The 276,771-nt window shown below is 41.1% G+C and overlaps 13 protein-coding genes across 27 annotated transcripts; 6 read left to right on the top strand and 7 right to left on the bottom strand.

The window, feature by feature from the left end:
* Positions 1–8,928: 8,928 nt before the first annotated feature.
* On the bottom strand, positions 8,929–10,681 carry ankrd39 (ankyrin repeat domain 39). The gene is made up of 4 exons (XM_006803172.2): positions 10,254–10,681; positions 10,011–10,114; positions 9,704–9,907; positions 8,929–9,610 (listed from the first exon to the last, which is right to left on the bottom strand). Exons 1-4 carry the CDS (start codon positions 10,342–10,344, stop codon positions 9,464–9,466), a joined length of 546 nt encoding a protein of 181 aa, XP_006803235.1. The 5' UTR covers positions 10,345–10,681; the 3' UTR covers positions 8,929–9,463.
* A 452-nt stretch (positions 10,682–11,133) lies between these two features.
* Positions 11,134–17,596, top strand: kctd9a (potassium channel tetramerization domain containing 9a). The gene is made up of 12 exons (XM_006803174.3): positions 11,134–11,320; positions 11,632–11,753; positions 11,834–11,877; positions 11,975–12,071; positions 12,163–12,221; positions 12,316–12,444; positions 12,588–12,655; positions 14,426–14,521; positions 14,607–14,756; positions 15,142–15,247; positions 15,373–15,506; positions 16,001–17,596. The coding sequence occupies exons 1-12, from the start codon at positions 11,273–11,275 to the stop codon at positions 16,115–16,117; spliced, it is 1,170 nt and encodes a 389-aa protein (XP_006803237.1). The 5' UTR covers positions 11,134–11,272; the 3' UTR covers positions 16,118–17,596.
* A 1,962-nt stretch (positions 17,597–19,558) lies between these two features.
* Positions 19,559–20,290, top strand: LOC102795027 (progonadoliberin-1). The gene is made up of 4 exons (XM_006803176.2): positions 19,559–19,622; positions 19,722–19,872; positions 19,963–20,061; positions 20,200–20,290. The coding sequence occupies exons 1-4, from the start codon at positions 19,612–19,614 to the stop codon at positions 20,245–20,247; spliced, it is 309 nt and encodes a 102-aa protein (XP_006803239.1). The 5' UTR covers positions 19,559–19,611; the 3' UTR covers positions 20,248–20,290.
* Positions 20,291–28,741: 8,451 nt separating this feature from the next.
* npy8br (neuropeptide Y receptor Y8b) lies at positions 28,742–33,623 on the bottom strand. Its single transcript, XM_006803177.3, has 3 exons — positions 33,458–33,623; positions 32,926–33,054; positions 28,742–30,826 (listed from the first exon to the last, which is right to left on the bottom strand). The coding sequence occupies exon 3, from the start codon at positions 30,660–30,662 to the stop codon at positions 29,559–29,561; it is 1,104 nt and encodes a 367-aa protein (XP_006803240.1). The 5' UTR covers positions 30,663–30,826; positions 32,926–33,054; positions 33,458–33,623; the 3' UTR covers positions 28,742–29,558.
* Positions 33,624–51,058: 17,435 nt separating this feature from the next.
* Positions 51,059–59,152, top strand: klhl22 (kelch-like family member 22). Of its 2 annotated transcripts, none has more exons than XM_006803179.2 (8): positions 51,059–51,340; positions 51,601–51,861; positions 53,802–53,967; positions 54,048–54,359; positions 54,471–54,880; positions 56,378–56,570; positions 56,702–56,935; positions 57,253–59,152. In XM_006803179.2, the coding sequence occupies exons 2-8, from the start codon at positions 51,614–51,616 to the stop codon at positions 57,592–57,594; spliced, it is 1,905 nt and encodes a 634-aa protein (XP_006803242.1). In that variant the 5' UTR covers positions 51,059–51,340; positions 51,601–51,613; the 3' UTR covers positions 57,595–59,152. The 2 variants fall into 2 exon arrangements, with proteins under 2 accessions (XP_006803242.1, XP_006803241.1); XM_006803178.2 differs by having other exon boundaries at positions 54,048–54,371.
* Positions 59,153–62,526: 3,374 nt separating this feature from the next.
* tbx16 (T-box transcription factor 16) lies at positions 62,527–65,324 on the bottom strand. 2 transcript variants are annotated; one of them, XM_006803180.3, is made up of 9 exons: positions 65,309–65,324; positions 65,043–65,199; positions 64,847–64,949; positions 64,307–64,471; positions 64,072–64,218; positions 63,931–64,001; positions 63,722–63,804; positions 63,423–63,636; positions 62,527–63,322 (listed from the first exon to the last, which is right to left on the bottom strand). In XM_006803180.3, the coding sequence occupies exons 1-9, from the start codon at positions 65,322–65,324 to the stop codon at positions 62,890–62,892; spliced, it is 1,389 nt and encodes a 462-aa protein (XP_006803243.1). In that variant the 3' UTR covers positions 62,527–62,889. The 2 variants fall into 2 exon arrangements, with proteins under 2 accessions (XP_006803243.1, XP_087704805.1); XM_087848679.1 differs by lacking the exon at positions 65,309–65,324 and having other exon boundaries at positions 65,043–65,224.
* Positions 65,325–71,651: 6,327 nt separating this feature from the next.
* Positions 71,652–110,969, bottom strand: cabin1 (calcineurin binding protein 1). Of its 7 annotated transcripts, XM_087849006.1 has the most exons (39): positions 110,814–110,969; positions 110,334–110,364; positions 110,129–110,221; positions 109,896–110,009; positions 108,494–108,628; positions 108,219–108,399; positions 107,993–108,122; positions 107,737–107,886; positions 105,360–105,667; positions 105,079–105,256; positions 104,849–104,982; positions 104,540–104,757; positions 104,321–104,393; positions 103,863–104,050; positions 103,638–103,775; positions 103,192–103,380; positions 102,866–103,108; positions 102,597–102,750; positions 102,377–102,492; positions 102,055–102,216; positions 100,964–101,170; positions 100,668–100,813; positions 100,208–100,469; positions 99,818–99,988; positions 99,031–99,120; positions 98,739–98,899; positions 98,431–98,642; positions 96,049–96,114; positions 95,149–95,328; positions 93,798–94,192; positions 92,071–92,184; positions 83,905–84,068; positions 83,722–83,818; positions 82,926–83,612; positions 80,157–80,231; positions 76,270–76,531; positions 73,683–73,844; positions 73,351–73,553; positions 71,652–73,268 (listed from the first exon to the last, which is right to left on the bottom strand). In XM_087849006.1, exons 1-39 carry the CDS (start codon positions 110,864–110,866, stop codon positions 73,125–73,127), a joined length of 6,786 nt encoding a protein of 2,261 aa, XP_087705132.1. In that variant the 5' UTR covers positions 110,867–110,969; the 3' UTR covers positions 71,652–73,124. The 7 variants fall into 7 exon arrangements, 5 of the variants coding, with proteins under 5 accessions (XP_087705132.1, XP_006803245.2, XP_035768978.2 ...); XM_006803182.3 differs by having other exon boundaries at positions 76,270–76,528; positions 110,334–110,969; XM_035913085.2 differs by having other exon boundaries at positions 98,545–98,642; positions 110,334–110,969.
* Positions 110,970–113,364: 2,395 nt separating this feature from the next.
* On the top strand, positions 113,365–115,956 carry neflb (neurofilament light chain b). Its single transcript, XM_006803185.3, has 4 exons — positions 113,365–114,474; positions 114,625–114,749; positions 114,869–115,272; positions 115,380–115,956. The coding sequence occupies exons 1-4, from the start codon at positions 113,404–113,406 to the stop codon at positions 115,571–115,573; spliced, it is 1,794 nt and encodes a 597-aa protein (XP_006803248.3). The 5' UTR covers positions 113,365–113,403; the 3' UTR covers positions 115,574–115,956.
* Positions 115,957–122,430: 6,474 nt separating this feature from the next.
* Positions 122,431–158,398, top strand: dock5 (dedicator of cytokinesis 5). 4 transcript variants are annotated; one of them, XM_006803187.3, is made up of 51 exons: positions 122,431–122,607; positions 130,373–130,456; positions 130,677–130,717; positions 130,810–130,865; positions 131,140–131,236; positions 131,403–131,551; positions 131,709–131,844; positions 131,936–132,093; positions 133,620–133,701; positions 134,267–134,396; positions 135,084–135,156; positions 137,352–137,494; positions 137,649–137,774; positions 137,906–138,030; positions 139,356–139,454; positions 139,683–139,755; positions 139,879–139,982; positions 140,240–140,420; positions 140,766–140,863; positions 140,945–141,034; positions 142,291–142,391; positions 142,523–142,657; positions 142,751–142,862; positions 143,282–143,352; positions 143,581–143,687; positions 143,824–143,960; positions 146,217–146,312; positions 146,505–146,603; positions 146,908–147,078; positions 147,190–147,290; positions 148,455–148,513; positions 148,765–148,919; positions 149,072–149,157; positions 149,546–149,702; positions 149,836–149,876; positions 149,957–150,047; positions 150,183–150,305; positions 150,635–150,724; positions 151,246–151,350; positions 151,632–151,773; positions 152,812–152,893; positions 153,005–153,089; positions 153,262–153,348; positions 153,472–153,648; positions 155,017–155,100; positions 155,182–155,319; positions 155,563–155,735; positions 155,910–156,033; positions 156,230–156,389; positions 156,600–156,718; positions 156,851–158,398. In XM_006803187.3, the coding sequence occupies exons 1-51, from the start codon at positions 122,565–122,567 to the stop codon at positions 156,950–156,952; spliced, it is 5,598 nt and encodes a 1,865-aa protein (XP_006803250.1). In that variant the 5' UTR covers positions 122,431–122,564; the 3' UTR covers positions 156,953–158,398. The 4 variants fall into 4 exon arrangements, with proteins under 4 accessions (XP_006803250.1, XP_006803249.1, XP_087705129.1 ...); XM_006803186.3 differs by having other exon boundaries at positions 155,889–156,033; XM_087849003.1 differs by having other exon boundaries at positions 152,812–153,089; positions 155,889–156,033.
* Positions 158,399–162,524: 4,126 nt separating this feature from the next.
* Positions 162,525–163,843, bottom strand: tas2r202 (taste receptor, type 2, member 202). The gene has a single exon (XM_006803191.3). It carries the CDS (start codon positions 163,732–163,734, stop codon positions 162,592–162,594), a length of 1,143 nt encoding a protein of 380 aa, XP_006803254.2. The 5' UTR covers positions 163,735–163,843; the 3' UTR covers positions 162,525–162,591.
* vsig8b (V-set and immunoglobulin domain containing 8b) lies at positions 163,593–171,339 on the bottom strand. 3 transcript variants are annotated; one of them, XM_006803190.3, is made up of 9 exons: positions 171,243–171,339; positions 170,882–170,976; positions 168,864–169,024; positions 168,537–168,735; positions 168,140–168,292; positions 167,902–168,024; positions 167,595–167,733; positions 167,361–167,505; positions 163,593–163,652 (listed from the first exon to the last, which is right to left on the bottom strand). In XM_006803190.3, exons 2-9 carry the CDS (start codon positions 170,952–170,954, stop codon positions 163,614–163,616), a joined length of 1,032 nt encoding a protein of 343 aa, XP_006803253.2. In that variant the 5' UTR covers positions 170,955–170,976; positions 171,243–171,339; the 3' UTR covers positions 163,593–163,613. The 3 variants fall into 3 exon arrangements, with proteins under 3 accessions (XP_006803253.2, XP_006803251.2, XP_006803252.2); XM_006803188.3 differs by lacking the exon at positions 163,593–163,652 and having other exon boundaries at positions 166,653–167,505; XM_006803189.3 differs by lacking the exon at positions 163,593–163,652 and having other exon boundaries at positions 166,653–167,505; positions 170,882–170,961.
* Positions 171,340–196,672: 25,333 nt separating this feature from the next.
* Positions 196,673–200,040, bottom strand: lrrtm4l2 (leucine rich repeat transmembrane neuronal 4 like 2). The gene is made up of 2 exons (XM_006803192.2): positions 199,795–200,040; positions 196,673–199,287 (listed from the first exon to the last, which is right to left on the bottom strand). Exons 1-2 carry the CDS (start codon positions 199,796–199,798, stop codon positions 197,684–197,686), a joined length of 1,608 nt encoding a protein of 535 aa, XP_006803255.1. The 5' UTR covers positions 199,799–200,040; the 3' UTR covers positions 196,673–197,683.
* An 8,103-nt stretch (positions 200,041–208,143) lies between these two features.
* On the top strand, positions 208,144–263,460 carry LOC102799547 (leucine-rich repeat transmembrane neuronal protein 4). Of its 2 annotated transcripts, none has more exons than XM_006803193.3 (3): positions 208,144–208,742; positions 209,251–210,791; positions 261,003–263,460. In XM_006803193.3, exons 1-3 carry the CDS (start codon positions 208,691–208,693, stop codon positions 261,219–261,221), a joined length of 1,812 nt encoding a protein of 603 aa, XP_006803256.1. In that variant the 5' UTR covers positions 208,144–208,690; the 3' UTR covers positions 261,222–263,460. The 2 variants fall into 2 exon arrangements, with proteins under 2 accessions (XP_006803256.1, XP_006803257.1); XM_006803194.3 differs by having other exon boundaries at positions 209,251–210,840; positions 261,003–261,090.
* Positions 263,461–276,771: the final 13,311 nt, after the last annotated feature.

Genomic DNA, 276,771 nt, shown 5'->3' with positions numbered 1-276,771 from the left:
ATCTTCGTTTAACGTTTATGCTAGGTCTGCGCATTAAAAAGCCCCCCAAAAACTACATTCAGCTTTTATTTTGAAAGTCAAATAGACGGAATTCCGGTATTTAACCGCGCTGTTACTTTTCATCTTGATGCAGGACAATTAGGTCTGGTCGATTCCCGGCTCTCGCTGCCTTCCACAGCAGCACCAACTCTCATACTGCGCTCTTTGCATTGCACAGCTGGGGACAAGACACAAGCGATACATTGTCTACAGTACTTCTGTGTTGCAGTTTAAGTACCTCAATTGATTAAATAAAATAAAAAGTTAATTCCAACAATGTAATAATACATGACAAACATTAAATATTATTAGAAATACGTATGAAAAACGCCCGTTTGACAGCCACGGGAGACTTTGTATTGATTGTACACTGACTGTACTTTAGCACTACGCTTTCCATGTGACATTAACAGTGTAAAAGGCTGAGCACTTGGTGTAAACCTTAAAATTAAATGCACTTGAAAAGCATAACAAAATCTGTGGTGACACCACACCAGCACAAGTTGTATTGTAGAGGTGGAATGGGAAAGGTTACTCAGTTTTTCGCTGGCTGAATGTGGGCTTTAGCATGAGCTCTTGAACAGAGAACTTGCAGGATTTCACACAACAAGCATGAATACTAATTCAGCAAGAGAAAACAAGCACTTTCATCAACTTCCTGTTCGGGGAAACTATAAAATAGCTTTATTGTGCTGGGATCATATGCTTTGGCAGAATTTCAAAGAGCATCAGAATTTCAAATGTGTCTGCTAACTCAGCACAAACGCAAAGTTTGTTCTCCCCGATCAAACACATAGTTCATATCCAAAGAGCTCATGTGGTCTTTGATTTCACATCACAATTGACAAATGATTGACGACTAAAGCTGCTGAGACACATGAAGCCCAGCTTCGTAGCTAGATTAAAGAATGGGATGACAAAGAAACAGATTTGTGTTTCAACATGTGCTAGCCTCTTACATGCAATGTTATTCTTGTTTCAGTTTAAGGGCATTTTAAAAAGAAATTAATAACTTTATAATTAATCTTTTCTTTGAGACCTAAGATCCGTTTGTCAATTTCAGTGCTAAAAAACAAACAAAAAACCCCCACCTCATACAAAGGCTCTGTACTTCTGCTTCTCTGCTATTTTACTACCTGTGCTCTGGAGTTGAAGCAAACATTATCTTATAGCCGTTGGACTGATTGTAACACTGAAGAGGATCTTGGCATGGTTTTAAAGGATGTAGGCTTTCTTTCGTGATTCTGTTATTACAGTTCAAATCTTAGGTGAAGGACAGAAGGTGCAAGAAGAGATCACGACTACAGACATGTAAAGTGAATCAGATAGACTACAGCAGCAAAAGAGCGCACCAGGTGGAAACTGAGGCTACAATTCATACAGGCTCACCACAATGAGGCAACAAAAGATTGGAAAACATTTCCAGGTCTGATGAATCTCTATTTCTGCTGCAACATGGTATGGTAGGGTCAGAATTAAGTGTAAATAAGATGTGTACCCATCTTCTACTTCCAGCAACACTATGTCACAAAACTTTGATTATCTCAAACCTTTGTCTTAAACATAAAAATGAGTTTAGTGTACTCAAATGGCCTCCACAGTCACCAGATCGCAATCCAATATCCAGACAGTACACCTCATTGTTGGTGTTAACCCAATGTTTGTCACTTGTGTAAAGATTAATTTGAAATGTTCCGTTTTCATGAACTGTCCTTTGACGTCACACATCACAGTCTGTGTGGAGGATCGCAGGAGCTTTAATCCACATGTGCAACATTTGAATGCAGCCTGTCTCCATAACAAACTGGGTTGAGTTTGATAAATGGCATCAAGCAGGAGACTGGAGGCCATTTAGCAGACTTAATGTGTTTGGAATAATCAAAACAAACAACTAAGAAAGTACTATTTTCCCAACTTGGTAATTTATACAAAGGAAAAACGAGATCTTTAGGAGTGTACCTGCTAGGCTGTAGCTATACGGGCATCAGAGTTGTTTCCATCTTCTCATGAAAGCAACTGTTCCTTTAAGTAACAGTGACTGACTTTAACATCAAAAGAGACACAGCAGCTTCATGTTACCAGCAGACACTCTTACTTTTATTATTTCTAAACTTTTTTAAAATTCTTTTGACAAATGCACTTTGAGCTCAAATTAGTTTCCGACTTCAAAGAGATCTGCTAACTATAAAACAGATGGAGCGTAAGTCTGACGACTTCATTACATACCAGAGAAACACCGAGCATGTTTATGAGAGTAACTAATAGTGAGAGTTAGACATGCACGTGCTGCCATCAGACCACATCTTAGGATTTCAGCATCAAAACACGAGCCAGAAGATCTTTGATGCAACAGCAGTCTGGAAGCAGATAGTTTATAGGCATTGGTTTTTGTGTCGCTGATAAAGAATTCCCCTGAGATGTACACAAGGCTGTGAGTAATTTAAAGAAAAATAAGTTTAACACGGGACAGGACGGCCTCGGTAGAATTCATAGCATACGGTGAGCATTTATTCATTTGGTTGCTTTTATTCTTTTCCACTCACTAGAGGAGAGGAGTTGAAAACGCCGAGCCCAGGGTGAGCTGAGGTGGTTTGGAGGAGACAAAAATGGAAATAGAAATAGAAACTAATAAAAGATGGTGTTTGATTGTTTACAGCACTGTAGGAGAGGCTTTCTGTCTATACACCTCCCTGCACCACATAAAAGAATGAAAGCAGAACTCTTACGTGGGGCTGATTTGAAAGAAGCCTCGTTAATCATTAATGAGTCTCAGTGCTGTGTACATGCCACAGTAGCCCAATAAATATAGGCGAGCTCACCATCCAGATTAAACACACACATGCCATAAAATGACGACATATCCTTTATGATGGGTTTTTTATTTTTTTATTTTTTTATTAAGATTTACACATCTCAGGTTTTTTTTTTAAATCTATGAGGAAATTCTCACAAGCTGTTCACAAAGAAGGAGATAATGTAAATTAGTTATTATCTGAGGTAGGGCCAGGACTGTGTGGGTTTTGAAGTCAGTTGATCCTAGATGCAGCTGACAAAAGCTCAGACCAAACACAGTTTGTTCCGAGATGAGGTGGGGCATTTCTGATCACTCCTCAATTCCTTTCAGCGTAAGGAAATGTTCCGGACACTGTTAAAGCCGGGAATACCCTATGCAAAAGCAAACTGAAGGCAGGCTAAGCCGCACATCAGCATGTGGACAAACACAGAGTCATGCAATCCTCCGAGTGAATAATATCAGTGCTTTGCATGATGATTTGCCTAGCAGCTTCTTCATCGCCCCCAAAGTGGAGCTTTATTGTCCTCGCTTTTTGTGTTTGCATTCCATTGTTACCGGGCAAGTACAAATATCCTCCTTTATGCACAAAAACCTCAGCCGGGCCTTCCACTACAGCGCCTTGTGTCCAGCCCTCATCCATCCGTCAGCATTGCCCCTGTTCTACACAGGGCCCCCCAAGCTCATACTCACCACCCCCAGCCAGCTCTTTGACATAATGCTGTTGTGGCTTTCCGGGCCTTTATGTTGGCTGTTGTCTGAGGCAGATTGAAGACCCTTTGTGTGTGTCAGCCCCTGTCCTGAGTGGCCAGGAGGAACCTGCTGGGCTGCGAGCAGAGAGACAGGAATGCACATATGAATGGGTTAGTGTGTGGAGGGCACCTGCTGACAGAGGAACGGCGTGCCTCTGTGAGTCTTAGTTCATCAGCGTAACCATCTTGTTCAATTACACGTGCAGCTCGGTGTTGCGTTCCCTGGTCATTCACACTGAAAGGAAGTGTTGTCACCACTACTGGGACTCCTTTTTTTGCTGTTTGGTATTGTAGAGAGGTTCTTAATAAATGATGTGCCAGTTCCATTGCTTTAGCTGTGACTGATGATCCCCACTAAACACAACCATTTGCCTCTGCTCTTCTGTTCTGAACTGATTTACATAAAAATAGGGCTTACAAGGAACTTAATTAAAATAATAATGTAAACTTGAAAACTGAAAGGTTAATCCACAACATATGTGGGAAACTGTAGCTCTATTGTAGAGTTAACCTTGTCATTCTTTTCAGATCTCATTATAATTTTAATTAAGTCCTTTAAGGGCTTCTATAAGTAGCAATGCTGCTTAATTATGAATAAAGTTCCTCATTTGAAAGGATAGTAAACATAATTTCCATGGAAATTTACTTAAAGAAATTATAATTTTTTTTTAAGTAATTTTGAGTGTGGCATGGCTGCTGGTGCCGGACAGGTTGGTCTGAGTATTTCAGAAACTGCTGATTTACCAGGATTATTACACTCAACTATCTCTAGAGTTTACATAGAATGGTTCAAAACAGAAAATATTCTGTGAGTCGCAGTTCCCAAGATGAAACTGCCTTGCTGATGCCAGAAGTCAAAGGAACAGAGTGCTTTGAGCTGATAGGAAAACAACAGTAAATCAATCAACCACTCATTGCAACCAAGGTATGCAGAAGAGCATCTCTGAGCAACACAATGAACCAAGAAGGAGATAATCAACAGCATCAGAAGGCCATGCCATATGCCATTCCACTGTGACACAAACCAATTATTTTAACTGCAGCAATGTCTTAAAACACATAGATAACCACTAGTTTCCTGCTTCTAAATTCAGATAAAATTGAGGTTGTTGTACTCGCCCCTAAAAACCTTAGAAACATGGTTTCTAACCAGTGGAGGGCATTACCTTGGCCTCCTGTAACACCGTGAGGAATATTGGAGTCATTTTGCATCAGGATTTATTTTACAGTGTACATATTATACAACTATGTCTTATTGCATTGACTCAGTATCTCTAAAATAAGAAACATTCTGTCTCAAAGTGATATTGAAAAACTACATTATGCATTTATTACTTCTAGGCTGGACTACTACAATTCGTTATTACCAGGATGTCTTAAAAACTCCCTGAAAAGCCTTCAGTTGACCCAAAATGCTGCAACGAGAGTACTGACCGGGACTTGACACAGAGAGCATTTTTCTCCTGTATTTGCTTCTCTTCATTGGCTCCCTGGTAAATCCACAATCAATTTTAAAATCTTTCTTTTCACATTCAAGGTCTTGAATAATCAGGCCTTGTGTTATGTTAAAGACCTCATAGTACCATATCACCCCATAAGAGCACTTTGCTCTATGACTGCATGCTTACTCGTTCTTCCTAAGATATTTAAAAGTAGAATGGGAGGCAGCCTTTCGCTTTCAGGCCCCTCTTCTGTGCCCAGTTTGGATTTGGGAGACATATTTTTAAGATTAGGCTTAAAACTTAAATAGTTTAATGATCTTTGAAACTGTCTCTTTTTTGACAGTGTTCATTCTGTCCCATCTCCCTCACCTCACCTCCAACTGGACTTACACCATAAGTCTGGTTCTGCCAGAAGTCTCTTCCTGTTAAAAGGGAGTTTTTCCTTCCCACTGTTGCCAAATGCTTACTCAAAGCTTTACAATATAAAGCGCCTTGAAGTGACTGTCGTTGTGATTTGGCACTATAAAAATAAAACTGAACATAACTGAAAAAAGAAATAATGGAAAATAGACCTCCACTGAGCCAACAGCAAGCCAACATGTGCAAATGAAGAACATGCTGGAAAGGGAAAAAAATCATATACCGCATATTCACAGAGCTCATTTGTAGATTTGGCAGGTGATACACTACAATATGGTTTCCCAAAACAGTCTGCTATGATAGAACCTTGATATATGATCCAACAAGCTTCATTAATTGTCCTCTGACTCATATGGAAACAGCTTAAGGGTTGTTTCACTGGCCATGCTTTTGAGAAGATTACATCTCCATAATCAATAAAAAGAAATTTAACCATCCATCCCAGAGTCAAAAGAAAAAACATCCGGGAATAAAAAAGAAGAAAAAAAATATCAGACAATAACACAAAATCACAGTTCACTGCACACAATTACTCAAGGAAGTTTTGACATTGTCCAGATGTGAGAGCTCCATTTTAGTCCAAAACACTGCTAACATGTCCTATGTTAAAATGACTATCTGATCTATGATGTGGTTGAAAAAACCTGGCCTGCAGATAGAAATAAAAAGCTAGCAAGCATGTGTCACATGGTGATCACCTGATAACCCTGACATTTCCCATAGTCACTGAGCTGACTGCCTGGAAGAGCTAAGCTGCAGCCTCTGGACTCATGGATCTGATCACCCGCTGACCTGGAAAGTGAAAGCGTAGGATCTGCAACATCACATCAACCAGCAGACAACATGCTTCTTTGAAGTGGGAGTGGACCTAAATTGGATTATGCAGCATCTCAGAGGAACAGCTCCCATATATTTGATTACACACGCCCCCTGAACCAACATCCACACGCCTACCTCCGCGACACACAACAGATAACATGGAGCTGTCTTCCATGCCAGACTCTGGTACTGCACCTCCTAATGTGTGCCCATCTGCCAGCCATTTACCTGATTACTTTGGGATAGCTCAGACAGGTCCGGCTCTGCCAGGGCAGCTGCGAGGCAAGAGAATAGCATTATTTTTGTTCAGCTGAACACAGGAAAGATAAGGACTAGATGACCTTTTTTATCTGTGAAAACAGAAATCTAAATAGAAACATTAAAAACAATATTTATATAACCACTGAAACCACTACCTTTTACAGCTTTAACATTATTCTCAATCTGTACAAAAATACACAGAGGAGTATTTGCTCTCAATACTTAGACTAAAAAGTTCCCAACACCAACTTTAAATCCTTCACACAGACCACCTTCTATTTCTGAGGAAAATAACATCCAGTCCTGGTTTAACTTGGGCTCATTATGGTGGAAGTGGGTTCCAGGGCCAGGAAGTTTCATTGCTTTCCAAATAAATCTTGCTAAACAGAGCTTCAGTCCAAATTCCTCATCTTGTGGAGTCCTTCCCAAGTCCTCACACTATGCGAAGCCTCTCAGAAAACAGCCGTTAAAATCACGCTGCATTCTTCCTTTGCTTTAACATAAAAAATCTGAGAAAAATGAAGTAGCACAGATGCTTCAAAGAGATTTTTAAAATCTGTGGCAAAAAATGGGTCTTTCCTGACCAAGCATCTGATTTTCACTCATGCAGGCCAGATTTTTTTTCTCACATAAACAACTCTCAAACTCAAACCAGGTCATGAAAAATTAAAGACCAAGGCCCTTAAGGTTTCCTCCAGTTTTATCAAGTGACACAGAGGCTTTTCATTAGCTCACTCACTGCTACCAAATCTGCATCACCATCAACTCTGATTGTGTTCCATACAGCCTGGCAGGGGAGCAATCACAGGGTGCTGTGGGTGGGTCCGACAGTCTGTGTGCCAGTCAAAATTACTGGTTCAACTCAAAGAGCAGAATGTGCTTTTTTTCCCTCCTTAATGCCATTCAGACAAGAAAGAAAAAAAGAAAAAAAAAGGCAAGCCAACCACCCTGCTATTATAGACATGTGGCAATCAAAGCGGGTTATCCCAGATACAGTTCCTCAGCTGTGTGCAAGGAGGAACTTGTCACTGAGCATAAACAGCTCTCTTGGCTTAGCTCTCGGAGCTAAAATACCCCCAATCCCACCCCATCTACCCCTCAACACCCTATCTCCCTGTGCTGTGTGGCGTCAGCTGCAATCAGCTCCAGATGTGGCCTGGCACCCCTCCAGTCACGGCATGGATGTGGTTTGAAGGTAGTTTGGAAACACCACCCACCAGCGGACCCAATGAAAGTTCCTCAGACTGCAGAGAGAGGTTTCTGTCGTGGGTTTGTATCTGTGCGGACTGCACTAATACCCACACATCTGTAGAAGGCTGAGAGGAAAATGTATCTCTCCTATGTGCATGTGTTACTTATTGTACATGCTTTGAATAAGTAAGCATGTGAGATAATGGTCACACAAGTATTTCCATCTGTTTCAGTATAAGGAAATACTTCCATAGGTTTTTCACCTCCGGGCCTCCTTCAGTCATGTGACCTGTGTCTGATTACTTAAAAATGAACAAGTAATCTCAGTACAAAACAAACAAAAACAGCTAATAATTGCTATTTTTTTGTTAGAAGCTTTACATGCTAAAAATCAGCAGACCGTTAAGAATGTGAGACACTCATATGGTTTAACTTAATTCTGAAATCCTGAGACTCACAACTAACAACATCTTGGTGCAGAAAAGTGTTAATGCTTTGCACCAGAAGCAGAAGGTTCCACAAGCTTCCTCAAATACAGTCGTGAAACTAGTAAAGTAGAAACAACTAACATCCCACTGTGGCTCAGGAGGTCAAGTCGGCCAATTGGCTGTGTGGTTCGAGTCCCAGCACCTCCAGCTCATGTGTTAAATTATCCCTGGAAAGATACCGAAACCCAAATTGCCATCCATTGTGTGCCTTATAGTTAGAAAGCACTTAAATACACAGAATAAAGTGCTGTAGGAATGGGTGAATGTGGCTTGCTGTGAACAACACTCTGAAAGCACAGTTCGGGTAAAAAAGTGTGACATACGTACCAGTCCATTTATCCTTTTTAAGCTGGCCCATGTTTTGTTTTTTGTTTTTTTAATGACCAGAAACCAGAAAAAAACCTGTTGGAATTAATTCACTAATATATCAGCAGTACAGCTGCATAAACATAAACTGCCTGGACACTAGTGTCCTTCTGTGATGTCTTGCTATCAGCTGTAACAGATTTCCCTCTTTCTCACAGTTACGCTGTTTAGTTCTCCAGCAATGTGCTGGGAGGATTGAATGAGGTCACTTTGTGCTTGTTGCCATCTAATTCAGATGGTGTCCCAGGGAAAGTGTCCAGCCCTTTTAGGACAACAGCTCCCCCTACTGTTAAGAGTTTTAAAGTTCAACAAGGATCATTTTTAGATAAAAGCGACCCAAAACAGGCGAGAAGTTGGCGTACAGTTTTAATAAAAACACGTCATATGCTCAACAGAGACAATTATAAAAACTGATATTGTGACTGTAACAGGTGACTCGTACTATTGTGTAACACTCACAAGGGGTTTCCTCTGTGAGCTTTTAAAAGCTGCACTCCGTGTTCAAGTTCTGTGACATCATTGCACCTTTCAAATGATCTCTGCACTGGCATGTTGTCCTTGTCTTTCTGTTGCTAAGTTGTGTGACTGTTTTGGGTCTTGTACCAAACGTAGGAGTCCGGATATAAATTTAATTCCACAAATACACATCAAAGCTTATAATGCACCATCAGTTATCTTAACATTAAGCCACCAAGAGCACTTCAGCTCAAAAGGTGGGCGTATTCGATTGATTCTTCCCACTTCCGAATCCATTTCCTCACCACGTCTCAGTTCTCATCAACAGCTGTAACTTTCTCTTCCAAACATGAATGCTGATGCTTGCTAAGGAAAATGTGGGAGATCATTCGTGTGATCTTAGTAACACAGCATGCCTCAGGTTCAGTGCATCTGCCATCAACAGGGGTTTTTTAAGAGCTCCTGCAGGTCTCCCTGCTGTGCCAGCTGGTAGGGTAGCTGGAGCCTCTTGTTCATCTGGCTGCGGAGTGCTGGGCAGTGCTCAACAAGGAGCTGACAGACCTCTTCGTGGCCCCCTTCTGCAGCCTGCTCAACCATGTAAGAGAGTAAAAGATGCAGGCACAAGTTAAATGATTATATCTCAGCAGAATGGCTGTGTTATTGCTGGAAATTCTGTACCTTGTGTAAAGGGGACATGCCATCATCATCACAGAGTGCCGGATCTGCTCTGTGTTGCAGAAGGAGTCTTACCACATTCAGATGACCGCAGTAAGCTGATCGATGGAGCGGCGTGGCCCCGCCTGGTGTCTGCGGAGACACACAGGCACCATTCTCAAGAAGAAACTTGCACACAGAGAGATGACCACTGCGACTTCCATAGTGCTAAAAGGGAAAACAGCATTAGTAAATTACAAGTTTAGGTACATGGATACATTAGGTACATGAGCTCATGCTGCGCAGCCAAACGTGTCTTCTGTAAACTCACCAGAGCGGTGTATCCAGCCGAGTCTCTCAAATTAGGGTCTGTCCCCTTCTGCACTAAAGACTTTACCCGCTCCAAGTCTCCATTCATTGCAGCAGACCAGATACCTGCACAGGACGCACAGCACCCTACTTCACTGACACATCTTTCAAATCAGAACAAAATAGTATTGCTTGGCCTAGTCTACATATTTGATAGCAGTGCGGTTTAACTCAACCACCACATGCCTGAAAGGTGAATGCAAACCTCGTTCAAAATCCATTTCGTACAGCGTCTGGTAAACACCAGCAGAGGAGACGGGATGAGAGCAGCACAAACAATGCTGTCTGTCAGACATTTCTTAAAAACGCGATAAATGAAAACATTCAAACCTGAACATGAAGTTTATAGTTACAGAAATGCTGTCAAACATTACTCTGTTGACAGCAACACGGTTCTTCTTCTACTGCTATTGTTGGGCTGCTCTGTGGCGCATTACCACCACCAACAGGACTACGTCGCAACAAACAAGCTGCAAAAATGCTGTTAATGAGCCAATGAATGTTTGGCCCGATGACAAGTTGACATGTTACATTTGAAATAAGATAAAGGCTGATGCGATGCGAATGAGTGGCGCTTTTCTTCACACGAAACGAAAACCTTCGGGATGGCTAAATGCTAGCGCTACAAATAACTTACGCACGAAACGTGCTTACGTAGAAGCCTCTCAGCCAATTACAGAGCTGTTTACAGGCCCCTTCAGATGCTCTCAGATTTGGTAGCGTTACATTAATGGATTTGTTTAGGCAAATTAGCGGCCGCGGTTAACTTTGACCTGCGGTGACATAATTATTACCAGTGATGCACTTCTACAGCGACTGCAACTGCTCACGCTTACATTATCATTTTATAAGCATCAAAAATTACGTATGCTGTTTGAAACTTATACATATCACACCATCAGCTCTATTTAATGCTTGACAACAGCACAGATACAATAAATTAATACAGTTGACTCAATAGAAAACACATTGAGCTATTTAAATATAATAATAACACTCCCAAGTTCAGGTGTGTCTATAAGTATTCCTCCAAGTTACACTTGCAAAGAATATCTAGTTTTCCCGACAGCTGTGAAGGCATCTTTTGTCTCGTGTTGTTGTCTGATACAGCAAGCTAGTCAGCTTCATTTGTTTCGGCACACGAAAAGGAGACTAGCTGGGAAAGGATACATCATTGTCCTATTATTTTAGCCTTACTAGACCTTCAGCCATAGCGCGTGAAGAATGAGAAGAGTCACGTTATTTGTTAACGGGACATGTAAAAATGGCAAGGTGGGTAATAGGTGAGGCTGCTGAGTGTGAGAGCTTGGGCCGCAGAATGACTGGCTTTTTCCACTGTACGTACCTAAGGTGTTTCAGGATGCACTGCTAACTGCTGATACTCAAACGCCACATCATGTACTCATATCATGACCGGGTTAATCTCTGACTTTATTACATTTTTTCCCCCAAATAAACTACCGTTGAACTTTAAGGTCAATCACCATTTCCACCGTGAGTCATTTATGTCATGTGTATGTTAGGCTGGAGTGACCCTTTGGTTTTAGTCCTTAATCCATCGTTTTTTCCTCCTCTCTCTTTAGGTTGTAGCAGTATACGGAACCTTGTCTGACTTACTATCTGTAGCAAGCAATAAGTTAGGAATCAAAGCCTCCTGTTTGTACAATGGAAAGGGTGGTCTCATTGATGACATTGCCCTTATAAGGTAAGCTCAGCTGTAACAACAAACTTGAAGGTCGCCTCGCTACATTATGTTTCTGACATGTGCGTCTGTGCCTCTCCCAGAGATGACGACGTGCTCTATTTGTCAGAAGGAGATCCATTTATTGGTGAGTGCTGGCATGTCTGCTGCTGGAGTCTCATCCACTGTCAGAGTGTCCAAAGGTTTCAATGTCTCTGTTGTCTTCCTTCACTTTATTATCACAGACCCTCAAAATGAAGCCAAGATTACATCAGATCCGCTGGCAGCTCACACTGACTGGCTAACCCTTAACATTGGTGGCCGTCTTTTCACCACCACCAGGTATTTGCGTTTTAAATTCAGCTTTCATGCCATATCTCATTCATTGTTTCTCTGTTCTCTGGTTGCTGAATGCATCTTCTTTTATAATCAGGAGCACCTTGGTCAGCAAGGAGCCTGAGAGTATGCTCGCTCACATGTTTCGAGAGAAGGGTACTGAGACCAGCTGATCAATGAGCATTTCAGTTCTTATTCAGCCATGTTATTGAGTAAGTTTCGTCAAGCTCTGTGTTGTGTCTGTTTTCAGATGTGTGGGGAAACAAACAGGACGAGCATGGGGCTTACCTCATTGACCGCAGCCCTGAGTACTTTGAGCCTATTCTCAACTACTTGAGACACGGTCAGCTCATTATCAATGAAGGCATAAATATACGAGGTAACCTTTCTTCTTCTTTTTTTTTTTCTTCTTTTAAAAATGTTATTCCTAAATGATGAGGTCTACCTGCATGCAAGTGATCTAATGTCTAAAATGTAAAAAAAAATGGAGGGATATGTAGCAATCTCCTGAATGTTTTCCAGGTGTCCTTGAGGAGGCCCGCTTCTTTGGAATTGAGCAGCTTGCTGAACAGCTTGAAGTAGCGATCAAGGTAGTTTTTAATGCGGAAGTCAAAAAGCTAGTTTACAATAAAATCATGTTTTATGCTGTTAAAAATGTTAATAAAAACAAACTGAAGTAATTTGTAAACCAGTTAAACCCGATATTTGATAGAACAGTACAAAGAAGAGAAAAACCAAGAAGTATTAAAATTGCATACTCATTTTGAATTTGATGACTGTAATGACTGTCTTTTTTTTTTTTTTTTTTAAAGAAACAACACCCTGGGAAAGCAATTGTTGTACTTTTTGTGCATGTTTTTGTTTTTAGTCTTTCAGTCCATGCCAGCTTCACATTCAGATGCTTTTATTATGCAGCCATGTTGATATGTGAAGCTGGTAAACTGTAACTGAGCATGCAGAGTGCTTATAACTACAAGCCACATTCACCCGTTACACATATATCTATAGAGCCACTTCTTTTTTTTCTTCTTACACCCAAGCGTTTTGTCTAGCATTTATACTCACACCAATGGTTGCATTAGGAGCAACTCAAGGTTGAGTATCTTGCCCAACTACCTGCAGCTGGGGAATCAATCCTCTGACTCAGCGGTCCCCAAGACCCGGGCCACGGACCGGTAGCGGTCCGTGAGTCGTTTGGTACCGGGCCGCGAGAGTTGAGGCTCGGGTGTGAAATGTATGGTTTTCAGGGTTTTTATCGTTAAGTCGGTTTCCCTGGGTCTTTTCCCGTGTTGTAGTTGTCTGTCTTTTTTTGAAAGAAATATTTACGTGTTACCATAGCGACCAGAGAGCATCAAGAAGCAGAGAGGAGGATGTTACTCTCAATGTTGTTGGCGCATTCCAGGAGGACGCTGCTAATAAAGTTACACAATTACACAGCTGAATTTATTATTATATTTACATAATGCCACAGTTTTTGTCTGTATCATTTTATTTTGTTGTATTTATCTGCGACATCTTAAAGGCCGGTCCGTGAAAATATTGTCTAACATTAAACTGGTCTGTGGTGCAAAAAAGGTTTGGGAGCGCTGCTCTGACTGATACACGGCCTGCTCTACCTCCTGAGTCACAGCTGCCATAGAATGTGGTTGGCATTGTCTTACATGAATGGTGTAGGCTTTCCTTGAAAAGGAAACAAATCAACTGGGAGGTAGAATATGTCACGTCAAATTGTGTATGCCATTCATCTTAAATGGTGCGTTCACAGATGTGCTAGTTACCCATGGCATGTGCATTAATGCACCACCACACATGCTGACTTTGAGCTGTGCTCTTAATAAGCCGGCTAATCCCATGATTTCTCTCCGTATTGATGCTCCATTTATGGGTGCACCTGGAAACAGTTTACCGTCATTTGTTTTCAGACGTGTTCCTGAGTCCATGTCTGTGTTACTAAAACACAACAATACATTACAAGTTTTTGGTCTTGTCCATTGTGTGCAGTGGACTGGATAAATACCCAGTTATGCTAATGAGCTGTTGTCAGTTAACTTTATTTGATATTATGATCTGCCACGTGATTGCTTTTTTTCCCTCCCACAGTTTTTTTGGGAAATTCAATATCGGAATATATTTTTGTATATTTTTCAATTATTTATAAAATTTTTTTTAGTTTTAACATTAATATTTTATTATTATAATTATAATCTGTCTTTGTAAATGCAAAAAGTATGGAGTCATTTGGAACTCACTGAAAGCCCAAATTTAACTGAGAATTTAGATTTTTACATATCCCCTCTGCTTCTTTGGAAAATGGTTGTTAAAAATGTGATCTCTCCCTTGCATGCATTCTTTTTAAACAGAACTCACAGCCACCCGAGGACCACTCTCCTATTTCCCGCAAAGAGTTTGTCCGTTTTCTTTTGGCAACACCGACCAAGTCAGAGCTCCGCTGTCAGGTACGGTTAGATGAAACTGTTTTAATTCACTCTCATATCATCTGATCAAATTTATACTTGACTCTATTGCTTTTAATGTTTCTAGGGACTCAATTTCAGTGGCGCCGATCTGTCCCGACTTGACCTGCGCTACATCAATTTTAAGATGGCTAACCTCAGCCGCTGCAATCTGACACATGCCAACCTGTGCTGCTCCAATCTGGAGCGGGCTGATCTCTCTGGAGCCAACCTGGATGTAAGCGTGGCAGCTCTGGTGTTGTTCAGGCTAAATCTTATACATATCCATTCATGTCTGTAAATGATTCCTCCTTCTGTGTATCTTAATGTGCTATTTTTTTGTTTGTTATGTTTTTTAAATGTTGGCGTTGTGGTGGTACAAAAATGTACTTGTCTTAGGATTTTTGGTCTCTCTATCTGCTGCCTCCTCACTTGTGTAGAAAAAAGGACTACTCTGTTCTTTAATATCTTAAAGATACTGCTACAAATCTTCCTCTCACATTCAGCTCAATTTTTAAAAAAAATAAAACAGCACTTTTTTTCTCCATAATCTTTCCATTAATAATTTGTAGAGGTTAGGTCAGACTATCATAAACCTTTGCTATTTGCTCTGCTGGTTGCAGGGTGCTAACTTACAAGGGGTGAAGATGCTGTGTTCCAATGCTGAGGGAGCTTCTCTCAAAGGATGCAATTTTGAAGATCCATCTGGACTGAAGGCCAATCTGGAAGGTAATCTATAAAAGCTTTTCTGATGAAAAAGGAGGCAGCCTTAGTTTAGTTTTTATTTTTTGTTTTGGTTTTAACTGTACGATTTTTATTATTATTATTATTATTTTTTTTTTTTTTTAAATCAGGCGCTAACCTGAAAGGAGTCGACATGGAAGGAAGCCAAATGACCGGTATCAACTTGCGTGTGGCCACTCTCAAAAATGCAAAGCTGAAGAACTGTAATCTGCGGGGAGCTACTTTAGCAGGGACAGATCTCGAGGTGAGTCAAGGATTATCTTTAAAAGCACATAATAAAGTGGGCTCAGGTGGCAGGTTTTGTTTATGACATCAAAACCAGGAGCAGAAATAATGACACTGCGAATTTGAATAAAATTCCCAAAATGTGACGCAGCTTGCGAAAAGCAAAGTCCCACATTTTCTTTTTTCTTTTTCTTTTTTACTTTTTATGTTTCTTGAAATCTTAAAACTAGATGACATGCAAAAACAGGTTTAATTTATCGCTCTTTCTCCATTTTCTGTTCATTTTAATTTGAAGATCTCAAACTTCATGCTTTTTGAATGATTGTGGAGCAAATAGACACTGACCTGAAGCACATTTGTAAATGATTAAACTGCTGATTAAAAGCTTCACTAAACTTACAAGAAATCGGTCGATCTGTCACAATCCACACAGTGTTAACACCACAGGCCAAAGACGGTAAGGCTCGCCTCATTACTTAGGAATTTTTATATTTTTTTTTTTCTCCTGTCCAGAACTGTGATCTGTCTGGTTGCGATCTACAAGAAGCTAACCTGAGAGGGTCCAATGTCAAGGGAGCCATTTTTGAAGAGATGCTGACCCCTCTGCACATGTCACAGAGTGTCAGATAACTCAACACCACACCTGCAAGTCCAATGCGGGCCACAGCTTTCTCCAAGTCACTCCTTTTCAATCTCTCTATACCTATCAGTGCAGTACAGGTATACGTATGCACACCCCTGGCATTCCACCAATATTATGTTAGCTTTAAATATATTGCACTAGAATTTATCCAGGGTTGTCTTATGTATGTTTGTATGGTAGGATGTTTTGAGAATGTTCAGCTGCGTTTATCACCAAAAAAAGTAAAAGGTTCCTAGTTTGTGTAGATGTGTCTGGATGTAATCCAGTGACTATACTCATTTAGTTTCATACTTTTATTTCATATTACTTGACTTGTTAATAGGAATCAAAGTCAGCTTACCTTTGAGCAGTAAAGCTCAGAGCATTGAGCTTCACTGCATGCTGCTGTAGCAGAAATGGAAGGGGGTTAATTACCAATAACTGTGTCAATATATATATTCTTCTTTAAGTATGTAACTTAATATTGCTGGATATACAACATATTATTATAAAAGAAATAATGCAAGCCAAAGCCATACACTAGCACAGTCTAACAGGCTAAAAGTGCTGTTAGAGCAACATAAAACTATGCTACAGGCTCGTTTTAAACACAGCTTGAGTATGCAATACTAGATGTATAGCTGTGAGGTTTGTTTTTCTAGTTTGACGTTTTTTTCTGTCTCCTAAAAAAACAAAACAAAAAAAAGCTTTCCCTGGTTTTGTGCTCTGTGAATCTACCTCTTATTAACCCGAGGTGTGAGTGATCCACAACTGCATGCATTCGGATGTGGCAAAGCTTATCGTAACGTTCATGCACATCATCCGTTATTTATCCGATCCCCAGTACGGCAGGAGAGTCCATTTTCATGTTGTTAAAGTGGGGTTTGCCTGGAAACGTGCTTCGTGTATTTATGTATGTCACTTAATCATGCTTTAAACTTGTTTGCACATGTATATGTTAACGTGTAACGTGGTATATCCTTTCACCAAAAAGGTTTGGTGCTTTTCTTATGTAATCTTGTGTAAAGCAAATCCAGTGCTTCCAAAACTTCCCCAAAAAGTCATTCTTAGAGTAGACAGAGGTGTTGTCAGCTGTTTTCTGAAGGATCTAACTTCAGTTCTTGTTCCACAGTGTCCGTTTGCATGTGAGGGGGAAGGGGGAAAGCTGTGTCTTTGACCAGTGAAGTTTCTCTGGCTGTAGCTCGAAGCTGCACCAATGATGCAATATTATTCACTCAATGAAGTGGAAGGTACCCGGCCTGTGAGAATGAATGATGAAGGCAATCATAATGTGTATTTCACCCTGAGTGTGAAAACCAATGGAAGAGCTATGGTTATTTATTTTAATACATCTCACTGAATGCAATATGGGGCAGGGGTTGATTTGTTTGAGGCAGGGAGTTGTGTAGTTATCCCTGTCTATGAATATTGCACTCGACCATGGAAATATGTTTCCATAAATGACTGTTATAAATAAACTGCTATGAAGAAAAAGTCTTTGTCATCTGTTTTTCTTTCTCGGTTGCTTTGGCTCAGTTCTCGAATGACAGTCATCTAAACGACATGTCACATCCTTCAGAACTGCTGCTTGTGCTCATTTGAATGAGCATTTGTCATTCTTTGTTATAATTTGCAAATGTTTTTAGACATTTTGGCCTATGACTCAGCACAGCTGTCTACAGCTTGAGCTGTCATTAGTTGCACTTGTCTTTATGAGCAAAATGGATAATGTTCCTATCGGCCAAATAGTTCTACTCTTACACACTTGGAATATATTTTGAAATGTATTAAGTCTGCACATGCAGAATACAACATCTGACTACCAACAGCTGGAAAGACTAAAGGTCTATGTTGTGAGTATTAGGAAAACATACACTCGCTGGACACTTTATTAGTTACACCTTATTAGCACCAGGGTGGTAGTGTCGCACTGTTGCAGATTTGTCGGCTACACATTTATGATGTTAATCTCCCATTCTGCTACATCCCAAAGATGCTCTGTTAGATTGAAAGCTGGTAACTGAGAAGACCTTATGCAGCCACCATGCAAATCGAACAACTGCGGGAATTCAAAGACTCTGCGGGAATTCTCTGGTGCAAGAAAAGAAAGTGGCATCAACAGCGGAAATGTACTCAAGAATCGGTCAAGCGGCAGCGGCATTCCCCTCCTTACGATGGTGCATCTGGAAAAAGACAAATGTCACCCTCATCACCAAAATCTGCCTTTACTGCTCACTGGTATTGCCCATTCTTCTCTACTGATCCGAGCCCTGGGTCATCCTCAAGCACAACCTCAACAAGCTCGAGGTCTCCCAAATGGGCCGTTTGCGTCAGATTCTCCGAGTGTTCCTCCGTGACCGCCTCAGCAACAGCGTGACACGTAGTCAATGTCACCAGCAGCCCTAAATGGAAGAGCTGACCCTGAAGTGATGACTGCAATGGTTTGGCCATGTCTGCTGCATGAGCAACCATCACCTGCCATATCGCCTTCTGCTGCAGCCCCACTGGAGAATCGAGTGTGATGCACCCAAGAAGACTTGGCTCAAGCCAATTGAAGACAATCTTAAACAACGATGTCTAACCATCGAGCAAGCAAAGGTCAAGGCCACAGATCGCAATGACTGGAAGTGCATTGTTGACCAAGATGGAAACCCTACGGCACCCACAGCGACGTATTTGCTTCGACCTCCCCTGCCGACCGCCAGCTAGGGACAAAACAAAGAACTGTGGAGACCATTTAACCCCAGTGGCTCACTTTTATTTTAAAGAAACCACTTTTAGGAGATTTTAGCGCATAATCCTGCTGGTACATTATGGTCAAAAGGGATGAACATGGTCAATGGACATGATACAAGGCATGATGCATTCATGCTTTCATTATTTACACCAAATTCTGACCCTACCATCCAAATGCTGCAACAGAAATTGAGACTGGTGAATCAGAATGTTTTCCAAATTTTATGCTGACCAATTTTGGTGAGCCAGTTTAAACTGTAGCCTCAGTTTCCTCCTCTTAGCTGACAGTAGTGGCACCTGGTGTGGTCTTCTGCTGCTGCAGATGTTCTTCTGCATACCCTGGTTGTTATAATTGGTTATTTGGGTTACTGTTACTATCCGTTCAAAGCAGCCTGCCCATTCTCTCACATCAACATAGCATTTTTGCCCAGAGACGTGCAGCTCTGTAAAACAGATGTTTGTGTACATCAGGGTACACATGAGGTGAAAAATATACCAAAGCAGTTCTGGAATAACTGTCATATATCTTGTGAAGTCAGTTCAAAGTACATCATAAAATGATCAGAAACTGCAAAAATCACACATCAGGTGCAATTGTTCAAACAGCTCTGTGGGTTGCCAGAGTTGCCAAGTGTTGCTTAATCCCACTTTGTGACCCCCTGTAGTGAAGTGTTGGAGGAAACAAAGCACAGTTATATAAATCTTGGAAAATCGTGTGCAGCAGACTTCACAAAGGACAGCAGAAGAGATCAGAAGTTCTCGTCTAATGCACAGAAGGTAAGGTCTTATCTGAAATGTGATAAGGACTGAAACAATATCTGGAGTTAAATGGGGGAAAAATTCTATCATTAACATGCTTACGTGCAAAATGTGAAGCTTTATCCTCAGAATGGCTGCAAAAATCTTGGCACTGTGGCTGCTGCTCGCAGGGACGGTGTTTCCACAGGGCTGCTGTCAGCACTGGTCATACGGACTGAGCCCAGGAGGGAAGAGGGATCTGGACAACTTCTCAGACACACTGGGCAATGTAAGCATTAGTCTAACAGCAACTCTTTATTTGTACATTAGCAGCTGTTGCTTTTCACTGCAATGTTTCTTCATTTTTCCTCAACAAAAGATGGTTGAAGAGTTCCCACGCGTCGAAGCACCTTGCAGTGTTTTCGGTTGTGCAGAGGAATCACCTTTTGCCAAAATGTACAGAGTGAAAGGACTTCTTGTAAGTTTTTCTCCTGAATAATTCAGTGTTTAGATTCACTGATGCATCTGTCATTGCTGTCAAAAGGCAGGCAAAGACCTGACCTCATTTTTTTTGTCTTCTTTTTTAAAAAAAAAGAATTTTCTCCTTTCCTTTCAGGCGAGTGTGGCCGAAAGGGAAAACGGACACCGGACATTCAAGAAATGAAAGATTTCTTTGATTCTACATTTCATTTTTTATATAAGCATAAAACATTTTTTTGTGAATGTTGCTCTTGTTTTATTATCTAAAATATAAATAAAAGCTTTCAACTCACTGAATTTGTTTTCTGCTAAGTTTGCTTGTAATGTTTGATGCAACAGCACCTCGATTTATTTATTTATTTTCATCTTATGACCCAAATCCAAGCAAACAGTACCAGGAAAAAAAAAGCCCTTTCTATTTGATGTCAAATGGAAAATTTCTCTTTTAGTCAAGTTTGGCTAAGGAGAAAATTTACAGCCACAGTTCAATGACAGCAATATGCATAAATTTGGGGTATTTAATGGTATTATGTACAGTAAGTATTGTTGCTTAGGGATTTGGAAAATTGTTACAAATTGGCAACTAAAAATGACACAATACAATTCTTCTTCAGAAACACTATAGTTTTAGAAAATAGTAATATTATGTATTTTTTTAATGTATTTTTTGCTAATTCTGCTTAAAAACAATATTTCTGCTTCTAATATCGTAAATACGCGATACTTTTTGGTGCATCAGTGGACCTTGAAGTATTTAAATCTAAATATAATAATAATTTAATAATAATTTCAAATAAAATACACTGAAAATCCATTTAATTACTGTACACCTTACACCTGACTCTTGGAACATAAAATGTTACCAGTTCTTCTGTTTTAAATCAATCTATCCATCCATCTATCTATCTATCTATCTATCTATCTATCTATCTATCTATCTATATATATATATATATGAAAAACTGCTTTACTGGCTTTGTGTTTATGGCACTATAATATGAAAAATATTTTTCATATGTATATATTTCTTTATTTAAATCCTCTTTACCTTTTTTGACTTAGTAGACGTGTATAGCAGTAGATGCTGTGACTGACTCCAACTGGAAAGCAGGAAAGAGTCATGTCTCTTTTCTTTCCAGTATCTCCCGCCTTCGTCCATCCAGCCTTTCTCTCTGGCTGTCGTCTTTGGCTCCTGCTTTCAGCTCCCCTCTCTCAACATTGCTCCTTTTCTGGCACAGGCGATCACATGATGTATCTTTTATCTCCCTATCTGCCTTTCCTCTAACTTTCTCAGCCATATTGTTCTCTTTTTGCATCTCCCTTCATTAAAATTTCTAACTTTCCTTCTTATCTATGCAACTCCTCTTATATTTCCAGCCCCCTCTATCCCCCACCCCTTGGCTTTTCTTTCTCTTCCATCCAGCTGTCAATTTTTGTTTGACATTTTTCTTTTACATCGTCTTATCCTGTATCAAGTTGTCATGGCCTCTGGCACCCCTCTTCCTCTGAACCCTGCCTTGCTCTCTGTTTCCTTTACACTTCCACTGCTCTCCAGTGTGCTCCTTCAGCAATCTTCCTTCCCCTCTTTCATCTTCCCTTGAGTCTTCACCTTCTTTATCTACCTTTTCCTTCATCCTGCACCCCCACCTCCTATCCTAAAACCATCAGCCCATCCTCATCTCTCTTTCAGTCACAGTCTGTACTTTTTCCTCTCTGTGCTTCTGTTCCATCATTTAATCATCCTCTCTGTCTTTTGTTCATCTTCCCCACTGCTCTGCTTATACAATTCATTCCTAACCTCCATCGCTCTGCCATCGTCGTGTCCTCTTCATCTTCTTCCAGCTTCACCTCACACCTTCTGTATTTCTAATACACTTCTCCAGCTTCTTCTGTCTCTGTGTCACACCCTCTTCTGTCTCTCCTGTCTCCTACATCCTTATTTTGGACCCTCTGCACTCTTCTTTCTTTCTGTTTTCACTTCTACACCTTCTGTTCTGTGTTTTTTTTTATCTTTCTATCTTGATTGTCTTACTTTTTCACTCAGCCTTGTTTTTTTTTTTTATCTTTCACCAAGCCATCTAACAGATCTTCATCCATTTTTCTGTAGCCTGTCACTTCGCTCGTTTCTGGGTTGTTGTTTTTTTAACTCGACCTCTCTATTGTCAGTCTTTCTCTTCTACTGGCTTTTTTTTTTTTTTTTAATCTTCCAATATTTCTTGTCCACACTCTCTCTCACTTTGTCTTTAATTTTCTTTCATCTTTATTCAGGAGGAGGAGTGTACCCCTCCAACTAGTTGCTTTCTCTCTGATCAGTTTTACTAATTGTCTACTCTGTGGATTAGACTACTCTGTCCCCGTTCTTTTCTTTCCACATTCATCCTTCTTCCATTTTATCCAGTTTCCTTTTGTTTCTCCTGTTACTACCCATCTTCTTTTTCTTTCTACTGATGTCATCTTTGTGCTTCTCGCTGAGCGGCCTGTCTTTCTCAACCCTTTTATCCATATTTTTCCTTATTATTATTAAAATTTCCACACTTTCTGTTCTCTTTCTATTACACTCTTTGACCTTTACATCTCTCTACCTCAGAAAGACATATGCAAATGTAAGTATAAATTACACCTTATTGGTCATGCTTGGGAAGAAGCTTCCAATCCTTCTTCATCATTCCCTTTTCCTTCATCTTCATAATCCTTTATTTTCCTCACCACTACCTTTGTCATCTTCCTACCCTTTGAACCTACCTGCCATTTGTGTCCTCCACCTGGATCTCTCTCTCTCTTTTTTTAAAGCGGTCTTTTTGCTCCCTCATCCCTTCAGTTCACCATCCTTTCCTTCACGCTACTTCTTCATACTCTTATACATTTGTCTTTCTATTCAGCTTTAAATTCTCCCTCTCACATCTTCTGTTTCCTCTTCATTTTTTTCAACCTTTCAGTTCAGTCAGTCAGTACTGCTGCTCCCATCCGTCTGCTTCATCCCAAACAAGCTTGACTGGGGTTTGAGTCTGAGGACTGTGCTGGTCTGCCATCATTTGTGTGCCTACCTTTATTTCTCTTTGGGAGGAGCCCAGCCCAACCAGTCTGTCTTCCGCTGTTACTTGTCTTTTTTTTGTCCTAGTAATGCATCGCAGGGTGTGGTAACACAGTTTGTTCCCACACAGCTTTTGCATGTAGGTTTTGTAAGCATCAAAACAAAAGTTGGTCCTCCTGTACACATTTCTTTCCACCCCACAACTAAAACCATCCAGCAGGAGTATGTGTGTGCGTGTGTGTTGGTCGAATAAAAATAAGGGCGTGTGTACTAATGTAGTTGTGTGGCTAAAATATATATATATATTTTTTTTTTTTTTTTGTAAATACTTGTTTTTGGCTCCAGCAGCACACACGAGCCTGATGCAGCGTCTCTAGCCACCAGGGGTCACTAGACAACAACATGACAGTCCATCTTTCCATGTTTTGGTGTCGGTGTGATATTTTTGTAGCTGTCATGTTCACAAATTGAGCTGCAACTTTGTAAAGTCTGCATGCTCTCTCCGAGTACCTCTGAGGTTTTATCTACTGCGTGGACTTGTACTTCGCCCCCCAGTAGCGGTTTTTGATACGGGCGACACGGGCGGTTGCCCGGGGCGGCATCGTGGTGGGGGGCGGCATAACGGGCATCGGCAAAAAAAAAAAAAAAATTGCTCGTACTCATGCTACCCCACATCAGCTAGCGCATATTGGGAATGTCACAGGCACCGATCGGTTTTCTATCGCTCATTTGCTGGGAGTAAGGACGCCCTCCGTTTGTGAGGTGCGCCTGCTGCTTGCGGCACAGGGAGGAGAGGGCGGGGCGGCGGGGGATTCTCTGGCTGGCTGGAGCAGCATCTAATAACCAACTCGCAAAATAATAATAATAAAAACAAAACAACAAACACGAAAATACCAGACATTATGATACAGACTTGTAATTTGCGCCAATGATTTTTCGAAATTCTATAGCGAAAAGTGAGCGCGAGAGCCCTCGGTATGCCTGCTCGCTGCTGAAGTCAAAGTAAACTTTATTGTCATCTCCGCCACATACAGTCCAGTATATAGAGAGACGAGACGACGAGGCTCCAGTTACAGCAGTGCAAGTAAACAAACAATAAATATAAGAAGAGTAAGAAAATCAATAACATCAATAACAATTGAAAATTTATAATTTACAGTTTGATGATTCAAAGTCTCACACACAACCTGTCGAAAGGGGAGGGGGGCCGGCTGCTTCCAGATAGAGCACATTTCATTCATAATGTTGTAAATCCAAGCCCATTATCTATTCATGATTTGAATCCTGGGTTGTGTGAAATCCCAGAAATAAACCTTAGACAAAGTGAATCTGTGAACTAAGGTGTAGGTCTATTAGGTTATGTTGTGGCGATCCTCGAGTTGGGGGATTTGTGTTCATACTGGAGTGCAAAATTAAAACCAATGTAAGATGGACAAGAAAAGTTCAAAGCCATCAGGTCCTCAGTTTAGAAAAAATAGAAAAGAAGAGGAGGAGAAACAAGCAAAAGATGCAGGTAAGCAGATGTGTCATTGGATAATGGCAGGTCATCCTGAAACAATCAGAATCAGAATCAGAATACTTTATTAATAATGGGGGGAGGGGAGAAGGAGGGCGCCAGAGGGAGTGTTCACCCGGGGCGCCAAACAGGCTAGGACCGCCACTGCCGCCCCCTCCCTACTGCACCGGATCCCGTCAAGAGCACCATTTAATGACATTTACTGTACATTACTGTGTTTGCTTTCCAACAGGACATGTGCCCGGAGCCAATTTACTGTATCGCAACAGCTCATTGCTCTCGGTCCATTTCATGTGCACTCCGCAATCTCCTCTGGATTATAAAAGTGCTTATTTATGGTTTGATAAGCACAATTATTCAGCCGGGCCAATGTGTGCTTCGAATTTTAAACAAACTGCACAAGAAATCGAAGTTTATTCATCACGACGATTTGACATCCCTACAGCAGCCTGTAATATCCTGCTGAAGAGCAAGTGGGGCTGCCGCACTCTTATCTTCAATGGAAAGTGTTTTTTGTTTTTTCTCACAGTAGTTCAATCTGTCTGTCACTCTGGTGTTACTGGGGCACACACACACACACACACGACAGAAAATCGTCTCCGTAGTTACTGATGAGATTGCAGCTACTTTGGTTGAGCATACAGTCCACACCACACGGGTCAAGTATTGTCCTTTATTTAAAGAGCTTTGATAAGGGCTAAATCATCTATGAAACGCAACAGCGCAGCAGGACATGAAATATCGACCAGAGATCAATGCCCTCGTGTACAGTAACCACCCTCCATTTGAAATGTCAAACATTACAGACTATAAGAAACTTCTGTTATTATTATTATTCTTGTTGCTTCCCTCAAGAGGAACATCAGCAGCAGATTTTAAATCATACTGTACAAGGAAATGAGCTCCTTGCTGCTGAGCATGGACCCCCCACCAGCTGTGAGGTCCACCAGGTTACTTGTAATTAGTCTCACTGAGACCAGTCTGAGAATAGACGAACTAATAAGAGAGAACAGGGGCTTTAAAGTCACGGAGCTGGCAGACTCTGTAGGCTTTGAATCTGGAGACCAATTTTATGTGTGAAACTAAAGAGAAAGTGTATTGCGAAGAAATTACAGTGAAGTAAGCTTTCTTTTTTTTTTTTTAAATGTTGAAAAGAGAAAAGAAACTAACTCTGTTTTATCTGCTATATTTTTATATAAAGGCTGGAAAAGACTTGACTCTGTGCAAAGGTAATTTTTATACTTCAGGCAATCTTGAACAGGACCTAAATGTTCTAGTCTTTAAGCTATAAACAGCTTCTGCAGGTGGTCTTATATATTGTCTGCTAGGAGTGCGCTACTCCAGGGTGCACTGTTCCCCCAGCTGAATGGTCTGTGAACGCACATTAACTCTTCAATATCATCCATTCTTGGAAAAATAATAATAATAATAAAGGGATTTAAAATAGCAGAAACAAAACCAAACCCATGGCTAATATGTGATCTGACTGTGAAGCAGAAACAAAAAGATTTTGTCTCTGGTGATCTGGATCAGATTTTAAAGTGTCTTCGGCTCCTGGCTCCATCTCATATTTGCTTTTCAGGCGTGAGAATTGCAATGAAATTTCCAATCTGACTCTTGTGTCTTTGCCAAAATATGAAACTGTTCCTTTAATAAAGCCTTTCCTCCTGGTGTCCTTGCAATAAACCATGCAATATTAACTGGCCTTGACACAGGCAAATGACATACTGCCAATATGAATATAGCTACACACGCCTGTGCTTTCCCTGCTACAACTTCCGGAAATGCTCTTTTAAGAAAAAAAAATACTGCTTGCTGTGATGTAACTATCACAAGCCAGTGCAAGTCAAAAGGAAAGTTGCTGTGCGTCATCAAGCATCCTCAGCAATCATGTCTTACGTAGGACTGTTTGGCTGACATGGGTCCACTGAACTGCTTCCGCCTTGTGCAGCTCCTCTGTCAGTGTTTAATAAAGTGACTTTAATAGCTTGGTGCTCCGTGTCAGCTTGAAGGAGACCCATTGAATACCCTGAGGAAGCTGTAACCAGGCAACTAAAAGAGGCTGTGGTCTTTTTCTCAATCAAAGAAAATGGAAGGCCGGACGCAGAGGCCAAGACCCTATCTATCTATTCATGCACGCAACAGAAAATCGTGAGTACAACCTGGCCAACACCAATCAGGGAGTTGCTATTCCAAGCTGTCAAGTCTGCTTGCATTATGCAAGAAGCAACGGTGTGTTTTATTTTGAATAGTACAGAAGACACATAAGTAAATGAAGGCAAGAAATATCTTGCAGTCTACAAAGAAAAAACATTTCCAGATGTATTTGAATATTGGAGACACGCAGAATTGTAATCTGGAGGTGGTCATGTATTCTCGCTGTCATGGTGTTTGTGCTAATCAGCAGATGAAACTGAACACCGTCACTAGAGATAAAGCTTCCCTGCAAGATCTGATGAACACAAGGTAGGAGGACCATTAGGGCAATTCAGCAGAATGATAAGGGAACAAGAAAATATTGACCTAGCCGATCTATGTGTTTGACCTGTAAATGAGCAACCTACATGTCTAACGGATGTTGGTATTTGCATAACACCTGGACTGGGATTTGAAAATCAGCAGCTGGTCTTCCTTTGACCTTTTCATCTGCCAAAGTCTAAAGATTAGTTCTTTCTCAGCCGGGATCAGAGGTGCCATTGACTTTGCCTCATGAGATTGCAGCAAAGAGTACAAGCTGAAAAATCATTCTGTAGCACATCTATATTGTAATTCTTCACAAATCCTTTGGCACAGGCAGCACAAACCCCTAAGGTTTCCACTGTAATATTGATCCTCTTGCTATGAATATTGACACAAGGTAAAGCAAGATGAATTATACATCATTCTCACTGTTGAAAGGAAAGCAAGAATATGACTGAGGAGAATTGAAATGCTCAAAACAACAGCTTGAGCAAATCTCTGGCCAACTAGTTCACGTTGTTCCTGTGATCTGGAGAGATTTTTTTTCCCTTAAAAAAATAAAAAATAAAAATAAAAAAAGAGAATCTCTCTAAATTAAAATGCACAGAGCCAAGATCCCAGTCTTCCTGGAACAGCTCGACTGACAAGGAGAGACTGGCCCTGTGGACTCATTAAGTATTTGTCTCCAGCTGAGCTTCATTTCATAGTGCAGTAATGTGCTTGTAGACTGGGTTACAATGGGTAACAATGTAATTTAAAAAAAAAAAAAAAAGGGGGGGGGGGGTAATTTAGGTTCCACTCGTTGTCAAGTGCCACTGGAGTTTGCAACTACCTCTGGCATCTTGGGTCCTTTATTGCAAAGGGGGGGAATGAACGCTTCTGCTTCACTCGGCTGGTGTTCTAAAAGGAAACAGACTAGAGGAATGAAATACGGGAAAGGAGAGGGGATTGGAAGTCAGCAAAGGGCAGCACAGGCCAGCAGAAGCATGCAGTCAATTATGCTGACAAGGACCTGAGAGATCTCTTCAGGGCTAAGCTGCCTTTTGGAAAACCGCATGGCAGGTGAACAGGTTTGGGTCTTTGTAAAGTAGAAAAACATCTTACACTCGACCTTCTGAAATATAAAAGCTACAAGGCACCTGGCAGCAAAAATAAAATAAATATTTAAAAAAAAATCTCGCATAGTTGGTCTTTGATCTCCCTTTCAGACAGGACGAAGCATGAGCGTTAGCAGGCATTCCCCGAATTTGAATATTCAGCACTAATTCCCATTGATCTCTCATACACTTTCCTCCCCTCCCCGTGCTGTTTAACATCTATTGCACCAAACACAACACTGATTTATTCAACACTACGAGCGCATCTAAAATGTGTTGTGATCTCAGACTTCCCCCTTCTAAATAATGCACACAGAGGCAGCACACAGAATTTGACCTCAGAAAGAAACAAAGAGTTTGAAATATTTAATATTTAGAAGTTGAAGGGTTTGGAGGGTTCGCCCCCATGTACACTATATAACACAAAAAATATATATCAAACCAGTGCTAACTGACCAGCCTTCTGGTCAAAGGGTAGCATTTACTTTCCTGGGTAACTTGACCTGCAAGATGACAGCTTCAAACCAGCATGTAAAGCAAGGCAGAAACAAAGAAAAGAGTTTAAATTAAAAAAAAAAAAAAAAAAAAGTCAGTACAAGAGCTAAACATGAACCAAATATTACAACAACACATTTCCTAGAGATACTTTCTATAGTGCTATGCTACACAGTGCGTTTTATTGCACACCACACGCTAAAACTGTGCTTTATCTTATATACAACGGAAGGAGCCCGCTCTTGTCCTTTACTGCCACTTCTATTTCGTTTTATTGCGATTGAGAAATGGTGGCCGTGTCGCACATTTTATGACCCCCTACACATCTGTATACACACACACACACACACACACACACAGGAGTATGGACGTGTCAAACAGCATGAAATGCATCTTTTGCCAAGGTTCTCTGCAAAAGACCATTAAAGCGACGACGGTGGCGGGTTTAGGTAATAAGAAATGCATTAAAATGATGCCGGTAAGTCCTCCGCCTAGAGCTACATCTAATGCACAAATGTTCCCTCCTTTGGTTGTATTCTAAGCTACTCTGTTGATAATCATTTACACGTTGCGGTTCACAACCCCTCGCTGTTTTCGTCATCACTATTAACACCAGATAAAAAATTAAAAACACAAAACAAAACAACATTTGCTGCTCCACAACCCACCTGCTTTTTTGTCCTTCCAGCACTCTCTTGGGTTTGGAAGTGTTAAAGGCAGACAGCTAATATGCATTTAAACATGATTTCCAAGCAGATCATTGCAGAGAGAAAACATGGTGTAACAGAGTAAAAAGGCATCTCCTCTTTTTTTATATGCAACAGCACGTGGGGGAAAAGACTATACGTACTGTAAATATCGTGTAAACCTGTCCAACCTTTGCACCAAGTATGGATTTATGTATTGTTGCTGACAGAGCCGTTGCTCAAAATCGACCCCTTGGTGACCTCTGTGCTGACGGTGGAGAGCGGCACGCTCTCGTACCTCTCCACCACGGCCCAGCAGCGGCAGCGCAGCAGCGTGGACTTGAGCTGTTTCTGGAAATTGCTGTTGAGGAAACCGTAGATGATTGGGTTGACGCAGGTGGAGATCATGGCAGTGAGGTGGCACAGCGAGAAGATGATGTCATGGCTGCAAGATGGGATGAGCTCGTGGTGCCAGTCAAACACCGTGTTGAAGACATTGAGCGGGAGCCAGGAGAGGGCAAAGGCCACGACTATGGCGACTAACATGGCGTTGATCCTCGTGGAGCCCTTGTTCTTTTTCTGAGTGGTGTTCCTGCCGCGGTCCACCATGTCCTTCCTCCTCCTCAGACGAAGGTAGACGTGCAGGTAGCAGACCATGATGAGGATAAGCGGGAGGAAGTACTGAAAGACGAGCAGGGAGGTGAAGTAAGCTCGCCGTTCCTTAACTGACGGCCACTGCTCCATGCAAATAAAGTTGTCATTTATTGGGAGTGGAGTGCTGAAGTTCTGAAAAGGCAAAATGAGTACGTTGTAGGAAAGCAAAGGCACTGAGATTATGCAGGCCACAATCCAGGTAACAGCCACAGCCAGGTAGGAGTGGGCTACCATGGGTTTCCATCCTGTTGGGTGGACGATAAGCTGGTAGCGCTCCATGGCGATCAGAACGAGGGAGAAGATGGAGACAGTGACTGATATACACTGGATGAAAGGTGTGAGCTTGCAGAGGGTCTCTCCTAAGATCCAGTGGTCCATCAGTGTGTAGATAATAGTGACCGGCAGGCATATAATGCACGTGAGAATGTCTGAGCAGGACAGATTGACAATGAAGATGTTGGTCACGTTGTGCATCTCTTTGTGCCGTGCGATGACAAACACCAGGCACGAGTTTCCAATGAGCCCCACTGCCATGACTGTACTGTAAGCAATGATGAGTAACGTGGTTCCACTCACCGACAGCAAGCAGTCCTCGGTCGAATTCCACGGTATCTCTTTCCACGAGGCTTGGTTGTGATTGGTGCTGTGCTGCAGCTCCATGGCGATGGTTTTCCCAGGCTCACTTCGAACACAGAGGACCAATCGAACCAGATTGTTTTGCAGCACCTGCTGTAATTATGTTATGAACGATATTTAAATTTTAAATAAGAGTTTTCCCTAATCCTTAAGCTCAGCCAGTCTTTAAAGCAGTCTTCCTTTGTGGCCTGGAAAAAAGAACAGGAAAAGAAATGTGCAACCTTTAACAAAATTTTCCATCATTGGAGTTTTTTTTTTTTTTTCCTCTTCTTCTTCACAGTAATGGAATTTTAAGAAATGAAGACTTCAGTTTATTGCTCAAATTTAAATGTAGCAACCACAAACACACCAGCACGACAGGAAATTGACCTTCGCTCGCTAAAAAGCTCATTTTACCCATTAGAACTGATTGTCATGCTGCAGGATAGGATTTTAGAATGTGCAGCACATCAGGATGCCATTCCACAAGTGTCTTTTTAAAAAAAAGTGTATTCAGTATTGGAGATTCAACTTCGCACGCAGTAGAGGTAGTTTCCATATAACAAAAACAGAAACTGATGAAGGGGATAATTAATCTCGCTATGCAGATATCACGAGCAGAACACAGACCCCCACTTTTTTTAAAATTATAAATCTCTTTGCAAGCAGGCAATGAGAATAAATGCACTGATGGAATATCATCGAGAGAAAAAGCACAGATCTAGGTTTTTGCGGCGTCGCTGTAATGGCATGCTGCTTCAAATTTCCATCACAATAACAGTGATAATGACTGCTCCTTCAGAAACAATCCCCCCCCCCCCAATCACTTATCAAGTGATGGGAGTTTATTCTGTCCGTAACAGCTTTCATCGTCACTGGACATTCACAGAAGCCTCACAGCCCTTACAGTTCCCGAGAAACGGCTGCACTGGAAAACAGCAGAAATACAATTCCACTCCACCAAGGCCAAGAACTTCTGAGTAGTGTGTGTGTCCGCATGTGTATAATTATCGTAAGTGCGTATGCACAGCAGTAAAAAGAGCCCTGATTAACCGAGATGTTTGCCCACAGCTCAGTTCCCTAGAAAATAGTTTTGCAAACATGCTGACAGAATTAAATCACCAAAGGATGGAAAGTATTTATCATTTTTAAATTGAGCACTCCTTAACAATGATAAATGTTGACAGGTAGGACATTAATTGCTCGTGGCTGTCTCTATAATGAGCCCTGATGTCCTATTAGAATGTGTCGCTTCGTCTGCGGTACTCACAGATAGAACCAGAATAACTCAGGTATATACTTGAACTTGGAGGCTAAAGTCACTTGAATTAATTTGTGGTACATAATCTTTTTCTGGGTGCCAAACTTAGTCTGACTCTGTTTCAATGCATATGGCGGACATGTAGCCAAGACCCATCCTTCAGAGCCTTGATGCAGAATATTTATGACAGAATTTGGACTTGTGAAGCGATGCAGTGCTTCCCATTGTGCGGTGTCTGCAGGCGGAGGAGTAGAAGCAAAAGTAATGAGAAATTTTGCTAAAAGCTGACATTAGATTTCATCCTTAATGTGTAAATTATACCGATTATTTCCAGATTACACACCAGTAGGAAACCTGCAGGGTGGGGAAACAATAAAAATAGTCTGAATGGGAGGAATGTGTGAAGTCACTGCAGGGGGGGGGGGGGGGGGGGGGGGGGGAATTATATATATATATATATATATCTATATCTATCTATATATATATATATCTATCTATATCTATCTATATATCTATATATCTATCTATATATATCTATCTATATATCTATCTATATATCTATCTATATATCTATCTATATATCTATCTATATATCTATCTATATATCTATCTATATATCTATCTATATATATATCTATATATATATATATATATATATATATATATATATATATATATATATATATATATATATATATATATATATATATATATATATATATATATCTATATATATATATCTATATATATCTATATATATCTATATATATCTATATCTATATATATCTATCTATATATATATCTATATCTATATATATCTATCTATATATCTATCTCTATCTATCTATCTATCTCTTGTGGGGATTTGTCTCGAAATAGAGATGAATGCAAAATGTAGATTTCCCCCACCCAGTGTTGTTATCCCCGCTCTGTCACCAAACCAAACAACTTTGCCAAGACACAAAGTCAGCACATGAATTATTACAGAGGCTGAAACGCATAAATCAATGAAAAGTATGATAGTATGATTGTGTGCGCGCGCCCTACCCTCGGTCTTTGTAGCTCTGTCCTGGATGCACTGTCCCTCTGCAGCTGTGCGTCTGCTCGCACTTGGGCGGACTTTCTCAGCTCCGGACAGGTGAAGGAGACCTCTGTTGGTAGGTGCCAACTGCTTTTCTGTCCGGGGGGGGGAAGACTCGTCAATCATTTCCACATCACAAACCGTTAAATGTCCAATATAAAGCTCCACTTAGACTTTAAGCATGTCATTTTGGAGATCAGTCTGACCAGGGGGTTTAATATTTCGAGGGAAGGAAGGAAATCCCACTGGACTGGGGAGACCGACAAGCGACGGGAATCGACAATCCCAGCGCGAGCGATCAGGTTATTAAAAACTCTACGCGCAAGAACGCACAAGCCTACAGAGAGCCATCACCTAGAAAAAGGTCATTAGAGCTTTCTTTTAGCATATGATGAAAAATAAATACCTTCCTGGGAATTTTAATTACTCACTCCCATCGCCACCTGCAAGAGTTAGAGGCAAGAGGAAATGGCACACTAATTAGCCACCGTTTCTTACCGAGTCTTATTTCTTCCAGGACTTCTTCGCGCCGCTGTGCATCAAGTGAGACAAAGCTGAGAGTTTGTGGTCGAGGAGGAGGTAGGTGGTGTCCTGTCAGGACCACTGGTAGGAGCTGAGATGTCTCTTAAAGCGACCTCATGCCTCACACTTGCAGGCAAAGATGCGACTGGGAACATCTTACATAATAAGTTCTCCGTGGTTGGCACGCGCGCACGCAGGCGCGCGCACTCACGCGCTCTCGCACACGCACGGGGGCCAATGGGGAAATTCAGCTTTTTGATATATGGTTTGGTTCAGCCAGACCGACGCTGGCCGTACCCACCTGAAGCCTGGAGACATGTATTAGTGACATCAGATGATCCGTTTTTGTTTCTTGGAAAAGGGGCACGCGGAAGTTTCTCGTAACGACGTCAGCTTTCATGTCTCCCAGATGAGGAATTGCCGTAATATCGCAGTAATTTTATATTCACGTGTCATTTTATTTTTTTTAAAGCGCATTTAAAAAAACAAAACAAAACAAAAAAAACAGACAGTGCTTGCTGTATAATAATAAAGTATAGAATGAAATCCAGTACTGTGCGAAAGTCTTGAGCCGGTCGTCCCTTTTGTGTTTGGCTTCCAGGGAGCCTGAGTTTCTGCTAATTCTTTAAAGTGGTCTTGATCAGTGGTTCTCCAGGCTTTCTGAAACTATTTCAGAGTTTTTCCTTTGGACACTGGCTGTTTTTCAGTCTTGTGAATTCAGGCCTTGTTCCTGACCTTTTTCCAAAGAATGTTTTTCCCCTTTTTTGTTCACTTAACCCTGACTTAAGAAGCATTCAAGCATGAAAAAAGGTGATTAACTTAAGGGATGAACCAGTGTTTTGTCCACACATAACAAGAAATTCAACAAAGGTGTAGTTTAAAAAAAAAAAAAATTGTACCTAATGGAGAGCAGTCTGTCACAAAACACAATTTGTTCCCATTTCTTTAGTTGAATCTATAAAAATATATATCAGTGATAACACAGTTTGACAGGTATAAAAGAGTATTTTTACACCAACAAAGCAATACACAAATAACTAGGCAAAAAAAGTTGGCATATCTCACCATGTGCTTAAAAACTTTGAGGGGTAGCTTGACAAATGGAGGACAGGAGAAGAAGTGCCAGGTGTAAAACACACAGAAAACTGTTGACAGCAGACAAACAGTATATGAAAGTCACCTCCTTATGAAGAAAGTGTCTATAGTCATCTGTAAAACACGGTGGACACTCAGTCACAGAGACTCTAAACCAGGGGTCCCCAACTCCAGGCCTCGAGGGCCAGTGTCCTGCAGGTTTTAGATCTCACCCTGGGTCTACACACCTGAATCACATGATTAGTTCATTACCAGGCCTCTGCAAGACATGTTGAGGAGGTAATTTAGCCATTTGAATCAGCTGTGTTGGATCACGGACACATCTAAAAACTGCAAGACACCGGCCCTCGAGGCCTGGAGTTGGGGACCCTGCTCTAAACGCTTCTAATGCAGTAAAAACATACATGGATAGTGTCATGGATTAGTCTTTCCAAGAGTCTGAACCATATTATTATTGAAGGAGTGTTGGATCATCTCAACAGTGAACGTAACAAAAAGCAGAAACATCCAAAGAAGAGCTTTGAATGTCCTTCAAGAAGCCTGAAGAATTATTTCTGAAGAGTACTTAAAGACATGATAAGAAAGCGTAGCTAAGAGAGTTCAGGCTGTGTTGAAGAATAATAGTGATCATAGCAAGTACTGACTTTCAAGCTTGTTAGAATTGTATAAACTCTGTTTTTGTCCTATATGCTATGTTGCAAACGTTTCAATGAATCACTGCACTGCACCTATTTCCCATTATAAATAAATGAGGGGTGGTTGAAGAGTTTTGTACGGTACTGTATATCATAATTGTGCTTTTCTTTCCGTATATGGAACTGAGAAATTCAGGCACAGATTTCACTCATTATAGTTCTGCAGAATGAATTTTGGATTGATGTGAATGTCAGCGTCTAATGTGCCTACAACTTTCTGTGTGTTATGTCCCCAAAGCCAGTGAGACGCATCTTAAAATCATCTGCTGCCAAAGTTTGATAATGAATACTGATAGACACTGGCTGCATTAAGACATAAGCTGACTTCCCCATTAGTTATAAAGATCACCAGCCTTTGTGATTGTCTGTGAGATGTCTCAGATCTGCATATCTGCTAACCACCCAGGGGCAATGTTCTCTGAATCTGCCATATGCACCTATCACAGGCTTTTCTTCACCCAAACCGACTGAAGCATCATCACGAATAAGCTCGCAGCTCTGATCCCTCTGCAGCTAACACCTAGAACTATTTTAAACCCTTTTTTTTGCACCTCCCTTGCTTGTGCAACAGATTCTTAACTGCATCTTCACACTGTCCCCACACATTCCTGTATGAAGAGGAGCCTGTTTGAAACAACAGTAATAGCTGTTTGTCTGAGAAGCAGAACTGTATAATGACTTGCCACCAGAGCTCCGTGGGTGTTTACTCGACATAGAGACACGGGTTTCAAGTCACTCAAGACGACAAATCTATGCACATATTTTTCAGAGGAGAGCAGGACTGCTGAAATGAAAAAAAAAAATGCTCCTGGACTGCAATATTGCTATATTATTTGGCCGCGGTTGCCCTTTCTCTGTGCAATCAGCACCTCTGTCAGTCACATTTTGAGTTTTCTTTGAACTGGAGCTGTTTTGATGGAAGGAGAAGAAGAAAACACTTCTTGGAGCAAATCTCTAATGTCTAGACAGTTGTACACTGTTATGACATGAAATTGTGTTTCCTGACCGCATGTGTCACCATGTCGGTTTGATTGAAAAGCGACAGCTTGATTCGGTAAGAGGAAGTGTGGCCGGTAAAGTCGGGGCAGTCTAAAAAGACTTCGAGTGGATAAGGGAACTTTGCTTCTCCAGCCAAAAATGCTGTCGCAGTTCACAGTGCACACAACCAGAAAGCAGGGGGAGGTTTGTTTCACATGACATGATAAGGTAGAACAAGAAACAGACAACATGTTCTAAACATTTTGGAAACATCATCTTGCTGTCACTTAAAAGATTTAAGCACTCTTTGATCACTTACTGCAGTTGGTACACAATATCTGCTATTTAGTCCCCCTGTGCTTGTACACAACACTTGATTCAAATAGGGCCCTATTTGGACAGAAAGCTTATATTACATAAGGTATGTGTACAAGTGTGTGTAGTTTTTAACACTAGCAAGCTAAAACAAGGAAGGAAGGGTGGTGCTGTGAAATGTCACACTTTGCTCAGTTGCATTTGTATGTAGGTATGTAAGGAAAGAAAGAAAGTCATACTGCTGTGCAAGGCAGTCTGATAAATGAAACTAGTCACATCGACAGATTATTTAGACATGCACTTTATTACCATTAGCAAAATCCCACATAAATCAGAAACTTAATAACTTAACAAAATAATTTAAGATATTAGACTACAGCCTAGGTTCAAATTAGAGTTTAATTGAGCTTTAAATGGTGCTCAGGCCCATTGTCAAATTGCCAGCTCACTGTGTTGGAGGGGTTTGTGTGTTCCAGTGATCCCAGGGGGTGTGTTGTTGGGGGGCGGTTTGTGCTTGCCCCCTGATAGGGTCTCCAAGGCAAACTGGTGATTGTGCCTTAGCCCATGGGACCCAGGTGGATGCAGCCTGAAGAAAAGACATGGACCACCGTCCTGTAGGCCCACCACCTTCAGGAGGTGCTGTAGGAATTGGGTGCAATGTGTGTTTTGCAGCAGCCAAGGGTGGAGACCTGGCAATTCTATTAATACTGACCAGGGGGACATGAAACGTAACCTCTCTGGCGGGGAAGGAGCCTGAGCTGGTGTCTGAGGCTGAGAGATACCGGCTAGATATAGTCGTCTTCACCTCAACACATGACTTGGGCTCTGGAACCAGTCTCCTCCTTTAGACTTGCCCTTGATGAGGTTGGAGGCAGGGGTGGGTATTCGTGTCCCCTCAGCTTGCCAGTGGATGAAAGACCTATAGGGGCACGATTAGGAGGAACAGCCTGCCTGATCTGAACCGAGTCAAGTTCTGTGCAAATCACAGTTTGTCTATATGGAAAACCATGTTCGAATATAAGGATGTCTATAAGTGCACGAGGCACCAGGACGCCCTAGGTCACAGATTGATGATTGATTCTGTAATTGTATCATCAGATCTGCAACTATATGTTCCCGACAATCAGGTGAAGAGGAGCCGATGACCACCTGGTGGGGAGTTGGTTCAGGTAGTGTTAGGTTTATATTGTTGATTGTCTTGTTGATTGTTTATGCTTAGAAATATATACTCATATATGCTTAGAGTTTTATAATCGATTGCATATTGAAAGAATGTCTCATCCTAGGTCTGTAACAACCCTGTGTAGCGTGAAGAGGGGAGTATATTCACTCCTCTTCAGAGTATTCTGGCATAGATCACCCACCTCCTAGGGTCATGAGAGAGGTTATATCTTCTCTTGCTGATATATGGTATAGCAAACACACCTATATCTTCTATATCTGTTTGAGTGTAACAGCCTTATGTTTAAGTGAACTACTGGACTCCCTGGCGCCAGCAGGTGTAGGGAGTCTTCACAGAGTCACATCTTGACCCCACACACACACACGCATGCCTATATGTACACACAGACAAGGTACTCTTTGTTCACATGTATGCCTATATAAGACGTCATATGTTAATGAACTTATGCATATTCATGTAACCTCAATAAAGAGCAGTGCTACGAGGGAGCAGACGAGAGCGACTGGGGTTCGAGCGGAAGGAACGGCGCTTGTCACAGTTCTCTCCCTCGTGCACGAGTAACACAAAGAGCTCTGGTGACTTGCGTCTTGCTTTTGCTGTCGTAGTAGAATTGTCTTGGCGTTCCAGCAATAGGGGTTTGTGCTAGACAGACCCATCAGGTAGTGTGGGAGAATGCTAGTCTGATGTTCTGCCACACCTAAACGTATAGGGAGGGTTTGGTGAGAATGCCTGGCAGAGGCCCAGCCTGTGAAATCTTTAACTTTCTGACTGGGAGAACTTGGACAGTATTCCAAAAGAGACTAGGGACACAGATCAAGAACGGATTGTAAGGTGGCTGGTACCTCTCGTGGTGGTAATCTCCAAACTAGATGCAAGACATCAGAGCTGAAGGGAGCTATTAAGCTAAAGGAGTCCTATCAGGCTTGGCTAGCCTGTGGGACCTTGGAGGCAGCTGACAGATAAAGGCCAACCGGAACGTCGCACAGGCACCTATAGCTGAAACAAAAACTCAGGTGTGGGAGGAGGTTCACTCACTGAACTCCTCCCACACCTGTGGAGACGTGTGGACTGTGTGCATTTTAAACAAAATATAGAGAAGAGTGAGAACTAAATAAAGTTTCATGTAAATTTTAAGATCTGATGCTAAGGATGACATCCGATATTTCTCGGCGATAGCTTATCACTAACAGTGTGCTTATGAATATGTGATGATTTATGAGGGTGACTGGACCACTCTGGGCCAAGTTGTTGTTCCAGGTCCTTATCGCTTTGATATTTTGTATCTGGCAGATTCTTGGCGGGACACATGGGAGTCAAAGTCTTTGAACAGACTGCTGATGCATTTCTTCTGGCCCGGAGTAAAATCAATCGCAGCTTGAGCACGCTGTGTGCACAAACATACTTCTAGACACCCTTTTATAAGTGTGACACTGTAATCCGCTTAATTGAGAGGTTTCCTTAAATCAGCCTGCACATGTTCAGAACAGAACAGAGGTCTACAAACCTCCATTTACATGATTGTGCAACTCCTGGCACTGCCAAGCTATTTCAAGCATCTCTCAGCTTTATTAACTTTATTCTTATTAACCTTGTTAGCGTAGTAAGCGGTCTCGTAGTGCTGATACTGTCTAATCTGTAAGACTAAAAGGAATTATGATTGTTTGTTCCACAAATGACGCTCAAGGTGCTAGAGACACACCGTGTATTGATAGTGACACCGTTGTAAATTTGAACACTTCTTCATGTTTACCTTTCACACACATTTCAGTCAGGTTAGATCAAGGTCTTTCTTTTAGGGAATTAGTTTATGGCCCTGTTTACGGCTCACCTATGATGTAAGCATGAAATGATCAGGACAGAACGGATCAGTCACTCATGTTACAGCAATATTGTTCCATGCCAGTATTTTATATTGCAGCACATATTAGTTAGTATAAATACATCCATATGTCAGGCAGTGATAAGGAACCTTATGCATACATGTATGTGCTGATTTTGTAAAGTGTGATCTATGCACTAAGTAAAAGCTGTCCTGCTACCCATGCTGTCATTCAGAGATGGGGAAATTGAACTTTTTGAGAAAGTGGGATGCTGACTATTTTTTAATTACAGTCTTTTTATATGCATCTAAATTTAATTTTTGTGTTTTGACATTATGAGAAATGAAATACTTGATCCACTTTCATATATAATAGTGTCATAAGTGAAGATAACCACAAGCAAACTGGGCTTTTAAAGGCTAATTTATGGGGCAAAAATATCCAGAGATGTAATCGGCTTTTATGAAAGGAGTAAGGATATGCTTCAGCCTTCAAACAGATGGCCTCACACTTGATATGATGCAGAATTTCTAGCTGAATCAGTGACTGCAAGCTGCCCAGTCCCCGAGGGCAGTAAGCAAACCTCAAACTATAACATTTCCACCACCATGATTCACAGTTGGTATGAGGCTCCTCTTCGGCTGAATATGGAGAGGTAGGAGGTCCCAAAGAATGATCGAAATCTTTCTGCATCTGCCACATGCAGATTGAGAAAGTACTTTGGCAGAAAATGTTTTTTTTTCTTCAAAAGGGAGAGACTTCTTTCAAAGTATTTAGACATCTTGACAGACTCATGCATAGCTTCTGCCATTTTTAAGGTGTTAAGAGAGCTCTGTATTTTGGCAGGAAAGCAGCAGATGCTTCACTAAGAATGGAAACACCACATCTTAGATGTCAGAGATTTGGATAAGACAGCTCCCACCTGTCACTCTCCAAAGGAGGGTCTTATCACTGGCAAATAATCTGGAACACTGTTATTTTATTTTATGCATTTGATGCTTTAATAAATGTATGGGTGTATTTAGTTTTTACACACGACTTTGCTTTTGTTTTCCCTTTTTTGTTTTTGGCAAATTCTAAATGATAAAAGCTGCCAAACAATACAGCAAATCTCACATATGATCATGTGCTGGCCTAAAACAAGGATGTCAAACTTATTTCATGGTGACCTTAAGTGGGTCGTACCCATTAAACTACATAATGAACCTTTTGTCAAAAATTACAGGAAAAGTGGTTAGTTTGTTGCTCAGACTGTCCTGTAATTATGAAATGTAAAGTTTTTTATAGTTCCCAGAAAATGTTCGTTCCTTTTATTTGAAACTGTGGACTCTAATAGTGGAAAACAGGGACTTTCCTGTCATTTAATTGTTGATCTGTTAGTTAATCACTATGAACAGTAAGGGGGGAGACTTTAACAATAGGAAAAGCTTTAAACGGGGTTGTCAAACACGACGCTCGGGGACAAGAATTTTGACCCCATGTGGCTGTGAGGTAGCGTGACATAAGCAGCATGGAAGGTGATAGGAAGACAGCATCTGCAGACTGTTCAAGTTTCTTTTAAGTATTCTTTATTTTCTGGCGTCGCCTTTCAACAATTATTTCCCAAAACATAAGAACCTCTCAGTCAAAATTTCACCTGCTTTATATAGAATCCTACTCACACCTGGATCTCATTAACCTCCACCATTGGGAAAACAGGGTAGACTAAATAACACAGTCTAGTCCAAAGAAACAGGAATAAAATAATTTTTCCACTTAACAAACTCGTTCACCCAACTAAACAGTTTGAAAAGTCAATCTCTTCACTTACTGACTCATGAGGTTATTTTAAATGAAATAAACAATTTTACACAAAAGAAACACCCCTTCATTTGGTTACACCCAATTGACATGATCAGTGACATCATATCCTATAAAACCAGGAAGTACTGGGGCGGCCATTCCCACATACCTGTTTTACACAGAGGACCTGTCCAGAGGAACACACAATGGTAAGTATAACCAAACTACATAAACAAATGAAAGATTCAAATCAATTAATGATGAAGTGACCTTTAGCTTTAAGTACATTTGCACAGATGAAATGAATATAACCAATGCTACCACAAACAGACCCGGGATCGTATGTAGAGCCAAGGCTACATGTGCTGTGTTTACATTAAAGCATTATGAAAGACTATAGGATAACAGAACACAGAATAACAACATACACAAGTGACAAATGGCAAATGACTTCTCTCCTAGCCACTTTGTCACAGTGGCCCACTGGACGTCTTTGGAAACTTTGGAGGAATTTTGGACATTTCACTGTAATTTCATCAATTTTGCAGCTTGTCTGTCTGATAAAGACCTTCCCCACAGTGATAATACACCAAAGTAGTGAAAACAATTAAATTACAGAAAAGTTCCTATTTTTTGTTAAGTGGGCCATAAAAATGGCCTCCATACAAGAAAGCAATAAGTTCTAATGAAACTGAACTGAAAATGAACTGAAAATAGGGTACACAAGATTTATTTTTCCTCTGAAGCAGACTAGTGGCTGAAGACGCAGTTTTGGCCTGCAATGCAAGGCCCACAGCCGGCATCGTCAGAATTGTTAACCTTGTCTTGCTAGGGAGTGGGTTTCCGCATCAAATCCTGGGACTTCAGCTCTCAAGTTCCTCCTCTACATGTCTTGACCAATTTCCTCTCATTGGTTACCTCCCAATTCCGGAGTAGGCTTTTCCTCCTTGAACCCAGCACACCAACAGTTTCCAATCCAGTCTTTTTATGACAACAAATCCTGAACCCTGATTAAAACGAGTCCTCCCTCCAGTGTCATTCAATTATTTTAAAATCAAAACCTTCCAGGCCAGATTAAAACTATTTTCCTTTAAAATATTCACTTCTCTCACTGGAGTTTCCAAATTTAAACCAGCTTCCCTGCTGCAACTGTGTCCTACAGAAAAAGAAAACTCCTTCCTGTTTTCTCCTTTATAAAGTAATAATTACCAATAGATAATTACCAATCAACTACTCCCTGTACTCAACTCCAAATAGCTGGACTAGAGTGGAAACTCCACTCCTACATTGGTGTGGCTTATATGCCACACAATCCACAAAAACACCAAACCAATAATAATTGAAATGGAAAATGATGCCAACCCAATGTTGAGTGGGAAATTCTCTCAATTATTCCACCATGCCACATCCTGCAACATTTTCACCACTATAGAAATTCCTGGGATTTCTTTTTTTTTTTTGCAAAGTAAAAATAAATAACATAAAATAAATCTTTTGTGAATTAACAAAAACTTTCTGCTTTATAATTACAGGATAGTCTGAGCAACGGGCTACACATTCATTTCTTACAATGTAAGCCCAAAGAGTTGCGCTGACTGATTTCTGTCATTAACTATAAAAAACATTTTCTTTTTCATGTAGAGACTTACTGATATATGAAAGTGAACTTGTTTTTCTTGTACTGAGATGTCTGTGATATTAAATATGAAGTTGAACTACTTTTCACTGACAGAAAGTTTACCAGTCTGGTCCACTTAAAGTGGTCAGTATATAAAATGAGTTTGACATTCCTGATTTAAAGCTTAAAGTCTATCCACTCCTTTGCATTTTGTATCCTTCACATTTACGCCCCAGGACCTGATGTTTGACACCCTTGGCCTAAAAATCAATAGCCAACAATAATATATTTTAAATAAAGCAATCCCACATTATAACTTTTTAAAACAAAAACATATTTATCATGTAAATGAAATGGTAACACTAGATAAACATGAACTTTGCTGTCAAAGCCACAAAGGGAAACTCTGTCATGACCTTTATATTCAATTTTCTCCTCTATTGTCTGCTTTTCATGTCAGTCGTTGCTTGTTTGTGTTGGACACCCGATCGCTGCCTGCTCCCTTTGTCTCGTTCGCACCGTCTTGTAAGTTTACTAACCTCTAGTAAACTACATATAAATCAAATGTGCCTTTTTTTGGGTGCTGTGCTTTTAAATTCCTGTCTGAACTGTGACACAATCTCCCCTGCAGTATCGCAGCCTCTTACATGAATAAAGCTGAAGTGATCCTTGACACCATCACAGCAACACAGTTCTACAAATCCCCCGAGGCTTTAAATAACCCCAGCAATGAGCAAATGCCACAATGCCTCAGGTAGTTGCGATGACAAACAACCCTCATCAGTTGCACAGATCACATCTGACATCGAGCTCACCCCGGTGCTCTTCGCTTAAAATGTGACTTAAAGGAGCAGCACACGGTGGGCGGTACATATAAGATGTGCACATTATTCAGCACTGACAAGTACAATGTTCAGCATTTCAATAAGTCACACATTTATGTTGTAACAGATGGATCACACTGGTGTTGTGATGAGCCCACAGGTAATCATCAGCTGACTCTGCATGTGGTCCTCTCAAGTCTGTCGAGTTTGTTAGTGTCTTCCAGCTAACGGCTTCGTTTTCACTGGTTCGCTTTATTATCATCAACCTTGGTTTTGGTCTGCTCGGGGACAGCGAAAAATAATATTTTAAAAAGGACGAAATGATTTCAACTAGATGTGAAGCAGTCTGATGCTTCCTTTGGAAATCAGTGGAAGCTAATGCAGAGTTAGAAGTTAGAAAAAGGTGAGCTGTTAAATGTTATTGAAACATAAACATGCCTCACAATCAGGTGAGAGACCACACGTTTTTCACAAAAACTTGAATATAGTGTTACTGTCCTTCACAGTTATAGTTTGTTTTGTTTTAAAAAGAGAATCGTTTTTTTAACTCATTGATAACATTTTCTGATCTGTGCAGAATAGGCCTACGGTCATGTGATGAAGAACGTTTTCTCAGGACAGTGCACGTTTCAGCAGCTTATACAACCACGTTTAGCAGCAGTATGACTTCTTTACACTCTTCTTTGCATCATTGCTTCAATTCATTGAGATTTGCAGGCATTCAGGTATACACAGCTCTCTTAAGGTACAACCACAGCATTTGAGTGGTTTGACATTGCAGCATCTTGATTCTTCTCTTTTTCAGTCATTCTGTTGTAGGTAGGTCTGACTGGGATCATTGTCCTATTGCATGAGCTAATTTTAGCAAAGATTTAGTTCGTGGTTGACTCAATGACTGCAAGCTGCCCAGGTCCTAGACCTGCAAAGCAAACCCAAATCATCACCCCTCTACCACTATGCTCACAGTTGATATGAGGTATTTTGTGCTGATATTTGGTTTTCACCAAACATGGTGCTGTATTATGGCCAAGCATCTGCACTCCGGTCTATCCAAAGGACATCGTTCCAGCAGTCTTGTGATTTGTTGCAACTTTGCAAACCTAATCCATGCTGCCACGCTCATTTTAGAGAGAGGAGGCTCTCTGACAACCCTTCCAAACAGTAACCCTTCAGTAATTGTACTGTCATGAACTTTAACATTTAACATGCTGTCTGAGGTCTGTAGAGTGTGAGATGTAACTGTTGTGTATCTCTGAACATTGCATGGTCTGATCTTGGAGCTAATTAGTTGAATGCTCCAGACCAGCAATCTGACAAAATGTGTGTTTTTATAGCAGTGCTCACAGTTGGTGAAAGTAATTTGATGACATGCAGCATGTGGCTGATATTTACTGTTTTATGAAAGCATTAAAGGCATGCTTAGTTTTTCCCAGAAGTGCACAAAGTGGGATTGTATAAAGCTGTGACCTTCTGCCAAGTTGCAGATTAGCTTAAGCTAACCTAAAAAAAAAATTAAAAAAAGCTAAATTAGCTAAATCACTACTCTGGATCTCTAAACATTGCCAAACACCTCTGGTGATTGAGCTGATATAAAAAATTCACTGTATATAAGACACATAGCCCATGTGATGTCACCAATTTGTTAGCCACGTCAGTCGTGAAACCTCAAGCTAAGAGCAGTTTAGCTAAACCCAATGTAGCGTAACATATAATATTTGTATTAGTCTTCTAATCTTTGGTATATCCTGTACTTAATTCACCTAATTTATCAGTCTCCAAGCCACAGCCATAATGGAAAGTCTGCAAATAAGGCAAGCTAAAAATAAAACTCATTTCAATTTTGATTCAAGCTACTTATAGAATTGCTTTTCATATCATGCGATAACCTAATTTTAAAACAAATAGACTGAGAGGGAAAAGAGAAATAAATAGACAAGTGAGGAGCCCGAGATTGGGGTCTATTAAATCACAGCTGCATTAGCAGCAGGCATTAGCCCCTCTGACCCTCTTCGTCTAATTCATATAAATGTTCTGCATGTCCTCTCTGCTTTCTCAAGCCACATATGTATTCCACTCAGCTCGTGTCTGTGTGCAGCATGCACAGTCTTTCTTGCCGCCTGGCTTTCGCCTCCCTGTTCCTTGTTTCTGGCGAAGGATTCCTAATTTACACTAATATTGTCACTGCAAATAGAATGGTAGATGTCACACCTCAAAATAGCCCTCCCCCCAATGGCAAGAGGTGAAAACTGAATTCAGAGGCAGCATAATATGATAGCGGGGGGACAGCAAGTTGTTATTGATCCACTCAAGCATTTGTTCAATAAGAGTCTGCTGACACATGGCAGATATGACCACCCGCCCACTCTTGGTTCTTGGCCACAGCTACATCGCCTCTTTGCAAGATTCGGAGAGGATGCCAGTCATCGTGTGTTGCTGTATGAGGCTGAAATGTTTAAAAGCATCATGCATCACTGATTGGCTTAGGCATAAAGAAAGCTCATTAGGCATAAAGAAAGCTCAGACAGGACCACTCGAGCTACAATCCGAGGAGACTTGTTTATACCCCACAGACGGACAGCATTTGGGCAGAACGTCCTTTCTGTCCAGGGTGGCCATCTGTGGAACAGTCTTCCTCAACCCATTAGAGAATGCGCTACACTCAATTTGTTTAGGGCAAAGGTTAAAAACTGGTTATGGACAAATCAAGTGTGTGATCATGTATGAGTTGTATAGTTTTAATGTTTTATTTGGGAACAGAATGGTGTGTATGTGTAAGTTTGGTGATAGTTTTTATTATGAATGAATGATGAATTTTTATGAATTATTATGTCTATTTTTTATGCTTAAGGACAACAGATGGAAATTAGCCCTTGGCTATAATCTGGTATGTTTACATTCATGTATTTTTTTTTTTTTACATTTATGTTCATTAACATGCACTGTCCTAAATAAATAAATAAATTGTGTGATTGTGCTGTGTCCAGCATGATGCAATCAAATCATATCATACACATGCAAAACCAGAGACATAAAGACTTTTTATTTCTTAGATTTTCCATTAGCAGTATAGGCAAACTGTAATATGGCACACAGGCTGTGCTTCTCCTTTGAGAGCATGTGTCAGAGGACAGTCCAGTTGAGTTATCAAGCCTCTGCTTGCTGTCTTGTATAATGTTCTCCACAGGGAAATGCCCAGCTCCTGCCAAGTGTGGGCCATGTGCGAAAAAGCGATGATCTACCCACTGTCTGTCACTGCAAGACGCTATAAGCTATAAGGCTGCTGCCCTGCATTTTACGATGTCTGAGTGAACAGTGCAGAAAACTGAGTGACTTGTACTCCCTGTTTTCTTCTTTTTTATCGAGAGTGAGTGAAATCCTTCCACCCACAGCAGCAAACAGTTGGGAGGCTTAAATATTTCACCATTATTAGTTTTCTCTAACTACCCCAGTGAGGCAGGGAAATATCTCTGCCTTTTCCAGAGCTGGCTCGGACCTCAGTGACAGACAAACCCGAGGAAGGTCGAGCCACTGCTTTAGCTGTCTTCAGCTGCTAATATGGTCACTATTTTCCCATGCTGTGTTAATTCTAATCATTCCTCAAAAATGTGTTGTTGTTGTTGTTGTTGTTTTCTTTGTATCCAAATAAGCCCACTACAGTGTCCAAAGGTGATTTCTCACCACATGATTTCATAACGACAACAAAATACTGACACAGATCTGTCCAAATCTCATGGCGGTGTAAATGACCCTGTGCTGTTCATCATTCTGGGAGAGCCGTGCATCACAGACTTTGGCTTCACCAAACAACAACCTGAAAAGTTTTGTCTTGCAGGATTGTGGTGTGGAGGAAAATTGATTGCTCGCTTCAAACAGCCAAGTAACCCTGGGAAAATTGCACCTGCCACCTCTGTCAGTTTATAACCACCCTTTCAAACAAAACACACAATTCACCTGGCACTGCTCCTGCTCCTTTGTAAGCCATCTAATTTTACAGTCTTGCCATGCATTCTTCGTGCTCTTACAACAGGTTTTATCTGATACAAACTTTGCAGCTGTGGTTCTCAAAGTATGGGCAACTGGCCACAAGAGGTCCTCACTAAAATCTGATGTGCCCTCAAGGTTGACAAAGAAAGATTACCCTGTTGTGGATTTCATTCACCTGCAGTTAGTGTGGTACAATGAACCAGGGCAAACTAAGCTTTCCTAACAAATGCATCTTGCGTCTAGACATATGATTTAGTCGTAATGGATTACAAACACCATCAAGATGTTTTTTATATGATGCATTTTTCCTGTGGAGCACTCAACCGTATGCTGGATCCCTAAATAAGCCCTCAGTCATCAGAACTTTAAAGCCATTCCTAACGATGCCCGCTCTTATGGATTCAAGTCACGTGTGCAAGAAATACTCACTTTTCTTCTATTTTTATGTTTTTCTACCACATTTTACAACTCACATCTCCTGCGCCAGACTGAAGATGGCAGTTAGTTGGCATGGAAACCGTTTTAGATGGGGCGCAGGTAGAATGAATGGCACCACTGGAGCTCCACTGTCCCAATCTAATCAGCTGTATTGTCTGTTGGTCTGCCAGCTCCTTCTCTTATCAGATAAAGTATAAGGGGGCCACGCCGTGGAGCATACCTGGTACTTTAACTTTTCTTTTTCCCTTTTTTGTCCATCAGCCTGCTGAGATGCAAGCTGATGGACAAAAGACATGCTGTACTGGTCATTACTGCAAAACAGGCCCAATGTTCAGTAACAGCAGCATAAAATGCCTTCTTCGAGGATTATTTTGATGAAGATTAATAATAGTTGCGGGATTTGCATAACAGGGTTGCTAATAAAAGCTCAAGGTCATGGACTGGGCCAGTTTATGTCTTTCTAACTGAGTGTTTGTGGTATACACCCACAGTTAATTCTGTAAATGCTGCCCACTTTGTTTTCATTATGTTGTCATTTCTCTTCCTCTTCCTATGTGCGTCGTCTGCACAGTTTAATTTAGTTTTTTCCTGATGTGAGGAGATGCTGCTGTGCTGGTATACTGGAATGCTGTACTTTCTGTAATACCGCACTTACTATACAAAAAAGCAGGCTTTTGGATATTTCTCACCACAAACTCTTTTTATACTCAGTGCCCACCTGTTATTATGTAAATCTAATCAGCAAGACATGTGAAAATTATTAAGCAAATGCTTGTCTCTTTGAAGTGATAAGTGTGATCTGCTTGACACCTGATGTTAGGAGTTAAAATGAAAAAAAAAAAAGACTTAGTGTTGCCGTACATTATCAGCCTGAAGTCAGTGGACAAATAAAAGGCAATATTGGTTTTGTAAAAACTTCATTGCCTGGTGACATATTTTTATTGTGTGTGTGTGTGTGTGTGTGTGTGTGTGTGTGTGTGTGTGTGTGTGTGTGTGTGTGTGTGTGTGGTGGGGGGGAGGGGGGGTGTAGTGATGTCATACCACAGTATCGGACATCGGAGTACCTCTAATGAAATGATTTGCTTATATAGCCAATTAGCTGTAAAAATAAATAAATAAATAAATATGAAAATGTCTTCTCGGTTTTTTTTTAAATCAATTTGGTCCAATCAGTTCTGCAAAGCCTAAAGGAAGGAAGGAGAGAAATAAATGGAAATCTGCAACAACTAATTGATTGCTCGAGTGCTCGAGTCTTTCAGGTCTAGCGGTTGAAGAATGACGCTGACAGAAATACAGTAGTGTATATGTAGTGCGTATGCTTGCTGTTCAGACAAAGGCAGCAGGATCTATTATAGACAGGACTGTGGGAGGGCACTTCTTCGCCCAGATGGAAAATATATATGCAAACAAAAATTCATTTGGTGTTTATAAAGGGCATTTCTACACCCGGGACAGAAACCCCTCGGAGAAGCCCCACTCTCAATTTTCCCCGTGCACCGTGCTGCTGTGTACAGTGTATTGGACAGAAAAATACATCAAGTGATGGATTATTCCAGCAGTGTTTTGTTCCTTTTTTTTTTTTTTGCAGGTGGGAAAAATAACTGCTCTGAGTGTCGGGGAATGATGTATGCAAAATAAAATGTCAGCAGAAGATGGATGAAACTGTAAAGCCCAAGAAACATGGAAGCCACAATAAATTAAAAACAAAAAAAGCATCATGACTTGCTCCCTTGGAAAATCTATCTGATAGCACATGCTTCTAAAACTGTGGGAAATCAATCTGTGATGAAGGAGAGCAAAAATACTGGAGGCTTAAAAAAAAGAACAGATATGGCTTGAAGAGCTTTATATGATCTTTTTGCATTGTATAGCCAAACTACTGCTTTTTAATCGGCCAGTCTATGTAAGAGTTCCCAAAACACAATAAAGTAAATTGTATACAATTTGCCCTGAGTAATAACCTTACCAAAATAAACACAAAAGTGGGACAAAGTAGTAAATATGCTAATTCCTAGCCCCTGGTGCAGGCGTGACAGGTAGAAGCTTCAAAGTTGTTTGAGAAGGAAGCAGCGCCATCTTGAGTCAGAAAATATCACAAGCATGTATTTGTCTTTAAAAGTAGTGTTAATGAAACATTTTTTATTCATATCATTTTCATTTTTTTTAAACGACTAGATTTAATATAATGCAGATATATTCAGAAAAAAAAGAATATTATTGATCATTTTAAGAATAAAGTCGAAATTTCGAGAAAAAAGTCGAAATGTGCAGATTACAGTTGTGTTGAGACAAACTGCCACGGCTGCTGTATACGCTCTACAAAATGCCTTGTGTAGATTAGATTGTGTAGTTAGTGAAGAAAAAGAAGTCGTCGTGTGATACAACATACATCCTCTTGTTATACTAAGGTGTGACCATTGATCACATCTGTCCATTACCAGCCATTTCATTTTGAACAAATCCACTCTTCTAGGCTTGTGTGTGGTTATGTCTGACCAGATGCAAATTTCTGCACCATCTTTTCAACTGTAATCTCCACATTTCGACTGTTTTTTCCTCCACATAGATTTTCGACTATAATTTCAATATTTCGACTTTATTCTCAAAATGATGTTTGTTTGTTTTTTCTTAAAGTGGCCCATCGTAAAAATGATCATGTCTACACACTGAGCTCCACCTTTTCCTTTAAAACGATACATTTGTATCGTTTTAAAGGAAAAGGTGGAGCTTTCGCTTTTTTTCTCGGCGATGTGAAAGATTTCTCTGATTGGTTCGATTTCAGAAATGGGTGGGACATAGCGCAGCAATGACCAATGGAAGTTGATCTAACGCCAAAATACCAAAAAGTAAACAGACTTTGTTTTTATGTATCAGGTGCAACTCAGTTCGCCGAAGTGAAGGTGTTCCTGAGGCCGTGTAGTATTAGACACCCGTCTGGTTTTGAACAATACGAGGACTCTTCTCTGTGCAGTCGCTTTGGTTGTGTTTTTAAGCGTACATCCTGCTGTTACAGAGTGCGTTGCACTAGCTGGCGCGCTAAGTAGCCTCTAGCTTGTTTTGGTTGCTGTCTGTTATACGAAAGTAACATTAGCTAACAGCTCTGCCGCGGAGTGACAGCTAGCCGAAGGTAGGGAGATTTGTTTGTAATTTATATGCTTTCTAACAGTTCTTTGGGTTCACGTGTAGCATTTATCCGGCATTTAATGTGGTATGACTCTGTAATTTCACACTGACTGTGCAGTGCCATTTGCAAGCGAGCATTGTCACCCACACCGCCTGTTTAGCTTCTAGCTACATTTTTCATCCTGTTTGCACCACATGTCGCTGTGCTGTATGATTCCACTTTAGAAGTAAAGTGAAGGCAGCTTTGCGTGATGTATGTATCAGGCAGACAAACGCGATGAAGCCCGAGCGCCGCTGTGCTGTCATGGCTGAGGATGGAGCTCTGAGTCCAGTAGGAGTACGCGCCGGGTCATCGGGCCGCCTGCGCCGACAGTCCTACAGAAGTTCAGAGCATTTCTGCAGCCTGCTGGACGGCCTACTGTCTCTCAGACACAGTGGCACCTTGTTTGATGTTGTGCTGGTTGTGGAAAGTCGCCCAATACAAGCCCACCGTATAATATTGGCAGCCTCCTGTGATTATTTCAGGTAAAACTCACAGGAGTTATTTTTTGTTTTGCTTTCATCTTCACTTTGCTGTTTTCTCTCTGTGCACATGACAGTACTGTATGCAATCTTTTGCGCCTGTTTCCACAGAGATCCAAACTTTTCATACAAGAGCATTCATATGCACGCCATTGACCATCAAAATAGTTAGCCACCTCCAGGCTAGTGAATGAATAAGTTGTTTTCTATAACACACACCACAACATATGCTAATGTGTTTACTAGCAAATCTGACCAGTTACTCTGGCACCCCGTGTCACAAGACACAGCCTAGGCATTTTGCACAGTCCAGTTGAAACCCAATGTATCCTCAAGCTCAGCAACATTGTCATATGATTACTAGTGGTTTGCATATTTTGGGTTCTGCCACCAGTCACATGATTGCTTGAACCTCAGTGCTTTGCCCTCAGAGGCCTTGAATTGCACCTGTGATTTAGTCTTTCCCTGCATACTGTAGTCACATCAAAACTTCTGTGGAGGTGATTTAACTTTTAAAAAAAATTAAAGAGTTCTTTCTCTGTGATATAACTCTGGTTTATTTTTATTACCGTCTAAAGCCTAAAACTTGAAAACATTTAGTGGTAATAAAACCAGGGTCACTTGTTCCTTTAAGTCCACTGCTTACAAGGTCACCATAGAGCTATTGTAACTGGAATACAAATGTCACCACCAGATAATTTCGAGTGTATTACTGTGAGCATAGTTACTGTGCGGTAATGATTCAAAAATGTGTAAAAACCTAACTTGTTGGTATTTGTTCCTGGCTATCTGTTCGTCAGATCACAGTCAGTGTCTGAGCATAAGTGTTCTTATTCACTTGAGTTACTCCATAACAGCGTGGAAATGTTAACAACAATGGAAACATTGCAGATGTCTGTGTGAAGCAGAGATAAAAAGATGGACTCGTCAACCCATCCTTCTGTTCATTTTATTAACTGCTTATCCAATTCTGGGGCTGGAGCCTGTCCCAAATGTCATAGGGTGACAGGCGGGATACACCCTGGGGACGCTGCCAGTCCGTCACAGGACTCCCACAAAGAGAAATAAACAACTACACATACATTCACACCTGGAGCTGGTTTACATTAAATAGTTAATCTAACATGCATGTCCTTGGATTGTGGGAAGAAGCCACAAATTCACACAGAGAACATGCAGACACAACCAGCTGGCAGGTTCAAAGCAGGAACCTTCTTGTCAGCAGTGATTTGACTCACTCGCACTCGATGTAGGGCAGCTGGTTCAGCTGATTGCAACATTGCGCCTGATTTTGACAACACAATCAGGCCCAATGTTGCATCTGTGTTTTAATCTCCCCAAATGTTTCATCAGCTAGTTAAACCAGTCAGGTGACATAGCTGCAGTTTGTTTTAGGTCTGTGGTGAATTTTACTTTTACTTGCGATTTCTTTCCTACATCATGTCTCAAACTGAAACTGTAAGAGAAACATTTCAGACGTTTCACTGAAAACGTCAGCCTGCAGTGTGCATAAGCCAAGAGTCAATGCAACATTTTTGTTCTGAATGCTTGTTTGTAGTCAGTGCAGGACTGCAGAATATTTTCAGGGTAATGCAACGTGTCAGTAAACTCCCAGGCTCTGCTCTTGACAGGTTGCCCTCTAACCCCCTTACAGATAATGATTTTTCATTAAGCATTGTCAAATTAAATTTCATTTCACTGGTAAATATGACCTTAAAAGTGCGTATATAGAATAATCAGTTATATTAAAAACAGTTTGCTGGCTTATCCTAAAATAAGGCCTTTTCTCCCTCTGCTGGCACCATTTTTGCTTTTTCTCCCATACATTTGAATTCAATGTTCTTTGAGTTGCTACATCTCTCCCTTATGATAGGGTGTGAGTCTTATCATTACTGGGCGACCAGGATGACCCAGCATAATACTTTATTACCCTTCTCCACTAGGGGGATGTTTGCAGGAGGCCTCCGGGAAACACAGCAAAAGGAGATTGCAATTCATGGAGTGTCCTACATGGCCATGAAGAAAATACTTGATTACATCTACACGTCAGAGATTGACTTAGACCCAGAGTGCGTGCAGGAAGTCCTGATAGCTGCCACACTTGTACAAGTAGGTTGTTGTTCCTACTTATTTCTTATTTTGTTTTTTAAATTTTTTCAGTTAACCTGTGCAGCTTTTGTGTTTTCCAGCTCGAGAATGTCATAGGGTTCTGTTGTGATTTCCTTTTCTCTTGGATGGACGAGAGCAACATTTTAGAGCTGTATCACCTGGCCGATCTCTACGCACTGCAACAGCTGAAGGCCAAAGTGCACTCCTTCATGCTCAGCAACATTCAGACGTTGTCCCGAACAGATGTGTACCGACAGCTGCCCCAGGATGAAGTGTTCAGTGCGCTGAGCAGCGACGAGCTCCAGGTGAACAGCGAGAATGAGGTGTACGAGGCAGCACTTCACTATCATTACAGTCCCGAGCAGGTGGAAACTGACCAGGTGTACTTGCAGGTCAGTCCAAAGGTGTGTCTGCATTTATACTCATCTATCTAAATAAAGCACACATCTTAATTACACTCTATTAAAGTGTTGCATTTATGTTTCTGTCTCCCTCACCTGAAGGACAATCTCAAGATGCTCGACGCAGTGCGGTTTTGCCTGATTGAGAAGCACATGTTGCAGAGATTGCACAACAGACTGAAGCAGTGTCCGCTGAAGGATTCTGTTTCAGCTGCACTGCGCTACCACGAGCAGGAGCTCCTGCAGCCTGTCCTCCAGACTCCTCTCACCCAGCCGCGGTCCACTTTCCACTGCATACTGGGCTTCGGGGGAATGTTTAGTTCCAGCTCCCTCGCATACACCGATCACCTGTTTCAGGTGTTTCACCCAAGCTGGGGGGAGTGGAGGAGTCTCACTGCAGCTCACACTCCCCGGATGTCCAACCAGGGCATCGCCGTGCTCAACAACTTTGTTTATCTTATTGGCGGGGACATGAACACCAGTGGATTTCATGCAGAGACCCGCTGCTGGAGGTGAGAGCCTATCATACGCCCTTTATGGTTCATTTTTGTGGTGGAGTTAGAGCTGCAGCTGATTAATCTCATTAATCAGTTTATTACTGTTGAATTTTTAAATTAAAAATACAGGAAGCAATCTTACAGGAGGCTCTGGACTTTCATTTGCATGATTTGATCCTCGAGACGATAAAAGGAAAGGAAGGAAGGAGTTTGAGGATATTTGCCAGCAGATGGAGTTTGCCTAGTTGTCATGGAAATGTAGATTTTTCCGAGTTACAGTTATTCAGTATCTTAAAGAACTTTTTCTCCGTGTTTGCTTTTTAAATGATGTGTTCACAGTTTATATTTTGACAACATCCGTTTAGGTACATCCACACCTCCAGCATTCACAATACTGTGGTGATTTGGGAGCTTTGAAAGGAGACACAGCTGCAGAAATATCAGGGAGGGAGTTTTCTTCTGGACAAGCAGAAAATGACTTGTCGTAAAAGCCAGATTTGCTTGAAAAGCAGGTTCACACACCTTTTGTGATTTCATCCTTTTTTGCTCGGCATCCTCTGGTGATGTTTGATGCTCTTTTGATGCTGTCTCCATTATGTTGCAGCATGACTGCCTCATACTCAGGTGTTATTTTCAGTGACGCTTTCACATGATTGTGAGCCCGAGCAAAGAACTCTCTGGTCTTTCAGAGATGTTCTTTAAGTAAGCGAACCTGCTCTTCCTGTTTACCGGTCTGAATGGTCAATATGATGTGCTTACACTGCTGTTCTGCTGAGGGAGATTATCTTTACTAGTAGTTTGCCACAACAGTGACCAACATTAAACCCCACAAAGGGCTCAAGCATTAATTAGATGCAGATTGGGATACAGGTTTGATTCAAGTAAACTAGACACTGATATTTATAGTTTAATTTAGATGCTTTTAATACAGTGTAAAGATACTAAATACATTGCTCCAGGGGTGTTCTCTGACTCACAGTTACTGTGGTGGAGGATTTCTGAGCAGCTGTCGGTCTCTGGAGGCGTTTCTTTGGCTGACACATTACTGATGTTACTTGCTGGCGTCAGATGTCTTACTGACTTGTGCACCGCATCATAAAGTCATGGAGCTGAATATTCGTAATTTCTGAGCTTTAACACCAGTTGACAGGGCTGGTGGGAGGTGGGGGGAAGAAAGTTGACTTCATGTAGAGACTTTGCATACAAACATCCCCAACTAAAAATCATTTACTAATGTTGCAAGTGCCTTTTTTATATGAACATTGGAAATTGAAGGAGTGAACTGAGTACAGGTTAGAGTAAAGGGGATTGGCTCATTGCTTTAAGATGGAAAAAAACAACAAAAGAGCTGCACAGAAGAGCTGCTAAATCCTTAAAGATTTTTAAAACAATATCAATAGAAACCTAACGGTTCTGTTTTGTTTTAATAGAGTTTCCACTTTGCTTCCAAATGAGCTCATCTTTCATTTAAGGTTCTTCTTCACCGTTCTGGGACTTGTCTGCTCTTTCCAGATACGACCCCCGTCACAACAAGTGGCACACCATCCAGCCTCTGCAGCAGCAGCATGCCGACCACTGTGTTTGTGTTGTGGGCGGCCATATTTATGCCATTGGAGGACGAGACTACAACCACGAGCTGGAGTCGGTGGAGCGTTATGACCCACACAAAGACACATGGGAGTTTGTGTCTCCTCTAAAGAGAGAGGTATGGAAACCTGAAGGTGTGAAAGATTGAAAATGAGTGCATGTGATTCTTCTACTGTCCACATGATGGCGCTGCTTACTCGCATTTGTGCTGAGACCTACATCCACTGTAATACTAGTCTACCCTTTCAGGTGTATGCCCATGCTGGAGCAGTGGTGGATGGAAAAATTTATATAACGTGTGGGCGCCGAGGCATGGCGTACCTCAGAGAAACTTGCTGTTTTGACCCAGCAGCCAATCGCTGGACAGGGTGCGCAGAGGGCCCGGTGGAGCGGGCGTGGCACGGCATGGCAGCCGTTAACGGCCGCATGTACGTTATTGGAGGAAGTAATGACGAGCGCGGATACAGGAGGGATGTCCTGAAGGTATCGTCCTGAGTGATCGCAGCTGTTTATCATTGGCTCTTTGCTTCTTATGCAGTTTAAAGTATTGCCTCTTTTTCAGCCTGCTCACCTCTGTTTTTTTCCTCCTATAGTATGAATTTAAATTTGAAAATATTCCACGGCCTTTTCTAGACCGACATTATTTTACATACTAATACAGGCCAGAAGCTTTGACTTCTCAAGCTAATTAAATTAATTTCTGTACGAGCCAGAGCGGCACATTTTGATGCTCTTCCTGCAGCACTTTTATGAAATAAAAAGTCATTTATTGCTCGCTTTATTTTTTTCTTCAATTTCAGGTAGCGTGCTTTAACCCCACAGCCAACTCCTGGTCTTTAATGTCCCCCCTCCCTGCGGGCCACGGAGAACCCGGCATAGCTGTGCTGGACAGTCACATCTACGTCGTGGGAGGGCGTACGCACGACAAAGGCAACAGGATGAAATACGTTCACGTGTACAACGCCGACAAAGACGAGTGGAAAAACTGCACGGAGTTTAAGGCGCACGTCTCCGGCCTGGCAGCCTGTGTGGCGCTCATGACCCCCGCTGTGATTGCCCAGGCCAGAAGCTGGGAGCAACGCACCAAGGCTTCGTGGGAAGAAGTGGACATGGACAGCTCAGATGACTCAAGTGTGGACTGAAGCTGCCGTGTTAATTGGATTCCATCATCATCAAGGACCTCCTTGCGATCTCTTTCTTTCTTTCTTTCTTTTATTTAACTCTGCATGTTGAGTTTCGGATATATTTAGTTTTTTGGGGGGGTCACATGCATGTTGACAACTCGGAGTGCCTCTGAACCAAAGGTGTCATTTAGGACCTTTTTCTTATTTCTCTGATCTGACCTTAGGTACTCTTGCCCCGTCCGGGAATCTCTTCTCTGAACAAATGTTCACGCTGCTGTTTGTTACTGATCGCTCGTCATAATTTCCTTAAAACCACCGGTGTTTCTGCGACGCTTATCACAGAGAGCAAAGAACGCTTTCGAGATTAGTAGCTATGCAATAACATGGTACTTTGGAGTAAAGACACGTATGTGGGCTTTTCCTTTAAGACTGTGGGGCCCCGAGCTATTACTGTGGGAACAGTATTACTGTGTGGCTAAATAAACATAAAAGCGACATGTTGCTCACTGCTAGCAAGGACAAGTCTGTGGCGAGACTGCCGGAGAAACTCAAAACCCGACGATGAATCTCCACCGAAATCCACAACTACCAAAACAAGAGAGCAAAAACTATGACCAGGCATATCCCAGACCAGAGTGTGCTCTGGTGTGACAACTTGAAGCTGAATGGGTCACAAAGCCACTTGGAGATTGGAGAAGTGACTTCTTCCTTATTTCTATTTTCTGCAATGTCACACACTGAAGTTGTATTCTGTAGTAATAACAGTTCCTGTTTCTAAAAAAAAAAAATACTATAAAAGCAGTTTTACAAAAAACAAAAAAACAACAACCAAGCACGTGTTTTATCTGTGAAAAGAATGGCGGGGGTCACACAGTTAAGCTCTCATTATTCCTCAGCTGGTTCTCTGCATTGTCAGTTCACAACAATAAACATACAAGAAGTGGGTTTTTGTCTCCGTCCCCCAGACAGCTGCTCAGTGGAGCTATCATCTCTCCAAACCTCTGAATGATCGTTACGTTGTGCAAACGTCGTGCCTTGTTTTCTTGCTTTCATTCACTCTGAGTTTATATGTGATCCGCGTATGTCTGAACAGAGATGAGCCTTAGCTATCGTGCCTCTGATATCATCATATAAATAATGAATAATTCCAAATAATAAGTATTTAATTTATTTATGTCTGTAGCTGGATAGAGGAAGGGGTCTACAGATTGAAGTTGCCATTTATTTGTAAATGAAATGTGAAAATTAACCATTACTTTATTTTTGTGCATGTGTGTCCTTTCACTGATCCGCTCATCACTTGAGCTTAATCTGAATCCTCATGATGGTTTTTTTTTCCAGAATATTTGTCTTCACCGAATTGCTTTGCACTGTGTGTATATGAGAGAGTGTGAGTGTGTGTTGCCTTGGTTCATTGCAAACCCTGTTTCACACTGGACTCAACCACTGTTAACGCTTCATTTAAACCCACGTAATTGTAAATGTACATGTCTTTTCCACATGATTTGCTGTAAACACTGTCAAACATATGCAAACAAGATAACTTTTTAAATTTGATTAAAAAATATATATGTCCTGCTTTTGTCACGTCTGAATGTTGTATAGGGAAAAGTATTACATGGATTTAACAATGGACTGGATTTTGTGCCAGCGTTGAGCTGGAAGCACCATTTATATGTCTTGGGGAACAAACATCTACGGAACTGAAACTGACTTCTAAGAAATATTAGTTTTTGTTTTGTTTTTTCCTTAAGAAAAGAAGAAGTAATTGTTGAGAAAGTTACAGGAAATTGTCAGGCGTGTAACTAAGAAGCAGATGTTTTGGCTTCGACAACTCTGACTTGAGTTTGTCTTTTTTTGTTCGTTTAATTTAAAGCCCATTTCATAAATCTAACGTCAGCTCCCAACAGTTGATTGTGCTCCTTGTTTGAACTGCTGCCTCCTGCCTTTTATTCCTCCCAGTCTCTACCAGTTCCTCTCCATTTGGCTCTAAACTCCATCAGCTTTATGAAGGCTGACTGCTACTTTCCTCTCTGAGGCTGTTTCATCTACATCTGTTACCCCCCATCAGCACTAAGTGTGTGTGCTCCCTCCCACACACCCCTCTCTTTCACACTATTGTGCCAGCCCCCAGCAAGTAGTCTGGCAGGATCTGCTGACATCAGCGCTGGACATCCAGGATCTGTGTTTGTGTTTACGCATCAAATCTCTGTGTTCTAAAGCTATACTACCACCTCGGGGCCACTTAAAACGTACAGTCACGCTCTTAACCGCGTCAGCGGCCGTTACAGACATCTGAGTGCGGGTCGATCTGGTGCTCTTTGCTGGACCATTATCAGAGCAATTAAAAGGCCCACATTAGCCAGTGATGTAGAGTTATGCAGATTAAACCCAGTGGAGTTGAGGATGTGTGAGCCGAGGGGATTTTGCTAAGTGCCCACTTGTATCCTCTACTTTCTCCTGCTCTGCAGGAGAGGAGGAAGTCAATTCAATAGAGAACAAAGAAAGTCACCTGTAGACGAAGATCTGGCCTGCAAAACATTGCCTATCATTGTGTCGCAGACGATTTCTCTTCTATATGTCTACACTGGAGTGTAGACATATAGAGTCATAGGGGGGCTTTGTCTTTATATCATGGAGCATAAAATGATGAGTTTATCATTTATATTTGCACCAGTATCTAATAGGGGTGGGTTTTGATTATCGATTTATCGATTAAAATCGATTCTAGCTCGGATAACGTGATATCGATTCATTAAAATCCTGAATCGATTTTTTAATATAAATTTATTTTGCCCGAAATGCCAGAATCTCAGGTGAAACCTCACAAAATTTCAACAACCACCAAACAGCTAAAACAATGAATGAGAGCAGGAACACAATACTTCAAGAACAGTTTCCTGTCTAAAAATCTGTTTTCTGCATCATTCGCTTGCTTGTTACGCACAAGACTGCCGTTGTTTACAGCGCTGTTGGCTGCTGTTTTTTTTCCTTTTACTTACTTCTGAAAAGAAAACCTAATTTCTGCTGTTCAATGGGCTACTGAACAAATTGAAACTTTTTTAAATTATGCAAAATGCAAAACGCTTAGCTGTGTCTCTAATAAAACCGCTGTAACTTCAGAGGAAATGTTGATATGTTGATTAATGGTTTTCTTTCGTTTTTGATCTACTGCAGAATATTTTTATATAATCCCAGGCCAGGAAAATCACCTTTATGTTTTTCTGTGTTTTATCTTCAGCTACTTTGACACAAAGGCATCTGCTGTGATGCTCACACCTTTGATAAAGTCTTGCGAGTGTCAGCTTCCTTTTTATAGGTACAAAAATATGTAAATGTACTGATCTTAATTATAATATTTCTGACTGTCTGAGGCAAAATTTCCCAGATACAAATCGAATCGAATCGAATCGAATCGAATTGTGGATCGAATTGATTCGGGACCTTGTGAATCAGAATCGAATCGATTCTAGAAATCAGTGACGATACCCAGCCCTAGTATCTAAGTAACCCCTGTTTTTGCTTGAAGTCCTACAAAAAGTTGTATTATGTATTTTGTATCACAAAGTTTTTTCATGCAGTTGCTGAACATTTGGCCTGCTTTGCACTTTCCTCGTGAACTGTTCCCAGGTGTAATTTGTTTTTGTTTTTTTCACAAGTATTCATTAATTTATACTTTACTTACTCAGAAAAGATTTTTATAAAGTAATAAAACTGACCATTGTTTCTCTCTTTTTTTACTTATTTGATTTTGCATGTCTAAATTACATGTGTAGTCCAGACTTATTTAACTGTATGCAACTGGAGGGTCTCATTAGTATGACACGCATGAAAGATGGGATTTTACTGTTGTTAACATGTTATTAGACAGATTATGAGACCATATTATGAACGGAGACCAGCTGTGACATCACCAGCTGTAAGACCTGCTAACCGGGCAGAGCAGATTCCTGTAAAGATCAGCCTCTTCTCGTCCTCATTAAAATGGACAAATGAAGTGTGTTCAGCAGGAGAAGCCTCTGGGTGGACAACGCCAATTCAGGGAAGCGCTCGGATAATGAATTGCACTGGATAAAATCCACACTAGACTTGGGTTTCTCCTGAAGGATAATTCCCCCACCCCCACCCCCCCAAACCACTCTTCCTCTTACCCCCCTTGGATTTTACGAAAGTCATTAGCAGCCCATATCCCCCTGAGGGTGGAGACAGTGGGTTCTGCCTGTGTTTTTCAGTTGTGAAAAGGAGCCAACACCCCCCCCACCCCCACCCCCCTCATTTTCATGCTTTTTAAGGCTCATTGACATGGAGAACGAGGGCCGTGGAGATGCTTTATGTGCCGGTGGGTAAACCACAGCAGGTGACCCAGAGTCGCAGTAATACAGCGTCTATAATGCATGCTGTGCTTGTCGAAACTACAGAGTATAGCCTCATTAGATCAACAAAGAGGAAATACAAACAAACACCACCAAAGGCTGCGGCTCTTATCAGGGGTGGCCAGGTACAAAGCATGCAAATGTGCACCCACTGGGAGAAGGCCAAGGAGTTCAGGCACTTTTACAAACTCTTATCCATTCAGTCAGGAGACTGGCTGCATGCGTGAACATCAACGGGGAGGAAATCAAAGTAAACGGGCAGATGCTGGTGTGAGAAATAATTAAAGGGTCACAAGTAAATAAAAAGGATATGATTCTAGAGACACTCCACAACCTTTATTGTCAGTTTTGTTTGAATAGAAGAAAAATGCATAAGAGTGAGATTCAGGATAGAAAAATATTTGTTTCATACCTCATATTGGTCTCTTTTTGTACACTTTCGTATCTCAAGTTAATAAGACATCAGTGTAAAAATGATATGGATTCACACACAAGACTTCAAGTCCAAAGACTTTTATTTATTTTTTATGTTTTTTTATGTCACACCACAATTTGACAAACAATAATTGCACACAAATGATTAACTCTTACATTATTATTCTTAGCTTTTTACAAAAATATTTATTTACACCGGGAAATGAGGTGAAATGCAAAATAAATAGTTTTTTTTTTTTTTCAAACAATTAAACCACAAACTTGAGTTGCACTCAGCATTAAATGGCCGGTTTGAATCCTGCCAGTGGGGGGAACCAGCAGACAGAGCCACTCCTTTTTCTCATTCTCTCCTCTCAGTTTTTTTCACTCTGGCTGCAGGGTTGGGGCCCTCAGCCTTGTTTAGTCATGCGCTCTCACAGCTGTGAGTACCGGGATCAGCTTTTTGTTAAGATGGCATCATAAGCAGCAGTGGTACAGTAACTCTCAGTTGACGGTGGAGATCCCTTCACCAGCACGAATAAGAGAACAGCGGGTACTGGCTCCACTCGGCCACGTTGCCATGGTGATAGCTGTGATGCACAGCTTGCGTGGTGTAGTCAGTGGTCAGATGATGAGGAGGGGGATACTGGGAAGGACCTGGGCTGCCCCACTGGCCTAGGGGCTGCTCGGTGCTGTAGGGGTTGTAGATGTGGTGACCGATGACCCCCGGCTTGCTGGCCTGGGCCACAGACATATTGAGCACCCCCGTGTAGTCCTGGGGGCCCGGGAGGTGCTGGGGGCCACAGCTGGAAGGGCCAACCTCACGGGCCTTTGAGGAGTCGTGATCAGGGACCGTGGCTATGTCGGGAACTCTGGACTCAAAGCTGCTGCGTCCGGATCCGCTGTTGCTGCTGCCGATGCTGGAGGAGGGGGACGGGGACTTTCCATACTCATGGAACCTGGGAAGTAAAAAAAAAGAAGAAAAGAACAAATATTGATTGGCATTCATCAAAACAACATGATATATAATATAATATGATCTGCTGCATCGCTGTTTACCTGTATGACTGGTAGGAAGCTGGAGTAGGAACAAGCTGCTCTGTGCTGTAGAGATCTCTTGTGTCTGCCCCAACAGGAGAGTCAGTCCTCACTCTGTGCTCTCTCTCAGCATCCCAAGGAGAGTAGCGCTCCTCCTTGACACCATCTTCTTCTTTTCTTTTGGGCAGCTCTTCATCCTCTCCGTCGAAACCTTCATACGAAGACTGGCAGAAGTCTGAGGAGCCACAGATCATCAAATGAGAGGAAGAACAAAACAAAAAAGGCATCAACATGAAGAGAGAAGAGTGTGAAAGTGGTACCTGGTGGACTGTCTACTTCAGAGTTCAAAATGTCTGATGCCTTGGTCCTCTTCTCAAGGCATGACGGGTCCTTGCTGGCACGTCTGCAGCAGTAGATCAGTTATATTAAAACCAAATACAAACTACAATACACTGAACAATAAATGAGCTCAGATCCTTTCAAGTCAACTGACCAAACTGGAGCTTTCGCGTCGGCATTTTAACCTCACCTTTTCTTATTAGTGCCTTCATCCCGGAAGCCTTTTGCAAATGGGTTGTAATCGATCTTCAGCTTTGTAATCTGCAGGAGAGGTTAAAACTTTGTGATTTGTTTCTCGGCACACGGCATACTTGCAGTGCTAGAAACAGACCTTAGTGTTCTGGTAGGCAGTGACTGCAGTGAAGGAAGTCTCCGGGAAGGTGAAGGTCTGGAAAACACTCCAGCGCACACTGAACAGGTCGTCTGCCTGGACAATGTGGAAGCGCGGGTGGTAGCGATGCATGGAGTGCAAAATGATCTGCAGACAAGGAGGCCATAATTTACAAGCTCTGCCGAAACGTTCGGTCTAAAGACGTCAAAGTGTTGCAGATGTTGCTTTTACTCACATGGCCGTGCTGGTCGAGCGTGTTGTTGGTCAGCTTGAGCTTGAGGAAGGAGACGGACTGCTTCGTCCAGTGACTCCCTGGTGCTGGAGAGTCTGGGTGGAGGTAGGTTCTGCAGGGAGGCTGAGGTTCTGCTTTTCCTGCCACCTCCCACTTCTTTTTATTCCACTGTTGGAAGGAGACACGAGTCAGTCAATCTGAAAAAGGCGAGTAGCGGAAGAATTTTCAACTCCTTCCTTTTCCACCATAGACTGGAGAGCGATGGCTGGCCTGTACCACCCACAGAGATGGGGAGGGGAGCGGGGGGTAGTACAGTGGGCTCACAGCAGGGGATAGAAAAACAGGAAGAGATAACATCCTTTGATGTACAATGTTGGGGGTGTGGGGTGGGTGATAAACAGGGGATGTCTTGTCTGGGGCTAGTGGCTACCACTTTGGGTTATCTACAGCCAAACCTATGACTCTAGTGAGGCCTTGGGAAGTGAATTTTCTCTCATGCATGACTCATTAATACACAAAGGAGAAAGCTACTGGTGTCTTTACCTTATACCTGAAACCATCTTCTGGGACCATGTCGACCAACAACACGTACTTGGCACATGGAATAAGCCCGGATAGATTCACTTTGCAATGTGGAAACATTCGCCTGGTAAACATGGGAGAAAGAATGAGTTCTGTAAAAGGTGGGGGAGCAAGGTGTGAACATTTAACATTTTATTTTATTTTTCTGTTGCCCTACCTTCCCGGTTTAGTGATGATCATCTCTGTCCCTATTTCATGGAAGGTCGTCCACAGTTCAGTGTCCTCCAGAAACATCCTGATATTGCCCTGGAGATAGGCATCAGGTCCGGGAGCTATGTGGGCCGGAGGAGGCCCGCTGAAGTTGGACTTCAAGTCTAGAAGAAAAACATGAATAAGCATTTTTTTACTGGAAAAACTGGTAGAAGAAGACACATGTGTGCTCACGGAGGCAAAGCTGATATTAAGAAGTAGACATCAACTCACCTCTGATGGACTGCATCCTTTGGATTAAACTTGATATGTTTTTGACTCAAAAGGCTTAAAAAAACAACAACAACAACAACAAAAAAAACAACGAAAGAAAGAACAGACAGAGAACTCAGTCCAGGTGTGTGATATCCAAAGTGTGTCTTCAGCTCCGCTCTGTCTCCTGAGTCTCCTTCCTCACATGCAAAAGAAAAATCCAACAGCCCAGGAAGGAAGTCAGAAGGTCAAATCAGTCCTTGCTGCAGATGTTTCAGAGATGCTGAGTCCTTGCAGGATGGGATGACCATGACTTTTAAGGGTAGCCCAGGAGTGGGTGGGGCCAGGGAGGCCATCCTTTTGAAGTGGCACAATGATGGGTTGGAGTCCAACTGTGATTGGAGAGTGCTGGAAATCAAAGAGACTTAACAGAGGCTTGATACCATCCCCACAGGAAGGTGGGGGGTGGGGGTGTGTGTGTGGAAGAAATGCATCTTTATTAACTGCTAAGAGACTTTAAAAACAAATAGAGATGGACTTCCGTGCTGCAGAACACATAACTCAGTGCAGCAAAACCTGTGTAAATATTTCCCTCACACACACAGAGTCTGCTCATGAAAATGCCATTTAGTGTGTTTGTGCAACATGGTTAGAAAAAAGTCATTATAATTCATTTGGCACAACTGAGAGAAACACAGCTGAAGGTCTGTGTAAACGGGTTAATGCACTGCGGTCTGTGTGTGCATACAGGTAGGGTCTATTTTTTTTTTTTTTTTTTTTTTGCCTGTCCCATTTGGTTCTTTAGCCGTCAGAATTGTTGTCTGAAGACCAACAAGGAGACCCAATGGATTTATTTTGCCAAATGGATCATCATGGCATTGCCGTATTGGTCCATTTGATCGACCTTTGTTTTTATTATTTATTTTATTTTATTTTCAGTTGTTACAGACGGGACAGACATGAGTGAGGGATAGGAAAGGGAGAAAGAAAGAGGAAGGAAAAGAAAAACAGAAGGGGAGAGGGACAGTGAGAAAGGGGGGGGGGGAAATATCTCCGGGATCACCTGTTGAGAGAAAAAGAATAGAAAACAAGCAAAAAAACAAAACAAAACAAAGCAACATACTATACACAACACCATCGCATTAATCTACCTAAGTGTAAACAGCAGTAAATACCAAATATTGAATGTTGTTGTGCAGCACGCAGGACAGACAGCGCACAATGTGCTTTGAAGTAGCAGCCAAGAAAGGTGTGATTCAAGTCTACGAACAGCGAACACCTGTGTGGATCGGCGCGCTTGTATTCAAATGGTTTCCCCATGTAATGGTCTGCTAGAGGATGTAGAGAGCCATAGCCCTGTCCCTCAGGGCATGAAGCAGGCATGGAGGAGATCCAGGCCCCAGACATCCAGAGGCCCCAGAGTGCAAGAGCCCAAGGAGGACCACCGGAGGGGCATCCGTGCCACCTTCATGGGAAGGGCTTTTTTTTTTTTTTACATTTTTCAGAAAATCAGCAGTGTTTTCAATAACTTAGTTAAAGTACACAGGCTTTTCTCATAAATACATTGCATAAATCTGACATATTGGTCTGGAAATGCACACATACACACACATATACGTATTTTCATATTTTATATATAATACATTTTTTTGCATGATCTCCTTTACACTTTCCTCACTTTCCATCAAAGGCACCCACAGCAGTGGGTGGGAAACTATGTAAACCCATAATGACGATGATAACATGCACTCTTTCTGCAGGTAACTTTCACCTGAGGGCTTTGTGTGAAGCCTGCCAGGTAGTGAAGACTGCAAGGAAGGAAGGGGTGGTGGGGATGGGGGGGTGTATGTGTATTCAGGTGTCTAGACAACCCCTGATAGATAATCTCATTAAGCTGGTTTCCCTTGAAATGAGCAAGTTTCTGCAGCATGGAGAAAGCCCAGGCAATTAACAGTCAGTTAGCACCAAAGGCCCAAGTCAGCCTTGAATGGGACAGGAGGGGTCAGAGAATAAAGACCTGGCACAACAATCCAGCCATCCTCCAGCCCTCCACACACAGGACAAAATCCACTGCTGCGTCTTTGCTCGCAGGCCCGTCTCCTCCTGCGTCATGCCACTTGCTGCAGGCAAAAGAAATGATTAGAAAACTGCAAGTATTAGCATAGAAGGGAAAGAGAGAGGAAACCACAGTTTCCCTTCTTGCCTCCACCAACACACACACTCACAAATTTGAATTAAGTGAGTTTCACATCTCATTGAACCTCTTTTTCTTTTTCCTAGCACAGACACATCACTTCCAGTCAGGTTTCTAATTGTAATCCCATGTCTGCGTGCTGCATACAATGCCTTCTGTAGGCCCAAACCCTTTTACTCCCACACACCAAAGAGTCTTTTGTTCACGTGTGACTGTATGGATAACAGCTCCGGGCACAAAACTGCGTGTGATATACGAGCGGCTTTTACAGGTGATGAGCGAAACACAGAGATGGGTTTATGAGACAGCAGAATTGGCAGTTGGGTGTGCATAAAGAGGCGCGAGAAATAAAGTCTCCCCTGTGAAAGTATTGAGCAGCCTGTTTAAGACTTTTGTGGAGGGTCGATGTAGAGTAAAGAAAAAAAAAAAGGAGGAGGGGGTGACATTCAGCTTTTAATGATGCACTTAAGAGATCGTGGTCTGATAATTTACCTATGTTAAATGCCCTGATGCAGGGCTCTCCACTCTCTCTGTGGAATTGGCCCTTTCCCCCCCACCTTATGTGAAACACAAATACACTGTTGCTCTCCACACTTCTTCTTTGGTGGTGTTTCAGAGGACCAGAGAAGGGGTCACGCAACTTTTTTGGCTGTTTGTCAGCAACGCGCAGGGCTCAATTCTCTTTAGATCACTTCAGCTTTAGCAGAGGAGAGCATGTCAGCTTCAGAGCGGAGGTGTACATTTCAGCAGCGGCAGTGTCAATCCCATTACGCAGTGGTTCTGAAGGCGACAGGTGTGACTGCTAAAGGCCTCAGTGCGGGGCCAGGCGACAAAAAGTCAGGGTGTACAGAGGCATGACAGAGAGCTTATGTAAGAGCAAGCCCAGGGGAGATTTAGGCTGGATGACAAACCAGGGAGCCTGTCTGCAGAAGACTGATAGAGGCTGCCAAAGCCCAAATATACTACATGAATAAGGCTTTTTTTACTAAAGAATGTTCGAGGGTGACAGAAAGGGTCTCACGCTGCAAAAAATGACTTATCAGAGATACGCTGTGTCGCAGTGACTCCTACTCCCAGATCACCTTCAGCAGAGCTCTTCTACCTATCAGTCTTTGGCCATTTGCTTTAACTGCACAGATCTCCCTGTGCTCAGCATTTAACAGCTGCCAATATACAGCCAGGGCCGAGGGATCAGACGGCTCTCTGGCAGCCCAATAAAAAGCCCCCTTGAGTGCAATGACGAGAAATCTCACACCTTTTGCTCACATTAGCCATGCAGCGTAGTCCTTTTGATGCTAAATCAGCCACATTGAGTGGTTTGTAGAGACAGCAGCCGGCAACTAACACGACGAATGAGAGGAACGATCAATCGTTGGAGGTGCTGTGTCATAATTGGTCACTTTAAGAAAAAAGTTGAGGAAAAATGGGAGAGAGGATCCTTCCATGCCCCCTCTGACATCCCTGTCCTAAATGCAGAGTGGCCGTGATCTCATCTACACAAACTTGGGGCTGGGGGACCTCACATTTGGTCCAACACATAAGAAAACAAATCTCACATCTAGCTTGCCTGGCAAAGAGGGCAAATGACAACTTCACAGCACTTCATAAGAAACTCCTGGAAGTTGCTAATGAAGACTAATGGCTTCCCTTGTGTCGGAGATTTCACACCACTGTGCACAAGCCCTTTGACCGCAGTCAGTGTGGTCAGATGGCTGCAGGAGTTCAGAGGCTGTGCAGCTCCACCAGCTGGAGGACTGAAAGAGGAGAAATCCATCTTCACCAGAGCTGAGTCTTAGGAGGTGCACAGTGCTCCAGTTGTGAATTTCCTTAAGGCAGATGTGTGACATTGTACCAGATGAAAAGAACTCAATTTCAGCTGTCCTGAAATGAGTTTTGGGACTTTTTGGCTTTAAGTTATTTGATCACAACAGAAAATAAAATACAGACAACGGGAAACAGTGGGAAATCTGAGTCACCATGTGTGCCCCCCAAAGGTTTGGCTTTCTTTAAGTGTGGGACATTTATACTGTGCAATGAGAGTTGTTTGTAAGGTGTCTTAACACTTCTATGCTGCTTTCCTCTGACTAAACAGAGAGTTGACTCAACATTAGAGCAACAGCCTCAAACTGCACTCATAGTTGTCAGATAGCTTAAATGTGACTTTGTTACAATACAATTTGCTAAATGTGTTACTTTGTCTGACATGAATAATAAATGCTTATGTAATCTATTGTAAATGTATTATTAAAAGGACACTCATAGGCCATTTCATTAGGTACAGCAGCTTGCTCGCACCAATATCTAATCAGCTAATCACATAGCAGCAAGTGAATTCATACGTGGTCAAGATGGCCCGCTGAAGCTCAAACTGAGCATCAGAATGAGGATGAAAGGTGATTTAAGTGGCTTTGAATGTGGCATAGTTGTTGTTGTTGCCAGAAAATCTGCTGGGATTTTCACACCCAACCATCTGTAGAGTTTACAGAGAATCGTCAGTTTTTAGGGAGAAAGATGCCTTGATGATGTCAGAGGTCTGAGGAGAATGCTTTGAGCAGTGAGGCAACAGCAACTCAAATAACCACTTGTTACATTGAAGGTAGAAGAGCATATTTAAATGCATGTTAAACCTTGAAGCAGATGTGCTACAGCAGCACAGGAGTGCAATAGGTGCCACTCCTGTCAGCTAAGAACAGAAAACTGAGGCTACAGTTCACTGGGGCTCACTGAAACCGGGCAACAGTCGGTTGGAAAAACACTGCCTGCTCTTACGAGTCTTAATATCTGCTGCAGCTTCAGTGCGCAGGGTCAAAATGTGGTGTAAGCAACATGAAAGCATGGATCCATCCTGCCTTGTGTCAGTGAATCAGGCTGCTGCTGGTGGCGTGATGATGTGGAGGAAATTTTGTTAGCACAGTTTTGAGCCCTTAGTACCAACTGACATGCCGCTGAAACCCCACATCCTATTGCTGCTGACCATATCCATCCCTTTATGACCACAGTGCACCCATCGTCTAACAGCACACCATGTCACAAAGCTCGGATCATCTCGAGCTGGTTTCTTGAACATGACAATGAGTTGTCGTGTACTCCAATGGTCTCCACAGACACTAAATATTAACTCGACAGAAAACATCTGGGATGTTAATATGAACCAAAATCTGAGGAAGGATTCCAGCATCTTGTTGAATTTGTGCCATGAAGGTCCAAACCAGTACTAGCAAGGTGTAGGTAACATAGTGGACGATGAGTGTTTATACTTGGAAATAAAACTAACGTACAGTTTCATAAAATGTTGGGGCGCTGTGTAAAATGCAAAACGGCAAATGATAAAAAAAGAAATAAAACTGTTTATATTATACAGAAAACACATCAAGAGTTAACACTGAGAAATCACCTAAAAAGCATCTCAGAATGAATAAGGTTAATTAGTAACATGATTGGGTATAAAAAGAACATAAGACAGGCCGAGTCTTTCAGAGGTAAACGTGGGGAGGAGTTCACTGTTCAGAGTTCATGTGGGTAAAACTTGAACGTAAGCAGCAGGTTTGAGAAGGCACCATTAATATTTACAAGACTAGGAGTGACACATTCTATTATGCAGACTGCTTTCAGGGAAATCATCGTTTATTTCAGCAAGCCAACGCCAAAGCACAGTCTGCACATGTCACAGCAGCATGCTTGAGTGCTAAATTGGGCTGTCTGCAGAGTAGACCAGTCAGCCAGTGAAAACATTTGGTGCCTTAAGAAATTAAAGATAGAACAAAGGATGCTCTGAAGCCTGAAACATTATGATGCAAAAGTTGGAAAATATGTCAGCAGTGTTAAAATAACAAAAGAACAGGTGATGCAACAGAGCGGCCAACATGCTACCGTCTCCCCCAGGGTGCTGGCAAATTACAAAAAAAATAAATTTTTTAAATTAATTCCATTCAGCTTTTATTTACATTTTACACAGCATCCCAACATTTCTGACGTCACAACTTTTTCAGCAATCAAGTGAAGTCAAGCAACAGCACGTAAGTACTTACACTGTATGATGAGAATCTCCATCCGCACCATATCAATCTGCATCCACGGCTCTTGTAAGTTACAGCTGGTTTCCCCAAACAAACCATCTAATTTGATGCACACATTGCACCTGATAACAAACAGCACACACAGTGCAGATCATGTGTTTCTCAAATATATTTTTGGTTTGACATCTATAATGCATTCAGTCCAGACACAGAGAACAGTTCCACTTCAGCAGCCTGCACCAGAGGGGAGCTGGGCGAAGCTCGAGCTCAAGCCTTCGACCCGCTCGCCCTCTTTAGCCGCGTTACATTCCCAGAAGCTCGGCAGAACAATAGAAAAACTATCTTACACCAAAAAATAATCGTGAAATAAAATACAAAACTTTTCTTCTTTTATCAAGGGTGATAGTTTACAATTATTCACTTGTACGCTTTCTTTGAAAAATTATGTTTTAGACAACTTTCAAGAAACATAATCAGTAAATAACTTTCTTTAACATCTTGTATAGAAAACAAAACAATCTTTAAAAAACATTCTGTTGTCTTCCTCTGAGTTAAGCTAGATTGTGACAAATTTACCAAAATGGTTTCAATGGAAAGGCATCAGGATTAGAGAGTCCTCCTCGGGACGCGTCAAAGATCGGGAAAGATCACGAAAAGTGCTTCTCGAGCTTAAGAGTTGACCGCTGAAAGCCAAAACATGTCGGAAAGATACTTGGATTTTGATACGTACCAAGAAAAAAAAAAAAAAAAAAAAAGCTAATTTCCAATAACCCCTTCCCATATGAGTACAGATCAATGCTGGTGACATAGAGGTCCGTCCTGGTAAGAACTGTTTCTCTTAGCTACAAATGCACATGAAAGGAAACAAAGAAAAAATAGTACAAGGAATACAGTAAGTACAAAAATAGCGCAAAGTTAAGTGCAAACTGAAAAACATCCCGAATGTTAAGTGTAAACATTTTCAACCTGCTACATGTCATGAGGCCGCGTGGCTCGTTGGCTCCACGGGCGAACATCAAACGCAGCCGATTGTTCTTGTGTCCTTTGAAATATTTCGTGTAGCAATGCATTGTGTCCTGGAGATGAACGTCTCATGCCCAAGTAAACTATCAGAGTGGAGGACAGCAGGTGCATGCTGCTGAGCGCCCATCCAGACCGAGGCGCCTCAGTTCGGTGGGCTCATGAGACGACTGGAAAGCTGCAGCTTGGCGATATAGTTAGCACACAACATACGAGAAGATGCATAAACACGGGACTGGCTCGCTTTAAAGGCTGATTTTTTTTCCTTTTCCCCCCAAGTTGTCACAGGAGAGCTCAAAATGCTAAAGAGTGATATGCATAAATGGCACATTACAGACATGCTGTGAGACGAAAGCCATCATTGTCTGTCATATACATCATCATCAGAGCAACACTGCGACATGACAGGCGATGAGAATACTGCAGTGGGAGTGTTGGGTTTTTGGGTTTTTTTTGCAATGCACGTGAGGGGACAAGAGCATCAACACAGACAGCTGCAGAGGTATGAACATCCTGGTTTTTTTGTTGTTGCTTTTAAGAATTGGGGGAAGTGGAGTTTGGCAAAGTCAGGCCTGGATGTGTCATGAGTTCAGAGGCCTTCCGAGGCTCAGATGTCCATGTAGTCGTCCTCCTCGTCCGACTCGCTCTCCAGAGATGACTCCTGGCTGGATGTCTCCTGCACCTCCAGTGCCGGCTGGGTCAGAGTGTCCTTTTTGACTGTGGCTGCGGACTGGGATGACAGGATGACGTTCTGTACAGGAGCAGACAGCAGGGGTCACTGTTGAGTGCTGGGACAACAGAGAGCCGTATGCGTGGTAATTGAGAGTGCTTACCTTAAGTCTCTGTTTGGTTTCCTCCGAGATGCTGCCTTTGGGGGAGAGAAGCGTGGGGGTCGGAGGCGTTACTGTGATTTCTGGCGGGAACTTGGTAACGGTGGAAGGGATGAAAAGCTTTGGCATGTTGGGCGGGACTCGGGAGCGGATTCGGCTGGGGTCTGGAAGCTTCGACTGGTCATTGCTGGCATACTGCTGCTGGTCTGAGAGAAAGAGCGTGGAAGAAAAAGAAAGAAGGCGTGCACAGTCACTAACGGTGCTGTTATGTGCATTATCTGTTGAATCCAATCTACGCATGTTTTTGTAAGAGACTTTGATTCTTAGGTAATGACCTGGGCAAGGTTGTGTTGTGCTACATGTGGCAGTTTCCCCCTGAAACCAGCCTGCTGCTGATTCCTGCCCCTGCTGGGACACAGTGGCGAGTTTCATCTGCTGGCAAAGGTGCGACTCCTGCTGTCGGTACAAAAGTCCCTCTGCAGGCTCCTCCCGCTCCTCTGCGAGCAACAAATAACATGTTAGGGATCGATTCGACCCAACAAAATACTTTGCAAGTGCGCAAAAACTGTGCTTTAAATTTACAAAACAAAACAAATAAATCAGTGTATAAAAAGAATAAATATTGCAGCAAATTGTAAAATGTCAGCTTTTATAGCAAATCAACTGGACACTGACAAGAAACATTTCTTTTCAGAATAATTTCCAATGCTTTTGATTTAAAGTTGCATTGCGTACCATTTCACTTCCTCTCTGCTTTCTTTCTTTAGCACGATTAGAGGCTACACACACACACACACACACACACACACACACACACACACACACGTTTTTGACTAGGGGTCCCATGAAAGTCATCAGGAACACTCACAAGCGACTGATTGTTTACAGGTCGCCGATGAATGAGGGGATTCTTTTGTAATAAATCTCCTTATATTTGGCATTTATTAGCAGACAATTGACAGTAACAAGTTTCCCTTTGATTGGGACCTCACAGCCTCATTCATTAGACAACCGTTTGTAATGAATGCAGGAACACTGCTGCTAACACTAACTGCAAAAATTCCCCCTGCAGCTCAGACACGGACACAAATATGAAAACAAAAATTATCTAATACGTTTTCAGTCTTCACCCATAATGTTGCCTAGGAAACTGTTACATAACACACATCAGTGCAGTGCTGCTTCATACCGACCAGTGTGTGTTTGCACGCACATGCAAACACACTTTTGCATGTGTTTTCAGACTTCAAAGGTCATGCAAGTTTAGGAAATGGACATGAAGCTATACAACTTCATAATATGCAGCTCCTGGTTACGCTCTCACTAAATGAATGATGAATGCAATTCAATAAGTAATAATAATAATCACCAGTGTGTCACGGCAAGAGATATTTGTACTTCAAGGACATTTTCTAATTCTCACACTAATGAGTCCATATGAAGTTCTGTTTAGGTGTGAAAGTCATGAAATGGACCCAAAAACCAAGATAAATATTGACATGTTGGGGAGCTGCCAGTTCCCAGCAATGGTCGCCTGAAGTTGCCTTATATTGTAAGACCAAAAAAACCCCAAAAGAAATAAGAAAAAATAACAAAAAAAACAAACAAACTCCACTCTACAATATTAGTGTGAGGGGGGGGGGGGGGGGGGGGGGGGGTGGTGGTGCTGTGGGGAAGAACAGGAAGAGACCTCCTGTAGAAGCAGGTTCAGGGAGGGGCAGCCGTCTGCTGCAAATGGTTGGACAATGATGGGAAGCAATGTTCATCAAAATGCCAGGCATGACAGAGAGACGAGACACACAAAGAACCCTGATCTGAAATCTGTGATGGTGGTAGAAGTGTAATACCCGGTATTCTGAGACTTAATTCAGCTTTATTAGTCAAACATAAAAAAACATAAAAAAACGACTAAACTGCAAGTTGCCTTTGTCTTTTTATATTTCCGTTATTGTGTTCATGGTTAAGAAAATATAACTCCTACTGTGAGTTGGTTTGGCCACATGTGTTTTCTTCTCTGTACACAGACACACAAAGATTCACTGGTTCTAAGCTGCCTGCAGGTGTGAATGTGAGTGTGAATGATAGTCTTTCCTGTGACTGACTGGCAGCCTCCTTCACTATCGCCTGGTTAACAGCTAATGAATGATCAAATGTTTCATTCATGTCTGTCAATGCAACTTAAACATCCCTATGTGTATTCATTTTCTGAAAACTGTGAATGAGCTCCAACTCGCAGTATCCATGTCTGTTATTCTACCTGTGTAGTAACCCTGAGGGAGCTTGCCCCTTGAAAATAAAAGGTTCGTTTAAACTACCTTTCTGTGTCTCAAGAGTAGAAACAGGTAAGAAAGACAAAGGAAAACAAAAAAAACTTCGTCAACAACATCATGACTGTCGTCAAATGATTATTCTAACTAACTGATGCTAAATCTACTGACCACAAAGAAAAGGTTCACACACTGAATTTGCATACTACAGATTCAAGCGCTCAGCCTTTAGAAATGTCAGTTCTACTCATCCTGAAAACCTAAAGAGGAAAGAATGACATGTTTTGATAGCAAACATGAGATAAGCTGAATATTCATTATTAGATCTGCGGTGATTAAGCCAAAGCCTTCGAGGAGCTCACGTAGGCACACAGAGTCACAATCTGGAGGATGTGAATTTCTCAAACTCTTGTTGGTGGACTGACAAAACCCAAAAGGCAAAACATAACCAGGCCAGAGCTTGCTGTTATGTAACTGAGCTGCTGAAACCCACAGGCGCCCTCTGCTGGTCACATGGACACAGGCACTGTAGGATCATTAGAAACTGGAGCTCCACTTAAAGCAGCAGAATTTAATGGAAAAACTGCATCGATTTTTGTCTGCAGAATCAGAGGATGTTGCAACATTTGATGTGTGTGGGAGGAGGCTGCTGTACCTGTCTGTGGCAGGAAGGCCATGGCTGCAGCAGAGTGGCTGGCTCCTCTCCTGTGCTGTGGCTGATCGTGGAAGCCTGAGGTCTGAGGTCTGGGCAGCTTGCTCAGGGGCTCGTACACCACCTTGGCTTGGCTGTCCTGGGTGGACAGCGGGTGGCAGGTGGAGTGGCTGACCAGGACGGGCGTCGGTAGGGAGGCGGGGAAGAAGAGGTCTCGTTGCTCCTTTGTGTACTTAGGTGTGGTCGGGGCATCGCTCGAAGCCTGCTGAAGACAGAAAAAACAAAAAAAGACAAAGCAGCGTTCATGAGGAGGTGTGACTGACCTTGGCTAACCACCCCCTGCACCGGCAGACTTCTGAGTACTGTACATCCTCTCCCCTTGAGACAGATCTGCTGTGAGAGTCAGAGAAGCAGAGTCGATATTTCTGCACTTTTCAAACACACATCAGCCGTGCTAGTTTTGCCTCTTTCACACAACAAGTAATGAATCCTTTACAGAGTTTCGATGCCGCTCCTCTGGGTTTCATGGGCTCGCAGCACTTGCTCGCTGGACTGTGTGTTGGGTTATGGTGAGCTCAGATCTGAGCCACTTTGGTGGATGTCCTTTTGAGGACCACTTATAAATACAAGAGCTGCACAAACAACCTATGACAACAGCCGCCCTGCTCCCACAGCCGCTGTCATGGCAACACAGAGGAGCACAGTTAAAAGGAATGAATACACCTTCTCCTCCAGTTTTTATATCTAAATGGATAAAAAGTTGGATGAAAAACAGCTTTTCTAAGCACATGACACACAAGATGCTCGGTCTATTGTGCAAACCGAGCCAAAATGTGAGACATTCAGGAATGAATTCATTTCATATTGACTAGAAGGCTACACCGACATGTACAGCATTAATTATGCAGGGATGGAAAAGAGGCAAATATGACTTCATACTTGCAAAAGAATCTGTGAAAGCTAAACTGCATCTGCTACAGCTCTGTTAAGACATCTAGGGTCATAGTGTATATTCTGTCATGACAAGTGGCCTTTGACAGATATAGTACGTTAGCTCAAGAAAATTTGGCAATAACAGAGCTCTCGTTCCAGTTCTCCCTGGGTGTCTGCAGGGAGATGAAGTCAAATTGTGCTCGACTTCACAGCTGCGTGCAGTGAAGCTTCCCATGGGATTCACACAGCAGAGAACAGGCAAAATTAAACAAGCAGAGTAGCCTTTCCAAAGCTTGGAGAGCAAAAGATCCTCCAGCCCAACGCAGAGCAGCACAGTAGCTTCAAGCAAGCAAGCAGTAGCTCCGTAGCCGGCTTTGATGATTCATATCTCATGAATTAAACATCCCCAATAGAGACACCAACAAGTCAGCTGGACTGTGCGCTTAGAAAAACATTAGATTGCAGCACGCAGCGTGAAGCCAGTATTCAGGGTTGAGCGTTCCCGTGTGGTCGAGGTCCAACAATGAACCGAAAGACTGTTCTCTGTCATCACAGATCGGGCTGTCGATCAGATTAGAGCCGCGGCAGATCTTTCCAACACAGCGGAAACAAACTTTTTCCATTAAACTGCCCTCCAAAAATGAAGCAATACTGGCATTTCACTGTGAAGCAAACAAAACATATTTACTGAAGTAAACCCATAATGTTCCAGCTCAAATACAGGAGTGTTTTTAATAAAATACCTCCACCAATTCAGTGTTATCCTTATTTAACTTATCCTGGGCTTTTGTATAGCCCCTCAGTTCACATTCACCAGTTGACAGCAAATTGTATGGACTCCTCCAGTGAAAACAAGACAGAAGACAACACAGCTGATTTTCCAGCTCAGCACTCAAAGGACTCGCTCCCTCTCCCTCCCCCTCTATTTGTGGGGGCTTGAAGGAAATGTGTGAATCTGCAAGCGGCAGGGGAAAAAAAAATATTCCTCAAGCTACGATCTACATTACCCACCACATACAAATGTAAGCAAATGCAAACCACGACAGGCGATGGTGCCACAATAATTACACATTAACAGCAGTTAGATAAGACTACAGAATGAGCTTTGATGTAGAAAAGCACCCTCCGTTTTTCACATCCTGGCCATGCAAGGACACTCACCAGTGCATACAGGCCACCTATCACAGTAATTCACTGATTTTCCTGGCTCACAATGGGCCTTTGGGCAGATGACTATGCACATAGTAAAGGCAATACGTCTGTATTAGCTTATATGGGAAAAAAACTGAGAAGGTGGTTAAAAAAATAAATTACAATGCTGGTGATTTTCCTTTGGCTCTGGCAGTCAGGCGGCATGACTGTGTCTTATTAAGAATCCATGTATGAGCTGTTAAGTATTAGTCATCCAATATAAATGATCATGATGAAATAAAGTGGTCAAATTTAAATTCTTTTTGAGTGTGGATGCATCTGGGTTTAGGCTTCTGCAACCGTAATAATGGCATTATTTAGACATCATTTCAATTTTCTCACATTTAAATTATTCTAAACTGAAATAACATAAGTCAGCATACAGTCCCCGAAGTGAGCTAAAGGCTCTTTACAGTGTTTTTTTCTACTCCTGGCTCTGTGTGATGTCAGTGAAATTGAATTTCTGTGGCATGCTGTTTATGAAGTGCAGCAAATCAGAAATAAAAATGTCTTAAAAGGACATTGGTCTTAAAGGGAGACAGATGGTGAACTGAGGTGGCTGCACAAAGACCCAGTATAAGTTAAATAAGGAATTCACTTCTTTATGCACATTATAATTAGCCTCCTTAAGGTAAAAAGAAGATAAACAAAATAATGTGAAATTAAATACATGTAGATAAAAACAAAAATATAATTTACTGCTACTAATTAACAACTGTAGTTTTTACACATGGCGTCTTCCAGCTCTCTGCAATCATCTATGAGTCAAGCGTCGCGTGGAAAGTAGACAAACGAATGAAAAGACCAAGATGAACAAAAGGAATCATGCAGAAAATAAGATGGTGCAATCGCTGAACTGGGGGAAAAAAAACACAGATTTATTTTGCTTACAACTGTGGTACACATGAGCCTGAAGTTCAGGGAACATCACCGTGACAACAGGATGTGGGCAGAGAGACCCTTGATGACTGTGTGGGCAGGAGGAGGGATGAGAGGAAGGGGGGGGGGGGGGACACTGATCCAGAGTGAGGTAGAGCAAGTAATGATTCGATGAGGAATCCGTGTACTGGAGACAAAACTGAGATAACGTGCTTAGGCACTAGCTGATTGTCTGCGATTACACAGACACTAAGTATTTACTCGTTTCTTTCACTTTACCTTAAAAAATGAAAGACATCATATGCATATTGCCTGTGCAAATAAACAACCTAAATATCAGTGCCACGCTGAAAATGATGACAAGTTTGGCAGCGACTGAGTGAGGCTGAAGGGACAACAGGGAGCATTCACACCACGCTTTGGGCTATATTTAGCACTGGCAGGCAGGAGCAGGTTAGACTTGAAGTCTGGGAATTACCAAGTTAGTCATCACAGCACATTTTACTACAGATGCTGCACACTTAACCCCACACATAACACAGAACATATATTATAACAAGTGCTATTATGAGCTAAATCAGCAGACATGTAACACTAAAATTAAACTTGGTGGATTTACCAGATGGGCGAGCTAGACGATTGTAGTTTATCAGACATTTCTGGTGTCCTGTTAATTTGTTTTGAAAGAAAACCTTAAAATTTGTGTTTTGCTATGCAACGCACATCTCAGGATTTTTCTTTTTTTTGCATCATCTTTAATAATGAAGGAATAGACCCATAGTTAAGCACGTGCTACAGGGAGCTACACCACAAGGATGAGGGAAAATGTGAAGGTGTGGGTGTAGCAGAAAGGTGGCAGATGAACATGCTGAGTTACAAAGGTTTACCTGTCTTTGGGCAGAAGTGGCCAACTGTATCTGACAGAACTTCACAGCCTGGTCCAGAGCCACATCCTCATCAACCTGAGACAGGAGAAAAAGCAGAATAAGGATTTTAGAGCAGAGGAACGCAGTGTATCTACAGATAATCAGATTCCACAATGTCAACTTGTTCACATACGTTTCCGTGCAGTATAAACACAGAAGCAATGATTATAGCACCACAAATTCATCAGATTTCTGAAGTGACCTGTCCTGAGAAACATACCGTGTTAATTAATCCTCATACACCAACGCCAAACCGACACCAACTTAATCTGATTCTGAGCCAGCACGATTTTTTCTCTCCTCAGCTTTCGCATCTGATCATTAGCACAAGTAAAGAAAGGCGTAGTTCAGCTGGTGGATGTGTGGGAGTTGGCAAGCTTAGCTGGAGAACAACACCGCACACTCGAAGCTGAAGTAGGCAGCCAGGTTTTGGCATCTTCAGGGGCACAAATTGGATAATAACCTTTCAGCATATTGTAACTCAAGTACTCTGAGAAAGATCTAGAATCTACCACTGATTGTTTTCAGGATTGTTTTAGAAAATGAAACCCCGATTGGAGAATTTAGGCAATCACAGGTCTTTGTTGTCCAAATGTTTTCCAGTTTATAGGCAAGTGTTAAAGGTCCTCCGTGACTGCGAGACATAGTTGTCTGTATGAGTTAAGCAGACAACTTCTACCCAGAGGAGTGGGCGTAAGGCCTGTGAGAGGACAAATATTTAGGGGGACTTTATTTTTCCTCTATCGAATTTTTGTCTGTGGCAGCTTTAACAGCTGCGTGAGCATGTTTACAGCGACGTTCGCTGTCTGCAGCAATTCAGGGACCCCCAAAGCGAGGGAATTTACAGCATCCTCAATCAAGTTTTCAAACTGCTTATTGTAGAAAGAGACTGAGTCAAGCTTCAACATGTCACAGAGGACAGCCCTCTGCTTTCATCTCTAGCTCTCTGCAAACTCTTTACTTGTTGAACTTCCTCCCCACAAAAACACAATGATGCATGTGTGTGTATGCTTATTTGCCAGTTAAAACTTCTCAAAAATCCCTTATTTTTAAAAAAGGGAAAATTTCAACAAATAATCTGAAATAAAACTATCAATATCTTGCACTTAGATCTAATTTACAACAAGGTTAATTTTATTAATGCAACCCCCCCCCCCCCCCCCCCAAAAAAAAAAAAAAAAAAAAAAAAAACCAACAAAAAACAACAACCACAAAACAAAACAAAAAAGCCCAAAAAATATCTGACAGTTATGGAGGACCAGCACCACTTTCTAGAGAACTGTAATGGCATCATTAACAGACAGTGTTTGCAAACAATTGAGAGCATTTGAACAAATTCTGAACCAACGCAATGTTCACATGATGATGCGCATTTGAGGATCTTTTTTGAGGTAACAATGAGCAACCATTATTCTCTACTCATCAAGCTAAAATACTTTGATGACAGGAAATGCTCAATCTACATACACACTTAGTGGGTTTTTGTTTTAACACCTCAGCAGAGAGGTTAGAGACTGAAAAATGTCTTGAGTGTGATATGCAGCACTGCTGACATAAACAAAAATGAAAAAAATCAAAAGGTACAGATTTAAAATATAACCATGTGCAGGTGTGTTTTGGGGGGGGGGAAAGAAAAGAGAAAACAAAGCATTTGCAGTTTGTGTAAGTAGGTACACAACTACAAGATGGCTTTGGTATATGTCCAGGCTTATTAATTGCGTGATTTGGTGACAGGAAACATGTTGCGTCTGGCTCTGGCTTTTAGGTACGGCTCTGAGAAAATTATTCTCTAAGCTGTTTCTTAAAGAGCACAGGAAAAAGAATCTTCCTGCAAAGCTAAGCGCCCAGAAAAACCAACCAAACGATGCAGACAGTAAACCACTCCATTCAATTTCTTATCTCATTCTTGCTGTATTTTCAAAGTTTATATTTTTCCAATGGGAACCACATGGCTATTCTATTTTAACTATCTTAACATAATTCATTAAAAGAAGCCTTCTGTTTCTAGAAATATCCTACAAAGTTTCTATTTCTGTGTATGCACTTTGTCACGGCACACTTTGCATCAGTTGTGCTGGCAGTGTAAAAACAATCTTTCACTATCAATTATACTTTGATGGCAAAAACTAGCCGGGGCTGACATGAGAAAACAATTTGCTTTTCAGTGCAGAACCTGATATCAATATATATCAATGTGAAAAGTTAAGAGGCCAATCACAGGAATTCATAAAGTGAAATGTAGTGATAAATTTCACTGTATCTTTAAATCAGCAGTGACTGAGCCAAAGTGGTTTTTGCATGCTTTAGAGATGTATATATATAGCATGAGAGAGAGAGACAAGCGAAAGAGAGAAAATATGGCTATTCCTATTTAAAAATACCAAACTACATTTAGAGTTAGCAATCTATTTTAGAAATAACAGCAAAAGGACGGGAGACACCGAGGTTGAATTTGGGTTACTCAGAGTAAAAACAACCACACCTTGAGCTGTATTTGCTGCAGAGCTCGAAAACTCAAAGTGGGAAAGTCCCTGATTGTCAGTAGGAGTACTGTTACTAATTCAGTTAGAAAAGGGGTTTCCCGAGTCCAAATTATTTTAGGAGGATTCTCATTAAGAATGCATGACTTTGCAAAATATCATTTTAAAAAAATGCAGTGCGGTTATTGCAACAATAATGTTACACATTGCACAGTGAAGATGTGGTGTGGCACATCTGCAAGAGGTTTACCTGTTTTATGAGCATATAAGTCTCTGACATTATTTTTTCAATGCGCCCCAGGTCGTAGGTCATGACTTTCTGGCCTTGTTGCCACACTCTGTAGGCATCAAGCAGGAGGGTTTTTCCAGACTCTACATCCTCTAGAAGTTTCCTCTTCCTGTTTGGCTTTCGTAGTAACCCCTGATCAGTCCCGCTCGCTGCCACGGTGATTTTGGGTGCTGAGGCTTGAAGCTGCTGCTGTCTGGAACTGATACTTAGCTCCTCCAGAGAGAGTTCTGGTGTCCGGCTGATGTCAGTGACTTTCTGCTGAGGCTCAGTGCCACTCACTGAGGTCTCAGCCTGTGTTTGGGTGCCCTGAGAATCTGTGGCATTAGAGGGTTTCCTCCAGTGGCAGATGTCCAGGTCCATGGGTTCTGCAGGCCCTGCTTTATGCCCCTCATTCCCAGGAGTCTCTGCCTTCCCAGGGTAACCCTCCTGAACCTTACTCCCTTTATCTATTGACGGTAGTGGTGCTGGGGTGAGTTGCGCCTGGGAGGCTTCTCTTGGACCTGGATCAGTAGCACAGGCACCCTCTGTGAGTCCAGGCTTCTTAGGCACGGCGTGTTTGCTGTCATCTGAACTGGGCTTGTTGGATGTGTCTGTTGTGGTCATCTCCCCCATGGAGGGCGCAGGCGCTTTCTGAAGCTGCTCAGACACCTGAAAAAGAACAGAAACTGTCAAAACATGAAGTGGGTGCATGCCAGATGTGTAAAACACTGAGTGGCTCTCGGCCGTGCATGTGTACAGTGGGCTGTAGTAGTCTTACCCCAGTGAGACTGTTCAGATTGTCCTCCAGGACTTTTACAGTTAGGAAAAATGCTCTCTTGGCCAAAACCTGGCGATCAACATCCCGTAAATACTTCCTTCAGAAAGAAGCAATAGAGATGTCATGGAACGAATAAAAGACACATGACAGAATTAACATCATCACACAGAATGTGGTGCTTACTTTCCCTGGTCAGGGGTTCTCTGCAGCATGAAAGAGACTTTCAGCAGAGTATCGTGATCCTTGAGCTGAGACAGCACCTCCAGCAAGAGGACAATGGATCGGTTCATATGAGATGCAAAACTACCCGGGCGATCAATCTCATCTACTGGAATACGCCAGATGCCCTGGACAGGACAAGGAGAAAACAAAGGAAAATGCACAGTTAGGTTTGACTATTTTACTCATCATTGTTGCTAGCAGTTGGAGTAGGAACAGTCAAAAGAGACAGTGTAGTTACCCAAGAGTATTTCAAACTTCCCAGTGAAGCCAAATGATCTCCAGCAGCTCAAACGAAAGTTACCGCTCAATATCCCAACAGTCCAATTTATAAAATTCTGAAAGTTTGTGTTTTTATAAATGCTCTCGGCTGCTATTCTAAGTTCTCAGAGGCATGTGGAGGGCATGACACAACGGAAACAATTAACGGGGACACGTGGAAAAGCTGAAAGGAAAGAAGGTAGTGGGGAAAGCAAGAAAAATTAATGTGACTGAAACACATGGCAAGAAAGCCCTAATGAGGGGATGGAAAGGCTGCAGGAGAGATCTAGCGGTCTAGCTTGCCATGTAGGAGATATTAAGGGAGAGGGGGGCTTTCTCTCTGGGTGCACATGATGGGCAGTCTCATTAGTGCTCAGTTCTGTCCAAGCAATGAAACAGACCAACAGACTAGCTGCCAACAAACACCGTCCTCTTTTTTCCTCCCCCCCTTCTTTTTTGGTTTTTTTTTTTAAATGGAGAAGTCCACCTTTTCAGTGAGCACATGTCCACCCAGCAGGTAAACTGATGAGAGGATCTGCACTCTGAAGCTACTGATGCGAGTGCAGATGGTGGCCTAGGCAGCACACAGGCTTCAGTTGCAAAGCACATGGCACATAGTACAGTTACAGACTCAGTGTGTGTGTGTGTGTGTGTGTGTGTGTGAGTGTGTGTGTGTGTGTGTGTGTGTGAGTGTGTGTGAGTGAGTGAGTGAGTGAGTGAAATAAAGATGACCATATCAGGATGGAACAAAAACAAATGAGATGGTGGAGGCATGGGGAGCATGGCACTCCTCCTAACAGACCGCTCCAGATTGTCAGATGACATTTTCAAATCCACCGGAGAGGAACAAAGCAGGAGAGATAAACCTATCAAAACAAAATCCATGCTTGAAGATGCACCTGGAGCCTTTTAACCTAGAAAATTAAATGAAATGCAAATGAATCCCAGAAAACCTGAAACATGTTGTTTTTAAGCATTCCTAATTTCTGTTAGTATTTTTGTTGTACATAGGAATCTTTTTGGACTGTTTTTTAAGCAACTTCCGTGATGATAATTCAAAAAACAAACAAAAAAACAGGTCAGGAAAGAAATCCCACGAACATTGCTCAAATGTCTGCACAAAGACAAGAAGATTTATTTATGATGTCATGAGACGCAATCAGGCCAGGCTTGGGAGGGTTTTTAACCTTTCAATGCACAGATTATGAAAAGCCTCCAACATTTCATGGAGAAGAGTTGTTCTTTACAGTAGCATCCAACCTCAGCAAATCTGTTTAGGGAAGCAGAGCCATGGGTTTACACAGATTATGAAGCAGCACAGCATCTAAAGCAGATTTGTAAGACTTTAACCGCAATAATTTTAAGCATCTTTTTTTCCCCCTTTTTGCTGCAGAAAATATGAACACTGCTTGATATCTGGAGCTTAAGCCCAGACATGGCCAGTAGATCACGTAGGAATCAGGCAAGGGGTAAGACGCACAGCAGACAAACTCATACTTTAGATTGTTTTTACATTTAAATAATAAGCTGGTTAAAAGGGAAAAGCAGAAAAAAGGCAAAAAAAATGGCTATTGGGCTATACAGTTAAACTGAACTGGGGAATTCTTTTTTTGCAAGCCAAATAAAAAAAAATGGCTGTCTTAACTGCTTCATCTTTTCATGTGTAAACATGCCATGGACAAGGAAAGGCACGGAAAAAAAAGTAAAAAGGCAGGAAAGTTGCACAAATTAAGCATTGCTATGTCTTAAAGTCACTATCCAACAGTCACTATCCCATGTTACATCAACTACAGTTTCACTATAACCAACTACAACTTTAGATTGTACGATTTCGAGGGGGGGGGGGGGGGGGGGAATCCAAGATGGCTGGTCTCCTGCTAAAGCAATGAGCATTTGGCAGGTTGTTGGTTTTATATCTTCCTAAATTCTTCTCTGCATTAGTTCTGACATGCAGAAATCTGAATAATCTAAAGAATAAAAGACTCCAGGAGTGTCCTTTACAGTTCTGTGCAATCTAACAGAAACATCACAGATTTAAAAACAGCTCTACTCCAAGGTACAGCTACTATAAACACAAATTTGCGCTCGATTTTGAAAAGAAAAAAAAAAGTCAGAAGGAACGAGAGGAGGCAACTCACCATCACCAAAGAAAGCTACTCCACCACGCCTGTGTTAGTATTCTTTTGGACAGTTTCCTGTTGGTGGTGGCAGCACCAGCAGCGCCTCCACCCTGAAAGAGGCTCACGCTCTCAGAGCCAGGGGTGGGCTGCATTTGGGTGCTAGGGCAGCACGAGCTGCAGAAGAGGAGAAGAGGGAAGCACAGCTGCACATGGCAGAACAGGAAAAGAGAAAGAGAATGGCAAGAGGAGAGACGGTACCGGAGTCACGGCCTATAAGCTCAGTACGCCACTGACAGTAGAGCTGACTCGTTCTTCTCCTGATTTCAAACCCTGCCATCTCAAAACAAAAACACCCACGCACTCCATCTCCGCTTTCCCCCTGACCCCAGCCTGCTGGAGTCCTCCACCCCCCCTCCCCTTCTCTCACTCACTCTCTCTCTCACTCTACACAGCATACATCCAATCCTCGTAGGTCTACGCCAGCCAATTGGAGGCTGGTGGAGAAACTCCCGCCCATTAGTGCACACCCACACAATACACACAAACAGGGGAGTGCCAGAGAGAGAGAGAGTAATGAGGAAGCAGAGCAACAGAGTGAGGAGTTGAGTAGAGTGAAAAAGAGCCAGGGGGAGGGGTAGAGCGTGATCAGCCTGAAGACAGAGCAACAGGAAAAGAACAAGAGAACATAAACTGGCTGAAAAATGAATTCAGTGCTACCTCATCTGTGTAGTGTGATGCATCAAGAGGATGACAAACCAATAGTGAGAAAGGAAAGGCAAAACTAGCAGAAAAAAAAAAGTCCCTCAAGGGTTGTGTAAGTAAAGCCCTCCCCCCGCAATCAGCCACACAAAACAGTGTGAAGAACGGTGCTGCCTGAACAGATTGTGTTGCGTACACATATTTCCTCAGTCAGCCAGCAGCACAGCAACAGCAGACCTCACCTTCTTGTTTTTCTCTCCTTTAACTCTGGTCGTCTCTCTCCAGCTGGCCACCAAAAACATACTAAGGAAACACACCTTGTTTTTCCCGCTTCCTGTTGTGAGTGTAAAAAGAAGTGCTGAAAAATATCGAGCTCACTCAATTACAGAGCAGGAGAAGGCAATGAAAAACAGACTTGCAGCCAGAGTTAACCCTCCAACATGCAAATCCAAATATCAACTTGTACAAAATGAATTCATTGGGCCAACACGCCTCCTCTAAGAGAGGCAGAAAAAAAAAACCACACACACACAACAAGGTTCTCCTAAGTGAGGCTCCACCTACAGCACGCTGCACAGCTGAACACACAAATGTTTGAGTCATACATCAACTGACTCAACTGTGTTACCCTATAACAAGACACCGAAGCTCACCTATAAGCAAAGTTAGATTCAAGTGGTTGAATTAAACGTGAATGCTCACCCGACACACACGCACAAAAAAGGGTATCATTTCAAAACATGACAGAAGCGGAGTAACGTCTGTCTGAAATATAGCAACAAGGACGCCCATTTTCTCTGGAGCTACGTGAGTGGGTGGAAGAATATGCAAGTAAGATGAGTGCGTGTGTGGCGGGGGAAGGAAGGAGGTGGTAACTGTGCCTGAGTGAATACTCAGGGACTCCTCACGACTACTCAACAGTAGTCTTGTAGCTAAAGCCGCCTGCTGTTACAACAGCATTACAAGAAATATCATTACAACTCAGTTTTCTCACTCTGTAAACCACTGTGGAAATAATGGCTACAATAATCCCACTACATGCCTGTAATGACAACACTGAATCCAAACAGGGTGATTTGGAAATTCAGAAAAATCAGTGTGTGATGTTGATGTTACATCACATTATCTGTATAGTTTAAAGGGCTGACATAAGATATACTGAATCCTTTTACTAATGCGTCTTTGGTGGCAGCCGAGTCTGAGTTTATAACATGCTCACTGGATTATAAACATGTGACATCACTTGGGTCATAAATAATAAATTGCAGACTAAAGAGGAAACATTTTTGCTTTGTATGAAGTGTCACAATACACACATCAACAATGTAATGCTAAATTATATATTGGTATCTGCTACCAAGTTTAATCATTATTCAACAAAAACATATAGTATGTTATAATCCTTGTTTGAATGAATCTTCCGAGCAATGCGTTTGGGCTAATAATATTTTCAAACCCAATAAAACTGATATGGGACTTAGTCAAAACAAAGTGTACGTGTTGCTCCCTTAAAACCAAACTGCATTTTACATCTATTCCCTGCATCTGAAAAGCCAAACATTTTAAAAATTAGTTTAATATAATTTATACAGTGCCAGCAACACCAGTCGCCCCAAGGCTTTTATTATTGTAAAGTAAAGACTCTACAGTAATACAGAGAAAACCCCAACAATCAAACAACATTCTCTGAGCAAGCACTTGGCGACAGTGGGAAGGAAAAACTTCCTTTTAACAGGAAGAAACCTCCACTCCCTGAGCCTGGTTCTGCTGAGGAGAAGAGTAAAAGAGCCAGAGATGAATAATTAATGATTAAATGCAGAGTGGTGTATAAACACAGAGGTGAGGTGAGTTAGTGCATCATGGGAATCCCCCATCAGTCTAGGTCTATTGCAGAATAACTAAGGGAGGATTCAGGGTCACCTGATCCAGCTCTAACTGTAAGCTTTAACATAACGGAAAGCTTTAAGCCTCATCTTAAAAGTAGGGTGTTCATCTCCCAAATCCAAACTGGGAGCTGAAGAGGGGCCTGAAAGCTCAATGCTCTGCCTCCCATTCTACTTTTCAATACCCTAGGAACCACAAGTAAAGCTGCAGTCTGAGAGAAGTGCTCTGTTAAAAATAAATGAATAAATAAAAGAGAAGCTGTCTAGACAGACATTTATGCTTCTTATGTATGCTTCTTTCTGCAGATGGATGTGCTTTATTAATGTGTTTTGCTTCTTCTTTTCTTTCTATCACAATTACTTTAATGTCATAATCACATCCCACCTTATACTGGTTCACTTGTGCTGACAACCACACTGATAAATTATGCAGCATAACTTCATCTGGATCATTTCTTTACAGCAGTATGTAGGTTACTTTGTGCAGTTAATGTAACCCTGCCAATGTGAGAGGGAAAAGTAGGGCATCATGACCTACATTAGGGAACTTAGTATTCACCAACAGGCTCAATGAGGTGTGTACTCAGCTGAGAGTCAAGCCTCTTTGACATCAACAGGCGCCACGCATCATGCCACATGTTTGATGTAATCACACTAGCACATCAGACCTGCTGCAGATGAAGACATGACTTGAACACACAGAGAATATTTAAGAAAAAGTCACACTAAGTGATTAGTTTGTCTCAAATGCAGCTGTTGACTGTCTGCTGAAAATTACTCACCTAAAGGTAGTTTTCCTGAAAGGTTCAAATCCACTTCAAGCCAGCAAATCTGTGTGCGCCTAAACTTAAAGACTAGGGGAAAACAGGCATTTCTCATTCATATTTAGAAAGGTTTAGATTGTCTTATGGCAGATACAGAGTGCTTGGTTCAAAGTGAACAGTAAAGCTCCAACAGTTGGTATGCTAGGGTGGCAGGTTTGCCTACAGAAGGGGCTCTGAAACAACCCAGTGGGAGCCAAAGAGCAGCAAAGCTTTCCTCTAGCTCAGACCTGGCCCTCATCGTTTCCACAGTCAGTTAACATTCTGTAGCCGACATTTGACTCTACGGCCCACACAATCAATTATGTCCAAAATAAGGTTCACTGCTAAAACGTGCCTGACAACTGAATGATACAAGGTGCTGACATGACGTAACATTCTGTTTGTATTATCTGGCATGTTAGTGAGAGTTTTTACGCTTTGACAAATCACACAAAGAGCAAATAAAAAAGTAACCTTTTTTCTGCACATGCTGAGAAGGCATAGTATGTGCTTCAAGTGAAAAGAGGTAAACAGACTGACATGCAGAACAGATGACAGATTCTGACAGTAATCTCCTCCTCTAGTACCCAACAGAGGTCTCGTAATTCTGAAAGGCAGATAATGCAGCGATGGCCCGCTGTGTGACTCAGATTATAGTAGTGCTTGTCTTTAGTGATCCATATATAGGGCTGATTTTTGTGAATCCAATTGATTCGTGTGTGTAAACCTAACTATGGAATGCCAATCATTCACAGCAAGCTGCACAGATCACCGAGTCCCAAATGATCTGAACACTTAATGTCAATAAATGTTCTTACGTTCCTATGCTGAGGCTAAACTTTATACAGATGAGACAACAACCACCTGGGTACGCATGCATTGGGATCTCTTATGTGACATGATTCTGCGCCTGCACATTGTAGATTTGACTTCAGTGTCAACGCAGTCGTATGGCAACCTAAGCCTATCCCATAAATTAATTTTGCTTTTGGAATAATTACTTAAGCATGTACTGAAAAAACCTTATAAAGTTACAGTGTTTAAAATCTGACTGCTAGACTTCATTAGATTGCAGAATGCAGGCAGGCGAGTTCTGTTTTCTTGCTCACAATCCTAACTATAGTGGCCGTTGTAAGACAAACAACAAATAAACAAAATGCTCACAAAACCTTTCCTTATCAGTTCATGGTCTAATGTAAAGGACTAATAAAATAAAAGAGAAAAATAGTCGCCAAAGAAGTGTGTGACTTCTGCTACAGCTACTGTCCTTGTGAAATGGCCATCAGTTTGTTGGTCACGTGCTTGCTTGGCCTTTAGTTGTACAGAAATGTGCTTAAAGAAGCTAGCTGTTTGCCATCACGTCACCCATCGGTTTCTAAAGATTTTCATGCCTGAACACAATACTATAAAATACATAAAATACTAAAAGTTTGCTCAGCAAACCTGAAGCACAAACCTCTTTGACAATCCATACCATAATAATAGTCATAATTGTCAGATAACGGTCTAAAAGACACCACAAACAATTTAGTGATTGATTAAAAGTGTTGCGATGATATTCCAAACCTAAAGCCTTAGCAAAATCCAAATGGATTAGTCAATTTAAAAATAAAAGTAAACAGTAAAAACATGCAGTGGATATGTAAGGGGAAAGTACCCATAGCGACAGAAACCATTTAATTTTGTACCCGGCTGTAAAATATGCTTTTTAATGCTTTAGTTGGTGAGTGGGATTGACTCGTTTTTGGAGCAAGTCTTATGTGGCCACAACAAGAACTGCAGTTTTTTGCACTTCTGTGTTTTCGGTTCCAGAGGCTGCTGCTTGTTTTAATGGCATAATAATAACCCTCTTATAAAACATGCTCACATTCAGCAAAAGACAACAACTAAATGCCAAGCGTTCAAAATGGAGTATTAGTGGTAGATATGGCCATTGTTGAGAAGTCTGTTTTGTATTTCTCTGATTAAAGTGAACAGATTATAATGTGTTTATAGCACTCACGTTTTTCCTTCTCATTTGTAAATATTGTAAAAGATAATGACTGTAAATTTTGTGGGTTGTTCAAAATTCTAGGTTATATTTATTAGAATACGATGTGGAATATTCACTAAATTAATTTCGGCATGCTTGTACAGTCATAACCCGGCCCCATTATTTATGCAATATTGGCCTTGATAGCCATGACTCACGTAAAATATTTTAACTTTAAAATAAAAACAAAAAAAAAGTCTTTGGTGCAAATGCTTGATGGTTGGCAATAAATCGAGTGATGAAATGGCTGTTCAAAAACACATTACACATGTGGTGGCTTAATGACATATTAAAGGAGGAAGTGTGTGTGTGTTTAGTGAACTCTGACTTACATTGAACAGGTTTGTCTTGTTTCTTTCACAGAAAAGTCCTTGTGCTGGCATGTGCTTCAGCTGTTGCCATGGGACACTGCTTCCTAGCAACACATCTCTAGCCCACTGTAGGTTCTGTGTGGGGAAAAAAGCAACAACATACATTTGAATGTACAACATTTATCTGTCTTTTATATATATATATATATATGAAAAACATGAAAAACATTTGCAATGTAAACATCTTTTCATATCGAGATGACTCACAAACCAAGCAGTGCCTAACCAGTGCCCTGTTGAAAACAAGATTGGAAGCCACCACCACTTCATGCTACCTGTCACAATCCCACTGCCCATAGCATAAAATTAACAGGCTTCCCCTCTTTCCAAGTTTGAAATACGAGAATAAAAATGACCAGCCAATGTAAATGGAACAGAGTGTCTAAGCAACCTGTGGCAACAGCATCAAGTGACTGTCATCCACTCAGTGCCGGGGTACATTTGCTTTCCTCCATGTTAAACCTCAAGGAAACCTTACCAACAGTTTCCTTGAGCCTAATACTAACTAGGTAAGCCTCAATCAAAAGTTATTGTACACTAAACTGAGTCTAATGGAAATTTCCTTTACTGAACTTGATTTCAGTGCTTGTTTAGACTACCGAGGTCAAATGAGGATATATAAAACACCTAACACTTTACCTTTATTCAGTTTGGGGAAAGACTGTATTTATTCAAGAAAACAAAAACTAAAGTGGTAACAGAAGGTTGCCATCTCGAGTAAAGCTCATTGCAGTCTCCTTGTGCCAAACTGGCTGAGAGAGCACTGCGCACCACCCACACACACCTCTGCCCACAAAGCCTCATAGCCAACACAAGCTGTTTCAGCAGCTCATGTATCACTGCAGAGCTCACAGTCCCACAAGAAAACCAAAGAAAAACAAAAAAATGGAAATCACAGCTCTGGTGTAATCACTATAGAAATACAGATAAATACATAAGTAATTGGAGAGGAACCTCATTTTTTCATTTTCATTTCATTTTAGTGTCAACTTTAATTACAGCTGTGTTGTCTGTGACATCTTTTCCTGAGTCCCACGTTTTCTCACAGGCTTACTGGACAAAGCAGCTTCACTTTCAAACCTGGTATGTTTTATTGACATTTCATGGTGTTGGCTTGAAACGCTGAAGTTGCATTCACTGATTTTCACAAGAACATGTTACAACATGGTGTCTATTCAGGTGAAGGCAGCCATCCAAATGAAAAAAACAAAACAAGCCTATCAGTGACATGAGAAGTCTTAGTTAAACCTGGAAGACCACCAAAGATATAAAGACAACTAAGGCGCAGTTCTCTGTTACAAGACCAAATCAGGCACATTCTTGAAGAGGTAGTAGAATAATACTGAACAGTCAAAAGGATGCTTTTATGAATGTAAATAGCACAAGGTTAACCTCAAGTAGAAAGAAGAAATTAACAGCCAGATTAGACTGGAATAATATTATTTTGACAGATGAGACTAGATTATAGGATCAGAATGAGCAGAAGAAAAGAATATCTCCCTAGGAGAAGGAACGGAAGGGCTCATGATTGAAATCACATGACAGTATCTGTCAAAACTGTTGGAGAAAGTGATATAGAGAGGGAATGTGTGGCTGCCGGTGGGACCTGTATTTTGGTGCACTGAACACACCATCAATGTCAAGAACAGGCATGTGGCTTGGCTATCAGTTAACAGGGCTGGACTGACCTGATGGGTCTTGCTGTTTGCATAGAAGAAGGCCAGGCGGTAGAGACTCTTGTAGTGCTGAGGGAAGCGCCCCAGACAGAGAAACAGAGCCCGGACACACATCTCCACCAGCATTCGTTTCTGATCAGGATGATCTGGAGGCAGGGCTTTGGGCACTTCTATCACCTCAGCGGGGGGCTCGGGCTTCTTCTTACCCTCGCTGGCTGGGGTCTGGGGGGTGGCCTGTTGAGAAAATGCTGGCTTTGGAGGTGTGGCTGGCACAGGCATCAGGTTAGGACAGGGGTCCGAAGAGACTTTGGGAGCTGAACCCTCAGACACAACCACCACCACTGCTTCGACTTCTTCCTGGATTACTTTCTCTTCTGTCTGGATGCCAGTGTGCTCACCACGTGAGGCTAAGATACAGCACAAAATCAAAACTTTAGACCCTGAATTCAGCGCAAAAGTCTCAAAGATTTCAGTTCTGGGGCATTTGGTTAAGTCAATGTTGATAAAAACAAATGTGGTTTTAATGCTTGCGTTACACAATTCTTTGGGCAGGAAACTAAACTTTCATTGTTTTAATAAATAAACTGGCCAATAATTAGCATTTTTCTTTATTATGAGTCTCAAAACAACAAGCTTTCAGTGTTCAAAGACATTCACAGTCCTGCAGTTTGTTTGCATTTGTTTACCTCTAAGCTGAGATTACGGAAATTAAAAAAAATGCAGCAGTTAAGTATCCATGTTGTAGTTTCTGACATGTTTATGAACTTGAAGGGGGAAATATCAAAATTCTTACTACCCAGAAATACCTACATAACCTAAAACCTTCACAAGCTAGAAAGAATTTCCCCCTTTTGCAATGTCAAAAGCGGATAACCAATAGGCTTTGACCTAAAAAGTCCCACCCCTTCACTTCCTGCTTTATCTGAGGTGAAATGAGTGAGGTGGAAGAGCAGAGCCTTTTGGGAACTCTACAATGTTCAGGGCATAAGTGTTGCTTCCTTTGGATTCTGGCTAAATTTTATAGCAAATTCAACTCTTTCTCACTGAAAGTCCACAGGCTGTTGGCTCGAAATGAGAGAAGGAAGATGTCATTTTTAAGTGATGTTATGATCAGGCACAGGCAAAAAAAAAAAAAAAAAAAAAAAAGATGTTATGATCTATTTAAACAACGGCAAGAGAAAACAATAACTTTCAAATACAATTTCTTTAATGTCAAACACTAAGTTTGTGTTTTTGTTCCCTCATTTGGGAACCTTAACTACACGAACATTTAATTGAATAAAAATCTTCAAAATGCTACTTTACGGAGGAACGGGCCAACATGTGCCTGAAGCAATAAAAGGCTCATTTAATCTCTCATTACCTGTGTCCTCAGATGCTGGCTGGCCATCCTTTACCGGGGTTGTACTCTCTGATGACGATGAGCTTGCTTTCCCGGAGGCGAGTTTGTGGCTGCTGTCTTGTGAGCTAGCGGGGTCTGTGAAGGCATCCTGAGTGGAGTTGGAGTCAGAAAGCAAGACAACCTCACTGTCCTGACTGCGTTCTGGCAAAACAAACAAAGAGGGGGGAGGAAAGGGGAAAAAAAGAAAACAAGGGTTATGCTGCCAGTTGCATGGCCGCAGACAGATAACTTCAGTATTTGGGATAAAAATGGAGAATTATACATATTTGTGAGTTTTTGTGTACAAAAAGGTAATTCTGGTGAAGTGATCTTTCATAAAGATCAAGTGAAAATACTGTACAGTGTAAACTTTCATAATAATTCATTATATGTAACAGCATGCTGTGGATGCCTTTTTGGAATTGGTGGTAATGTGACAAACATTTCCTGTTGTAATGTGGGGGAGGAGGGGGGGTATATACATATTTAGGAGAAAAAAAACAACTCATGAGCCAGAAATTCTTATTAGTGCATCGCACAAAGAGAGATGGTCTGTTTTTGTAAGTAAAACAGTTTTTTGTTTTGGTTTTTAAATGCTACAGTTCCTCCTAATTACGTTCTGCAGTCTCAGGGAAAAATAATCCTGGGCTGAGAACTGTAAATAAGAATCAAGAGGGCAACAAGCTTTAGCTATTTCAGAGAATAATGCACACAAAGGGTTTTTCAAAAGATTCAGTCATGAGTCAACAGCCAAGTTACTATGGTACTGTAAAATTTGTGTAAACTGACAGCTGTGCATTCAGCGCTTCCTACAAGAAAGCACTTCACTCTAGATTCAAAATATAGCCTCTTAAAAGGTTTGGTGGGTTTGAAGAGCAGTACCATTCAGGGAAGCCAGCCATATTGAAGACCTGGGCAGGCAGTAATCATGGTCAAACTCTGGTGAGGCTGTTGAAGATACGGGGAGCTGGTTTTAAAATATAATCAAGCAAATATTGCACCTCTTAATTTATAGAAAAGATTATTAAAAAAAGAAAGAGAAAAATCAGTCATTTATGCTTCTAGACAACTGAATGCAAATTTAATGCCACTCCCCTTGAAAGTGTAGAACCTGATTTAGACACACATTTCTTTCTATAAGAAAATCTGCAGGTTACAAATTAAGTCCAGAATCTGCAATATGAATAAAACCAAGAATAAATTTTCTCCCATTTTACTATTAGAATTTTAAAAATCAAATCAAATCATGGGAGTAGTCCAGGAAGAATTCTTCGAAAAGTGTCGAAGAGTCAATAATGAACATAACGATTTCATAAATGCATGTCTGAATCTGGTCCTGCGGTTTTACCACGCTGATGCACTTTAAGCAGGACTCAAGACAGAGAAATTGGACACCTGCAAGCAGCAATGTGCATAGTGGGGCATTTTCTGGCTTCAGTCTCAGTTTTGAGTGCCAATAACAGGGCAGCCACATTCTTTCTGACTTGACATTTTCACACTAATTGTCCATAATTAGAAATTAGATCCAATTAGTGGTAAATAGCAAACATGACTCACGCAAGGTTTTGAAATCTCTCCCAGAAGTTTGACTTTTTGCAAAATTACCCCCCACACTGAGCCCACATAAAAATGTGACCATATGATACACCAGACAATTTAGTGGATTGTGATAAAAGGACGGACTTTGTCCAGTTGTGAAGGCATTCACCCCATTAGAACTACATGCATATAAATGGCAAAGCAGGTGGTAAAAGCAAGCAGGCAAAGAGGTAGCAGGCAGGTAGGTAGGTAGGTAGGTAGGTAGGTAGGAAGGAATCTGGAAAGGGTGACAAAACTGGCAACATGGGCAATATGGCTGCGTTATTTGCACATTCAAGCTCAACATGATACATGGGGTGGGTGGACAGATGTCACAGTTCTTGTCACATGGAAACAATGTCCAAGGCTCTTTGGTCCAAACAGCACTCAGCCTTTACAGTTCAGGAAATTGAAATCAGCTCTGCTGCACAGTGATTGTGTAAGTATGCAACAACCACTGGAATAAAAAAACAAAACAAACAAACAAAAAAAAAAAAACAGCCCATCTTGCAATACTTAAAGTGTCGTCCCTTAATTTAAAAGAAAGGCAGTTAGGCTTACAGTACACACCGCAAGAGCCAACATAACAGATGGTTAGTTCGCTTGAGTCAGTACGGTCTCTTATAATGTTAACTGTACACGTGGTAGTATATTTACATTGCTGAAAGCAATATTGTGCTATTAGCACATTACTACATAGAACTATCAAATTTATTTTTTTTAAGAATTCAAATTTTCTACTTTCATTTCCACCTTCATGAGAAAAATCACATTTCACAAAAACAATTCTGTTTATCAGAGCTGACATGTCGAGCACATCGAGCGTTCTGAACATGTTAAACTAGATTTTTATCTGCATAATAAAATCCAAACACCATCAAGTTTTTCTACCTGCAGACCGAACTAATCTGACCTCTGCCGTCTAAAAATGTGTGTGTATAAATACTTCCATTTATTTATTTAATACTAAATGCACTGAATTACAGATAAAAACCCCTCAAATACATCATCCAACTGAATCAATCTAACCCTTCACTTCTGGCTTGTGCAAGGCATGCATAAATATTTATAGGACTTTAAATTCAAGAATCTACCAGGTTATTAAAGTAAACTAACTGGTTATGCTTAGCAGCAGACTTTGAACAAGTACCAGTCACAAGTCTTAATAAAAATCAAGATCACTGAGAATTTTCAGCTTTTCCTGGTGTGATAAACAGCAGCTCATGTATGCAACCCCTATATAAGCAACAGAACAAATGCTAGATGTTACAAGCCTGAGGAAGTTGCAACACAACAACAACTATTACATATTAGGAGGGGCAAAGTGATGGTTAAGAAAGAACATGGGGCCAGCAATAAAGAGCCACAAGAGAAGGATATGCCACCAATACACCTACACACACACAGATATATGCAAACCCACAGGCCTTAATGCTCTGTCATACCCAACCTTGAAATCTGTCTCTTTCCACACTGCTGCTGCAAATTAGTCAAATAATCAGTAGCCATATTGCCCATTTCACCACATCCCAATCACCCAGTGCACGGGAATCATTGTAACTGAAACCAAAGCCATTAAGCATGGTGATTACAATCGGAACACTCCCCAGTGGGCGTCCTGTCCCAGCGCAGAAAGAGCTCCAAAGAGCCTGACCCCTGAGACAGTGTCTAGGACTGGGACTGTACCATCAGCCTGCCGCTCCTCATGCCGTTGCTGCTGCCACTGTTGCCTTCGGAGTGTTTTGCGTTTGGCGTAATCGTGGTCAAACGGCGTGGCCACATAAGGAGGTGATGTCAGACCTGGGGTGACAACTGATGGAATGGATGAGTTAAGGACATTCCCTATACAGACTGAGGGACAGTTAAAGTCTTCATCCATCATAGACGGCGGTTTCTCCCTGAAATAAATCAAAAACAAGAATAAGTTCTTCTGCATGATTTTTTAAATTTGACTTTTATATCACACTTCTTGTGTTGTATTTTTTATAACTTACTTCTCATGGGCCCTTGGCATGCTTGGCATACTTTTCTCTTCTCCCCTCGCAAATGGTCCTGTAGCTGCTTCAACCAGTAAGTTAAACAAGAGCTCGTGTTCCAGATCTGGCTCATCAGCCTCTAGTAGTTTCAGGATGGTGGCACTCAAACGGAAATGCAGCTAGAAGAAGTTTAATATATGCAGAGAATGTCTTTAAAATGTGAATGTTTCCAGGCAGTAATCTTACATAACACAGCACTGATGTAACACAACTAGAAACTATTGGGAGCCACATGTCACAGATAGCATACCTCCAGGGCTTCCATGGCCAGGTCAGGGGGATTATGGTAATGGATTTTACGGGGGTACCTGGCAGCTTCTTCGTGCAGATAGTTTGCTGCCTATAAACACAGAAAAGGTGAGAGTCACCAACCTGACAATCATCTGCCAAATGAAATTAACTCCTAAATGCGTAAAAAAATGCCAGCTGAAATCACGGTTCATACAGTTCATGTGCTTCCAACAATCTAATCAGAACAACACAGTTATGACTAACTGTTCTGCCAAAGGGAAGAAAGAGACAAGAAAAAGAAAAGAAGGAAACATCTTGCGGGAGTGGAAGGGCAGTGATCTTTGCTTCTGTAGGTGGATTATGAAACAACACCAGAGAGAAGAAAAAAAAGAATACATCGGCAATCAAAGGTTGATTACAATGACTGGAACAGTCCTCGTGGTTTTTGTGTTATTACTTAACTAATATCTAATGAAACTGAAAGGAATACATTTAACGTTGTGCTATCCTTAGAAAAGTTCCAGGCAAGTCACACCTCAATACCAATGTTTATTAACATCAATTATTTAAAGAGTTCCTGACACACACACACTATGTAGGATCATTTAAACAATGTGTCTAGCCCTGTGATACTCAAACTGTGGGGTAAGCAACCCTGGTGGGCAAAACCAGGGGAAAATATGATGGTAAGATTTTCTGATGGAACATTGATGAATCATATTGAACATTAGCGATTTGTATTTTACATTTTTTTTTACAAAATGGGAGAACCACTGGTCTAGCTTCTTGTCACCAAACCACTTCACCTTTTTATAAAGCTGCAGATATCCCGCCGGAGGCTGTCTACGTTTCTCTGCTATCTTTCCCAGCATGTAGTGAATCAGCCACTCTTCTTCATCACTGTCACCCTCACAACGGGAGGCGCCCTGAAAACACTGAAAGGCCGTCTCCAACATGGAGTCTCTCCTTTCTTCCATCTGAAACACCACAGACACACAAACATGCACATGTTGGAAACATCATGAACATTGTAGCTCAAGGGGGTAGATTAATTGACTCATGACTTGAATGAGCAAGAAGTGACTTAATGCAATCGGTGAGTTAATGTCTAAAAAAAAAAAAAAAAAAAAAAGGTGAACGTTTAAAACAAAAAGGATAGGAAACACAGGTGAGTTATATATCAGCGCATGCCTCACCTGTTTAACCACCTCAGGGGGAAGCTCACTGCGCCACTGTTTGAGCTGCCGTGAAGCAAACGAATGCAGCGCATATGACATGGTAGCATACTCTATCCACAATGACAGATTGGAGCTGTCGATCTCCAGGGCCCTCTTAAAGCAGTTAAGCACTGCTTGGGAGTGCTTCCATATGGGAACGTCGCTTTTCAGCTCATTGGAGTTGAGCTTGTCTTGGATACGGCTGGCCCTCGCTAAAGCCATACCTGCCCAGGAGTCAAACCTAAAGCAAGACGAGGAAAAACACTTCAGTATTCTCACTGCATTTAAAAGCACACTATGTTACATTTTATAAAAACAAACAAATACAAACAATTCCTCTGCACATCCAATTTTGTGGTTTTTTCAAACAAAAATTACAGTAAACCTTAACTTTAAAACATTAAGAACAAAAAAGGGATGACTGTGTGCAATGAGCTACCTGTTAGGACAAACACATATGTCATGCATATAGAACTTGATGGCTTTGGATTGCTCCTTGTTCTTAAAATGATAGTCCGCCACAAGGTAGTAGATCTCATTGATGATCGGAGGTGCAGGAGCACTGCCCTCGGGAAGACATGGAGCCTTAAAGAGAGAAACAAAAAAATCTTAATTAGACGAGACTGTTATTGACATCAAGACTTTTAAAAAATATATTATAGCAAGGAAGACCCTGTTTATAACGTCCGAGTCACTGGTGCTTCTCACTTTTTCACCATGGCCCCGCAAACTGACCTTTTCTGTCATGTCCTCAATGTAGGCTGCCACTTCATCCATTGTGAGGACCGGAGTGTCACTTGGGGGGGCGATGCTTGCAAACCTCCTCAGCAAATTGGCCAATTCTGCAGACACTGTACTCGTCTTATAGCTGTCAAACTCAGGCAGCGACTTTGGTTTGAAATACTGAAACATGAAGAGGGCATCGCTCCACAGAAGCTCAACCTTAAAGCAGAGTAATACCACGGGAAATTAATACCTGTGTAACATACATGGCTACGGCAATTACTGCTAAAAGGTCCCAATAAGACTATTCTTTCATTAGTTACAGTGTACAGTTAGGACTCCAGCCACTGAAAAGCAATGACGTACAACTGTGGGAATGACCCCCACCTGGTGGCTAAATGCAAGTACTACAAAAATACAAGAGATTCGGTACTTTACACACAAACCTCCTGCTGAGTCACTTTATCTCTTATAATATAACACGAGTTTACCTTTTTCGCTCCGATTGACTCTTTATCTTCAATCAAATGTAACTATTTACAGAGAACTCTGTCAAGCATCTCCTATAGTGACAAAGCAATAAAGGAAGCATGCTGTTATATACTAAATATTTCATTATCTTGTGAGTTACTCAAAGACGATTTCACTAAATTTCGGTAAAAGTCTAAAAGCCCACAAACCACAATTCTGCTGGTAAGTCGTTAATCTAAATGTGGTTGCATTTTTCCTCACACACTGAATCAGTGCCATTAACGCTATTTCACCGGTGCAAATAATTTCAGTGACATCAGAAGTGTATTCCTCACCAGCAAAACAACATTAATGGATATAACAGACTTTTTCTGTGTGTCGTGAGGACCTGTCTGAGTCATCAGCCCTCAGCTAAACAACTCACTATTTATGCAGGTTTGTCAGTACCACTGGGAAATCACACAAAATAGTCCGACCTTAAATTACCTCTCAGCAATTCTACCTGTTCTTTAGGTATTGACTTTTGGACTATGCCATTAAATTAATTAACTTCTGCTTGGCAGAGCCGCTTGTAGATCAAACACCAAACTATAACACGTTAAATCAAGCAGAGTGTTTTAAGCATCTATAACCTGTGGAGATGAATGATCTTCAAGGTAGCGGGCCTTGCTCTTCTTACTGGGGTAGGCATATAAACAGAAAAAGCACTGTTCCAGGGCCATTTCCAACTCCTCCTTGTAGGGGTGAGAGTCACTGCTAGTAGAGGCTGCAAACTCTTTTTCCAAAACTCGCACCTAAACCAACAAAAACAAATATTTAAAAACATTTTCATATCTTTCTGAAAAAAAGAACAAAAAAACAAAGTAATGTACAGCCTACATGTCAGGCTGTACATTACTTTGTTTTGGGTTTTTTGGTGTGGATGTAGCATTTGCAGAGAGCAAACAAACTTACAAAAAATTTGAGAAGGGCTCCGTCTGAGCTGCAGCACAAGGACCGACGGCCAAGATACTCGTGGGCCGTGTTTAGAAGCATCAGGGAGGAGGGCAGCATGGGGGTGTCTGAGTCATCTAAAAATGAAGACTAGACAGTGTCACTCAGTGTAACAACTGACATGGCATATACAGTACACTGAAGGAAAACTAAAAAGCATAAAAGCAAGATGTCAACAAACCTTCATCATCCCCTACAGACATATGCTGTCGAAGCATACAGTCAAAGGCAGCCTCTTCGTGCTTGATAATGCGATACAGGATAATCCAAGGCAGGACTGAGAAGAAAAATGGCTCCTTGGGATCATCAGAAATGGTCATGCTAAGATCAATCAGCTGAAACGCAGACCGACAGCACAATAAATTAGCAATCTAAAAACTAAGTGTATCGGTATCTTAATGTTGCGTGAATTAAAGCATTACTTAAGGCGAACAGAAACTCTCTTTGAACCTGGATTAGGTTGTTTGCCAGTCGAGCCATACTAGAGAAGTGGGGGACATTGCTCAGAAGCTCCGCCTCTTTATTGAAGCAGACCTCGATGCCATCTAGCAACTTCACAATGGTGCTAACCCACTCCTCCTTGCTAGGTGGAGAGCTGCTTGGAGCAGAGTTGAGCTGCTGGAGAGCTTCATTCAAGGCCAGCTCGCTGCACTCCAAACACTGCTGGTAGTCCTGGAGCTTCAATAGTGAGTTCTAGGACACAGGATTAGAAATAACGCAGTTACGCATTTCAAATTGTTTAGCGATTCCACTGATATCACTGTAGTTTGTCTAACCTGCAGTAACGTCAACTGTGCGGGACGCTCAGGTGTTGAGCTCACAAACTCCAGAGGTTTGCTCCTGCTCCCATAATTAAGGGTGGGCTGCAGCAGACGCACCACTGAGTCGAAGTCCGATGACTCAAAGAGGCGCTGGATCTCTTCCAAAGATTGACAGCGCTCCAGACACTTTAGCCTTTTGTCAATCTGTGTGTGGGAATAGAGAAAACGCACCAAAAACACTGTCAAAACATCTATAAAATAAGCACTTCGATATTTTCAAGCTTAAATTGCTATGAAAGAAATGAATGCTTAAAAATTCCCCTCTCTCTTTTACATACGCCATATATACATACATTTATATATTACATAATTAAGTATTTTGATTCTGATAAACCCCATAAGAGAGAAATGGGGAATATATTAATAAAAGAGAAAATATATATACTGGCCAGCACACAAACCTCCTCTACAGAGATTGCTGCATCTACACGAAGGTTAGGCAGGTTGATTGTATACTGTTTCCCATCTGGGCTCTTTGATTTGCTCTGCAAAAGGCCTACACAGACATCATAGCTCTCCAGAGCCAATTCCATGTCCCCCTGTCAAAACAAGAAATGCACTGTTACTGAGTGAAAAAATAACTCAATAATAATCAAGTAAAATATAAATAGACATATAAACTTTACCTGCAGGGCCAGGAATCGTGCCTTTAGCCAGTATACTCGCACCATGACATCCAGCCAGTCATCCTCAAACAGATCTCTTTGAGATGCACCAAGAGCGAGAAGTAATAAATCACCCTGGAAGTGCTGTCCAGGAAATTCTGAGTCAGTGGTATTGTTTCCAGAGCCACTGCTGCTTCTTCTAGGAGTAACTGGATAAGGAATTAAAATATGAATGCAAGCCAAAAATAAACAATGAATTTCCATTGTAAAACAAATACTACATATCATCATGTTCAACTTCAACAGTGACTCCAACACCTTTTAGATCATTTAGCCAAATTTAAAATGCTAGATAAATGGCAACACATTTCTCACACTCAGGCTCTTGAATGCTTTGCTCAGTAGTGTTATTTGTCCAAATTGATCTTTTCAAAATCTACTAGGCTATGAGAAAAATTATGAAGCTCACTCAGACTTACCAGCCTTCCCTTTGCTGTGTAACCATTGCTCCAACTGCAGTTCCATACAGGCCAAGCTCATTGTCAACATCCCCTGCATACGTTAAAAAAACAAAAAACAAAACTAGATCCTTAGAGAAAAGCCTTAAAGGGCTTAAAGTAAATTAATGTTAAGCCATAAACATCCCAGTATGATAAAAGACATTCAAGCAACCATAAAATTAACCAACTTTCATTTACCCGGATATGCTGGTTGCTGCAGTCCCGAAGGAGAGGATTAGGAAGACCGTTACTGTGCTTCCTCCAGGTCTGATAGACCTCCAGGACCACAGCAGTCAAGCCCCGGGGCCACTCCTCCATGAATTTCTGACCCACTGCTTTCAGATAGCGCATCATCAGGTCCAGTATACCACCATTGGCCATATTGTCAAGCAGGAAGTTGTGGACATCTTGTTGTTCTGGAGGAAGGCGTGGACAGTGTGTTAATATGATGGAAACACCAAAATGAGATATGATATTGTGAATACACATTTAGGATGCACTACATACCAGACTTCATGTATTCAACTGAGTCCACAGGTAAGCAACTCCCATGCAGAGGCTGTATGTCATCCTTGCCATCACACTGTGTCTCGAGATTACTAAGGCTCTCATCGTCATTATCAGGATCAAATTTCTTTAGCCTAAGAGAAACCAGAAAAATACTTTTACATCAACAAAACTATAATTGACCTGTAAGATTTGCGCATTCTACATAAGGTTCAGTAAAAAGCGGCTACCTAGAAGGTAGGTATTTAAAAAGCAGTTCCTGAAAATCAATCTTCTCCTCCTTCTTGCATTTAGTGTTTCGAACACGTGCAGAGCGCCGCTTTGCCGTTTCCCCGCTATCTTCTACCACGCGTTTCCGTTTCGGCGCTTTCTTCACCTTATCTGTGAGCGACACTTCCATTGCTGTAGCTGTGAAGATTTGAAAACATTTAAATGGCTACAATAACAACAACAATAATACTTTTAATTGATACAAATAATCACATTGAGAGGCAAGACAAACAGCACTGACCAACAGGTGGAACAAAGGTGTTGACCTCTACAGTGGACTGACTGGTGGCAATTTGAGGTTGAGTGCCAGATTGAGCCATCACTGCTGGCTCAGTGAAGACCACTGGAGGCAGGGATGAACTGGGGCTGCTGCTTAGCACTGTGGTCTGGCCCATACTGACAGGGCTGCTTGGCTGGGGGATGTTCTGGAGGACGTTTGGGTCACGGTACTCTGACAAGTCAATTCTGCGGCCAAGACTTGGGCGTGGTGGCTCACACGTGGTCTGATGTCTGTACATTGCAAGGAGACTTTCACCCAGATGTTTCCATCTGCAATAAATACAGAAGATAAAGCAAAAAATTTGGTCCGGTGATAGGTTTGTAGCATAAACCTATTCGCTGGAACGTTAAGGACAATTTACTACACAGCAAAAGCAAGACACAAGCAGACAAAATTCTTTGTGTTACTCATGCATGAGGGAGAGAACCACGACAAGCGCCGTTCCTTCGCTTGACCCCAGTCGCTCTCGTCCGCTCCCCCATAACATTGTTCTTTTATTGAGCTCACATGAATATATATATAGGTTCATTAACATAACACACGTCTACATACACAAAAAGAGTACCTTGCCTGTGCGTTGTGTAAGTATGTGTAAGTATGTGTGCGTGTGTGCGTGTGTGGTCAAGATGTGACCCTGTGAAGACTCCCCAAAGCTGGTGCCAGGAGTCTAGCGGTCCATCTAAACAAAAGGCTCTTACACTTAAGCAGATATACGCGTGTTTGCTATAGAGATTGACAGACCACGTGACTTTCGCGCATTGCATGCCGGTAACTCGTGGCAAAACAATCCAAGTACCTCATCAAATGCAAGCATTTGCAGCACCGCAAAACGTTCATTCTCCGGTTCCAATACCTTCTTGCTTTTTCTTTGCCCCCCAAAAAAGTTATGTACAAAACGAAGTAGAACAATGCCGGACCGTACAAAGACAGACTTGATGAAAAGTCAAAGAAAAGATACAAGGAAAAAAATCAAAGGAGTGAAATGTTTAGACCCTTACGAGCACACAGAGTGGACAAAATACGTTAGCGTGCTGCCCAACTTTGACCACGCTCATATTTATAATTATACGGTTCTTGGAGTGAGTGCATACACTCATGAAGTTTAGTAACTTCAGGTCACTGCAACAAGCCCAGGTACACTTTACCGACGGATGGGTACAGGACCATGAAATGCACCGTGTAGAACGAAAGACCATCGTACGTATCATAAGTTTACCAGTCTCACAAATCGTCTTCATAAATACACATTCGTTAACCGTTTATTAATAAGACCTTTGAGCTCAACGGTAATTAATTAGTAGTGGAAATAATTTCTGGTACATGTAGCAGTGACAATAATATTGTATGCTGTAATTGTACTTGGCAATTAGTGATACAAAAAAACTGTTTTATCCTGTGAATAAAAGTATACGTTTTTGTCAATGTACCATGGTAATAAATGAAGCGAAACGCAATATTGTGTCAGGACAATTCACTATTTATGCACAATAAACAAAGGAGCATAGCGCGACAATTTCTGTTCAGCGCCAGACTTGCTTGTAACCTATATCACCAATTATGTTAAGAAAAATGACGTTTTAACTACAACAGAAGACTGACCTTTGTGGAAATGCTTGGAGCAGACTAACATGTGAGCTGGAGTGTTCTGGGACGTTATATTTGGTCTTTGAATGGCTGCAATCCAGGCCATCCGTCGCCTCTTTTTACTTCAGAAACATGGCTCGAATAATTTCTCTTCAACGACGTAATCCAATAAAAAAACGATCTCTTTACCCGTCGGCTTCCCGTGGCTATCATGCGACCGGCTATTGCAGTTAATAATACAACCGCTTCTTGACAGTTTTTTGTGTTTCTTTTTATCGCTGTGTAACTGATTTCAATTGAAAGCCTGCGTGCGCTAGTACCTCTTGCCACGAGTTCCCAGAATTCTTTGCGGTTTTACCCTTGAATGACGTCACATTTTCAATCTCTATACCATATATCAGCAAGAGAAGATATGACCTCTCCTAGGAGGTGTGTGATCCATGCCAGAACACTCTGTAGAGGAGTGAACGCACCCGCCTCTTCATGCTACACAGAGTTGTTACAGACCTCCTAGGATGAGACATTCTTTCAATCTACAAATGATTATATACTTCAAAGCATATATGAGTAAATATTTCTAAGCATAAATGACAATAAACAATACAAATCTAACAGATTCTGCATTTTCTGCTGATGTAAACCATAGCATTGTAATAATTAACAATAATCTGTCCTCATTAAAACAAATAATCTATGGTTAAATGCTGACTGTGTGATGAAATGACACAGACAGCAACAACAGCAGAGCACTCACGAGAAGCTGTGGATGGGTTGAATGAGTACAAGGTCAGGTTTTGGTTCAGAAAGAGAGAGAGCCTGCCTGCGCCTCCTTATCTCTAGTGCCTCTTCCATAATGGATTTGCGTTCCTCTTCTTCTACTTCCACATAGTGAATAGAAATATCACTGAGAAAAGTAAAAAAAACATAAGACAGAGACAAGTTTGTCAGTCATGGAAAAGTATGGTGCAACTCGTAAACAGATTAAGAACTTAAAAGAAAGTTGCCTTTACCATTTCATGAACATCTGCATCGTATCCCTCTTCAGACAAGGTTGTTCCTCAAATATTTTTTCCTTCAACACCAGACCTTTGGTGTAACAATGGTCCTTCTCTAGGGCTTTGGAAATGAAGTACAAACAGCCTGGAAATACATAGAGAAATGTTAGCTACTTTCCCCCACCCCCATACATGAGCTCTTAACCTGACCATGAAAAGCTTATGATGACATGTTACATACAGCTGTAGTCACTGAGTGTATAGAGTATAGTTATGAGGTTGTCCAGGCAGGGCCAGTGGTCAGGGTTACAGTGCAATCCTTCCTCAAATGCATGACGAGCCAGAGGAATGCGCACCAGTCGCACAGCCACGTGACCAATTTTGTACCACATGTTCACATCAGTGGAATCCAACATGACAGCCTGAGAACAGAGCAGAGCAGAATATATAGTAAGAACACCTGCCAGCGTTATTCATTCGTTCATTGAACTTAATCAAGTTAAAGTGGCACATTACCTCTAAGTAAAACTCCATAGCGGTCTCCAGGTCATCCCGTAATGCAGCCATACTAGCCAGATTTTTAAAAGTTGAATATTTCAGCATCAATCCGGGGTGCTTGAGGCCCACTCTCTGATCATCAGAGGGCATGGCCTGAAATATTAAGAGGATACATTAGATTCAACACCAAACCCGTGGGGTCTTGATAAGATCAAGCAAGGTAAATAATGTCAACATGGCCAATTTTATATAAGCAGTGAAACTGAATTCTATACAGAAAATGGTTAACATGATATGTTCATAATGACACAAAGTATGAAAATGTATGTCCTGAGAAACACAAATGGAAGAAAATCTGCAACAATGTGTGAAACTTTAAATATCACAGATCACCACTTTAGTCCTCATGATCAAATGAGCCTCCAAGCTGGCTACGTGTGGTGTTTCAGTTTGAATTTTAAATGCACTGCACTGGTCTCATTGCAATTCACAAACATGGGATGCAGGATGAGCTCATCGGGTAGGGTGCTTAGGATGAGTTTCAGAGCTTGAGCCCTTTCGTTCAGCTCCTGGAATTCTGGCACTTTCCTGTCAATTATCAACTCCTCCATATTATCTGCAGCCATGCAAATTATAGCCTCTTAATAGTTCATTTTTAGGTTTTTCTTTTCCAACATTTTGATAACAGCATCCTGGGTAGGTTCAGGGGCTCCTTCTCTGCCTTTATAAAAGCTGTTGTCAAGGTCTGCGCTGCTGATAAATTGATTTTCTCCAGCTCTTTAAAGAGAAACATCACAGCGTAGAGAGCCATCGGAGCAAGTGAGGCAGCGTCTGCTTCATTCTTTATGTCTCCCGTGGTCATCCTTGACCAAGCGATGGACCTCTGTGCGTACACACATCCACTGATGCCGGTTTCACCACATTCAATCAGTCATGGAGACTGACAGAATGGGAGCAGACAAGGATCTTGGGTGAGATGGCTGTCAGTGATGAGAATACCGGCGCACTGTTGACTGGATGGTGGAATTATAGAAAAAAATTAATTACCTCTATAGGTAATGCGCTAATTTTAGAACAGCTTTAATTTAAGGAGCGCCACAGTTGTTAGCACTGTAGCCTCACAGCTACAACGTCCTAATTACGAATCCACCATCTGATTGGGGCAAAGCCATGTTGCGTTTGCATGTTCTCCCCATGTTTTTGTGGGTTCTCTCCGGGTACTCCGGCTTCCTGCCAGAGTCCGTCTCAATATGTTAGCCCTGCGATAGATTGCTGACCTGTTCAGGGTTTACCCTGACTCTCGCCCTGGGATAGCTGGGATAGCCGGGATAGCCCACCCACCCCCACAACCCTGAAAAGTGTAAGAGAATGGATGGATGGATGGGATGTTCTGTGCAACAGTTTGTGTTGGTGTGTTTACCTCTTTGAGCAGTGGAGTTTTGAGAAGCTCATGGTAGGCCTTGGCGGACTCCTCAAATTTATCATGTTTCTGCAGATCCAAAGCTTTGTGATATAAAGCGAATGCCTCTGCTTCCTATTGACAGAAACAAACGGGGGAATACAACTGACTTAATGGGATGTACAGAGATGAATGACTGCATCAGCAGATAGAACTAATATTGCTTATTCATCAGCATATAGTATTTAGCCTACTTGAGCCTCTTTTGTCTGACTCTTGCTGTTTCTCAGGGGGTCTTGAGACTCGTCTGCAGCTGCCGAAGCAGCATTTAGTGCTGCTATGCGAATCTGTGTAAAAGGGCAGAGAAAAAACGCTTTACCATGCAGTAATCTGTCTTGGGCAAGGGAGTGTGCGCAGTTACAATGAGGATGTAGCTGACGCTGTGATTCAAGGTCTTACCATTTTAATATTTGAAAAGCAGCTCTTCTGCCTTCACGGTTCGCAGATTTCGTTGAATGCAAGAAAAACAAAAAATACACTGCAAAGCCATTTAGTATGTCCTCTGTGTCTTTTCCATTTACTGTTATCTATTCATTTGAGTGTATGTGAGAGCTTTGGGCGTACACAACCTACAACACAGAAAAGCAATGCGAGCCGGCGTTTCTATCACGCCACGTAATTGCTCTTTAAAGAGGAGATTACGAATACTTGGGACCGACTAGCTCACAATACCGACACGCCATTCAAAACCAAACCTGGTTAACTTAGCTCTCTGTAAACGATATTTCGCTCTTAGCAAATAATATACAGGACTCTGGAGAGTAGATGCTAAACGTAGCTCAGTTTCTCCAGCTAGCCGAAATTAGCAGAGACGTGTGTGAGCTAACTGTAGCTTGTGGTCCGCCGGGCGACCGTCACCTCCAGAGCTCAGCGACTTACCATTCATTCTCAATTAAACTGCACCTATAAAGTTTCAGGTACTCGAGCAACATAACAAACCCTGAAAACTCCGCGGCTACGAAGCACGAAGCAATTTAGAAACTTAACCTATACATCATCCTTTGTTGTTGTCAACCATGGATGAGACTCTGAGAATGTTTGCGTCATTGGATGACATTTGCCACCCGCCAATCAGTAACGTGGTCACTGATTGGTCAATACCCAGTGGGCGTACTCTTAAGACCAACGATACTGTATGATATTGGGTGACACCGTCTGGGTTCGCTGTATTACTACACCGCCGTACGCTGTAACAAGTGTCGGATATCCTGAGTTCCGACAAGGAAAAGAGAACGCCGACTGAAAGAGCATTTATTACATAGCTACACGCTACCCAAGGAATACACTAAGGTAGCCCAATTGTTGGAATTAAAAAGAATATTGTATATTATCCTAATCTGTGCAACAGAAACCCAACCTGCCAAATGCGTACTCTTGCATAGTGTTATTTTAAACTACATCGGTGACCAATCAGGAACGTCTATATATAAAATTGCAAATTAAAGGTTGGGGCAAAATCAGGTCGGTCAGAGGGATGTGCACTTGTTATTGGTTATATCTTTATTTTCCAAATGTGGATGCTCCGCGAAATAACATTATATTTTTATAATAGTGTCGTGCGTATATTTTAGTGGTTAATTAAAATGGGAATAAATTATCCTGTTGCTGGTAATTATACTATCATTGATCATCAATCATACTAATTGAATAGACCGGTTTTCTCAGCAAGTAGCCCATTAAAAAGCCCCTCTGCGGTCTTAAAGCCTCATTGGGGCAGCAGGCTATTTAAACAGCACGATGTGCATGAGTGGCTCGTTACAATACCTGTGCCAGCTTCCTAAAAACGAATATGAACTTTTAATATGCAGAGAATACTTATCCCCTCTTGACCAAAGTTAAAATAACTTAATCAGAAGCTAGGCTAACAGTAGTATGTCAAGTCTGCGCAGAGGTCCATTCGTTAGTGTGTACTAGTGTCATGGTCCACAGTTAGATAGGTAAGCAAGTGCACAGATTTGGTAAAGATAACACCGAGGGATTTGGGAACAGCCTATTGCAACAAATACTTTGAGCAGAAAAATCAGTAGCCTTATACATGTTTGTTTGTATGTTTACTTGTTCTCATCAAAGTCCAAGCTATTAAATATTCAAACAACTGTGTACAATTAGACAAAAAATGTCCAAACAAAATGTTGTGTTTCTCCTGAACCATTACTAACTTATCAATTATGCATTAATAATGGCAACATTTATTAATTTAATTTTTTTCTTGATTTGCGACACTCCAAAACTGTATGTAAACGGCAAAACAGAAATACACACAAAGTTTGTAGTAAAATACATAGCCATCTACTTTTTTCCAAGTACGTCTTTAGACCGGTTCTGTAGTTCGGCCTGTGCACTATAAAGCTGTCTGCCCATGGATGGACGTGCATATGTTCTTGAGAATCCAATCCCTCATATTTACAAGATAAAAATGCAACCCTGTTTCCTGGAAAGCGGGGGTGTTGCAGCATAAGCAGCACGTGTGCATAACATATAAAATGTTGAAACTGAGACATGTTGTTTTATGAAAAATATCGCTTCATTTTGAATGTAACACCAACCACATACAGCCCATGAGTATTATTGAATTAATTTATCATATGTTTATTTATTCACCAAATATACAGTTCATATTGGCTAAATCAGGAGATAACAAGGTGTAAACGTGAACATTTGTTATAGATTAGTGCTTAAATATTTATAACCCTGTTTCCATCATGGAAACTTTCCTCACATACTAAGAACCATTCGAGTGACTCGTTTTTTTTTTAAAGGCGTGGATCAGGGTCTAAATGAGGTTCTGGAAACTTGAACATTGTGATCAACATTGTGACATGCATGGGAAACAGTCAACCACTAGAGGGCAAACTTTTATCTATAATCATGATCCAGTGTGTGTGTGTGTGTGGGGGGGGGGTTTCACCCTTTTTTCAGCACCCCAAGATGCTGAGCTGATTACCTTAGCAAACGTTTACTGTGATAGTTCGATCATAATAGAAATTTCACTGATACCTTTTCAGACACTGCTGACAAATTGTATAAAATTATGCAAAGCAGTGGCTATAAGATGGTTTTCCCTTTCTTCTGTAGTTTGCACAGATATGTGATAGAAAGATGAGGTCTTTGTCAGGGTTTCTGATGATGAACTGCAAGAAAACTGCAGCTTCTAGGTGTAACAGTATATCATCTTTGTCCTCACTGACCCTGTCTGTTGCAGTCCCTTGTTGCTCTTTCGTTGCTTCTCCCCCGCCTCCTCCATCCCTACACTCATCCTCACCCACCCCATCTCTTCCTTGGCTGAGACCGGCTGGCTGGCACTATTATCAATTCTTTCTGTCAGCATGCCTGCAACAAAAAAAAAAGAAAGAAAAAAAAAGCTTACGTCACAGTCATTACTGGCCCTATAAAAGTCAGAGTGATGCAGATTCACTGTGCAGTCGGCCCGGCAACATTCACAGACACAGAGCAGCCCGTCTCACTAGTCATGGCTTCCGCAGGCTTTGACCCTTACTTTTCTTCTGCTTACAAGAAGAGGGGAGTTGTGCGCAGCGGAGGATATGGGACTGGTGGAGGGGGAGCAGCTAGGTCTGCCTACTCCACCCACTCTGCCCCAGTAACTTCCTATGCATCTTCACGCAGAAGTTATCCTGCATACGCCCGAGCTACTTCCAGCTACTCCACCATTCTTTCTGCTCCTGTGCTTGCACCTGCTCCTGAGCTACGCCTTGACCAAGCAGCCCAAGTCAGCTCTGAATTCAAAGCAGTAAGGACCCAGGAGAAGGCTCAGCTGCAAGACCTGAATGACCGCTTTGCAAGCTTCATTGAGAGGGTCCATGAACTTGAGCAGCAGAACAAGTTGCTGGAGACTGAGCTCCTGCTGCTTAGGCAAAGGCAGAGAGAGCCATCCAACATTCGGGCCCTGTATGAGCATGAGATCCGCCAGCTCCGTGTAGCTGTGGAAGAGGCCCGCCATGAGAAGCAAGCAGCCCAGGACCACAGGGATCAGATGGAGGATGTGCTGACGAACCTACAGAAACGGTATGAGGAGGAAGTGCTTGGCAGAGAGGAGGCCGAGGGCAGGCTCATGGATGCCAGGAAGGGAGCAGATGAAGCCACACTGGGCCAGGCCGAGCTTGAGAAACGAGTCGAGACCCTGCTGGAGGAGCTGGCCTTCCTGAAGCGTCTCTGTGAGAGTGAGATTGCGGAGCTGCAGGCCCAAATCCAGTACAGTGCAGAGGTGTCAGTGGAGATGGAGGTTGCCAAACCGGACCTGTCTGCTGCCCTCCGTGACATCCGAGTGCAGTACGAGAAGCTGGCACAGCGCAACCTGCAGTCAGCCGAAGAATGGTTCTGCAACAAGATGAATGTCATGACAGTGGGCGCCACTCGCACCACGGAGACTGCACGCAGTGCCAAAGATGAAGTTGGAGAGTACCGCCGGTTGCTTAAAGCCAAAATGCTGGAGATTGATGCCTGCCGCGAGATGAACCAAGCTCTGGAAAACCAACTACAGGAAGTGGAGGAGAAACAGAGTGGTGAGATTGCTGCACTGCAGGTGAGGCACAGAAACAGAGGAAGTGCAGTGACCTCTGTCTCTTTCCTGTGATAAAAAAAAAAGAAGTGATCCTTTGTTATTTTCTGTTACTCAGAGGAGTCACAGAGCAGATATTTAACTTATGTACATATAACATTTCTCTTTGTACAGGATACAATATGTGAACTGGAAGAAGAGCTGAGGGCAAACAAAAATGACATGGCTCGCTACTTGAAAGATTACCAGGACCTTCTGAATGTGAAGATGGCACTGGATATCGAAATTGCTGCATACAGGTAAGTGTCTTATACATAGTGTCCCACTGTCTTATATACTGGATGGTAATTGTGGAATACACAATAAAATGGGTAATTAGGCATCTCATCTTCTTGTAATGTGTGCTTTATCCTATCAGGAAGCTTCTTGAGGGAGAAGAGAATCGTTTGAATGTGGCAGGACCGATTTCTGTCACTGGGTACTCCCAAGCCATGTTTTCTGCTCCGTCCTATGGAAGAACGCAGATCTCCATGCATTCTCAGCTGAGCTCTGCAGCTCCATACCTGCTGAGCTCCCGCCTGTATACTACATCGCTGCCCACAGAGGAGACAATATCTGCAAGCCAAGCACAGCAGGCAGAGGCTAGCCTTCCCGAAGAGGAGGAAGAAGAGCAGGTGGAAGAGGAAGAGAAAGCTGAAGAAGAAGAAAAGGAGGAAGAAGAGGCAGAGCAGGAGGAAGGGGGGGAAGAAGAGGAGGAGGAGACAGCAGAGAAGGAAGGAGAAGAAGAAGAGGGAGAGAAGGAGGAAGAGGCAGATGCAGAAGGTTAGTGTGGTAAATTTCCATGTATGCCCCTGTGCGTGTCCCTGTGTGTATGTAGTGGGAAACTAATGTGATCTTTTATCTTTCTTCACCCCATTTTCATCGTGAAGAGGCTGAGGCAGAGGATGGAGAAAAAGAAGACGAGGAGGAAGGAGGAGAGGACGGCCAGCCTGAAGACGAGGAAGATGCCGAACAGAAAGAAACAGAGGGCGATGAAGAGGGTGAGAAGGAGGAAGAAACTGTAAAAGAAGAGGAGGCAGAGGCTGAAGAGAAAAATAGGAAAACAACAGATAAAAAAGTCTAACTGTACTCATTTTAAAAACAAAGTGCTAGCCTGTAGCTAAAAGGATGTTCCAAATCCTCTGGTGCTCCTATTTGCTCTGATGTCTCATTCAAACCAAATAAAAATATCTTTAAAAAGTGCTGGTGACCTTCACCTCTGTGTGGTCGACACGAGTGACAGCTTGTACCTGAAAGCATGTATGCACAGGTACACTCTGCAAAAGATTTACATTTTTTTTACAAAGACAGGATGTGTCAGGAGTAGGAATTCTGCTTGGTGGAGAAATGTTTGCTGGTGCTTTACCTTAACCAAAATATGCTTATGTAACTGCCTTGTATGTGCAATAGCCTTCAAGTGCATCGTGTGCTGTATTGAACTCCAATAAAGCCTTGAAGTCTTCTTAACCAGAAGCTATCTCCTGGATTTTAATTTTTCCATACAAAAACAATTCGCAATGGTGTGTTAAATTGAGTCACATTTAGCATAAATAAAACGCATAAAAAGAAAATCATATTCAGCGTCCAAGTCCTGCGACTCACTTGCACATGTCAGGATGGAAATTTTTCCTTCCTAATTAGCCCCTGAGCTTCTTTTTCTTTCATTCAGAGTCTTAAAGCAAAATGCTACTGTTGCACTAGAATGTTAATGGAGGTTAATGGAAAAGTACAGAAATGGCAGCCAGAGGGCCTTGCTTCTGTTCACCACAATAAATCAGCTCACAACTGACTGAGAGGAGGAGGGCTGCAGCAAACCAGCACGGTCAGCAAGTCTGGATCATCTTAGGTCTTATTCAGCGAAAAAAATAAAAAAACACACACCAGTCCACAATTAAAATGCATGAAAAACAACACACGACACAATAAATTTTCAGTGTATCGGGCAAGCATTAATCTTTTAGCTTTTCAACATGACAAAGCCAATAAAGTCTCCTTAGATTTCCAGTAACTTGTGAAACCAAAGGCTGGTGTTAACGAATTGTGTTAAGCTGGCGTTTTAGGCTTTTTAAGTCAGCAGGTCGTCCGCTGTCCCGTCTCTGTTTGATCAGCGAGCTGACACCGGTGTTTTTTTCCTGCTGCCTCACCCTCATCCACATCACTGTCCATAAATCAGGGCGCCCTGAAACCTTTATGACTCAGCTAGTCTGCTGCACCAAAGAATCTGGCAAAGTGTCAGCTCATGCAGAACAGCGAGGAGTGGAGGAAAAAGAGAGAGCAATTTCATTATTCCATTAGGGAGAAAGACAGACAGATTGAGGGTGGACTCGGGGGGTGGGGGCATTGGAATAGCTTGCTGCACTAAAACCTTGACAGAGGACAGACTGTCTTTATCCAGCAAATAGGTGGAGGATTTCAGGGCTTCCTTTAGGCATTTGCAGAGATGCAGCTCTTATCACTTAAGTAAACCCCAAACACACACACACACACAGATGAGCATACACACAGATGCATACTTTCTTCCTTCTTCTTCGTGTCTAAATGGGACACACAAGTGGTTAGAAGTGCTGCATCATATAATTTTAAGCACATAATGGCCCTTTTAATTCATTCAGCAGATTTCCTACTCAGTGTCGCATGTATAAAGGCAATGCCCTAAACACTGTGCAGTATCTTTTGCCACTCTCTCGCCATCCCCCATGTCCTCACTTTACCTCACTCAGAGCTACACACACCCCCATCCTCCACGTTATGTTGCTCTTGGTTGCCACAGTAGAGTCGGTCCAGAGGAGCACTCCGTTTAATTATTAGAAATTCCACTTTAGAGTGAATTTGGCTTTGTGTTACACACACCTTTCACCACTCAGACAGAGCAATACAGCAAATGTGGTTTTTTTTACTGGATTAAAAGACCACTAATTACATACCACTGGGTGGATTATAACACACAAACCACGCTGCAGATAGAATGCTGAAAAGGGTATAAGGCTCCTCGGAGCAGAAATAGTAAACCACCAGTAGGATGTATAGCTATTCTCCCACTTGCCTTCCATACAGCTAGGGAGCCTCGCAAGGTTTTGTGCATGTGTGTGCCTACAGCTTGTGTGAAGCAGCTCAGGGCACAGTGGGGCACAGATCCCCTGTAAATGCAGCATATCAAAGCAAGGCTGTATTATTTTTATCACATTTCATCTCTCAGATACTGACTTTCAGCTCGTGTTTCATCTGTCACATTTGGGCTGTGAACGGACTGGTGTATAAATCTTATGACTCTCTTCCTCTTCTGGGCATAACACTATGTTAGAGGCAGGGAGGCCTATCACCGGGCCCACCGGAGACCTCCAAGAGTTACATCCCTTTGATGAAAAAAAGAGAGAGAGAGAGAGAAAAAAAACAAAGAGCTGGAGGTGCAGCAGGAGATATTGACGAAAACCAAGCTTCCTGTAAAACTAGGTAAAAAAGGCTAGGTAAAAAAAAGTGTCAGGATTGTACAGTAAGTGTAAACTCTTGTTTTATGACGTAGATGAAATTAACTGATTCAACTTTGTGTCAGATTTAGAAAGAAATTACTAGCCAATAGATATACATCCACTCCCGTGTAAACACCCTGGCTCATTTGACATAGTCAACATTAAAAATTGATGATCATAACCTTCTGTTATGATCACTATCATTATAATTTCCAAAGGGTAAAAATCTCAGGAGTGGTTTGTAGATTGTTACAAATATCATGAAAGTATCGATAGTTTCAATATCAATGCCGATATTGGTATCGCCTCGATACTAGGGTGACTGATACGACCAAAATTTGCAGTCTGGCACAGCACTAATCTACAAAGCAGAATCCCAGCATTACTAATCTTTTGTGGTCTTTTATGGAATATTAATTAAGTTGTTTTTTTAAAACAAAAAGCTGCACTTTGATACACTCTGGTGTACATGCATAAGAAAACATGAGCATGAACTCTTTTTAAAAAAAACACTGCAGGAATGAATGCTTTCCATGTCTTTGGAAAGATGGTGTTTTCACCTTGAAAGCAGCACTTGTCGTCCAGATTATGGGTTTTAAATTGTGGGTGGGCGGGCATGTGCTCCCAGGCTCCGGTCCAGACAGTGATTGTGGTGGCACTGCAGTCTGTCTTTTTCTCTTTTTTTTGGATGGATGTTAAACACGGAAATCTGGATAAGAGTTGCAGCTCCCTCTGCTGATCTGAGAGAATCGTCTAATTAAAAAGCCTGTGTCAAAAGAGCCCTCACGCTGGCCTGGAAGGCAGCAGGCAGAGACCATTTCATTTAAAGAGGTTGTAAACTCCAGTGCTATAAATAGATTCTCATGTGTACATACAGCTTAGCTTCAATTTTCAGATGGCCTCATGCACCCACTTTCTGTGCTACAAAGAATGCTTCAGTGAGTCAGATGGAGACAAATGGGAGAGCCTCAGGGTGCATCCCTTCTCTTGCATCACAACCTGAAAATTAGATGTTAGGCATGTGGATACAAATGTGCTGAAGCTTGCTTAGACTATACCTGAGAAAGTGGAGGGTGTGATCACATATATTGACACTGTATATTTCCTTAAGTCATGTGAGGGCTACATTTATCGTCCTGTGGAAATAACACTGTTTATCTAATTAGGATCTTTGCACAGGAAATGTGGTGACACGTCAGCAGGCTTCAAAAGCATGCAGCAAACATGAGAAACAGAAGCTTTTTTTCCCCAAAACTACAAATGACTCAGAAAAAGAAACAACAGAGAAATTTTGGACATGAGAACAACAAAAAAGTCAACAGGAGCCTGTGCCCCAGGATGTAGAGTTGTCATGCACTGGCAGGGCATTGACCTATCCTCAAAGAGCTGCTGGACTGAGCAATTACCTGTATCTGCAGCCTGACAGCCAGGTGGATGCCCAACCCCAATTTGCCTTTGGCATCTTGTGGTTCTGGCTGTGGACCTATAAATCCATTAGGCCTTTTTTGTCGACTTGTGTTTCAGGAACTGAACCACCCTCCCTCAGAGGGGGCAGTGCGACTCTGTGCTCAGATCCCTTCCACTTAGAAGTCTCTGAGGCCTCCTCACATTATACTAGAAAATCAGAATTCACTGAGTTTAGTAATTCCCGACGCTGAGGAAAAGTCAACTCAGGTCAAGCTTTATAACACTTCATACATATGGATGCCCATTGTGCTTCATCTTTGTGCATGCCGCAAAAAACACAAAACAAAATGCACACACACGGGCATATGCGTTCAAGCTTTTCCCTGCAGAAAAAAACTCATCAAATACAGCAGAAAATAGCAAGGTGGACGCTGGATTGACAGCTTATTTATTATTATTTCAGCTGTCTGTCATACTAGATGCACATTCATCTGTCCGACGATACACTGAGAAAGCCCGAGGCAATGTAAACAGATAGTGTATCCCGCAATAAAGACAAAAACATTACTGCTAGCTCTGATTTTTTTTCATCTACCATATCAGCAGCACATCCTCATCACCAGGACCACTTCTTTACTTTCATGTAGGAAGCTGAGAACAAACAGTGTTTACGTCCCAGCTGTTGTGGCTCTGAGCTGCTTGTGCAACCTGTTTCCATTTACTTTGCACATGTGCACACGGCTGGATTATAAACTGTTTTATTTCCAAAAAAAATGAGGCTTTATTATCAAAATACTGCACCTAGTCAAAGAGTAGTGCAGGTGTCTGCCTGACCTGATCTAAATGAGACAATGAGGGCAAAAGGTGTTTCTAGTAAGGATGCAGCCTGTCTCCTTCTATTGCTTATGGAGCATTAAACTTCAGGTGAACTCTGGGGTTCAGTCAGCTTGTAACTCGGTCTCTCGCGCTCTCTCTCTTTCAAACACACACACTAACACACCAGTGCACACAGACACCCATCTAAATTTCATGATTTCTCCTTATGGAGGAAGAGCAGAAGTAGATATTAAAAAAATACCATGGCAGACCATAAATGTGACTCAAGAATGAGGATTATCTATAGTACTGCAATAGCAGACAGCAGTCAGGTGATGGCAATGTTGCATTCCTTTTTGCAAGCTTGATTGTTCTCTTTATAACTTCCCAAAAGCAACTCTTTAAATTTCATATGAGAGATTTTGCCCAAAGCACAAGAAGAATCAGAGGCAAAAAGGGCACGAGCAGATGCAAACACCCTCCTACAATGAACTCAGCGAGCACCTACGGTTCAGCCAGAAATAGGTCACAATAATCATCTGTAACAGCTCAAGTCATAACCTTGAAAATTCAGTTACAAAATACATCCCTGGTCCTCAGTATTCTGGATGGCCTCAGTCAGTGTACTTAAACCATTTAGCTCTGTAAAACTGGTTAAACTTACAGCAGAAAGAAAACATGCACAGTCACTCAAAATGCTATCAACTAAGAGCAGAAATGCTTTCCGGCTTTAATTAATTACAGTTTTGTCTATAGGCTTATAAAGTGCTATTTTGTAGTTCCCATATGTTTAATAGCCCCCCACACCACCACCACCTTTTTTTTAAATAACAGCTTCTAATCAGACTGCTCTGCATTAGTAATAATTCATTACAAGCTGTGTTCAAAAAAGAGATACATCACAATAGATGGGGGACAGAATAATGGAAATTGTCCTGGTACAACAAAAGCACCGCGGCTGAACATTACTGACAGCACCATTTGGTTGACCAGTGGCAGCAGAAAAATAAACACATATGACGGGCAAACAAAAGGCTGAATGGGCTACCAGATCTCAGAGCCAACAGCTGTAAATTACTTCAGTGGGTAGGGGATGGGAAGGCAAAGGGAGGGGAAAGGGTGAAGTCTCATCTCACTTATGGACAAATCAGCAGTTGTGTTTTCTGGCATTGCCTCGATAGGCTTCTCCTAATTTTGTGGCTTGCATGGAATGGGCCACAGTTAAATGAGATATAGTCTTGACTATGAGAGCATAACTAGAGAGGGGCCGAACAACCCAAATATCAGTAGTATCAATACCAATGCTGATATTGGTATTGATACTAGCATGACAGGATCGATATTTTGTTTCTGTCCCAGAGTCAGTATGCAGCCCACAGGATTGTGATAAATAAATATTTGTTTTTTGAAAATAAAAAAATATGCTAAATATACTATTAAAATGTATATAGCCTATAACACATTTAAACAACAGAACTTGGCCCTAAGTGCTTTAAAGACAGGCTCATTTATATTCCAGGTCTCCAAAAAACCCAGTTTCAAAAATAAATGAACATTTGAAAGGTGTGTTTTGTTGTGCTAATTGTTGTGGGAAAAAAAAATCAAAGTGTAATCAATAAAATTGTTCAAATGTGTGAAGAACTTGCAATTGGATGATAAGTCATGACACAGTGATCTCCCTCATGTAAGCTGCCTTTAAGGTATAAGTATCACTCTCGGTATTGGTATACCGATACTGGTACCAACATTTGCAGTATCACACAGTGCTGAGCACCACCAGCTGCAGCAGGGACTCTGCAGTTCAATCTCATTTTGAATTAAAAAACAATAACCTGGCTATCATTTATTTATTGCTCATCAGTGATTTATAACTCTGTCTTCAATTAATTATTCCTCTGTAAGATTGTCAACTTGTGAGGCAGTGGCCTCCTGAAACCGACACTATCGGGAGTCACTGGAGCAAAGCGAGAGATAGTTCAGTCTTCTCTAATTTCCCCGAATTCAATTTGAAGCTCATTTGAGGATTTATGAGGAACTGTTAAAGTTATCGATTGACTGATGGCGAGAGCAAAATAGCTGCTGGGACTAAGGTTGCCTGGGACAACTACCTCCCCTTGATGAAATAAGTCCCTGCGGTGTATTGTGGGACTGCCCTGCGTTGTATTGAGCTGGGGGTTGGGGGTTAGCTCGTCAAGTGAATGGTTCACGCCTATCTCGCTCTCTCCTCTCTCGGCCGTGTTGTGCCCTCCTCTCCCCTCCCCGTGAACAAGTTATGATGGCGGAACTGTAGATCTCGGGACGAGCAGAAGTGCACCGCCCGCCCTCGGTTAGCAAGTGTATATAGTTATTTATTTATCCACCCAGCTTCACGTCTTCCCCTCAGCTATGACCCGCTGGATTCCCACTAAAAAAGAGAAGTACGGAGTGGGTAAGTGTTTGTATTTAACTACGTGCCCACCACCCCTCTTTATTATTTTCTTTTGCTAGTGAACAACTCTCCGCGTCAACTCCCAGAAACTCCACCAACTTCAAGAGGAACAAGAGTCGGGAAGTTGGGAAACTCAAGTTACTGGCGACTTTGTTGCTGTTGTTGTTTGTGACCTGAAGTGATTGTTACCACACTGTTGCCCAACTGGGTTTCACAAGCTTCCCTGTGGGGGCTTGTTCTCCCGTTTGTCCCTCTGTGCAGTTTGGTTTTAAGTGAGAAATTATTTACAGTTCAGTTACTACAATGTGCGAGGAGAAATGGGGGAAGAGCCGGGAGTTCAGTGAACGTATCAGCCATTCTTGAGTTTATAATCCCGCCGAGCTGAAGCTGTGCTGTAGTTAAGGTGAACTTGAATGAATCGTCATTTTGCTGAAAGGTCCTTTCCTTCAAGGACTCCTGTTGGGCCCCCACATGGGATCCGCTGCTGTGACTGCATGCCTCATGTGAGATAGTGGAGGAATGTTATTTGCATAGGCATGAGAGGAACTCTGTGGACAAGTGGCATTTGGCTACATTTACATAAGACTTTAATGTGTCAATGCAGTGGACCATGACCACGTAGCATATGTTTGTGGTCCTCACGACTGTATTTTACACTTAAGTTTGTTAAACTAAGGTGTGGCCCTTCCACCTGTGTGTGTGAGCTTGCAGTTTACTTTGCATGTATGAATGCATACACGTATGCTCATGCTATCAGGTACCAGTTATCCACGCCCTCAAGGCAAATCAGCACAACTGTTCTTTCTGTTAGGAATCCCTTTGATGTTTACTGTAAAGATTTTATAGCCTACACAGGTTGTCTGGTCATCAGTTTCTTCCCTGAGTCACTGCTGGATCTTTTGCTTTAAGCTACAGACACTTACCAATATCGCTTCCTGGTGTACTACACACATGAGTGTGAATATATCTGGTGTCTTTTTTTTTTCTTCTTCTCTGGATGAATCACAGCTTAGGACTGAAATACCTTGGCTGTGTTCTCTAACCTGGATCCCCCGCCCATGACTTTATTTTGGCTTTAAATAAAATGTTCTGTGCTCGGTTTGCTGTTGTGACTAAAAATATTTCTAAGCCACAATTCTAAGGCCGCATGTGTTTCTCTACGCACAAACTCTCTGCCTTTTGGTTTGCATGTGACCTTGTTTTAGCAGCTGATGTCGAGGAATATATATATTTTTATATATATAACATATATATTTTTAAATGTTAATCCTTTTAGATCCCAGTGTGGTTTTCAAAACCGTATCTCTGATTGATTGTGTAGATGGTGCCATTCTCCTGACATTATTTTTCTTGCCCCAGAAACAAGGCAGGAGTCACTAGCGTTGTACGTAATCCTTAAAATGCCATCGGACCCCCGTACAAGGGCTTACATTTTTAATCCGATTAGTTAACCAAGGCTGTGCTCAAATACGGGCAACTACACTTTTTTGGATGAAAGAAGAGATTGTAAGGGTTCTGATCATATCAGTTATATCACACTAGTTAATGGGGAAATGTGAATAATAAGGAGCTTAAGAGCTGTAATGGTGAATTCGTGACACTGTCATAATAGGATAGCTTCTTATTTTTTATATCCAGAAGTGAAACGCTGCCCTGGAGGCTCAAAGGCATTGAAATCACCAGGTCTTGGGGAGTGATGACACATGTGTGGCTCCAGAGGGAGCTCTGGAAAATCCGGTAAATTACCTCAGGTGATGTCAGTTGAGTCAGCATCAGTCGGGACTTCACGTCTGAGGAAAAAGAAAAAAACCTGGAGGTACGGAATACAGAACGACCAATACATTTAAATTCCCAGCTAATATTGGCCTGCTGCAGATATGCCACTCTTGGTGTGTATGCTGTGTATTATGTGTGCCGACAAGGAAATATAATGCAGGAGAAGATGCTTGGGGTATTTTACGAATGAAATTCACACAGTTTATCCAGTAGAGCAGCGTTGACTTCATTGTTTTTATGCTAATGACACATCGCAGCTGGTGCCTGCCTTTTTATTGTAAACTGTGACCAGTGACCCTGTTGTTACAATGACTCTATTATAATTTTTTTCTTCCTGTTTCAGTATAAATGCTGTGTGTTCAGTACAGCGTAGTACTGTGATAGTTTGCATGGAGATATTTTATCGATGCAGGGACACGAAAGATCTATGTTTTATAAAGTAAATGGAAATACTCATGGAATACTACAAACAAGAGGGCTCATCTAATGCACCACCACGCTCAGAGAATGTTAGTGGAGCTGACGTACACTAAATTGACTCAAGTGAAAAATTATCTATCACTGGACACACTTACAGAGCAACCGCCTAATTCAGAGCACGCTAATGGCTCAGTCACACAAATGAAAATAGGACAGCAGCCTCCTTATGTCTATGAAGTCTAGCTTATGGCAACATTTATGGCAGGTTTTAGTGACAGTGTTGGCACGTTTGACTCATTTTACAACAATAAAAAGACTGGGGTAAGATAACTTGATCTTATTGGATGAAACCAAGTTTAACCGTGAGGGCTTAATTTGCAGTTGTTAATTTGCATATGTCATTGCAATATTCTGTTAGAATGTTAATAAAAAGGTAAAAATTCTCAATAATATTGTATCTTGAGTGAAGTATTGTGAGTGTATCTGTTGTTTCCCCATACCTACTCTATGTATAGTTAAAGAATATAGGCAGATATGTTGATAATGGAATTTTCCATGAAATCCATCAAAGTCTTATCAGCACTGGCTGGTAAATCCACTAATATAGTGTGCAGCATGAAATAAGTTTCTTTGACTTCTGAAGCTGTAGCTCATCTCTGCTTGGAGGTAGATTGGTTGCCAGTCTACACAAGGCTCCTTTAGATTTAGAATAGCATGCCTTTATTGCCTCTGCAAAATGTTGCACAATTAAATTCTGATGTATCTCCTGTTAGCCGTGCATACATACAGAGGAACCACTACGGGGAGAACAAAACCGCTGCATCAGTGCGCCTCCACCCTTGTCAAAGCAGACCTCTCCCACTAGTTGTCTGGAATAAGAACATTAATTTTCTGGCTGTGCTGAATCGAACCTTATCCCTTTTAAGAACTGTCCATTGCGACGCTCACAGTATTATTTGATAACAACACTTACTCGCTGGCGGTACTCATTAAAAGGGCCCCTTCAGAAATGAAGAGCCCTAAAAATATCGCCTTGAATAATAATGTGTGTCTGAGAAGGGCTTACACTCTTCAAGAAAATGTAATAGACCATCTAAAAATTCTTAAAAGCACAATGTGAAAGTTAGTTTCATTAGAACCGTGATGTCTCCTGATAAACTGAGAGGTGCGCTATCGTTTTACGTGCCCTGGGTGAATCAGGTGTCCAAATCAGTCTTGTGTAAGCAGTTTGTTGGCCCACAATGACTGTGAAAATAGCTGTGTCTCAGTTATGCTTGTTCACATACATACAAATTTAAGCTGAACACCCTTTAGTGCAGGGAAGTCGAGACAGTTCCAGTGAAGTAACAATAAACATTTCTGAGTAACAATAAGCGGCTTGTGTGATAATTGAGTCATAATTATAAAAGCTGTCTTACAGTTGCTTACAAGCAACACTTCTACCTCCTGTTATTACCTGAAGTTTTCCTCAGAGAACTGCCATTCTAGCCACCACAACTTCCACTTGATGAAATTAGGCAATAAATAGCATGTAGCATTTTCTTTAAAACAATGAACCGCTTACTTTTGTTCTCTCTGCTTGCCTGGGGCGGGCGGGGTTGGGGGGTGGAGGTTGTTATTAACAAAATCCACTGGCTTTGCAGCGTAAATACATCAGTCATTACATCCCCCAGTTTGCCAATCTTGCCATGTCAAACCTAACTGCAGCCGGTGATTTGGAGATAAGTGCTGCCTTCGTTCTCAGTTCGGACAGACTGAACAAATACCTGTTTGCTTTTAAAACGTAATAGCAGATGAATCTCCTTCTTCTTTTACAACCTGGTGAAAGAAGTCTGTACTTCTATGGTTTTTTTAATTTCCTTTTTCTGTTTAATGTTGCAGCAGGGTTTTTTCCCCAAATAAAAAGATGAACCCAAGCTGCTCTTATTTTATCCTTTTTTGCACTTTTTGCTTTGAACTTGAGAATTAACTTTCTGATTTATGGATAACATAAAAGGACTTATTAGCTGGAGCACAGTTTTAAGATCATTTCTGGCTGTCTAGACAAGTAGATGGGAGGCTCGAGGCTTTTCTTGTGAGGCCTTTACCTTTTGAGAAATGCTGCCGGGGGAGAATTGGCTCAAAAGCAAACCTTAATAGACTTACTTATCTAATGGCTTTTTGGAGAGATACTAACTGAACCTGTCCCTGCTTTTGGTAGTGTATGACATTTGTATGCCACAAGAGATACTGGATGTGATACATCACTGAGTGGTAGTTTATAGGCGGAAATAATAATATTTTAGTAGTTGCATCTGAAAAGTGATTTGATTTTGTATAAATGAATATGCTGCCTGTGCATCAAACCCCATGCAGCGTGGCACTTAGTATTTCTATCCCATTATGGACTTTATGTTATTATTATTATTTTTTTACTGCACTGAAGGCTTTTCTACATTGAATGCAGAGGATTTGTATAGTAACATTTTCAAGGATTTCTTTCAGAAATTGATTCTTTCATCATTTAAAGCTGTTTTTTTTTCTTTTAATGCTGTGTTGTTTTATCTTGGTCATGCAATGGTCCTTTCATGCCCAGTCAGCACTAAGAACAATAGATTCTCATTGTATTGTGTTAACTTTGATGAGCTGCCAGCGGCTGCCCAAACTCTTCGACTGGGGTGTTCTTTAATTGTTGGCTAGTGCACCTCTATGGTAAATCATTTAGGGGGAATCAGGCTGACTCTGATTTAACATTAGCATGCTCATTAACTTGAACTTGTGCCGATAGAGCTTTATTGGACTTTACAACAGTAGCTACAGGCTCAGCATTTGAAGTTTAAGAGGAAGACAGGGTGCCTCAGAGTGGCACAGATTAGCTTTGCTGCCAGAGCCCAGACTGATGCTTTTGCTTTAGACAGTGTGGCTCTTGCCAGGCCCGGACACTGTGTCAAGTTGGTGAATGGCCCATTGTCACTCTTGGCTTGACTAGAGGCAGATGTCATTTTCTTCAGTGCACATATTCTGGCTGCATATATAATTAATTTCCTGGTGATTCATAGTATGCCTGTAACTTCTTTTAAAATACAAAGACGATTCCAAAAAAGTTCAGACTGTGTAAACTGTAAATGAAAAGTGAATGCAATGATTTGCAAATCTCATAAACACACATTTTATTCACAATCGAACATAGAAACCACATCAGTTGTTTAAAATGAGAAAATCTACCATTTCAGGAAAAACAAATAAGTTACATTTGAATTTGATGACAGCAACATGTCTCAAAAAAGTTGGGTCAGGGCCATGTTTACCACTGTATAGCGTCCCCTCTTCTATTAACAAAAGTCTGTAAATATCTGGGCGCTGAGGAGACCATTTATTGGACTTTTGGGAGAGGAATGTTGTCCCGTTCTTGTCTGACAGGATTATAGCTGCTCGGCAGTCCCCCGTTTCTCATTTCATGATGGGCCAAATGTTTTCAGTTGGTGAAAGGTTTCGGCGACAGACAGGCCAGTTCAGCAACCGGATTCTTCTATTATTAAGTCATGCTATTGTAATAGATGCAGTATGTGGCTTTTGCATTGTCTTGCTGAAAAATGGAAGCCCTTGGCTCAAAAGACATAATCAAAGCTCCCATTTCCATAGACACTAATGGATGCCCAGACCGTCAGAGATACAGGCTTTTGTGCTGAGCAACAGATCGTCCCTCTCTTTTTTTAGTCGGGAGGACTTCCAAGAAGAATTTCAAATTTGGATTAGTCTCACCACAGTTTTCCAGTTTGTCCATTTTAAATGAACTTGGCTCAGAGTAAACAGCAGTGTTTCTGGATCATGTTCACATACAGCTTCTTCTTTGCACGATAGAGCTTTACCCTGCATTTGTCTATGCCACTTCTGGAAGTATTCCTGAGCCCATGCAGTGATTTGCATGACAGAATCATGTCTGTTTTTAATGCAGTGCTGCCTGAGGGCCCAAAGAGCATGGGCATGCAATACTAACTTCCATTGTCCTTGCGCACAGAGATTTCTCCCCATTAACCTCTTTAGCTGCAGTTTTAGCAGCTATTTTTTTCTTCCCCTTACATCTCCATCCTTTTGTTTCTGCATCCCAACTTCTTTTCTTACAGTGATACATTTTCGCACTTTAAACATTTGATACTTTGTTCTGTTGTAAATAAAATTGTGTTTCTGAGCTCTACAAAACATTGGAATCTGTTATTATTTACATTTTGCACACCATTTTTTTTTTTTTTTTAGATTTGGGATTGGAAAACAACATCTGTCGCTTCTGTTTATGTTCATGTTCAAAAGCAGGAAAAGTTGAACTATTATTAGGTTCCACTAGCTGTCTTTTTTGTTGACACAAGGAAGAACCTCACACCTGTCCAGGTGCTCCTAACAAAACAGCCGTCAAAAGCCAACGTGATATTCCAGGACCTTTTTTTTTGTGCAAAAATTGCAAGCAAAGTCTCAAGCAAAAATGTGTTTTATGGAAAGCCAATGAGGAGGAAGTCAAAGAGAAGGAAAAGCAGTCACATTCAGTGATTTGTCAAGTTTTGGTATTCAGACTGAGGTGTGATAAGCTGAGCCAGTTGGAGCGTGCAGTGAAATCTGGCCTCCAGCAACAAGCATTATCACCATGCAAGTCAGGGCAGAGCTCTGCTCATAGTTCCTCCATCTTACTGTGAGAATGAGTGGCTGCGCGTTATTGCAGCTCCCTTAAGTCGTGAATAAGACCTTTGCTACAGTAGTGTTTGCCAAGGTTTCTCTTTTGCAGTTTTATGCGTGTGTTTATGAGTGAGTGTACATATGTTTTTACGCACAAGCATTTTCTTGTATTAACCCATCCAATGTCTGTCCTGGTAAACGGCTAAAAAGGAAAAGATAGGAGCTGCCTCCAGGAAAGCTGCAAGGTTAAAAACGAGTGCAGGGAGGGGCAGCGCTTGCAGGTGAGTCACTTGGCAGAAACACAGGCTGCAAGCGTAACTGCCGACCAAAGGTCACAGCAGGCATGTTATCGGATATAGGGAGAGTCTGATGCTATTGCTTTTTTAGCGGTACTCCTCACGTTTGACACTGCAACTACCTGCTCCGGCGCGGTCTATTTACTGAAACGTTAATCACAGCCCGAAGGCATCCAATTCAATTAAAAATAGCACAAACGCTTTGGAGGTTTGAGTCACACAGGCGTGCTGCACAAACACACTGCCTGCTTTTAGAAAACGCAATAAGATGAGGAATAAATCAAAGATCAAGATCCTCTCTGATGCGCGTGCGTGCTCTGTGACAAGGAGGTTGAATTGGTTTCTTTTTTCCAGTGAGAAACTGCAAACCTCTGATCCAGAACTTCTTTTAAAACAGACTTGCTCCTCTGTGCAATAAGTGATTGAAAAGGGATTTGGGGTTTTTGCAGTAATCCACCGGACCTTGAGGAGGAACAAAACTCGTCAATCAATCTGTCTGCCCGAACCTTTTTATTTAATTTTTTTTGGTTAACAGTTTTTGGTGTGTGTGTGTGTGTGTGTGTGTGTGTGTGTGTGTGTGTGTGTGTGTGTGTGTTCACATTATGTGACAGTCCTGCTTTGTCCTTCAGTGATCTACAATTATGATGCCAGTGGCGAACAGGAGCTGTGTCTACAAGTGGGGGACACGGTGCACATACTTGAGAAATTTGAAGGTGAGCGAGCATAAGCACACAGCAGGCCCCGACACATCCCTCTTTCCCCTAATCTAAAGCAAGCTGACACAGGAACTTAAATGAGATGTTGAACTAACTGGCACTCAGTGTGTTATGCATATAATTTAAATGAGTCTATTACATTGTCCTCCTGACATCACTCCTATCTCGCTCTAACCCTCAGTGTAACGTTTTTGTTGGGTAATTTATGTCTTCTTAGGCTGGTATAGGGGCTATGCTCTACGCAGGAAATCACAGAAGGTATGGGCAATAGTGCTATATTATCACAGTATCATTGTCTTGGTGTGTGTGTGTAATTTACTGATCACTATGAAATTTTTCTTTTTCTTCAGGGCATTTTCCCTGCTTCCTACATCCACTTAAAGGAGGCTACGGTTGAGGGAATAGGGTGAGATCACATATCAGTAAACAGATCATTTTGATGATAATCCACTCTGCTTTTGGTTTGCTGTCCAGCCTTGTGTTTTGCCAGCGACATAGCAGTGCACTTACAATTATCTTAAGTGAGGACTCAGTAATGCTTTTCTTGGCTGTGTAAGGAAACCATCCACCTATTTATCATGTATAGAAAAGCACTTGAATCTATCCAAATTATATGACATGATCTGTGAGTGATGAGCCACTTTTCCAATGTCTTTCTATTCTCTTTTTGTGGCTGGTAGCCAGCAGGAAATAATTATTCCGGCCGATTTACCCCTGGTACAAGAGCTCGGAGCTACTCTGAGGGAATGGGCCCAGATATGGCAGAAGCTGTATGTGGTATGTGGAGACTTTTTTTCTTTTATCTGCCACTTTGACTTTAGTACACACAGTTCCGTGCACCTCTGTTTTTCACCCCTTTGACACACTTTTGTTATAAAGTTGCATTGCTCTTCATTCCTCTGAAGGAAGGTATTACTTTTAATAAAACCTGTTTATCTGGCAGGAGAACAAGACAATTTTGTTCAGGACTGTGCAGCAGATGGCCTACAGCCTCATCGAATATCGATCTCAGATAGTGTCAGGAACGCTGCCCAAGGATGACCTTGTAGAGCTCAAAAAGAAAGTCACAGCAAAGATTGATTATGGAAACCGGTATGAATCCTGCTTTTTTTTAAAATTTATTTATTTTTTTCCTTTAGGAACTATTATTGTTTGTAAAATCTCCTCAGGAAAGGGTTGTATGGGTGAGCCTTTTAAAATTGCTTCTGTAAACTTATTTGATGCTGTTTTGATCCGCTGGCTTGCTCAGGATTCTGGGTCTGGACCTGGTGGTGCGGGATGAAGCGGGAAACATGTTGAATCCTGACAGGACTAGTACGGTCAGCCTGTTCCGGGCCCATGAGACTGCCTCCCGCAGCGTTGATGACAGGATACAAGAGGAGAAGGCACAGTTCCGATTTGTTGATACTATCACTGGCTGTCAGTTTCATTTAATGTTGTTGTCCACTCACTGTTTCCGGCCTTGTTTTCATCCAGACACGGCTACAGAACCTGGAAATGAGGCGTCAGACTCTTTTCAGTACGGTGCACACCTACAGCTTGTTCATGAACTTGAAAAACTTTGTGTGTAACATTGGAGAAGATGCCGAGCTGCTAATGTCTCTGTATGACCCGGATCAGTCTGAATTCATCAGGTTAGCTTGTTTTCTTTTTTTTCTCTTTACTCGACAACTAAACAAGTTTGATAGTTTGCGCTCGTCTATGCCTCTAAAAGTCTATAGAAATGTTCACAATGTTTATATAATTGATCAGAAAACTTTTAAAGAAGTATTAATGGCTCGCAATACTACAACTGCTAAAGTGAAAAATTAGGAATTGCAATTATTTATGTAATGCAGTGGGGAAAACAAATGTAATAATGGCTGGAGGTTGTGCATTATCGTCAAATAACTCAGCACAGCTCTGCTTTAAATTAGCACTCAAGGCTGATCGTTGTTAGGCATTCATCTGCTTGCTGGTGTAGAAAACTACAGTCTCTATTTGCTGTTAGACATTATACCTGCATAAATAATGGAAGTGATTAAAGCAACCTTTAAAAAGTAAACATTTTGCTAACTGAATGTTAGACAAATTAGTGGTGCAAAACCTCGAAACAGTCATACTGCCAATGCTCATATCTGACCCGCCACGTACAAACGCAACGAGTGGAAATGACACTGTTTTCACTTTACTCTCAGATGTCGAGATCTTGTAGATGGAACATTTTAAGTGCAACAAATAGCTTTAGATCTGGCAGGGCTAAAGCTGAAAGAAGTCAGACTTGGCGAGAAAACCCAGGAGCAGATGGCTCAGCCTCACCTTGTGTGGGTCCTGCTGGCAGATATTATTCGTGGTTTGCTGTTTAAGCTGCTGGCCTGCAAGCTCTTATTGCTGTCTCTGCAAGCTGCTTTACAACCCACCTCCATCGTTTCATGCTACTCGTGCTTTGTCTCACTGAAGCTGCCACCACACACGAATGTTAAGCATCGCATTGAACTTCACAGTTGGTTGCTAGTTGAAATTCCGGTTTCCTAGATAGTCCTAAAATGTAGCCTGTCATGCATCACTCTTCAGTATTCTGCATTCTTATTAGTATTCACTTCACTTGCTTGCCACGGAGATGATTCACCTGCTTCGTGGTGACAGCATTGCTTAAAGCCACCCTGGATGACATTGGCTTTCCATGGTCACCACGTTGCTGCGAATCACTTCCTGTGTAGATGCAGCTTTGATGTCATGTGCATTGTTATGGGTGCGGGATGCTCTGTTCTGTGGGGGCATCTCGCTGCTGTCCAACCTGCATTTTTCCATATTTGTGCATGGAAATGCAGGGATGTGTGCTCTCGGGGAGGTCCCAGAACAGGGCCGTACCGCCAAATATAATTTACTGCAGATGGAATCAGTCTTGTTTTGACTAAAATGGTCCTGACAGAAATACCAATAATGACCGGCTGATGATGATTCTTTTAGGATGGCTGCATCCTTTTATGTTTGGTAAGGCCTACAGGGATATCTAGGCTCTTATAATTATGGCATTTAAAATATGCAGACACTTGAAATTTTTTCCTGGAAACTTTTGGATTTTATTGGGTGAGACATAAAATAATGCTGCTTTTACATCACTGGCTTTGGTTTCAGATAACGCCGTCTCTAACTGTGACTTTTATTTAAATTCTTGCAGTGAGAACTTCCTGGTGCGCTGGGACAGTACGGGAATGCCTAAAGAAATTGAAAAACTCAACAACCTGCCAGCACTATTCACGGTAACCGAATCCCTACCCACCACAGTGCGTTCCCTCTCTTTCAGATTTAAACAATCCAAGCGCCGCCTGAAGTCTGTGACAAAGAAGACAATTAGCGCCTGGATTGCTCCTAATTTACTAAAAGTTTCACTGAATGGCTCACTCACAGCACATCATTGAAAATTTGGATGCATTCGCCTCCATTATGTTGCTTCTGCTTAAGTTAATAAGCGGTGCTCTGTAATCAAGGTGACTTGATTCCATGTGTGCCATCAGGAGCTAGTGGTTTGGAGTGTGATAAAGCCACATTAATCAAGGTGTACGGTTTAAGATTATAGCAAAGCACACAAGTGGATGGTCCTTTGAAAAGTAAAAACCTTGAAAAAAATAAGCATATAAACATGCTGGGAAGGCGATGCTTTTACTCCACTCCTTTATCATGGAAATATTTTCCATCTGGTCCTCAGCTCCAGCCCTGTGTGTGTACACAATGACGGGCAAGTAGAGTCACTGCCTTTTGTACCTAATGCACCTTATCTCTCGCAGTGCCATAATAAATAATCTTTTGTGTGTCTTCTGTGTCCAGGACCTGAGCAGCACTGACTTGATGAGGCAGCGACTCTTCCTGGTGTGCCAGATCATCAGAGTGGGCAGCATGGAGCTGAAAGAGGGCAAGAAACAAACAGGCGGACTTAGGAGACCGTTTGGTGTGGCCGGTGAGGGACTTCTTTATGTCCTAATATTTGTAAGAGCAGTATAAAAGTTCAATTTAAGAAGGAAAAAAAGAAAAAGCCAGCCCTCTCTGGTGGTACAGATGCATGAATAGTTTTGTTGAGGTGGAGAAATGAAAGATCCATGTGTCGAAACGAAATGGGAACACCTGCTTCCTGATCTAGAAAATGCCTTCACTCTGCCTTGGCAAGGCAGTCGGAGGAAAATTGGTTTAGCAACTGTCTTTTTGTTTTCGGCCAGATGATTAGTGGATTTGATGGGAAATGGTTTTCCTCTGGTGTTCCAGCAAATGGACTGAATCCGGAGTCAGAATGAACATTCAACTCAGAAGTCATATTATTCTTAGCCAGGAAAAAGCATTAAAAAAAAGCATTCTAGGAAAAGATCCGGGTGAAATGAACAATTCAAAGGCAAGTTGGCTTTCTGCTGCGCCAGGCAACAGGTGAGCGAGATCCAACACGGCTTCTTTTTCAGACGTGGAAAATACACTTTCCAGACTTATAAGTTAATTAACTTTCAGAGCTCTTTAAAAAATAAAACAGAAAAAAGGTGATTCCCATTTTGCTGTCATTTTGGCATTTACTAGAAAACGCTGTTAAATCTAGTTAATTAGCTCGTCTTTTTCAGTCTGCAGCCTTACTGTGAATGTGTCAATGTGTTTGTCATTGCAGTGATGGACATAACAGACATTGCCCACGGCAAAATAGATGACGAGGACAAACAGCATTTCATCCCCTTTCAGCAGTGAGTCCTCTAATGTTGTCATATTTCTGCTGTTTACAGGCTCGGTCTTGTTTTGTAACGCAACTCAATTGAGCACAAATAATTCATAAGAACATGAATAGCTCTCGAGTTATACTTACTGCCAACTGTGTTCCATTACGTTTGCTTTTTTTTCTTTTTTCCAAGGCTGCAGTTAGACTTTTCCTACACTGTATTTCAAGGACAAAACACTTTTTGCAGTTCTAAATGAAAGAGAGGCTTCAAGATCATGTTTTTAGGGCACCTACAAACTGGAGGGGGAGGGGGGGAGATAAACAATGACAGTCATATGTTCACAGGGATCGTAGATGGAAGAGAGCCAAAAATATCTCGACTCATTTCTGGCTTCTGTACAAATTTTACCAAGTTTTAACATCAGTTTTTCTTTTCTTTTCACTCTAGAACAGATCACACTGTCTTTTTGAGAAGGTAGAAGCCAAAAAAAAAATACTGATTTCAATTCGTGGCATCCTTCTTACTTTGAAAGATTTTGGCCCTATGTGCTTTGTATCTGACAGGAAATATGCAAGCCTTCACATAAATATTAGTTTTTGTTTGGACATATACAAAGGAAAGATTGCACCGCTGAGCGTTTTAAGCTTTCCAGCCTTGACAGGTTAATGATTTTTTTTTTCATTTCATTAACAGAGTAAATGTTTTGGCACTGTACGAACAATTAGGTAAATATAAATAGACCAGGGTAAGTAAATTTTTAATTGAACACAAGATTAAAATAAATAATAATAACTACAACGAGACACTGTTACATTTTTCTCCTGAGCATTGAACGTGGTGAAAGGCTGTGAGATGGAACCGATTGAGATCACCAGTTTTGGCAAGCTGTCTGTAGCGAACTCTAGAGTTCACCTTACATCTTGGGACACACATCGCCCAGTTTAATCTGAGCTGGTCTGGTGAAGTAGAATAACTAAATAATAACCTAACATATAAAAAAACGTTCATAGATACATAAACGTTCGTATTTGATAAACTTTCCATTTACAAAACAGCATGAGATGCTGCAAGAAACATGCAGTTACAACAACACGTCTCAGTTTTTCTACATTCAGTTTGCTGTCAGCACAGTGTGTCGGCTTAAGTGTCTTAGTCTGATGTCATTATGTAAAAGCCTTGGGTGATGTCTTTGTCGGTAAGAAGGCTGTAAAAGTGATGATGATTCAGACCTCTGTCTCAGATTAAATTAATGGTTTGGACAACAGCTCTGGTGATGCGACTCGTCTTTAACAGCCTGTAACACCATGCTTTGTGGTGCAAAATAAAGTAACCCCTCCCAAAAAAACAAAAAAAACATTGATTTTCTTTCTCTGCTAATTTTACACCTTAAAAAGCCATCCAGTGGGCCAGCTGGGACCTTTTGCTGGGCCTATTTTGGCCCTTGATTAACACCCCGATCTGCTGTGTTAACCTGCAGTTACAGGTAGAGCAGACTAGCCATAGCATGGTGTTGGAGAACTGAAAGCTAATCCAACATTATAGAAGAGTAAAAACACAACATTTCATTGATTTAATGTGATATATGCTTTTGCAGCACACAGAAACCTGACAGTGAAACCTTAGCTGACACGTTTCTGCTTTCCTTGTTCCTTGTTACTAAACCACTACAATAGAGTTTTGTGATTATTCCCTTCTGTATAATTACAGCGTCGGCACTGTGTGATTCTGTTTTCTAAAACAAAGATGTTTGGCTAACCTCGCTGAGTACTTCCATAGTAGTGTAATTGTAAACGAAAAATGTGGTCAAGTGCTTTAAAGTACTTTAAAGCAGCGGTCCCCAACCCCCGGGCCTCGGACCGGTACCGGTCCGTGAGTCGTTTGGTACCGGGCCGTGATAGTTGAGGCTCAGATGTGAAATGTATGGTTTTCAGGGTTTTTATCGGTTTTCAGCGTTATTTTGTTATCGTTTTTATCGTTAACTCGGTTTTCCTGGGTTAGAGTAGTGCTAGTATTTTAAGCAATTTTTCTCTGCTGTAGTCACTCGAGCAGAGCAGCAGGGATCTGGGAGAGATGGTGCGTGTTGTCAAAAACTCCAGAAAGCCTCACAGTGCCTTCGCAGCGCTTCCGTCCATTTGTTTGTCACCTGTCAAAGATGCTGGCAGTTGATTCTTTTTTTTATTTTTTACTTTCATTGTATTGTCACCTCTATATTTCCCTCTCAGGATAGCTATGGAAACCTACATCCGTCAGAGGCAGCTCATCATGTCTCCGCGCATCCCTTCTCGAGTCATAGGAGAGAATGAGCCCCTCACAGCTGTCTTCAACAAAGTCATTGCCACGCGAGAGGTCAATCACAAAGGCCAGGGTAAAATGAAATGCTCACAGACAGTGTTCCCCTGTGATTTTAGAGGGTTGCTCTAAATTGACCTTTTTTTTTGCTTTGAGGAAAATAATTGATGTGTGAGGGGTCTGCAAGGTGCAGTCTGCCTCATTGAATTTCTTTACATGTTTGCTGGCAGGGCTGTTTGTGACCATGAAGCTTCTCCCAGGGGACCTTGCCCAAGTCAGGAAGGACTACCCCCACTTTGTGGACCGCAGCACCGCTATCGTCAGGAAAATGGGCTTTCCAGAAATCATCCTCCCTGGTGAATTAAAGCCTTTGTTGATCGGCAGTTCTCACGACAGTCATACTCATTTTAATTGCTCACAAAGTTGTGAGGGGCTTTTTTAAAATTTCTCAACACAACCTTCTGATCGTCTTTTATCCCTTGTCCAGGAAACGTGAGGAATGATATTTATGTAACCTTGCTACAAGGAGAATTTGACCGTGGTAAAAAGAAGACCCCCAAAAATGTAGAGGTCATACTGAGTGTGCACGATGATGAAGGCAATCCCATGGAGGTAAAATAGACCAGTGAATGACATTTTTTTAAAAAAAGTGCTTAAAAAAATGTAATTTAATTTGAGCTTAATGCAGCTTACTGAATGGCATCTTTTTATAAGTCATATAATTGTGACAGTATACATGTGGCTGTGGTTGTGGACAGCTCTAAAGATAGAAAAGTGTTCTATTTCACTTATGAACAATCAGAAGTTCTGTGTTTTTTTCTGTTTAGTAAACACTAGTCTATAAAAACTGGAAAGCACAGTTCACTTACTCAAGTTGTCCCATACCTCTCTTTTAGAGATTATTGATGAGCTTCACCAATAAATATGCCCTAATGTGGATTTTGTAAAACATAATTTGGAGTTGAAGCTTGCTTTGTTGCTTCCAGCTATTTGCAGAATTCTTCCCATTGGTTTAATAAATACCTGCAGCTTTATAAGATCCATATGAGTGTCTCCAGAATGAGACTTGTCTTTCCAATCCAATGATATCCATGATAACTTCATAAGTAGCAGCTGTTCCTGCTGGAGACAATCCTGTTTTACAGTTTCTGTTGGATTCATCAGGTTGTGGCCTCCAGGAGTGGTTTGTAGCAAAGTGTGGAACTGTTGGAATGAGAATCAACACCTTCAAAGTCTGAGGCCATGTATTAATCTGTTGTTAAAGCAAAGCAGACGACTTATTGGCCAATCTAAGTTCCTACCCTCACCTCTGGTCATGAGCTCTGGGTAGTGACCGAAAAAATTAGGTTGCAGATAAATGAGTTTGCTTCAAAGGGTGGCAGGGTTCTCCCTGAAGTGATAGGGTTAGAGTTCAGTCATTTGAGAGGGACTTGGAGTAGAACTGCTGCTCCTTGACATTGAAAGGAGCCAGTTGAGGTGGATCAGGCATCTGATTAGGATGCCTCTTGGAAACCAACTAGTTTCGGGCAAGTCCTAATAGGAGGAGGCCCCAGGGCAGAGCTAGGACTCAACAGAGAAATTATATCTCTCAGCTGGATTGGAAACAAGTCTGTGTCCCTTGGGTGAGGGAAGTTGGGGCTTCGACTATGACCCAAACTCAGATAAGTGGCAGTTGATAATGTGAAGGAGAGATCTACCAAATTATTCAAGCTAAATTGTTTCTTAAAATCCTTTGGCGGGAGACCATCCATATTGCTGCATCATTATCTAACTAATAACTGACATTTTGTAACTCTGTATTGATTACATGTAGCAATTTATGTGCTTGGCTGTACTTTAACCAAAAAAGAAAAAAGTCAGAGACAACTGAAAACAGCAGAAAGAACATCGAAGATGTTCCTGTCATGTAAACTAATCTCTTCCTTTAATGTCTTTAGAAAGCCATATTCCCTGGAGCCGGTTATGATGGCATAACGGAGTACAAGTCTGTCATTTACTACCAGGTGAAGCAGCCTTGTTGGAATGAAACAGCGAAGGTAAGCTCACAGCAAGCTCCCACATGAGCAGCTCTGTGCCGTCATGGTATCTAATGATATTTCTTTTCAAAATGGATTTGCTGTGGCTCAATTTATACAATAATCTGTAGGGACTGCATTGGTTGAATGTGCTATATGTAAATCTCCCAACCGCATTTGTTCCATATGTATAATCCTGTATTAGCACATTTCCTAATTCCAGTACCTTTTTTTCCTTGTCCTTGCAAGGTGACGATTCCCATTGAAGACGTGTGCCGCTGCCACTTGAGGGTGATGTTTAGACACAGATCCTCCCAGGACTGTGAGTGACTGTGCCTTATTTGTATGACAAACACCCACGTGTAATGCTGCTACCATGTTAAACACAACTAGTGTGAGTGTTCTTGGATGAGTTCCCGTCTTTATGGTCCCGTGTGCCCTTCAGCTAGGGACAAGTCAGAGAAGCCCTTTGGCATGGCCTTCGTCCGGCTTATGAGAGGAGACGGAACCACGCTGAGAGATGGCAGACACGATCTTATCGTCTATAAGGTATTGTTGCGGAATGATGTATAGGACAGGATGCTTTTCACATATTTATGCCGTGTTAAAGGTAATTCATTGAGCTTTAAGATAAGCAAAAGAAGGTTTATTGCTTTTATCTAATTATGCAAAAAGCCTGTCTTGAATAGCTGACAATGGGTAGATGGATTATTCATGAATCTCTCCAGAGTCAATAAATATGAAATTAGATTTCCATTGATCAGTGAAACCTCATGATTCATTCCCTAGTTTCTGACTTTTCCTAGGTTGACGTGAAAAAAGCAGAGGATGCAAAGGTTTATCTCACCTTGCCAGCAACCTGGGCGGAAGTGGAGGAGAAGGAGAAGCAAACGGGAAAGCCGTTCCACCATTCAGGAGTCATTCCTGTGACCAAGGACAGCTTCCAGCTTGCCACACTCACCTGCTCCACTAAACTCACTCAGAATGGTACCATCTGGCTCATCTCTTATTTTTTCTGCCACCCTTCCAGCTTGTCATAATGAAAAGATGTCCTGTCACAAGTGGTGTTTTAAGAAATGAAACAGCTTTGTTGATGGATAGCTAAGCATACTGTCATTTGACCTCCCCGCTGATGGCTTTGAAATTAATTAAAGTGATCCGTGTTGCCAATATTTTGCTGATGTGTTGATGCTGTCTGATGCATTTATGATTCAATTAATGCTGAAATTTCTGCCTTTTAATGTGGATTACATTAAGTGATGTGGCAACAGAGGAGACGTTGCTCCTGCTGCTTTTTGTGTGTTCATTTGTTTTCTCCCCTTTCTCCTTTAGTGGATCTACTCGGCCTTTTGAACTGGAGGTCTAACACTGAGGATCTTGACCAGATTTTGCAAAGACTCATGGAGGTGGAAGGAAGCGAGATAGTTAAAGTATGCACAAAAATTATCTAGAGTCTTTTAGAACACTGTATTTAATGGCATTGTTGTAACAGGTTTTTGTTTAATCCACAGTTCCTCCAGGACACTCTCGATGCCCTGTTCAACATCATGATGGAAACCTCAGAAAAGGACACCTTTGACACTCCGGTGTTTAATGCCTTGGTTAGTCACAGGAGCTACAATTGCATATAGCCTAATATTAGGATTCTCATCAGTTTAAAAGCCCAAACACAATTAAAACACTCCATAATTGAGATCAACCCATTGCTTAATTGCAGAGGTGTGGAATAAACCTTTTCATAATCCCATCAGATTAAACAACAAATCAAATGTAAATGATTTAACCTGATTAGTGTCTTGCTGAGATCTTCCTGTCAATGTCCTCTGGCTACCCAATGACAGGCACTGTTGTTGTTGCAGTGAACAAACTGTACAGTATATATGCCCATTTTCAGTCAGCTGATCAAAACACATCAAAGACAGCTGACAAAAAAAAAGTTTACATGCAACAGCAGCCAGTGTCAGTATGTATTAATTCCTACTGTTGAGTTTCAGTTTGGGTTCCCTCAGGCTGAATCAGTTCACAGGGATGAAAATGAGTCATAATAATAAAACTGAACTGTTTAGACTTTTTATTTCTTTCCAAATTTAAATTCATTCTGAAATTTACAAAAATTGGGCGAAAGTTGCTGCGATCACCAGCCTTGATGATAAATGCAGTTCCTGTGCCTGCTTCTTAAAAGCCACCCAGTGTTTTTGGCTTTTGAACACGTTTAATGCCCCAGCGTAGTCCATCAGAACTGCTTGTGAGATGATTGATCCCTACCCCCTCAAACACACACGCACTTTCTTATTTTATGCCAAGATTGGAAAGATCCCACTGTTTATTATTACTATAACTCCTGAAAGCAGCAATCTGACTTTCACACCCAGGCTGTGCGATGGTGACAGAGTAATCGGGGTTAAAACTTTCTCGTCTCTCTGTTTTCTTCCGTTTGTAACATAACTGAATCTGGCACTTCTCGTGCAAACAGCTAAGTGGAACGCTGTGAATGCCTTCTAGGACACACTGTATGAAAATGTGTGTTGTCATCTCTATATTTAAATCATATCATGCCTCCCTCTTGTCTGTGATGGCAGACTTTATGAAATGTGGCCATTCATAGCAGCTTTGAGCGCATTTGCCTCTTGATGTTTTTCCGATTGTTTGAACTAGTACTTACCAAAACCTGGCACTTCGTGTGAAGTAGTGTCTGTGTGATGCTCTGTTTGCATTAGCGCCTACTTGATACAGCCTTTCTATAACGTTAGAGGAGTGAACAACTTTTCATTTACATAAAATGATAACCTTTATGAACTGTTTTAATCTGCACAGACTTTAGTTTTATTTCCTCCTTGTTCCTTTTGCTTTTATCCAGGTATTTATAATTACTCTTATTGGCGACATCAAATTCCAGCACTTTAACCCCGTCTTGGAAACCTACATCAACAAGCACTTCAGCGCCACATTGGCTTACGTGTGAGTCCCCGTTCTATATTTATACTTTTAATAGCTTGTGCTGTTTATTCTTAATTCTTTCAGCTCTTCTTCTCCTCCCACACCATAATTACCCCCTTAGACCTTAATGTCTAACTGATTCACTTTCTCAGGAAGCTAACCGGGGTGCTTAACTACTATGTGGGCCATGCTGAAGAGCCCGGCCTGACTGAGAGACTCTATGCCGCACTCAAAGCTCTCAAGTACCTGTTCAGGTTTATTGTACAGTCCCGAGTCCTCTATCTCAGGTATGAGAAGCACTGCAACACAAGAATCCACTCAGCATTTCCATCATTCGGAGGGTGACTTCTTGTGTTTTAATGGTGGTGTTTTTACCGCAGGTTCTATGGGAACAGCGAGGACGGAGATGCATTCTTCAACTCCATCCGCACCCTCTTCCTCTCTTTCAACTCTCTCATGGACAGACCGCTGGATGAGGGAGTAAAGATAAAGGTACACTGAAGGTGTTTGTGTGTTTAGGAACTAAATATATCACATGGAAGCATTTTATAATTGTATTTATTTATTTATTTTTTACCAAAAAGCCATTTGTCTAGCTTTACAATGGAACTAAAATGCAGCTGGTCAGACTTTATGAAGATATTATTTTGGTTTTTGGTCTCTATTTTTCTGCTGCTGCTGTTCAATAACTGCAGCAATCCAGCTGTGAAAAATGTGTTACACTGTTGTACACAAGTTATGGAGGAAGCTGTACAAATTAACTGCAAAATAATGTGAGCTCTTTGCTGGCGGGCTTGGTGAGGTGAAGAAAAAGCTCAGTTAAAAAGCTTGTTTGACTAGAGAATAAAAATCGTCTTCAGCCTGATGAGACCTGATTCTTTTCTTTTTTCTTTTTTCTTTCTTTTTTTCAGGGGGCTATATTGAAATACCTCCCCAGCATCATTAATGACATCCAGACTGTGTTTGATCCTGTGGAGCTCAGGTAACTCTCCAGAGAGTTTGCACAGCGGGAAATGATAATTGCCTGTCTACGTGCAAATTGTCATATTTACTTCTGAGCAAAGGAGGCGTTTTTCCTCAATTCTTGCCGCAGTAAAATCAACCCGTCGTGTGTGCGGCTCATTAGTCCTCTGTGACTATAATTACTGGATGTGAAATGTGAATAGCATTAAAATTGTCACAGCTGCTCTTTTGCCTCTTTTTCTTTCAGCGTTCTCCTCGCGAAGTTCATCGAGAGCATTCCCGACTCTCAGCTCGTGCGTCAGAAGCTTGGTTGCATGTGTAAAATGGTGGAGAGTGACCTTTTCAGGCAGCCAGGTAGGAGTCCTTGAGGCTCAAAAAAAAGCCCGTGATGACATTTCGTACGAGATGAAAGAGGAAAAACAACTTTTACACTTGTGTACAAGTTTATTAGGTTAGATCCATTAACAGGAAATGTGCCGTGTTCCCTTAGAGTGTCGAGATGTGCTTCTGCCGCTTGTTACCGATCAGCTGAGTGGGCAGCTGGACGACCACTCGACTAAACCAGACTACGAGGCCTGCGTCCAGCTGCTCAGCACAGTGCTGGACAACCTGGACCGCAAAGACGTGGTGAGGCAATTACTGGTTCACGTCCAAATTACCGTAGGAATTATCTCGTCAGAAATGAGGTGGTCGATACGAGCTGCCAAAATTCAATTTATCCACAGAGAGCAGGTAAAGAGCTTAGGTATCCATGGGGATCACAAAGAAAAACTGCTACTCTTTACCATCACAAGGAGCCAGTTGGGGTGAATTGAGCCTATTTTTAGATTTTATCTTAGTACTTTTAACTGGAGAAAAAAGCCTTAGGCAGACCCATAGCATGCTGGAGGGATTATAGATCTCATCTAACCTGGAGGAATCTGCGATCCTCTGGAGAAGCTGGAGGATGTAGTTAAGGATAAGGATAGCCAATGTCTTGGCTGCTCTGCTTACCCTGCTGCCACTGTTGTGCTTATCCAAGATAAGCTGTTCAAAATGGATGGATGGATGGTTAAGTGGAACATCTAGTTATCCCAGTTTGACTTTTACTTGCCTAGGTTTTGAAATATTGCTCTCTAGTGACTTTTCCTTCCCTCCACCCTATTATACCGGAGATGAATGGAATTTCCTTCTTTGATGCTCCAGTGAGAAGAAAAATGGCAGTCACATCACTTCCCACATAGGTTGTCTGGATAATCCACAAACCTACATTTACTAGTGTGAAGCCTACCTTCTAACGTTAATAAATATGAAAAATATTTGCTGCACATTAAATTATTTCATCCTTTTATTTTATACCTAAAGAAAAACAGCAGACCACAACAGACCAGCGACCTGCCCATATTCACAAGTTCCAAAAACAGAGCTATGTCAAAGGATGATTCAGCACAAGCATGACAGAGTAATAAAGTAGAAAGCAATAAATTCAACAAATCCCACTGCGGTATCTTTTTACTGTTTAGATGAGAGAGCAGGCTTCGTGTGTAGCTTGGTGATATGCAAACTGCTGCTGAGTTTACACTCAGCTTTGTGGTCAAAAATGTAGCCAAGCTGACAACGTGGTGTCAGTAAATTTAGAGCTGAATCCAGTAAAACGCTAAAAACCTTAGAGCTGGCAGTCTCTTATAGGTTGTACACATTTGTTTGTATTTTTGAATTGCTTCTAAGTTTTCTTTCCATTGCCAGAAAGCATAAATTAATCCTGATTAATTTCGTTTGCAGCTGAATGGGGTCAATTTCATGCAAATTTGGAGCCTTCTGCATGTACACAAAATGTACAATAACTATTCATATTCATAATCCAGCCAGAACCACGTGGATTTGTAACAGGATTTCAGACATTCCCCCACAAACAGGGACATAATTGCTGCAGGACAGCAATTCAACTGCAAAATGACATAGCCTCTCTTTTATAAAGGATTATAACCAGAATACAACCCGATGGCAACCAGTTGAGTTGAGTTCCAACTCTGAGCTCATTGGAACAGAATGACTGTGATTAGCTGGAACGTGCTGGCAGCAGACTGCTATTATTTAGAAGCCTTCGCCAGTTTGTCTGAGAGTGATTGCAGTCAGCACGAATCAGGCCGCGATGGTTTGGAGACAGATTCCACCAGGAAACCAGAGGTCACACAGAGGTTGAAGTTGTTGCACTCTCAACCACCTGAGGAGCACTTAGTTGCCACAACTAGGTCGCCGGTTCGATCCCCGGGCTCTCTGTCCTGGTCGTTGTGTCCTTGGGCAAGACACTTTACCCTACTGCCTACTGGTGTTGGCCAGAGGGGCCGATGGCGCAATATGGCAGCCTTGCTTCTGTCAGTCTGCCCCAGGGCAGCTGTGGCTACAACTGTAGCTGCCTCCACCAGTGTAAGAATAGTGGCATTGTAAAGCGCTTTGGGTGCCTTGAAAAGCGCTATATAAATCCAATCCATCATTATTATTACAACTACTTGTTAGTCAGAAATGGGGGGAAAAAATGGATGACCACAATTTTTTCTCTTGAATTTTTACTCTAATATGACTAAAATCCAGACATGTCCAGTTTCTGATACAGAAATGCTTGACAACTGGAACCCCTATAGCTTATGAATCAATCCACTAATTGATTGAGTTATTAAATTTTATGTGTGTATGTGCGCGTGTGTGTCTATTTTAAAATTAAATACTGCGGGCACCGCAAAGGGAATTTCATTCATCTCCACGGGGACGACACTGTCAAAGCTGAGTATTTCAAAAATAATGAAAGCGCCCCTGTTAACAGTTTAACAAAAAGGGATTCTGTCAGTCTGTGACAGCACGTCTACGTCGCTGGTAATGGTGCCTGAAGCTGTTCTGTCTGCGCAGGGTCCAACCAGGGGGCACGTTCAGCTGATAATGGAGAGGCTTCTTCGCAGGGTTAATCGCACTGTCATCAGCATGGACCGATCATCTCCTCTCATTGTAAGACACACTCATATTACAGCTGAAATGTGTCCTTGACAACCACATTGTCAGCATTGGTTTTAATATTAATGGCACTGACATGAATAATGGCTATATATATATATATATAGCTGAATATGTAAAATATGTGCTGAAAGTGTCTTTTTTCTTAAACTTTAAAGATATTTGACTGTCTCTCTCTTGTGGCAGGGTCACTATCTCGCCTGCATGACGGCGATCCTCAAACAAATGGACGACATGCATTACTCCCACTACATCAGCACCTTCAAGACGAGACAGGATATCATTGTAAGTGTCTTGGATCCTCCCCTCTTGGCTACAGCTTGTCCTGAAGCATCTCATCAATAATGGGCTTTAAACCACCCAGGCCACTTACTGCTCCTTAAGAGAATATTGATTCTAGACATTTCATGCAGTGGATTAAGCACGCATGATGAGGATGTCCGTGGGCCTTAATTAAGCTGTGGGACCATTATGCCTGACTGACATGTAGTTGCAGTGCTGTGAATTTTTGGCAGGTTTTATTATATTTCTTTAAAGGGCTGGAGAGTAAACCCATGCAGTAATGATTTTATTGTACTTTTGACCCAAGGACTTCCTCATGGAGACATTCATCATGTTTAAAGACCTCATGGGAAATGTCTTCCCTGCTGACTGGATGGTCATGAACCTGGTGCAGATGGGAGTCTTCCTCAGGGCCATTAACCAGTACTCGGACGTCCTTAACAAGTTTTTCCTGGACCAGGCGCATTTTGAACTCCAGGTTAGTCTCGTCCTCCTCCTGCTTCAGTAGAGGTTACATTCTTTATTAAACACAAACTCGAAATCGGTTAATTATGGTATTAATATTTGAAAACCCTGCTTCCCCTCGCAGCTGTGGAATAACTACTTTCATTTGACCGTGGCGTTTCTCACTCACAAGACGCTGCAGCTGGAGTCCTTCTCTCAAGAAAAACGAAACAAGATACTGAACAAGTGAGACCATTTACTATTCATCAGACAGGTTATTAAAAATAACAAACAGATTGTGCGTTGTGTAGAATGTAAACAAAAATAGAGTTTTTATAATTGGCTAAATATGGAAGAAAAGCATATTAAATGCCGAAGAATAAATGTGTTTTCATTTTTATTTTTAATACACAATACAAGGAAAAAAAGACTGGCATCACTTTTGTTTTGAAAAGTCCTTATTTTTGAAAGCACATTTGTTTTCTTCTAATGTAACCTGAAATTGATTGGAAATCTTGTAAATGGCAAATAATGATTAATGGAATAATTCATCATAAATCATTTATGAATTTTTTAATGGCGTATCTACAAAGGCATACATTGGGCCTCATTACTAACCATTACTTCTGTTCTCCTGTGGCACATTGTGCTACCGAACTCAAGTTCATCACATTAAAAGACTGATTAATCATTTGAAAACCTCGTTCCTATTACGTCCGCTGTTGCATTGATTAAAGAAGTGGTAAATTTGGTTAGTGGAGCGGGTGGAGAATCAAGCATTGCGGGTCAAATTATAGTGCTAAAATGGACCAAAAAAATTTAAATCTAATGTTCTTCTCAAGTTCTAAGAAATAAAGGGTATCCTGGAAATTCAACAGTATGTACCACTCCATTTAAACAAACTGGTTTTAGTGGGAAGCCAGAGTATCTACAGGAGTTGGACAGATACCTCACAGGTCCTTATCTGCCAGCTTCTCAAACTAAAAGAACAAGAGAGTTTTTGATTCAATTTTATTGATATAGCGCCAAATAACAGCAACAGTGGCCTAAAGGTGCTTTACATTGTACAGACCATACAGTAATACAGGCCCAGCAATAGATGACCCTTTATGATCTACCGAATCCAAACTGGAAGCTGAAGAGGTGGCTGAAAGCTGAAGGCTCTGCCTCCCATTTTACTTTTAAATACTCTAGGAAGCGAGTGAGCTGCTCTATATGGGTGATATGGTACTACAAGGTAGGATGTGGTCTGATAATTATTTGTTCTCATTTCTTCAGTTAAATATAAGATTTAAATCATATGCAAAGGACTGCATTTTGTCATCATTTCCCGTTTGCACACCTCTTATGCCACTGTTGTTGTGGTTGTAGAGCATATTTTAACAACGCTTTGATTGAATTTTGCTGCAGATACGGAGACATGAGGAAGACTATTGGATTTAAGATCAGAGATATGTGGTATAATCTCGGTGAGTGTGCTGGACCATCTGGTAATGCTTCTGTTATCACAGAGTTTGTGGAACTGTGTATTCATTCCCTGCAAGTAATGCAAGGGGAATAACAAGACAATATTTTTTATTGTCCGGCTTCATATTTTGTTGTTGTTTTGTTTGCCACATTATTAGATTTGTCCTCTCTTTGTTGAGAATGAAGATGCGGTTTATTGCCTCCTCAAATAACACTATGATGTTTCTGTGTGATAATGTTCGTTGTCCCTCAGGCCCCCACAAAATGAAGTTCATCCCAGCTATGGTTGGACCCATTCTGGAGGTCACATTAGTGCCTGAGCCCGAACTGAGGAAAGCCACCATCCCAATCTTCTTTGATATGATGCAGTGCGAGCACAACTTCAGCCCTGGACACACGTTTGAAACGGTGAAAATCTGCCTCAGAAGTTTGCCACTTTGGTGGTTTTTGTTTGAATTCTGCAAAAGCTGCTCCTGGCTAAATATGACATTTGTGATGCTTGTGTGATGGTGGCCTTGGTTACTTTATTTATTTTTTAAATTCTCTTCTCATCTTTGCAGTTTGAAAATGAATTGATAACAAAATTGGATCAAGAGGTAGAGGGAGGCCGAGGGGATGAGCAGTACAAAGTCCTGCTGGAGAAAACGTAAGCCAGAGGAGCAGATCAAACAGCAAAGATTTCTTTTACCCGAATCTGTTTAAGGAGTACACCGCACTGATGAAAAACACTGATTCTTTCTCAAAAAGGGATTCACATCGGATTGCTTCAAAAAATAATACAAAGGCCTTTCTGATTGTATTTTGATTCGGCTCTCAAGGAGCCAGAAGAGCGAGGTAGTCTGTTAGAATTGTAAGGAGTGTTTAATAAAGCGATGTCTCTCAGGGACAGAATGTACCATTCTGGAATAATAAAGCAAATTTTATTGTGATTGTCAGAAAGAAAGTCGGGCTTTAGCAAAGTGATGAACTAGAAATTTACCTTTACAACTGAAGAGTGGTCTATAAATGACTTTTGTTTTGTTGGGTATGTGTAGATTATTGGAGCACTGCAGACGCCACAGATACCTGTCCCAGTCAGGAGAAGAGCTGGCTCTGCTGCTGAGCAGCCTGCTGGAGAATCTACTGGCGTACCGCACCATCACACACGATGAGAGCCCCGAGCACCGCATGAGCTGCACCGTCAATGTGCTGGTATGCCCTCTGCCTATATTAACCAAAGGTGTAATGCTATTTGCAATATAAAGCAATCACCTGTGCAAATAGCTTGAAAGAAAATGTTTAAAGAAAAAGCATCAAATTCTCCCTCTTTTTTTCCTTCCTGCAGAATTTCTACAAAGAGAAGAAGAGGGAGGACATTTACATTCGGTGTGTCAGATTGAGACGTAAAGCTATTGGTTTGCAGGCTAATGGGCGAGCTGTGTCTAACCGCTGTGCTCTTGTAACAGGTACTTGTACAAGCTGCGAGATTTGCACCTGGACTGTGAGAACTACACAGAGGCGGCCTATACTCTGCTGCTGCATGCCGAATTACTGGAGGTCTCTGACACATCAAAGCCTTTTTTTTGTTTGACAGAGAGATCTTTTTTTAAAGTCTGAGCTGTTTAATCTTTTTCAAGTGTGCTTCTAAATGGTGAACTGAATGCTTATTTATGGTTATTTGCTTTAACTCAGTGGTCCGACAAACCGTGCGCAGCTCATCTGATACCTCGGGGAGACGGGGAGCATGTGTGGACCCAGCAGGAGCTGAAAGAGAGGCTCTTCCAGGATATTATATGTTACTTGGACAAGGGCAAGGTGATTATTAGCTGCTCTACATGTGAGATGTTGTCTTAGCATGAGGCTTAAACCACTCCAGAGAATGTCTGTTCTGTAAGTCAACATTGGCAAACTTCTCAGGAAGTTGCAAAAGCAACAAAAACACAGACCCAGCCACAAGACTCTTGAGTTGTGACAGCGTTTAGGCTTCTCAGTAGTTAGCGCATGAAGCATTAACTGTTATCCCCCGAAGCTGTGAGGTAGGGGTTTTTACCGAGAACAGCAGGGGGAACCAGATGGCGAAGTATACCTTGTGTTATGTTTACAGTAGTCCCTCTTATGACCGAGTGGTGCATGTGTCTTCTTAGATGTGGGAAAAGGCCATTGAGCTGGGCAAACAGCTGGCCAAGATGCGCGAGAGCCACATGTTTGACTTCATGGAGCTGAGCCAGCTACTGGTAAGAAGAGATGCTTTAGAATTGAGCACTGCAAATAAAGCACTGTGATTACTGAAACCTCAGAGAAAGTCACCTTCATAAACAGATAGGGAAAACAACTGATATAAAGTGCAGACTCTCATTGTTTATGGCCTCATTAATACTAATTTAAATGAGCGTGATGACAAGAATTATGTGGCAGCTTGTTCGAGGCTGCAGCCGGTTCTCTGGGAAGGGGAGAAGAGAGTGTGTGCGGTAACCTTTTGCTGAGCTCATTTTCACTCCGACAGCGTCTGCTGATAGTGTGGAGTTTAATTTGATTATGTTCAGTCTAGTTATAAAGTCTCTCATCGTTAGTCATTTTGTATATTTGTGCTTCAGAAGTCTTTTCTTGAAATTAGGTAAAAGATAATGAAAGTTTTGTTGCAGGGTTTTTTTTTAAATACTGTTATAAATGGTTTTATTTTTGGAACTGCTGTTAGTTTAATTTCAAAATACTGTCTTTGAACTGTATTTACAATCTTGTTTGGCTTGTGTTACAGAAAAAACAAGCTGAGTTCTATGAGAAAATAATGCATGCAATGCGGCCACAGCCAGAGTATTTTGCTGTTGGATATTATGGCCTTGGATTCCCGTCCTTCCTCAGGGTAAGAAAATGAACACCTATCTCAATAAATAGAGACTTAGGAAAAATCCTTATGTACCCGTTGCTTATGCAGTGAGCTGGCTTTTTGAAAAATGTCTCGGGGCAATGTGCAATAATGCCGATAAAGGTTATTAGCTTTCTGATGACACGAGAGAATGTCAGCACGAATACAGCATCACACATGCACACCTCTCGTATATCATGGAAAATGAGGTTGATCATAATTCTTGCTGCTTATTGACTTTCATTTGATGTGTTACACAATTACACTTTCTGCTGCAGAATAAAATGTTCATCTACAGAGGCAAAGAGTATGAGTGGCTCGAGGACTTCAGCTTAAAGCTGCTCTCTCGGTTTCCAAATGCCGTGCGGATGACCAGCACAGCACCCCCCGAAGAAAACATTAGCAACTCCCCAGGACAGTGTATCCTTTAATGATAAGAAAATGCTTTTAATTCATATGTCAGCATTTTTGGACATGGAATATTGTGACCCACCCCTTATTTCTTCATATTTTGCTTCCAAGAAGCCAGACTTCCTTGTGATTTTCTTTTTCTCTTTTCTTTTCCTTTCTTTTAAGTGGTCTTCAGCCATAGTTCTGCAGGCCTTATAGATGTCTTTCAAAGTTTTTTCTTTGGAAATTGGCTGCTTTTTCACCCATTACAGTCCAGTTCTTGTATCTGACCCTTTTCAGAGGAATGCTAGTTAAGCTACTTAACCTATGAATTATTTAAGCATAAAAAAATGCCACCTAACTCATGAACCATTATTGTGGGGCTTGATTTCAGCCCTTGGTTATGAGGATCTAGTTAACATTGATGAAATTATGAATGCAGAAAAGTTTCATCAGAACAGGAACGACATTATTTTTCTAGCATGGAAATGATCTAAAATAAACTCAATTAAGTAAGTGCAAAAATCTTCATAGATTGGCCTCCTCAGAGTCCCAGCCTCAATATCCCAATATTAGTGAAGCAGTGTGGGATAGTTGTGACAGAGAACAAAAGGCAGTAAAATCCAAAGAAAAGGAGAACTATTTTACTATTTTACGAAAGCTTGTCTAAGAGAGTGAATGTGCAAACAATTTTTTGCCTCACTGTATCTATTCTGTATTTCTGTAACAAAAAACCTCAACCCCCAAAAGATCAAAGCAGGTCTAGCTGAAGATTCACAGACCAATGCAGATGTAAGAACCAATGTTTATGTCTGATACCTTCATTAAAGCTTTAGCTTTAGCTTTGGTCCATGGCTAGTTAGCACATGTTAGCATGCTAAGAGAGTATATTAGCACCAGCACTGAGAGAGTTCTTTTCTTACCTCAGGAGTACAATTTTTAAAAAATAAGAAGGCACTTGCTTTTATTTGCCAATTAAGGAAACTCTTAAAACCATACTGAGTTAGATTTGTTTGTTGTCTCTGCTTTTTCATATTGTCCCTCGTCTTATCCTTAGCTGAACTTCAGACATCCAATGCTTTACTGTCAAGCCTGTTCTCACTTTGCCGAAGCAGTTTAAAGACAAGGGGGTTCCAGAGCAGATATTAAAGTGCGTAACAGAACACTTAAAGGCTGATTTATTTTCCCGTGGCTATCCTGGGATTTATGGTTCCCTGGGCAAAGCGCTAACTCAATGCTGTCCTTCCCTGTTCTTTTCCAGCTATTACAGAACCAATGAAGTGGACCAATTCCAGTATTCCAGGCCCTTCAGGAAAGGTGAAAAGGACCCAGACAATGAATTTGCGGTTAGGACTTTTTAAATTTACTTTAAAGCAATGACTCATATGTAAGCATACACTCATAAATTAAAAGGAGGCAGAAAAAAACCCTGTGTATGCACATGTCGCACCTCAAAGATTGATGAAGACATGAAAACGTCAGCCTTTATATTTTATTGTTATTTATTCTGCCCTATAGACCATGTGGATCGAGAGAACAACATACATTACGGCCTATCGCTTCCCAGGGATTCTCAAATGGTTTGAAGTCAAATCTGTCTCAATGGTAAGAACACTGGACTAAGCCTTGATGCTCACACTCTGTGTTTTCTTGCGTCGCATCGTTTAGTTCACTAAAATTTGTCCTAAAATACACTTTATTTTTAATGTGTGTCTCTTTAATGCGCAGGAGAAAATCAGTCCTTTGAAAAACGCCGTAGAAACCATGGAGAAAACCAACGAAAAGCTGAGTAACCTTGTGCAACAGCAAGCATGTGATCGTTCACTGTCCGTCAACCCACTGTCCATGATGCTCAATGGCATAGTTGACCCCGCAGTCATGGGTGGCTTCTCCAACTATGAAAAGGTCATTTAAAAAAAATAAATTAATATGACATTTTCTCTTCAGATTGCTTTTTTTTTTTTTTAACAGACAAATAATTTAAAAGGATTTTTTTTGTAATTGGGTCATCTTATTAGGCTGGAAGCTTTGTGGAAGTTCTCAAAGCAAACAAAAATGGTTTCTGGACAACAAACAGATAAAAAAAAACATCTCGCGCTTCACAGTGAAATGCTGATTCCCGACAAAGACGTCCTCAACACACATTCACTCATTTTTGTTTCAATTATGCCAGTGTGTATAGGGATAGTAACTTTTGGCATGGATTTCAAAGAACAGCTCGTGCAGTACTGTGAATGCAGTTATACGGTCATTAACTAAAGTAACGGACAGATTCAAACTCTAATCTGATGATTGAATTAAAGGAAACAGCAGTGCTCATGGAGCACACAGAGATCACAGAGAACATACTGTCCTCTGAGAAAACATGGATTTTGATGCATTTCACCTTGTTACAATACTTCTCATTGTTAGGCTCATCTCTGCATGAAAGGGTAATTGTTTCTGTGTGTTTTTGAGCATTCCTGATATCACATAATCAAATGAGAAGTCAATAGATGGAAATAAGCTTTGTCATTGTGGCTTTAGTCACATAAGAACTCGATTTTCACCATCGGAACAAAAAAGAACAAAGAACAACAAAGTCATCCGTGACCCAGATGACAGCGAACAGAACTTCATACCAAAAAGGATCTTTTGAATCCACCTGTGTTTTTTGTATTTCTGGTGTAGGTGGTGGTGTAGAAATACTGCATGTGGACATGTGGACATGCCAAGTGTTTGGCAGGCTGTATGAATTGATCATTTACTGCGACAACAGCAATGTAAATTGTACAAATGGGGGGAAAAAAGGCTACTTTTTTTCTTTTTCAAATTGAATATGTACTGTGCACACTAGAAGCCACTCTTTACATCTATTAAACTATAGTAGAACAGTGTCTCACTGCTTCTCCTTGCAGACTGCATTGTTTGCTGAATTGGTTTCATGTCGCTTGCACAGCTCTTAACTTTTTTTTTGAGCCAGAATATAAAGCATTCAATCATCCAACTACTGCCAAAGCCCTCTAATAAAACATAATTAATTCAACTCCAAACAATAATGGTGAATTATAATTTCTAAATCCTTTTTTTTTCTCCCCCACTCAAAACTTCTGGCTGGCCTGTTGCTTGTTATGAGCTACAAGATTGTATTCAGAAGTATACCACTGTGGCCTCTTTGCCACTCTTTGGAGCTCTGTTCAATGTAGCCAGTAGCTGTATTTTAAGTGACAATGCTTTAACAACACAAAAAGCCCCCAAGTTGCCCAATTTTCATTCTGGTTCCATTCTCTGCAGGCTTTCTTCACAAACGCCTACATCCAAGCGCACCCAGAGGACCGTCAACGCATTGAGGAACTTAAACGCCTCATTGCCCTGCAGGTAAATCCTTCTCTTGTCATTGCCACGGTATCCATGACAGCAGCCTTCTGTAACACTTAGGTGCTCCTCTCCCCCCTCCAGATCCCCCTCCTGGCAGACGGAATTCGCGTCCACGAGGAGAAGACAACGGAGCAGCTGAAACCCTTGCATAACCGCCTGGTCACTTGCTTCCAAGACCTTCGGGAGAAAGTGGAGAAGCAATATGGCGTCATAACTTTGGTGTGTTGCCAGCTCAAAAACTCAATTTAATGTAAGAGGGTGCCAACTTAAGCTATTGGCCCTCTTGCCTTCCTATCAAATGGTTCTCATTCAAAGCAGAGTGTACATTATATTAGTGCAGGACCATAAATCTTCCTTTAGCCAATCTATTGCGACCCGTGTTTTGCCTGTCATTGTGCTCCTCCCCTGCCAAGATCTCCTCTCCTCCCTTCAGTGACGCTTAATCCCATTTGTGTGTCCCAGCCCTGCTCTCTCACCGAGCAGAAGAAGAGTCGCGTGGGCTCTGTGGTGATGCCCTACATCCTGCCCTCCACCCTGCGTCGCATGTCCACTATCTCAACCATCTCCAACGCCTCCTCGGGCCTCTCCAGCGGCTCTGCTTCCTCAGACGGGCCCTCCTGCCTTTCCTCCCAAGAGTCAGTCCCAGCATCCTTGTGCTGCTTAGTTTATCTACCTTTCCATCCTGTCTAGACATTGTTTACTTTTAAAATGACTTTTGTTTTTCTTGTTTGGAAAAAAAAGTGCACCGTCTATGCATCTGATTCTATATCTGCTTCATTCACAAACAGTTCCTTGTTGTCCCGTCCCAGAGATCGCAGGGCGTCTATTCTGTCCCGCTCAGATGAAGACAATAGGATTGCTAGAAAGAACAGAAAAGAGTGGAGTGTGAGCAAATCCCAGAACCTCCTTGAGAGGCAGTCAGATGGAGATGAGGTAAGGCCTTATGCCCAAGAACTGTTTACACACTTCATATTTCTTCTGTTATTTTTATTCCCCTGTAACGTGCACTAAACAAAGGTACTTAAAAAGGCCGTGTTGTTATTGTGTCAAGTGTTTTAACTGTGAATCGGGAGCAGTCCCGTTGTGCTTAAATGGTTTTGGATTGTTGTGTTTTCCACTTTCATTCTAGACTCCTCCAGAGAAGCAGCAGAGGCCCAAGAGTTTACAGCTGGGAGACCGCCGGCTTACCCTCTCCCTGTTTCAGGGTGTTTCATCTCAGCTCAGCCTGTCTAACCCGCTCAGCCCTCTACCTGCCTCTCCACACACACCGCAAACACCGCGCAGCTCCAGTATGTTACCCCCCCCCCCTCCAAAAAAAGTCAAACACTGCATGTCATCGTTTTATTTTCTCTTAAAGTTATGCCTTACACACGCAGAAACAGGAGGGCTCCATTGTGTAAGCACATTCTGGTCTGAAGCCCTAATCAGGTCACACACACACCTCGTATTCACTGATGCATGTGGCCTGAAAAGCTTTTATTTCCTCTCTCCTGTCGTAGGTTATTCATCACTTCTCACTGACAATGATGTCAGAACCATTGACACCCCAGGGACTCCTCCACCCATGCCACCAAAGAAACACCCGCATGAGATTGACAACTCCGGGTTTTCTACAGAGGTACGTCTGCTCAGAGAAAATCTCACACACCCCCTTACAAATACATATTTAATGTCATGTAAACGCTAAAATATTCCGTTTTTATTTTTATTTGAAGTCCTAACACGAGCACTCTTCTCTTTTTCCCCGAAGTTTTCGCCTCCGCTCCCGATGAAAATTGAGAGCAAGCCTCCTCCACCGCCTCCAAAGGCACGGAAGTCAATGTTCCCGTCCTATGAGCACCCCCCCCAGTAAGATTATTACCCCCCTAATTCTATGATTTGGCTGTGATTTATAAACATAGCTACATTTGTGGCAGAGTGGAAACCCCACAGCAAGGTACAGATTGCAGGACCATCAGATTTTCAATGGGAAGCATATTTCTGATGCAAGTCGATTATAGTTCCAAGCAGTCCTTTTAATTTTGTTGTTAAGCTGCGAGGAAGTTTAGGTGTGGGATTACTGTCACAAGACTGTCATAAGGGTACTAACGTGCAAAAAAATGGATATATGATTTTCAGGTACAGGTTTTAATTCTCTTTTTAGAAAAGATATTTTCTTAACACAAAGCGAATGTGGTGAACAAGGAATGATCAATGTTGTAATGTTATATTTTATTTGTAGACTAATCAGCCACAACATTTAAACCACACACAGGAGAAACGAACACTGATCATCTCATTATAATCCAGCATCGTCCTGGGAAGTTTGGTCTTTCGTGTGGATGTTAATTTAACCATAAACACCTGCTCAAGCTGCTGCAGACCAAGCACAGCTACCCATGGGAAAAGTAGCTGGTAGCAATGGGCTCTTTTCCTACACCACAAAAAACTGCTCAGGACCTACTTGAAAGCATCCAAAACAGCCCAAAGCATTGACCTGGCCTCCAAACTTCCCAGATTTCAGTCCTATGAGGCTTCCACAAAATGCACCAAACCCTCAGGGGACAAATGATCTGCTCCCGATGTCCCAGTGCCAGACAGCACAAGACATTCTGCGTGGTCCCCTATCAGTGCCCTGTGTCCGAGTGTCATGAGGGGAACCTACTCAGAGCTGGTGGTTTTAATGTTGTGGCTGAACAGTGTGTGTGCTTATAGAATGACACTGGATGACTCATTTCCCCTCTAGCTGTTTACCAGCATTCCATATTTAAACAGTAAAAAGCTGCATTAGATTCATATCGAACTTGATTGAGAGCAGGGAAAACAATGTACAGAATGTAGTTATTGTTTGTTGATGGTGTCTAAACCACAATGTTTCAGAGACACTGGATGGCATTATTGAATGTGCTGCAGATTATGCGTTTGTTTTGATGTTGATGATGAACTGAATACTGTAACCCGTGCATCCAAACGAAACTACATCATGTTGATGGTAAGGTTCAGTGAAAGGACGTTTTGGAAAATCTGCTTATTTGCATTGGTTAGGAGACAAGATCATAGATGCCACTCTTGTACCTTTTTAGTGGGCATGTAGCATGGAGCACAGACTGTGTATAAAAGACGAATGACATCACTGATTGGTTTGTGATTTCTGTATTTTTGAAGCCTCCAATTTAGCTAAACTCATGACAGCTTGCATTTCTGGAACAGGAAGTGACCATATTTAGGCCACTGAGTGTAGTGCTAAGTTATCAGCTAAGCTGCATCCATGGGTAAGATGAAACTATTCCAGGAAATTCCAGTAAAAAAAAAACAGCAACAGCAGGTCCATTTTTGCATTGGTGCCCAGCAGATATAGACTAATGGCAACATTTGGTGATCTTATATTCTAATAGATCAGCTGACATAAACAGATTTGTTTGTTTCAGTTTTGGCCAACTCTTCTTGGATCAGCTGGTTTCATTTTTGTAACAGTTCAAATGACCTTAACTTTGAACCATGACTGAAGCTAATTATACATACAATCCCAAAACAAGTATTGTACCTGGCCATAAACATTCACTTCATATCTGGGTATTTTTACACAAGAGTCTATGGGGACTGACTCCCTTTTGGAGCCAGCTTCAGGTGATCTGTGTTTTTTGCACTTCCAGGTTGTTGCTTGAATTTAAGCCAAAAGGTTAGCTTAGCTTAGCATTAGACATAGACAACACAAAAATACACCTGCCATCTGTAAAGCTCACTTAATAAATCAAATCACGAAACTATAAGAAACCTTTAGTTTAAAGATGACATTGTGTGACAATCAGAAATAAGATCAGAAAGTTACTGCTCTTGGCCAAGAGATACTCATTCTGCCACATGTAAAACACAACGTTTCCCTCTTTTGTGAACAAATTAGGATATTTTATTAATCCCAGAGGAAATCGTGAGATCTGAATTGTTTCCAGTCGGTAGCTGTTTTCAGTTCTAATGCTAAGCTAACTGTAGGTTATGGAGTCATCATTTAGACAATGATGTAAGTGGTATAGTCTCTTTCTCTTGTCAAGAGAGTAAATAGGCAAATTTTCCAAACTTTCTAACTGGTCCTTTAAAGAACCCTAAACGCTATGTGCTACAAGCATAAATACCTCTGAAGTTCACTTTAGTTTGATATTTCAGGTGTGGGTAGATTTTCTTTTTTATCAATTAATTTTCAAGTAAATTATTGCTATTCGTTGAATTGAGTATTTCCTTAGTTTTGCACACCCAGTGTGTACAGAGATTGTTTATTTTGAGTGCAGTGTAATTTTTAGTATGATTTCAATATACACTTTTTCCTGTGCGCTGTCAAAATGTTCTAAAAGAAACAGTATGTGCAAAATCTCTGCATGTAAAAGTGCTTTAAGAATGATAGAGTTGAATCTTTTGTTAATTTGCCAGTGTTTTATTAAATTTACATTGTTTTTACAAGGGATTAACTTTGTACAGTGGAAATTCCTTAACGTGCATCAAAGACGTTTTATACAAACAATGCCTCAAGAGATATATGATGATCTTTTTTATGAACAAGCTGTTGTTGACTTAACAGAAATAAAGCAGTTTCTGAAATGCCTGCAGACTCCCTATTTTTTCCCTTTTTTTGATGACTATGATTATTTGAAAAAAAAAAAAAAAGCCTTTTAGCTGCAATCTTGCCTCCATACAGAATACAGATTACCCTCTGTACCCTCGGTGGAAACGCAGCACTCACACAGACAGTTATTGGGATGCTGTTGATGGCGTGAAAAAAATTACCCACTCAAGCTCAAAACATCAACAAACTAGACACAGAAGTGGTGACCTATGCATTTCAAACACAATTAGAGTTGGTGTAGGTAAACGATACTTTACTTTAGCTCACTGGTGCATAGGCTGGAGAGTGTTTTTGTGTGAAAGCAGGGAGGACTTTACGCAATTCTTCTAGGAATTGTGGGATGGTGCTGGTGTTGCTAATCTGTATTGTTAATGGCCTCTCCCTTCCTGTTGGATAGTGAGGTGCGGGGGTATCTTTCTCCCTTCAAGTCTCATGGGCAGTGGACATTTAAAGGGATGTTCACTCATGCAAAGGAAGCAGCGTAATAACTGCCAACTTTAGCTGGATACTTGGGAACATCTCCATGGAAACAACCTCATAGTGTAACAGGTTTACGGCTTAATGCGGTAACAATTCCAAGGGCAGAAATCACAACAGCATTGTTCCTTTCTGTTGCAGACGTTTTTCCAGTCTCCTCTCACCTGACTTACAAGCCAGTGGCACATCGGAGTGTCTGAGTCATTCCACAGTCTGAGGTCACTCACACAATTTCCATTTCCTTGAGACAGCACTCAGTCGAAGTTTGAAACATTTTTTCCAGAACACAGTTGCAAACTCTTACACTTCATTTATCAGACATAACAAAGTACTAAAGTACAATTCTGAGATACTTCTCTTAGATATTTCTGCTACTTTAATTCTTTTAGTCCAGTCCACTGTATTTTAATTTAGATCTTACTGCGGAAGCTCGGGCGGCTGCTTTTCAGAATATTTACAAGTCATTATAAATTAATCTGCGGTAGAAAATTCGATATAAAATTCAATAATTTATTTTTTCAACCTGCAGGATTTTTTTGGTCTCTTGGGGTCAGCAGAAACAAGCTGTGAATACAAAATAAGACATACTGTCCTCCATAGTTCGTAGACAACATATAAGTTCCAGGTGGAATATTTATTTTTCATCCATCCGATTTGGGGTTGCTGGAGCCTATCCACAGGGCAGGACACAGGGTACACCCTGGAACAGGTCATCGATCTGTTGCAGGGCTAACACACATTCACACTTGTGGCCAATTTAGGAATCACCAGTTAACTCAACCCCATGCATATGTTTGGACTGCAGATTGAGTACCTGCAGAGAGGGATCATGTAAACTCCATATGGAAAGGTCCCAGCCTGGATTCAAACCCAGCACCTTCTGTGCTAGCCACTGCACCACCATGCCACCCCTGTTTGTTATAATTTCACTCATTTAAAATGATAATTATCGCATTTATTGCCTTTTGTCTTTTAAGTCTTAATTTGCATCTTTTTTTAATCTTCCACTAAATGCAGCGTAGTTTTAAAAAACACAAGTATTTATTTATTTATTGCTTTAACTGTCAAAGGAAAAAGTCCAAAAGTGATCATTAAAACAGCTTTAGTCTACCGTATGTGCATATGGTAGTTAAGACCAGTAAGGTCCAGTTTGAGCAGCTACAACTGTAGCCATTTCTTTCAGTTAATCACTGAAGAAATGGCCATTTGTAGCCATATTAGCTCTTTTATTTTTTGGTTCCTTTTATTGTACTGAGCTGTTCTTGGCCTCATCTTTAACCTAACTTGCCCCTGTTATGTTGAATCCAGCTCCCTCCAACAGGGAGAAGGGAAGACGACAGGAATGGAAGCGGAGGCCTTGGTACGACTTAACTCCCTGCATCAAAGGATAATACGCCCTTTCTTACTTTGTCCGTTTAACAGCTGGAGGGATCCCGAGTCTGTGTGTGTAGTGGGATTAGCTGCACTATTGTATCTCTGCTTTGAACCTCACTAGGTGGTGCCAGAGGGTGTGAACTAATGTAGCATTGCAAGGAGGTCTGCTGCATTTTTTTTTCTTTTTTTCCCTTTTATAAAAAAGCCCCTCTATTTACTCAGAGTAGGTTTGCTGGGCATGAGTGCACTTTTCAGGAACACCGGCTTCATATCCACACTCTCAGCAACAGCTACTTAAAGTCACACCTGGGAGCTGTCGAGTGCAGGTATACACGATTCTGTCGAGGGCCAGCGAACACATATACTAAAAAGGAGGATGTTTGGGGGGGGTGTCATTGGGTTTGTGTTTTTTTCCCTCATATGGAGCGGGGATTTGGCCTGGCATCCTTCCAGCTAACGTGCAGGTTACTCCAGTCCCTGTGTGCAGCTTAAACTATCTGCAACCTGAGTGAGGGGGGAGAAACTCTTAAATCCAGGTTCTGCATATGTTCCTGTTTTATTAATATGCTCTGTACTCTTACTTCAGTCACATGTATTTTTTAACGTTTTCAGATGGGCCCCGAGTTACATCATGTCTAAGCACGCATGCTTTGGGATCTGTTTTACAGGCCTGACTTATTATTTGTACTACTGAAATATTAATATTCATAGGTACTGGCCTGGTCAGCTGGTTATCTGGCCCCGGTGTGCGTTCACTTGTTCACTTGAGATCTAAGGGGCCAGCACAGCTAAAATCCCATTCTGATGCAAGAAACTGTAATTAATGGTGATGCAGCAGGACAGTAGTCATTACTGAAATTGCTAGCACAAAAGATAAAAGAATACTTCAAAGTTTTTTAATAAGTTCAGACAATGACCAATTGATTTCAGCACAAAGACCTCCAGCAGAAAGCAAATTGGCTTTTTTTTGTCCCCCAGTTTTTAACTTTTGAAGGAAGGCTGGCTTGAGTCTTTTATTCAGGCACCTTCAGACAAGACAAATACAGTTATTCACTCAGCCAGAAGTTAAAATCATGTATCAGTGTTTTCCAAAGAGTCCTCTTGCCGTAGATGAGCACCACGGCAGCAACGGTCGTGTAGAGTGATGTGAAAAAGATTGTGAGAGAGAGGGTGCTCTCGTGGTGCACCACAATTTTGTAGTTGACATACAGGTCGACCACGAGCAGGACAAGAAAGTTGGCCACTAGACCAAGAGCCATCTCGATGACCCTTATCTGAGTGCCCAGCTTTGGAGGGTGGGTTCCATTGGTGCTAGCTTTCATGTGCTGGAGATGGATGGCCAGGTGAACAGAGATGGAGATGCAGCATTTCACCATGACCACCCCTGGAAATACATCAGAGAGGAGCAAGTACATGACTTGATAAACCTTCACAGAAGTGGTGTCAGAGAATACAAGTCCACAGTCTCCATTTGCTTTGTAGGTGATGTTGCCAACTGCGTTTCCAGCAGCGCTGCTAGCTGCGTTGCCAGCGTTAAACAACACAAGCATTGGCAAACAGGTGCCAAAACCAAACAGGGGGATTAGAATCACAGCTATGGTCACGTGCTTGACGATGACATCTTGGGCGTGTGTGTAGCAGTGGTTGGGTTCGTGAACCAGTTTGGTGCTGTAGTAGAAAGTGAGAAAGCTGCTGTTCCACATGATGGTGAACTTGAAGCCGAAGGTAAGCACCAGCAGGATAGCGTAGCCTATCTGGGCAATCTGGCAGTTACTGTCCACCTCATCCATGGTCATCCAGAAGTAGCAAGTCATCTGGTGAGCAATACTGGCCACCGACAGAGCCATGGTGATAGTTTCACAAGGCGTCCACTGCTTTTTCTCCTTGTAGTTCAACACACTCATCAAAGAGATATAGGAATTAAAAAAGACAGTGGTGATGCCCAGCACACCCGTCATTACCCAGAGGGGATATTTAATTAACACAAACATAATAACTTTCACCCCAAACTCTTCTGTGCCGTAAACTTTAACAAGGATACCGTAGTCTTTAAGTCTCCGTGCAACACTCAGCAGTCTGTGTGGGCTTCTGAAGTGCTTTGTTTTTGCTGCGTTCAAAGAGATGACAAGAAGGGTGGGAGAGGAATAATAAATTATATACACACACTCCAAAATCAGATGATTCTTCATTTCTGTCACAGAATTGAATCAGTCATAGCTTGTCAGAAGGGCCCGAGGAAAAGATTCACAAATTTAGCATTTGAAATTCATTAAACAGATACAAACAGGCCCAATTAAAATCTTTGGTCAATGTTTGAATTTTATGCCAATTCTGAAATTTAAGGTGGTCACATGCAAAGCGAACAAGTGAGGTAAGAAGGTTAGAGTAATTAGTGTAGGAAATTCCTACACTAGTGAAGCTCACCTGGGTCAGATATTGTGTTTTTATTGCCGTGAATCCAACTGAAGGTTTCTGCTTACGTTCTCTTTGCCTGTTAGTCGTGACAATACCCTGTCTGGCTCAATAACTTTGGCAGCAGCTGAGGAATCCTTTGTTTTGTTTTGGTTATCCAAGCATTAATCCTTGCCTAGAGATGTCTGCAGGATGCACACGCAAGGTGAAAGTCTTGGATCTAAGTTTTCTTTTCATGGGGATTTATATGTTCACGTTGGGTATGATTTGCATCATCCCTGACCACAGGTAGTGGCGACAGCTGGTTTGCATTGACATAAGGTGGACAGGATATGTGCTCATTATACACAGATCAAAAAAATAAATAAATAAAGGGACAATTTGAAAACATCAGATCTCAATGGGAATCGATGAGCTTGTGGACAGTCTGAGCTGCAACCTGGCAGCATCGGATGGACCAAAACACAATGTCCCAGAGATTTACGTCCATTCAGTGGTATCAGTTCTTTCATTGTCATAGAACTGCCTGCATACTGTCATCACATCACCCGAAGGAACTTTAATCCTGATATCTAAAGGCAGTTAGGGCGCTGTTGTCAAGCTTATAGGGGTCTGTGTGTCCCTGATTGAAATGCCTTCCCAAACCATCACTGAACCACCACTAAACTAATGATGCTGAATGATGTTACAGGCAGCATAACATTCTCCACAGCTTATCAAGACTTTTTCACATGCACAGGGTGCCTGCGGTGGACCTGCCAATTCTGGGATTCTATGGGAAATTCCAATCGAGCTGCACAGTACTGGGCAGCATGAAGCCTATTTCTGGTTGTTTGGTAAGAGACATTCACACCAGCAGCCTCTGACAGTGCCCATGCTATTCCTCCAGATACCAGTCCTACTGATATGGGAAGAACCTTTTATGACCCTGTCCAGCTCTCCTTAAGTAACTGGCTGTCTCATAGAATCTCCTCCATTCTCTTAAGACTGTGCTGGGAGACACAGCAAACCTTGGCACCTCATGCTGCCAATAATGACACTGACTTCAAATTCAAAACTAGTGAAAAAACAGTCAGAAAAGATGAGGAAGGAAAAATGTCAGTGGCCTCCACCTGTAAAACCATTCCTGTTTTGGGTATTGTCTCATTGTTGCCCCTCTCGTTTCATTTCATGACCAACAAAGCAGCTGAAACTGATTAACAACCCCCTCTATGACTTAACTGACCAGATCAATATTCCACAAGTTTAATTGACTTGAGGCTGCACTCTGATTAAAAAGTCCTTTCATTTTTTTTGAGCAGTGCGTATTGATATCCAATGACTTTACTGTACGTCTGTCAGTGCAGCACAGCAGCTCAGCCAATCCACAAACCACAATCCAACACGCACCGCATGCAAATACTTATTCCTGCTGTCCGCCACATATTTACAAACACCAAACCGCCCACGTGCCCATTTACCTGATAAGAACAGCAAATCACCTTTAAGTCACCTTCACAAGCTGTGCTCATGCAGCACCTTATCACTTTAGCTTGTGCTGTGGAGCACCCCAACTTTCTTTTTAATGAGGTGCTGACTTAAATTATAGTTCAACTCTATTTAGATTTATTGTTTACTCCATTTATCCAGTCAAAACAAGCAAGATGCTAATTTCATAAGCACACAGTATGGCTTTCCCAACAGTCTGCAGTTGCACTTTTCTTTATAAAAAAACAAAAATCACCTTAAGCCAAATTTCAAGGACAGATTCTGCCTTTTTGTTGCACAAGAGCATTAAAAATCAGTTTTTCATACAAAAGCTCTTTGAAAGCAGACTGTGGTGGTAGCCTTTTCTTTTTTCTAAAAATAATAATAATAAAAAAAATTTACAATGCCAACCCTGTTAAAACTTCTGCCCTCCAAAGCAAGACTGCGATTTTCCAACAAGGCTTCCAGAACAGTATTTGTAATTAATTATTGTATCCGTTTTCCTGCTTCTTGCATGGATCAAAGGCTAACGTGTGAGCACATGAGAAAGCTTGACGGATGTACATTTACTGGGAAAGAAAGGGGGGAAAAATACTGGTTAGAGCAAACAGAAAGTCACAGACATTAACACGGACCCACAGAGGATGTGTTTGTCTTCTTGGGAAGCAAACAAACGACAAAGTCAAGCACAGCAGAGGCACATTAAACACTGTGTTATGCGAGTCTGTTGGTGTAGCTGTGTGGTGGGTTGGGATGGGGTACCCCTTGCCCTGAAGGGGACTGGAAACAGAATTACTGACCAAGCCACATCACTACCAGCAGCTCGTATTCATTCAATATGCACCTTTTGAAGATAGGATCAGGAGGAGATGGGGCTGCAGGCACAGTGCTGACTCTGCTTACTGAAGGTGTCAGCTGTAGGTCAGTACCTCCAAAGTTAGACTAAGAGCTAGTTTACCTTCTTCCTACCCCCTCCCCAAAAAGATCAGACATGCATCCCTGCACAGGACATGAATGAGGCAATTCTGCTTCGTTTTGCTCTACAAATTATTATGTTTTTTTTTTTTTACCAGAAGGCAAACTGACATAAAGAGGGTCAGAGGTAACGCTAACTATTCTAAAGTGTCCCCAATTATCGAGCCACTTACACCCCTGAAAATAGCAGCAACTGTGAAAGCTGTGAGAACACATCAAGCATATTAAATGACTAAGATTTTGAGGGTTTTTTTAAACAAGAACTCTGCACTAGATATTTATTTTAATGGATTCTTCATTCGTTAATCTCTCTAATTAAGTTACATTTGTACACATGTGACCCATGTGGACCGACAACACAAACACCTGAATGCCATTTACATTTGTTGTTCGCCTTGACTTGCCAATTAAAACATTAAACTGTACAAAATAAAAAAAAATAACAAGAAGGAAAAAAAGCACCATAATAAAAAATTATTGCTTTGCTATATACATTTTGCATACAGTTTTAAAAAATTTAAAAAAAACCCCAAGAAAGCAAATCTTATTTGTGATTATGAAAACCTGTTCTTCTGTTTGTTTTACACTAGCAGTGATGTGCTAAAGTGCTTCATGAAAGTCAGCTGATACATATAATATGTCACATGAGGGTAGGATTTTATGAGTCAGTAGCTATGCAAACACTCCCATTGTTCCCTGGTTTAAAAAACGTATATATTATTGCACCTCTTGGCCCTTATATACTTCAGACACAGAACATTATTTAAAAGGTGTTGAGTCTTTTTTTTTTATCATAAAGTGTAGTTGAGCACTAAAAATAAAATTAAGAGCCTGTTAGGCTTGAGGTTTGTGGTCACACGGCGTATCCATATTTAGGGTCATATGTGAGGTGAGCGGGTATCTCCCCGCCTGTGGTCGACCCATTGCTTCCATTTGTGAAGATTGGGCCCGATTCATTGACCGTAGGCAGATTGCCCCTTACGGAACTGTAGATGACGCCGTGGTGAGTGCGGTATCCCATCACCGAGCGGAGGCTGGAGTGCCGGCTGGAGTGCATGCTGGAGTTCCTGCTCGGGGGCCTGCTCTCCGGGGCCTGCGCATCCTCCCTGGGAAAGCAGAGTCACGCAGGTTCTCAGTTAAGCTGCTGCACCGATCTGAGATTGTTTGACAGATGCCTCAAACGGCCGTAAAATACCTTATTTCATTCGCGACCTCCTTCTGGTAGCGACGCTTGTGGCAGCAGCAGATGAGAAGCCAGATGAGAAGCAGGAGGAGCAGCAGAAGCAGCAGAGCGCCTATCACAGCGCCAGCGATCACACCTGCTTTATTGGTAGCTGGAAGAGGCAACGTATTGCTTAGAAATCAAACGTGTGCAGCTCACCTTCTTGAATTCCAAATCCAACAAGAGGATTATATGTGATTTTGCATAAAAGCAAGTCAAAAAAGGTACCTTCAGGATATGAGTGTTCACTGAAAATAAGATGATGATATTGTAGACTTACGGTTGTATGCATGCAGTACGTATTTACACTGCCCTTTGCCCACAGCGTTTGCTGCCTCGCAGACATAAGTTCCAGTGTTGCTGTCTGTATGGTTCTTTATCAGAAGCTCCCCACTCTGTTGGTCTTAATGAAAGAAGACAGCACTGAGTACAAGCACATTACCTACACAAACACAGCCGCATTAGTGTTTAGAGAAGAGCATTCTTAGAAAAAGGCATCCTGGTGCTAAGTTGCTTACTTTGAGTAGCAGTGGATGGCATTGCAGCTCCGTTGTCTCTCGTCCACACATAGCTGATGGGAGAGGATCCTTGACGGGATACGCAGCGGAGGGAGACTGTGCTTCCTTTCTCCTCACCACCTTCAACCCAACACTTTGGCGGTGATGGGGGAACTAATGAAAAAAAAAAAAAAGAAACAGCCCATATGGCACAAAAATTATTTTAGTGCAATGCTCTGATTCAACACTGAAGCATCTGGGTATGGCTGCAGTGAGGTAATCTACTGAGACAGAAAGAATGGAGGAGCCTTTGCATTCCATGTGAATGAGCACATTTAAAAGCAGACGGCTGAGAAATGAAACAAGTTAGACCGGTTAAAAAAAAAGAAGCAAAACAAAAAAAGCAATTTGTCCTCACCCAACACAACCAGTGTGATTTTTCTCATGTCAATGCCTGGGAGCTTCTTGACTTTACACTGGTATGTGGCGGTGTCTGAGACTGTCACACCAGTGATAGAGATCGAAGCATCTCCCTGGTCGGGGTTCCCTGTGAAACTGAACCTTTTGGAGACGCTGTTGTCCGTGTAGTGGGTCTGGCCACCTGAATATGATAAGATCTGAGAGGCAAGATTTGCACTGAGTAATGTCTTATTTTTTGATTCAGGTTTTCCAGCTAACTGAGCCTAAATGCAATATTTCCTCTGTCTTTCTATAAATCCTCTCTGTCATCACACATGCAACATACCACTGTGTCCTTCTGTGTCATGTCCGGACTGACGTTGGACCACTCAATATCCAGCGGTCCTGTGTCTGCTGTGGCTGGAGTATAGGTGCATCCCAGTTTAACAGTCGTTCCCGTTGCATACTGAATGGTCTGCGCCCCCGTGGATGTTATCTGCATCGCCTCTGTTAACATGGGATGAAACCAAAAATTATATTAAGCTCCGTCTAACTTAGAACAATGCTTTCTTTCTCCATTGGATTCTTACAGTCGTGTACCCAAGTTAAGAGACAGAAAGAAGACAGAATAAAATGAATTTCGCTCTCAAACGTATTAATATTTCTCCTACTTAATGGCATTCAAGCTCTGGGCCTGCGCTCCTGTGCCGTCTCAGGGAGGAGAAGAAGTGCTGATGTGAGACTAATAGGCCTTTTAAGTCAAACTGAAGATTTTGAGGGCTTGTACATAAATTAAAGTAAAAGTTTTTTTTTATTTTTGGGTTGGGGTTGCATATTAAATTTAACTTATTAAACTCTGGAGGCTTATTAATTGTCTGAAATATATCTGCAAATAATGATGAAAGCTGAACACATGAGCCAGTTACGAGCCGTCTCTGAGTTGACACACACTCCTCGCTAACTCACTCTTTTTGGCCTTAGATTTTTATTCAACTGTTGCCAGAGTCAACACTGATAGCGTGGTGACACATTTCAACAGATCAGAGTTATTTATCTCGATAATGTTTGACTCTATCTTCTCGCCATCCCTCCCCCTTCGTTCGGGTGTCCAACCTTCAGAAAATATCTAAATGGAGCTCAAATCAAATCAGCCTCTGTTTTGACATCGCTCATCATTAAATCCACTATAACCCCCTGAAAGCACTCGGAATGCACTTTAGTGGCACCACAACAAAGCAGAGAATGTCAGGGGTATTTATGAAAGTGTACACAATGGCAGATGTGACGAAGTGAGTGTGGAAAAAAACCAAATTAGTCAGTCAAATGTTTACACCGTGAAAGCCGCCCTCCCCAACTCCCAGCACCCCCAAGGGCAAAACACTGGGATCTAAAGAAGATGCGTTTTTGTGAAGATGCGTTTTTTTAGTGAAGAGGCCACTGAGCTAACTTACTTGCCAGTAGGTTCAGCCACTGAGCTCAGTACAAACATGCACATCCCTGTGCCCTCCCCTCATTGGCAAATACAAAGGTGCCTCACAGTTTTTGTTTTTGTCTTGTTTTGTGTGTGTTTCCTCCTGCTCACCCCTACTTCTTCTCTGGAATAATTTTTTGACTTGTCATAACAGTAGAAGCAGAAGTAGAAGTGTTTACATCAATGATGCAGAGGAATTTAAAGGAATCGCCACGTACAATGCTAAACCCTGGATGTCGCTCATCGTAAATAAAATGATGGTTGGAATACTGCCATCATTAATGTTGTTTATTCCTCCTGTGAATGGAAATGCACACGCCCAGGTGCTTTCCTCAAACAGTCACGATAGAGCCGAAAGAATCAGTCGTGGCTCTTTATATAAGGCGGTGAACTTTTGGTCTAATTAGGAAGCATTATCTGAATAATGAAGGGGACGTTGAGGTTTGAGGGTTTTTTCTGGGCGTATTTGATTTAATTTTTTTTTTTTGCATTTTTATGCTGCTCTTATATTTAATACAGACAGCTTGGATGGGGGCCCGAGGCTAATTACTCCCCCGGTCACAATAAAATCCCTCAGGGTCGCGCTTTGCAAATGCACATAGCTGTTTGACCCTCAGCCACAATAATTTAAGGTATGAATGCTATGCGGGGTACTTCTCAGCCATCCCCACTACAAATGCACCCTTCAGTGAGTACGTGAAATGGTCAGATCATCAGCTGAGTTACAGTGAACTGCATCTGCTGTGTGGATCACAAATCAGATTCAGGTTCAGAATTCCTAAGAAAAACAACTCTTCTGCTGGTGATCATTGTGTTCCCTGATTCAACATGCTCAGAAACCTGAAAAAAACTCCTTAGATGTAATCAAAAAGAAAGAAAAACCCCACACTCACCTGTTCTCAGCTGAATTGTCACCAGAAACAGCACAGCCACCTTTAGCCTGACGCTCGTGAATGCTGGCTCCATTTTCAACCTGAGCGCAAACACACTATCAGGAAAATAAGAGTTTTAATCTAAAGGCTTGTATTTGGCATCAAAAAGCAAAGATGTCTGGCGTCATTTACCTCTCCCCCAGAGCCTTCATCACGTTTGCTTAGTTGTTTATCTATAAACTTACATCACCTGAGAACTCAGTCGTGACGGTTTATTTTGTGTGTGTGTGTGTGTGTTTGTCTGTACAAACTACCAAGAAAATCAAATGTTGATCGATAAACGCTATAAAGGGAAGAAATAAAAATAACAGCTCTGACATACCTTAAAGTGAAGACACAATCCACAACAAAAGTATGTCCTTGAAGGCTAACCGGTGTGACAGTACAGGTGAAGCAGGCTTATTTTGTCCTCGGGTGAAACTCAGGAGCCTTAACTATGGCCACACCCTCTCTGTCCATAGTGCACCCGTTGGCCACTCCTAGACTTGGAAACACGCCGAACCCCCTTCATACTTGTTTTTATTTTTTCTTGTTTGAATAAAAGATAATCAAAAAATATGAAAAGAGACTTTTGCTAGTTTAGGTTTCCAGTCTCTGTGTGTGTCTTGGCTGACAACAGTTTAATGAACACCTACATGTACTTTCTTGCCTTTTTCACAGTTTTATCTATCATCTATTTATCACATCTATCATCTGTTATTTCATAACAATGCAAATTCTCTCTCTTCCTAAAACTACGGTATGATAAGTCTGCTGCATGCTGTAGAGTTCTTTGTGGTATGGTTATTTTTAGGGTAAGAGGAACTTGGGTAAGAGGGCCCGTTCAGACTTGTTTAAGTCTGAATGGGCCAGAAAAAAATGTTGCCAGCCCTTGTGTAACCCGTCTTCCTGACACTCCCATGAACATACACTGCCTGTTTTTTGTTGCTCTGCCACACAGGGCACATAGTGAGATCCATGCTGATTTGGGACTAAAAGACAACTTAACGTGACAGAGCGGCAAAGCGCAGTGCGGCAGCTGCCACTGCCGTTCATGCTGTTAGTGAGGCTGAAATGGCTTATCAGCTATGAATGATTTACCAAAACACAAAGTTTTGATTTAGGCCAGAAATCAATTCCTTTTATTTTTCTGGCTCAACTGTGGTATCTTTTACAATTTTCAGTTCATAAATGTGTTATTTTTCTTAACCCGGTGCTCCTCAGTTCATCCACCATCTGAAAAATGCTATTTTAGCTTTTTCCCCATTTCTTTGAGCCATCTTACTTCTGATTGCATGCTCTTAGTAAACAGAAAGTTTGAGCAGCAGGTACACAGTCTTGTGCTCGCAGCCTGCAATGACCATATTAGGAATTTCCACCCTCAGTGACTTCTAAGACCGAAAAAATCCTTCTGAAACCAAATGTTCTAGACGAAAGCTTGAGCTGTTGGCTCACACTAAGTTCCTTATACACAAGCTGATCTCATTATTTGAAAGTTTGCACGTGTTTAATGCACTATATTACCAAAAGTATTCACTCACCTATTCAAATAATTTAATTCAGGTGTTCAAATCACTTCCCTGCCCACAAGTGTAGGAAATCAACCGGGGCATGCAGACTACTTCTACAAGAATTTGTGAAAGAATGGGTCACTGACTGCACACCAGTGCACAAAGCAAGGTCCATAAAGACATGGATGAGCAAGGTCAATGTGGAATAACTAGACTGGCATGCACAGAGTCCTGATTTCAACCTGACAGAACAGCTTTGGGATGAATTAGAGTGGAGACTGTGAGCTAGACCTTTTCATCCAACATCAGTGTCTGACCTGGAAGAATGGTCAAAAATGCTCATAAACACTCCTAAACCTTGAGGACAGCCTTCACAGGAGAGTTGAAGCTATTATAGCTGCAAAGGGTGGTCCGACGACATATTAAACCCTATGGATTAAGATGAGCATTCCTGTGAAGGCAGATGAGCGAACACTTCTGGCAATAGTGTATGAGCGTGGACGAGTAACAGAACAAATATGTCACAGAAAATAAGGAAAAAGCATAATGGAGGCTCATTATGGTTTATTTAATTTGTTTTAACATGCAATATATCTGTCTGGCTAATGATGTAAAAATTTTAAAAAAAAGAAGATCTTTTCAATGAAGTGAGATGTGCCGTTGGAATCATTCAGTACTGACTGAATGACATTGTACAGTATGATGTGAGCGCGGAGCGTGACCTTAACCATTAGGAAACTTAAGTGCTGGGTTAAAGTGATCCTGCCAATAACGTTCATTAAAGAGATGAACAAATTAGTAACGCTCAGTATGAAACATGATCAGAAAGCAAATCTGAAATCAGCACAACCCTGTTCTCATTTGGTGCTCACTGTGTGTTTGCAAGCTTTCTGCTAGAGCTTCATGCAGTGCGCCTGAGTGACACCACACCCATAAGTCTGGGTTTGAATGTGTCCATGAGTGATCCACCAAATATCGGGGTATGTGTGAGGCTGTGCGGTATGGCTGCTTTATCAGCAGGTGGTTAATTGCCCCACTTCCTCCCCCTGGTGTAAGACGAGGTTCTGGCACTGGAGCTCCGAGCCGAGCAAGCTGTGTGACAGGGCGAGGCGGGACCGAACAGACAGTACTAGGACACTGACAAGACCACCATTAACACTGCAGGAGAGCGTGTAGACAAGCATGATGAATACATTTGTGATCACTGACCTGAATGTTCTCGACTTGTTGCATCTCTTTCACAGCATCTTGATCGCCCAGTGCTTTTGTAATTATCCCGCTAAACTTGGTAGATGTGGAGCAGCCATGCTGTGGCTCTGTCTTTAGAGCCAAGGCTCGCTTCAACCCACATCTCTCTTACCAGATTTGGCACAGGTAGCCTAATCACACCACAGGGTTGCAAACAAACCACCTTGACAGATGTCCAAATTACAAGAAAACAGCATAGCAGGGGAGGCAAACAAATGACCAAAGCAGGGAGGGGAGAGGCTGCAGAAAGGCTTGGCTTGCCAGCAGCCATACTGAAATAGCACAGCAGCGTGACTCACGGTGTGTCAATGTCAGGGAGCCAGTTGGGCACACATATTCCTCTTTTTAAGGTGGAACGCCACTGGGACAAGGATGGCGCTTCTGGCAGAGGGGAGCAGTCACTCAACCCCTCAAAGAGCAACGTGAGTGGAATACAGCCAGCACAATCTGGGCCACACACTTTATTCATGACCTCCTGAAACTCAGCAATTAAATGTCCACTCTGACAGAGAAATTGATTTTTTTTTGGTCTTTTTCTTTTATACCAATCAGTCTGTATTTGCAGATGTCCTGCAGATCATAAATACACTCTACAGCCCGGCTGGTGTTCGTTAGGCTGTGCAGTAATGGGACCAGAGCTAGCATCGCTTTTAAGGGTTTCCAGTCGTCATCCAATTCTAACTGTTGTCTTGTTATGCTGTGAAACTGGCATGATTAGTCCCGCTCTCCAAGCAGTTTTTTTCCCCCTGTTGCTCCAGCACCGCATGCTTTCCATGTGCCATGCTGCCGAATAAATAATAAAAAGGGAAATGCAAGGATTCCTCCCAGCATCTGTGATTCATCCTCTCAATAAGTAACTCACTAAGGAAAGGGCATATCTACCATCAGAGCGTACTTGAATGGCATTATACACAGCAGGATGAAATCCCATCAGTTATCTGCTATGCTTTCATTCTCATATATTTATGATTTTGAAACTGGTGCAGACAGTATTACCATTATTTTTATGTCTCTTGCATTTGTTATGGCCCTCTGCAACCTGTACTGGCTGTGCAGTGGTACTACATATCTTTCTGTGGTGCATGGGTTTCATTGCCTAAGGCCTCAGCCATACAGGCCTAGAAACCAGCTAGCAATTCTCTGGAAACCTCCAGTCACTAGGAAAAAAAATCTATAATCTCCAAGAGGTCGGTGAGTGATTGCTGGAGTTTGGTGGCTGTTGCTGGGTGAAATCTATCAGGGGATATACCAAAAACCTCTTTGTGATTGCTTTGGTTGCTGAAGTTGACAGTACTTTGCATGGAAATATGCCAGTTTGTCTGCAAACACTTGTCATTGGCTATCCAAGCAAATAGTGAACATTGAAAAAGTGACTCAAACCACTTACAGAGAACATTCACCTGCAAGGTATTTGGAAACCTTGTACTCCCCACAAACACTCACTTTCTTTGTGACCAATTTCAAACTAACAACTGCTTGCAACAAATCAGTGAATCCACATCTTTCTTGGTGCCATACGTGCAGTAAATATACATCAATTTCACATAAGCAACTACTAGCAACTTCCTGAAACCACCTCCCACTGCCAACTATTTGAGGAAATGGGATAGATGGTATCAAAATGTAGGTCAAATCTGGATACATTTTGATACCATGATCATGGCCTAGCCGCGCTGTCTCTGTCATAATCTTATATGGAAAATCCCACTTGTTGCTGCTTACACTGATCATCCTCTGGTTGTGTTTTTCTTATGTCTTCCCTGCATTTGAACTTTTATGGAGCTGTGAGCGAGGTCATGACACACTGAAAGAGGATATAAAGCAGAAAGTGGTTTAGAGCAAAAGAGAAAAAGAATAAGATCAGGATTAACTTCAGCCTATAAAATCTCTACCTAGGCTGTAATCTGTGAAAGCAGAGCAGGGTTACTACACTGAATAAGCACCATAACTCTCTTCATAACTAGATAGACATAGGTCAGTTCCTTAGCAACATTGTTTTACTCTGATGTGCCCGTGCCTTAGTCACACTGTGGGAACTGTATTTAAGAATGAGCACAGCGCTGCTAATACGTTAAGACGATATTCGTGCAGTTTCAAAACATACAATAATTCACTGTGTTATCATAGAATGTAATGCACATTGCAGCAATTAACCATAAAGATGATTTACTGGAGATTTACTGGGAATCCTGTGGTATATAACTAATTTTTATAGCAGTCTAAAAGGATGCAGTTCCAACTATGCATCAACTAGTGATACAGTGCACAGCATGAAAACAAAAAAAGATGAATCAACCATGAAACAAAAGGCATTCTACAAGTAGAACAAAAGTATTTTATAGATCTATTTATTAGATAAAATTATGGACTCATTTATCAAGCAGGCATCATAAACACAGAACATTTATGCAATGCGATGCTACAGCAATTACAGGCACCACAGACACAGAGAGTGTGCCAGTAAATCACTTCCACTGCAAATCTGCATGTGCACAATTATGCAGCATTCTATCAGCAGCCCCAGAGTCTATCTAACTGAGGACGAGTGCCAAAAACCTTATCCTGTCCAGGCAGACACAAAACTTCTCGAGGAATGAAATTAGACAGGTGCGGTTAAATCCATGTGAAACAAGAAAAGCCTTAACAGTCCCGCTTCGTTTACAGTACGGCCCCCCTCTGGCCTGTTTACCGGCTAACCTGTGAACATGAAAAGGCAGGGCTCCATAAAGAAATCCCACCTATGAAATGGGAAAGTAAACGGGAGTTTGTCGTGTATTTACTGTTCACATACACCAATGGCGCGCGCGCACGCGCGCACACACACACACACACACACACACACACACACACACACACACACACACTAACAGCCTATAGCAATATGAGCATAAACGCTGGACTCCATAATCCAATAAGTTGTGCTTCTTTTGCTAAACCCAGTGAAGTCTGGCACACAGAGAAAGTCCACAGAGACCAGAGTCCCCTAAGCCTCGCTTGCAGGAGTAGGATGGAAACTGTATTCTCTGATAAAGAACTTCAGATCTGTCTCTGCCCTCTTTGCTTCTGTGATAGCTCATTTTCCCCGCACACGCTGGGGAATTATGATATAATGATGTACTTTAATCCTGAAATTTCCTTTTCTCTAAAATGACCAATTAAGGGAAATGTTCCTCGAATAACAGCCTCATATAACAACTGTGTTGGAAGGAAGGCTGTTGAGAATGATGTTATGCTGTTGTATCTTCAGTCAGTGGTGTACTAGCCTCCAGGCATACTTGGAAAATCCCAGTGGACCGTTGCATCGGTGGACTGTCAAAAAATCCATAAAGTTTTCACCAGCCCTGCCCGTCTCTTACCGGCCCCCTCTGTGTGTGTGTGTGCGCCTGCATTCATATGAAATCATCCCTTACTGACCTGACCTGGGCTTATCCCAGCAGATACGACCAGGCCTCAATTTCTATCATGTGCACCCTTTCCCTGGGTCAAATAGAGAAAAGAAATGCATTCATTTGGAAAAAAAATGCTTTCTGCTGAAATGAATATCATTTGAATGGATTTATATACACATTCTGCAAATGTTTAAAATGAGAAAACAACTGCAATGGCAATTTTCTGTCAAACAACTAACAGTTTGAGGAGTAAAATTGCATCCGTTTGATGCTGTTTGCCCTCGTTCCCTGTCACAGCTACAAACGAGTGAACCCGGCTTTGTTTGGTTGCTTGGTAGTAATACAAGCGTGCTTTAGAAAACACAAGACTCATGCAACGATTACACAAGCGCTCATGCATATATTTCACAATTTGGTAGGACACTCTATCCACTGTTATCATCTACAAACTGCTTCTGTGCAACTTAACCTTCCGTATTACAAATTCAATCTTAGACTTGATCTAAAACAAGTTTGGCCTTAGACATAATAACAGCTTAACACACACACACACACACACACACACACACACACACACACACACAGACATGCCATCAGTGGCAACGAACCATGCAAGACCTGACCATCAGGAGCAATTTGGGGTTCGGTCTCTCGCCCAAGGACACTTTGCAGATTAAACCCCCAACTCTGTGATTAATGAACAACCTGCTCTAACTCCTAACCAGACAGCCACCCTCTATTAACTTACATGCCTTCAGAGTCTAAAACAAAAGTAATCCCTCATAAATCCACAAATTCTTCTCCTACGCTTTGATTTCAGATCTAATAAGATATGAAGTGTTTGTTGGTGATTTTTTTTGGAGGGTGTCAGTCTTTGTGCATAGCTGAGCTAGCTGACTGCTGGCTTTGGTTTGATATTTATGAGACAGGAAATTACTTACCTACCTACTTTACCACAGACATGAAATAGGTATTACCATAATCCTGTCATCTAATGCTCACCAGCAAAATGCAAATTTCTCACTATCGCTATCACCATCCTCTGTCACACCAGCCCTCTGTGTGTCCTCTTTCATTCCATCCATGAATCTTCTCTGTAGTCTTCCTCTTTTTTCCCTGCTTGGCAACTTCATATCCAGCATTGTATGTTTAGTTCATCCACTATCACTCCTCTGCACACGTTCAAACCATCTCAGTCTTGCCTCTCCAACTCTGTCTCCTCTGATGTTCTCATTTCTACCAGTGTTCATTCTGGTCACTGCCAGTTAAAATTGAAACATCTTCAGCTTTGCCACTTGTCTTCTTGTTAGTGTTACCATCTTGTAAACCTTCCCTTTCAGTCTGTCACTAACCACCCAGACTCTCATTTCCGCCCACTCTCTTTTCTTTACCTTGTCTGTTGCTTTGTTTCGTTGGCTGGCCACAGGTATTTAAACTCATCTATTTTCACTACTTTTACTCCTTCACCTTTCCACTTCTCTCTCTTTCACTGGCTGTCATTCCTCTTCTCAGCAATGTATACCTCCAACTCTCGAGGCTCTCTTCTACTTGCTCCCTACTTTCACTACAGATCACAGCATGTCGTCTGCAAACGTCACAGTCCACGGACAATTCTGCCTGGCCTCATCTGCCTGTGGTATCTGTCCACCACCACTGAAAACAAGAAAGGGCTCAGAGCAGATTCCAATGACCCGTTCTCAACCTACTCCTACATCCTACTCAACAAACTCTCTTCACTCTTTAGTAGATTTCCATCTCTACCCTTAATCACAATAATCTGCTGCACATCCCTTCCAGCTCGATCTCTCTGTGCAGCCAATTAATACAGGTCCATTTCTCCTTCCTTAGTGTCCACTCTAACATACAACTCACTATAAGCCCTTTCATTAGCGTTTGCCACATCTCTCTTTGCTGTATGCCTAGCCTCCCAGCACGTCTTTCTACTTTCTTCATCTACCCGATTATCCCACTTTTCTTTGCTGACCTCTTCCTTTGAAAACTTTACCGTACTTTGTAATTCCACCAAGTCTCCTTGTCTGCTTGCCTCTGTCTAGAGGATACACCTCAGCTCCTCTCCATTTGCATTTGGCCAACAGTAGCACAGTTTCCACTGGTACTCTGTTGGCCAACAGCACCAGAAGTGGTCAGTGTTCATTATGGATAGCAAGCAATTTCCACAATTGTAAATGTACAATGACAATAAAGGGGATATGCTTCCTGACACAGCCCTCCTCATTTAACCAAGCTTGGGACCAGCACCAGGAGCACACTGGCTTGTGGGACCCACTATGACTGGGTTATCACAAGACATCAGCGCATTAAGCTCTGCATGTGTTCTCCGACTTCATTAAAACCACCAGTGGTACAGTTGTTAGCACTGTCACCTCACAGCAAGAAGGTTCCTGGCTCAAACCCTCTCTGTGCCGGCATGGTTGCTTCTTCCTGTATGTGAGGAGGTACACAATGCACTGTCTGAATGTGCAGTTAAAATGTGACCATGTAAATGTTGATCCATTACCAGTCAGATGTTGGGTTTGGCTTCCTGAATTGAATTGTTTTAAACTAAAACCGATTTAAATGATATCATGAATGATCTACTGTTTCCTGTCTTCTGGTGCTGTATTACATTGCAGTTTGCACATTGTGCAGTTGTCTGAATACAGTTTTTTGTTTAGTGTATAACTTGTGAATCCTGCTAGTGGGGTGGCTGTAGCTCAGGAGGTAGAGCAGGTCACCTACTGATCGGAAGGTTGGTGGTTCGATCCTTGGCTCCTCCAGTCTGCATGTCAAGTATCCTTGGGCAAGATACTAACCCCAAGTTGCTCTCCGATGCGTCCATCGGAGTATGAATGTGTGTGAATGTAGTTAAATTGCACTAAGTATAGAGCTTGTGAGAATGGGTGTGATTGGGTGAATGTGGCATGTTGTATAGAGCGCTTTGAGTGCTCCGAGAGAGTAGAAAAGCGCTATATAAGAATCAGTCCATTAGTATAAGTGCTGCTCAGTTGTATGCATTTTAAAAGCTCATCTAGGGATGGGCATTGATAATGAGTCTAACCTATAAAAGCTGTGGTGTGTGGTGTGGTTCATGTTATCTTATCCCTATACAAATAAATGCTATTAATAGCGAAAATCTAGCCTGCAACCACACAACTGATTTAAATGTCTGAAGAATCCTGGATTGATGCAGGTACAGGTTTTTGGAGCTGTTTTCAGAGTAGCTGTAGCTGTTTTGGTAATTATGGTGGGAATGACCCATAACGGTGAAGTTGCACTTTGTAAAATGAAAGCAGTGACCTTAAAGATGCTAACAATGGAAGCCTGGAGAGAAGCCGAGTCCGGTGATAATTCTGTGTTTGTTTAGTTTGTTACACAGAAAGTAACCTTTGCCATTACACATAATGATTTCATCCGTTGCTATTATAAAATATTGATCAGAAGCCTATCCATTTGTCCGCCATGGCCCTTAATCTGAACCAAGCCTAACCCTGGCTCTAACTGATGATCTATAAACGAGCTTGTTAAGAAGAAATGGCATTATAGAATGACCTCACATTACGCTTGTGTGAAGATCAGGACTCTCTCACATACATGTACACTCCCCCACAGGGCTTTCCAGATGAAAGTGTGATGAGTGAGATTGCCCACTCGGAACTGAGCAGCTCATTTCCGCAGAAAAGAGAGAAAGGAGAGAGAAAAAAGTGTTTTGACACCAGCTATTGCTTTTTAAGACACACAGATGCCGAATTGCACACAATTCGATAAAGATTAAGTGAGCTGCACCATCTGGTCTGAGCAGTTTCTCTGTGCTGTTCTGATAAATTAGAAACAACAATGCGGGCTAACAATAAGAGACACAAAAAAATATGGCAAGAAGTTTCTCAAGATGTTAGCTTGTTCTCCAAAGTTACAAAATCAACAACAATGCCTGAAGATAAATATGCAGACACACACACACAAAATCCCCCCTTTCTAATAGCTGTGGTCTTTGTCATTAATATCAGACTATAGACTATCATCTGCACCACAATTAATAGTCTGGCTGTGTCTTGCTTCAAATAAAGCAGGTTCCAGTAAGAATACGAGCTCTTATTTATTATCTGGCTCTATAAACATTGTTGCAATGAAGTTCAATATCCACTGTGGTGGTGTGATAAAGTACTGTACACTCGCATTTGCATGAGTCGGTCCTCATCAAGAGTTTTAATGAGCATTTTAATGATTCACGGCACAAAATGAGCTGAGAGGATGTGATAAGGTTATCGACTTATAGAGACGTCCTGTTGAATGTCACAGTGTTTATCCCACTGAAAAATCTTTGATTCTTCAACTTTTGCTAATATAGACTTGATAAACGATGCTCAAATTTTAATCTGAGCAAGAAGTTACATACTTTAGGACCCCAGGTACCTTTCAGCTTATAAGTATATGGAGTATTTTTTTTTACATTTTTAATTTTGGCTCCATACTACCACAGTGGAATTTAAATCAAACAATCAGGATGTGATTGAAGTGCTGACTTTCAGCTTTAATTCAAGGAGTTTAGCATTCATTTTGCAACAACTGTTTAGGAATTAAAGTTTCAGAGGCTCGAAAGTAATCAGAAAAACTAACATTATTTTAAATGTTTATGTTTATATTTAAATGATTGCTTTTAATACTCTGATGTAAATCCTTTGCAGTCAGTGACTACCTGAAGTCGAGAATACATGGACATCACTAAATGCTGTGTTTCCTCCCTTGAGATCCTCTTCTAGGCCTTTACTCCAGCCATCATTTGCTGCTTGTCTGTGGATCTTTCTGCCTCCAGGTTTGTATTTACTAAATGAAAAGCACGCTCTACTGGGCTGAGTTCAGGTGACTGACTTGGCCATTGAAGAATATCCTATTTTTTTTGCCTTTAGTAACTCTTGGGCTCTTTTGGCTTATTATCCATTTGGATGGTGAAGCACTGTCTGATTTTTCAGCGTGTAGCTGAATCTGAGCAGAGAGTACGGCCACGTACACTTCACAGTTCATCCTCTTACATCAGTCCTCCGTCACATTAGCAGTCAATTGTCCAATTACTTTTGAGGCTCTGAAAATGGGAAATTATGTACAAAAATACCTGTATAATTCCTGTATAATGGTTCATTTTTGTAAAACCCCACTTAACTTATTTAAAGCCCACTTTAACTAGGCTTTAAATAACTGTATAACTGTAACAAGTGCCACTTATTAAATCTTCTTCCTAATCAACCCACGCTATCTTATTTCATGTATCTGTATTAATGGAGCCACGCTCTTTCATAGAGGGTTAAACAGTCATGTGATATTCTATATTTTTCATCTGTCAATGCATCTGTTATAAAGACCAAAAATTAATCATTCAGGATGTTTTGAACCGGTGCCAGCTGTGTTTTGTTCTTTAACGATATCAGTGAGTCACACTGTTGCACTGGTTGGCATGTTCCTTCAGTGAAACATGGGTGCTGTGGTTTATTTTGAGTCAGTCATACATACACAATCTTCTTGGCACAGAGCTCTGAAACTGCAGCAAAAAATAGTTTCCAATAAGAAGTAACATTTAATAGAAAATTGACAGTGCCAAGCAGATTAAGGTAATTATTTGGCCTTTTTAGCTATGCTACAGGCATGGCTGTATAGCAGTGTCTCTTGGTCAATTTGTCAGACAGCAAGTGAATAAATTACAGGAAATAGGGGATCAATGTTAACGAGTTTTGTGATTTTTCTTCTTGTGCCTGGTTATTTCTGCTTTTGGGTAAAACGTCTTAACATGATTTGCCATAAAATTGAGTACAGATCTTTTCATCTGGTCCGTCATCAGATGCAGATTGAATTTTGTCAGATATTTTGTTTACCTTCATGAAAAAAAGAGTCAACTCTGCTAACCTCAGCTTTGCACTTTGCTTATTGCAAAGAACAAAAATGTAAATATCACCAGCCAAAAAACATCTATTAAACACCTTCTAATTATTAATAAGACACTTCTGTAAACATGCAGATTAGTTTGCTTGCAGTGGATTATTACATGAGCGTGTTTTAGGTGGTAGCATGTTGGTTTTGAAATTCAAATGCACACTGCACATGTCATATAGATGTTTCCATAATTCCACAAAACTCACAGACACCATAGTCTTCTTTTGGTGCCACTGACATGTGAAACACACATTTCCAGCTACAATCTCTAAGTGAGCTCAGTCTACTTCTCTTCCAGCATGCATGCATTTTTCCAAGCACGGATTAAAATTAATAAATAAAGTCTGTTTAAAATGTTAAAAATTTCCTCCTGGTCAACCAGGCAAAGCTATTTGCTATGACAACACCCGTTGTACATGGCTACATAAATTATCATAACATCACAGAGCTGACTGCACTGAGAATAGGGTGCATGAATATTGCAGTCATGTATTTTAATAAAGATTTTTACATATTTCATAAGATATTAAAATGGAAATCATGATAATTGCACCCTACCAAAAAAATAAGAATTCTTTAACACTGAAGAATTATATTATTTCAAGAGCAATCATGGCTCTGAGGCCAACAAAAATATATTCTCATCAGCTAGCCGCTAATGAATTGAAGCTGCAGTAATCACTACACGTGGCGATCTGCAGAGGTTCGCTTCTGTGACACAGGAGCACAATGTCACTCACAAGCTGTAGACTAGACTGCAGAAACGCAGAAGCATTACTTTCGATCATTATTGCTACCAGACTGGATGCAAATAAACTACTGAAGTGAAAAGAAGTCATTGTACTCTACGGATGACATACGGTGACATCTCTTTTTGTGCGTGTGACATTTTGAAACAAACCAGAACAAAATCTGTGTTGTCAACTGATGACTGGAGCTCTTTACATGTACCCGAACCAAAAAAGATCAATATTTGAAGCATGTTCTGCCCTTACCAAGAGAATCTAAAAACAGAAGCAGGTAATTTAAATCAGCTCCAAGAGGGTGGGTCTTTGACAACAATGCCTGTGATGCATGACGACTGGGAGTGTTTGATTGGACTGTCACGCCTACGGTTTCAATCGAGACTGCATTTGGAGGATCTATTAACATAGACTTGTGGGTAATGTGCTATGTAGATTCAGGTTGTGGACAAATGGTGAAAAAACAAACCAAAACAAAAAAACTCCATCATCTCATGTCTTCTGTGAAATGCTTTTCTCTGACCTTAATAGAAAACATCAGATCCCTGAGATAAGAGAAAAGATGCTAGGGAGAATTCAATGACCCGTGCTCTTTTACCATGTGGCTGGAATGTAAAATAAAATGGTTGCATTCATATTCATTCTTATTTTTTGCTCCTGCTGAGTTTAATTCTTGCTTTGATTACTGCTTGGACTGAAGTAAAGTTAATTAGTGATGATCCTAAAGGGTTATAATATGTGAGAACATAACCAGTACAAACTGACTTAAGCTACAGTCCTGTTGACTTTGATCATTTCAGGGTCGCTTGTAGCTTTATAACTTGCACATTATGCAGCGGGATTTCCCAGTGTGGTTTGTTGAAAGTCCAAAATGTATCAGCATATTAGCAAGTTATAGCGTAAGATGAGAAATGGAATCATTCATATGACATTCATGGCATCAATTTCAAAATCCTGTGTCACCTCGTTCTCACGTTATCACATTCACAAGATTATCAGAGAACTTGACCTCTTGACGTCAAGACCACCGGGATTTGAACTCATCTGAGATCTTTTGTAGATCTACCTTTGGTGTGAATTTGCCTCGTTCTCAACTTATTGCATTCACAAACCTTGGTGTCCCCGCCAACCGCGCACCTGCCCGGTGGGTTGACAACAATACCCCATCAGCCTTTTACAGCTGAGGAGTAAAAAAGTAAGAAATTACATACTCAGGCACCTTTCCTTAGTGTTTAGAGGGGCCAGCCTGTTCTTATCATGGCTGCCACTTTGATGCGGGTCATTTCACATTCTCAGCTGTAGTGGCGTGGGGGTGTCATGCAGGAACAGCAGCACTAATGTGAACCGGGCTAAAGTAAAGACGACATTTTGAAGTTCAGGAAAAACTAATTGTAAAATCAGTGAGAAAGAGTTCACATCTCATCCTACAACGACAAATATGAAGGGGCCTATGTGGGAATATGTTGGCAAGTTCAGGTGTTTCTTAGCGGGCAGCATGGATTTAATTAGCCTCATTCTAAGTTAATGGTTAAGTTACAAGTTTCAGGCTATAAAAGATAAAAAATGGCAATCCATTTGTTTCTGGCATTTTGAAGCTTCAACTTTGGTGTTTTGGAAACTGCCATGCTGCTTTTCTTGGAGCCAGGAGTTACCATATTTGGGTCAGAGTGTTATCTAACAATGCTAGCAAGCTTGGCTAGCAGGATCCATCCACAGAATAAATCGGTGCAATTACCTGACACACATAGTTTGTCAGTAGATAGATTGTCAGTTCTAAGTAAGTTTAAAAAAAAGAACTAGAATTTTACTCCAAGCTACAGCTGCCCAATCGCAACAACTTTAAGCCATAACCCCAAAAAGTTGATTCTGTTCATCTGGACAAAGTGTTTTCAGTGGGAGAAATGTTTCATCACTCATCCAAGTGACTTCTTCAGTCTCAGCTGATTGAAGGTTTCCCCAACCTTATAATACATTTGCACAATAACTGAAACCAGCCCACTGAGTGAACAATGGGCTGTGACCATTGATCAACAACCACTGATCAAAGCCCACTGATCAATGGCCATGAAGACCATTCACATAGAGTTGGGGAATGGCTGCAGTCACAGCATCGTAAGATGGCAAAAGATGTACCCTCCTTGATTCAGAGATGGTCTTTCCCTTTTCACATAAATGACCTCCTTGACTCAAACCAGAGTTCCTCAGTTCAGGATGTGTACATCCTCATCATTGAAAGAGTGTCCACTGGCCTGTAAGTGTAAATAGACTGCAGAGTCCTGACGAGTTAGCTCTTCTGTGTTGTGCCATCCACTTTGCCAGAGGTTGTTTGGTTTCCCCGATGTAAAAATCATGGCAATCCTCCTGACACTTAACAGCTTGCCTCCACCAGTGTGTGAATGTGTGAGTGAATGAATAGTGGAATTGTAAAGTGCTTTGAGGGCCTTGAAAAGCGCTATATAAATGCAATCCATTATTATTATTATTACACTATATTACTCTGTTTGTGTCAGCGGACCTGATGCTTGGGGTGGACCAATTGTTAGCACAGCGTGTTTTGGGGTTTAAAAGCCACAGAGATGCGGTATTTAGAAAAAAATGAGTCTCAACTGTTCCGATACTCCTGACACATACGGGATCACTACGGGTTTTTGCTTAGGCAGCAGTTGTCCTTCTCTCCTGGATTGGCTGGAGCTTTCTTTAGGTGCCTTCCCAGCTTTGACAATTGTCCAGCTGGGATAACCATATTTATTCGTGTCTTTACTTGTTTGTTGTGAAACTGGAAATTAGCTTTAGAAATGAAAACTGCATTTTTTTGCTACCAGGTAGTTTGATCATTAATTGTGGATAATACGACATGGGAGTCTTTAGGGACTTTCTAATTTTGGCGCCAGCCTCAAGGGACAATTAAAGAAACTGCCGTTTTTTTGCCCCAGAGGTTGGCTCCTAATTTAATCTTAAATTAAAATAAAAGCTTGATTTAAACAGACATACTCGTGTGCTACCTGACTTATTATGTAAAACAAATCTCTATATTAGCCAAAACATATGCTGTCTACAAGTAAAGAGTACAAAAATTCTTATTGTTGTGTTCAGTGACAGTCGATTTTCATTCTGTGGAAGGCTGAGATGTATTTTTGGCCAAAATCAGCAATACCTTAACAGATGGATAATTGGAAGACGCTGTTTACAACCCAGAGGTTTGATTCATAAGCCAAAAAAATGTCACATAAAATGCAGGATTATGATGGTACTTCTTTCTATTGTACATATTGTAATACACATCCACTTCTACTGATGGATCTTTGCTCTAATTAGTCAACAAGCTCTGCTGCAAATGTGGCTTTATTATTTATGCCACAATGTGAGCTGTGCCAGGCTGATGCTGATGTTGTCACAGCTCTGTGGCTGCCAAGAGAGGTCGATAGTTGCCACAGATTACTTAATGACACTTTATAAACAAGTGAAGAAGAATCTGCTGCAGTGAAGTAAAGAACTCCAGTTGATTTAAAGCTGGGGTAGGCAACATATTTTTGTCTCATTGGACAAAAATCTATAATTGTAGCATCCTCAGCTAGAAAGATGGCCAACTTTTAAACTGATGCTCCATAAAGAAGTGCTCTATTCAGAAATGCACCATAAGAGCTGAGAAATCAATGAAAGGCTGTCATGATACTGCCCATTTCCATTTTGACACACACACAAAAATTAACCTTACTTGTAGACAATAAACACAGGTAGATTTATACGATAAGCATGAAACTATCTAACAGTATATACTACAAAGTTAATATTGTGGACATTTTATATCTACTAGATACCTTAAACAGGAAGATATGTTATTTAAGTTAGCATTTAATAACTGTTTGTTTAATATATAGCTACAAAACTACCCATCTGCCCTCCCGTCATATTTCTTTTCAAGATTTTCTTATTTAATCACTATCCATCCATCCATTCGCTTCCGCTTATCCTTTTCAGGGTCGCGGGGGGCGCTGGAGCCTATCCCAGCTGTCATAGGGCGAGAGGCGGGGTACACCCTGGACAGGTCGCCAGTCTGTCGCAGGGCTAACACACAGGGACAGACAACCATTCGCACTCACTTTCATTCACACATTCACACCTAGTGACAATTTGGATTATCCAATTAACCTATCCCCACAAGCTGCATGTCTTTGGACGGTGGGAGGAAGCCCATTTATTTAATCACTAGTGTACATATATTTATATTTATAGATACACTACACTAGATAGTGTAGATACACTAGACTATATTTAGTCATCTTTTCTCTTTTACCATGTCTCTCTAATATTTAGCTCCTTACTATTTTTATATTTTTATATTTTATTATATTTTATTATATTTTCTCCTACTGTATCATGCTGCTGAGTGACTGCTGCTCGTCAAACACATTTCATTGCAATGTTGACCCTGTGCTAACTTGCATATGACAAATAAAACTGAAAACTGAAAACTGAAACTGAACTGAAAACAAAAGCAAGCAGTCAGCCTGAGACAAGTAGCCAAAGAATGCTATAACATGCCAGCTAACATTAGCATTATTGCTAGCTTCAGTAAGAAAGACCTGGGCTAGGCTAATAACACAGTTTTATATTCAAACAAAACTGCATACTGAAACAAAAATATACTTTTTATACCCACCAAAAACAATCCTTTATTTGCAGCAAGCAAACATTTTGTTCACTTTCCAGCGCTCACGAGGATTTTCACCACAAAACACTTGAATTGTTTGCCCTTGTTTGCCTAACAAATTAGCTCACTTTGAGGTCTTCAAATAGAATACACAATAAATAAATAAATAAATAAAAATCACCTAAGAAAAAAAAGACCCACATAGACAGCAAATAGGAAATGTTCAAACCTCATAGAAGATAATACGGAAGACACCATCCAGAGTCTTAAGAGCTGGGCTGTGCACATATTTCAAGGTATATAGCTTGTCAGCTTTGATCAATGACACAGATATCAAATATGAAATGGTTAAACTAGATCAAAAGTAAACGCTGTAATTTGAAAGTCATTTTGGATGATTGTAGCTTATGTATGTATTTATGTATCTCCTTCATAAGAAGTGGACCAATCCCAGTGCAACTTTCCATGAACATCCTGACACATACAGCAATTATTAACATCTCTATATTTAAAAACAACAACAAAAAAAAAAAACCCCATTTATTATACATCCAAGTTCTTTTGATTTTAGTATATTATATTACTGGTTTATAATTGCGAAGGAATTTTGTTTGACTCACCACTAAATATAGAATGAAGAATCAGAACTACAGTCCTTAAATATCAGGGACATTGTAGCTTAACAATTAATTCTGGTGAAGCTGAAAGCTTAAAATGCTTTTTATTGACTGTTAGGACGCCCAAAACTTTTATATAAAAACTTTAGAAAACTTTTTCCAAATTAAATTAGTTTTTGAGTGTTGTTCGTCATTTCTATATTATATACAGTGTATACAAATATATAGATCAAGTGATTAATTAAATTTATAGATATATTTCTATTAAAGCTGTAATTTGAGGTTAAATGATCAGCCTGTAGGTAAATTTAGGCAACGAAGATGAGAATCCAGTAGGATACAATCTGTATTACAATTAAGATCTTAAATTAATGACCTTAGAAATCAGCGCATGTACTATGTCCCATTAATGTCGCTCTTAAAATAACAAGTTAAAAAGACACATATAAGTGTATATATTTAAGAATTTATAAACAAGGATGTTTTTTTTCATCTTGCTACACACAGTGGCAAAAGAAATCTTAAGAATAACAAGATAAATTAACCTTATATGTCTGTGCTACACATGAGTGAAGTGCAAAAGTGCTGCTGTTTTATAATAATAACCTTTCATAACATTTTATTAAGAGTGACCTGACCAGAAGAACTAGTTATCTCTGGGTTTGGTTTTCGGGCTTTAGCTCCTTTAAAACCTAATTAGTTGAGTGTATAAAGTAGTAAGGAAAGCACAAAACTCCACATAGGTTAGTGGCGGTTCAGCGGTTTAAAAAGAGGCTGTATAGAAGCCTCAGCAGGTCTGGTGGGAGGGTCCTAGTACAAAAGGGGGAGGTGGGGGGAGTTATTTCTGCCTACTGCAGCTTTAAAGTTCAAGTTGTTAAAGGCAGTCAAACTTCATAAGGACAATCCGCTGCCCATTCATTTCTATGTAACTTGTTTCTTTCCTCCCTTTAACAGCCTTCACTGTGAAGCCTCTGTGGAGATAAAGATGGGCTCGGTAGCTACTTTTTTATCTTTATTAGGATGTTTTAAAGTGTCATGGCACTGTAGTATGCCTCTGCTGCACTAATGCTGCCATCATTCATGCAGTAGCAGAGAAGCCCACGGCACTGAGCTTGAAGGTAAGAGCTAAATACGAACCCTTCCATCAAACACAGAGACTAATTTAGTCGACAGGTGTATAGGTGTAGGCCGAAGGTCAGGCCTCACTTTTCCGTATCCCTGCGTCTGTATTAAGCATTCTGTGCTCTAGATTATCCTCATGAGACAATGTTCCCCAAACTAAATTGCACTGTACTACAGCGCTGGGGTACAGCTTACACCGTACATATGCAGGAGGCCATAAAGCTCAGCCTAGTTCTGTCTGTAACATGCACAAACATGACTCTGATTATGTTTTTCCCCTAAAAGAGAAGACTGATGATACTGAGGTTGTGCCAACGATAAGGCAGTACTGTACGACTCTATACTGTGAGGACTTTATCATTTCATCCATCCATCTATTTTCTTGTACTTATCCAATTCAGGGTCTTGCAGGGCCTGGAGCCTATCTCAGCTGCCATAGGGTGAGGGGCAGGGTACCCCCTGGACAGGACTTTATCATTTAAAAAAAATATAATAAATAACGAGTTAGGCGCTGGCCTTTTTACATAGACCTGTCAGCTTAACTAGTCACTGAGTTGGCTGAAAATGTGCATTTGGTATTTGGAATTCTTCAGGGACTTTGGCTAAAATTACTTCCAGCACAGAATTTTTTTTTTATTAGAAGCAAAATTTTACAGCTGCCAGGCATTGTTTGCAGCTCTGCTGTCATACTCAGTATGCTGGATTCAGTGAACTTGGAAATTTGAATATGACCTGTTTTCACACAGTTTAATACCAAACCTGCTTCCACATAACCAGTCAGACTGCATTTACTTTCAGCTCCGCTCCTTTCCAGTAACAGTAGCAATGACAGTGAAGGGAAGATGGACAGGATGTGTACGTATGTCACATATTTTATTTATGATTGTCATTTTTTGTTTTTGTTTGAGTTTTGTTAAGTCAGCTTGTCTGTCAGTCACACAAGCAGCTGCCGTATCACCACTGTCTTGAAAAGGAGGGTTTGAATCATGCGTACGGTGTGTGTGTGTGTGTGCTCCCATGCAAGGCTACCTGAAAGTGAAAATTTCTTTCACAATTCTAAATGACATTTTTTTTAGCCCCAAAATGAATCCTCTGTGGCCACTGCTTCTTTATTAGAGTTTCCATGGTGATGTTGGATTTCTCAGGAAACAATAATATGACTAGGCCCAGCGCTTATAAATCTTATACATTTAATTGTTGTTGGCTTTTGGTTGATTTCCCCCGGTGTGGGAGGAAGAACTGGTGGAGAATCAGGGGAAATAAATCAGTGAAACAGTGAGGTGACACCTCAAAAGAATGCACTATATTACTGTTACATCATACAGTCTGTATGTACAGCATGTCAGATACAAAATAATTGAATCTGAGTTCTAAGTATGCGGCTACAAGATGTATAAATACTGCTTCAGACTCTAAATGAAGCAGACGTGTTGTCAAAGGGAAGTGGAAATGCAGCTATAAAGGTCAGGCTGTTAATTGGGTTTCTGCCTGAAATGATTTCCTAATGTTATGTAAACTAAAGCTGCTCTGGGATCACTTTCCATGGATAAGAAAGTAACTCGTAAAACGTAATATACTATACTCCGTGCCTGGAACAACATTTTCACTTCAAGCGTCTCTAATATCAAAACTCACTGCTGGAAAGATTTTACTGTACTGACAAACTGTTTAGTATACATGGGAATGATTAGGAGAACAGATCAGTACTCATATACAAGTACACTTACCAGCCACTTTATTAGGTACCCTTTGCTAGTACTGGGTTGATTCTTTATACTCCGGTCGGCTGCAATGTTTAAACAATGCCCAGTTGGGTCAAAGAGGCTTCCAGGAAAAAATCCCCCAGCAGCCCGAGCTGTTGATACGAGGCACAATGGAACTATTTTTTCAGGTCGTTTACACCAAATTGTTAGCTCACAATCTGAATGTAACGTCAGAAATCAAGACACCACCATCGCATCAGGGAACATTTTTCCAGTCTTCTTTCATCTGATTTTGTTGAGCTGCTTGCAGCGTGGTCTTCTGCTACTGCTTCTTCAGACCTGGTTGTAACAAATAGCGGTCTGAGTTACTGTCGCCTTCCTATCAGCTTAAAGCAGTCTGCCCATTCTTCTCTGAACTCTAACATCAACAAGGTATTTTCCTCCAGAGAACTGCCACTGACTGGATATTTGCTCTTTTTTTAAACCACGCTAGAGATAGTTGTGTGAGGAAATCCTGTTAGATCAGCAGTTTGTGAATTACTCAGACCAGACCGTCTACCAACAAGAACCATCCCACATTTAATGTCACTTAGCTCACCTTCCTTCTCCATTCAGATGCTCGGTTTGAACTTCAGCAGGTTGTACTGACCATGTCTACATGCCTAAATGAGTTGAGTTGCTTCCACGTGACTGACTGATGAGATATTTATCATCTGTACTTAATAAAGAGGCCGTTAGTCTACACTGTCCAGAGAAGATCACACAATGAATATATCTGTGTCTATATCTGTGAAGAAAGTTTCTACGTCCTACTGCTTCAGGACAAACGGCAGAGAAAATCAAAATTTTGTGATTTTTTTCATTAAACTTCCAGTATATGTTTAAGTTTCCACTGAGTGATGAAGTGGAAAGATGAAAGTGAGGGAATAGATTATGGCAAAAAGTCATTTTCTCTGAAGTTATCTTAAAATCGTTTGCAGCAATTCGCTCAGTAATGTCGTCTTGTTTGAACGAAAAACAGCGTGCTTTTACTGAACGCTGAAAGGTCTCTCTGACTATCACCACTTTCACATGATCACATAAAAAATAAAAAGCAGCAGCGAGAGAATTTTTTTGGGGGGGGGGCTCAAAGCGCCTACTGGGACATGTGACAAAAGCTGTTAGACATTAGTATTGAAATGAATTTTAAAGGTGACATACAGTGCACAAAAGGTGAAGTAACAAAGAAATCTAGTTGTGGCACACTAGAGACAGGGCAATTCTGTCTCCCCAGAGTGTGACAACTGCCTTTGAAGCCTTTCATACTTCAGTGACTCTATTTTTGACTGATTGTAATCATTTGAATATATTAGCGTAAAAGTCTCGACATGCTAGCTTAAAGGTCCTGAGCCTTGGTCCTAAATTGCATGTAGGAGTGGATGTGATGCTCGCTGTTTTAAAGGAGAAAGAAAGAAAGGAAATTCCCTGTCTGCTGAGCACATTTGTCCAATAAAAGACTTGGATGACTCAATCATCCTTGAAGAAATCCTTTCCACTGGATGGAAGCCTGGCACAAATGCAATAGAAAACACAATATTGAATGAAAGACCCTTTTGCAATGGGACCCTACAGCTGTGGCACCCATTGACATGTTAATATTCTAAACTGCGCGCACTCAGCAGTCATTACTGCATTATCATATGAGTAGCCAATAGTTTCACCGCACTCATCCTCTGGACTTGACCTTGATTTTGAAGTCAAATACACACATTTGAAGCCTCACAACCGCATTCAGCTGACAAAATATGTCTGCAGAAATCCAAAATGGATTTGTGGTAGTTCCCATTAGACAGTCACCACGACACACACAAACACACAAGGTGAAAGCAGAACCAGCCATGCTATTAAAGCTGGTAAATATGCTTAAGGAAAAGAGAAAGAATTTATCAGTCATTTGCATATATAAATAGCTTGTAGTTGTTTTTTCATGTCTTTGATTTAATTGAGAAATTCACTTGGTTGCCGAGAGGTGGATTAAAAGATGTCACTTTTTTTCTGCCTGTACCCTCAATATCAAGATCATGCCTGTTTTTAAATACTGGAATTTCCCACCTGCATCCATTTTTATGGTAGTGCTACTGCAATACTGTGGGCCCAACGTAAAAACCTCCCACTGCTTTGTCAAAAGGAAAACAAAGGCGACAAACCAGCAAATATTACTATCAGTACTTTCAGACACTCCTTTACTTCCTATAAGAGGTTGCCACAGCAGATGATTCCACACCTTTGGTTTAGCACAGATTTTCAATTTCAGTTCATTTCAGTTTATATAGCACAACATAATCATGACCACAGCCATCATATGGTGCTTTGTATTGTAAGGTAAAGACCCTGCAGTAATACAGAGACGACCCCCTATGAGCACTTGGCAACAGTGGGAAGGAAAAAAATCCCTTTAACAAGAACAAACCTCTGGCAGAACCTGGCTCAGGAGGGCTGCACTGTAATTTTACACTGGATTCCCTTCCTGACACAACAACACCATTTATCTAGGCTTTGGACCAACACTGGGAGTACACTAGCTTGTGACTTCTCTGAGACCAGGTTGGTATTTCCTTCTTGTCTCTAACCAGCGACTTTTTATATGTTCGGCAACCTCTACACCATGTAGCTAACGGTACTCAGGTTGATAATGTAGCCACGATCAGTAAAAACACACACCATGTGTCTTAGATATGTACAAAACAACAACAATTAAAAACAATGAGATAAAGCCTTAACTATACGAGGTGTCAGCTAACCACCTGATCCTTCAGGAAGTTACATCAGCGATGTAACCCACTACATATGACAGTCTTAATCATTTGGCTTGTTTAAGGATTAAACAAATGGGATGTTAACTACCGAGCTTTAGCGACGACGTTGGGTGGCAATTGTTACCTTTGGACAAACCAAGGCTAGTTTCCTCATTTTCATTCTTCATGCAAAGTTGAGCTAACTGGCTGCTGGCTGTTGCCTTATATTTACCAGACAAACACAGGAGTGTTATCAATTTTCTCATCAAACTCTTGGCACGAATGCTAATATGCTATTGCCCAAATTTGAGAGATTACTTTAAATTACCTCCCTCGAAAATAGAAATCAGGCAGCCAGATAAAAATAAAATTATGTGTTTGAGGGGATAAAATACCATCACTGCTGCGTTAGGATTAGTGTGCTTACCTTTCAAATAACCAGCATACACCTTGTGCAAAGAGTTACATGCATTACCTTGGAAAAATCCCCAGTGACTGCTGTAAATCAAAACTTCATGACCACCAGGGAGGGGCGAGCAAGTGAGCATTTCTGGCCTTGTTGAGCTGAACTTCACAGAGGTATTAGATACTTTAGTATGTAAAGGTTTAGCTTTTTACAGAGTTCACCAGCAAAATGTGATTCTACTTGTGCAATGTTGCTTGAAGCCGAAGCAGCGCATTCCTAGCATCTTTCATCCGCACAGATATCCTCCAATAGCGATCTGAAAGATGCAGGCCGCAGCTCTCTAATCAGTATTCCTTTCTTAGCCGCACAACACCAAAACATTTCAAAACACAAGGAATTGCTTTTCATCAATCACTACACGACAAATCAAACACTAATTACAATAGCTGCAGAAATTAGATCAACAAATCGTTTGTCCTGTTCATATTATATATTTTTTCTTTGTACGGCCTCACATTTTCGCCACAGGCCCACAAGAAGAAATTCATCATGTATGCAAGCTAGAAACCAGATTTATGGATATAAATTCTGTTGGCAGCGTGCCTCGACGCCTGCCTGGAGGATAAGGAAAGTGGATTTTGAGCGATCATAAATCCACATCTAAACAACCTTTGACCTGTCAGAAAGTTTCCACGTATAGCACACGACACGTGCGAACGGGCTAATAGCAGATAATAAGAGGGATTCAAGCGTGCATTTACTTCAAAACACAACAGGTGGAGAGAAAAAAAGCAGACAGCAAAAAAAATGTGACAGCTGCGAGGGAGAGACTGTAGGATGCCGTTTTTCAGCTGAATCTCTCGCGTTGGGACGAATACCCCTTTTTATTGCTCATATATGCTAACACTAGTGCTGCCTGTGTGTCTTGCTCAACGTGTGAACATTTGCCTCCTGGCACGGGTTCATTTTTCTGTCAACACAGTAAACCACACACACACACACACACACACACACACACACACACACACACACACACACACACACACAAAGAGAATACGTAAGGGAGGAGATGATGGGGGAAAATAGCAAACCAGTGCAGCTGATAGCTTCATAATAGCATAACAGCCTTGACCTGTAACACCCACTGTCCGTCAGTGGCCTGCCTCTATTCTGTCCTTCCTTTCACTGCACCAGAGCTGTATTTTCAAACTGACAGTGAATACGTGGTTATATAAAGCAGAGATTCTTAATCTCTTTCTGGTTTCAGGGACCAAAAATGTCTCTTTGTCTCAAAGAATGGCATCGCCTACTTGGGCTCCACTTAAACCAAACCTTTCCGCAGTAAAACAGAGTATAATACTCCTCTCCTCTCCTCTTTTTTTTTTTTTTTAAACAAGATCAGCTATATCCCAGGGACTGACATGGTCCCCCTACCCTCTGTTTGAGGTGTGTAACCCAGATACAATCAATACTGTAGTGCCGGGAGAGGGTGTAAGAGAAGACAGCAGGAAAACGAGACACGTGGAAATATGTCAGCTCCCCCTCGTGTGCAGCTGCAAATCCAATGAGATGTGAAACATCCACATCACAATGCATGGATTTCAAGAGATATTTTTTTCGCCATGCGCCACGTCAGATGTCAGCGTTCTCATCACACACACACATTTTCTTCTCTCTTTTTTTCATCAGTTGTCAGTGTTTCTTTTAATTATACAGTCACATAGAATTCCTAGTATCCACATTATTACGTCTTTACACAAACAGTCCATACAATGACAGCGGTAATCAATACAAAATATGTTGAAAGTCAACATTGTTACTTCTTAACACACACACAAGGCCTTCTGTTGGACCTGACAGATTTGTACAGCTTGGAAAACGTCAGTCCTGAGATTCAGACTCATGGGTATTTAAATACTGTTCATCTGTGTGGCTTTTCTCACAGCAAATCAAATTGCACACATATTTTTTCTCTTTTTTTCTGTAGTCAGGACGGATCCTTTTACAGGAGAAAGAAGCATCTAAAGTAAAGAGAACGGCCTCATGCATATGATCTCAGGACAAGATTGTTCTCTGTGATTGCCCCCCACCCTTGTCCATTTTTATGGTACTGCTACTGCTATACTGTGGGGCCCAATGCAAAAATAATTTAACTGGACAAAAACTATCTGTGAGAATAAGGTGCAGTCCTATTAGTTCATCCCCATAGCACACTCATATACACACATACACTCAAAGGTATTGACATTTATCCAAAATGCTTTACAAGCTATATAATAGTAATAAATAAAATAAAAAAAACAAAACAGTTGCAAGTAAAAAGTGGCTTTGTTGGCTCGTATATTCTATGGCAATATACTCTGACTAAGAATAAGGTCAGTCTCTCTGTGGAGCTGACTTTCGCGTTAGCAAAGATCCAGTCTTTTTGTAAGGTCAGACACAGCTAACCCGACTGACCCTGCCACTGTTCTTGTGTCAGTCAGGGCGATAATTAGCTCTCCAAATATATTTCTCCATTCCAATCTTTTCTCTGCATATAATTATATTGTACTATGCCCCCCAGTGTTTTATTCACTGCTGCAGAATCTATCATCTCATATTAGAGATAAAAACCACTTAATCTTTTTTTTTGGAGGGGAAACAAACCCTATCTACCTCTGCTTAGCAATTGCACTTTATATCTCGTGTTTTAGTGGGCAGCTCAGACCTCGCATTCTATTGATCCTGATATAGTGCACGTGCACGGCCTTGGCTCGTTCACCAAGGAGTCCATTGTCTCAGAGTTTGAGTGGTAGCTCAGATAGTACTCTTGCAACTGAGAGTTAAGGTCCTGTTCCTGCTTGCGGGCCTTTTTTCTGCGCTTATGGTTGACTGAGTGCTGCTGCAGCTGCCTCATGGTGTTGGGGTAGCGCCTCCACGAGACATAAATAACCAGCAGAATCAATGACACTGACAAGAACAGGGCTACGCTGCCCGCAATGATTTTATGGAAAGCCATATGTTCAAACTGTAGCTCAGGGATAAATGATGTAGGGGTTTCGGGGGAGTTGTGGGCTGTAGAGCTCATAGTTGTGGATTCTGTTGTCTCTCTGTCTGTCCTGCCAGGCTGGTCAGGCGAAGCGGTGGACGTCTGTGCAGCCAGGTCTGTAACATCAGAGGGAGACGGGGGAGCTGTGATATTCACAATTTCAGCTGAACCCCTAATGATGAAAGTGGTCGAGAACACATTTAACATGTCTATGCATACTGAGTGGTTTCTCACTACGTCCACCACTCTTTCGCCCTGCACAGACTTGGGACTGCTGCATATCATGCTGATGTCTTTGGAGTCTTTGAAGGTTCTCAGCCATGTCATGAGAGGGCAGATGCTGGGGCTGCAGTCCCAGGCGTTACCTGCCAGGCTGATGGTGGTCAGCGAAGTCCATGCTGCCACAGCCTCCACAGGCACGCTACTCAGCTTGTTTGATTCGAGGTTCAGTATCTGTAAGTTTGGCATGCACTGGAAAACAGCGGGATCCAAGATTTGGATTTCATTCCCCGAGAGGTCCAGTTTCTGAAGTTTCTGCCAAGTCCACGGCACACCTTGATTGATGAATCGTATGCGGTTCCATTGCAAATAAAGAGCCTGGAGGTTGCTGAGGCGTGGGAAAATAAAGAAATTAATCCTGGTAAATTGATTGTGCTCTAAATGAAGTTCCCTCAACTTGAACAGCCCCAAAAACGCGGTGCGGGTGAGGCTCCGCAAGCGGTTATAACCCAGGTCGAGGAACTCCAGGCTGCGGCATTCCAAAAAAGTACGAACGAGGATCTGTTTCAGTCCATTGGACCTGAAGTGGAGATTCTGTAGCTTGCGCAGCCCGTAGAAATGTCCGGGATGGAGAGACTGCAGCTGATTATAGGATAAGTCCAGATTCCTCAGGTTTGGTATGGCACTGAATGTGTTGTTGTGCAGATGGGATATTTTGTTTGAGCTCAGGATCAGTTCTTTCAGCCTGCGCACCCCGTGGAAAGCTAAAGCATCTATGGCAGTGATTGAGTTGTGGTCCAAGTAAAGCCACACAAGCTGACCGAGATGAGCGAAGTGGTACGGCAGCAGAACCTGCAGGTTGTTGTAACGCAGAGACAGACCTTGGCATCCCGTGGTGATGTTTTCTGGAACGTCGTGGAAGATGCCTGACTCACAATAAACGATCTTTCCCTCGCAGCGACAACTCACGGGGCACATCCTCTCCCCCTTGCTGAGCAGCAGCAAAACAGCTGCTTGCAGAAGAAGACATGATAACCGCCAGTCCAACATCACAGAACCTGTTGGAGGTAGAGTGGAGCACAAGCAATCAAAGAGATGACATGGTTTAAGAAAATGCCTGCTCAAGGACGCTCAAATAAGTAAAGGCAAAGAATTCATCCTTCAAACAGGAGATCATGGAGAGAGGAGCAGCTTGAGGTCTGATGTCTCAGACTCCAGACCTGCTTCATGAAGAATTGATAACAGTCTGACGTCAGCTATTTTTAAGGTATGCATATGTGATCATATTCGCATAAAGAGAAAAGCAAATAACAGTAATTATTATTAGCTTTTCAAAGACCAGACACGTAAAATCCTGCTGAAAATCCTCCTTGCTTATCCTTAGGTAATAAATAAATAAATAAATAAATAAAAGCAAAATTCAGTTTAGGAACTAAACAGAAATAATAATAATAATAATAATAATGATCTGCCATTAAAAACTGATCACTGCCGTCGTCTTGGCTACGAGGAGCCTCAGGAGGGAGAAACTGTGTCACTAAATTGTGAGGAACATAATGACTTACCCATGGTTACCGAGGGAAGGAGTAATCCTCTAGGGGGGTTAAAAAAAAGAACGATAAGAGACGCGTTAAACTGCTCTCAGTCGCAGTTTATGCGGCTTCAGAGTTGCACATTGAGCATGACTTGAGCAGCAGAAGCAAGTTTTCCGCAGCGGTCCAAACCCCCTGATCCCTGCATGCCGCTCAGAAATAGGACGCCTTCACACCTGGGTCGTACTTGGAGTCGCCACTATAGTCCAGTCGGCTGTGTGCGCAATTACCCATTTGAGCGCCAACAGACTGATGCACAATCCTCCACTCTGTGCTCTCTCTCTCCCCTCTCTCTCCCCTCAGAGGCGTAGGCGTCTCCAAACACACATACAAGCTCACCTCCAGCCACGCATGCCTAAACCAGCTATTAATTAATGAATTAATTAAAGCAAAGTATTAGTATTTTTTTTATCTATTAATTGCTCGTATTTTTTTTTTTAACCTGGGTTGAATTAAAAGCTACCTAAAATTACTTCTAAAAATTAGCTTTGAAACCAAGCTTTGCATTTTTTTTATTTTATGTATTTTATTTGTATTTATTTATAGTAAGATTTCACCTCGTTTACTTGCACCGGTGTCCTGATGAGTGCCGAACATGATGATGACAGAGACAACAAACGGGGGCGGGGGTGCGGGTAATCAAAACAACAAAGTGTGGGCTGGTGGTGGAGGTGGGGGGCTGTGATCCACATCCACCATTCATTCAGCACTTGGAATCATTCATTCAGGAAAACAGAAAAAAAAATCAAGTAGTGACAGAAAACGTGTGATGAGTAGCTTGTCAAAAATGCTAATTATTCTAACAGCTTAAGTGTGATGTTGACACTTTAACGCAGATAAACAGTCAGCACCTCTTGCTGGCTAGAAATGTTCCAGACAGCGGGATTATAAATGGCCTTTATGAAGTGTGCACTCAACAGACGGCAGAGGAACAAAAGGGGAAACAAAACATACTGGAAGTGGGAGGGGATGAGGGTACCTCTAATTTTGTGGTTGTTTCACGCTCATCTTTCATACTCTGCTAAATCTGCTTAGAGCACGCACTCACCTCATTGGACACAACGGCGTGGAAAATGCACAGCAGTCGGAGAGTCTTGAGTTGTAAGGTGTGGTAACAGCAACCCCTTGTGCACGCGGAGGGAAGCGTATGGCTTGCAGAGACCTGGAAATTCACCAGTTCAGCGAAGACTGGAGAGAGATAGGTAACCAACCAGATCACTTGTGGGTAACGAGAGCAAGCTGATGAATTCATATTCATATTTGTAATATTACTGGGAAAGCAATATTTCCTGCCATCCCTGTGGAGCGCATTAAAGAGAAATGTATTTCTGCTCTTTAAAGAGAGGGTTGATTATGTCTATAGTGGCACACTTTGTATTTAAATGTCATTTAAATGCATTTATTCAACTCATAGATTACTTTTCATTTAGGGGGCAAAGTGCTTGCTTGACAATTTGTAACATTAAGGTGGAAGAAGTGCCAGTTTCTACATAAATACTATGGAGAAAATGAAACCTGCTCTCAGCTAAGGGTGTGAGCTGTGCTGTTTGTCAGTGATGGTGTCAGCTTCCACAAACAGGTTATCAGCCGGAACTCACTTTGTATATGGCAAATGACTCCGTATGCACGCCGACTCCATCTTCTGTATTGACAGTATAATTGTGGATGTCATCAGATGTGACAACCGCTATCTCTTAACTGCCAGTGACAGCAGACGAATCCTCCTCTGGGCCATTTTCAAACCCGTTCTCAGAGATCAAAAATGCGAGCCCGCCTTTTCAAAACGATGCTAATAAACAGGATGTTACAGCGTGGAAGATGAAGAAAAGTTGGGCTTTACAGGCATAAGTTTGTGTCTGAACTGACTTGTTAAGAGCCTGCACTGTGCCACATGTGGACTGCACAGCGAGTTGCATGCAGTCACATATTGTTGTCAATATAACGCACATCTGGTGCTCACAGGTGGAAGGATTTAATCACCCACTCAGTCAACTTTCTCTGACATTTTACTCTTCTCACTAGGCCACAAATTATCAACCATGTTTATATTCTCAAAATTGCCTCTCATGGTAATTTTGTGCCCTTCTGCAGATTGGCGACCTGTCCAGGGTGCGCCATTCATAACTCGTCCTATGACAGATGGGAGGAATTCCCCCCCCCCCCTCCCAAGACCTGGAACTGGATAAGCAGAAGAAGATGGGTAGATGTTTGAATGTAGTTGCCTTCTGTTACAGCATCACATGCATCACAGAGATAACTTGATGGCTAATTTGCCTTTACGTGACTGCTGCTGCACATATTGAAATCCACAGGAGGGAAACTCTGCAGAAAGAAACTGAGTTTCTGTTGCACTTTTCAGGCCTTCTTTTAGTATTTGACAGCTTTTTACTGCTATATCTCAAACTGCATTGAAATGAATTTGATGCCCAGGTATTCAGCGGTTGCGCGAGGAGGTTGGCCACAACGTCTCATTGCTCATGCAAACAAATGACTCTCAGTCACTCTAAAGCAGCAGGTTTATTAAAATTTTATTTGCACGTAAGGTTTAAACAACTATATAGCACTTTCATCGCAATTGGGAACAAAATGAAAAAGGTAAACAGTACACAGTGGAAAAACAAACATCTAAGTGACTGAGATCCTCAACTGCTCATTATTTACAGACATTTTCTCATTTTATCTTTTTTATTTGTTTAGAGAATACATACTCGAAATAGAATCTGGTCCTGCCAACCCTGACAAATACAGATATTGAGCATATTGTCATTTGAGACATGCCTGAAAGTAAAGCTCAGCCGCAATCCCGCCAAATCAGCTAACCTCAATGCTTGGCCACATCTGGTGATGGCTCAGCTGATGCCCTTCAGCACATCCAGCCAGAAAATTTAAACTGCTTTAGCCTGTCCACGTATGCAAGCTTCTTTGCAACCCGTCTCCACCATTCATACCAGTCATATTGCCAAATATAGACCACATATTGAAATACCAAGCTTCTTTTACTGAAATATCTTGTTTTAAAATGGTCACCCTGGTTTTACTCTATTATTAAGTATATGAGGAAGAATTGCTGTTGTAGGGAGATCAGCTGTTCGGCTGGCCTCTACAGGTCCCTGATAAGATGATAAACAGGAACAGAGTCACTGTTTCTCCTCACTGACTGGATTTGCTTTGTCGCATCACCTACAATAACACAAATCATTTGTGAGCTAGAGCACGTCCCTTTGTTTTCTTTTATATTTATATCAATACTTTATAAAACAGCGAAGCCTGTTGCCTACTCAAGTTGTCTTTTCAGTCCCCAGTTGGAAGTAGGACCGTTACATTTTTTTGTTGTGGTTGTTGATGATAGGGAATCCTTGTTGCCCAGCTGTCTCGTGTGTGCAGAGCTTTTCTATGTACGCTGCATTATGTATGAGGAAATACACAAATGAAAGCAACATAAACCATTTTTAAAAGCAGCACCTTGATATTTGCGGTGCAAGGAAAGGCTCATTTGGAACATTATGGTTGTTTGACTCAGGATTCGAATGCACAAGCCCATTACCATCATCTCTATAATGCATTACCAACCGATCCTCACAGGCCTCCTCGCAGAAGGAGAAGTTTATCTTATGCATGAGAGCAGAGTTTGAAAAGGTAGACTTAGAATATAGAGAGATGCTTTAATGATCTTTTGCTGGAGAAACGAAGCTGAAGAGTTTTGTTTTAAGCATTTTAATGACTGTTTAACCAGCCCCCCACCCCTTCGTTAAATGCATCAGTGTTACAGCTGCTGACGTTTTAGCTTGAGAAAGATGTAAAAGTAAGTATAAGCCCAGGTGAGATGAATGACTTTGCAACTTCAAATCAGCACGTAACTTCAAAACTGTTAATGAAAAGTGGCTGCATGATGGTGCGACCACTGAGCTGTGTTAGGATGAGGATCGGTTTTGGAGGAATCAGCTTTTATATACAGCAATCAGTCGGCACACGCTCTCTCTGGTGTATTAAATGGCAGAAACAAGCATGCTGTTTGAGTCACAGGAGCAGCAGGGGGTAGAGTGGCAGATGTTTTGGGACCAAGCTTCTTTCTCAGAAATATTTACTTGCTGCTAGGATGTTTTTTTAATGTTCAGGAGGTAATTAAAACTTCAAATTTAGAAGTCAGGGTCAGCGCAAATTAAATCTGTTTGACTCTACTTTGTGCTAATTATTTTACTATACATTTCTAAATCCCGTTTCAGTGGGATTCATTATGCTGCAAAAAAGCAGTTCCGCCCATGCTCTATTATTCAGGGTTCAGTCAGTCACAGACAGTCATTAAAGTTTCATAGTAAGCAGTTTGGTGGCTGAGGTATTTGCAAAGTGAGGTGAGTGCATATACCTTTTTGTTGTTTATGCCCCTGCTCTCTGAGCTGTTTAAAGTCAAAAGAAAGCCATTCTTCTGGTCTCTTATGGCGTTAACTTGTTCCCGATGACTCCTGAGGTGCCATTATCAAGCAGCAGAGAAACCCACATGATTGTCTCAGTTTGGCAAGCAGATGGATTTTAGCTTGAAAGCAAGAATAAGCACAAAGCAAACATGCAAGTGAGAAAGGCTTAAAGGAGTTGAGGTAGACATATTCCTTTCAGTGTAAAAGTTGCCTATAAATGTACTGTGAAACTCAATTATTCCTTGCATATGCCAGTTCTCGCAGATTCCAGAAAAAGCTGAATGAAATGTGAAAGTGGGTCATGTTAGATTTGTTCAACAACATAAATAAGAAGTGATGCACAGACCACAGGGGATTTAAAGGAACCCGGCTTGGGATGATTGTACAGCAGGGACGTGCTGTGATTTAAAAAAAAAAAAAAATAGGGATAGGAATACAGGATATAACAGCTTTTTCCACCATAAACATCAAAATTTCTTCCTATTCCATACATCCATATGTGGAAAAAACTTTTGAGATGTTTGTGTATGAGGACAAAAGAGACCCCAAGGGGATCGACCTCACAGACCGACTAGAATGGTGCAGTACGTTTCACCTCAGACACGTGCAGTTTTACTCTGGATTTAAATTACTTGACACAAAAGTGGGCCACCAACAATGGGGAGAGATCTTGTGATATTATATTGCTAATATTACTCTTCTCCATTTTATTTCCATCCACCATAAAATAGATATTAAAAATCAATGTGTCTTTTAATTTTGTCTTTATAATGTATAGAAGTGAATAAATGGATGACAGGGAATCACTCTTTTCATGTCCTTACTGCTTCTCTTAGCAGACTTTCATGGCCAATCTCAAGGGATAGACGTAGTTCCACATTCTTATTCATGCACTGCAGTCTGCTAACAAAACAACGTTCCTAATCTTAAAGTTACTGTACACTCATTGGCCACTTTGTTAGCTAACAACTGCTTGTTAATACAAATATCTAATAAACCAATTGAATGGCAACAACTTGATGCATTTAGGCATGCAGACATGGGGAAGATGACCTGCTAACTGCAAACTGAATGGGATGATGATGGTTGTTGGTGCCTGGCTGTTGGCTGGTTGGAGTTTTCCAGAAAGTGCTGATATGTTGGGATTTTCTCTCACAGCCATCCCTAGAGTTTACAAAGGATGGTCTGAGAAGAGAAGATATCCAGTGAGCGGCAGTTCTCTGGGAAAAAATGTCTCGTTGATGACTGAGGTCAGAGGAGAATGACTGCTTCGAGCTGATAGGAAGGCAACAGTAACTCAAATAACCACTTGTTACAAACAACAGATGCAGAAGAGAATCTCTGAACACACAAAATGTCTCAATCTGCTGTGACATTTTGATGGTAGGGTCAGAATTTAGGCATAAACAACATAAAAACATGCATCCGTCCTGCCTTATATCAACTGTTCTGGCTGCTAGTGGTGGTGTAATACTGTTTGGGATATTTTTCTGGCATACTTTGGTGCCAAATATGCATTGTTAAAACATACAGCCTGTCTGAGTATTGTTGCCTGTGTCCATCCCTTTATAACCACAGTCATCTTCTGATGGTTGCTTCCAGCAGAACAGCATGTCACAAAGCTCAGATCATCTCAAACTGGTATTTTGAACACTGTACTCAAATGGCCTCCATAGTCACCAGATCTCAATCCAATAGAGAACATTTGAGCTGTGGTGCAACAGGAGATTCACATCATGTATGTGCAGCTGACAAATCTGCAGCAACATTGTGATGCTGTCATGTCAATATGGACTAAAATCTCAGAAGCAGCACCTTATTGAATCTATGCCATGAAGACTTAAAGCAGTTCTGAAGGTAAAAAAGATATAACTAATACAGTGACCAGTTAGAGTACGTCTAAAACCTCCAAGAAGCAAACTTCATATAAGCTAAAAGGATATATTTGCTCTTAATATGCACAATATATATTCAAGATAAATACATTTAAGTAAATCCAAGAGCATAAAAAGTAGATAACAGAAAAAGTTGGTAATCCATAGTAAAAAAAAAGCACCAAGTCTGAACATTACTGGTGTGTAAAAAATGCATACACACAAAAGTTTTTGATTTAAGTTTATTTCCATCCTTTTAAATTCAAATTACTGCAAAACTGGGTCAGTGCTGCTGCACTAATCAAATAAATAGAACCACTGCTGTCACAAATCATTCCCCAGATAACAAACCCCACGTATAACCCTGCTTTACACGTGTACACGTGCGAGAGCTGTTTGCTTATATTACTGTTTTGCACCACATGGTGTCACACGTCTGCTTAAGAACACATAAACATTTCAGAAATGAAAGTTTGGAAGCACCATCAGATGGTTCTAAACACACAGAAGATTGTGAGGTGACTGCACAGCACACTGAAGGGTAAAAGCTGTGCTAACGTCACTGCCACTCCTTCAGTTATGTATGTGCCCATGCCAGAGAAAGTGATTGTGTATGTGTGTGTGTGTGTGTGTGTGTGTTTAGATTAATGCCCTGCCCTTCACCTCCAGTTAGCTTATCGATCTAACACTGGAAATTAAATCAGTGACTGATGGCGAAGTGCTACATGCATCCGTTTTATTTTAGTTTAAGCAATTTCTTTGTCACAAACTATTTGTGATTTGAGCTCAAATATTCATTAATGTCCATTACTGGTAATTACGCTGCTCATTAAGTGCAGGGGCAGAGGGACCCATTAGAAATGATGACTTTGACCCAGACTCAAAGTCCCATTATGAAGCCTTGAGAGCATCCTTTGTTTACCCATGATGTATTTCAGTATCACTACCAATAAAGAGTTCCTAGTGAGCTCCTACTTAATTTTTTACACTTTTTCTTGCTCATAAATGTATCATAAGACTAAAAGAGAGCATTTGGAATGCTAATGTAGTAAATGTCAACAAAACCTTTATTGCAAAATACATTAATTCAGAAAATAAATAACAAAAGTGATATGGAGATTGAGAAATGTGTAACAGATATGATCTAAAACTTGCATCCTACCTGTACAAGCCAGACTGCAGGCTGCATGTGTGATTTATTTTACCACCAACTCCTTAACAACTTCTTAACAAGCTGACCTTTTTGTTACAGGCCCACCTGCCGAAGTCCTAATTAAAAACCCACATTAACAGATTTTGCCAATAGACCCTTCGATGCAGGCTCAGATAGAGTAAAACTCACTGCATAATTCCACTTAATTACCGGTGAGGAAAACAATCTGTGCGTGGACTTCGCCAAAATAATTAAGTTTGCGTTTGAGGTCCTCGCATTTTCCTTGGATATTTATCCCAGAACCCCTCCTGCTCCTCCGTCCTCTGTTTCTTAATCATCTACTTGAAAGAAACACACGTGGCGAACCTCAAAATATGTGCAGACTTACAAAGAAAACTAAGTAGTATAAAGCGCAAATTAACTACCTCCAGCGGCCAAATGGTTCTTAAATAGCAATAATATTCAAGCAAAAGATAATGGAATATTAAACAGGACTGTGCTGTATAATGACTGCCTCTGCCTGTGATTCATATGTGCCCGAAAAAAAGACAAAGAAAATCAGGGCATTAAAGTTACATAATATTTCTTCGCTCATCTTAAATTTGGTGGGGTTTAATTCTAATGAGCGCACATCTTGTGGCACATCTTCACAAATATCCACACAAAAAGCTAACAGGCTTCCCATTCCCTCGCCTATAATTGATATTCAGGCTGCGTTTGTGATAACAATGAAGTCTACTTTAGGTTTTTCCGGTTGCGGAGTGCCACTCTGCGACCAGAAGAGGGCATCTCAAGTCCTGAAACCGAGCACCGGCGAGCTCCGTAATAATCTAACACCAACATCATTCCTGTTGCTGTACAATTGATTTATTTTTAATGCGACGGTTAACGGCTCTAATCCACAGCAGCCTGCTTCTTTCCCCCCCACTCTCTCTCCACTGTCCACGCCTGAAGCGGGATATAACCAACTTATCGGCTTTGGACCACAGTTTATCCCTCTCAGATTTCTTCACTTGGTCGTTTTCCAGTGTTTTTTCCCCCTGTCTCTCTCGCTCTGCCACTTAACCTAGATTCAACAATTGGCGACTCGGTGTTTAGACTGTTTTTTTAATAGCCTCCCACACAGGCGCTAAACTGTCACTCTCATGAGGATACGAGCTTGAGCGCATCCATCCGAGGGCTTTCGGGAGAAAAAAAAAATACGCGTTATCGAGCTGATGTTGTGCGGTAATGTAGGAAACTACAGACAGGGAGGTTGATGCACACCTTTTGGAGCTGCTCTCATCTCCGACAGGTGTGCGATTGCGAGCAGAGCGGATCCGGCTTCGACGCAAAGTGTCCGTTTTATCCGCGCAGACGGGCGTCCTGGTTAAGTGTCCAACTATTTGGGCAAAACGCCGAGTGCGTCTAAACATGTGCACCGGAGACGCATGCAACAGAGATCCCTGAGCAAGAGGAAGAGCCGACACCGAGCAAATATGGGTATGTATAGCCAAAATCTGTTCCGCAGGGTGCTTAAGGGGTTCATTCCTGCGCAGTCTTTTTTGTCTTTTGCCTAACTACAATTCACTTAGAGCTGGTGTCGCTGGCGTCTGTGCCCCCCCTGCGGTTTATGACTGATGACTGCAGGCAGGGGAATCCGAAAGGAGGCTTTTCTCTCAGCAACTGTTTGTCACATTGTGCATCATGCGTGTGGTTTATCAATCACCTTTCCAAGAGCATGACTTCGGCTGAACATAAGTGTGTGTGTGTGTGTGTGTGTGTGTGTGTGTGTGTACGCACGCCATGAATGCTCCAGTGCAAATTAAGCAGGAAAATCCCCCCCTGCAAATGTCTCAGGACATAGTGATAATATTCAGTTGCTCGACTCAAAAATTTTGCACATTCTATTTTCATCTCTTTTATTCCCTTCTAGTCCGTGTAGTCTACATGGTTCTGTGTGATACATGTTCTGTGCTCATAAACCTCTCACTTTCCTGTGTGTCTGCAGGACTTTTTGTGCTTTTCAGATGGCTTGTGTTCACTGTGGTGGTGCCCTCCTGGCTGCTTGCTGTTCCAAGCGGCATCCGTGAGCGTCCCTGCCCCCAGAGCTGTCGATGTGATGGGAAAATAATATACTGCGAGTCCAATGCCTTCCGTGATGTGCCAAACAATGTGTCTGTCGGCACACAGGGCCTGTCTTTGCGTTATAACAGCCTGGTGAGCCTTAGAGCCCACCAGTTTGCGGGCCTCAGTCAACTAGTTTGGCTCTATCTTGACCACAACTACATCAATGCCGTGGATGGCCAGGCTTTCCACGGGATAAGGAGGCTCAAAGAACTGATTCTCAGCTCCAATAAGATCACGCAGCTGAAAAACAACACTTTCCACGACGTCCCGAATTTGCGTAACCTAGACCTTTCCTACAACAAACTGCAGGTCCTCCAGCCTAATCAGTTCTGGGGTTTACGGAAGCTACTCAGTTTACACTTGAGGTCAAACTCCCTAAAAACAGTCCCGATGCGCGTTTTCCTCGACTGCCGTAACCTGGAGTTCCTCGATATTGGCTACAACAGGTTGAGAAGCCTCACACGTAATGCCTTTGCGGGACTCCTGAAGCTCATCGAGCTCCATTTGGAGCACAACCAGTTTTCTAAGATAAATTTCGCTCATTTCCCTCGCCTGACTAACCTGCGGGCTCTCTATCTGCAGTGGAACCGCATCAAACTGCTAACGCAGGGCCTGCCATGGATGTGGACTTCCTTGCAGAAGTTGGACCTCTCAGGAAATGAGCTCCAAGTGTTGGATCCGAGCACATTTCAATGCCTGCCTAACCTTCAGACTCTCAACCTGGACTCCAACAAGCTCACTAATGTCTCTCAGCAGACAGTGGATGCTTGGATCTCCCTCACAACCATCAGTTTGGCCGGTAATTTGTGGTACTGTAACCCCAACGTTTGCCCTCTGGTATCCTGGCTCAAAGTCTTCAAGGGTAACAAGGAGTTTACAATGATATGTACCAGCCCTAAGGAGGCACAAGGAGAGAAAGTTACAGATGTGGTGGAGACCTACAACATCTGTACTGCAACTCCGACCCCTATCCCCTCAACGACATTGCCCCTCACAACGGCGTTTCAGCCTGAGCTGAAACCTCTCCCCACGCAGTTTGCGGTGGATAAAAAGCTAACCTGGAACAGGACAGCCTCTCCAACTCCTTCCGAGGCCTCCCCCACTATCCCATTACCAGACACCGAGTACGTGTCCTTCCACAAGATCATAGCCGGTAGCGTGGCCCTCTTCTTATCTGTGGCTATAATTCTGCTGGTTATCTATGTGTCGTGGAAGCGCTATCCCAGCAGCATCAAACAGCTTCAGCAGCGCTCGGCGGTTAAGAAGCGCCAGAAAAAGGCACGGGAGACCGAGCGCTCCTTTAATTCACCACTGCAAGAGTACTATGTGGACTACAAGCCTTCACACTCAGAGACTATGGATGTGCTGGTTAATGGGACAGGACCTTACACATACACCATCTCAGGCTCCAGGGAATGTGAGGTATGACCGTTGCCCTCCAAAAATCCATTTCCACTGCGAGGCATAAGAGGTAAATTTTCTAATGATCTGCAGGGTGAAAAAAAATTGTTTTCTCCTCTGCTTCTGTCTGTAATAGGATAAGGACGCAAAGGGCAGTGCATGGTGACTTGTTTTGCATTATGCTGGGTTTGTTCAGTTCCATTCGATTACCCAGCTGTTGTTTTGAGTCATGCAATATTATTGCTAAAATATGATACCCATTAGCTGCGAGTGCAGCGGCAGCTCCTCTTCATGGGTAACTTACAGTAAGATGCATTACACGCAAAGTGGCTCCATCTTTCACTCCTGACACAAAACATCTCATTGATGAATCTGTGTATTCTCAGACTTTTTATTTTTCCAAAACGGCTTGCCGTCCTGAACGAACCGGTGTAAACCGATTGGATCAAGTCACTGTGCAGATGGTCCTCTCCTATCCTGTGTGCTTGCTGCCACAGCTGTAGCGGCAAACGTGCAAATCATGTGAGTCTTGATGTTTGTTTGCGACTGTCTGAAGTGTGCCAATATTTACAATCACACCAGCTGATTGTAAATCTCATTTTCTTTGCTCCCCCCCCCCAGCCTTTAGAAATTGTGTGCTTAGGTTTTTTTTCCTCATTAGTTTAACTTACAAAGTTCAAACAGTCACCACAGGCTGGGGAACACTATGAAGGCCTGCAGCCAAATAAAAGATAAATTATGCATTTGGGCTTGCATTTTTCCCGGTTTTGTGTAACGCTGCAGGAGGGGACTGCATTATGCTACTTTTGTTTAATCTCAGCACTATAAAGAAACTGTTTACTCCTGTGAAACTTTTACTCATGGAATTGGCTTTAAAATCCTTGCACTAAAACCAGACTTCCTCCACGTGACAGATTGTGAGCCCCTTGCGTGGCACTAAGGGATCGAGACAGAAAGGCTAATCAATTTGCTCGTGTTTAATTAGGCACTTTTTTGCCCATGTATTCTTTGTTTTCTCTCCGAATGCTCTGTATCTGTCTTCTTTTGTCCAGCAGCTTTTCTTTTTTCTTTTTTCTTCTTTTTCATTTGGCAGTGTGGTTAAGTGTGATTAACAGAACATGTTGTGCTGGGAAAGATGTGGAGTCACTGGAATCTTTGCGAGCACCTTTTTGTCAGAATAACCAGACATGCTGTTTAGTACGGGAGACATCTTTCTTCTCCGTTGTCTGTGTCAGCGCAGCTCAGAGACAAAGTTTTATCTCGCTGCAGCACAGCTCATTTTCTATACTCTACATGCACCATGTAAAGCATTTTATAAGATGTTTCATGTCAGTGGATTGTGCTGTAGCACCAGTTAGGTTCTTGCTGTGCCCTTTACTCAAGTCACTGTAAAAAGGCCCACACACATGTGTTTCATTGTTTTCAGAAATGTCACTTGGTACAAGGTGCACGGGTAGCTAAATCAGCTCTTTGTCAGATAATCTGTGGCAGAGCATTTCTCAAGCGCAAGGGAAGCTGGAGGTGAGATGGTCGGCTTATCAATCTTGTAGCTTTCATGTGCGAATGTGGCGTGGGAGCATTAAATGGCAGACCTAATGGGGCTTCTGCTAGCTGGAATAACTAATAGCCCATCAGAGGTAAGGAGCCGAGACTTCCCTCAGCTTTGTTATTCCTTGCCCTCTACAGCTCAAGGGAGCAGCATGAGTTGTTAAAAATGTAATGGGATTTTTTTTCTTTTCCATTTTTTTTTTTGTTTCCTCTGTGCATGTTACATTTCATGACAAACACTGCAATGCAATGTAAGCACACATGCTAGAGCCGGACACCTGTGTAACCACCTGCAGGTTTGTCGTGCTTGTTTAAGTTGCTGTAAAAATGTGCCCACTAGATCGTCGTGTGCGTTAGCTATGAACGTTGCTGCCATCGTGCTCATCAATAGTGTCTTGGGCTATTTGCGTCACAATGCAGGCAAAGTCTCTTCTGACACACGAGAATTCATTTTTCAGTTTTTATTGAGAGCCACAGAGTGCAAAGTGGCAAGCGAGATGAAGGTGGGAGAGATGCTGTAAAAGGCTGCCCGAGGGCTCAAACCTTCTTCTCAGGAGCGTATTGTAAATGCCAGAATCCGCTGCACTCCCCGCACATTATTTTAGCTATTCCAGATAGCAAGCACTTAAGCTATTAGCTGCATTTTCAATTAGGAGAAAGAGCTTTGTAATTGAAGCCTGTTATCTTCTGCACATGCCCAGACCAACAGACGTGGAGTTAATTTGTTTCTATAGATTTACTCCAGCACAGCTCAGCAGGTTGGCTTCGACACTGCGAACTGAACTCGCAGGCTGTGAATTTTTATGAACACTTTGAACCGTGCGATTCTGTGGTCTTCCTGTGGCACACTATTTAAAAATTAAAAAAATAAAATAAAAACCCTCTCTCTTCCTTGTATGCTATCCACTTCTGAGCTCATAGAGCAGCTGCAGTGGTAGCTGTCCACCCACAGATAATCCCCTGCAAAGTTATTTCAGAAAATATTATGGTGAGAATCCCACCGTCTCAGCCAAAGGCAATTCTTGTACTAGGGTGGAATCTGCAAGCATTAATAAGGTGAGGAGATCCTGCTCAGAGATAATTAATGTGGCCTGTGAAAAAGGCGAGTGAAGTGAGGAGAAAGAACTTGCCGGTGCGACGGACTGACACCGCTGTTGTCCAAAAGACAAGCCTAAATAATTACTTTTAAAAATCAACTCATTTTCCAGCTGGCAGGGTTTCTCAACATTCTGATGCGTTCGAGGCCAGCACAAGCTTCATTCATGCATGAAGTTGTTCTTTTTTCCTTTCCTCACTATTGCAGTTAGTGTCCCCCTCCTGGTTATATTAAAAACTAATGGCTCCTGTGGACCTAATCAGTGTTTTCCTGGGACGAACTCTGTATCTGGGGGCGCATTTTGTTCAGCAAACATTTGTTTAATTTGTGGGCACCATAATACGAGCCCGGCCTTCGAAATGTCAGAAATAAGTATCAAGCATGATGGATGATAAACATACACTGTCTCTACTTGCCAAGATGGCAGCTTGCACTTCATCTCTGCGTAAATGCACAGAAGGCTGGCTGCCGTCAAGTGAAGAGAGTTTTGACAGTCTTTGGTATTTGTTTCCAAATAAAGGCTACAGACATCAGTAAAATGGACCAGTAAAAAAAAAAGTGTGTGTCATTTTTTTTAACACATCACTTAGCAAACTACAGGTGCAAGAAATCCTTTGGATTCCTGCATTGATTAGTCATGAAATAAGGTGTTCACTTCATCTAAGTCACAGTTACAGACAAACAACTTTGACTACTTAACTAATATGACTGGAATGCTTTTCCTGTCTTTATTGAACACACAGAAAAATCCTCTACAGTGTTGGGTGAAAAAGTGAGCGTGTAGAGGTTCATTTAGCAATAACAACAAGTTCCATCAGACCTTTGTGATTGATGCTGATGAGAGTTGGTCCACAGTGAGGATGACGATGGGTGATTCCACCTGTTTTTAAAAACTGTTTCAGTTCATCAGATTACACGGCCCTATTCAAGTCATGCGTACTTGGGGACACAGTGTCTTAATTTTACAGCGTCTTCTTTAAAAATCCTTAAATTTGTTGATCCTTTAATGATTTAATAGCCCGCAAACCATGATGCTCCCTCCACCGTGCTTCACAGTTCATACAATCACACATGCAGCCAAAAAAAGTTTCAACTTTTGTGTTATTTGTCCAGACAACAAAAAGTGTGTAACAAACTACAGCTTTGTAGATCAGTGGTTTCATTCTGTGGTGTGTTTCATTCTTATTCGGTGTTTTTCCTGTAGTGGACACATGAATAAAGACCTTGCCACTTGTAAACAATTCTGCAGGTGCTTTGCTTTTAACCTTAGATCTCTTTTCACATCTTTCAGGATTGCATGTTGTGCTCTTGCTGTGATCTTTGCAGGACCCTTAGCGAGAGCCAAAAAAGTCCTGACTTTCCTCCATTATCTAGACAATTTGTCTGTCTGTGGATTGATGACCACCCAGGTCTTTAGAATTGGTTTTGTAACCTTTTAACGGCTTCGTGCATCTTTATAATGCTTCTTCTAAGATCCGCTGAAAGTTGTTGTGATCGAGGAACAGCTCACACCAACCAGTCTGTCTTCAGTGCAGACTTTGTCAGTAAGCAGTCTTAGTATGGCCATATTTTTAGAGATAGGAACCTCCACAACCCACACTTCAAATCCAATCTCCTTAATGGAAGTGGAGGAGTCATTAATAACGAGGTTACTTATTGTTTCCAGTGAATTATTCCCGAATGTGTTCCTTAAAGACTTTGATTTTGTGCGTTATTAGTTTAGTCAAATTGTGTTTGTTTATAATTGTGATTTAGATGAAGATCAGGCCATATTTAATGAGTAATCAATGCATACATTATTATAATCCTAAGGGATAAAGAACTTTGAGGGTTAACATCAGTGAGTGCACACCCGACTGTACACACTGATCTAAACCTCTCACACAATAGACAACACAACACATCACTATGAAAAATAAGGCACGTGCAGTATAGCAAATGAAATGTCTTTGGTGGGGGGTTTCTTTTCCTTAAAAAAAGTCTCTTTATGCCATTAATTTTTATTTTGCTCAGTTGTCTTCTTGTTTGGTAGAATTGAAAATTACTGTACCTGCAAGACTGGGTGGCTATGATCCACGGACGCACAGAAGTACACTACTTCGCTTTTATCATACCTGATGATTTTGTGAAAAATGGACTCCAGTCAGCTCCATTAAAACTCAACTGCAGCAAAATGCAGGAAGAAACAGACTATTAAGTGAATTGGCTGTAATGGCTATTATACAACATCATTTTTCAGTGGCCTGTGGTGATGTTAAAAAAAGAAAGACTTCTGTGTATGATGAAGAATATTAAGCAGATTTGAGGTGTTACATTTTAATACTGTATACATATACACATTGCATGTTTATCTCCTGTGCATATAAGGAATATAATTACATATAATTCTATAAAAATACATAGGGTTTTTAATTTTTAAAAAAAATATTTTTATTGCTAAGATAAGACAAATTAATTGCATTGAAACACAACAGAATACAAATATTTTCATGTTTAAAGGATGCTTGACATCAGGGAGCTTCATAATATGGATGGATACACTTTCATTTTCATATTTCAGAATGATCTCCGAACATTGTTTCTGTCATAGTCTGAGTCACTTGTAGTTTCGCTGTGCTTAAAGCAATAAGGTTAGCAAGCAGATGTAGACTTTCTCTATCATGCTTCTACCCTTTCAGGCTGCGTACAGGCAGCCCTACTTTATTATTGAAGGCTGTTAGGACTGTGCAGCGTGAGCTCAGGATGAAAAAGGGTACAGTGGCTTTTAATCTTTGTTACATTTAATAGTCTCCTAAAATCAAGCTGGAACTGAACGCCAGTGTTTTTTCTTAAAAAGTAATTACTTAATTACTCCCCGGCGAAAAAAAATGTGTTACACTTCTCATTACTTTACTTTCATGTTACTCCATAAGATGGTCTGAAATACACTGTCACATAATCACTAGTTAACAATATAACCCTTAGGCTACAGTCCCACACACTGACACAAATCTCTTTCCTAATGAGGACATACATACGACCTTTCTTTTAATGTTTCAGCGTTTGAACACAAAGCCGACAACACAAAGAAAAGTTGAAAACCAGCTCAAAGAGAGACTTTAAAGAAAGCTCCACTGACATTCTACTATAGGAACACGCACAGGTAGAAACGGAGGCTTCAATCCTACAAGCTTGACTGCCCCTCACTGCCTTTGTTACCTGCTGAAGGTCAGGCTCTGGCTGCTGTGCAATGCATGACATTACTGTGTTACGAAAAATATAATATGATTACAGTAACAGTAATCAGTAAACAATAAAAGTTACAGTAATATAAAGTACTAGTCAGAGCTATTCCAGATCAACCAAACCTTCTCATTTAATGTTTTTTCTTTATTTTCATGACTATTTACATTGTAGATTCTCACTGAAGGCATCACAACTATGAATGAGCACATATGGAATTATATTGGAAACAAAAAAGTGTGAACTAACTGAAAACACGTTTCATATTTTTATTCTTTAAAATAGCCACCCTTTGCTTTGATTACGGTTTGCTCATACTTGCCATTCTCTCTATGAGCTTCATGAGGTAGTCAATTGAAATGGTTTTCCAACAGTGTTGAAGGAGTTCCCAGAGATGCTGAGCACTTGTTGGCCCTTTTGCCTTCACTCTGTGGTCCATCTCATCCCAAACCATCTCGATTGGGTGTTTCTTGGCCCAAACAAATCTCTTCTGCTTGTTGCTTTTCCTTAGTTGTGGTTTCTTAGCAGCTATTTGATTTGCGCAATCTCCTCTGAACAGTAGAGATGTGTCTGCTACTGGAATTCTGTGTGGCATTTATCTGGCCTCTAATCTGAGGTGCTGTTAACTTGTGATTTCTGAGGCTGGTGACTCGGATGAATTTATCCTCGGTAGCAGAGGTGACTCTTGGTCTTCCTTTCCTGGGGCGGTTCTCATGTGAGACAGTTTCATGGTTTTTGCAGCTCCACTTGGGAACACATTCAAAGTTTTAGACTGACTGACCTTCAGTCCTTAAAGTAATGATGGACTCTCGTTTCTCTTTACTTAGCTGATTGGTTCTTGCCATAATAGGAAATCTAACAGTTGTCAAATAGGGCTGTCAGCTGTGTACCAGCCTGACTTCTGCACAACACAACTAATGGTCCCAACCATTAAGAAGGTAAGAAAATTCACAAATGAACCCTGACAAGGCACAACTGTGAATCTACAATATAAAAATATTTAGAGTTATTTATAAATTTTTTCTTTGTGACATAATTGACATATCTTGCTTCATATATTTGATGTTTTCTGTTTGTTTCTACAATGTAGATATAAAAAAATCCCCAAGAATTTATAATGTAGATGAAAATATAGATGTTAATAATGGTAAATAATCTGTGTATGGCGATGTTTGTGCAAACTTTTGTTCAGATTGGCCCACCTGTTAAGGAGAGAGTACATACAGACTTATATAGATACACTACAATCATTATAACAAAGAAGGTAAGGTGTCAGATATCTATAAATGAAACAAAGTAAATACAGATCATTTTTAATTTTTCTTTTGCTAAAAAGACTATACCAGACTACATATTTACATATATATATTTCCAAACTCTGGATACTTGACAAACGTGGAGTCCCAACAAATAATACTCAGTGTGTATGCTAAACCAAGCCATCATTAAAACAAATGTCTGCCTAAAATGTTAAAAGCATTTCTCAAACGAACCCGTTCTTACTTCACTGTTAGCTGCAAACGTACCTCATTCTGCATTTACTTAGAGACTTCATACCAGCCTCAAATATGCAGCGTATCCCACCTCGTTCCAGTGAAGGTTGTGATTTCAAGCCGAGTTACAATGTTGCAGTGGGATTCATTAGCAAAAATGCACATAATCAGACCTCAGACTTATCTTTAGTAAAGCACCTCTCAGGCTGCTGTGTGTGTGGGGTGAGATCTCCTCCAAATAAACATACTCTGCGATATGTATGAGTCAGACTTTTGACAGATGTTCCTCTTGGAGGTGTGATGTCTGCTCGGGTGAGGAGGTGGAATACATTACAAAAAAAAAAAGAAGAATACTTAGCAGCAAGTCGAGGCAACGTGAGATCTGTGTAATAATAGCTTGTAGTCTAACATGGACTGTTAAAATGAATACGGCAGTTGTGTTGTTTCATAATTAATCTTAGCATCTCTTCTTTCATCCGATTGATGTTTTCGTGATTTTATTACTCTCATTATGATGTGCTAATAGCACATGTCTCAGCCAGCTAATAGCTTAATCTGGCACAAGCGGAAAATATGATGTTCCTCCTCCACGCTCCAACACAGACAATATTGAATTTCACTCTGGGTTAGATGTACTTATTTACAGAACACATGCGACGAACTGCTGTTTGTGTCTCTGGCTAATCATTAAAGATCCCTACAAAAGCTTTAAAGCCAGAGAAGTGGGAGTCTCCTTTGAGCCCACATCGTTCTGCCGAGGAAAACTAAATGAAAGCCATCGTTTTGTTGACCTTCACACCTTCATTTTTAATTGAGGCCAGCGCTGATTGACAACATCATTAATTGTGATATGCACTTGATATTACATGATAACCTAGTCCTTCATTTAACCTAAGATCAAATGTCTTGTGTGAGCAAATCGGTTGATTTGGTACTACTTTGGCATGACTGAGCCGTATGTTGTAATGAAACAAAGAATGGGAAGTTTTGAAATGGAATTAGAAGCCCCCCTTTTTTTGCACAAACTAATTTGGGAGTAAATGAAAAGACCACAGAGATAAGTCAGACTAATTATGGGGCGACCGTAGCTCAGGGGGGTTGGGAAGCGTATCTGTAACCGGAAGGTCACCGGTTCGATCCCCGGGCTCTCTGTCCTGGTCGTTGTGTCCTTGGGCAAGACACTTTACCTACCGCCTACTGGTGTTGGCCAGAGGGGCCGATGGCGCAATATGGCAGCCTCGCTTCTGTCAGTCTGTCCCAGGGCAGCTGTGGCTACAACTGTAGCTGCCTCCACCAGTGTGTGAATGTGAGAGTGAATGAATAGTGGAATTGTAAAGCGCTTTGGGTGCCTTGAAAAGCGCTGTATAAATCCAATCCATTATTATTATTATTATTATTAATTCATCTCTCCCCATCACACAATCTCCAGTGGTCCTCCCCTTCTGGAGCCACACACAAACCATGATGAATATTTAATGCGATATTAAACTTCTCCGCTGTTTTTTTTTTTTTTTTTTTTGTTCAAGACCATTTTTTTCATTCAGTAGTGATTAATTAGAAGTATGTTTTGATCAGAGGAGTCTCTTTCCATGGAGGCAGAGGATCTTGCGCCTCCTCCTCTGCTTTTGAGATTCAAGGGGGAGCCCAAAATATAAACGAGTAATTGGTTGGAAAAAGAATATTACTAAATCTTAACATCATTTCTAACATATTTCCCCTCTCTTCTCTGGAAAGAAAAAATCCATTATTGCAACTCTGATTAAAATTCTTCAACAGCAAAACCTGCAGGGCAGGAAAAAGGTGAAAGATCAGTCTGTGTGAAGAGTTGGTGGGTGGCGGAGGAGGAAACAGGCTCCTGTTGATGCTCCCTAAGGCCGTGCCTCTTATATCAATTTAATGTACTTTGTCTTTTTTTAATGCTCACGCTGTTGTTGACCAAATGAATGTTTCAAATAAACAATTTCACATTCTTTTTTTAAATTATTCACGATTTTTGTGTTAAATTCATGCTGTTACATAGTGGATGCTGCTATAGTATCTTGTCTGTGAAGGTTCTCAGTCATCCAGGTCATCGTAGTCAATATGTAATAAGGTGGGGCCAGGTTTCACAATGAACTCACCCGAAACTCTGGCTGATTGGGACCCACACCCAGTTCCACACCTTGGCTCAGGCGATTAGAGGATCATCAGGGGGTCCTTTTGTCCCTCTGTGGGGGGACACTCCCACTAGGTTTATATCTGGGACTCTCCACCATTTGACCTTAGAACTGAAGAAGCTTCTCAGATGAGAGGTGAAACGTCTTCAAGTAACTTAAAGAAGTCCAGACGCTTTTCTTTGCAAGCTCCTTTGGCTATAGTATGTTGTACGCCACTGTGTTGCTACCTCACCCACCCAAAATAACAAATCCCTGTAATAAAATAACAACAGAGTCAATTTCTTGTGAGCAAAACTCTTTCTCAGCTAAAGTCTTACTGACAGAATAACATAATTTGTCATTTCTTTTTTTTGTTGTTGTTGCTTTCTTTGTACTTCACTTGTACCCCACGCATAAGCCCGAGCTGTGTCCTTCTGTCGTTGAGTGTTGTGTGCTGGGTTATTCTTTACGCTTCCTTGCTGGCTACAGCTGAGGCATTGCATTTGTGGCTCATCCGTCTGTGTCATTCTCTTGAACACCTTGAGGGTTTCTTTAAATTTGGAACAAACGTCCTGTTGGACTCGAGGGTGATCTGTTTAGAATTGGGTGGTGAAGGGTAACTGTGACCCAACAAAACAATGTTTTTGTCTACAAAATATGCTAACTGTGAACTCATTTTTCATCAAATATCTAACAGAATGAAAAAAAAGGCATTTCCTGTCCACAAGATCAAAGGTCACCTTTGCCGTGATATTATGATGTTGAATAAAATGGCACAGCTCTGGATTAGACGGCTTGCCTCACTGTACAGCCAGCCATTTCAGACTTTCATCCTGGGGAGGCTGTGGCTCAGGAGGTAGAGCAGGTCACCTACTAATTGGGCAAGACACTAACCTCAAGTTGCTCTCTCCAATGGTGTGAATGTTACATAGAAAGCACTTACATAGAAAAAAAAAAGTGCTAGTATGAATGGGTGAATGAGGCAAGTTGTAGAAAAGCACTTTGAGTGCTCAGTTGGAGTAAAAAAGTGTTTTATAACAACCAGTCCATTTACCAAGAAGGATTCACACTGTGCAGTTCTATCATTGTAAGAGTGCTAACTGGCTGCTGTCTGTTGATTCATATTCAGTACAGGTGTGGCAGATAAATCCTCCTCAAAAACATCTCTGTGTCTGAAAAATTACTTAATCAGGCACTCTATCCGAGTGTTTTTGCTCTGACACGGTCAATTTCATCTGGATGTGATTAACATAGTTCAGCTAGCTGGGTTTATTATGAGGTGTAGCATTAGCTGCTTTAGTTAAAATTGATTTCTTAGTCAATTTGAGTCTAACTGTGCGTTAAAGTGTTTACTATGCTCGTCATCTTAGCTTAGCTTGTTAGCTGTCAGCCTTTGCTAGCAAAATGAAGCTAAACCATTTCTGTAATTTACCTAGTATTTGTTTCTTCCAGTGTTATCAGTCCCATCCACTAGCTGCTTACATGTTTCATGAGCCAGCAAACCTCTTCGCACACCATTTACACATTTGCTCTCAGCGTAAACCAGTTGTAATCCTGTGTCTATTAACAGCACCGATCAGTAACACAATGTTGTTTTGGTGCCTCGGCTGTAGTCATGCTCCGGTGTTTCATCAGAGGACAATCATTTTTCTTGCAAGGCCAGCCTAATAAACCGAAGGCTGTGTCTCTTTTCAGCCTTATCTGAGCAATTAATACAAATGCCTTGAAGGATTTACTTCCTAATGTAGGTGTAATACTCTGGTATTGAGGAATGTACTTTTCTTTTCAGGACTCATTTTGTTTGAACTCTTTCATGTGCTTCAACGTTTCCACATTGCTATAACTCCAGGGGGGTACATCTAGTTTTGGTGTCAGACACTGTGAAAGATTGGCCCACAATTTTACACAGGCATTCAACAATCCATCATAAAAGAGAAATTCATTTTAGAAGAAGCAGAGAAACCAATTTCTCCAGTTGACAGCCGCCTCAATAGACCACAATGCAATGCAGCGTCATGACAAGTCATGTCTTGTTTTTTATTATTTTATTTTTACTCTCCACCTACCTACTGCAGCTGAATCAAGCAACCTGACCCTCAACTCCCTGGCGCTCATCAAAAGGCATACAGGGAAATGCAGGAAATCACTAGCTGATGTCAAAGCAGATGTGGCAATTTGAGGGAAGTTCAGTACCCGAAAGACAATTTACATCAGATCTACGCTTCTGGCATCCACAAAACATTACAGATTGATGATACATATCAGTGTAAGTCTATCCAAGGGTGGATTTTTCCATCAAGTCTTCAGTCTGAGTCAGAGTTGAGGAACAAAAGAACTACTTGAATTCCCAAGGAGTCCAGATCAATGTCTCTTTTCAAAGAAAAAAAGTATTTGCACATATCAGTAAACTTCTAATAACTTCTCAAAAAATCTGAATCCCATATCGAGTGTCCTATTATCATGGCGTATCTATCAATCAGCAATCACACGCCCTGGATTCCCTCAGTTTAAGCTTCTCCTCACTCAGTCAGCGACACTTCTGCTTTAATAGGATTTGACAGCTTATCTAGCACTTTATGAAAAATCGGGCACCGCAGAGAGAATGAATAATATAACATGAAAATATTAGACATAACATTTTATGCCGTTTTATGGTCACAGCAGCCACGTTAATTTTTCATCGCAGCTTGAAGCAGTTACTGCATGTTTAGCCCTTCATTTTATTATGATTCATTTAATTAGAGCTATTAAGACAGTTTGACGGAGACGCTGTAGTTCTGCCTTCTGTGTCACTTTGATTCCCTTGAAAAGAATTTGAAAGTGATATTTAAAAGAGAATGAAATGATGAAATGTTGACTAGGCACATTAGTGCTTGCCCTTGTAAGTTGTTGGACTGCAATTTGTATCTCCACGCTTCTCTGTAGAGTGACACTACAGTTTCTTTCATCATTTCTGCTCAGAAGAATTTTGATGTAACGTTCACATCTACCTCAAAAATAGTGTTTTCCCAGAAACTAAAACCTCTTCATCGTGTAGCTACAGCATACCAGTATGTTCTCACTCTGTCTGATGGGACACGGTGTGTCAGTCAGCACAAACTGAAAATGATGCCACACTTCTGCCATCTTCCTCACTTATAGTAAAATATAAATATCAGAACACTCACAGTGGCTGTGCTGATGTTCAGCAGGTAGGTTTGTCGTGTTTTCCGCCTGAGTTACTGATGCGTTTAATGCATATATGTACGCAGTTTTTAGCCAAAGCTAGTTAGTGAAAATTAAAAAAAGAACAAGATCCAAGAGTCATTAAAATTAATTAGCAGGATTAAGGTATGAAGACACGCTCCCTAGCAAGCAAGTCAAACTTTATTTATACAACACATTTCAGTGTGCTGTGCAAAGCATGAGCTGCCACACACTACATACTAAGTAATATCTAAGTACAAATAAGTAAGATAGATTCTATTAGATAGAAGTTGTTAAATAATTAGGACTACAATAAGATCATACAACCTGTAGGTCCAAAAGATAAACAAAATAATTCAAATAAATTTATGCTGAAGCGCCAAATCCCAACAGCAGTTGCCTCAAGGTGCTTTATATTGTAAATTAAAGAACCCAGTTTGAGCAAGCACTTGGTAACAGTGGGAAGGAAAAATGTCCTTTTAACAGGAAGAAACCTCCGGCAGAACCAGGCTCAGGTAGGAGTAGCTATCTGCTGCCACCGGCTGTGGATGAGGGAAGGACAGCAGGGTAAAAGACACACTGTGGAGGTGAACCAGAGATTAATAATAAGTATTGATTAAATGCAGAGTGGTGTTCAAACATAAGAAAAGTTACAGTATCTGGACTTAATGCAAGCCATCATGAGGATATTTGCATTTTATTTACATTTTAATTGCAACCCAACATAAAAGTTTCACTAAAAAAACAGGAATGTCATTTGACCTATTAGGGGCCCTTCTAAAGATGGAAATTAAGCACTTCTAACCATTGGTTGTTTTGGTTCTTTGAAACGTGACTTTCCAAGCAAGGGGTGGACCTACCCAAGGATAAAAAGATAGAGTAAGCTAACTTGTTAATCACAGGTTAGCCACAGACTAAAGAACAGTCTCATTTATTATCTATTTCTGTCCAAATGGAAGAAACAAAAGTAACATCACACTAGATTCAGTAAGACTTTAAAACCCATTGAAAAAGTGTTTACTGAGGTCATGAATGAAATGGAACGATTTTCTCATAGACTGCTACCTCCTGCTGGCCATGGGAAAGAATGCTAGTTTAAAGCACCTCTGCTTTGCTTCACTTTTCAGACCCACACATATATAAACACACACAGATACATCTCTTACATAAGGTGTATGAGCACACTGCTAGAGTGGGCGTAGCATGTCTGTATAGAGCAGGGGAGCAAGAACCAGCCTTATTAAACAAATCAAACTTTTGATCAAACTCGTATGAAATTTTGCCGAAGCGCACAGCTGTTGGAGCACATGGAACAAATTGACTCAAGGAATGAAATGTTGCAAGTGTCAGATTTCATTTCGGTGTAATATTGATGTTAAATGCTATGGAGATGTTTAAATATTTGCTGCCGTATAATCTGCTTTGACATGTATTGTGAACAGGTGGAGGGAGCGGAGGGATTCATCTCTCCGTTTTCACTCTGGCTGCCAATGCTTCTTTTCAAATCAAACAAATGGGTCAGCCCTTTGTTCCGGCAGAATATTTTTACTTGCCTTATCTAAAAGGGATATAATACACTCTGATCAGCGGGCTGTTTCAGCACTCTAAATTTAAAACGCTTTCTGGATTTGTGTAGGCAGGCAGCAGTCAAACATTAACCAAAAAGTAAAAATTTACTCCATGCTGGGCAAAATTATAGTTAATTTTGGTCATTCACAGAAACGAAAAACAACGCTGTCTACACAATGCAGGATGTGGGGCAGATATTCCTGTTGGGATTACGTGTGCTCCGAGTGAACAGAATGTAAACATACCTCAGCTGATTTCTGGATCTCTTTTCTTTCAATTCGACATTCCCCAGGTACCTTACTCCAAGTTTTAGTACCGTGTTTTTTTTACCAACATCCTTTCCCAGCTATGTTTCTCCATACAGCGAAAAGTAAACAAGCCAAACTTAAAGTAGGAAGACAAACTGACAGAAAGAACTTATACTTTCATAAAATTATATAGGGTGAAACTGCATGGTCATGTGCTGGAAAACAAAATAAAGGCAATAAACTGGGAAAAAGCGTAATTAGCCAGTTTCCTTGGAGATGAGCCAGTTTTTCCATGCCAATAAATTCAGCAATCAAATTAACTTGTGAACAACACATTGACATAAAAATTCAATTCTGTTGTAACGTTGGTAGATGGGAGAGATTATGAGAAGAATATTTAGAGCCAGTGGAACTTGGTTTCTAAAGTGAAGCCATCATTTATGCCAATCAACCAACGAACTGAATGCAATTAATGGAACTAATTCAGTTTTGTCAAATGAGCCAATTTAAAGAAGGAGAGCTGAACAATGTTATCTCCTTGTCCACTTTCTGAAAATGTTGAGCTGATTTTGTACAGCCAGTTTGTGTCCATGCACAGAAAACCTGTTTGCTAGTTCATTTAAACTCATCTACTTTGGTAGACGGCTAAAAATGTTGTATTATGACAAAAAAGGTTGAAAGATCGCCAGATGTCCATTGTTTGTGCCTTTGACGGAGTGTGTTTTAAGCCCAAACCACAATCCTTTCCTAAATACAAGTTTAAAGTGACAGCAATGGAAAATAGTTGAGGCCATCATGTAGCATCCCCTACATGTCACCCTATTGTTGTCTGATGTAGGACTTTAGGTACTCAACAGTCCTGGATGCTGCTTGCTGTTTTTCTTATTTCATCATGTGCTAAATGTTTACAGTTGGTGAAATGTCTGGACTGCAGGTAGGTGAGTTCCTGGACTCTTCTCCTACAAAGCCATGCTGCTGTAATAGCTGCAGTATGAGCTTTAGCATTGTCTTGGTGAAATATGCAAGGTCTTCCCTGAAAAAGACGCCATCTGGTTTGTAAATCTGTTCTAAAGCGCCATAGGCACTAGTGCACTTTCATACCTTTAGCGATGCAGGCATTTGTAGTGAGGGCTGATAAAAAGTCGGATGCTCCCTCTCCTCTTTAATGCAGGGGAAGTGGTGTTCATCTTATGCAAAAAAAAGAAAAAAAAGAGTCAAATTTCTATTTGTCTGACCACAGGACACGTTTCCACTTTACCTCAGTCCACTTTAAATGAGCTTTGGCCCAGAGAAGACATTTCTGGATCATGTTCACACACGACTTCTTCTTTGCACGAAAGAGCTTTAACCTGCCACCTTGTAGATGACATGGTGAACTATGTTCACAGACTGTGATCTCTGGAAGTGTTCCTGAGCCCATGCAGTGATTTCCATGCCAGGATCATGCTGTTTTTAATGCAGTGCCCCCGAGGGCTCGAAGATCACAGGCATCCAATATTGAATTTTAGCCTTGTCTCTTGCACAGAGTTTTTTCCAGATTCCCTGGATTTTTTATGATATTATGCACTGTAAAGGATGAGATATTCAAAATCTTCACAATTTTGTAGACACAATTTTGGGGGATTTGATGAACATCTGCTCATCTTTACTTTTAACTCTAACTCTCTAAATTCTCTTATCACATTACTGACCTGTTGCCAATTATCCTAATTAGTTCAAAACGTCCCTCCAGCTGATTCTTTTTAGTACTACTTACTCTTTTTGCACTGGCCCATTTCTTTCTGATCTGTTGCTTCCATCAAATTCAAACTAAGCTACTATTTTCCTTGAAACAGTACATGTTCCCATTTGATATGTTTTCAATGCTCGATTGTGAATAAAGTCATTGCATGTAATTGGCTATACATTCTAGCAAAAGAATGAATAATAACCGAAGTAAACAGCAACATAAGACACACCTACGTCTAAAATTGTGATCTAAATGTGTGAAAGTCCTGTCCTACTGAGGTTTGTTTCTGATCCGATATCACGCAAGCCATCGACATGATTTTATGCGGCATTACCATAAATTCAATAGCTGCTGATTATAAACTGCTCAGGAAGTGTCCTTAACCTCTTTTATAAATGATACATATATTAATACAAATCATTCAGTGACCATGGTAACACATATGGCTGTCAGCATGTGAGCACGTGGATTCACTCAGATCAATCAAGACAGTCAAAGGTTGTTAAAATGGTCGTGAGTGTCAGGGTTTTAATAGTTTTGCAATTTTCATTAGTTTTTATTTTTATTTAGTTTTGACTTCAGATTTTCAATTTTATATCAGTTTTAATTAGTTTTTACCAATTGTTTGCTAGTTTAGTTTTTATTTTTTTGAAAATCCTTAGTTTCAGTTTAGTTTTGATTAGTTTCAGTTATAGTTTTAGTTGTGTTTGCAATAATTAAGTGCAACAAAATCCCAGTTTCATCATATCAGTCATTCTCTTCTGCTTATCCTTGGGAATGTTGCACCCTGGACAGGTCGCCTGTCTGTCGCAGGGCTAACACGCAGAGACAGACAACTCACATTCCCACCTATGGGCTCTTTAAATAAATAAATAAAGGCAGATGAACAACCATTGATACCAGGCAACTATAAAATGTATATCTTGGCCCCAATGAGACTATTAACTCTCGCAGCACCGGGTGTTCGTAATTTTGGTTCAAGTGAATTGATAAACTTTTTGAAGGTAATTGACTCACACAGTTGTGTAGATATCCCCGTCCTGTTGTCTCGGGATGCATCACGCTGCCTTGCCTGGGGTTAGCTTCTGTTTTCTGGGGATGAGGGTTGAGTGTGCTCCCTTACCTTCTCAAGCTAAGCTAGGTTAGCCTTCTTGTGTGAGCTTTTCAAGTGCACTTTAAGGTTTGTGGGATTTTTTTCCCTTTAGAAATGTTTCTCATAATTTGTCTGTTTCCACTACAAGACACTTGCTTTATCCAAAACACAGTCATATTCAAAGTAATCCCAAATTGGACTCTGGCGCTTTCTTCCGACTTTTCCTGACATGATTCTGCGCGTGGATGGAGCAGCAACACAGACGACTCGACTAACGTGCTGCCACCTGCTGGCATAATGAGACAGCAAGAAAAATATCTGTAAACTAAACTTCATTTTCACCCTTGACTATTGTATGACACGCACACATCAATGAAAACTAAACACATTTTTGCTATAAATTCAGTTAATTTTAGTTAGTTTTGTGAACACTCATTATAGTTTTAGTTAGTTTTCCTTTTTTTGTTTTTATTTTTATTTCCGTTAACGAAAATGTTTTTTCACTTCTAGTTTTCGTTATTTCGTTAGTTTTCGTTAACGATAATAACCTTGGTGAGTGTGCATCCTACTCTGTTCACTTTGATACTTCATCAGCTCCAGTCAGCAAAGCAGCCGCATGGAGATCCTCTGTGCATGGAAGTCCTCTATGTGCTCACCTCATTTTCTTTTTTATCAGTTCAATTGTTGCTCACAATGAGTTACTCATGAGCTCCTAGTGTCACCATGGAACACAAATTAGAGCCTTCCAGTGCTGCATGATCCGCTTTCAAACCATTTTATTACCGGTCAGCATTACAGCCGCTGTTATAATGTTATGATGGTTATAATGTGATTTTGAAATGTTTCTGAACGCCTTGGAAATATTTTGCTGGCCTCTCTCCCCTGCTGGAGCCAGCGTTTTTTGTTCTCTGGAAAATACCAGCGCTGGAAAGCACTCCGATTTCTAGGCTATTGTACCGGAGTGAACCCCAAACATGTTTGTGGCTACACTTTGTTTGGATTCTCCATTCAGTAGCAGCTGCTGTCTCATGTCCAGCATTGTACATGTCCTCCAGTTAGAGAGAGATCGTTGTTTGTGTTCACCATAAGAAAACAGAAGCTTCCCCATCAAGGCTAAAATGAGGCCCACTGTAGTTAAAAGTAGATTTTGGGCAGTCGTTGCTTCCGACAGATTTACTCCTCCTCATGTAGCAAATAGATTCAAACTCCAGAGTAAAGAACAAAGCGCAGGGCTACGTGTTCTGCAGAGCATCCTTAGTACAGATAGATCTGTAGAGTTTAACCCCGGCCGAGGGGCGCTTTCATCAATTTGAGATCAGGACTTATTGATCCTGCATGCCCGTACATGCTTGACATTACTGAAGACTCCCTGTTTTTGGTGACTCTTGTATCTTAGTCAATCCCTATTTCCATAAAGCACAGAGGTGCGAGCTCACAGCTGTGGCAGAATGGAGAGGTCATGCGCTTCTCTTGCTCCTGAGGCTTTTTGTTCACTCACCCTCCTTTCTTTCCACCCACCTGTCAAACAGCTTTTCTCCTCTGTAATAGTCTGACTGTATTGCACAGACACTGCCCTCAGTTGCAGTGGATTTCCAGCATTTTTCATTTGTCTTTTTTTTCCCTTTTTGCCCAAGCCTGATTTGACGGTGTACGGCCAAAATGTAATGAAACAAAAATGACCACATTTAAATGACAAATGTAGCCCTCCATATTAAAGCGGCTTAATTCAATCTCAAATGTTTTGCTAAGGATATCATGGAGTGATGGAAACTATTTTCCTGCATAGCATTTTTCTTAGTACAATTTAGTGGTAATGGTTTTCTTTTTCTTTTCTCCAGTTTGCCCATACAGCACTACGTTTTGTAAAATAGCTCTTTATGTTCTAACTTGACATTTCAGTGCCACAACATGCTTGAAAAAGTTGAGAAATAGACTCCATGAATGTAGATGTCTCAAGTGAGCCGAAAACAAGGCTGCTGATATGAATCGTTATGAGCGGCAGCATTTAGTCCAATCTGCTTCACGTCGACCCACATGTCAGAGAGATGCACAATTCGCATTCATGCTGCCTTCATCTCTCTCCAGAGCACAGTCTCACACACACACACACACACACCCCCACTGACAATGTATAACTCATCAAGAGCTGCGGAGATGGCAACAGTCACATCTGACTGCAAAGTCAAGAAACGTTTTTTTTTTTTTCATTTCATTGTGGAAATTCTGAACAAACCCTATACTATGTGCTGTCTGTCAGCAGTTTCCGAGTCAGGCGACTGGTGTGTTTTTTTTAAAGAACAAAAACATTTAGTGCAAACCCAAGGTCCGTGGAGCAGCCCCTAAAGCTTGTTTGTTGGCAGAAGGGCAAAATGACAAACCATCAAGTTTCAGTTTGTTTGCTAAATGGAAAGATTTTTCCAGGCCCTTGAATTTCTCTCTTGTTTAAGAATGTATTTCATTTTTATAACTGGCTGCACTCAAGGAAAGGCTTCATCAACCAGTTATGAATTACCTGGTAACGTTAAAATGCTGAGCAAAAGTCTTGAGCTACTCCTCATTTCTTCATATTTTGCTTCCGAGCACCCAGATTTTCTTCTTATTCTTTAAAATAGCCTTGAGCAACAGTTTTCCAGGCATTTTGAAGGTCTTTCAAAGTTTTACTTTGGATATTTTCTCCCTTTTCAATCATTTTCAGTCAATTTCTTGCACCTGAACATTTTCACATGAATGTTTACTTTGTTTTCTACTGTTTGTTAAGCCACTCTCCTTTTAAAAGTTTAAATCAAATCTTTAAGCATTTTGTTACTTTCCAGTGAGTGTCTAAAGCCATCTGTAAAACACGGTGGAGGCTCTGTCATGGTTTGGGTCTGCATTTCAACTGGTGGTGTGGGAGATCTTGTCAAAGCTAATGGAATATTACCCAGAAAAGTACCATCAGATTTTGATCCACCATGCAATACCATTTGGAAAGCATCTAATTGGCAACAGCTTCATTTGTCAGCATGACAATTATTTCAAACACTGCCAATGCAGTAAAAGCAAATTTGGATAGAAAAACATACAGTGGAATACTGTCAGTGATTGATCAGCCTCTTCAGATCATGGATCTCAGCATTATTGAAGCAGTGTGGGATCATCTTGATGGAGAACTGAACAAAAAGACGTCGACATCCAAAGAAGAGCTTTGCAATGTCCTGAAGATGTGTCATTTTTTAGGCACAAGCTGCCAAAGAGAATTCAGGCTGTGTTAAAGAATACACGCGGTCATACCAAATATTGACTTCCAAGCTCTTTAAAATTGTACAAACTCGGATTTTATATATTGCAGTGTGTGCAATATTTCATTAAATTGCTATGTCTGCTTCCCATTTTTCTGGTAAAACGTAAAGAAGTGAGGGCTGGCTCAAGACTTTTGTATAGTACTGTACAGCTGCAGCAAGGGCCACTTTAAAACCCATACATACAAATTATCTTTCAGCCGTTTTGCTGTCTCAGGACTTGGCTTAGTGTACATTTTGTGGTGATGGTTCTAATATTACATTATTTAAAGTGGACTACTTAATAGCGTCCTGAATTTTTGAGAAATTGTACAGACAAGAACATTCTGACTGTAGTGGTTTGAGTGAGAAACTGCAGAAAAGAATATCCTGAAGTTGAACTTCCTGATATTTCAAAATTACTTCTATTAATCATAAGCCAATAACCATGGGCTCTATTTACAAGAATCAATGGTGCAGTTTATAAGGTCTTTAAAAAACCTCAGCTGGTCCATGCAACATGGTGGAGCAGGAGCATAACACTGAGCTCTACTCACATCATTGAACTTCTCACCCTATTATGCAAAGCAGGCTGAGCCGTTCTGCAAAGGAATGCCATTGGTAATGGCGAGGTTTAAGTCCCTGATAGCTGAGAGTGAGGCTTGAGCTTTATTTGTAGCTCTGCAATTTCTTTAAGTCAGCGGTGACTCAACAGTTTTTGACCACAGTCATTAACCTAACCAGCTGCTCTTAATGATGATAATATTACCAGACATTTAGAGGACTCGTTTCAAAGAGGAACTAAAATGTGGATTTATTTTTTTGGCTTTTATACTCTTGGTGAATGAGCTCCAGTTCTTCGTGGATCAATAAGTTATTAGCAATAAATAGAACAAAAGATACAAAAAAAGACAAGACGCATTTTTCACTCTCATGCCTCGATCCTCCTCCAGAAACATTTCTGCTGGTGAGGTGAAGTGTGTTATTTCTTTTGTAAAACAAAAAAAAACAAGGCGCTCTTCAAGGTCAGCTGGGCTCACCATGCTGGTTTATGCAATTACACATCTTTAATTTGCTTAGCGTAGCAACTTGTTTGCATTTAATTTGCTGTTTCATATTACAGCACAGTTGTTGTGCCTAAACACATGCCTACTCACACATTTAGCAGAAATGAGGCTGCATGAGAATCCAATTAGGGCACCTTTTCCCCTCGTCCAGTTGTGCTTTTGCTTGAGTGTGTAATGACAGAATTACTGAACCTTCTAGGCACATTGTTGGATAGATTTTTAATAGGGCTCTATGAAGGGGGTAGAAAACACTGTGTATCTTTGTGGTTTTGGTAAAACTAACCCAGTGTCACAATTTGGTGCTGGATGAGGAGCTGGATGAGGAATCAAAAGCAGGACTCTTAAACATGGAGAAGATGGACTCAAAAAGGCAGCATTATTGCGCTGTTGACACTTGAAACATAAACTCATGAACTAGAAACTAAGAACTTAAACACTAGGGAAACTAGAAAACTAGGCACCAAGTAATTTGGAAACACACAGCACATGAGTGGTACGACACAACAAAGGGCAAAGGAAAACACAGGGCTTAAATGCACAGGCAAGACAACGAGAGGATGGGGAACAGTTGGGAACACCACTGGGACAAATCTGACATAACGAGACAAAGGAAGCAAAGCAGAATACACTGACATAAGTGAACGACTATCAAAATAAAACAGGGGGCATGACATCATGTAGATGCAGACTTGACACGGAAACACGACAGACTCTGGGACAGAGGGAATACAAAAGCAAACGAAAACATGGGAACAGACTAAACATAGGCTAAACACTAAGGGAGAGAGGACTAAGATTACTGAGAACTAAAGAAACCCAAACACATGAAAAAAATATTCAAAGAATATAGGTGATGGTGCTAATTACCTAACCACTGTGCCTGTATAGATGGATGGATAGATTCTAGTACATTTTGTCTATATAGTGATAAAATCAGAACACACTAGAGCTTTACACAGACTCTTATTCCTTTTATTCATTTACTTCACCAAGCAACTCTAACTATATAATTAGTCTGGAGAGACATGGATGCACACTACAACTTGACCAGGTGGCTGACACATCGTCACAACTGTTAGGTGATAATTGTCATTTCCAATAACTGAATGAAGATTTTAGTAGCTTGTAATGATGCTGTAATAGGTGTAATAAGATGGAAACAAGAAGGTAATAATATGCAAATAGCAATTTATTATCATCTGATTAGCAAAGTAATTTCTAAAAATAGATGATGACTGAGAACTTTCACAGACGAATGTCCAAATAATAATCTTCTGAGTAATATTACATTGAAATATATGTAATTACGCGATAACAGGGGATAATAATGCAGAAACAAATATATGTCTGTGAGGTAAAACAATTACTAATAGTATCAAAATATTATAGTAATAATATTAACCTTCTGACCATTAAATTGTAATATCTGTGCATTTTTATATACAAACTTGTTGTGGTAACCTCATAATAATACGTTAATGTTGTTTGCTTTAACCGTGGCTCCATAGTAGAGTGGTTTACACTGTTGCCTTACACATGAAAGCTCCCCAGTTTGATGCTGGAAGGAGACTTAGATCCCATTGGGGGCTGCGTCAGGAAAGGCATCTGGTGTAAAACTCTGACAAATCACATATAATGAGCCATCTGCTGTGGTGACCCCATGTGAATAAGGGAGCAGCCAAAAGAAGCTTCATTGATTGATGCTTTGACATATTAGGATACTGTTATCATATTATAATACTGGAGTGATTCCTGCATTATGTCCTTAGCATTCGTCTTTGTTTGAAGGTAACTGGGTAAACATTATATGTAATGGGTGACTTATTTCCTGGAACCACCTGAACATGTGGTAGTTTCATACCAGGAATCAGGGCTGCAACATACAAAAATCCCTGTTTCTGTCTAATTCCATATCATTGACATATTAAAGCAAACTCAATTATAAGACGTGTAATTAAGAGATGATAACTTGCTATTTCCATACAGAAATAGTTGGAATATTCACAGAGTAACATGGAGCGCTGTCTTTTGTCCCGTCTTCCTCCCCTAACCTTGAACTGGTCATGGCAGATGGCCGCCCCTCACTGAGCCTTGTTCTGCTTGAGGTTTCTTCCTGGTAAAAGGGAGTTCTTCATTCCCACTGTCACCAAGTGCTTGTCGTATGCCGTGGAAGTGTCTGGTCGGGTGTGGTCCAGGTTCCTGTTGTCCATCCCCTGGGGTGGAGTTGGCCAGCTCATCACCTGCTTCCAATTTCCAGGCCTCCATCTAGAGGGTTTTTAAGCCAGGGCTGCCTGCCACTCCTCGCCAGTTCGTCCTGCCTCCACCCGTGGTAAACTTGGCCTCCTCTGTGCTCGGACTCTGTGTGCCTGGATCGTGGGTTAATGTGCTCTCCGTCTCCTGTGTTCTCCAGATTCATCACCCGTCGTGCTCATCAGCAGCGCTGGTTCTGTTTCCATCCCGTTCTCCTGTCTGCCTAGAACCCTAGGACTACACACTCACCTTCTCCTCAGCCTGCCCTCCAGCCCGTACTTCAACTCCCCTGGACACCTTGGAACCTGGACCAGCTTCCCCACACTCTCAACCTTCCCTGGGACACTCCCACGGCAACCCCTTCCCCGCCTAATAGCCGGTGTTTTCAAGTAAGCACAAGACTCTCCACTAGTACCACTCACCTCTGTCCTTTAATTGTTTCCCATTCAGTAAAACCTTTCCCCTGTGTTTGCAGAAGTTCCCGCCCGTGTTCTCCTTGTGTTCAACATCCGTTTCGCCGCCCTTGGGCCTCCCTCAGTTCCTGCAAATAATTTCTGTCAGACCCAGTTCCTTTTCCTTTCAATAAATTGTACATAGTTCGAGCAATTGAGTCTGCTCTTGAGTCCACTGCATCCTTGTTTGTGACAGTGCTTGCTCATAGGGAATTGTCTGATTGTTGGGGTTTTTCTCTGTGTTACTGTAAGGTCTTTAGCTTACAATATAGTCCAATGAGGTGACTGCTGTTGTGATTTGGTGCCATATAAATAAGATTTAATTGAAATTATTGTTATCTCCTTGTTTCCATATTATTACTACATTATTCCTAGGCTGTAATAGGAAGTGCTGCCAACATTTTAATCCAATACAGGTCAGGTCATTAGCGACAGGTTGCCAGAGACAACAGAGGTACCTTAAAATGACTTGAACCCAAAAAATGCTTACGAGTCAGTTTTGTTACTAATCTATTCATAGATAATCCACTATTCAACATATTCAGAAAGCAATCTTTCAGTTAGCAGCTCTGCAATAAATATGTTCATACCAATATGTATTTGTTGAAATATATTTTTTATATTCGATTATTAATAACATAATTTTAGCACAATGAAGGAACATTGGGAATTTAATGTCTTGCTAACCACTGTACGCATCATAATTGACATTAACAGGGTTTGTGTGGTTACAGTATTAATCATCCGCACCTACATTTGCCTCAGTGTCTGATCTTTAAGAGCATTGTATGGAATAAACAACACATCTACAGTACATTCACATTGCTAGCACTATTCTTTTTGCCTTTAACCTCTGACATCGTGCTGTTTAACAGCGCAACATGTGGCATGCCTCATTATGTAAATTGTTTCCACGGTCACTAATAGTGTCTTTTCTTTGCAACAATAAACTTAGTGCACGTACAGATACATGTAAATGCTTGGCTGAAATTATACGCTTCCTGCGCTACACACATGAATGTCATTGCATACACATCTTTGTCACACATACACAGAACCCAGGTTAGACACATTGATGACTCTCAAACTGTAGGTGTGAGCGAGCATGACTAAGTGTGTGTCTGCAGTGGGCTGGTGTTTGTCCACACTTTTTTCAGCCTTCCGCCCAAAGCACACTGGGACAGGCTCCAGCCACTGGACACGGGTGAGACTTACAATGCAGCACAATGAAAACAGATGTTTACTGTCGCTGTGAAATGGTAGTGATGTCCAAGCTGTACAATTCAATGTTGAGGAGTAAAACATGGACAGGGGAGAGCAGTGTGGCACATATATAAATTAATGTTGATAAATCACTGAGTATAACCTTGATTGATGCACGGTGGAATGCAGCTAAAAAGGTAACCGGGCAGATTCACTAAATGGTTGAAATATGTAAAAAGAGATTTTGGTGTGCACCACTGTGTGCTGCTCAGTGCTTTGTACATGAAATTGGCTTTATAAGGTTGGTGGTGATCGATCTGAAGATGAATAGAAACCGAAATGGAAGCCAAATGTCTGCTCTGTCTGAGAAAGTGAAGATGAAAACATTTGTGTACTGTGTCCATCATCTCTTGCCGTGCCCACGCTTCTTCACACAGCTCAGTCATGAAAGTGAAGCGCGGCCAGCAGAAAAAAAGAAACTGTACCTCTTTGTTAATGGGGCTTTTCTTTGAACCGAGCTAGCAGAATTTACTTATTGCAAGCAAGTGTGAGATTGTCGGAATGGTGTATCTGAGGATATAGCCTTAAGTTCCATTTGAATAATATATAAGCCACATAAAAGGTTGATGACAATGTCAGGTGTAAATGGGGTACTTCTGTTTGCACAGCTGAGGAAAAAGGAATCTGTTGCTGACACCAAAATATTTATCAGAGATTCAACTGATGGTGATAAAGCTTTAGGCTTGGCTTTTATACAACAGGACTCGAGAAAAGTTGAGTCAGTCCACTTCTTTTGTATTTTTCACCTTTGCTAAACATACTGAAGCTCATGAAGAGCCAAGAGCGCTGGGCTAATTAGTCTTTTTGAAATGATTGATATGAAGGTTGTGGACACATGCCAAATGAGTAAAGCCTAGGATGACTCATGAGCTTGGATTTTGCCTTTAAATTTTATGCATTGTTGCACAGTACAAAGATGTGAGATTCTCAAACAAACTGCTTTTGACTTCACAGAGTCCTTGATGGCATGCAGGGCTTACTTTATTATGATGGCTCATGCAGAGATAAACAGAGTGTGGAATTTTATATATATATGTATATAGTGATTCTCCCTTAAGACAGTCTGGGGGAGTTTGCTAAATAAAAATGTCTATGCATTTATCATATTAAGGCAAGTTAGCCCAGAAATAAAGCCGGTTGCATTCTGTTATTTTTCACATATAAATGAATAAATTCATTTTGCAGACCTGTGTGCCCTCTGCAAGATGGCACTAAATACAAAATCAACCTTGAAAAATTAAAATTTCAAACTTTGTAATGACATTTTTTACAGTACTGTGTGAAAAGTTTCATACATAAAAGGAAATAGGCGCAGTGATTTACTGAAATATGTAAACATTTGTTCAATTCTAATGAGCTTGGAAGTCAATGTTTGGTATGACCACCTATTTTTCAACCTCTCTTAGACAAGGTTACTTGTAATTTCTTTAAGCAGTCTTCAGGAATAGTTCTGCTGGCTACTTGAAGGACATTCAAAGCTTTTCTTTAGATTTTTGACTGCCTTCTGTTTCATTCTCTGCCAAGATTAGGGTTGGTCTGATACAGAAGTACATGTTTAATGTCTGGACTAGTTTGGGAGCCATTTGTGACATCTTAAATGCACATACAGAGGATATTGTGGAGAAATCATTCAAAGATACATCTGGTAAGGTTTTTGTCTCTGAGGTCCGAGAATTTCTCCAGTGCAACTTGTGGTCTAAAGTAACATCTCCCTCTCCTCATATCCAACCGCTTGTGGCAGATGGCTGCCCCTCCCTGGTTCTGCCAGATGTTTCTTCCCATTAAAAGGGAGTTTTTCCTTGTCACTGTTGCCAAGTGCTAGCTCACAGGGGGTCATCTGATTGTTGGGTCTTTATCTTAAGATATAAAGCACCTTAAAGCAACTGCTGCTGTGATTTGATGCTAGATAAATAAAACATGAAATTATACCTAACAATGTTTTAGGTTGTAACCTGGAGAAGCTGGGGTATGAACCTTTTTACACATATTGTATTTCCTTGTCAGTGAGGCAGTTTGACACTTAAAGTGAATAATTCCAATGCAAAAGCAAAGTTTGGCCAAGGTAGTTAGAGTGCTGTGCTGGGAATTCTCTAGAAGCTGTCTCCTTCAGTTGTCATTGTTCTGTTGCTATATTTATTCCAGCACTGAGTCTGAATGGAGCCAGTTATAGGGTTTGCCACCTCTGTGTGATTACTTAAACACAACATTCAGCTTAGTCCGCTCTCCATTCTGCAGTTTTCCTCAGTGCTGTAGAGCATTTTATCGTCTTTACGCTCTGTTCTTTTGGGGAATTTGAAGCTTGCAGCTAGCTTTAATGTTTCGGTCCATGCTCTGCCTCTTGCATGAACCTGATCTGCTTCTCTGTACATATATAATACTCCAAACGTTACAGCTGGAAATATTTTAAAAGGAAAGTATTTCCTTACATGTAGTAAAATACTCCCTTGCTTTAGATACTAGCTTTTCGTGTGCGACTTACTATAAGCACTTGTACTACTACTCGTGTAACATCTGGGCAGCTTGTTTCTCAAACCAGTAATCTCTTCTTAGTGCTTCTTGAGCATCTTTACATGTGCTCTGCTCCGTGTTAATCACTGTGCACATATCATTTGTTTACACCAATATACATACATACTGTATTGAGCTGGCTCGATGACCAAACAAGTGTACTGTATGGTCAATATAAGCTTCACAGTCGACACTGTGCAGAGGAGATGACAGGATAATTACAGGTATGTACGGTTTGCTGATAGCACAGTGGGAAAGGTCAAGGGGTCAGCAGATCAATAGATTTCTTTCTGTCAGCCATGTGAATATTCATAACAAGGTCAGAGGTGATCATTTGTTCACACAGTGAAAGCAGTAAATCAGTGCATCAAAGATTCATCTTTAATTCATTGTTTCGTTATCTGATTCACAATTCCCTTCATTTCCCTCGCGGATAATGCATCAGATAAACATGCAAATGATCACTAGTTTGCATGCACGTATTTATTGTAATTTTTTGTCCAGTATCGGACATCCTAAAATCTTTTATTTCAATAAAACATTTAACCTTATCCCATTAGGCTGTACTCCTTCCTTTTCTTAGCTATTTACTGTATACTCTCCGATTCTCTGATTTTATTTGTTGTATCTGGTTAGCCTTTCTAAGGTACACAGGGAAAAGAAAACATTTCAGAGAGGCCTTTGTGCCCAGGGTAAGGACTAACAATCTCACTGCCCTATAAAATGAGATCTGTGCCCTTATTTGCACCAAGGCCCCACAGCACAATCTCACCACGAGGAGGGAAAACGCCACAAGGCTGGCAGATCGCATCCATGGGCAAGAGGTTCAATTACTTCAGTTGTCATGGAGCAATAAATGACAAATTAAGTGGCTGGCACTGAACACTGCTTGAAGGAGGCTGTGTCAGAATTCTAATGTCAGCTGTGTCTGACAGTGGGTAAAGAGATAGACAGCGAGAAAGAAAAAAAACCTTAAAGTTTGGCAAAGGAGAAAAACAGACAACTGTTTTTCAGCAGGATAGATTCTCCTTGACCTTGATTCACGATATTAGGCGTGTTGGCTGCTTGAAAGATGGTTCATGGATGTTTTAATTGCTTTTTAAAAGACCTTCATGTTATTTATAGGTCCAGTAAACAGCAGGGTGTATTGTTTGGCTGTGTTCATTTAGTCTAACATCTTTATCTGATTATATCCTTTTCAGATGCCCGTGATCTTTGCTACGACAGACTGGAACAGGCATTGTAATCCTGTAATTAATAGAGTCTGCATAGAGAATTTAGACACCGGCCTAATGCAAGTTCTCTGTAGTGCCAGTTTTCATCACGCTGCAAATCTCAATAACTCTAAAGCCACACTAGCAGCATTGTGAAGCTTTAATGAACGTACACACTGAGAAACAAAATCTGTGGATATTAAATGGAGACATTGTGCCACTCTCCGTGTGTTACTACTGTTAGCTGATACATGTAAAGATTGGCCTGATGGCCGTGTTGCATGAAGCAGACATGAAAGCAGCCCACATTACTTCGTTAGATGTCAATACAAAACAGAAGACGTTGTCTTCATAGTGTATTAATGGATGACAGAGAGTATATATATATATATATATATGGAGTTGTAGGTGACCCACACCTACCCCACATTTGCCTTATTGGTTCAAGAGAAGGAAAATAAACACCCCCCTTTGTGATATTCTACTGCTAGCTATGAACTACAAGCCAAGTGCGTGTTTATATGAGTTATTGCAAATTACCTTCAACTACGATACACTTAGCAGCAAGCACCTGACCAAACAGCAAATGTGAGATCATGATTTACTTTCTTTGAAACTGCTGAACCCTCAACCTTTGGCAACCACTTTTGATCACAAGGCGACTGCACAGGTCAACATGGGTTGATTGGAATCGCTCTCAGATTAGCAAAGGCTTGCCATCCAATTTATAAATGCAGATAGACTGCCAACTCACTGCAATGAGTCTGAGTCATTTTGCTGCAATGGGGGCAACTTGTCTGTTTGCAGTACAGGAACTGACTCAACTCGTAGCCAACTGGTTGCATTCTGGTTATTTTCCTTTGTAAAAGCAAGGCTGCCTGCAAAGCGCTTGTGTCAATTTGAAGCAACAACTACATGACGATTCGTGGTGGAATTTCAAATGAAGTTGTATCTGAAGGTGAATTTCCATTTAATGTGATGTAGATGGCAATGGCTTTGCAATGGATTTTCAACAGATGGCAGCAGATTTGCAAGTTAACTGAACTGTATCATAAACAGATTACATGCAAACCAATGTGACCTAATTCAGTCAGAAACTGGTGGCAACCTGACTCTGTTTTATCGGGATTTAATTGGTGTTTTATCACACCAAAGTTGCGCAGACCTGGTGCCCATTTTTGAAGCAACCATTTCAAAGCCAACAAGCTGGCCGGTTCAGTGCACACAGCTGCAATAAATTTTGTTTGCACTGCAGCCTCCAACCACTGTTTCTCTAGTGTGTAGCATTAGCTGTTAAATGCTAAAGACTTAACATTTCTATTGCCTTCCATCAGGTAACATTTGGTTAAATTTGGTTAGTCAGTGTTCTACTTCAGTAGAACTTGATTGTTCTACTTGAAATGTCATTTGCATTTAGACAAACAGAAACGGCTAAAATCTGGTTTATAAATATTGGCTGAAGGATTTAACTGAAGTGGCCATCTAAACAGTTCATTCAATGATACAATGAAGTGAATGTAATAATTTAATAGATTAGTCTAAATATAGGCTTTAGTCAGACAGACTGGACAGATTATTTTAGGACAATATCTTCAGAGGTGTGAAAAAATGTTTGCCCCCTTTCAGAATTCCTATTTTTTTCTTTGTATGTTTGTCAATATTAGACAAAGATAACACAAGTAAACAAAATGCAGTTTCTAAATGAAGGTGTTTATGATTAGGGGAAAAGAAATCCAAACCTATATGGCCCTGTCTAAAAAAAGTGATTGCCCCCTAAACCTAATAACTGGTCGGGCCACCCTTAACAGCAAAAACTGCAAACAAGTGTTTGTGATAACTGGCAATGAGTCTTTTACTGTGCAGGAATTTTGGCCCACTCATCTTTGCAGAATTGTTTTAATTCAGCCACATTGGAGGGTTTTCAAGCATGAACCGCCTTTTTGTTTTGGTAGACAGCAGAATTCATGGTTCCATTTACCACACAGAATTTCTTTTTTCAGTTTACAGATTTACTTGACTCACCTTCAATATAAGACATTGTTCACAGCGGCTTTTTTTTTTTTTTTTTTTTGCCTGTCCCATTTGGTTCTTTAGCCGTCAGAATTGTTGTCTGAAGACCAACAAGGAGACCCAATGGATTTATTTTGCCAAATGGATCATCATGGCATTGCCGTATTGGTCCATTTGATCGACCTTTGTTTTTATTATTTATTTTATTTTCAGTTGTTACAGACGGGACAGACATGAGTGAGGGATAGGAAAGGGAGAAAGAAAGAGGAAGGAAAAGAAAAACAGAAGGGGAGAGGGACAGTGAGAAAGGGGGGAAAAAAAAATATCTCCGGGATCACCTGTTGAGAGAAAAAGAATAGAAAACAAGCAAAAAAAAACCAAAACAAAACAAAGCAACATACTATACACAACACCATCGCATTAATCTACCTAAGTGTAAACAGCAGTAAATACTAAATATTGAATGTTGTTGTGCAGCACGCAGGACAGACAGCGCACAATGTGCTTTGAAGTAGCAGCCAAGAAAGGTGTGATTCAAGTCTACGAACAGCAAACACCTGTGTGCACACCTGTGTGGATCGGCGCGCTTGTATTCAAATGGTTTCCCCATGTAATGGTCTGCAAGAGGATGTAGAGAGCCATAGCCCTGTCCCCCAGGGCATGAAGCAGGCATGGAGGAGATCCAGGCCCCAGACATCCAGAGGTCCCAGAGTGCAAGAGCCCAAGGAGGACCACCGGAGGGGCATCCATGCCACCTTCATGGGAAGGGCTGAGGATACCCAGGCGAGGGGTTCACAGCGGCTTTAATACTCGGCCGAACCGACAGGTCTGCCATCCGCACTGCCGAGCCACTGGCTTGCCCGGATATAAGGTTTTTTATACTAAAGTACCATCGGAAGTTTTGAAATTAATGTGATTGCTAAACACAGCGGATTAATGGTCAACCTTTAATCTGCTTAGTTTTTATTCCCCATTTTGAGCAGAGGTAAATAATCAAATGACTGAGACCAAACTGAACCACTAGGTCTTGTAATCAATTACATTTTCTGTCTTCAATCCAGCTGGGCTTAAAGGAGGGGGGTGGGGCAAAACAAAAAAACATAAAATCATTTTATATCACTGCAGGATACAGACAGACCCCGCTGGCATCCTTTACACCCACCTTTCCTTCATCTTATCGCTGAATTTAAATGTATGTTGTTCGGAAAACATTGAGGTTGCTGACCTCTACTCCCTCGCTCCCTTCATTCTCTCCCCTCGCTCTTCTTATGTGATTTATTACTGGCCGTCCTGCTGGGTACATTGCATCCTGCTCAGCAGATAGACAATGTAACTGAGTCATGCTGCAGCAGTTTTGTCAGGGTAACAAAACATTTGCACTGGGACTGTGAACTTACATCCCCAAGGTGACCTCCAGGGACATCCTGTTGGGCTACTCAAGGTGACAGCTGAGCACTTGAAGCACACTGAGCAGAAAGGGAATGCGCTGCAGTAAAATGAAGGAGGGCATCACGCGGATGAGATTCATTCATCTTAATAAAGAGGACCATCAAAGTGATGTGGCTGCAGAGCTCCTAGTTAGACAAGGGAAGAAAGGCAGGGAGACAGAGAGAGGAGGGAAGAGAAGCAGACAGGGCTATGGGTAAGGCTTTCCAGCTGTAAACACAATGTTCTTTCCCCGACATCATTCCCCTGAATAGAACAGTACCTACCTGTTGGCAGCATACTGGCAGAAAAGCTCGTTTTTGCTGAAGTGCTGCAAAGCACATTTTAATTTGACACCCCAAATGCTTGGTAGCACAATTATTCTTTTAAGTGAAAATCTGTCACACTTTCATAAAAATAAACGTGTTTTGCTACTCCACATCAGTGGCTGACATACAGTAGCACAGCAGCGATTCAAAGAAGAGTCAAATCACAAAGGCTGTCACATTCCTGTTTTAAACACCCACGTCTGTGGGGTCTTTCCCATAAGATATCTTCTGGCATACAGGGAATGATGCATTTTATGCTGCCAGCAGTGTCTCTGTAATAAATACCGGGTATTTATCTCAAGCAGGGAACAAACTGGGAAAATTGCATCGCCTACAGATGCTACGGCTACACTCAAGTTCATCATAAAATAGAAAGGCAAAGACGTCACTTATTGATTGACAAGTAATCTCCTGTAAAAACAAAAGCAGAGTGACAGCTTGAGTGGTTTTCCTTACAAGAGTGATAGCATGCAGAGAAAAGTGTACCGCATCACCTCCTACCTCTTCATGCAACCAGCTGCTTCCCCCTCCTGCAATATTTAAGACTGATCTGCTGACAAAAAAGCTCCAAATATCTCTATATTTTCATGTAGACGGGCTCTTTTTTCGTAGGCTTGTTTATGTTTTGACAGAAATCTGGTCGTTTAGCCCCGTAGAGGATTATGCCTAATATTCCAAAAGCTGTCTTGTGTGTCTACATGACCAATTTAAAACCAAATTAATTTTGGTTGATGGCCCTTTTTTAGGGGCTTTTATTTGATGGGGCAATGTAGAGTAGACGGGAAAGTGGGGAGAGGGGTCTACTGCAGTAAGGACCACAGCGTTCAGTGCAGCAGAAAAGAGTGTGAACTAGATTAAAAAATTTAATTTGACATCTTTCATTTTGAATGTGTTCTATTTACACTGTAATAATAGCGTTCGGGCCTGGCTTGGAAATGGGTGATCTACAACATTCATATTGTGCATATTACTTTGTGCACGTGGGGTTGTGTTAAAATCATTGTGCATGCATGTCACGGTAAGTAGAGTTCGTACAGTTGGTCTTACGGTGGGATTTTTTACACAGGTTTTATTGCATTTTCTAATACACACTTAAAGGTCACTAATGAGGTTACACTGTCTTTACAAGAGAAGCCCACCGACTGTGACTAACATTTTCAGAACCACTTTACTGTACACAATAAAAAGAAAAACTTGGTGGCAGCAGGATATTATCTTTTTTATTTCATGCAGCCTTCATGATAAAATCTGGTGCTTCTGCTGTCATGGTTAAAAACAAAGTACACAGGACTTAAGTATGCAGGCATTTATTTAAAAAAAGTATGTAAATCCTACAAGGTCCTAAAATGAATACAACTTCAGATGAACAACAATGCATGACACATTACAGTGTGTCATTATTTAATATCATTTATCAAATACACCCTATGCATCATCTGGCAGAACTACATTTTGCAGCAATATCTTGATCATTTTCTGTATGACTTTATCAGTAGCTCACATTGGTGTGAAGAAATCCAGGTGCATTATTCTTTACTGTATTTGTTCAGTTCATTGAGGTTTGCAGGGATTCACTTATACACATCTCTGTTTCATGGACATTGTTCCAGAAGCCTTGTGGTTTTGTTCAGTTTCAACTTTGCAAATTAAAGTACTCTCTCGTGTTCTTTTTAGAGGGAAAGGCTTGTTCCAAGAAAGCCGTACTTATTTAGTCTTTTTATAATTGTCTAACTGTCATTAGCTTTAATGTTTAACATGCTAACTGAGGCCTATAGAGTCTGAGATGTAGCTCTTGGGTTACACAGTCTTGGGTTTTCTCTTTACATCTTTACAATACAAAGTGTCTTGTACAGCGTGACTTACATTGTGATTTGGTGATATATAAAAAACAAATGTAAATGAACTGGATGCTATTTGAAGCCTCAGGCTGCATAGTCAGATGGCTGATTGCATGTTTCCTGCTGTTGATTGATCTCCCATTATAGGACAAAGCATTTATAACCAGTCAATACAGTTTGTAGCTGGGGAAGTGAAAGAATGGATGGATATTTTTGGTAGATCCTAAATTTTACCATTTTCTCTGAGTCATGATTCATTTGCGTAAACATATGCATAAATTCTTTAGCTGGCACATGGGGAAAAAATATCAAATGTTTATAGCTGTACAACAATAGTCGCTCCTGTTTTTGTTGTAATTTGGACAAAACAGGCACAAAGTTCTCTGAAGTGGATGAATCATGATACCAAAAAAGAAAATCATAATAAATCTGGATTTCAGAAGAGCTGTAGAGAAACCTTACTCAAATGGCACCCACATTCCAGATGTGCCAGTTCGTGTTGTTTACTATCTTGCATGATACATGCAGTATGCCAACAAAAAAAAATATTGAAAAAGGAGAGAAAAGATGGTTCAGGTGGGTTGAAGTTATGTGAAAAAGCTTGCCTGATCATTTTATGAAACCTTTTTTCTTATAAAAAGAGACAGCAAACAAACAGAAACCTGTTTAGAAACAAACTGTCTTGTTTATATGTGGAATAAAAGCAACTCTGTTACAGAGGATTGATCATTTTGAAATCTGAAACAGATAATAGTCAGCCCATCGGCCGACTAAGATGAGATGCAGGTTTCAGAGGTCACACTTCTGTCTTGCTCTGCACTTACAGATTTATTTTTATTTTTTTATTTTTTATTTTTCAAACTCTTCAGTCTTCACCCTTAAGTGACAGCAGTGCTCCCTCTGGAGCCACAAAGGGCTTTCGAAAGTTTTTATTTCCACATAATGCAGTAGTGCTTTCAAAGACCTGTAACCAGACTTTGATGTGTAAAATCAGCGGCTATCTCCTCCAAGCTTACGGTACTTTCATCTGCCGTACAGAAATAGAAGAGTTGAATAAAACAAACTACAAACACCATGCGTCACTAGAGCCATAAAGACTGATGCTCATCACAGGGAGCGCTATATATTATGTTATTTTATCTCTACCGCAGTCAACAATCACATGTTTATCAGGTGAAGACAGTTTAATGAGAGTGCAGTTATCGCTGCTGTGTGCAGCTGCATGCAGCTGCATGCATGAACAGCATTTGTAATATCCCGGGCTTTTAGGGGAGTGGCATGAGCAGCACCAGAGACATGGCATTAAAACAAAAACCAATCTTTGGGATCATTGCCGTGGAAAAGAGAGTTTGAGACTTCTGAAAGTGGGGCAGAACAGTCCGTTTGTTTGACAGGAAGAAGAAAGACGCTGTAATGCGATTCCATGCAACAGCTATTCTATCACAGAGCTGGCCTCATGCCTCTTTGCTTCATTTGTATCCTTTAGCAATTTTCACTTCTCATCGACGCAGATGAATCTCTGCTGGGCCTTCAACCCGATCGTCGTAGTGCAGATTGTTCCTCTGTGGAAATATCACAGGAGGCCAACAGCTGGCTGTAGTTCATTTTTTGTCACTTCACTTTTTCAGCCACATCATTATTGAACAAGTCTGTTCAAGTTCAGAGGAGATTTCAGACTGTAGCACTTAAACAGATGGCAGTCCTCTAGGCCTTTTCTGCAGAAACAAAAGACTGACAGAGATAAACCTAAATGTAATATCTTTTTCCTGCAGTTTTCTTTTCGCAATCAGTTGTTTCCCTGTGCACAAGTTGGTTCTCCAGCCAAGAATGAGGCGTATTTAGAGTAGTGGAAATCTGTGTGTTTTTGTGTGTCTCCTTCGGTGTATCCTTCCTTAAAGATTTGATATTAGTGTGAAACTTAAGCGGATATTCACACAATGACCCAGCACATAAACTATCATGTGTGGCATACAGAGACCCGCATGCAATGGCACATAATCTTCCACAGCATTAAGAGTTAGACATACAGCCTATCCTGTAGAGTTATCACCATGGAAACTGGACAGAAGTGAAAAGCCTATACTACGGTGGATGGAGCAATGGCATGACAACATCCTAGGCCCTACTCTGTGACATACACAATATGGAAAAGCTTTATCTGCCAGCCTCTCAGAAATGCAAATCACTGGCCATCTTTCCACTTTAGCATCCTTTATTTTACTTCAACCTCAGCACTACAGAGTCTATGCAGATCAACCTGAGTTCTCAGAAGGGGTCAGTCAGGTATTTAAAAATGGTGAGAGCGGTAAGAGTAATAAAAATTCATAAAAGATTCTTCAGAAATCCTGTTAAGCTCTATATATCACAAGCTAATGATTATTACCTTGTTCAGACTTTGAGCTCTCATGGTTGAATGCTTCAAGAAAGTCAGCTTTCAAACTATATGCTTAAATCGCCGCAGCAACATTTTCTCGGTAACCACTGACTAACAAAAAAATCCATGTCTTATCAAACCAGCTGTTTATTTTGTGCTACTGTACTGGCTGCCCAACATCTAGGAGCTTCTTTTCTCTGCCTTTCTGTACTTTCGGAAAAAAAAAATATACTAAAGCCACTACAGGGATTTAGATTGGCAATGGATGAAATGACTGTGGAGGCCCATTATTTTGGTTACAGCCCTCAACTTGACTTTGCCACCTTTGGTAGTGTATGTGTGCAGCAAACATTTTGTCAAACATCCAAATAACAGTTTAGGCTCTAAGTGAAGCTAAAGCATTTTGACAGCGTGCCACCAGTAATATAGTGGAATGTGCATAATTTAGAAATCTATGAGTAATAACGCTATGTTTACATAAGCCTCCGTCACAGAGGCCTAGACACAGGTAGGAGACAGCCAGGCAAGCATCTGTTGCTAGGGAAAAATGAGCATTCCCCACCTGGTTGCGACTAGTTACTGGAAGTTAGCTGTGCAATCAATTGCTAAAGCAGGCCTAAAGACTGGTCAGTGACATCTCTCCACCGATCCGCCCCGCTAATACCAGTTGCTGGTGAAAAACGATTTCCACTTCTCGTTTGCGATGCACTTTTTCAAGTTTCAGTGTGGTTAGTTAGCAAGTTTTTGCAGAAAGGCCTTTGTCTTCCATGCAAAATTCAAGCATCCAGGGGAACTTGCTAGCGATCAAAGCAATCACAAGCAGGTGTTTGGTGCAGTACCCTTTTTGCTACTGATTGCACACACAGCCAGTAACCTCCGGGAGCCTGACTGGCATTCTTCCGAGCTCCTTAGACTACCATGACCTGGATGCCTAAGAACCTACACAGACTGTTTTGAGAATACATATTTTTCCCCAGAGACTGGAGGTAGCAACCTTTGTGATTGAGGCCTTTTAAAGTGTGCCACCTGTAATATAGTAAAATGTGGATTATTTAAAAGACTAGCCTGTTGATGCTAGCTAACATAAATATACAATTTTATATAACATTTTAGCTAGCTAGAGGCATCTTGTTAAAATTTAGGACCTCGGTTTCATGTTGTGATACGTTCGGCTGACAGTTTTTGCATGCAGTTAATGGGGTTTTCATAGCATTTCTTTCTTTTTTTGCTATTTCCACTGACTCCTGGCCAGGAAATGTCATGTAATTGAATTTGGCAGCGTGTTTCCTTGATTGACAGGCGTTCGTGCCTCCTGCTTAGCCATGGTGGTTGCTAGCTGTATTCCTGACATATCCCACAATAATTTTCCAAATTCTGGCAATCTGAAAACCAGCCTGAAAAAGGATCCCTCTATCATATAGTGATTTCTGGCATACATAAAATGTGCCTACGGTCATTTGTTTAAACAATCAGAATCTTCAAATGTAGAACTTCCAGCGTGCGGCTCATTTTCTAAATATAGTCCAGGAGAAAAATGTAACAGGAACAGTTTGCTCGAGACTAATTACTTGCCTTATGGTATTTGTCAGTATTTTCCATAATTAGCAGATAGCTTGTTAGCTCATCTGCTTCATGCTGTTGTGTCTCCCTGACGATTTCAACATAAACTGGAAAGAAGAGTCAAGGAGAACAGAGTACCATTGCAGAGGGGAAAAAGCCACCAGGAGGATTATAGAAGTGAATATTTTTTTGCTTTTAGTTAGTCTGATGTAGGCCCCAAACCAAGGCTGAGTTTAGGTCTATACCGATCCCCCTTTTAATCCTTAACCCCAACCCCTATCTTCTCTGTATGCATTTAACTCTAATCCCCAAATTAACCTCAAGCCCAAACCTTCACTTATCCTTTTTACAGAAGTTACGGCTGAGCTCTGTGGCTTGTTACTAAATGCAGTTGCTTAATTGGACTATCGGTATAAGATGTGAGCAAATTACCATATCTCTTATGTCCTGCAGTTCTTGCATATCAGCAGATTCCCATGGAGTTAAGATGTTTTAAATAAGTGGAAGGCAGGACTTAACTGTACACACTGTATCTGTGCAATCTTTCAATCAAACAAAATTTGGCCCAGCTTCTCTGCAGCAGCCATCCGCACAGTCAGTGAGCATTCAATCTGAACCAAGGTGACTGTAATATTGCCATTGAATACACTAGTCTTTTATATCTTTCTTTAACTTACTAAATTATGTGTGCTTTGCAGCATTAGCTCTGCTTTTCACCCGGCCAAGACAAGGCTGATAAACTATAGATCCATCAGACAATGAAATAGCTCGGCCGTGCAGCACTGAATCCTCTTTCTTTAAGAATTACTGACTGTATGCATCTCCTGACAAACTTCTTTTTCTTTTGTTGATATGGAGCTTTTTCTAATTTTAGTTACCTCCCTTGCTTGTTTTGTTATTTCTCCAAGATATATCTTATATATGAAGATGGCCAGAAAACTGGCATCGCGTTTTAAGCGGATATTTGCAAATGTTCAAATGTTTTTGATACAGAGTAACGTTAGCAGTGTCCACCATGCACTCTTGATTGCACTAACTGATGGAAAAGCAGCTCCTATAAATCAGGGGTTCTGTTTTCACCCAGTCTGGACATGACCACAGCATCCTGATGCTTTACTTTGTTAACCAGCTACGCTGCTACAGTAGGTGCTAAATTCCTCTGTCTGCACTTTGATGTCGGGAAGAACTTATAGAGATTTATGACAAAAACATATGAAAGTAGACCAAATCAATCAAATTCCCGCCATCAAGACCAACTTCCCCATGCATCCCTTCTCCAGAAAAAAAAGAAAAAAAAATTATTGAAAGTAATCATAGATGTTTTACGTTCATTTTAATTGATGAGAAAGCCTATTGCATTTGCTTTAATTATCACCAGACTGCATTAAAATTTTAGAGACCTGTCTTGCTGAATTAAGTCCAAAGCAATTAAAGAAATTAGTATATATACCCCAGCAAATCCAACGTGGTCTCTATTTTTTCAATTTAAATAATACCAGCTCTGACTTGTGGCAATTATACATACAAAAAAAAAAAACAACAGCAGTTGGAGTTTCTTGTTGCAAATGATATCCATTAGAGGGTCTGGAATGCTAACAAGAAGGTTTACTTTAGGCCTTTGTTCAAATGGTGAGAAAACCCTCTGCTGTGATTTTTCTTTCCCTCTCACAGCAGTGTATAGCCTTTAATACATGTTACAGGATAAAAGCAGAGTTTATCTTTACTGCATGTGTGATATCAGCTACATAAATTAAATACGAATCTTTAGCAATATCTTATTACACTATATGATGCATCGCAGTTTTAAGTAAAGAGGTGTGACCTTAGAAGTGAAATGATTTTTTTTTCTTTATTATTATCATTTTAGAACTGGGTTTTTTTAATGGCTGTTTTGACAAGCAGCATCAGTACATACTGAATGTGTGTGCTTGAAAGAGTGTGTGTGTGTGTGTGTGTGTGTGTGTGGATGTGTGCGAATGTGCACTTAGGAAAGTGTGTGGGAGTGTAAAGAGAGAGAAAAACAGTCAACGGGGGAGAATGAACCAAACAGTGTAGCACACATCCCTGCTTAGTGCATGCCTCTCGATGAATATGGATTCATCTATGCATCTACATTTTCTTGGCTTCCATATTCAGGTTACTTATATCTACATATATCAGAAAAGACTACGTAGTGACTCATAAATTGTCCCTCCAGTAAATAACAGTAAATCTCAGCAGGCATTGCCAACATTGATGAGCAGAAAATGGGATGAGCAGCATTAGGAGGAGATAAATCCCCACATCTGAAGGATTATGGTTATTTTGACAAATGCAAAATGCTTTTCAAATAGAAATGTAATTACATGGTCAATATTAAAGTCAGCAGAAGATGATCTTTCTGGAATTCTAGCACACGCAGTATTAAATTGTAAAACTATTAGTTGCCTTTCAGATGGAGGTCAACGCCTGGTCTCCTTATTGCTACTAAACCCCTATATGGAGGATGCTAACCGCCTGCTATCTTGTTTAATATATGTTACATGATTTATGAAATGAAATGTTCTCCAAGGACAATTTAGCTTCTGTCTCTTGTATGCACATTTCTGACCTTCATAACAATGCATTTCCTCTGCTGTACCGTATGTCCCGCTTAATTAAGCTTACTGATTACTTGTTATCAGCTTCATGTCGGCAATGCTCATCCTGAAATTATTTTTCAGTTCATCCACGGTAAGCAACAATCAGGAAGGGGGGTCTTATGGCCATTAGGATGCCATTCAGCAGCCTTGGGTGTGCAGCCTAATAGACAGCAATGATAATAGAGGCTTGTCTGTGCTCTCTCACCGCAGCGTTGACCACTGAGTGAATTATCCAGCTGACAGAGAGCAGCAGCACAGCTCGGGCGGCGGATGTTGTTAATATGCCAATGAGAGCTCATGCCTCCCGTGCCAGTCTGAGGCATGCTGGCATGGTGCAGCTGCCTATCACGCAAATGGGAATTATTTAGCTGCAGCTTGACCTACATTCAGAGCAGTGCAAAAGGGGGACCACCTATGCGAATGTTTTCATTAGCATCACAAAGCTAATCGCTCGGGAATTAGAATTAATTGCTGTGTACTGTTCAGATCACTGGCCTCTTTAGCATATGCTGCAAAGTGTTTTCGAGTGGGTCAGCGGAGCGCTCTACTGGAGAACTGTGACATTTGTAATGCAGCACCAAAATCACGAGAAAGTCTGAAGTTACACTAAAAGTTTATTATGCTAGGAGGCTGCTTAGAGTCAGGACAATGCTTTGAGAAAATGAAGCTCCTGGCTACAGCTAGCTTAGATGAGCATGAAGACTTGTATAAGGGGGAAGTCTTTAAAGCCCACTGTTATCGCTTGTTTCGTCCATACAAAAGAAATTTAGTATTTAGTAGACAAAATCCTCTGAATCTTCTTAAATAATTTTTTTTGCATTTACTAGTTTGAATTTTTTTACTAGCTATTATTATTCTTATTATCATTATTATCATTAATATTATTAAACCGATCTTGTGGCACTTGTTTGCTTCACGCCTATATTAAAAGCCCAGACATGTATGTTAATTTTGTTTTGTTCATTTTTCCTGTTTTCACTTCCTCGAGGCATTGTAAAACCTACACAGGTTTTTGTGTTTTTATTTTCTCTTTTGAGCACATTGAGTTGACTTATAATGAAATGCGCTATATAGATAACGTTTTCATTACCATTATCAATTTATTATATTTATTTTCATCATATCACAAAAGTAGTCAGAGGGCAAAAATAACCAAATAAATGAATATTAGATAAATATATTTATTCTTCTTTGCAAGACACATATTCATTGCACGAGACAAAATAAGCAGTTACAGGCATTGTTGGTCTCGCTGTTTGAGCACAGATTTACAAGAGTGTAAGTATCACGGCATAAACCAAGCAATCAGCACAATTTAGTTACAAACAATAACATCCATATAACATAACAATAGACATGTAATGGCAACAATGTACGTGTAACGCAAGTTCAGTGTTCATTTTGAGAGCAATTACTACACAAAACTTATATAATTAGTAAGAAGACAATTTACAAACACATGCAGGTGTACTGATAATGTTTGAGATCAGCTGCTATACATAATACATTTAATTTGTAAGGACTAGAGTGCCAAAAAAATTCTAAAAGCTTTTTAGATTTTGACAATTCTGGTACTCTAGATTAAACCGACCATGTAGAAGGAGTTGTGGAACTGACATACACACACTCTGATTATCATAGTAATATTATTATTATCATTGTATAGTTTGCTGTCCAACATATAGTAGATTTGACCTTAAACACCATGGATTACAGCAAGGAACAGAAAGTCTTCTATCTGAATTGATGCAGGAAAGAAAAAAGGGCTTTTTAAAATCAAATACATTCATAATACTGTATTTCCAAGAACCATATTCCTGATGTTGCTTTGAAAACTGTAGCTATTCCAAATATTGTGGCATCTGTGTAATCCACTCTACATTTCATTAGCAAGACAGTGCTAACTGTACAAAAGCACTAGATGTCACAAAGACAACTTAATACCACACACAGAGCAGTCTTGGGAGAAAACGGCCCAGGTAGTGAATAATTTTTCATATTGCTTGAGGTGAGGATTTTAGTACTCATGTTTTGCACACACAGACTGTGGAAAAACCACACCCTGTAGTCATTTATTTCCCCCAACTTTTCGCTTAGGTAATTTCTCCGTGTTTTGTTTTGTTACTTTGTCGTTTAGTTTTTTTTCTCGTCTCCGTCTCATCCAACAATTTCATTTTTTCTCTTATCTGAAGTGTTAACCACTGCTCTTTTTTGTGTTATCAACACTCAATACCCAGTACACAACGCCACACAACTAAACAGAAAGAAAAGAAAATAACCTAAGAAAAAAGGCATTATTGTTTATTCTAATAGCTGTCACCACTTCAAGCCCAGAGCAATTCCCACAACAGTTGAGAAGATAATTTCTTAACACTTTAAACTCTAGAGGTTTTCAGTGATAAACAATGAATCATAGCTGAGAGGAAGATGTGGGGGGGGGGGGGAATTGAAAATAAATATGGGATGTAATAACCCGAGGTATAAATGTACCTCCGTACAATCTAAACAGCAAAAAGTACCTGAATTAAAGGTGTAGTTGAGGTAACGGCCTCTGCGGAGGACACTTGTCGTGTTCGCTTCTCCTGAAATTCACTTCAGGGTAAATAGGTCAAGCTGCAGTTTAAACAGTTAACATAAAGTGAAGACAAGATCAGGCTGATGCCAGATGTCCGCTCTATTACCTTGGCCGGTAGCCAGTGACTCACTGAATAACGGCGTACACTTGTCAGGAGGAAACAGAGCTATTCTTAGACGGCTATTGTAATCAAGAGATTTGAATTCATTTTATATTTTTCTGCTTTTGTAGCGCACAGCTAGATTGGAAGGGACTTTAGGAGCCATTAAAGTTAGGAAAGGTGACGATCATTCCTCAGGCGAAATCCAGCTATATGCAGCTCTGTTGGCAAATATCCAAGCAGAGGTAGCCAATGACTCACCTCTCTAAGAGCTCCAACTGTAACAGCCAGCGTTTCCCCAATATTCCTGATTAAACCTGAATGCTAAGTCAGCTTAGATCGCCAAAAAGGGTTTTACTCTTTTCCTCTGTGTAAAGACATGAAACTGATCCTGTTTTAGATCAGCGCTTCAGAGATGCAGATATTAAAGATCGCCAGTGAAGAGCAGGGAGAGGGCTCTGTGCTCTGTGGAAATGGAGCCCGATGTTCCGCTGACCTCAGAAATGTTCTGTTTAAACACAAAACAGCATTTATCCCAATCTTAATGACCGCCAGCTGCAGCAGCTTCATCAGACCTATGAAGGGAGATGACATTAAGTTAAGTGACTTTGTTTTGACATTTTGTATTTTAGTTATTATTGGACGCTATTATCCACAGAAGCTGACAATGGGTGAAAGAAAAGCTGTTGTCTTTAACAAAAACAGCGGAAGAGAAAAAAAAAATCAGCTGGTTAATTTAAAGTGGCGTTAGACAACTTCCCCCGCACTGCTACCCCACGCGCCGCTGTCATAAAGTGACTGAAAACAGAGGCAGGTTTTTTTGTTTTTTCCTTTGATGTAGTAGAAGTTATGTCAACTGAATATCAAGTCTTCTAGCTTCCTCTATTGAATGAATGGCTGTATGAGATTCACATTTTCAGGTTTTGCCACTTTCCCTCTCTGTCTTATTTGCCTTCCTTTTTTCGTTGCATGTTAAATTCAAATGTTACTGCAGTTGGTCTGATGCCTACCATTTTAGCAACATGGAGAAAGCTATTGTTAGCTACTGGGGAACAAAGCAGTACCTCTTCTGCTTAGGCAATTAAACCTTCTTGTTTCTGGGAGACTTTTTACCAAGCAGCAGAGACAATTCCTCAGTGAAAATTCTGTTTAGGCCTCAGTTACACCAGCCTAGAGCCTGGTTGATGTCCCCCTGGAACCATGATTGCCACAGTCACCCATAGTTTGCATGACTTTGACTTGACTGCAAGCATTTGCTAATTAACCGTGGAGCAGTAGTAAAACTTAAAAGTGCAACAAAAATCAAAAAAGGAAAATATTTTCTTCCAAAGTAAAACTCTTGCTGCTGAAACCAACAGGCTTTTCAGTTTCACTATAGTTTTGTGAGCAGGTAAGTATTTGCAGACAGGCTTTTTTTCTTTTAGTGTTGCATGGTATAACTCTTTGGGACTACAGTAAGCAACTTAATGCAACCGCTTGCCAATCAGTTGGGGAATACATATTTCACCAGCTGATGAAGGTTTCCCTGCATCACTGTGGCTTTAACAGCTGATTTCACAGTGCCTGCCAGTAGCCTCCAACAACCACTCACAGTCAGGGAAAACTAACATTTTCCTAGCAAATGGTGGTTTCTGAAGCAGTTGCCAAATGGTCTCCAGGCTTGTGTGACTGAAGCCTTCTGTAGCCTGTTAAAACCCAGATTGCATTACGCTGTAGCCATTCACTCTGCAGTCAACATTTATTTCATAACGACAAGTTAAAGCCAAACTGCCCATTTAGACGCCAGTACATTGTACACAGATAGTGACCTTTGAGTTAGAGGACAGCTGTTTGCGTGGCTCACAGCATGGTTAGTCATTTCACCTGTTTTGTTCAGACTGAAATATCTCAGGAGCATTTCCTGATTTCTTTCTGGTTTTGAACAGTCTGTACGATACTGGATAGTTTGTCATGATATGTGGTATAGACATTAATTTTCCCAAAATACAGATTGGAAAATCTTTGTTGACCGCTCTAAACTTTAATTGCACCATTAGGTCAGATTACCAGTTTGCCATTTCGTTGCTTTATGGCCAGATACATGTAATAGTACTCCAATAACCTCTGTGTTTACTGCCAAGTAATACGTGTTAACTAACATGTTAAACTAAAGAGATAAACAGTGAGTTTTAATCCTGCAAAAGCCCAGAGAGGGTAATCAAATACATATATGCTGAGCAGGTTTGTAGCATTAGTGTAGCATTTTTTCATTTTAGCTCACAACCATGAGCACAAATGATTAGATATTTGTCACTTTGATCACTAACAATGGTTAGTGATAAGCTTTCAGCTTCTCAGATTTTATTCAAAGTGGACATCCTGCATTGAATTTCTCTTGCTTCACCGCTGCCTGAGAGAATATATGCCCTAATGTTTTGCATTGTTTTAACACATGGCGCTTTATGGGCTCGTGCAGCCGCTTAGTAAATGGTAAATGGCCTGTATTTGTATAGCGCTTTTCTAGTCCCTAAGGACCCCAAAGCGCTTCACACTACATTCAGTCATTCACCCATTCACACACACATTCACAGACTGGCGATGGCAAGCTACGTTGTAGCCACAGCTGCCCTAGGATGCACTGACAGAGGCGAGGCTGCCGGACACTGGCGCCACCGGGCCCTCTGACCACCACCAGTAGGCAAACATGGGGTTAGTATCTTGCCCAAGGATATTTGGCATGCAGCCAGGAGGCAGCCTGGGATCGAACCACCAACCTTCTGATTAGTGGCTGACCTGCTCTGCCACCTGAGCTACATACACCCCATAGTCTTGTTGAAGAGTTCATATGAGAGGGTGCCAAAATATAGGGTAGAGTGAAAGATATTCAGTAAAAATCATTAGGGTGATTCATACTGTAAGTGCAAAATCCAAGCCTCCACTACTTGACGTGTCACATCTCACTACTTCACTCACTGTTTCAGTGAAAACTATTCTCAATGATGAGTGTTTAACAGTTACAAACGGTTCTGCTGAGCTTAACTGTGCAGTGTCTGTAGAACGCCCACTATAAGGATTTATAGATGAACTGTATAGCATGTTAATGTGTGGCTTTATTTCTACTTTTTACAAGACAAAAGCTGTAGCTATTCCTGATGGTCATTGAAAAAATACTGTGGAGGGCTTTAATAGAAAAAAATGGAGCCCGTGAAATGGAAATCATAGCCGGATTTCTTGGCATTTCATCCCACGAATAGAAACTTAGTGAGTGCTCTTTATATAAGCTATGGTAGGTGACAGTGTGAGTGAAGTGCTGGAAAAGGCTGCAAATGATTAAAGTGTTTGAGGAGGTGGCAATAAATAACAGGGGAAAGGTTCAAATGCAGCGTGTTTGTTTTGAAATTGTTGTGGGTTTGTTGTAATGTATGTGTTTATTGTAATATGCCTATGTGTTGGGTGGCATATAATTACCTATGTCTATGGTTTTCACTGAGGCATCTCCACACTTGCTGTACCACGCTGCACCCTCTGGTCAAGCAGAAAAATGAATCTGACTTTTGCACCATTTGAATAATCAGTACATTTTATATCCAGCCCACAAAGATGCAACTTTAAAACTCTGTATAAAGATTGACTTGCAAACACATACCAAAAATTAGACTGTAGACAGTGAATAAATAATTCTATCTGTATGACAAAAGAGGAGTCTCTCTCAATGCTTAGGTTTGCATTTTTCTTTTAACTATTTGAATGTCACAAATCCTTCACAAGCCCCAAACTGTTTAAGAGGTCATAAAGGCTTTTGGGGTGGCTGTGGCATCTCGAAGGAGATAGAGCGGGCCCTCCGCTAATCGAAAGATCCCGAGGTCCTCAGTGTGTATGTCGAAGTGTCATTGGGCAAGATACTCAGCAGCCCTCAGAGTCACATAGGTGTCTGTGAGAGAGCAGTGCATGAATGTGCGTGGAAATGGCTGAGTGTGGCTTGTAGTGTAAAGCACCGCGTAGTGAGAAAGACTGAAGAAGCACTGTGTAAATGGTGCCCATTTACCATTTCTCTTTCAGGTCTTTTTGTGATGTCTGAACTACTGATGCTGTTAACAATGATGAGACCTATATGATTATAGCGCTATTCCTTTCTAAAGGTGTATTTATTTTGTAATTACAGATCTGTACAGGTCCCTGGTGGATAGGCGCGAAGGCCAAGAAAGCCTTTTATAGTCTCTGCAACTGCAGCTCAGTTTGTTTTATGGTACCTTTGGATTTCATGTGGAATTAACTGGTGAAGTTAAACACAGGAGGCAAGAAAGTGTTGTAGAGGCAAAGGTTGTGGGTGCTCTGCCAATTACTTCTGCAAAGAAGGAAAGGGCTATTGGTTTGACCAGCTAACCAGGAAAAATTTATATCCACTTCACTGCTTACGTGTTTGAGTTTTACTATTGTAATAATTGGAGAAACAAGTTCACGGTGTAGCCTTTCCCCTTTGGCAGTCTGTACCGAGAACTCACAGATCCGGTTCCCCCGCATTTACCTCATTTTGCATTCAGAGCATTGTTGTTCATGAATTTTTTATCGAGTCCTCCATGTAGTGTGCAAAGTTCAGCTGTTGAATTAGACAATGGAGTGTTTTCAACTAATCTTCCCATTAGAGTGGAGAACAAACCGAGTCGTATCATTTCCGAAAAGGAAAACATAACCTTTAGAAAGCCGTTATTTGAAATTTAAGGGTCTGAATGGTGACGGCACTCTGAATCTTGACCCAACGAGATAAAGAGGAACCTATCTGAAAGCCATTTCTGCATCAAATCAGCTTTCAGCAAATCCTTTTGTGATCCAATAAAATAATCCAAGACAGCATATTTTACAATAGATGTACTGCCCACAACTAAGATTACAGCGAATTGGGATTTTTCTCACAAGCACTTTGAATATATTCTCCATTCTTTATCCTACACATGAGGAAAGATTACATTGTAATGATTGATAATGGGATTTTATTCCTGAGGATATTGTGAAAGTAAATGAAAAAAAATGGTGTTATGTATGTTTACATGACTCTAGGTCTAGAGGAAGTATTAAAGCTGAAAAGTTGTTCTGCACGTGTTCTTTCTGTTGTTATGTGAATGTTTCTGTAGACTGTACAATCACATACAGTGGGGGAAATAATTATTGATTATTATAAATATATACTGAATTATAATAGCACCAAACAGTTGTCACCTTCTTAAGAAACTTCTTGCTGATGGTGTTGTGCAGGTCTATAATCTATAATCCTTGACAGCTCTTTGGTTTTACCCATAATGGTGGAGCTGTTGGTGACGCTGTGTACAGCCATGCTGTATATAAACGATGTTAATATAATGAGTTGAGATAAAGAGTATCTGTAATTTATTGATTGATTGTAATTGAAGTGTCATATGGGCCAATCTGTCAGAGAGTTTTGGTTGGATTGTCGGGAATCAAATACTTATTTCACTCATTGGCATGATCGTTAAAATGAAAGTACCATAAAAAAAAAAATATTTTGATCGTTTTTACAATTACAAATTCAGCAGGGGATCAAATAATTATTCCTCCCCGCTGTGTGTGTGTGTGTGTGTGTATATATATATATATATATATATATATATATATATATATATATATGAATATACATTAGGATATTAATATCAATATTGCACAGGCTGTGATGCAGCTTTATCTCGTTTAATTGACAGAATTCAGACCGTGGTAGCACGTAAAACGAAGAGGGGTCTTTGAATCAGCAAAGTGCTTGTAATGTAATAAGCACTCTCTTCTAAATGGAGCCTTGACTCCATTTAAAAGAGGGCAGAAAATATGTGTGCACTCTTGCTTAAGGCTTTCATCTTGCATATAAATCACTCCTGAAAGTGGGTGTTTGAGCGCCACCGATTTCAGGTCTTGGGGCGCATGCTGTATTACCGGCCAAGGCTGCATTAATGACAGAGCTGTGCCATGGCACCATGAAGTAAATTAAGCCAATTCCAAATATTCTAAGGATTTTTTTTCTTGCTGTTTTAAAAGCCTTACCCTTACGTGTGCTTCTTCTTTCCCTCTACTTTCTGTTTCTGTCTAGGTACCGCGGCAGCTGAGTGCTCTGACATTGTACAGGTGTGAGCAGTCGGTTCTGGATTACTGCCATACCCACCTGTCGCTGCACCTCAATGTGGGCATGGAGCCCTCCACTCAGGCGCAGGGAGGTCCAGGGCCAGCATTGTACCAACCCAGCCTAATGGCTGCCCTCCCCTCAAAGCCTGTGCTGCCTTGCCCCCAGACCCACTCCCACCACCACTGAGCTGTGCACACCACGAGGCTCTGTCTCCAAACTACTGTACGTCAGCTGCACATAATCACAGAACTGCTCATACGAAATGAAAGGCTGTGTGGGAGGAAGCTGGGACTGGTAAAGAAGCAAAGGAGACAATTAATTTACTGCAGAGCATCCTGGAACCAGGGTAATGAAAATGAAAATATTTCTCAGTGGAAATAAAGGGGAGCAGCAGTTTTGATTAGTGAGCTTCTGACCTACCTGACCCTCAATGTCCTCAATTAGCAAAGGAGGCTGAAATTCAGCATGACTTTCTGCATTCTGCTTTGCCTCTTGAGGAGTATTAAAGATAATAATTTCATGATTTGTTAATCTTATTAAACATATTTCCTTGACTTCTCATAACGTGGACACCCCTCTGCTGTGCAGGTAAAGTAATCAAAATGCAAAACGTTGTAAACAGAGCAGGGGGAAACAGCATGATAAGCAACTGAGTAGCTGAACAAATGAAAGCTCGGCCAAGCTGAAAGGGTTTCTACTGTTTTGTTTTGTCTTTTTTCTGATCATGCTGTCAGCCAGAGGTCTCTCTCAAACTCAAGTCCTTGTAGCTTTTTTCATTTCGAGAAATGAGCCTCTCCAATGAAATTACCCAAGACAAGAGAAACAAGTCCGAAAATAGCGGACAGTAATTGTTTTATAAAATGTACAGCCCACACATTTTGCTGGCAGTCAGTATAGTTTACATTGTGACTTTTGAATTGCTTAATGATTTGTGATGTTGATCACGTTCTTATTCATTTGAGAAATAAACAGAGGAAAAATAAACACCAAGTACAGAGCTCGGTGCACTGGGACGTTCAGATGTTTACTTTTCATCCTTCATTTAAATCACTTATGTGGCTAATGGTTTTTGGTTTTTATAATGTGTTATTCAGCCAATTATCTGATTGTACACTTGCATATCTACACATGTGCTTTTTACAAAATGCTACAATATAATATATGGCAAATAAACTGTGCTAAATGACCGGAAACAGTGTCATTCATCAAGTTCAGCGGTATCAACCCAAACAACTGTCTGCTGTACTTTGCCAGCTGTGTAGGTGGTTTAAACTGCAGAGCACAGTGCACAGCACAGGCAGGACTGTCTGATAATGATGTGTGTTTGGTTTTTGCCTTATTGATCAAGACCCTGATGGTAACTTCTCTTGCTTTTCTTCTTCTGTGACTGTGTGGTATCTGATGTGATACAGTAAGCTCGCTGAACTCATACACTTCTAGGCTATATTACTTTCAGGGAAGGAAAACGTGTACAGATCACCCAATTAATATCCTGAATATTGTTCAACGCAGCAGTTCTATGTTCTTAACATAGACACAGTTTACGATGAAATTGGTAAAAGGTTATTGTGATATAAAAGTATACATTTGTTTTTCTGCTGGGAATTGACCGTTAGCTAAACCTGTCCAGTAAACAGCAATCATCAAATAATAGTTTATCTACAATAACTATGTGCAGCAGACCTGCTGAGCTTTGGTTTTCTGCATATGTTGAACTGCTAACCTGCAAAATCAACACTCACCATTTAAGGAGATTATTAAGTATATGATGTGAATGATAGCATGCCCAGCTTACGGCAATAAACAGTTATGATACAGGTGTAATAGTAACACAGTTTTACCCTTGAGGCCAATGAAAATTAGTTAACTAAACTGTTTGGGGTTTAGCGTCCCACAACTAGGCAAGCTCACTACACAAGTCCCCAGAAGTTGGTCCTGAATACTGATTCAGCATATTGTAGAGTAATATTAGGAGCTCAGTCCTGCTACACGTCTGATTGATTTAATTAATACACACCTAGCTAGCTATGACAACAGGCAAAAGAAGTAAGACTAAAGATTTAAATAAACACAGGAGGGGGCGCTTAATATAATATTATAACAGTATATGGACAAAGGTTTTGGGGAGACATGCTTCAATTTATTAATTCAGGTGTTTCCAGAATTTTATACAGGTGTATAAAATCAAGCGCCTAGCTATGCAAATCATAGCTAGGTGCAAATCATTTGTGAAAGAATAGATTTTTTTTGAAATCCTCACTGATCTCAAGCATAGAGCTGTAATTGGATGCTGCCATTGCAAAAATGTGTCCAAATATTTCTGGCACAACTTCACCTGCTTCCAAGGTGCATTGAGAAGGACAAAGATCTGGTGGCGTGAAGACTCCAGCGACACTTGAAGCACTATGGAACAACTTTATTAGCTGACCAACGCATTTTGGCTTGTGGCCTTCATCAGGGTCATTACAAAATACAAAATAGTTTAAGTTTAAATAAATAAAGAAATCCAAGTTAACCAATCACACATAAACAAGCTGACCAATCAGCATTTAAGGGGGTGGTACTAGCCAAGGCATTCTTATTACCGACACATAACATACTGACGATTTGTCACGTCCCTATGATACGCGGCGGATTGCGGATGAAATCCCATAGAATTAAGCTTCCAGCCGTGTATTCCAGCCCTAAACCTAACCCTAAACCTAACCTTAATCCTAAAAGCAAAATAGTGTAACTCGCAGAAACTCATTAATAGACCTGTATTCATACCTGTAGGAAATAAACTCTTTAAACAAAATATCCAGAATGCTTCATGGTGAGCTTTATTTTTTTTTATCATTGACGCCATGAAGCCCAGTCAAAGAGGTGATAAAATTAACTTTATCAGGAAAAAGAGAGATCTAGTTCAACTTTTTATTATGGAATTAATAATTAATAATAATAATAATAATAATAATAAATAATAAATTAATAATAATTACTATGTGTAACTTTTTCTGTGGACCTTTGAGAATGAACTACTTTTGGATATGTGGGGTGATTTTCAGTCCAGAGTCAGCCAGTACCACCCCCTTAAATGCTGGTTGGTCAGCTTGTTTATGTGTGATTGGTTCACTTGGATTTCTTTCTTTATTTAAACACAAACTGTATTTTGTAATGACCCTGACAAAGACCACAAGCTGAAACACGTTGGTCAGCTAATAAAGTTGTTCCATAGTGCTTCAAGTTTTGCTGGAGCCACCAAAAAGTCACTTGTGTGAAATTCTTTCCCTCCTACAGATTTCACAAGTGGTATTATTGCAGAGTTACAAAGTGGGGTTGCCAAGTTCTGAGCTGCATACTGTGTAAAGGTCTCCAACACTATGCTAACTCCAGAGTTACAACCCTCCTCTGACATTAACATCAGCATAAAAGCTGTGTACCAGGAGCTTCGTGATATGGCTGTTCATGTTCATCTGTACAACGTAGCTCTGTGCATTTGTCCACATAGTGTATATGTAAATTTTGGTTTCCTTTATTTGAGTTAAAGAAAAATTCTTAAGTTTAAAGTATAATGTTGACTATGTTTGAACTGCATCTAAATTATCTTTTAAGAAACTCATCAAAATAATATATAGCTATTACATGTTTACTAAAGTAGTTAGCTAGCAGCAGCTATGAAGATCTGTTTATTTTAGCTGGCCAAGCCATTGCTTGCAGGGGCGTCTTGTGTGCATCCATGTGAAATTAAGAACCCAGTGATTGAAAAATAACAGCGATGATTTAACAGTAGATTAGCCCCTAAACTCTAATGCAACAGTAATGGATGGGGATAGGGCTTAGCAAACGGTCAATTGTTGAGAGGCTTTTTGCAATATTGATTTAAAAAAAATGTTTTTGAACATGTGACATCACAGATTAAATTGTACTGAGAAAATTATATTTATTATACATTTTGTTTTCTATGTGTTTGAATAGAAATGTCCAGGGATGTACAATATTCTGTCATTATCAATACTGTATCCATCTCCAGTCATGCATTAGCTGTACTCTGAATATTTTAACGCTGACTGTATAAAACAAGTCATCTGGCATCATGAAGAACAAATGAATGACGCATTGATTGTGTACAGCGGCACATGTGTATGTCCGATTTTCAACAGTTCCTCAATAACAGACATTTTGATCATGCTCCGCCTGGTGTTCCTCTGTTTAAAGACAGAAAGAAAGAAAGAAAAATAAAACAGGCAGTGCAGACGATATATCTTCTTATGACAACACGCTCTGACACACGACAGATTCATGCTGCTTGAGGATTTATTGCTCTGTAGCCGTGCACACGGAACAGTTTAATGACGCTGATAGACTGCATATACTGCACTCGCTTCAAGTGTTCAGAAGAGTGTTGAGAGAATCAGGACAGTGAGGAGCAGTAGATGCAACACAATAGCATCAGACCTAAGCGTTTGCATGGATTTACACTAACAGGCTGATGACTCATCATACTTCAACCACCACTGACAAACACCTCTGGAGCAGCTCTGTCTCTACGACTTTACCCGCAAACTAGGAAGATAATTATCACACACATCACATCTTAAATCAACTGTGTGACTCACAGAAAGGGAAAAGAGCAATACACAATATTTTAAAGTTTGGAGTGTGTAGAACTAGGAGGGTTGATAGATGATTTTTACAGGTCACAAGAAGATTAAGGCATGTGGAAAAAGAACCAAAACAAAAATCTTTTTCTAATATAGAAATGTTGTCATCTGAAACCTTGAAATGATTAAACTTATAATAAAGTATTGACTGAAATAGGCTGAAAACAGAAACACTCAACTGTTCCCAATTTTGTGCATGCACACCGAAGCCAGAAGGCCACTAGACAAAATCATTCTTTTTTAAAAGGACAATGCCAATGCTTTCACTGTACAGGAACAACAACCACGCGCTCCTTGCAGATGCTGACTGGCTTAATTTCTCGGAAATGAAAAGTGCCAAGGCGATCATAACATTTTTGTTTTTGTTACTTACTTTTAGCGGTTTGGACAACACGTGCGTCCTTCTGACAATCTGTTGGCACTTTCTTGAAAAGCAGGCACAAGCTATCTTCTCACCCCTTCTGAGCTGTCAGACTGAGGTAGACAATGCAACACTTTATAGTATATGGGCTTAAAATCCCTTCATCCCTCATCCCGTTCCATTGATTTCATCCAGCGATCATATTTCCGGGGGGTTCAGGATGGCGTCGAGGGAGACTTCCACATTTACAATTCTCATAAAAACACACTAAAGTAAAGGGTAGAGAGAGTGTAAAAAGTTACGATAGCTTCTTCATTCAATCTATTTTTATACTGGTTTTTAAAATCGCCCCAAATAGCTCTGTCGACTTGTTTACTCAGATGTTCTGAAATCAAATAAAATTGGGCCAGATGTTTTTGCTTTTGGCATATTCTAACCTAAATTCTTCTTGTGGATTCCAAGTGGTTGCTGCAACACAACAGATTAGAGAAAAATTTACCTTTTCAAACTGTAACAGATGCACAGATCATCTCAAAGTTGCACAGTCAAAAGGTATACATGCTTTTGTTTGTGGCTGTTCTCCAGGTGTATTTCTCCTACAAAAGGGCTTCGTCTCACCCACCAGTTTAGGATATGTTTGAAGTGTTGAAGGATTTGGGGTCAAACTGAAGTTTCTGTCTGTCTTCAGCCGCTTGCACGTTGCCCCGTCATTTAAGAATTATGTTGCAACTGCTGGCGGTCAATGCAGCTGTGAAAGCTCTTGATTTCCCCGGGGAGTTACATTGCTGCTACGCTCACAGTTTGAGGTTACCTTTACCATTTCAGAAGCCCAATATGACACTGGTATTTTTTTTTTTAACAAAATGCCAAATCACAAGGCAATTGACTATGTTCCTGATACATTTTATGGTCAAAAGGCATAGCCACTAATGCTTCCAAGAACTAGCAGCATTGTTTGTCACATTGTTTGTTTAAGTTGCCTAAATACTAATTAAAAATCTTTGAGTTGGACATAATTATGCCTTGTAAAGGTAGCTGCCTTTTACCTTAGCAACTCCTGAACTCGTTTTATCCATTGCACAAATATAAGGTGTTAAACTAGTACAGCATATTTGTTTTAGTTTAAGTCTTGCTAAGTCATGACTCTGGATTCAAATTGGATGCAAAGTTTTTATTAGCTTTTAGCATCTGGACAGTTCAATTTGACACCTGCGTCCTAAGTATTTGTTTGTTGTTCTCAGTGAATGCACCAGTGTTAAACGGGAGTTGAAAACAGCAACAGCTGAGCCTCAGCTAAAGAGCTTGGAGGTATCAGGTTATGCGTATAAACAACAAGAGCCAGAAGATGGGATAAATAGCTTATGAGTGAGAACACTGCAGATGTCATTTTAAATATGAATTGTCTTTGAATGAATAGGAAAAAACAGACAAAATAGAATTTAGTGATAGGCTGGTGGCCTGAGTGTGGAGGATCAATGCAAGGACAGCAGAGGAAAACCACAATATAATGCAGCTAAAGCTGCCCAGAATGCAAAATGCAAAAGTGAGAGAAAGATGAAGACAGAGGCAGCTTGTGGGAATATGAAAGTGATGTATGTATGTATCGAAATGGTAAAACTCCTGATCCAGCACTTCTGTTAGCTAAATGTAATGTACAAATACTATTATTATGTATAAATAGGAAAACTATACCAAAATTAGATGTGCAAATTAACATATTTTAATTTATATGCACATAACATATGATATTTTCTTGGTGAGTGGCCATGGTACGAACCACACTTAACAGAACTTCTAATAAACCTACACTGTATGGACAAAGGTATTGGGCTACCTACACAATGTAGGTACCTGTACATGCATCTAAACCCATGCCATGAAGCTTCCGGTTTACAATGTTAATGTCAGAGGAGGTTTCAAACAGTAGAGCGTTGGAGATATAACAGGGCTCGATACTTCAGTGGCTGATTTGCTGGGTTCCTAAATGCTTCCACTTTGCACAGTCCAATTACTTGTTGCAATGGCAGCATCCTATGAAAGCAGCACAGTCAAATTCAGTGAACTCTTTAGAATGAGTTATTTTTCCAAAAATGTTTGTAAAGAGCCTAAGCAAAGAGGCCCAGACCTCCCTCTCCCCAGCCACCTCCTCCAGCTTATCCGGGGGAACACCAAGGCATTCCCAGGCCAGCCGAGAGAAATAATCTCTCCAGCGTGTCCTGGGTCTGCCCCGGGGCCTCCTCCCGGTGGGACATGCCTGGAACACCTCACCCAGGAGGCGCCCAGGGGGCATACTTGTCAGATGCCCGAACCACCTCAGCTGGCTCCTTTCGATGTGGAGCAGCAGCGGCTCTACTCTGGGCCTCTCCCGGATGACCGAACTTCTCACCCTATCTCTAAGGGAGAAGCCAGCCACCCTTCGGAGGAAGCTCATTTCTGCCACTTGTATCCGCAATCTCGTTCTTTCGGTCACTACCCACAGCTCAGTCTTTGCTTAGGCTGCTGCCCCCGCGACCCGGCCTCGGATAAAGCGGCTGAAGATGGATGGATGGATGTTTGTAAAGACAGACCGTGGGGATACATACTTGATTTTATACATCTGTAGAATGGTCCAGAAAATTCCTGAATTTAAAGATTAAGAGATGTGACCCAATCCATCTAGTATGCTTGTAATGTGCACAACTATTGGCTATGATAATAAAACAGATATTGTGTGAGTAGCAGTAATTTTTCACAGTGTCTTTCAACCCTCTGCTACTTTTGATGAAACTTCAACTCCTTCCTCCTGTTCTCCCCAGCCTAAATCCTCCACCCACTCAAATCTTTTCTGCATTGTCCCTTACCCACTCTGGCCTTGTTATGCAGAGAGAAGAGACCAAATCCTAATAAAAAATGCATTTTCATCACTCGAAATAATGCTACGCAATTCACATGAGGATGTCTGCATTATTGGTCGAGGCTTTAATATCTAAATCCAATATGCAACATAGGCTTTTCCTTGATTCAACAGATTTCCTGCACAGAACAGGGCTTCAGCCGAAGCCCAAGTGGGAAAAAGACACACTGATGCACTAAAGACGGGGTTAATGCAGGAGGACGCCTGAGTAGAAGCGCATTTGGTGACACTGGTGATTGAAATGCACGACTTCCTTAAAAAATGTCAGTAAACAATGAAATTTAATTTAAAAATCTCAAGCTGTAGCCACAGCTGTTCTAGTCACTGAAAGCTGGGATAATACATAGTCAATTGCTCCTATTTAAATAGTTTCAGACTAGTTTCAGGTCTCCCTCAATGCCACGTTCAGCAGTGAAAATACGAATCAATTATGGTAAATAGAGCCATAGTTAAGCTGGTATTGTGCTGTGTGCTTTGTATTAAAGGCTGACTGCCACTCACTTTACCAGACACATGCTCTCCTTAGGATTATACTGGCAGTATGTGAATGTGAGAAATCTCCATCAAGTTCATAAATGTGTGTAATCTAGTTTCACATTTAGCTGTAGTTCAGATGAAAGACAATTAGGCCAGCTTTTTCTCTACATTCTGCATACTAGTGAAATCTACACTCGCTCAAAATTACCGGTTCAATGCAGGCAAGTGACTACATGGACAAAGTTATACTCTTATTCCTAAACTTGCACTTACCCCTTTTGCTGATCAGGGCTTTTAAAGAATTGGCAGCGTGCTACAAGCCTGCCTCATTTTGCTAGAGAAGTACTAAATAATATGGGAACACAGCCTGCCTTAGCAGGTTAATGTCATCGCATGCTGCTGCCTTTTACCTACTGGAAGGACTGATGAAGTGGCTTGTAGAAGTACTTGAAAATCCAACTTGACCGCACAAATCAAACATAAACCAAGTTAGTTTTGCTTGTAATCTTAACCTTGAACTACTTCTGTGAGGCAGCTTCTTTGTTCTCAATCTACATTTTTGCAAATGGCTACAATATCTTTAAGTGTGGCAGATTGTGTCACCAGAAAATGAAATGATTCTGTCAACGTATAATATTCCTGTTAGTGAAATGGTGGTTTGTGACCAGAGTATGGACCGCTCAATCTGCCACAACCAGGCTCACTGTCTCCTTCACTCTCTCATTCACCAACTCCCATTCACTCCTTGTCGGTGGCGCGTCTCAGCTCCCAGTCCAACTGCCGTGTCACGCAGTCAGGCACAGAGAGACCAGCAGGCTACCAAACTAATCTTTGCAGGGAGCAGAGTGAACCTGACTGAACAGTTCGTGTAAGGGAACAAAACGTTCATGAAGGAAGACGTCAGTTTAGTGGAAGGAATTCCCAAGAGTACTGGATGGAAGCTGGAGGCATTCGTTTAGCTACAGTAAATGGAAAGAAACCATTATGGAGCATTTTGTATTAATTATTTAGAGCTTTAATGGTGCATCTTTGTGACCATATTGTGTCTTAATATGTTGCATTTCTGATTAGTCTCCCTTGCATAATAATTACACTGGTCACCATGCTCTGCTTGGTGCACAGATTGGTATTTGTACAGAGGAAAAAGGTTGCTAGGCAATCCACTGAGATCTAAGAAAAGGTCTGTATGAGATGTGGCGAAGACAGAGAGCTGGCAGTTGCTGGGTAAATTGCAAGTAGACAATCAAAGTCATATCACACTGAGCTCAGGAGCAGAATGAGAGGAGCAAGCCGCTGAATGAAGCTGTTTACCTCCTGTCCTCGCGCACAGCAGCAACTGGTTGACATAATCAGGTAACCTGAGCAATTAAGTACACTCCATAAGACTATCAGTGACGTCTTCTTTATTTAGGAAAAAAAATAGAGTTTTTACCGCTTTCAGGATATGGTCTGATTACTTCCATGATGGACATAGTTAGAAAGGGCTTAGGATGTGGCTTTGAGCAAACAGCTTTGATTTTTGAGTGAGACAAGAGAAGGAAGTGGCATAATTGGGTTCACACTCTGTGGAGACTGGCTGACTCCCAGACCCCCCACCCCACCCCATCTCCCGAGCATCTGAAAAACACCCAGAATAAATAATGGCCTGTTGATGAAACAGTGCAAAAGTCTTACACCTGACCAAGTTCGCCCCGCTGACATGGCACAAAAAGGGCCAGATTGAATTCAGCCTGTCTTTCAACTTAATACACAGGTGTAGCTGGGTGCCCTGTGGGGGACGGTGGGATTTATGGCTGGGAAGACTGTAGCTGTCATGTCCCTGCAGCAGCAGCACCACCACCACCACTGCTCAGCATCTCTGCCAAGGCGCAGTTTACTCTGCCAGCACTAGCCTTGCATCCCAATGAGCTGCATGCAGGAAATGGCTAATGTTACAGCCTCTCATCATGTATCCTGGGATATGAGCTCAATTAACTCAACATAAGCACTGTCAATGGGGATCAAAACAGATACAGGCCTCGTATTCAGCTGCATCCATAATTACAGTTTATGTAACAAACTGGGAGCCAAAAAAAAGAAAGAAAGCGGCACAGGACCTGTGTGATTGATAGCTTTGATGTACAATTTCTTTGTTTCACACCTCTCCTTTTTGCCTGTAATCCATCTTTAAGTGACTATACATAGGGGCCAGGGCATTCAGGGTGATCTCGAGGAGCCGGGAATAAAACCAGAGGAAGCTCCATCAATTTTAGCTTGCTACACTGATTTACATCTCACTGGCAGAAGGCAATTCATAACTTGTGGAAAATCCGGTGTTTTCCTCCCATTTTTCCACATGACTGGGAATCTATCATGGCAGATCTAATCAGGAACTTCAAGAACGGTTATGGAAGGTTCTCTTCTGATCACGTTCAATTGAAAATTTGTGCATTTAATCACAATTAGGGAGGGAAGAAGAAGAAGTAAAAGGGAATATCTGTTGCTGTAAAAGCTGTATTGACAATTTTAGGTCATATGAGATTTGGCACTGGAAGGCCTTTGTAACCAGGCAGGATTTCACTCATGACTTATCTCTTCCACCTGACAGGAGGGAAATCCATCAGAAAGTGTCTGCGATCAGCATTGTTTTAAGCTGTTCTGTATTTAAGCTTTTGTCCCTTTGAAACCAGAACCATGTCTTTGTGTATTCAACAAGCTAACAACACATTTTCCAACTCATTTAGAAATGAATGATTAATTTTTAACAATTGAATATGAACTTCCTTCTACTTTAATATGGCTTTATTGCCACGTGCTGACATTATCTAACTGGCTCTGTAACACAGTTCAGAATAAAAGCTTTTGGAAGAGAGAAGTTGCAGATGTATAGAACAAAATTAAATGCAACACATTTACAATATTGTTTTTGGAGTACAAAGAGTAACCGAAGCTGCTACTCAGTACTATTATCCATTTGTGTCATTAGACTCGAACGAATAAGAGACATGCTTTATTTGTAGCCAGAATTCCAGTGTAAAGCATTTATTTATTTCAGGATATGAGGCCGTTGCCTGCCATTCTCCTGTTCTTATTACATTTACTCATTAAATTAATCTACAGCTTATCTCCTGTTTATTATGTTGAAGAGAGCTGCACAATTAATCTAAAACCGCCTGGATATATAAAAAAGAACTGCCAACGAGCCAGCGCGGCTGGAGATTATTCTTTTAATTGCTGTTAAGTCCGGCCGTTCCAGCTATTGGTTTGTCTTCAGCGCCGTCCCGAGAACACGAATGTTGCATCGCTGAGTAGAAATTAGCTCTCCTTAAAGAGAGACTGTTTAAACGTTGTTTTCTCATCCGTCTTTAGATGCCGGGGCATGTTGTTTGCTTGTAAAGCCCAGGGGCATTGTGTGTACTGCAATGAACTGATTTATTAAATTGTTTGCTTCAGAGCAGCCACAAATATCCCCCATATTACAGGGGAGCTGGAGACTGTTGACTGGTGCATCGGTGCCACAAAATGATAAATTGCATCAAGAGCAGCCAAGAAAGATCCCTCACACATACACACTAGCTGCCCCACCCCTCCCTCTACAGGAGCCCAGACACTTTTGATTCTGCATGACCGTACATAGAGGGCTTAAAGAGTTCTTGTCAGCTGAAAGAGATAAAAAAAAATGATAAAGGGACAGAAAGTGTCATGAGAATGGTTCTTTTTAACCGTCACTCCTGTCACATGTGCTTACTGTAGACTATACAGGAGATTCTTTGTCTCTCTCTCTCTCTCTCTCTCTCTGTCAGACACTCACACACACAAACAGAAGATGTAAATTATCTGACAAATGTCTGGGAAAATTTCACATTTTCACAAAGACAGCCTATTAAATCTTACATGTCGTCTGTTTTCTGTAAGAAATCGTTTCATATAACACAGGTTCTCCTGATGCTACCAGAAGAAATATGCAGCTGTCCTGGGGTGTCTGCTACTGAGCAGTTGTTTTTATTTATTTTTATTTTTTTGCAGTGTAGTGGGCCATATTGTCCTGCCAGCGGAGGCAACTGCCTTGGGAGAATATTGTTGCCACAGGGAGGGAGATGAGGGGGCGTCAGTGTGCATCAATCTTTAGGCAGGTGGTACATGTCATAATGAGATGATCATTATTATTGATATTGTCTAATTTTTTTTAGGTGTTGCAATCAGTGTATGTGTAAGTAAAGTGTAAGGTTCTTTTTTTCTATTTCCCTACAACACAGAGGGAAATATTGCATTTGTGCACTCCACTATTCACTTGCAGTATTATAGCACCAGTATGCACTGGTAGAGAAAAACTACATAATACATATTGCAGTATATCCACCACACATGCAGATTCTTGTACAATTAGTACATTTTACTAACAATACACACTTTTACTTGGGAACAATTTTTTTTTAAAGCAGGACATAAAACAGTGTTTGTATTTCTGTAACAGCTGTTAAATTACAGAGGATGTCAATGCATCAGCTAACACTTTTAATTTCACTTTTAATTGCAAGATATTGATTTAGTTAACAAGAGCAAATTTAATGATCTATTTTTTAATAAAGCGACTGTATCATTTAATTGAAAAAAATAGTGCTTTATAACAATGTGGTGAGAAGAATTATGGTGGAGCCATATGTTGGTCTTCTCTAGTGAGAAGGAGGGAGAGAACATGTTCGTTTTACTTGACAGGTTTCTGTGCTGCTGTGTGTAAAATGCAGAAAATATGGATGCTGTCAGTGTGTCCTAGTTCTATAGTGCATGGTTTTTGTGTACAGTGTACACAGCACAGCTACCACGCTGCGGCTAGTCGACTGTTTATGTAGCTGGCTTACAAAAAATATCAACGTGCTCATTTCACATGAACAGAAAATGGTGCATTGCATGCATTGATTGATGTCAAACTGGAACTTTAGAAAGCCAGCATAAATTTATAGGATTTTTATTCACTGTGCTTTATAATTATTTCCTTAACAAAAGTGGATGAAGTAATTTCAAGTCTGGCATTTTGGCCGCCGCCATGGTGTTTACTTGGTGCCAGAAGGGATCATCTAGCAGGAGAGGGTGGATTGCAAAGTTATCGGCTAACTTGGTGAGCAAGATGTATTCATAGATGACACATACCTGCTAATTGGTGTCTCTTCTTCTTGTTTCAACTGCTCCCTTTAGGGGTCGCCACAGTGGATTATCTGCCACTATCTAACTAATCTCCAGCTTTCTCCTCTGTCAAACCAACTACTCCTACTCTCCCTCACTACATTCAATCAGTCTTCTCTGTAGTCTTCCATCTTCAGCATCCTTTGCCCAATACATGCACTATCCCTCCACTATCTTTACTATGTAAAGAATCCCTTTCACTCTTGCTGCTGCCCTACCCTGTCACTAGTCTCCACCTTACCTGCACTCTCTTTTTCACCTCTCTTGTGCACTGTCTGTTGATTTGGATGGTTGACCCCAGGTATTTAAACTCATCCACTTTCATAACCCTTACTACTTGCAGTATCACAGTTATGCCTGCCCCCTTCTCATTCACACACTTGTATTCTGTCTGGCTTCTACTGACCTCATTCCTCTTCTCTCCTGAGCAAACCTCCACCTCTCCAGGCTCACTCCACCTGCTTCCTACTCTCACTACAGAACCTGCTAATTAGTGTCTACATATAAGAACTATTTTATAGAATTTCACTAAAATAAAAAAAGTATAGACTTCTTGGACGGCCTGGATGGATACAATTACCACATAGCAAGTAATCTTGTGTGTCTGAGTTCCAAGTTAGTGACTCAAATTTGCTGAGGTGACAGGTAACAGACAGCTGGTAGCTACAGCCACCTTCATCAGCACCGGCCTGACACTCAAAGTGGCCACACCCTTAATAAGTCATAACTTTAAGCTGTGATGCAGTTTAAACGGATCAGGTCTCCCTGATATAAGGCAGTAAACATGTTTATATCTGCTCTAAAGTTGGGCATTTGAACACTGGACTTTATAGTGAATAACTACAAATAAGATTTCTTGTTTCCAGCTACTTTGTGAAGCTCCTTTATTGCTTCCATTTATTTCAATTTTGGGACAATGTCCCAAATTCTGGCACTTTTTACTTATTTACAGATTAGGGCAACATTTTTAGCCCCGTGTGAAATGATTTGTTAACAGAGCAAGGGACATATCATTCAACATAGCATTTCCAAATATACTAGTTTGGATATATTATTTCTATTCATACAATAACAAAATTATAATGATTATTTTTATTACTATTATTTTTTTACCAGGATCAGTATTATCAGCCCCCTAAAAAACAGACTTTTTATTGAGACATAGCACAAACCAGTGCTGTGCAAGGATGCACTTTAACTTTATAATGCTCAAAGCTTGTAATCAAGTTAAACTGAGGGTTACCGTCCAATTTACACACCATATAAACGCTTCAGCAAAGCTTTGAACTGTCACTTGAGAAAGCATCATGCCCAAAACAAAAGAAATCAGTTTAGACTGATTGAATTGTTTAGACTGAAGAAGAATTGTTGATGCTCACAAAGCAAGAAATGGACTGTGATAACAAACAAAGTAACAAAGTTATCCCAGCATTTCCAAGTGTCATGATGGGAGGGAGAAGTATCATCAAGAAAGAGAGCCACACAGAACAGAACAAGTGTGGCAGAGGTAGGAAGCATTTCAAGCATTTCTGTGAAGAAAATTAGTTAGAGATGTGTCTAAAGACCCAGAGCAACTTGCCAAGACTCTGGTGATTCACTTAGCGAAGCTGGGAATTGTAGTCTCAAAGAAGACGATCACTAGAATTCTGCACAGGAATGGACTGCAAGGGTGCAGACCAAGAAAAACACCACTTCTGCAGAAGAGACGCCTGCAAGTAGGACTGAAGTATGCTAAGGACAAGCTGGCCACACAGGTGCTGCTTGTGTTTGGAGAAAGACTGGGAGAGGCGTACAACCCAAAGAACACAGTCCCCACTGTGAAACATGGTGGTGGGAGTATTATGCAGAGATGTGATGATGCTTCAGTGTATCGGAAACTGGGAATCTTGTCAAGGAGGAAGAAACCATGAAGAAAAAAAGATATGTGAAGACTGAAAGAAAAACCAGCCAGCAGCAACACTGAGTCTGGTTCATCGTGTTGTCATTACATTATAACATTACTGACTGGCCTCCACAAAGCTTCCATTGAAGACTTTCATTGAAAATATGTGGGGTGAACTGAAGAACTAGATCCATGCCTGAAGACCTTCAGAGAGTGTCCAGCAAAAAGAAAACACAGCATTAAGGGTGCTAATAATTTGCTGTGTTAACGTTTTTTATACAAAAAATTATTTTTCTGTGCAAGTAAAATAATGTAAGCAT

This window comes from Neolamprologus brichardi, chromosome 12 (assembly GCF_056152115.1).
Source record: "Neolamprologus brichardi isolate AB-2024 chromosome 12, ASM5615211v1, whole genome shotgun sequence".
Lineage (NCBI taxonomy): Eukaryota > Metazoa > Chordata > Actinopteri > Cichliformes > Cichlidae > Neolamprologus > Neolamprologus brichardi.
This window is presented reverse-complemented; position numbering and strand designations above follow the sequence as displayed.

Bases quoted from the DNA above. Each gene is read 5' to 3' on its own strand.
- ankrd39 (XM_006803172.2), bottom strand. From the start codon at position 10,344: ATGTCTGACAGACAGCATTGTTTGTGCTGCTCTCATCCCGTCTCCTCT. The intron at 10,115-10,253 runs GTTTGCATTCAC...CGTCCTGTGCAG, and splicing joins CGAAATGGATTTTGAACGAG to GTATCTGGTCTGCTGCAATG. The intron at 9,908-10,010 runs GTGAGTTTACAG...TTTCCCTTTTAG, and splicing joins CGGCTGGATACACCGCTCTG to CACTATGGAAGTCGCAGTGG.
- kctd9a (XM_006803174.3), top strand. From the start codon at position 11,273: ATGAGAAGAGTCACGTTATTTGTTAACGGGACATGTAAAAATGGCAAG. The intron at 11,321-11,631 runs GTGGGTAATAGG...CTCTCTCTTTAG, and splicing joins GGACATGTAAAAATGGCAAG to GTTGTAGCAGTATACGGAAC. The intron at 14,757-15,141 runs GTAAGCGTGGCA...TGCTGGTTGCAG, and splicing joins TCTCTGGAGCCAACCTGGAT to GGTGCTAACTTACAAGGGGT.
- LOC102795027 (XM_006803176.2), top strand. The intron at 19,873-19,962 runs GTAAGCATTAGT...CCTCAACAAAAG, and splicing joins TCTCAGACACACTGGGCAAT to ATGGTTGAAGAGTTCCCACG. The intron at 20,062-20,199 runs GTAAGTTTTTCT...CTTTCCTTTCAG, and splicing joins ACAGAGTGAAAGGACTTCTT to GCGAGTGTGGCCGAAAGGGA.
- npy8br (XM_006803177.3), bottom strand. From the start codon at position 30,662: ATGGAGCTGCAGCACAGCACCAATCACAACCAAGCCTCGTGGAAAGAG.
- klhl22 (XM_006803178.2), top strand. From the start codon at position 51,614: ATGAAGCCCGAGCGCCGCTGTGCTGTCATGGCTGAGGATGGAGCTCTG. The intron at 54,372-54,470 runs GTGTGTCTGCAT...CCTCACCTGAAG, and splicing joins ACTTGCAGGTCAGTCCAAAG to GACAATCTCAAGATGCTCGA. The intron at 54,881-56,377 runs GTGAGAGCCTAT...TGCTCTTTCCAG, and splicing joins GCAGAGACCCGCTGCTGGAG to ATACGACCCCCGTCACAACA.
- tbx16 (XM_087848679.1), bottom strand. From the start codon at position 65,224: ATGCTTATTCATGTTTTTCTTCTAGACTTGAAGTCCAACTTCAGCGGG. The intron at 64,219-64,306 runs GTGAGTAAAAGC...CCTTGTCTGCAG, and splicing joins CGCTCGACCAGCACGGCCAT to ATCATTTTGCACTCCATGCA. The intron at 64,002-64,071 runs GTCTGTTTCTAG...CCTCTCCTGCAG, and splicing joins CTGCCTACCAGAACACTAAG to ATTACAAAGCTGAAGATCGA.
- cabin1 (XM_087849006.1), bottom strand. From the start codon at position 110,866: ATGTTGCTCGAGTACCTGAAACTTTATAGGTGCAGTTTAATTGAGAAT. The intron at 104,051-104,320 runs GTAAGTCTGAGT...TTCCTTATCCAG, and splicing joins ACACAGCAAAGGGAAGGCTG to TTACTCCTAGAAGAAGCAGC. The intron at 73,269-73,350 runs GTAAGCACTCTC...GCTCCTGTACAG, and splicing joins AAACCAAACAGAGACTTAAG to AACGTCATCCTGTCATCCCA.
- neflb (XM_006803185.3), top strand. From the start codon at position 113,404: ATGGCTTCCGCAGGCTTTGACCCTTACTTTTCTTCTGCTTACAAGAAG. The intron at 114,750-114,868 runs GTAAGTGTCTTA...TTATCCTATCAG, and splicing joins ATCGAAATTGCTGCATACAG to GAAGCTTCTTGAGGGAGAAG. The intron at 115,273-115,379 runs GTTAGTGTGGTA...TTCATCGTGAAG, and splicing joins GGAAGAGGCAGATGCAGAAG to AGGCTGAGGCAGAGGATGGA.
- dock5 (XM_087849003.1), top strand. From the start codon at position 122,565: ATGACCCGCTGGATTCCCACTAAAAAAGAGAAGTACGGAGTGG. The intron at 140,864-140,944 runs GTATGCACAAAA...TTTAATCCACAG, and splicing joins AAGGAAGCGAGATAGTTAAA to TTCCTCCAGGACACTCTCGA. The intron at 149,703-149,835 runs GTATGCCCTCTG...TCCTTCCTGCAG, and splicing joins GCTGCACCGTCAATGTGCTG to AATTTCTACAAAGAGAAGAA.
- tas2r202 (XM_006803191.3), bottom strand. From the start codon at position 163,734: ATGAAGAATCATCTGATTTTGGAGTGTGTGTATATAATTTATTATTCC.
- vsig8b (XM_006803188.3), bottom strand. From the start codon at position 170,954: ATGGAGCCAGCATTCACGAGCGTCAGGCTAAAGGTGGCTGTGCTGTTT. The intron at 168,025-168,139 runs GTAAGCAACTTA...TCTTTCATTAAG, and splicing joins GCCATCCACTGCTACTCAAA to ACCAACAGAGTGGGGAGCTT. The intron at 167,734-167,901 runs GTAAGTCTACAA...TGCCTCTTCCAG, and splicing joins CGTACTGCATGCATACAACC to CTACCAATAAAGCAGGTGTG.
- LOC102799547 (XM_006803193.3), top strand. From the start codon at position 208,691: ATGCAACAGAGATCCCTGAGCAAGAGGAAGAGCCGACACCGAGCAAAT. The intron at 208,743-209,250 runs GTATGTATAGCC...GTGTGTCTGCAG, and splicing joins CCGACACCGAGCAAATATGG to GACTTTTTGTGCTTTTCAGA. The intron at 210,792-261,002 runs GTATGACCGTTG...GTTTCTGTCTAG, and splicing joins CAGGCTCCAGGGAATGTGAG to GTACCGCGGCAGCTGAGTGC.